This window comes from Stomoxys calcitrans, chromosome 5 (assembly GCF_963082655.1).
Source record: "Stomoxys calcitrans chromosome 5, idStoCalc2.1, whole genome shotgun sequence".
Classification (NCBI taxonomy): Eukaryota; Metazoa; Arthropoda; class Insecta; order Diptera; family Muscidae; genus Stomoxys; species Stomoxys calcitrans.
In genome coordinates this window covers 48,248,781-48,532,258 of record NC_081556.1, presented here as the reverse complement: position 1 = coordinate 48,532,258, position 283,478 = coordinate 48,248,781, and the positions used below count along the sequence as shown (strand labels likewise).

At 39.8% G+C, this 283,478-nt stretch overlaps 1 protein-coding gene across 1 annotated transcript; it reads right to left on the bottom strand.

Moving 5' to 3' along the window:
- Positions 1-45,312: 45,312 nt before the first annotated feature.
- Positions 45,313-191,716, bottom strand: LOC106093199 (uncharacterized). The gene is made up of 7 exons (XM_059369282.1): positions 190,450-191,716; positions 167,230-167,556; positions 159,381-159,796; positions 95,099-95,300; positions 88,583-89,395; positions 65,538-66,159; positions 45,313-46,373 (listed from the first exon to the last, which is right to left on the bottom strand). The coding sequence occupies exons 1-7, from the start codon at positions 190,976-190,978 to the stop codon at positions 45,563-45,565; spliced, it is 3,720 nt and encodes a 1,239-aa protein (XP_059225265.1). The 5' UTR covers positions 190,979-191,716; the 3' UTR covers positions 45,313-45,562.
- Positions 191,717-283,478: the final 91,762 nt, after the last annotated feature.

Here is a 283,478-nt window from a genome sequence, read left to right as displayed (position 1 = left end):
TCTGTTTCAAAGTACTCAATCGTCATCTTTGTCGTCATAGACTATGCATAGACTATAGTCATAGACTATCCGATTATCCGATCTATCTGTCTGCGAGGCAATGTAGATGCAACAGTAAACTTCATGACACTGAGGAGTAGGAATGAGCGCGGCAACCCAGAAGACGAATCTGACTGTTCAAAGACTGCAGTTTATACAGTTTTTTGGCTACGGGTTACTCTCCAGAGGGACATGTTTACGATCGAACAAATTGATAGTCCCTATTTCTGCACGAATGGTTCAACCACAATTATTCGTGGCCTCTGGCACCATAGCGCAGAGGTTAGCATATCCACCTAAGACGCTGAAAGTCTGTGCTTGAATCCTGGCGAGAACATCGGAAGAAAATTTTCAGCGGTAGTTTTCCTTTCCTAATACTGGCGACATTTTTGGGGTACTGCACCATATGGTATGGCTCCCATGTAAAAACGTCTTTCCAAAGAGGTGGCGCACAGGTTCAGGCCGTTCGGATTCGGCTATAAAAAGGAAGTCCCTTATCATTGAGCTCAAACTTAAACCGGTCATTTCATTGGCATCATCAGCTTTATTCTCTTTATTGATTATTTGGAGAAAACCGATTGGAATAAATTCAGTGTCGCCACACAAATAGTCGATTCGGTAAAATATCGCTTCCAACAACACTGAAACCACTCGCTTTATACGAAGCGGTCGAATATCTCACGTGAGGCGTGGACCACTGCAATATTCGTCATGGCACCTGATACGGCCTTGTTAAATTCAGCCACCCAATATTGTTGTAAACGAAGGCAAATAGTCCCGGTTTTTATATTGGTTGGATTGAGGCCTTTCAAATGCAAATACTGTATTAGATATCGTTGACCAGTTGATGATATTGATATAGCTGCCATATAAACCGATCTTGGATTTTGACTTCTTGAGCCACTAGAGGGCGCAATTCTTATCCGATTTGGCTGAAATTTCGCATGACGTGTTTTGTTATAACTTCCATCAACTGTGCCAAATATGGTTCAAATCGGTCCATAATCTGATATAGCTGTTATATAAACCGATCTGGGGTCTTAACTTCTTGAGCCACTAGAGGGCGCAATTCTTATCCGATTTGGCTCAAATTTTGCATGGCGTATTTCGTGATGGGAAATGCATGCCCGCCTATGACGCTGAACGCCGTAGTGACCCATGCCTTTAGTCTTAGCCAAACTTGTCACGGGGTCTTGATCAATGCCCACCACAAAGAGAGTTCCTTCCTCCTTCTCCTGCCTTTGGAAGACCACCCAATTCTCTGCGACCAAACCTTGGTCTTGCTTGCCCAAGAATCCCAACATGTGTTTCGTCGCAAAGTTACTGCCCCATCCTTTCATGAAGACCGTAGCCTTTGTGAGCTGGTGAATATCCATCTTTCACACCAAGCCGAGCTTTGCGCCCTCCCTGGGGGCGTGAATACCCCTGACGAGCTGTTTGATGGTATCAATACCATTCCTTACCATACCGGCTCCTTACCATTCTAAGCGACCATCTTCTTCTTCCGTGATGGCTGTGGCCTCCTTTAAGAAGTCACAGTCCTCCATGAAGATTCAGGGGCCGTGCACGCTTCCTTCGTTCCTGTTCCAACTTTGTCTACCTCCGCAGGACACTGTCTGGAGTCTCCATTGCGGGATGGCTGGCTTGGTTTTCCCAGAGTACTTGAAAGCGGGGAGCTCTTCTTCCTCTTCAGTATTTTCTTCTTCTTCCAGCTTTTTTAGAAATGCTTGGAATGTGAGTTCTATCCCTTCAAGCATCCTACACTTTCGCTCGATTACGCTGCAGGTACATACTTATGCTCTTCGGGAGATCTGATTCTTTTTCCAGCTTCCGTAGAAGTGCTTGGAATGTCAGTTCTATCCCTTCCAGCATCCTGCCCTTGCGCCCGATTACGCTGCCGGTACATACTCCTCTGTCTCCTTCGTCGTGCACCGGATAGCTTTATCGGTCTGTTTATGAGCTTAGCAAAGCCATTGCTCGCTTCTGCCGTCATCCTGATGTCCCCATCCCTCGATTCGGCTGCGATGACTGTTTCATTGACACAGTCGTTGTCTGAATCCGAGTCAGACCACCTTTACTCAAAGGCTGGGGACGAACTGTGCATCCCTCTGGTTTATCCGTCTCTTCCTCATTAATTAGTACGACGACTAGTTGTGCGCTTGAAGCATTACTCTTGACTACAGGTGCTAAGGCATCCAGACCTATAGGAGGGGAGGACATCACGCTACGGTCTGACGCCACCGCCGCAGATGTTGGGTCTTTGGAGTCCATTTCTAGCCTACTCCAAAAGGCTTTAAAATTTGTTTTCGTAATAGGTATTACCTATTCCGAGATACAGATATATATATATTTTTTTTTGAGGAGCGAAATAAAAGCGCGTCCACTTCACTGAACGGCTACAAAATAATAAAATATCTTCCATTTCTCATCTATTCCCTACCTTATTTCACTCATATGGCAACGATTCCGTGCCTGCTTCTAGAGAGAAAGAACCGCCACATGACTGAACCCGGCTGGGGGCAAGGAGATAACCACTCTCGGAATTAGCAGAGCCCGCGAAAATGGAACGTTACAGTTTACACATGCTTTTGCCGAATCAATTTCGTACTACGAAAGCAGTCATGGATTGTATAACGTGCACTCACTGAAATCTGAATCAATTTTTATACCCAGGTTCTTTTTTTGTCCATAAGCAGGTTAAGTTCGAAGATGGGCTATATCGGACTATATCTTGATATAGCCCCCATTTAGACCGATCCGCCGATTTTAAAAGCCACATTTATTATCCGATTTTGTTGAAATTTGGGGCAGTGAGTTGTGTTAGGCCCTTCGACATCCTTCATCAATTTTGCTCAGATCGGTTCAGATTTGGATATAGCTGACATATAGACCGATCCTCCGATTTAGTGTCTAAGGCCCATAAAAGCCACATTCATTATCCGATTTTGCTGAAATTTTGGACAGTGAGTTGTGTTAGGCCGTTTGACATATTTCTTCAATGGGGTCCAGATCGGTTCAGATTTGGATATAGCTGCCATATAGACAGATTTCTTGATTTATAGTTTTGGGCCCATAAAATGCTCATTCATTGTCCGATGTCGCCGAAATTTGGAACAGTAAGTTAAGTTAAACCCCTTGACATACTTCTGCAATATCGTACAGATCGGTCCAGATTTGGATAAAGCTGCCATATAGACCGATATCTAGGTTTTAGGTTTTGGGGCCATAAAAGACGCATTTATTGTCCGATGTCGCTGAAATTTGAGACAGGGAGTTTGGTTAGGCTCTTCGACGTCCTTCTTTAATTTTGCCCAGATCGGTCCAGATTTGAATATAGCTGCCATATAGACCGATCTCTGGATTTAAGGTTTAGGGCCCATAATAGAGGCATTTATTGTCCGATTTCGCCGAAATTTGGGACAGTGCTTTGTGTTAGGCTCTTCGACATGTTTATGCAAGTTGGCCCAAATCGGTCCAGATTTGGTTATAGCTGCCATGTAGACCGATATCTCGATTTAAAGCCTTGGCCCCATAAAAGGCGCATTTATAATCCGATTTCACTGAAATTGGACACAGTGACTTATGTTCGACATCCGTGTCGTATATAGTTCAGATCGGTTTGAGGTATATGAGTATAAGGTATGAAATTTTCACTGAATTTTGATGAAAGGTGTTTTACATATATACCCGAGGTGGTGGGTATCCAAAGTTCGGCCCGGCCGAACTTAACGCCTTTTTACTTGTTCTTTTTCCTGAAGGGCTGTTTACTTGCATTCACTCATCTCGTTGGTGTCGTGTTACCTGTTCCACTCAGTTCTCAATTGCCTCAAACAATGTTGTATTTTTAAACGAAGAGTTCCGTTCTTGAAATATTCTATGATTACTAGAGTATCCCGTAGAGCCAGGACTATCCGTGGGCTCAGGCTCCATTTCGAACCTACGGTCCGTCTACATAGTGCCCACCATCTGTGAGCCTTCTCAGTACGCTCCTGAATGCGACACTTCTAAATCAATTTTCTGTCTTAGATCACTTCTAAGTATTTGACCTTGTCAGATATCGAAATCGTTATATTGAGCAAACGTGGTGCGTCAAATTTGCTCACCTTCGTCTTTTTCGGGAAAAAGCAGATTTCAAATCCCTTCTCAGTCAGCATTCGTAAAAGGTCAGTTATGTAGGTCACCCACGCCCACGGTTTTAACTCGGACTGCGTCGTCCCGATAGGATTCGGGTTAACCAAGTTTGTTGGAGGCAGTCCTCTGCCTATCACTGCCAAGTCGTCTGATTTTTCATTCCCCTTCACTTCATTATGGCTTGGTACCCAAACAATGCGGATCGTGTTATTCTCAGAGAACGCGTTAAACTCCTTCTTACACTCCAAGACCGTTCGTGACTTTACAGTCCTGGTTGCTATTGCTCTTAAGGCCAGTTTACTGATCGTAAAGATGTTCAAACTCGACGTTCTCGCCTTAGCACCACACCACCTCACGAATTCCGTGGTCGCCCGAATCTCAGCCTTTAGGACCGTATTATGGCGAGACAGTCTTGGGAGTGGGTGATGGTCTTATTGTCAGCTCCCAGCTCTTAAGGCTGCATTGAGGTTCCTGTCACTGCACTACCTAATGTTCCAATATTAGAATATTTTCCTATCCTACTCTTCCGAATCGGTGATGGTTCTTTCGTCGAGTCCCTGTTCATTAGGCTTTGTTGAGTCTGCACCTGCACTACCTGGTGTTTTACAAAAGGTATTGTTGGAGGCCACCGTAGCGCAGAGGTTAGCATGTCCGCCTTTGACGATGAACGCCTGGGTTCGAATCCTGGCGAGACAATCAGAAAAAATTTTCAGTGGTGGTTTTCCCCTCCTAGTGCTGGCATCATTTGTAAGGTACTATGCCATATAAAACTTCTCTCCAAAGAAGTGTCGCACTGCGGCACGCCGCTCGGATTCGGCTATAAAAGGGAGGCCCTTATCATTGAGCTTAAACTTGAATCGGACTGCACTCATTGATATGTGAGAAGTTTGCCCCTGCTCATTAGTGGAATGTTCATGGGCAAAATTTGCATTTGCATTATTGAAATTTCTGTTGCAAAGAAAAATTTACAAAATTGTATCTCTATGAAAAATTTTACTTCTGACTCTATACTTACTTCACTTTAATTGGCTATGGCAGAATATTTGTTCCACTAGCAGAACGTAGAATAGCGTTCCAAGCGCCTCGATCTTCCGCGCTCATTCTAAAATATCTGACACCAAGTGTCGAGATGTCTCGCACAACTTGATCTTTCCCTCGGGCTTTTGGTCTTCCCGGTTTGCGTGTACCACAGTGTTTGCCTTCAAAAGACTCCTTTGCTAGAGCTTCTTCATCCATTCTGACAATGATATGACCTAGCCAACCCAGTCGTTGTATTTTGATGCGTGCAACTACGCTATCGTCGCCATACAGCTTATATGACTCGCTTATATTCTCCATTAACGCAAACTGGTCCATATATTTTACGAAGAATCTTTCTCTCAAATACTCCAAGCACTGCCTCATCTGCTTTCACAAGTACCCATGCTTCAGAACCATATAACAGCACAGGTAGTATCAGTGTCTTGTATAGTATAATCTTCGTCTTTCGAGAGGTGGCCTTGTTTCTAAAATGCTTACTTAGTCCAAAGTAGCATCTGTTTGCCAGTATTATTTTTCGCTTTATCTCAAAACTGGTGTCATTCGTTTCGGTTACGGCGGTGCCTAGGTAGATAAAGTTACTGACTGTCTCAAAGTTGTGGTTCCCAAATTTCGCCATTTTCTTTATTTGCTCGGTTGTGCAAGGCTTTTTGGGAGTTGAAACCATCCATTTCGTCTTATCTCCATTTACTGGCAGACCCATTTTCACTGACTGTCTTTCGATGTCGTCGGCATGTGATCTCTTGTGATTAGTGTGCCATATCTATTCACATCTGCATCCCGTATAATCTTCTCCGGCAGGATATTAAAGAGATCACTCGATAGGCTGTCTCCTTGTCTGAAACCTCGTTTGGTGTTAAATGGTTCGGAGAGACTCCTTCCCATTCTTACTGAGGAACGCTTATCAGCAAGTGTCATCCTGCGGAGTCTTTTTAATTTTGCAGGAATACCAAACTCAGACATGGCTTGAAATACCTTTGAAAGTAAAGGAGTATCGAAGAAGGCTTTGTTGTCAACAAAAAGATGGTAGGTGTTGATTTGTCCTTCTCGGGTCTTTTCCAGGAATTGGCGCAGTGTGAATATCTGGTCTAGGGTGGATTTACCAGGTCTAAAGACGTATTGATAGGGCCCAACTATCTCATTGACTTTAGGTTTTAATTTTTCACACAGTACGCTCGAGAGTATCTTGCATGCGATGGCACATTCTGTAGTTGGCACATTCCGTCCTGTCTCCTTGCTTGTGTACAGGACATAGTATGCTGAGGTTCCAATTATCGGGCAATTCTAGCCAGATTGCGCAGATAAGCTGATGCATACGCCTTATCACCGTGTCGCTTCCTGTCTTTAACAGTTCAGCGGGTAACACGTCGGCTCCTGCAGCCTTGTTGTTCTTTAGTCGGGTCACTGCTACTTGGACCTCATACTGACTAGGAGGTAAACATTCTATACCATCATCAGGGATTGGTTCTGCGGTATCCTCTTCTCCTCTTTTGATTCTATAGGTAAGGGTTTTCAAGAGAAAACAACGAAATATAGTCAAATTTGTTAAAAATTTTGATGCGGATACTACCAACTGTGTCTCTAAATATCAATCGCATTCAAAAAACCAGTAAGGAGAGGCAAAAGTCGGTCGGAGCCGACTTACAGCAGGTGAGGGAAGGGAGTTAGATAGGCCACCAACAAGCTAAAATTTCAAAGTCCAAGGCATTAGAAGAGCTAACATAGAAATTAAAAATGTGTATAACCTCCACCATAGGATGGGGAGTATACTAATTTTATCATACCGTTTGTAACACCTCGAAGTATGCATCTAAGACCCCATTTAAAGTATATATATTCTTGATCGTCATGACATTTGAAGTCGATCTAGCCATGTCCACAATTCTTATCCGCTTTGGCTGAACTTTTGCATGTAGTGTTTTAGTATGGCTCTCAATAACTGTGCTAAGTAAAGTCTAAATAAGTCAGGTATCAGGTTATGACATAGCCACCATTAGACTTCTTGCGCCTCTAGAGGGCGTAATTCCTATCGGATTTGGCTGACATTTTGCATGACGTGTTTCGTATGGTTGAAATCGGTTGATAACCTGCTATAGCTGCCATATAAACCGATCTTGGATCTGGACTTCTTGAGAGTCTAGAAGGCGCAATTCTTATCCAATTTGGCAGTTTTGCATGAAGTGTTTTATGTTGGTTTCCAACAGCTGTGTCAGTTATGGTCTAAATCAGTCCATATACTGATATAGCCACCATATAAACCGATCTCCCGAAGAATTCTAGGGCTTCTAGAGGGCGCAATTTTTATCCAATACGATTAAAATTTTCCATCTGTCGTTTTGGTAAAACTTCTAACAACTGTAACAAGTCTGGTCTAAATCGGAATAAAACCTGATATAGCTGCCAAATAAACCGAGTTTGATTTTTTCATCCTCTGGAGGGCGCAATTATTACTCGATTTTCCTGAGATTTTGGAGGTGGTGTTTTCCTATGACTGGTGTTTCTACCCTACACCACTACTGTGGTACTAGGTATTATAGCTTAGTGACTTAGTTTGTAACACCCAAAAGGAACAGAGATAGACCCATTGATAAGTATACCGATCGACTCAGAATCACTTTCTGATTCGATTGAGCTATGTCCGTCTGTCTGTCAATCTGTCTGTCCGTCTGTCTGTCTGTCTGTCTATCCGTCTGTCTGTCTGTCCGTCCGTCTGTCTCTCTGTCTGTCTGTCCGTCTGACTGTCCGTCTGACTGTCCGTCTGTCTGTCCCACTGTCTCTCCATCTGTCTGTCTGTCCATCTGTCTGTCCATCTGTCTGTCCGTCTGTCTGTCCGTCTGTCTGTCCGTCTGTCTGTCCGTCTGTCTGTCCGTCTGCCTGTCCGTCTGTCTGTCCGTCTGTCTGTCCGTCTGTCTGTCCGTCTGTCTGTTCGTCTGTCTGTCCGTCTGTCTGTCCGTCTGTCCGTCTGTCTGTCCGTCTGTCTGTCCGTCTGTCTGTTCGTGTGTCTGTTCGTGTGTCTGTAAGTCTGTCCATCTGTCTGTCTGTCCGTCTGTCTGTGCGTCTGTCTGTCCGTCTGTCTGTCCGTCTGTCTGTCCGTCTGTTTGCTGTCTGTCCGTCTGTTTGCTGTCTGTCCGTCTGTCTGTCCGTCTGTCTGTCTGTCTGTCTGTCCGTCTGTCTGTCCCTCAGTCTATCCGTCTGTCTCTCTGTCTGTCCATGTTAATTTGTGTACAAACTAAAGGTCGAAATTTTCATCCGATCGCCTTCAAATTTGGTACAGGCATATTTTTCGGCCTAGAGACGAAGCCTATTGAAATTGGAAAAAATCGGTTCAGATTTGGATATAGCTCCCATATATATGCTCGTCAGATTGCAGTAATACTGCGATAAAATGGTCATTTTTTAACCAATTTTCTCGAAATTTGGCAGGAATGATTTTTTTTTATGACTTCCGACATTACAGGTGAATTTCATAGATCGGTTCAGATTTGGATATAGCTCCCATATATATGTTCGTCCGATTTGCAGTAATAATGCAATAAAATGGTCAATTGTTAACCGATTCTTTTGAAATTTGTTGGGAAGGATTTTCTCTTGACTCTCGACATTACTGGTGAATTTCATGGAAATCGGTTCAGATTTATATATAGCTCTCATATGTATATATCGCCTAATTTTTACTCCTAGAGCCACTGTAAGCGCATTGTTTGACCAATCTTGCCATAATTTTGCACAACGCTTTCCTCGACGTCTTCCTCAATGTCTATAAAGTTATCCCGATATCGGTTCAGATTTAGACATAGCTCCCATATATATGTTCGTCCGATTTGCAGTAATATTTCAATCAAATGGTCATTTATTAATCGATTCTCTTGAAATATTGCAGGAAGGATTTTCTCTTGACTCTTGACATTATAGATGAATTTTACAGAAATCGACTCAGATTAGATATAGCTGTCATATATGTATATCGGCCTATTTTCTCGTTTTCTATTTGAAAAAAATATTTAATGAACTTGTTTTTTTATTGAGTTCCTATTTTGGTATGATTTTGCATTCAACCAACATTCAAATCTTTCTATCTATTCTCTGTTCGCGTTTTCATTCAAACGATTCTATCCTTTGCCAATTCCTGCAACCTCAACCAAAACAATATCTCCAATTTAATCAGAGCATCACCCTTAAGTCCTTTTTTATTATCTTGTAAATATCTCTGAAAGATTTGCTTTAAATCAAAAAGTGATAAAAAATTCTTTACACAATTGATGTCCACAGCAATTTTCTCCTAATCCTTGAGTCATAATGAACATATCCTTTAAACACACTCGTTACATCTTCTGCTAATGTAACAGCTTTAAATTATCTCATCTGATATGAAAGGTTCACATCTTTTGATTTAACAAAAAAAAAAAAACGAGAAGCGAGCGAAAAGAGAGAAATTGGAAACCAACACATTTTTATTTATCCAAGGATTCAAGTCATGCCCGTGCTAGATATTCAAAAATACAGCCAAATGTCCTGGAAAGGGCAATATAGCAGGGGGGTATCCTGTTTCCATCCATGCATCTATCCTCCTTCAATCATGATAAGTGAAAATCGTATAAAGGAAATACAAAACACATCACAAAAAATGTTGTTTATTGCGAAACAATTCTAGTCTCCGCAATTCCATGGCATGTCCTTTGAAATTGAGTTTGTTTTGTTGTATTAGTTGTTGGAATGGGTATTTCGGTTGTTTATTAGGGAAACAGCTTTAAATATATTTTTTTTGTTTTTTGGCAAACGATGGGAGTAACAACAACAAAAAACTGGGTAATGATTACGAATATATGGGAGTATGAAAATATAGGGACGGGAGATATGGTTATAAGAGAATATTAAGGTGGTTACAGAATATTAAGGTGGTTTAGAATAGTGAAGTTAAGTAAGTCTGTCGTGCTTGTCTGTCGCAGTTGTGTCTGTTGTGCAACTCACTGTCTTAAATTTCAGCAAAATATGATAATAATTGTGGCTTTGATTAGAAAACCTTTGTTCGAAAGATCGGTCTATAGGGCAGCTGTATCCAAATCTGAACCAATCTGCACCAAATTGATGAATGACGTCGAAGGGTCTAACACAACTCACTGCCCCAAATTTCAGCAAAATCGGATAATAAATGTGGCTTTTATGGGTATAAGACCCTAAATCGGCCGATCGGTCTATATGGCAGCTATATCCAAATCTGGACCGATCTATACCATATTGCAGAAGTACGTCAAGGGGCTTAACATAACTCACTGTCCCAAATTTCGGCAATATCGGACAATAAATGCGCCTTTCATGGGCCAAAAACCTTAAATCGAGAGTACAGTCTATATGGCAGCTATATACAAATCTGAACCGATCAGGGTCAAATTGAAAAATGTCGAACGGCTTAGGACAACTCACTGTCCCAAATTTCAGCAAAATCGGATAATAAATGTGGCTTTTATGGGCCCAAAACCTGAAATCGAGAGATCGGTCTATATGGCAGCTATATCCAAATCTGAACCGATTTGAGCCAAATTGATGTAAGATGTCGAAGGGCCTAACACAACTCACTGTCTTCAATTTCAGCGTAATCGGATAATAAATGTGGTTTTTATTGGCCTAAGACCCTAAATCGGCGGATCGGTCTATATGGGGGCTATATGAATATATAGTCCGATGTAGCCCATCTTCGAAATTAGCCTGCTTATGGACAAAGAAAGAATCTGTGCAAAATTTCAGCTCAATATCTCTGTTTTTGAAGACTGTAGCGTGATTTCAACAGACACACGGACGGACATGTCTAGATCGTCTTAGATTTTTACGTTGATAGGGTCGGGAATGGATATTTCGATGTGTTGCAAACGGAATTACAAAATGAATATACCCCCGTCTTTAGGTAGTGGGTATAAAAATTATCTGTTCAAAGTTTCAATGTCTTAGTTTTGAAAGAATGAAGACTGCTTAACATGGACAGATGGACATAATGACAATCGAGATCGCCTTAGAGTTGAATATACCCATATCATTCGGTGGAGGATATACAAATTAATTCTTGTTTGCAATTATGACAAATTTGTTGAATCACACTTCACCATCTAAATATTGTTGTATTTTTATACCCTACGCCATAGGATAGGGGTATACTAATTTCGTCATTCTGTTTGTAACACCTCGAAATATACGCCTGAGACGCCATAAAGTATAAATATTTTTTATCGTCATGTCATTTTAAGTCGATCTAGCCATGTCCGTCCGTCTGTCCGTCCGTCCGTCTGTCCGTCCGTCCGTCTGTCCGTCCATCCGTCTGTCTGTCGAAAGCTCGCTGACTTCCGCAGTAGTAAAGCCGCTTGAAATTTTGCGCAAATACTTTTCATTAGTGTAGTTTGGTTGAGATTGTAAATGGGCCAAACGGGTCCATGTTTTGATATAGCTGCCATATAAACCGATCTTGGGTCTTGACTTCTTGCGCTTCTAGAGGGCGCAATTCTAGTGCGATTTAACTGAAATTTCCCACGTGGTCTTTCGGTATCATTTTCTATAACTGTGTTAAGTATGGCGCTAATCGGTACATAACCTGATATATCTGCCATATAAACCGATCTGGGATCTTGACTTCTTGAGCCTATAGAGGGCGCAATTCTCTTCCGAATTGATTGAAATTGTGCACCTGATTTTTCGGTATCATATCCAACAACTGCACTATGTATGGTTCTAATCGGTCCATGGTTTGATATAAAACTCGACAAATGCGATCCATGGTGGAGGGTATATAAGATTCGACCCAGCTGAACTTAGCACGCTCTTACTTGTTAAGTAACTCGTTTATGTCAATGTACATATTTTTCTTTTAGGACGCTCCTACTGCCAATATAACGATCATCATAATCCCCCCCAAATACCATGTCAGTAAGTGTGTAAACAATCAACATCAAAAATCATCAGAAAAGGAAAAGCCTTCTAAAAAATCCCTTCAAAGTCCCTTTGCATTTGTCCATATGTGTGTGTGTGTGTGTGTGTGGGTGCGGCACAGCCATACAAATTTTGTTTTGTTAGATTTTGTCTGCTGGCCAATTTGTTGGCTACAAATCGTTTTTGAGCATTAAACAATTCGCTGTTAAAAACTCTACCCCAAAGTCATATAAAATTTTTTTTCTCGCCCATTCATATCCCAAAAGGACATGCTGAGACAAAAAACAAAAAAAAAAAGAAAGAAGGAAAAAATATACACAAATAAAATTTTGTTTTCTGCCTACTGCATAAGGAAATCATTAAGGATTTAAATTGGCCCTGTGTAATAAAGACAAAATGAGAAAAAAAAGAAAAGAAAATAGAAAATCTACTTCTGGACCTTTGTGAGATTTTCTCAGTGAAGCCAATAAAAAGGCGTTAGAGTGTCATTAAATATTTAAAAGAAATCATGTTGCCCAACACAAATATCCGCTCGTATGTAGAGGACATTGTCTTTGTGTTTTTATTAGACTTGGAAGCAGTAGCAGGACCAGGATTTGTGGCAAAGCCCATAAATGTTCATTCTGATGGGCAATTGTGATAGCCAACATCTTGTTTTATATTGACGGAAGGGACATTTAATGGTTCAGTTTTACATAAACAAGCATAATTAGTATGCTGTGATAAAGTCGGCAATAAAAATTGGGAAGAAACAGAATTTAAAATGTGAGTACGACAATGCCAGGATGTTGAGAATGGGTGAAAATGATTTTATCTATTCCTAAAAAAAATAATTTGGCTGTAGCTCTATGAATAAAAGTTGATTTGGAAGTTTAAAACAATTTTTTACAAATTCTTAACAAAATGTCGCTTTTGATAGCCACCACCGGAGGATAGGGGTATATTCATTTTGTCATTCCGTTTGCACCACATCGAAATATCAATTTCCGATCCTATAAAGTATATATATTCTTGATCAGTGTAAAAATCTAAGACAATCTAGACATGTCCGTTCGTCTGTCTGTTGAAATCACGCTATAGTCTTTAAAAATAGAGATATTGAGATGAAACTTTGCACTAATTCTTTTTTTGTCCATAAGCAGGTTGAGTTCGAAGTTGGACTCTATATCGGACTCTATCTTGATATAGCCCCCATATAGAACGATCCGCCGATTGGGCGTCTAAGGCCCATAAAAGCCACAGTTATTATCCGATTTTGATGAAATTTGGGACAGTGAGTTGTGTTGGGCCTGCCGATATCTTTCTTCAATTTGCAGATCAGTTCAGATTTGGATATAGCTGCCATATAGACCGATCTCTCAATTTAAGGTTTTGGGCCCACAAAAGGCGCATTTATTATCCGATTTCGTCGAAATTTGGGACAGTGGGTTAGGTTAAGCCCATTGATATACGTCTGCAATATGGCACAGATCGGTTCAGATTTGGATATAGCTGTCATATAGACCGATCCGCTGATTAAGGCTCTTAGGGCCTTAAATGCCACATTTATTATCCGATTTTGCTGAAATTTGGGACAGTGAGTTGTGTTAGCCCCTTCGACATTCTTCGTCAATTTGGCCCAGTGCTTGAGTGAGTGCTTTTCGATTCAAGTTGTGTTTATAAACGATAAGGGACCTTTTTTATAGCCGATAAAGGACTTTTTATAGCAAATTTGTCCAAGTTTGGAAGTCCAATAGAGTTTTATTTTTAACTAGCTGAACAGGGCCTTCGGACAAAGTTTAATGCGGTGGTTATCCCCTCTTAATGCTGGCGACATTTGCGAGGTACCATACCATGCATGGTCATGTACAAAATTCTCCTCAAAGAGGTGTCGCACTACGGCACACCGTACAGGACATCGGTCCAGATTTGGATATAGCTGCCATAGAGACCGATCCTCCGATTTAGGGTATTAGGCTCATAAAAACCACATTTATTATCCGATTTTGCTGAAATTTGGGACAGTGAGTTGTGTTAGGCCCTTCGGCATCCTTCGTCAATTTGGCTCAGTTCGGTCCAGATTTGGATATAGCTGCCGTATAGACCGAACTCTCGATTTTAGGTTTTGGGCCCATAAAAAACGCATTTATTGTCCGATGTCGTCAAAATTAAGGAGAGTGGGTTGAGTTAAGCCCCTTGACATCTTCTAAAATATGGCGCAGATCGGTCCAAATTTGAATATAGCTGCCATATAGACCGGTCTCTCGATTTAATGTTTTTGGCCCATTGAAGGCGCATTTATTGTCCGATTTTGCCGAAATTTAGGACAATGAGTTTTATTAGACTCTTCCACGTCCTTCTTCAATTTGGCCCAGATCGGTTCAGATTTGAATATAGCTGCCATATAGAGCGATATCTCCTTTTAAATTCTTGGCCCCACACTGAAATTTGACACAGTGACTTTTATTAGGCTTTTCGACACCCGTGTTGTATATGGTTCACATGGGTTTATTTTTATACCCTCCACCATAAGATGGGGGGTATACTAATTTCGTCATTCTGATTGTAACTACTCGAAATATTCGTCTGAGACCCCATAAAGTATATATATTCTTGATCGTCGTGAAATTTTATGTCGATCTAGCCATGTCCGTCCGTCTGGCCGTCCGTCCGTCCGTCTGTCTGTCGAAAGCACGCTAACCTCCGAAGGAGTAAAGCTAGACGCTTGAAATTTTGCACAAATACTTCTTATTAGTGTAGGTCGGTTGGTATTGTAAATGGGCCATATCGGTCCATGTTTTGATATAGCTGCCATATAAAGCCTCTAGAGGGCGCAATTCTTATCCAATTTGGCTGAAATTTCGCATTTGTTATTATATCCAACAACTGTGCCAAGTATGGTTCAAATCGGTTCATAACCTGATATAGCTGCCATATAAACCGATCTGGGGTCTTGACTTCTTGAGCCTCTAGAGTGCGCAATTCTTATCCGATTGGAATGAAATTTTGCACGACGTGTTTTGTTACGATATCCAACAACAGTGCCAAATATGGTTCAAATCGGTCCATAAGCTGATATAGGTGCCATATACACCGAGCTGGGGCCTTGATTTCTTGAGCCTCTAGAGTGCGCGATTCTTATCCGATTGGAAAGAAAGTTTGCACGACGTGTTTTGTTATGATATCCAACAACTGTGCCAAGTATGGTTCAAATCGGTCCATAACCTTATATAGCTGTCATATAAACCGATCTTGGGTCTTGACTTCTTGAGCCTCTCGAGGGCGCAATTCTTATCCAATTTGAATGAATTTTGGCACGTAGGATTTTATTAATATATCCAACAACTGTGCCAAGTATGGTTCAAATCGGTTCATAACCTGATATAGCTGCCATATAAACCGATCTGGGGTCTTGACTTCTTGAGCCTCTAGAGGGCGCAATTCTTATCCAATTGGCACGTAGTATTTTGTTATGATATCCAACAACTGTGCCAAATATATTTGAAATCGGTCCATAACCTGATATAGCTGTCACATAAACAGATCTGGGGACTTGACTTCTTGAGCTTCTAGAGGGCGCAGTTTCTATCCGATTTGGCTGAAATTTCGCAAGACGTTTTTTATTGTTATTTTCAACAACTATGTCAAATAAAGTACAAGTCGGTTCATAACCATATAAACCGATCTGGGATCTTGACTTCTTGAGCCTCTAGAGGTCGCAATTATTATCCGATTTGCCTGAAATTTTGTACGACGGATTCTCTCATGACCATTAACATACCTGTTTATTATGGTCTGAATCGGTCTATAGGCCGATACCTCTCCCATATAAATCGATCTCTCTATTTTACTTCTTGAGCCCCCAAAGGGCGCAAATCTTATTCGAATTGGATGACATTTTACACAGGTCTCCAACATATAATTTAATTGTGGTCCAAACCGGACCATATCTTGATATCTCTCTAATAGCAGAGAAAATCTTTTCTTATATCCTTTATTTTGCCTAAGAAGAGATACCGGGAAAAGAACTCGACAAATGCGATCCATGGTGGAGGGCATATAAGATTCGGCCTGGCCGAACTTAGCACGCTTTTACTTGTTAGATATAGCAACTAAAAATACCAATATTTTGTTATACATAATTGAACTTATTAGTATTTAGTCCAAATCGGATCATATTTCGATATAGCTGCTATGGGACATAAGGTATGCAATTTTCACCGGATTGATGAAAGGTATTTTACAAATATGCCCGAGGTGGTGGGTATTCAAAGTTCGTCCTGGCCGAACTTAACACTTTTTTACTTGTTTTTTTTTTTTCAAAGAATAAAATCCACTCTTAACATTATACTTTACTTTGTTTTTGCGAGAAATTCTTGGATCTTTATTTTAGCAAAATTTTCTTATTGCTATTCCACAGCTTATGATAAACTTAATCCGTTAAATCCCCTGCATATAAGACATTAACGCACATTCCTATACAACACAACACTTCTCGCCAATGCTTTTTCAACATACATAAATTTCTTTTGTTTTCCAACTTTCCCTTGGAGGTTTTCACCCTTTTTCTTTTCTTTCTCGATATTTCTCGTTAATGGTATGAGTCGTAGTTAAGTTTGGAAAAAAAATGAAACATCCCCATCTTTCTAACTTTTAATAGATATTGGCTATTTTTAAACTTTTCCATCTCTTCCTTTTTGTTGTTTTAGAGAAACCTCTTATGCTGTGAGGTTCTTGCCATGGTTTCTCAATCAAAAATGAATATTCATCTCAATCAAATATTTCTAGCAAGTGCCTTCTATCTCTTACAACTTCTAACAGCTACAAACACATCCACACACATCTGATTATTTGGATCATTTTTCAAAAAGTCTTTGTAAGTTTGTATTGGTTTTCATTGGAAATACGCTTAATCACAAGTCATATTGATTTTTTATTGATGTAGAACATTTTAGAAGTTTATTAGAATCTACCCCACAGAATGTTCAATAGAAACAAAATACCGACCAAGTTGGCAGTAGAAATAAAATGTTGAGAAATATTTCTCTGGATAACTAAGTTTTTTGGTTATTGACAAAGTTTTCCCAGAAAAGAAATTTTTTTTTTGGTAACTCTGTATACTATGTCCCGTACACAAGAAAGGAGCCAAGACGGAATGTGCCAACTACAGAGGTGTAAGTCTCCTCCCCATTGCATACAAGATACTCTCGAGCGTACTGTGTGAAAGATTAAAACCTAAAGTCAATGAAATAGTTGGGCCTATATCCTATCTATCTTGTCAATGCGGTCTTAGACCTGATAAATCCACCCTAGACCAGATATTCACACTACGCCAAATCCTGGAAAAGGCAAGAACACGACAAATTAGCACCCACCATCTCTTTGTTAACTACAAAGCCGCCTTCGACACTCCTTTACGTTCAAAGGTTCTTCAAGCCATGTCTGAGTTTGGTATCCCTGCAAAATTAATAAAACTCTGCAGGATGACACTTGCTGATACCTGTTCCTCAGTAAGAATAGGAAAGAATCTCTTGGAACCATTTAATACCAAACGAGGTTTCAGACAAGGAGACAGCCTATCGTATGAACTCTTTTATATCCTTCTGGAGAAGATTATATGGGATGTAGATGTGAATAGATATGGCACACTTATCACAAGAGAACACATACCACTCGCCGGCATCTACATCATAGGTCGGTCACTGGAAGTAGTAACTGCAGCCTTTGAAGGAATCGAAATGGAATCAGAGAAAATGGGTTTGGCAGTAAATGGAGATAAAACACAATGGATGGTATCAACTCCGCAAACACCCTGTACAACCGATCAGATAACAAGGAGAAAGGCATTAAGTTTGGCCGGGCCGAGCTTTGGATACAACCTCGGGTATATATATAAACCACCTTTCGTCAAAATCCGATGAAAAATGCATACCTTATGCCACATAGCATCTATATCGAAATATGTTTCGATTTGGACCAAATACTAATAAGAACAAGTCATTGTTCAATTGAGTATAACAAAATATGTTTCTTTTTAGTAGCTAAAAGTAAACCGATCTGAACCACATATGACACGAATGTCGAAACCCCTAAGAAAAGTCACGTTATCGAATCGCAGTAAAATCGGATTATAAATGCGCCTTTTATGGGGCCAAGACTTTAAATCGAGATACGGTCTATATGGCAGCTACATCCAAATCTAGACCGATTTGGACAAAGTTGCAGAAAAATGAGCCTTTTATGCGCCCAAAGCCTTAAATCGAGAGGTCGGTCTATATGGCAGCTATATCCAAATCTGGACTGTCCCAAATTTCGTCGACATTGGACAATAAATGATATCGGTCTATATGGCATCTAAATGCAAATCTTGATCAATCTAGGCCAAACTGCGGAAAAAATGTCCAGCGGCTTAACTTAACTCACTGTCCCAAATTTCGGCGACATCGGACAATAAATGCGCATTTTATGGGCTCAAAACCTTAAATCGAGAGATCGGTCTACATGGCAGCTTTTCCAAATCTGGACCGATCTGTGCCATATTGCTGATGTCGAGGTTCTTAATTTAACTCACTGTCCCAAATTTCGGCGACATCGGACAATAAATGCGCTTTTTATGGGCCCAAAGCGTTAAATCGAGAGATTGGTCTATATGGCACCTATATCCAAATCTGAACTGATCTGGGCCAAGTTTAAGAAGGATGTCGAAGTTTAAGAAGGAAGCCTAACGCAACTCACTGTCCCAAAATTTGGCAAAATCGGACAAGAAATGCGCCTTTTATGAGCGCAAGACCTTAAATCGAGCGATCGGTCTATATATCTGGACAAATCTGGACTAAATTGAAGAAAGAACTTAACCTGCTTATGGACAAAAAAGGGATCTGTGCAAAGTTTCATCTTAATATCTCTATTTTTAAAGACTGTAGCGCGATTTCAACGGTGGCCACCGTAGCGCAGATGTTGGCATGTCTGCCTATGACGCTGAACTCATGGGTTCGGATCCTGGCGAGACCATCAGACAAAATTTTCAGCGGTAGTTTTCCCCTCCTAATACTGGCAACATTTGTGAGTTACTATGCCATGACAAACTTCTCTCCAAAGAGATGTCGCTCTGCGGCATGCCGTTCGGACTCGGCTATAAAAAAGAGGCCCATTATCATTGAGCATAAACTTGAATCGGACGGCACTCATTGATATGTGAGAAGTTTGCCCCTGTTCCTTAGTGGAATGTTCATGGGCAGGATTTGCATTTTTGCCTTATTTCAACAGACAGACGGACGCACATGGCCAGATCGTCTTAGATTTTTACGCTGATCAAGAATATATATACTTTATAGGGTCGGAAATGGATATTTCGATGTGGTGCAAACAAAATAACAAAATGACAAATTGAATATACCTCTATCCTTCTTTGGTGGGTACAAAAAAGATGGAGAAATTTGGTAACCAAAACTTTGAGATAGCCGGTAACTTTTTATACCCTCCACCATAGGATGGGGGGGGTAAACTAATTTCGTCATTCAGTTTGTAACTTCTCGAAATATTCGCCTTAGACCCCATAAAGTATATATATTATTGATCGTCGCGACATTTTATGTCGATCTAGCCATGTCCGTCCGTTCGTCCGTCCGTCTGTCTGTCGAAAGCACGCTAACTTTCGAAGGAGTGAAGCTAGCTGCTTAAAATTTTGCACAAATACTTTTTATTAGTGTAGGTCGGTTGGTATTGTAAATGGGCCATATCGGTCCATGTTTTGATATTGCTGCCATATTAACCGATCTTGGGTATGGACACCTTGAGCCTCTAGAGCGTGCACTTCTTGGAATGGATTGGAATGACATTTTGCACGACGTGTTTTGTTATGATATCCAACAACTGTGCCAAGAATGATTCAATTTGGTTCATAACCTGATACAGCTGCCATATAAACCGACCTGGGATCTTGACTTCTTGAGCCTCTAGAGGTCGCAATTATTATCCGATTTGCCTGAAATTTTGTACGACGAATCCTCTCATGACCATTAACATACGTGTTTATTATGGTCTGAATCGGTCTATAGCCCGATACAGCTCCCATATAAATCGATCTCACTATTTTACTTCTTGAGCCCCCAAAGGGCGCAATTCTTATTCGAATTGGCTGACAGTTTTCACAGGTCTCCAACATATAATTTAATTGTGGTCGAAACCGGATCATATCTTGATATCGCTCTAATAGCAGAGCAAGTCTTTTCTTATATCATTTTTTGCCTAAGAAGATATGCCGGGAAAATAACTCAACAAATGCGATCCATGGTGGAGGGTATATAAGATTCGGCCCGGCCGAACTTAGCACGCTTTTACTTGTTAGATATGGGGTGGTGGCGGACCTTTTCCCTTACCACAAAAATGCCAGCCATATCCGAAAGTAGTCCGATGGGCAGGTATTGGAGACCAGAAAATGAATATGGTATTGAAATTTGGGTCCAAGTACCCGCAACCCTAAAAGTCCTCTGAACAGATATATTCAAACTCCTCTAAACAGATATATTATTTCGAATGTGACATTAAAATTTGCGTTCAAGTCTTGGAGGTATTTGAGAATAGAAAACGAATTTGATATCCAATTTTGGAGCCAAGTGTTTTGAGGTACGCCCTAAAGCACACCCTAAACTGAACTTCATTTCCGTTAGGAATAAAATACGAATTTGATATCTATTTACAGTGCAAAGTGCCAGAGGACGCCCCAGCCCCAATATCACCCTTCAGCGTGATAGGTTACAGTGGCACGAATGCGATATACACATTCAGGGCGAAGTGTCCAACCCTAAAAAGATATTAGAGAGTTAAAGAAGGCGCAGCGGCCCGGTTCGGCTAGTGTTCTATAAAAATAAAACTTTGATGGTGTTAATATGGAAAAATATATATATTATTATTTGGGAAAAAAAATTTATATTCCTTTTAGTTTGTAACATAACGATATGGCGATATCCATCCGTCAGCTGTTATTACGTTACAATGAGTCAAAACGTAACAAAAATCAAATGTTCTATTTTCGCACAACGTCAACGCTGCCCACATTTAAAACTTTTCTTTTCTCGAGTTACACCCTAATATTAGTGTTTTTCTCACCCTTTTCTGTTTCGCAAGCCAACTCCTACCATTGACCTTCTCAAAGTTTAGTTACCTTACAATGTTTTAAATTCTTTTGACTTTTTCCACCTGCCAACGTGTATCTCTCCCCATCTATTCCGGGAATGAATGATGCTTCAAAAAGTATTAAATTCCATAAATGCTACATTGTATGTGTGACTCACTTTGTGTGTGTATGTGTGGGAGAAGTTATTGATATTGATTGAATTGTTAACAACGAACAAAAAACCAAAAGTGGGAATTATAATTTTATTTATTAAGGGACCAAGGGCGAATCTCATGGATATCTAAAAAGAACAGAACGGGACTTAGCAATGGCAGGAGGAGAAAAGTTGCTGTGATATAAGGTGAATGACTGAAAATCCAAGCCAAAAGAAATCGATACGATGTCTTAAGTGGAAATGTCCCAACTAGAAAGTTATTGCTAGGTAGCCTACACGATGAAGGGTCACATAGAAAGTTCAAACGAATATTTTCTACTTTCTTGCTATGACATTGCAATTTTTGATGTTAGGGTATCGTTAAACGAAAAAGTTAAATTAAATTTTGTTTTTGGCCCCCTCCTGTTCTTTGGGGGCTTAAGAGAGATGTGTGGCTGGATGTCAGACGATTTTATATATTGTAGTTTACTTTGAATGATTCTATTAGAATGTTTTGAAACATTTCGATTAAGGTGTAAAAGCGATAAATGTTCCATTCTGTACACAAGTAATCATCCTCAAACTTTCGTTAACTTGGAGGTTTTAGTAGCCCATTGAATGAACCCAGCCAAGGTTAGCTTTGATTACAATTTTAAAGATGTGTTAAAGATTCATACCTTTTTCATACCCCCACCGAAGGATGGGGGTATATTCATTTTGCCATTCCGATTGCAACACATCGAAATATCCATTTTCGACCCTATAAAGTAGATATATTCTAGATCAGTGTAAAAATCTAAGACGATCTAGCCATGGCCGTCCGTCTGTCCGTCTATCTGCTGAAATTACGCTACAGTCTTTAACAAGTAAAAGCGTGCTAAGTTCGGCTGGGCCGAATCTTATCTACCCTCCACCATGGATCGCATTTGTCCAGTTCTTTTCCCAGCATCTCTTCTTAGGCAAAAAAAAAGGATAAAAGAAAAGATTTGCTCTGCTATTAGAGCGATATCAAGATATGGTTATATGTTGGAGACCTGTGCATAATGTCAGACAATTTGAATAAGAATTGCTCCCTTTGGGGGCTCAAGAAGTAAAACAGAGAGATCGATTTATATGGGAGCTGCATCAGGCTACAGACCGATTCAGACCATATGTTGATGGTCACTAGAGGGTCAGGCGTACAAAATTTCAGGCAAATCGGATAATAATTGCGACCTCTAGAGGCTCAAGAAGTCAAGATCCCAGATCGGTTTATATGGCAGCTATAGCAGGTTATGAACCGATTTAAACCTTATTCGGCACAGTTGTTGGAAGTCATAATAAAATACTTCATGCAAAATTTCAGTAAAATCGGATAGGAATTGCGTCCTTTAGAGGCTCAAGAAGTCAAGACCCAAGATCTGTTTATATGGCAGCTATATCAGGTTGTGGACAGATTTGAAACATATATAGCACAGTTGTTGGATATCAGAACAAAACACATCGTGCAAAATTTCATTGCAATCGGATAAGAATTGCGCGCTCTAGAGGCGCAAGAAGTCAAAACCCACGATCGGTTTATATGGCAGCTATATCAAAACATGGACCGATATGACCCATTTACAATTCCAACCGACCTACGCTAATAAGAAGTATTTGTGCAAAATATGAAGCGGTTAGCTTTACTCCTTCGAAAGTTAGCGTGCTTTCGACAGACAGGCGGACGGACGGACATGGCTAGATCGACATAAAATGTCGCGACGATCAAGAATATATATACTTTATGGGGTCTCAGACGAATATTTCGAGTAGTTACAAACAGAATGGCGAAATTAGTATACCCCCTATCCTATGGTGAAGGGTATAAAAATAGAGATATTGAGAAACTTTGCACAGATTCTTTTTTGTCCATAAACAAGTTAAGTTCGAAGATGGGCTATATCGGACTATATCTTGTTATAGACCCCATATAGACCGATTCGCCGATTTAGGGTCTTAGGCTCATAAAAGCCACATTTATTATCTGATCTTGCCAAAATTTGGGAAAAACAGTCGTGTTAGGCCTTTCGACATCCCTCTTCAATTTTGCCCAAATCGATCACTCGATTTAAAATCTTGGTCCCATAAAATGAGCATTTATTGTCCGACTTTGCCAAAATTTAGGACAGTGAGGTAAGTTTGGCTTTTCGAAATCCCTGTTCAATTTGGCCCAGATCGGTTCAGATTTGGATATAGCTGCCATATAGACCGATCTCCGATTTAAAGCAATAAAAAGCGCATTTATTGTTTGATTGCGCCGAAATTGGGGACAGTGAGTTAAGTTGAGCTCCTCAACATCTTCCTGAGATATGGCTCAGATCGGTTCAGATTTGGATATAGCTGTCATATAGGCCGATCTCTCGATTTTAGGTGTTGGGCCCATAAAAGCATTTAATGTCCTATTTCGCCGGAATTGGGCACAGTGAGTTGTTTTAGGCTCTTTGACATCCCTCTTCAATTTGAACCAGATCGGTCCAGATTTGGATATAGCTGTCATATAGACCCATGCGCCGATTTGGGGTCATAGGCCCATAAATGGCGCATTTATTATCGGATTTTGCTGAATTTTGGGACAGTGAGTTGGGTTGGGCCCTTCGACATTTTTCTTCAATTTAGCTCAGATCGGTCCAGATTTGGATATAGCTGCCATATAGACCGAACTCTCGATTTAAGGTGTTGGGCCCATAAAAGGCGCATTTTGGGACAGTGAGTTGTGTTAGGCTCTTTGACATTTTACTGTCACTTGGCCCAAATCGGTCCTGATTTGAATATAGCTGCCATATAGACATATATCTCGATTTAAAGTCTTGGCCCCATAAAAGGCCCATTTATAATCCGATTTCACTGAAATTTGACACAGTGACTTATGTTAGGCTTTTCGACAACCGTGTCGTATATGGTTCCGATCGGTTTATTTAAAGATATAGCTACAGAAACATCAACATTTTGTTATGCACAGATGAACAATGACTTGTACTTATAGGTACTTGGTCTAAATTGGAACATATTTCGATATAGCTGCTATGGGACATAAGGTATGAATTTTTCACCGGATTTTGACGAATTGTGGTTTACATATATACCCGAGGTGGTGGGTATCCAAAGTTCGACCAGGCCGAACTTAACGCCTTTTTACTTGTTGAATAAATTTTAAATAAATTTTAAATAAATTTTTCTTTATCTTGAAAATTTTCCTTGTTTTTTTTTCCATCTACAATAAGAAAATTTTTCTTGTTTTGAAAGATTTTCTACGCCAATCACATAAAATTTATGATTTAAGATTTCTACTGAACACATGTTAAAAATGCAAATAACATATTCTCCATCATAAATTCAATTCTTAACGAAGGTAATCTTGGAATATTGTGTGCTAAGCAAAAAAATATGCTTAAATTATGCATATGATCCCAATCAAATGGAATATTTGTTTGTATTGGCCATCAGAGATAAAATTAATTCAAATTTATTTTGATTATGGTAGAAAGAAATTTTATTGAAATTACGGTGGGAAATTTTGTAAGGCAATGGACATTGAAAGGCAGGAAACTATATAAAATATATGCACACCTATGTAAAAAAAATTTAAAAAAATGATTTTGTTTTGGTCCCCTTGTCCATTCTAAACATTTTACTTTCATTGCCCTTTAAAAAAATTAGAAAATGTGCTACGACATATTCAAGATAAAGTTGGTATTAAAGTTAACATTTATTAGGGGTTTAAAATTTTTAAGACCACTTTTGAAAGTAGTGCCCCCAACACGTTTATCTCAATGATCTACAAATTACCTCAAGCATATCAAATTATGTTTAATGTTTTTTTTTTTTTGTGAGCACTTTTCATGGCTTATATAACCATTAGGATTTAAGGCCGGCAACCAATCATTTTAATTTGATAAACAGGAAATGAGTATGAAACTCATAACTACCGTTTTTATTTACTTTACATACAAAAGTCTCCATGTTTATCCCTTTAAAACCCAAATATACCCTTTTACATGCAAACAGTTGTTGGAGAAAATCATAAGGTTTAAAAAATGGGGACTTTTTCATTCCCCCTCCCCCTACTACATTGCATCCATACCCTGTTTTACAACGTTTATAAAAGTGAAATTGTTTAAACGATGCCCTTGGGCTGGGAAACAAAAAACAAAAAACCAAATTTAAATTTAGAATTCATGACAAATTGTTGATGTCGTTGTTTTTGTTATTGTGCTGATAAAACAATGAACCCAAACAGTAGAACACAAAAAAGAGGAAAAATCAAAAGTGAGGACAGAGGAGGGGTATGTCTTTTCTGTATCAAATCAGTCGAAATAAAAGAAATATGCCCAAGCTTTGGGGTCAGAGTTGCCTATGGTAAGATTGAAGAAAATAAAATAGTAAAACCGTCATAAGTTGGACAGGGCTGAATCTTGGGAACCCACCCTCATGGATCCTGTTCAAAATGTCTGCTCACCATATTTCTATCAAATCAGCAAAAATTTAGTTAAGAACAAGTAAAAAGGCGTTAAGTTCGGCCGGGCCGAACTTTGGATACCAACCACCTCGGGTATATATGTAAACCACCTTTCGTCAAAATCCGGTGAAAAATGCATACCTTATGTCACATAGCAGTTATATCGAAATATGTTCCGATTTGGACCAACTACTAATAAGTACAGTAGCTATATATAAAAATAAACCAATCGGAACCATATACGACACCAATGTCGAAAAGCCTAACATAAGTCACTGTGTCAAATTTCAGTGAAATCGGGGTATCGCTCTACATAGCAGCTATATCCAAATCTGGACCGATCTGGGCAAAAATAAAGCAGGACATCGAAGAGCCTAACACAAAGCACTGTCTCTAATTTCAGCGACATCCGACAATAATTGCGCTTTTTATAGCCCCAAAACCTAAAACCAAGAGATCGGTCTATATGGCAGCTATACCCAAATCTGGACCGATCTGTGCCATATTGCAGAAGTATATCAAGGGGCTTAACATAGCTCACTATCGTAAATTTCGGCGACATCGGACAATAAATGAGCATTTTATGGGCCCAAAACTTTAAATCAAATCAAAATCAATCAAATCAAATCGGTCTATATGGCAGCTATATCCAAATCTGAACCGATCTGCACTAAATTGACGAAGGATGTCGAAGGGCCCAACACAACTCACTTTCCCAAAATTCATCAAAATCGGATAATAAATTTGGCTTTTATGAGCCTAAGACCATAAATCGGAGGAGTGGTCTATATGGCAGCTATATTGAAATCTGAACCGATCTGGGCCAAATTGACGGAGGATGTCGACGGGCCTAACACAACTCACTAACCCGAATTTCATCAAAATCGGATAATAAATGTGGCTTTTGTGGGCCTAAGACCACAAATTGGAGGATCGGTCTATATGGCAGCTATATCCAAATCTGAACCGATCTAGTCCAAATTAACGAAGGATGTCGAAAGACCTAACAAAACTCACTGTCCCAAATTTCAGTAAAATCGGATAATAAATGTAGCTTTTATGGGCCAAAGACCTTAAATCGGCGGATCGGTCTATATGGGGGCTATATCAAGATATAGTCCGATATAGCCCATCTTCGAACTTAACCTGCTTATATACAAAAAAATATCTGTGCAAAGTTTCAGCTCCATATCTCTATTTTTAAAGACTGTAGCGTGATTTCAACAGACAGAAGGACAGACGGACGAACATGTCTTGATCGTCTTAGATTTTTACGCTGATCAAGAATATCTATACTTATAGGCTCGGAAATGGATATTTCGATGTGTTGCAAACGGAATGACAAAATGAATATACCCCCATCCTTCGGTGGTGGGTATAACAAGTAAGAGTGTGCTAAGTTGGACAGGGCCGATTCCTGGGAACCCACCACCATGGATTCTGCATAAAATTTCTGATCAGCAAATTTCTACCAAATCAGCATACATTTTAATTATAAACCGTTGAGGCTTTTGATGAAACCCCATTTTCCACAGGATACGAAGGGACTCACGGTGACACCGGAATCTTGGAATAATGACGTTGGTTGAAGGTTTATAATAACGAAATTTATGATGAAGGAATCCTTGAGGAGCTTCAAACCATTTAAGTAATCCAGATCTGAAGGAATATTTCCGGCGTTACTACAGAAAGAGGCAGACTATCTGGGGTGTCGTCTGGCCAAAATTTGCACAGTTTGCCTAGGACTTGCATACACTCCGAAAGCCTGGCAGGAGGCAAGGGTGGTGTTTATACCCAAGCCCGACAAGGCAAGTTAGGCGACGTCAAAGGCCTAGAGTGCCATAAGCCTTACGTCCTTTCTACACAAAATCATGGAACGTATTGTGGATACCATGACAAAGAGTAAAACACCCAGCGAACTGCTCAAATACAAACAGCAGGACTATGTCAAGGGAAGGTCGGTGGAGACTGCCCTGTACGAGGTTGTGCATAAAATAGAAGAATCCTTCGATGCCAAGACATAAGCACTGGCGGTATGCAATACCATCGAGGGGGCTTTTAACAATATGCAGACCGACAAACGATCCAATCCTTACACCAGTACCGGGTGGACCCGGTCCTTAGAGACTGGATAAACCAAATGCTAAGGAACAGGCGCATAAATTGTGTGTCCCATGGCATAAATATAAGGGAAAAAGTGGCACAGGGCAAGCCATAGGAGGGCATTTTATCGCCACTCCTATGGGTGACCACCATAAATGACCAATTACGGATGCAGACTGAGGAGGGATTTGAACCCGTCTGCTATTAATCCGCCCCATGCCACTATGGACATACACCTAAGCCAGTAATCGGCTTGTTGTGCGTTCTAAAAACTATAAAGTAACCTCTGAAAATACGATGTTATAATATTGGGTTGCCCAAAAAGTAATTGCGGATTTTGTAAAAGAAAGTAAATGCATTTTTAATAAAAATTAGAATGAACTTTAATCAAATATACTTTTTTTACACTTTTTTTCTAAAGCAAGCTAACAGTAACAGCTGATAACTGACAGAAGAAAGAATGCAATTACTGAGTCACAAGCTGTGAAAAAATTTGCCAACGCCGATTATATGAAAAATCCGCAATTACTTTTTGGGCAACCCAATACTTCTAAGGGGTAAGGATCCGAACAAGCTATGCAGAAGGGCCGAAAGGATCTTGCATATGGCATATGACTGGGCTAGACCCAGAGGTCTCAATGTTAACCCAGAGAAGACTGAAATATGCCTGTTCACGAGGAAGACGAAGGTGGGCCAATTTAACGCACCACGTTTCCTCAATAAGACGATTTTGTTATCTGACAAAGTCAAATCCTTAGGTGTGATCTTGGACAGGAAACTGAATTGGAAGTGTGAAATTTTTTTTTGTGATGGTTTCGCCAGGATTCGAACCCAGGCATTCAGCGTCATAGGTGCTCTCTTATAGTAACCTAAAAACAAAAAATTGGTATCTAAATTTCGGATGAGGTACCTAGGGGCCTCTCCACCCCCAAAACTTATCAAATGAAAGATATTGAAAATAAGAAAACGTATATGATATCTAATTGTCGGACTAAGCGTTTGGGGGACCAACCCCCCCCCAAAACACCCCTAAATCGGACATATTTACCGACCATGACAATATGGGACTCATAACATCACCTAAATAGGAAATATTTGCTGATCAATGCAATATGGGGCTCCATTAAGAGGTACTTTTCAGTAGTATACAAAGGTGATATATATTTTCAGAGAAAGTCACTGAATGGCCGCCCCATCCCCCAGAACACCCCTCAAACCGGACATGTTTGCCGACTATGCAAATATGGGGCACAAATGAAAGGTATTTTGGAGTAGACCACGAATCTGATATCAATATTCGTGACGAACTGTCTAGGGGGCGTCCCACCTCCATAACAACCCCCAAATAGGACGTATTTGCTCACCATGGCAATTTGGGTCTTAAAGAGAATGGAGCTCTTCACAAAGTAGAGATATTTGCAGATTTTGCAATAAAAATTTGCGATTAGAAAACGAATTTGATATCCAACTTTGATTCCATTGATAAAATGGGGTTCAAATAAATGATATTGAGAGTAGAGCACGATGCTGATTTATTTTCAGGGCTAAGTGTTTGGGGGACAACCCCACTTCAGGTCAATATGCGGCTCCAATGAAAAGTATGGGGGAGTGGAGAACGAAATTGATACCCACTTTCGGGAGAGATTTTCTGGGGATCTACCCCTTCCCAAACACACCCCACAAACAGCAATTATTTATTGACCATCGTAATATGGGGCTCAAGTAAATGTATTTTGGGAGTAGAATACGAATCATATATCCAAATGTGGGACAATGTATTTGGGGCACCGCCACTTCCTCAAGAGTACAAATTTACCCACCAAATGAAAGGTATTTGAGATTAGAAAACAAATATAAGAACCAATTTTGGAGTCAAGAGATTGGGGTAGGAATCATCCCATAAACTTCCCTCTAAACAACGGCAACATCGGGTTAAAATAAGTGGTACTTGAGAGAAGAGTACGATGCTGATATTTTTTTCAGGGGCAAAGTGTCTGGGGACCAACTCACCCCGAAAACACCCATAAATCGGACATACATATTTAGTGGTCAAGGCGATATGGGACTCAAATGAAAAGCTTTTTAATTGTCGAAAATAAACATTTAAAGGATAATTTTGTTCCATATAAAGGAAAAGAAGGCGCTGCGAAGCGAGCCCAATTCAGCTAGTATTTTACGAAATACACGTTTTGTGCTATTGTTAAATCATATTGGAAAGAAACTCCAAACTTTTCTCCCATTGGCAACACTACGCACATTAGTTGGTCTCAGTACCATAATATTTAAAAAAAATATAAGTCCTTTACTTTTTGTTAAGTTCTGCACAAAATATGGGAGACACCAAAAGGAACACTTAAATACGTGCTTAAAAACTTAAATGTCCTTTTTCTTACCCGCCTTCTCACAATAATGTCAGTTGACGATGATACTTCTGCTTTGGAGAATCAATTTTTTTTTGGGTATTTGTTTTTGGTGTTTTGTCGGACAATTTATACGAGGAAATATCGAAAGCAATAAAAAATTGGCGTTAGCCAATTTTCATCGACTTCTATAGCATGCGAAAGTATCGCTGGCAGTTGGAGCAGTTGTTAAATTGTTAACTTTAAGTCCTTGGGATTTACGGTTACTGTTTTTGTTGTTTTTTGTAGACAAAGAATGATGGGCACTGGCAGCCGGCCCACCACAACATGTCTCCCCCGAGGGGCTTTTATTTGATTTTTGTCCTTTGTTAGTGTTTTTCCTGTTTTTTTTGTTTTGTTCGGCTGGTGATGATTTTTTCCATTATTTGTGAGGGTTTTTGTTTGGTTGTTTGTTTTTTGAAACTGCCTATTCAAATTGAATTTATTTTTCAAATCATGTTTGGACATACCACTAAAGATGTCATCAATAGCTTCATTATCATGCAAGAGAGTGAGGTATTTTTTTTTTGTATTTGGTTCAAAGTTTGTTCGTTAAGTTTTGAGATTTGTTGGAGAAGGGGGAAATGGTGGGAAATAGCTTAATACATTTTTTTTTTCATTTTTAGAGAAAAACCAGTAAAGAAAGTCAAAAGTCGGGCGGATCTGACTAAATAATACCCTTCACCTACCCTAAAATTATAAATTCGGGCAATATATAAATATATATTAAACAGATCGTTTGAATACTGTTGTAACTACGGTCATATAAGTGCAAATCTGGCGATAAATATGTATGGGAGCTATATCTAATTCTGAACCGATTCTGATGAAATTTTACAGATATGTTAAAATCGGTAACAAAACAATCCGTTACAAATTTTGTGCAGATCGGTTGAAAATTGTCCTTACTACGAAAATTTAAGTGCAAATCGGGCGATATATATATACAGGAGCTATATCTAAATCTGAACCGATTTTTTTCAAAATCAATAGCGTTCATCCTTTGGTCAAAAAACTGATATATGCAAAATTTCGTGAATATTGGACAACAAATGCGACCTGTACCTTTATTAAAAGAATACATGGACAGACGGACATGGCTAAATCGAATCAGAGAGTGATTCCTAGTCGATCGGTATACTTTTCAATAGGTCTAGCTCTTCTTCTTCTTAGCTTTGCAAACAAATATACAAATCTATAATACCCTGTACCACGGTGGTGGTGTCGGGTATAAAAATTGATTCCACTTTTTTGTTGAACAGCAAAACGGCCGAAAAAACTCCCCCATACCACCATTTTCGAAAACGCCAGATCTCGGAGATGGCTGCACCGATTTAAACGATATTTTGCATTGTCACCTTATGGTACCCCAAAAACACGAAATTGGTATTAAATTTGGAGGTCAAATAACCTGGGGGAAGCCTCTTCCCAAAACCCATCCTTGCATACATATTTACCTATTGGGACAATATGGGTATCAAATGAAAAGTATTTAAGAGTAGAGTACAGGGTTTACTGTGCTGTGAGCAATATGGGCTTCATATGAAAGGTATTTAAAAGTGGAACACAAATCTTACATAAAAATTTATTCCTTGGTGTCTGAGGGGCTTCACGTACTCCATAAACCCCAAGACATATTTACCGATTGGGACAATATGTATATCAAAGGATAGTTATTTAAAAGCCCGCAGAGGTTAGCATGCCTGCCTATGACGCTGAAAGCCTGGGTTCGAATCCAAGCGAAACCATCATAAAATGTTCAGCAGTGGATATCCCCAATTAATGATGGCGACATTTGTGAGGTGCTATGAAAAGGAGGCCCTTTATCATTGAGCTTAAACTTGAAACGTACGGCACTCATTGATATGTGAGAAGTTTGCCCCTGTTCATTATTGGAACGTTGTTGGGCAAATTTGCAATTTGGAGTTATTTAAAAGTAGAGTAAAAAGCTGATATAAAAATTTACCCAACCCCAAAAACCCCTAAAATGGGAATGAATGTCCAACGTCACAAAAAGGATGTCAAATGAAAGGTCTTTGGGATTTGACTACGAATCTGGTATACACATTTGGGAGAAAGCCGGGGACCGGCCCACCCACTACATACACTTCAATAGGACATGTAGTTCAAGCGGGATAATATGTGAATTAAAACAAGTAAAAGCGTGCTAAGTCCGGCCGGGCCGAATCTTATATACCCTCCAGCATGGATCGCATTTGTCGAGTTCTTTTCCCGGCATCTCTTCTTAGGCAAAACAGGATATAAGAAAAGATTTGCTCTGAAATTAGAGCGATATCAAGATATGGTCCGGTTTGGACCACAATTAATTTATATGTTGGAGACCTGTGTAAAATGTCAGCCAATTCGAATAAGAATTGTGCCCTTTGGGGGCTCTAGAAGTAAAATAGAGAGATCGATTTATATGGGAGCTGTATCGGGCTATAGACCGATTCAGACCATAATAAACACGTATGTTGACGGTCATGAGAGAATCAGTCGCACAAAATTTCAGGGAAATCGGATAATAATTGCGACCTCTACAGGCTCAAGAAATCAAGATCCCAGATCGGTTTATATGACAGCTATATCAGGTCATGAACCGATTTGAACGATACCATGTTGGATATCATAACAAAACACGTCGTGCCAAAATTCATTCAAATCGGATAAGTATTGCGCCCTCTAGAGGCTCAAGAAGTCAAGACCCAAGATCAGTTTATATGACAGCTATATCAGGTTATAGACCGATTTGAACCATTCACACAGATGTTGGATATCATGACAAAACACGTCGTGCGAAATTTCATACTAATCGGATAAGAATTGCGCACTCTAGAGGCTCAAGAAGTGCAAAATTTCAAGCTGCTAGCTTTACTCCTACGAAAGTTAACTTGCTTTTGACAGACAGACGGACGGACATGGCGAAATTGACTTAAAATGACACGACGATCAAGATTATGTATGATTTATGGATCTCAGAGGAATATTTCGGGGAATTACAAACAGAATGACGAAATTAGTATACCCCCATCCTATGGTGGATGGTATAAAAACAGTCTATTTTGTTAGAGTTCGAATCTAATGTGGATATAAGTATCCAAGTATCTGGGTCACGTCCTACCGTTCAGCAGAACATGTAGATCGCGACAATAAACGACTCAAATATATTATCTTTTGGGTCTTAGAGTCAGGGGACCGACTCTCCCCTCCCAAAAAAAGCAGAGTACACTTTTTACCATCAAATTGGTATACACAGGATGACCTGCGTAGCTTTGAAATATAATTAGTGTACATCTAAACGAGACCAGTTGCCCTGATATGATAGTAGAATACGATATCCATCGATTGATATCCAATTTTTAGGACATGTGTTTGGGAGCCGTTTCATCCCATAAATCCAGCGAAACCAATGACAATTGGGGCTTAAATAAAAGAAATTCTGAGAGTAGAACACGATGCTGACATTTTTTCAGGTCTAAGTGGGTGGGTGGCCGCCTAAACATACATACCCCTCAAATTGGACATATTAGAGGATTATACCAAAAAGGGTCTCAAATCTGACAGCTGTTTAAGGCCAAGTGTTACAGGGACGCTTCACCTCATAAGCTCACCATAAACCACACATGTACCCCGACTTGGGAGCAGAGTATGAATCTGACGTCCACTTTCGGGGCATAGAGTTTGGCTACTCCAATCCACCACCAAAAGCAACAGAATAAAGTAGATCTAACAATCAAACTTTAATGGGCGGACCCTCCCCTTACCCTAATTTCAAAAACGCCAGATCTTGGAGATGGGTTGGGCTATTCAAGCGAAATTTAGGTTGTTTATAATAATTCGCGCGCCACCTGCAAAGCCCGCCAAGTGAAATATAAACCATTAATGACAATATGGGGTTCAAACGAAAAGTATTTGGGTGCGAAATATCTGAAAGCTAGTACTGGCACTAGGACTTATTTCCAGACCATGTCAGTATAGGGCTCAAATAAAACCAGTAAAAGCGTGCTAAGTTCGGCCTGGCCGAATCTTGGGGATCTACCACCATGGATTCTAATAAAATATGGGAGCTATATCTGGTTATAGACCGATTTGGACCGTATTTGGCTCAGTTTTTTAATGTCATAAAAGAACAGAATATGCAAAATTTCAGCCAAATCGGCTGAAATTGACATCAAATCGGGAGATTGTTTAATGTGCGAGCTATATCACGTTCATGTCCGATTTCGACCGTACATGGCACTGTTGTTGAGAGTCATAACAGAACACTATGTATGCAATTTTAAACCAAATCGGACAAAAATTGCGTTTTCTATGGACTCAAGACGTCAAAACATGAGATCGGTTTATATGGAAGTTATATCAGGTCATGAACCGATTCGAGCCGTATTTAGCGCAGTTGTTTGAAGTCATAACAGAACACCATGTGCAAAATTTCAGCCAAATCTGAAGAAAATTTACGATTCCAGGGGCTCAAGAATTTGAATCGAGGGATTGGTTTATATGGGAGCTATATCAGTTTATAGACCGATTTGAACCATACGTAGCACAGTTGTTCGAAGTCATAGCAAATTTTCAGCAAAATTTCTGCTAAATCGGACAATAATTGCGGCTTTAATATTAAGACAGGGTTCGTTCAGCTAATTTTCTATAGCATCAATTTTAGACAAAATTTTTTGAGAAATTTAAATAATTTTACAACCAAAAACCATAATTTTTCTCTAAATTCCTCTGTTAAATTCCTATAAAAATTGTCCAGCAAATCATATTTTGATGAAATTTAATATCAGAATTACTGAGAACATTAATGAGTATTTTTGGCGCTTAAAAATTGTTTCACAAAAATTATTTTACCATATATTGGATCTTGCATTTATCGGACCATACTCATTTATATAACAGAGGACAGCCTCACTTACCAGATTTCCAGATTTTCGATGGAAAATTTTTAATTGCTCTCAATTCCAATATAGAACAATATCTCATTTGATAACCAAGTTACTTCTTTATATCACATGTCTTGGGAGCGTATACAATATTTTTATTCAAAATCAATAAACCATACGTCACCTTGGCCTGTTGAAGCATTTTGCAAATGCTTCAATTTGTGTTTGTATGTTTGTGTGTTCCTAATAGACTAAGAAACGGCTGAACCGATTTTCTTGAAATTTTCACAGATGGTGTATAATGACCCCGTGGTGAAAATAGGGTACTACATTTTTTTGATATCTGAAAGGGGGGCGGACCCTCCCCCTTACCCTAATTTTTGGAAACGCCAGAACTCGGAGATGGGTGGTGCGATTTGAGCGAGATTTGGTGTGCTCTCATACAGTACCCTAAAAATAAAAATTTCCGGATGGGGTACCTAGGGGGCTGTCCTACCCCAAAACCTACCAAACATATATTTAGACCAATCACGACAATATGGGACTCAAATATAAGGTATTAAGGATAAGAAAACGTATCTGATATCCAATTGTCGGACCAAGTGCTAGGGCCACCATCCCAACCCCCAAAACACCCCTAAATCGGACATATTTACCGACCATGGCAATATGGGACTCAAATGAAAGGTATTTGCGAGTAGAATACGAATCTGATATCCAAATGTGGGACCACGTTTCTGGGGTACACCCCTTCCCCAAAACATCCCCCACACTGGACTTATTTACTGACCATAGGAATATGGGGCTTAAATAAAAGGTATCTGAATGTAGAATACGAATCTGATATCCAAATATGGGACCAAGTGTTTGGGGAGCCGCCTCTCATCAAAAACATCCCCCAAAGGGGACAAATTTACGACCATAGCAATATGGAGCTCAAATGAAAGGTCTTTGGATAATTGAGGTTTTGATAATCGGGAAAAGTGTATATGGGGCCATCCGACCCCCAAACACCACCGAAATAGGAAGTATTTGCTGAACTTTGCAATATGAGACTCAATCAAGAGGTATTATAGATTAGAACATGAATCTGATTTATATGTTCAAAGCCAAGTCACTGATGGCCGGCCCATCCCCCAAAGCACCTCCCCAAACAGGACATGTTTGCCGACCATGGAAAAATGGAGCTCAAATGAAGGGTATTTGGGAGTAGACCATGAATCTGATATCAACATTTGGGACCAACTGTTTAGGGGATATCCCACCACCATAACATTCCCCAAAAAGGACGTATTTTCTCACCATAACAATTAGGGTCTTAAAGAGAGTGGAGCTAGCTATTGATGGTTTTTAGGACCCATACCTCTTAAATGAAAGGTATTTGAAATTAGAAAACTAATTTGATATCCAATTTTTAAACCAATAGCAATGTGGGGTTTGAATAAATGTTATTAAAGAGTATTTTTAGGGCTAAGAGCTTCTGGGTATCAAATAACAGGCATAAGGGGGCAAAGCGCAAAGTTTATACCCACTTTCGGGACCAATTTTCTGGAGGTCTACCCCTTTCCCATATAGGGCTCAAATAGGGGAATTTGGTAGTAGAATACGAGTCTGATTTCCAAATGAGTGACCATGTATTTGAGTACATGAGTTCAAATTTACCGTCCATGGTAGTATGTGGTTTCAATGGAAGCTATTTGAGATTGGAAAACTAATTTCATAACCAATTGTTGGGGCCAAGTGTATAGGGACGCTTCATCCCATAAACTCCCCCTAAACCAATAGCAATATGAGGTTTAAATATATGGTATTTGGGAGAAGAGCCCAATGCTGATACATTTTTCAGGGTTAAGCGTTTGGGGAACCACCCCATCCCCCAAAACATCCCTAAATCTGGCATATATATTTACCGACCATTGCAATATAGTGCTCAAATGAGTGGTATTTGGGAGTAGAGCACAAAATTGATGCTCACCTTTGGGACCACGTTTTTGGGTCTCACACTACACCCTTAACCCACCAACCACCACCCTGAGTGCCTTCCCACTCCCAAATCCCCATGAGAATATCGGGCTCAAATAAAGTCTTTTAAGAATGGCCTAAACTCTCCGAGCGAATTCATAGACCAATTCAGATCATATGGATTCAGATAAAGGCAGTTATATTGCTATACTGTAAGTCAAGCGATATACCATTTTCGTAGCATGGCAATTCACTAAAAGCTCTTTAATTGCCGAAAATTAATATTCAAAGGCTAATTTTGTTCCATATAAAGTAAAAGCAGGCGCAGCGGAGCGGGACAGGTTCGGCTAGATATAAATAAAAAAACACTTACCTTTTCCTTCCATTGCAAATCGATTAAAATCCCTTCAAATTCTTGACTTTTCTCGAAAATGTATTCTATATATGTTTTAATTTATTTATATGATTTTTGATATTTCCCATTAAATTTACTTGACTAGCATTTATTGGTATGATTTTATAGTTAATATTTTAAGCAACACTATAGTAGGTTACATACACTTCACTATAACTTATTTGTAGTTGAGCTACCATAATATTTCTATGCTTATACACAAATCTTCTTAGACATTTCTCCACATTCATTTGAAATATTATAATTGTTATAAAGATATTGGGTTGCCCAAAAAGTAATTGCGGATTTTTTAAAAGAAAGTAAATGCATTTTTAATAAAACTTAGAATGGAGTTTAATCAAATATACTTTTTTTACACTTTTTTTCTAAAGCAAGCTAAAAGTAACAGCTGATAACTGACAGAAGAAAGAATGCAATTACAGAGTCACAAGCTGTGAAAAATTTTTCAACGCCGACTATATGAAAAATTCGCAATTACTTTTTGGGCAACCCAATATAAGTGTGTTTTTACGTTTACTTATAAATATTCTTTTGATTTTCTTTTTTATATTTCACATATGTATATATCTTTATTCTAAGGCTTATGTCTAATTTTGACCTAAATTTGGGTTTCTAATAGGAAAAGCTTTTTGAGATTTTTTATTTTATTTTTTTATTTTCAAAAGTGAAACTTTTTTTATATAGTTCTTATTAGCCTTATAATACATACACATTTTTTACATTGTAGGAGAAATATTGAGGCTTATGTAAGTGGAGTAGAAATAAAGAAAAAAGCATATATTTAGCAGTTGCTATGGCGAAAAATATAACTAAGATTTTGTCAAAATTTTAAAAATTCTAATGCGTAGCTGATTTATTGAATTTTACTGAAATATTTTTATGATTTTTTAAGTATAAGATTGAAAAGTTGAATTTGTATTTTTCATTTTTCATTTGGAATAAAAGAAATAATAAGAATTAAATTGGAAAAGGGATGTTTATAGGGAGTTTATAAAATAAACCATTTAAGTGCAATAATGATATATAAAACTAAAAGATTATACACCTTCTAAGGGCTCAGGACTCTAAAACGCTAGATTGGTCTTTATGCCTTCTGTATCGAATGATCTCGGTCATATCTCGGTCATATTCATATATCGGGGACCTTTGACACTGGGAACAAAAAGTTGCACATTGTTCCAAAATTCAACATAATCGGGCAATCAATGCTCTTCCTGTGGAAGGGGTGATGGTGGTATGAAGTTTGGCCCAAGGAAATTACACCACTAATTAAAAACCAGTAAGGAAAGGCAAAAGTCGGGCGGTGCCGACTATATAATACCCTACACCACCTATTGCATGTAGTATTTTTTATATGTAGAACTTATCTGAAAATCTAGTCAGACTTTAATTTAGATACCAATAGCAATTTAGAACCTTGTAAGATTTTCCTAACGTAGGACAAAAGATTTGGATTTCCACATCTTTAAAAGACCATATCGGATAAAAGATTATATGGGAGTTATATCGAAACCTGTGCCAATTTTAATGACACATAGTGGGACGTCAAATAGAGCTTCTCACGCCTTAGATTGTTGAGATGTGACCAAAATTTTGGATTTTACTGCCTTAAAGTCCATATCGGATGAAATATACACATTGGAGATATATCTGAATTAGGACCAATTTTAATGAAATTTTGCGCACGTACGTCTCATATAAAAACGGGCGAAAGTTGTGGATTCTATAGCCTTAAAAGGCCATTTCGAATGAAAAATATATATGGTAGCTATATCTAAATCTAAACCGATTTTTATGAAATTATGCACACATATGAAGACGTCAAATAAAGCACCTCATGCAAAATTTTGTAAAGATCGGACCAAAATTGTGGCTTCTACAGTCTTAACAAGTAAAAGCGTGCTAAGTTCGGCCGGGCCGAATCTTTTATACCCTCCACCATGGATCGGATTTGTCGAGTTCTTCTCCCGGCATCTCTTCTTAGGCAAAAAAGGATATAAGAAAAGATTTGCTCTGCTATTAGAGCGATAACAAGATATAGTCCGGTTTGGACCACAATTAAATTATATGTTGGAGACTTGTATAAAATGTCAGCAAATTTGAATAAGAATTGCGCACTTTGGGGGCACAAGAAGTAAAATAGAGAGATCGATTTATATGGGAGCTGTATTGGGCTATAGACAGATTCAGACCATAATAAACACGTATGTTGATGGTCATGAGAGGATCTGTCGTACAAAATTTCAGGCAAATTGGATAATAATTGCGACCTCTAGAAGCTCAAGAAGTCAATATCCCAGATCGGTTTATATGGCAGCTATATCAGGTTATGAACCGATTTGAACCTTATTTGACACAGTTGTTGAGAGTAAGAATAAAATTCAGCCAAATTGGATACAAAATCAAGAAGTCAAGACCCAAGATCGGCTTATATGACAGCTATATCGAGTTTTAGTCCGATTAGAACCATATTTGGCACAGTTGTTGGATATCATAATAAAATATTTCGCGCACAATTTCATTCAAATCGGATAAGAATTGTGCCCTCTAAAGGCTCAAGAAGTCAAGACCCAAGATGGGTTTATATGGCAGCTATATCAAAACATGGACCGATATGGCCCATTTACAATACCAACCGACCTACACTAATAAAAAGTATTTGTGCAAAATTTCAAGCGGCTAGCTTTACTCCTTCGGAAGTTAGCGTGCTTTCGACAGACAGACAGACGGACGGACGGACAGACGGATGGACATGGCTAGATCGACATAAAATGTCGCGACGATCAAGAATATATATACTTTATGGGGTCTCATAAGAATATTTCGAGTAGTTACAAACAGAATGACGAAATTAGTATACCCTCCATCCTATGGTGGAAGGTATAAAAAGCCAAATCGGGTAAAATATATATATGGGAGATATATATAAATCTGATTTATAAGAAATTTTGCACATACATTGAGACTTCACAAAAACTCCATGACAAATTTGGTGGAGATCGGACCAAAATTGTGGCTTCTACAGCTATAATAGTTCAAATCGGATGAAAGATATATATGCGAGCTATATCTAAACCTGAACCGATTTTTATGAAAAATTCCAGATATATTAAGTGCAGTAACAAAACAGTCCGTACCAAATTTTGTGCAGATCGGTTGAAAATTGAAGCCACTACGGCCATTAAAGTTCAAATTTGGCGATACATATATATGGAGGAGCTATATCTAAATCTAAACCAATTTTTATTAAATTTTGCACACATATGGAAACGTCAAATAAAACACGTCATGCCAAATTTTGTAAAGACATATATGGGAGCTATATCTAAATATAGACCAATTTTCCACACATATTAGGACGTTTAATAAAACACTTCGTGCAAAATATTTTAAAAATCTGACTTAAACTGTGGCTTCCACAGCCATAGAAGTCCATATCGGATGCAAGATATATATGGGAGCAATATCTAAATCTGAACAGATTTTAATGAAATTTTGCACACATATGTAGACTTCAAATAAAATACCCAGTGCCAAATTTTGTGAAGATCAGACGAAAATTGTGGCTTCTACGGCCTTAAAAAATCAAAAAAATCAAAATCAATAGCGTTTGTCCTTGAGGCAAAAAAGTGACATGTGCAAGATTTCGTGACAATCGAGCAACAAATACGACCTGCACTTTGATTACAAGAATACATGGACTCACAGACGGACAGACGGACGGACGGACAGACGAACATGGCTAAATCGAATCAGAAAGTGATTCTGAGTCGATCGTTATACTTATTAGTGGGTCTAGCTTTTCTCCTTCTTAGCGTTGCAAAGAAATGCACAAATCTATAATACCCTGTACCACAGTGGTGGTGCAGGGTATAATTAAAGTATGGCCCAAACATGTAAATGGAGAAGAACAACAAAAATTTTGGGGACCATTTTCGTCTCTTTGGGATCTTTTTGGGTTAGGTTGAAAAGAGGGTGCGGATATTAATCCGCCCATGCCACCATGGACATATATCTTAACCAGCAATAGGCTTGTTTTGGCCTCTAAATCGTAAAAAAAGTTATCTTGAAATAGAGAATCAAATTGGGGAATTCCGTGCTACTTACAAAATCCTTATAGGGACTTGAAATTTTGCATTCGATCGCGATAATACCTCAGCTCTAACTATTTCAAGTAGATATCTCTAGCCGTTCTCTCACGGCATATTTTTTTCTAGTTTTTGTTTCGTTTTTGTCCCACTGTGCGTTGTACAAGGCATGTATTCGGGTACAGTTTGCTTCAGACAAAGTATTTTTCTTGTAATTTTCTTTCGTAATGTAAAATTCGCATGAAGGCAAAGTGGTTGATTTAACAAAAGCATGGGTACACCTCACAAACACACGCGTAGGTTTTTATACCCACCACCGAAGGATGGGGGTACATTCATTTTGTCATTCCGTTTGCAACACATCGAAATATCCATTTCCGACCCTACAAAGTATATATATTCTTGATCAGCGTAAAAATCTAAGACGATCTAGCCATGTCCGTCCGTCTGTCTGTTGAAATCACGCTACAGTCTTTAAAAATAGAGATATTGAGCTGAAATTTTGCACAGATTCTTTTTTTGTCCATAAGCAGGTTAAGTTCGAAGATGGGCTATATCGGACTATATCTTGATATAGCCCCCATATAGACCGATCCGCCGATTTAGGGTCTTAGGCCAATAATAGCCACATTTATTATCCGATTTTGCTGAAATTTGGGACAGTGAGTTGTGTTAGGCCCTTCGACTTCCTCCGTTAATTTGGCCCAGATCGGTTCAGATTTCGATATAGCTGCCATATAGACCGATCCTCCGATTTGGGGTCTTAGGCCCACAAAAGCCACATTTATTATCCGATTGTGATGAAATTCGAAACAATGAATTGTGTTAGGCCCGTCGATATCCTCGTTAATTTGGCTCAGATCGGTCCAGATTTGGATATAGCTGCCATATAGATCGATCCTCCGATTTATGGTGTAAGGCCCATAATAGCCACATACATTATCCGATTTTGCTGAAATTTGGGACAGTGAGATGTGTTAGGCACTTTGACATGTTTCTTCAATTTGGTCCAGATCGGTTCAAATTTGGATATAGCTGCCATATAGACCGATTTCTTGAAATATGGTTTTGGGCCCATAAAGTGCTCATTTATTGCCCGATGTCCCCGAAATTTGGAACAGTGAGTTAAGTTAAGCCCCTTGATATACTTCTGCAATATCGCACAGATCGGACCAGATTTGGATATAGCTGCCATATAGACCGATATCTAGGTTTTAGGTTTTGGGGCCATAAAAGACGCATTTATTGTCCGGTGTCGCTCAAATTTGAGACAGTGAGTTTGGTTAGGCTCTTCGACGTCCTTCTTCAATTTTGCCCAGATCGGTACAGATTTGAATAAAGCTGCCATATAGACCGATCTCTGGATTTAAGGTTTAGGGCCCATAAAAGAGGCATTTATTGTCCGATTTCGCCGAAATTTGGGACAGTGCTTAGTGTTAGGCTCTTCGACATGTTTATGCAACTTGGCCCAAATCGGTCCAGATTTGGATATAGCTGCCATGTAGACCGATATCTCAATTTAAAGTCTTGGCCCCATAAAAGGCGCATTTATAATCCGATTTCACTGAAATTTGACACAGTGACTTATGTTCGGCTTTTCGACATCCGTGTCGTATATAGTTCAGATCGGTATGAGGTATATGAGTATAAGGTATGAAATGGTGGGTATCCAAAGTTCGGCCCGGCCGAACTTAACGCCTTTTTACTTGTTTTTATATGAGACAGAAACAACAACGATTTGTGTGATCAGTTTAACTATTGAAAATAACAGCGAGACGCTTTCATATGACTAAGTGTTGGAATTAAATATCAGACGAATTGGCAGTGAAGGGCAGAGGTTTTCCATCAATAATCTTGGTTAACCCGAAGCCTTTCGGGTCAACGCTGTTCGAGTTAAGGGCGAGGTCGACAAACGTGTAATGCTGTGGAACTTTCGAAATGATCGGTAACACGGAAAAATCATTTGGGTAGATTTGGATCGTGCGAATACGAGGCTATTACTGAATGGAAGTAGGAAGAAGGTTAGTTTTTATTATCATATCGGGCCTCATAGGACTATTTAGAGCGCTCAACAAGCCGAATACTGACTTAGATGTATGCCTATAGTGGCATGGAGCGACGGACTTGAAATTCTAAGTCGATATAGACCTGTCCATCTGTCTGTCGAAAGCACGCTAATTTCGAAGACATAATGCTAGGCGCTTGTGCACGAATACTTTCTTATAGAGTGAGTCGGTTGAGATTGTAAATGGGCTATATCGGTCGATGTTTTGATATAGCTGCCATATAAACCGTTTTTGGATTTTGACTTCTTGACCCCTAGAGGGCGCAATTCTTATCCGATTAGGCTGAAATTTTGCATGACGTGTTTCGGTATGACTTCCAACAAGTGTGGTTAGTATGGTGGAAATCGGTCCATAACCTGATATAGCTGTCATATAAACCGATTTGGGGCCTTGACTTCTTTAGCCTCAAGAGGGCGCAATTACTATCCGATTTGGCTGAAATTTAGCATGACGTGTTTTGTTACGACTTCCAACAACTGCCCTAAGTATGGTTAAAATCGATGCACAACCTGATATGGCTGTCATATAAACCGATCTGGAATCTTGATTTCTTGAGCTACTAGAGGGCGCAATTATTATCCAATTTGGCTGAAATTTTGAACAACGGCTTTTCCCGTAACATTCAACATACACATCAAATATGGTCCGAATCCGTCTATAGCCTGATACAGCTCCCATATAAACCGATCTGCCTTCTTCTTGAGCCTCTAGAGGGCTCAATTCTTATTCGATTTGGCTGAAATTTGGCATGATATGTTTCGGTATGACTTCCAACAACTGTGCTAACTTATGGTGGAAATCGGTTCATAACCTGATGTAGCTGTCATATAAACCGATCTGGAATCTTGACTTTTTGAGCCTCTAGAGGGCGTAATTATTATCCAATTTGGCTGAAATTTTGAACAACGGCTTTTTCACGTAACCTTCAACATACGTATCAAGTATGGTCCGAATCGGTCTATAGCCTGATACAGCTTCCATATAAACCGAACTCCCCACTTTACTTCTTGAGCCCCTAGAGGTCGTTATTCCTATCCGATTTAGCTGAAATTTGGCTTGACGTGTATTGTTATGACTTCTAACAACTGTCCTAATTATGGTGGAAATCGGTCCATAACTTGATATAGCTGTCATATAAAACGATCTGGGGTCTTGACTTCTTTACTTCTTCTTGAAACTTAGCATGACGTGTTTGGTTTTGATTTCCAACAACTGTTCTAAGTATGGTTTAACTCGATTCATAACCTGATATAGCTGTCATATAAACCGATCTGGGGTCTTGACTTCTTGAGCCTCTAGAGGGCGCAATTATTATCCGATTTGGCTGAAACTTTGTACAACGGTTTCTCTCTCCACCATACGTGTCAAATATGGTCTGAATCGGTCTATAGCCTGAAACAGCATCGGTCTTTAGCCTGAAACAGAAAAACTTACCGGGAAAAGAACTCGACAAATTTGATCCATGATGGTGGGTATATAAGAATCGGCCTGGCCGAACTTAGCACCCTTTTACTTGTTTTTATTTCTATTTTGTTTGGAAATAATTTACCGAAATTCTGATGTACCTTGAAGAAATATTAGGCCTTTTAGTAAAATATAGGTTAAATCAAAACTGCAAATATAGTTTTAGTAATTATACTAGGGTTTTCTTAATTAAGCTAAGCCTGCTTTTGTTTTAAATATTTTTTTTTTTTTAATTTGGTATTCTTTTATAAATTCTGAAAAAAGTCCTTACATACACACTTGTCCCTTAGTGCTGCCGCAGCCAGGACATCTATACAAATTGTATTCCTTTGTTGCAGCATCATTCTTTGGTCAATTTCAGCCGCACCGCCAATCGTTTACATTTCCATATCAACTGTGTCTCCAAAATGCTAAAGGACATGGCCACCAGTACCAGGCCCAACAGCAAATAGGCGCAGCAGGCAAACAATTGGATTTCCGGCCCCTGGAAGGTGCGCAGCGGCACAAAGTCCCCATAGCCAATTGTGGTTAGGGTGACAAAGCAAAAATAGGCGCCATCTATAAGTGACCAATTTTCCCACAAGGCAAAGATAACGGTGCCCAGGCTAACATAAAATATCAAAATGACCAAGACCACCAGCATGGGCACCTGAGGTAGTTGGGAGGATTCGGAGGTGGAGTTATCGCATGAAACCAATGAATTGTTGTCCAATTCATCGTTGTTGCGATTCGAGGAATGATGCAAAAGTTTATCAGTCTGTTGGGCTAGGGAATGGTGAGGATGGTGGTGGTGTTGGTGTTGCAGATTTTTCAGCTTGTACATGTTTTCGCCCTCCAACGGATATTCATCGTCCTCGGAGGTGTCCATGTGGTCACGATAACAAATGGCCGAATTCCTCCGTTTGTGAGCAGCTGTGTTGGAGGGTATGTGGAGATTACACTCGCCTTTGCTGTTGATTATCATTGACTTGCGTTGTTGGCCCGCCCCAATGGCCGTAGGTTGGTTGCGCTGGAAGCCACTCGCATGTCTTTGGATTGTGGCGGCCGTGGCATGAAGGAAGCTACGTGCAGTCGATTTTTCTTCTTGGGTGCTGGTAGAGGTGTTGCAGGTGAGCAAGGGCACTCGTGAGGGCGTTCCATGGGGGCAGTTTCTAGAAAAAAAAAACAAGAGAGGAAAAAATATAAATAATGTAGAAAACCCAAGAAATAGAGAAGGGTTAACATCAGTTAGAATTCGTTTTTATTATACCCTCCACCATAAGATGGGGAGTATACTAATTTCGTCATTCTGTTTGTAACTACTCGAAATATTCGTCTAAGACCCCATAAAGTATATATATTCTTGATCGTCGTGACATTTTATGTCGATCTAGCCATGTCCGTCCGTCTGTCCGTCCGTCCGTCCGTCCGTCCGTCCGTCCGTCCGTCTGTCTGTCGAAAGCACGCTAACTTCCGAAGGAGTAAAGCTAGCCAATTGAAATTTTGCACAAATACTTCTTATTAGTGTAGGTCGGTTGGTATTGTAAATGGGCCATATCGGTCCATGTTTTGATATAGCTGCCATATAAACCGATCTTGGGTCTTGACTTCTTGAGCCTCTAGCGTGCGCAATTCTTATCCGATTGGAATGAAATTTTGCACGACGTGTTTTGCTATGATATCCAACAACTGTGCCAAGTATAGTTCAAATCGGTTCATAACCTGATATAGCTGCCATATAAACCGATCTTGGGTCTTGACTTCTTGAGCCTCTAGCGTGCGCAATTCTTATCCGATTGGAATGAAATTTTGCACGACGTGTTTTGTTATTATATCCAACAACTGTGCCAAGTATGGTTGATATCGGTCTATAACCTGATATAGCTGCCATGTAAACCGATATTGGGTCTTGACTTCTTGAGCCTCTAGAGTGCGCAATTCTTATCCGATTGGAATGAAATTTTGCACGACGTGTTTTGTTATGATATCCAACAACTGTACCAAGTATGGTTCAAATCGGTACATAACCTGATATAGCTGCCATATAAACCGATCTTGGGTCTTGACTTCTTGAGCCTCTAGAGGGCACAATTCTTATCCGATTTGAATGAGTTTTTGCACGAAGTATTTCGTCACGATATCCAACAACTGTGCCAAGTATTGTTGAAATCGGTCCATAACCTGATATAGCTGTCATATAAACAGATCTGGGGATTTGACTTCTTGAGCTTCTAGAGGGCGCAATTCCTATCCGATTTGGCTGAAATTTTGCATGACGTATTTTATTCTTACTTTCAACAACTGTGTCAAATAAGGTTCAAATCGGTTCATAACCTGATATAGCTGCCATATAAACCGATCTGGGATATTGACTTCTTGACCCCTAGAGGTCACAATTATTATCCGATATGCCTGAAATTTTGTACGATGGATCCTCTCATGACCATCAACAAACGTGTTTATTATGGTCTGAATCGGTCTATAGCCCGATACAGATCCCATATAAATCGTTCTCTCTATTTTACTTCGTGAGCCCCAATGGGCGCAGTTCTTATACGAATTGGCTGAAATTTTACACAGGTCTCCAAAATATAATTTAATTGTGGTCCGAACCGGACCATATCTTTATATCGTTTTAATAGCAGAGCAACTCTTTTCTTATATCCTTTTTTGCCTTAGAAGAGAAGCCGGGAAAAGAACTCGACAAATGCGACCCATGGTGGAGGGTATATAAGATTCGGCCCGGCCGAACTTAGCACGCTTTTACTTGTTTTTATTTAAAATAAAATGTTTAGTTTAATTTGCGGCTTGCGTTTTGAAGGGGCTATTTGTGTTATTTATTTGGGTTTAATTTGTATAGGATTTCGTTCGTTCCTTCGTTCGTTCAAATGGCTAAGCACACCTGCTCAGAATGTTAAAATCGCATTACAATTTGCATATGTGAAAAATCCTTTTCCTTTAGGAGAAAACCAATCCTTGGCCATTTCAAAAGTCACGTTTCCTTTTTGTGGCTTTTTTTCACTAAATAAACTTTGAGAAATTGGATTTGTTCTTGTTTGAGTATCATTAGAGAATTGATAAGTGTTTATTAAGGGTTATTTGGTTAAGTAGAAGCCGGAGCTCAAATTGCATTACTTTAATGGAAAAGTGGTTGGCCATTAACATATGTATAAGGACGATGTCGGAATTGATTGTTTTCTTAAAATAAAAAAAAATGAATTGACTGACTCGAAGGACCCTATGGAGAAAATATTATTGGGCGGTTTGCCGGACAAGAAAATTAACTTAAAATCCAGTATTTTGAAAAGGGCGAAAGAGGCTTCTTGCCCCAAACACCTTTATGAGTTTCTGACCACCTACAGTGATCAGACTTACTATGCTATATGTTTATGTATTTAGTCTGGCGAATAGCACTTCAAAAATCTATCTAATAAACAATTTTCAGATGGATCTGAAGGATGGCTTGTCTGAGGACTATATATATAAAAAATTAGATTATGGGGAGTGGTCTGGAAGGAACAGTAGGCTATATAATTTTTCAATATCGGTGGGGAGGCCAACCCTCCCCCTTACCCCAAATGTACGACCCAAAAATAAAAGTTGGCCGATCGCATAACTGAGGTCCGCCCTGACCCAAAAACGCCCCAGGATAGGTTTATTGGACGATAATGACAATATGGGGCTCGAAGGAAAGGTCATACATATAAATACAGGACACAAATGAAAGGTATTCGGGAGTAGACTACGAATATGACAAAAATGAGGTCCAAGTAATAGAATGACTCTCCACCCCCTATAAGCCCCCCAAATGGGAATATTACTCGATCGTAACTTGATGAAACTCAAATGAAAGGCAATTGAGAGCAGATTAGGAATATGACATTAAATATTGCGTAGGTGGTGCTTTACCTCCAACAATAGCCTCCAATAGGTTATTTGACCTATCAAAACAATGGGGGATCAAGTGATATATATTTTTGAGTGAATGCGTCATTGAAATTTATGCTCAAGTGGCAGATGGATCATATAGATGCCCTCCACCAAACGGCTGTATACACCAAGGTATACGGTTGTGGACTGCGAATCTGATATCTTTATTCTGCTCATATATCTAGCGGATCACCTCACCCCAAAACAGTCGATCAATCATAATGGCCTAACAGGACACTGCGTGATTTAATCAATGTATGGGAATACAAAAAAATGTAGGCCGCCATATTCCCAAAATGATGATGTTCAGCGTGATAGGAGAAGTTGCAAACCTTAATGTTAAGATTGCAACCATTTTTAGCTCATTGATAGACAAGACCAAACAACGTGCTACTGGGTAACACTATTTTGTTCAAAAGTTTTACATGGTTTAATAGTAAGAACTATCGAAACCGCGTTAAAAATATAGAAGGGCAAATAATAAGTTCTTTACCACAGAAAATCGTTCAATATGGCAATTTTATTTAAAACAAGTAAAAAGTCGTTAAATTCTGTCCCAAATTTCGGCGAAATCGGACAATAAATGCGCTTTTTATGGGCCCAAAACCTTAAATCGAGAGATCGGTCTATATGGGAGTTGTATCCAAAGCTGAACCGATCTGTTCCAAATTAAGGAAAATGTCGAAGAGAATAACACTACTCCCTGACCCCAATTTCAGCAAAATCGAATAATATATGTGGCTTTTATGGGCCTAAGACCCTAAATTGCCGGATCGGTCTATATGGCAGCTATAACCAAATTTGGACCGATCTAGGCCAAATTGAAGAATAATGTTGAGGGGGCTTACGTAACTCACTGTCCCAAATTTCGGCGAAATAGGACAATAAATGCGCCTTTCATGGGCCCAAGACCTTAAATGACAGCTATATCCAAATCTGAACCGATCTGAGCCAAATTGAAGAAGGATATCGGCTGGCCTAACACAACTCACAGTCCAAAATTTCAGCAAAATCGGATAATAAATGTGGCTTTTATGGGCCTAAATCGGCGGATCGGTCTATATGGGGGCTATATCAAGATATAGTTCGATATAGCCCATCATTGAACTTGACCTGCTTATGGACAAAAAAAGAGTCTGTGCAAAATTTCGGCTCAATATCTCTTTTTTAAGGACTTTAGCGTGATTTCAACAGACAGACGGACGGACATAGATAGATCGTCTTAGCTTACGCTGCTCAAGAATATATATGCTTTATAGGGTCGGAAACGGATATTTCAATGTGGAATGACAAAATGAATACACCCCCATCCTTCGATGGTGGGTATAAAAAGACTCAATGATGACCACTTCAAGCGAGTAGCACTAACATATAAATTACCGCCATCTACTGGCTGTTTTCAATTAAATTTAGTTCATCCAATTGAAAACAGTCAGTAGAGGGCGTTAATTTGGAGAAGCCAACATGAACAGAGAAAGGGCAGAGTGGTCAAATGAACAAAGAAAAACCAGTAACGAAAGGCAAAAGTCGGGCGATGCCGACTTTATAATATCCTACACGTACCCTATAAATGCAAAAAGGGGGCTATATCTAATTCTGAACCAATTTTGGTGACGAACATATATATGGGAGCTACATCAAAATCTAAATCGATTTTGACCAAAGTTCGTAGATATTGTTTTAGTCATTGAGGAAAACATTGTGCACAATTTTGGTGCGATTGGTCAATAAATGTTTTTGCAGTGGCTTTAGAAGTGAAAATCGAGCGATACTCACAAAAGACAACCATATCTAAATCTGATACAATTTCTATGAAACTCGCCAGTAATATTAAGAGTCATAAGAAAATCCTGATTGCCAAATTTCGAGAGAATCGTTTAACAAATAAGCAATTTATTGCAATATTTCTCAAAATCGGACGAACATATATATGGGAGCTATATTTAAATCTAAACCGATTTCGACCAAACTTTATGGATATTGTGGAAGTCATCGAAGAAAACGTTGTACATTTGATTGAGAAGATTGGTCAATAAATGAGCTTGCAGTGGGTCTAGGAGTGAGAACTATATCTAAATTTGAACTGATCTCTTTTAAATTCACCACTAATATCGAGAGTCATAAGAAAATCTTAACTGCCAAATTTCGAGAGAATCGGTAAACAAATGACTATTTTTATTTCATTATTACTGCAAACCGGACGAACGGCAGCTATATCCAAATCTGAACCTATTTCTAAAAAATTCCCCAGTAATATCGAGGGTCATAAGAAAATCCTTCATGCCAAGGGAATCGGTTAACAAATGACCATTTTATTTCTATATTGCTGCAAATCGGACGAACATATATTCGGGTTCTATATCCAAATCTGAACCGATTTTTTTCAATTTCAATAGGCTTCGTCTCTAGGCTAAAGAACATGCCCATACCAAATTTGAAGACGATCGGATGAAAATTGCGACCTGTAGTCTGTACAAAAATTAGCATGGACAGACGGACAGACAGACGGACATAGATAAATCGAATCAGAAAATGATTTTGATTCGATTTATCTATCTCTCTTCCTTTTGGGTGTTACAAACAAATGCACTAAGTTATAATACCCTATACCACGGTAGTGGTGTGGGGTATAATAAAATATAGGAATTCCTTTGCGGTTGTTAGTATACCCCCATCCACCGTAGGATGGGGGTATACTAATTTCGTCATTCATAGCCATGTCCGTCCGTCTGTCCGTCCGTCCGTCTGTCTGTTGAAAGCACGCTAACTTTCGAAGGAGTCAAGCTAGCCGCTTGAAATTTTGCACAAATACTTCTTATTAGTGTATGTCGGTTGGGATTGTAACTGGGCCATATCGGTCCATCTTTTGATATAGCTGCTCAAGCTGGGTCTTGCATTCTTGAGCCACTAGAGGGCGCAATTCTCATCCGATTGGAATGAAATTTTGCACGTGGTATTTTGGTATCACTTCCAACAACTGTGCAAAGTATAGTTCAAATCAGTCCATAACCTGATATAGCTGCCATACAAACCGATCTTGAATCTTGAATTTTTCAGCCTCTAGAGAGTGCAATTCTTATCCGATTGAAATGAAATTTTGTACGACGTGTTTCCCTATGACATTCAATAACTGTCCACAATATGGTTCAAATCGGTCCATAACCTGATATAGCTGCCATACAAACCGATCTTGGCTCTTGACTTCTTCAGCTTCTAGAGAGCGCAATTCTTATCCGATTGGAATGAAATTTTGCGCGACGCGTTTCGCTATGATATCCAACAACTGTAACCAAGTATGGTTCAAATCGGTCTATAACTTGATTTAGCTGTCATATAAACCGATCTGGGGACTTGACTTTTTGAGCTTCTAGAGGACGCAATCCCTATCCGATTTGGCTGAAATTTTGCACGACGTATTTTATTATGACTTTCAACAAATGTGCAAAATAAAAAATCGATTCATAATCTACTATAGCTGCCATATAAACCGATCTGGTATCATGACGTCTTGAGCCTCTAGGTGTCGCAATTATTATCCGATTTGCCTGAATTTTGTACGACGGATCCTTTCATGACCATCAACATACCATGACCAAAGGGCGCAATTCTTATTCGAATTGGCTGACATTTTACTCAGGTCTCCATTATATATAATTTAATTGTGGTCCGAACCGGCCCATATCTTGATATCGCTCCAATAGCAGAACAAATCTTTTCTTTTATCTTTTTTTTCCTAAGAAGAGATGCCGGGAAAAGAACTCGACAAATGCGATCCATGGTGGAGGGTATATAAGATTCGGCCCGGCCGAACTTAGCACGCTTTTACTTGTTTTTTTTTTTTTTTTTTTTTTTTTTTTTTTAATTTTCCACCCTTAGATTAAATTAAAATATTGTCAAAATTTTAGAGTACGAATAAGTAACATATTTTTCGCGTGGTGTAAATGAAGGAGCATCGAAGCGGGCCGGGCTTAGCTATCTATATATATAACCAGTTTGGACTGGCAAAAGTTGGGCGAAGCCGACTTTATAATACCCTGCACCAACTAGTGTACATAGTACTTTTAGAATATAGAACTTATCTCTAAATCTAGTCAGACTATAATTTGGATTGAAATATCAAACAGAACCCTTGTAGGATTTTCTTACGATAGGACAAAAAGTTTGATTTCCCCATCCTTCAAAGACCTTATTGGATTAAGGATTATATGGGAGTTATATTTAAACTTGTGCCAAGTTTGATGGGATGTCAAAAATAATATCTCATGCCCATTATTTTAGAGATGTGACCAAAATTGTGACTTTTACTGCCTTAAAAGTCCATATCGGATAAAATATTATATGGAAGCTATATCTAAATCAGAACCGAATTTAATGAAATTTTGCGCACGTATTGGAATGTCAAATAAAAAGTCTCATGCAAAATCGGACGAAAATTGTGGCTTCTACAGGATTAAAATCTATTTAGGATGAAAGGTATATCTGGGACCTATATCGAAATCTAAACCGAATTTTATGTAATTTTGTAAGCAAATTAGGACGTCAAATAAAATAGCTTATGCAAAATTGGACCAAAATTGTGACTTCTACAGCCTGAAAACTCCATATCGGATAAAAGATATATACAAATACACAATATTCCACTAAGAAACAGGGGCAAACTTCTCACATATCAATGAGTGCAGTTCGATTTGAGTTTAGGCCCAATGATCAGGGCCCTCTTTATTTTTTGGGCGAATCCGAACGACGCGCCGTAGTGCGAAACCTCTTTGGAGAGAAGTTTTTAAATGGCAGAGTACCTCACAAATGTTGCCAGCATTAGGAGGGAAAAACCAATGCTGAAATTTTTTTCTGATGGTCTCGTCAGGATTCAAACCCAGGCGTTCAGCATCATAGGCGAACATGCTAACCTGTGCGCTACGTGGCATCCGAAAAAAATATATATATGGGTGCTATATCTAAATCAAAAATGATTTTTATGAAATTTTTCACTCTTAACGAGACTATAGAAAACACTTCACGCAAAATTTTTTAAAGATCGGACCAAAATTGTGGCTTCTATAGCCTTTAAACTTCATATCGGATGACAGATATATATGGGAGCTATCTCTAATTCTTCAACGATTTTGTTCAAAATCAATAGCGTTTCTTTCTGATCCAATTTGGCTAAATCCGCCTGTCTGGCTGTCTCTCCGTCTGTCCATGTTAATTTGTGTTCAAACTACAGGTCGCAATTTTTATCCAATCGTCTTCATATTTGGTACAGACATGTTTTTCGACCTAGAGACAAAGTCTATTGAAATTGGAAAAAATCGGTTCAGATTTGGATATAGCTCCCATATAAATATTCGTCCGATTAGCAGTAATAATGCAATAAAATGGTAATTTGTTAACCGATTCTCTAGAAATTCGGCAGGGAGAGTTTTCCTATGACTGTCAACATTACTAGTGCATTTTATAGAAATCGGTTGAGATTTAGATAAAGTTCCCATACATAGTTTCGTCCGATTTGTAGTCATAATGCAATAAAATGGTCATTTGTTAACCGATTCTCTTGAAATTTTGTACGAAGTATTTTCTCTTAACTCTCGACGAATTCGTGCCAATGTAGTCTATAACGCTGAACGCGTTCAAATCCTGGCGAGAACATCGGACAAAGCGGTGTTTATCCCCTCTTAACGTTGGCGACATTTGCGAGGTACAGTGCCATGCATGGTCATTTAAAAATTTCCCCAAAGAGGTGTCGCACTGCGGGATGCCGTTCGGACTCGGTTATGAAAAAAGGACCCTTATCATTGAGTTTAAACTTGAATCGGAAAGCTCGCATTGATGTGTGAGAATTTGCCTCTTCTCGGTTCCAGGTGGTTATGTTCTTCCTTAGGGTAATGTTCTCATTAAGACATTTCGACTCAAATATGGAGCCTCATATTGCCATGGCCGGTAAATATGAACCGTTTGGAGGGTGTTTTGGGGCTGGGGCGGCCACCGGCACTTTGCACTGAAAATAGATATCAAATTCGTTCTTCATTCCCAATGGAAATGGAATTCAGTTTAGGGGATGCTTTACGGCGTACCCAGAACACTTGGCTCCAAAATTGGCTATCAAATTCGTTTTCTTCTCTTAAATAGCTTTCATTTGAATCCCATATTGTCATAATGGTTCAAATAACCCATTTGACGTATCTTTACGAGGAAAAGCTATCACTTGCCAAACCTATTTTGCATAAGTGAGCTAGTAGTCATATGTGTTTCATTATGATACCGAATGCTATACTGACTTCTTTCTACTTCCTCGTTTTCTTAATAGCCTCTTCTTCTCACGAGAGAAGAGAAAATTGAGTTAGTTGGGTCATATCCTATCCGCTGTGCAAAAAGAGAGTTGGAAGCAATCCATATATCGTGCAATGAAGCCAAGGCTTGGGTCAACGATAGAGCAAGATGGAGAGAGCTTGTTGATGACCTTTGTTCATACTGAAAATTTTGCTATTGGCGATATTTTATTGTAATATATTCAGTATACTCCAATTGTCAATAAAGGACATATACACATTTATATGTATTCAGCAAGCGAATCCTATTATATCCTCATAAATTTTCTTGATAAATTTAGACTGTTCGATACAATTTTTTTTTGTCATAAAGTGTGCATGTAAGAGTTTCTCTAAATAATTTATTACCTAGTTAACATAATTGTGGGAATAAAGGCAATGTTGCTTAATTTTTGTTAACATCATACATCACTTGGGTTGCTTTGTGAACTTGTGATGGCGCACAACCACCAGAGTCATTCTCTGGAAGTCGCTTCACCAGCCAGCGCATGTTCATTAAAAGATTTATGTTAATCAAGTGATACTTTATGGTGTTATGGTGACGAGAGAAAATGGAAAATAAGTTACATGGTGGGTTGTTGCCATTTCAAGCCACTGCCTACCAGACAATGCCTCCCACTCAGACTGTAGGCGATTAATGTAACTGTTTTACAACAGTTTTTACAAGGGATTTTTCGCATTACACGTTGGCAAAGACGGAGGCATATCAAAATCAGAGCAGTATTGCATGTGGGACCTAAACTTTATTTTGTTTTTTGTCGATATCATTCAAGTGCTCGCACACCCAGCCCCTTAATTCGTCTTGCCATTTCTTTTTTCAGGGGGTGTGGATCTTGTAAGTGTTGATAATTAATTGTAACTTGAGCTCGAATCGGGTCAATTAATTTTCGTTTTTTTTATTGTTGTAAGCAGCATGCTTTGCTTCGTTTACACACTTGTGGCGCAGTGGCCTCCCATGGAGGTGTCAGGCCTTAGCCTGGTTAGTCCAACTTCAGCTTCATGCCACCATTTGGCTCTTTGTGTCTCGTTTTGTCATGGCACCCTGCTTAATCGTTTAGACTGGTGATGCAGCATTTTTCTTTTGCACCCACACAGAAATATGTGAGGTAGTTAGGTTAGAGAAAGAGAGGAACCGGAAATCGATTACAACGATTTTGTTTTGCAAGGATTGACATATACACAAAGAACAAAATTTTCATATTGTGTGTATATTCGATCACTCCTTTGGCTTCAAGTCCTATTGTATTGGTTTCAATAGCTTCAAAGATAAAAATTTAAAAAAAAAAAATCTCATTACTGATCCCTTGGCACTTCGCTACTTCAATGCCTTGTCTCTGCCTGAAAAAAAGAACAATCCTTGAAAATGAGCTTTATATCCATTTCCTGTTAATTGTATTAAGTCGAAACATAGCAAACCCAAGCGTCTGAGGCTTATACCACCGTGATTGGATTGAATGAGTGCAAACAAGGGAACAGCAGGAGGGCAAAACAAAAACCAGCAAAAAAATATATGCGCAAATTATATTGAACACCAATAAATGCGAGAAAAGGCACTTGAGTTCTTTTATATGATTTTAATATCGAATATCGAAATGAAAAGGCGAGAAAAGCAGATGTTGCTGCCATATAAAATTAATTACAATATAATGGAGAATATTAAATTGTCATCATCCTTCTGGTCACCCACCGTGACCGCCATGGATAATGGAGCGAAATTAACAAACTCTGCTCGCCATGGGGATCTTTAGACCTCTCGCCACTTTGTAATGCAATCAGTTAATTTCGTTTATAATGATTTATCATGAATTTTTACATGAGTGCAGCAATAAAACAACTCGTGCTGATGGCGTCGAAAAGCTTCGTCATTGAAATTTAAAGTGGCAAAGCAAAAAAAGTGAAAAATCCTTGAACAAGCTTGGTTAGGATTGTGTGGTAGTCTACAATCACACTCAAAAAGCAAATGAATATTTCATTAAGGAACCGTGAGGATTCTTCTCTCATAACAATTAAAGTTTTAAGTAGTTCGCAGTAGTTTTATATGGCGAAATAACTCTAACTAACTCAAATGTTGCCAGCTTTAGTGAGGGGGGTTACAGAGTTGCTTGCTCTCTCTCGACGTCTGCCAAAATTCTGACAGCTATATCTAAATCTGAACCAATCTGGGCCAAATTGACGAAGGATCTCGAAGGGCCTAAAACAACTCACTGTCCCAAATTTCAACAAAGTCGGGTAATAAATGTGGCTTTTATGGCCTAAGGCCCTAAATCGGTCGATCGGTCTATATGGGGGCGTAATCAAGACATAGTCCGATATAGCCCATCTTCGAACTTAACCTGCTTATGAATAAAAAAAGATTCTGTGCAAAGCTTCATCTCAATGTCTCTATTTTTATACCCCCACTATAGGATGGGGGTATACTAATTTCGTCATTCTGTTTGTAACACCTCGAAATATGTGTCTCAGACTCCATAAAGTATTGGGTTGCCCAAAAAGTAATTGCGGATTTTTTAAAAGAAGGTAAATGCATTTTTAATAAAACTTAGAATGAACTTTAATCAAATATACTTTTTTTACACTTTTTTTCTAAAGCAAGCTAAAAGTAACAGCTGATAACTGACAGAAGAAAGAATGCAATTACAGAGTCACAAGCTGTGAAAAAATTTGTCAACGCCGACTATATGAAAAATCCGCAATTACTTTTTGGGCAACCCAATATATATATTCTTGATCGTCGTGACACTTTAAGTCGAGCTAGCCAAGTCCGTCCGTCTGTCTGTCGAAGGTGCTAACTTTCGAAGGTGCAAAGCTAGCCGCTTGAAATTTTGCACAAATACTTTCTATTAGTGTATGTCGGTTGGTATTGTCAATGGGCCAAATCGGTCCATGTTTTGATGTAGCTGCCATATAAACCGATCTTTGGTCTTGACTTCTCGAGCCTCCAGAGGGCGCAATTCTTATCCGATTTTACTGAAATTTTGCACGTAGTGTTTCGGTAGCACTTCCAACAACTGCGTTAAATATGGTTTTAATCGGTCCATGTTTTGATAGAGCTGTCATAGAAACCGATCTTGGGTCTTGATTTCTTGAGCCTCTAGAGGGCGCAATTCTTATCCGATTTTATTGAAATTTTGCACTTAGTGTTTTGGTATCACTTCCAATAACTATGCTAAGTATGGTTTACATCGGTCTATGTTTTGATATAGCTGCCATATAAACCGATCTGGAGTATTGATTTCCTGAGCCTCCAGAGGGCGCAGTTCTCATACGATTTAACAGAAATTTTGCACATAGTGTTTTGATATCACTTCCAACAACTTTGCGAAGTATGGTTTAAATCGGTCCATGTTTTGATATAGCTGCCATATAAACCGATCTTGGGTCTTGAATTTTTGAGCCTCTAGAGGTCGCAATTCTGATCCAATTTGACTGATATTTTGCACATAGTGTTTCGAGATTACTTCCAACAACTGTGCGGAGTATGATTCAAATCGGCCCACAACCTGATATAGCTGCCATATAAACCAATCTTGGGTCTTGACTTCTTGGGCTTTCAGAAGACGCAATTCCTATCCGATTTTCAACATTTATGCGAAGTATGGTCCAAATCGGTCCATACCCTGATATAGCTGCCATAGAAACCAATCTGGTATCTTGAGTTCCTGAGCCTCTAGAGAGCGCAATTCTCACCCGATTTGGCACAAATTTTGTACAACGGTTTCTCCCATGACCTTTAACATACGTGTGCAATATGGTCTGAATCGATCCATAGCTTGACACAGCTCACATATAAACCAATCTCCCGATTTTGCTTCTTGGGCCCCGAATCGGACTTTAACTTGATATAGCTCCTCCTCCGTCCATATTCACTATTCTTTGTTTGCATAAAAAGAGATACTGCGCAAAGAACTCGACAGATGCGATCCATGGTGGAGGGTATATAAGATTCAGCCCGGCCGAACTTAGCACGCTCTTACTTGTTTTTTGATGCCAACTGTTCGGCAGTGAACACTTTAATTGACTTTGTTGGCAAACTCTCATCCTTCTATTCGGGATATATATTATTAACTCAGAAATCATATCGAAAACACTTTATTAGTGTTATATTCGCACTCTTCTTTAGATTTATATGCCGCTAGATCTCTCGTCAAATCCGGAGAGTTGAAACCCACAGGTTCCATAGGCCTTTGGACAAGCACCTTAACTTATTGGCCAAAAGGACTCCGCAGACTAAAGCAAAGCCTATGAAATAAACATACTAAGGTACTTTTTTCATAAACATGACTTTGTCCTATCATCATCATATTGGGTTTTTGGAATAAATCCTTACCTCAATGTTGCAAGAAAATACCAATTATTGAACTTGCATTTGTCACCTCCCTTGATAACAGATTCTCTTATGTCTTAGTAGAATGACTGTGGGAAATATCAAACTTACAAGACACCATTTCCATTTAACCAAACAAAACTATGGGAAACCCCACAGCCTACTGCATGCCTCTACAATGTCTCCCCATTTAATCTCCATTAAAAGTCCTCTTGACAATATCCTTGAAAACCACAAGAGCATAATATTGGATAACAAATCGAAATCACATATTTTTTTTGTTTTGCAAAAAAACAGAAATCTCTTCAATTAATGGTATTAGGGTTTTTGCAAAGTGAATATTTGTTTTTTTTTCGCATTGTAGGTTATCCTACAGCTTCTTCCTTTAAAGGCCATTAGACCTTTTAACTCATCACACCCTAGACACATAAATCATGCATGACCAAAAGGAAAAATCAGCAAAACGAATACACCAAACAAAAAACGGCTTTACATGACCAACAGGGCATAACACCTTTTTCAATGGGACTTGTGTGCCTCTGCCTCTCCTTCACCCCTACCATGCCACTTCGTATGTGCAAATCCATGTGGTTGCAAACTAGTCAACATTTCTCGACAGTTTTGTGGCATGCAAGTTGTAAATATGGAACACCTTTAACAAAAAAAAAAAAAAATCAATCGCAATGAAAGGATGGCACAGATGAAAATCCCAAGTAATGAAAGAGTTACAAAATTTTGCTGCCGGGCTGTGGCCAACACAAAGAGTGATATATTTCGAGATGTGTGTGTGTGTGTGTTTGTGTGTGTGTGTGCCAACAGATACCAAACATATGTACCATGGCAATGGGTTAAGTAACATTAAACGAACAGAAGTTTCAATTTGTTAACTTAATGAACTTTCAATGACAGTTTTTCTCTTTGCTTGTCTGACATGCCACAGTCGTCTCGGTGCACAGTGTCCATCTTTAAAAGCCGGTATGATATGCCGGTATGAAAGTTGGTCTTTGACAAAGAGATTAAAGGTGATTAAATTTGTTTTTGAAAGCATAATTAGTTCTCAAGTGCTACTTACCAGAGAATGAACAGTGATTAAATTTTCTAAACTAAAACTAAAGTACTATACAATCGTCCATGAAAAGGAAATTAAAGTCGTATTTCGTAGAGTTTGTCTTATTTAAAAAGAACAAGTAAAAGCGTGCTAAGTTCGGCCGGGCCGAATCTTATATACCCTCCACCATGGATCGCATTTGTGGAGTTCTTTTCCCGGCATCTCTTCTTAGGCAAAAAAAAAAGGATATAAAAAAAGATTTGCTCTGCTATTAGAGCGATATCAAGATATGGTCCGGTTTGGACCACAATTAAATTATATGTTGGAGGCCTGTGTAAATGTCAGCCAATTCGAATAAGAATTGCGCTCTTTGTGAGCTCAAAAAGTAAAGTAGAGAGATCGATTTATATGGGAGCTGTATCGGGCTATGGACCGATTCAGACCATAATAAACACGTACGTTGATGGTCATGAAAGAATCGTATCGTACAAAATTTCAGGCAAATTGGATAATAATTGCGACCTCTAGAGGCTCAAGAAGTCAAGATCCCAGATCGGTTTATATGGCAGCTATATCAGGTTATGAACCGACTTGTACTTTATTTGACATAGTTGTTGAAAGTAACAATAAAAAACGTCTTGCGAAATTTCAGCCAAATGGGATAGGAATTGCGCCCTCTAGAAGCTCAAGAGTCAAGTCCCCAGATCTGTTTATATGACAGCTATATCAGGTTATGAACCGATTTGAACCATATTTGGCACAGTTGTTGGATATTATAACAAAATACTACGTGCCAAAATTCATTCAAATTGGATAAGAATTGCGCACTCTAGAGGCTCAAGAAGTCAAGACCCCAGATCGGTTTATATGGCAGCTATATCAGGTTATGGACCAATTTGAACCATACTTGGCAAAGTTGTTGGATATCATAATATTATATTATATATATAACAAAATACTACGTGCAAAATTTCATCCCAATCGGATAAGAATTGCGCACTCTAGAGGCTCAAGAAGCCAAGACCCAAGATCGGTTTATATGGCAGCTATATCAAAACATGGACCGATATGGTCCATTTACAATACCAACCGACCTACACTAATAGGAAGTATTTGTGCAAAATTTCAAGCGGCTAGCTTTACTCCTTCGGAAGTTAGCGTGCTTTCGACAGACAGACGGACGGACGGACAGACGGACGGACATGGCTAGATCGTTATAAAATTTCACGACGATCAAGAATATATATACTTTATGGGGTCTCAGACGAATATTTCGAGTAGTTACAATCAGAATGACGAAATTAGTATACCCCCCATCTTATGGTGGAGGGTATAAAAACAAACGTGCTATATTCGGCCGGTCCGAATCTTGGGAACCCACCTCCATGCATTCTGATAAATATGGGAGCTATATCTAGTTACAGACCGAATTGAAGCGTACTTAGCGCAGTTGTTAAGAGTCATAACCGAAGACTATATGCAAAATTTCAGCCAAAACGAACAAAAATTGCGGCTTCCAGGGGCTCATTAAGTCAAATCGGGAGATCGTTTTATATAGGAGCTATAGCAGCTTCTTGACCGCCTTAGACCGTCCTTGGTTCCGTTATTTAGAGTCATAACAGAATACTATGTGCAAAATTTTAGCCAAATCGGTTGAAAATTATTTAATTTGGTGAGAATCAACCAAATTTTTAAAAACAGGTAAAAAGGAATTAAGTTCGGCCGGACCGAACTTTGGATACCCACCACCTCGGGCATATGTGTAAACCCCATTTCGTCACAATCCGGTGAATATTGGATAACTTAAGCACCCAAATTCGGCACGGACATTGAGTGGTCTTATAAATATAAGTCACTGCTCCATTTTGTAGAACAAAATATTGGTGGGGTTCAGAAAAACTCACTGTTTCAAATTTTAGCAAAATCGAGTAATAAATAAAACTTTTATGGTCTTCAGACCCTTTATCGGGAGATCGGTCTATATGGCAGCTATATCTAACTATAGTCCAATCTGAACCATATTTAAATCGGGTGCCAGGAGACTAAAAATAACTCACTTTTTAAAATTTTAGCGAAATCGGATAAAAAATAAAGCTTTTATGGTCTTCAGACCCTTTATCGGGAGATCGGTCTATATGGCAGCTATATCTAAATATGGGCCGATCTAACCCGTATTTAGGTTCGATGTCGGGAGGCCTGAAATAACCCACTGTTGGAAATTTCAGCGAAATCGGGTACTAAATAAAACTTTTATGACCTTCAGACCCTTTGTCGGGAGATCGGTCTATATGGCAGCTATATTTAAATATGGGCCGATCTAACCCGTATTTAGGTTCGATGTCGGGAGGCCTGAAATAACCCACTGTTGCAAATTTCAGCGGAATCGGGAACTAAATAAAACTTTTATGATCTTCAGACCCTTTATCGGGAGATCGGTCTATATGGCAGCTATATCTAAATATAATCCAATTTGAACCATATTCGGGTCAGTTGTCGGGAAGCCCTAAAATACTCACTTTTTCAAATTTCAGCAAAATCGGGTGAAAAATAAAGTTTTTATGGGCATTAGACCCTTTATCGGGAGATCGGTCTATATAGCAGCTATATTCAAATATGGTCCGATTTGGCCAGTTCAAAAACCTAACCAGCGTGCCTAAAAAGACGTATCTATGCTAAATTTCAACTCAAGTCTTGAAGGCTCTAGAGTGATTACAACAGACAGACGGATAGACGGACAGACACACGGACATCGTTAAATCGTCTTAGAATTTTACGACGATCCAAAATATATATACTTTGTAGGGTCGGAAATTTATATTTCGACGTGTTGCAAACGGAATGACTAAATGAATATATCCCCTATCCTACGGTGGTGGGTATAAAAATTGGTAATGGTTTTATAATTATACCTTACCACTTCTGTGGTACAGGGTATTATTACACCCTCGTTCATAGGATGGGGGTATACTAATTTCCTCATTCTGTTTGTAGCACCTCAAAAAATGGGTCTGAGACCCTATAAAGTATATATATACTTGATCGTCATTTCTTTTTAAGTCGATCTAGCCATGTCCGTCCTTCTATCCGTCCGTCCGTCTGTCTGTCGAAAGCACGCTAACTTCCGAAGGAGTAAAGCTAGCCGCTTGAAATTTTGCACAAAAACTTCTTATTAGTGTAGGTCGGTTGGGATTGTAAATGGGATATATCGGTCCTCGTTTTGATATTGCTGCCATATAAACCGATCCTGGATCTTGACTTCTTGAGCCGCTAGAGGGCGCAGTTCCTGTCTGATTTGACTGAAATTCTGCATGAGGTGATTTAGCTGCCATATAAACCGATCTGGGGTCTTGACTTCTTGAGCCTCTAGAGGGCGCAGTTCTCGTTCGATTTGATTGAAATTTTGCACGTGGTGTTTTGGAATCATTTCCAACAACTGTCGTAAGTATGATTTAAATCGGTTCATTATCTGGTATAGCTGTCATATAAACCGATCTTGGATCTTGACTTCTTAAGCTTTTAGTAGGCGCAATTCTTATCCGATTTGGCTGTAATTCTGCACGTGGTGTTTTGGTATTACTTCCAACATATGTGCGAAGTATGGTCTAAATTGGTTAATAATCTGGTGTAGTTGTCACATAAACCGAGCTTGGTTCTTGAATTCTTGAGCCAATAGAGCGCGCAATTCTCATCCGATTTGGCTGAAATTTTGCATGAAGTGTTTTGTTATGTCTTCCAATAACTGTCCTAAGTATAGCGCAAATCGGAACATAACCTGATATATCTGCCATACAAAAAGATCTGGGATTTTGATTTCGAGCCTCTAGAGTTCACAATTCTCATCCGATTTGGCAGAAATTTTGTGCAACGTCTTCTCTCATGACCATCAACATACGTGTCCAATATGGTCTGCATCGATTTATAGCTTGATTCAGCTTCCATATAACCCGATCCCCCGATTTTGCTTTTTGAGCCACTACAAGGCGCAATTCATATTCGAATGGACTGAAATATTACTCAATGACTTCTACAATGTTCAGCATTCAATTCATTTATGGTCCGAATCGGACTATAACCTGATATAGCTCTAATAGCATAACAGTTCTTATTCAATATTCTTTGTTTGCCTAAAAAGAGATACCGCACAAAGAACTCGACAAATGTGATCCATGGTGGAGGGTATATAAGATTCGGCCCGGCCGAACTTAGTACGCTTTTACTTGTTGTAGCGTGATTTCAACAAACAGACGGGCGGACATGGCTAGATGGTCTTAGATTTTACGACAATCAATAGTATATATACTTTATAGGGTCGGAAATGAATATTTCGATGTGTTGCAAACGGAATGGTTACAAAAAAAAAAAAAAAAACTGCGATAAGCTCTAACTTTTGTAGTACTGGATTCACTGCCTACATTATGATTTCTTTTACCTTTACTATATTTAATCTACATACTTCTTTATTCTCCCATTGTAACACTGGCTTATCTTATTCTTTCGTTTCATTATCAATGGCAACTTGTTCTACTTTCAATAAACCACTCGTGCATCTCTGAATCAACCAATTTGCCATACCTCCCTGCATTATGGTATCATAGACTAATGCCGATGGTCATTTGAAGCAATTTATTTAGCTTTGGTGGTATTCATTCTCTCTCTCTATCTCTCTCTCTCTCTCTTTCATTGTTCTATGGTTTAATCATATACTCACCCCAAGCGTTGTTGTTCTAATTCTTCTTCGTCTTCCATGATATCAACTGCGGACGTCGACGACATGTTAGTACTTCCTGCTGCTGTGGCTGCCACCGAGTACTGAGAACTCACAATATCGGCTGTCGTTTGAGGAGAGTGGTGGGTGGTAGCGGTGTTGTTGGTAGACATGAGTGTTAATGGCGATGTCGTTTCTTGGCTCTCACAAAGATTAACACCCACACTGGCATTGGCACTGCCCTCACAACCACTGCTACCACTATTAGTGTTGTTGGTTAATGTTGATGAAGTTGCTGCTACACAAATAGTTGAAGTATTGCTGTACAAATTGTTAACGGTTGGTTGTTGTTGCTGTATGTGATGGTGATATTGTTGCTGCTGTTGTTGTGTTGGCATTGGCACTTCACTTGCATAGGTGACAGAGTGTGATGTCGTTGTTGCCGCTGTAACAGATGGCATGGCTGATATTGATTGCTGAAGTTGCTGTTGTTGGTGTTGCTCACTTCCACTTGTAAACGAGGATGGTTGTGATAAATCGTGCCGACAGGAAATATCGCTTTCATGCAGCAACGTATTGATCTCTTGGGGTAATGGTTTTGTTAAGAATTTCGCTCGCCTTATACCTGTAACGACAGAACGGAAAAAGACAAAATGTCATTAAACATGCCAAGAACCACCCTACCCCAGCATATCATAAAGCGAAATGAAATTTTTATTATTAAAAGATGGAGCAGAAAAACACAACTCAAAAAAGGAAAACGAACAATTCTCAACCCCAATATGTAGTCATTATTTCAATATACACAATCAATAAAGACTCAATAATCAATCATCATCATCTTTTGGGGGTATTGTTCATTTCTTTGTGGGCATAATAAATTATTCTACCCACACCCCCTCCGCCAAGGGGAGGAAATCTTTTATTGAACTTATAAGCTCTTGCTGTCATTTCACTTTGCCCATGGCAAAGAGGGGAAAAAGTTTTTGGGCCAACATGAATGAAACTTTTTCAATCATTTTTATTGCAACACATTTTTTTTTGCTCGCCATGGCTTTTCAACAATTTTCCACAGTTGAGCAAAGAAGCCGAGTATTGGAGAGACAAAGCAAGAGAAAAAGACAGGGCTAGGGGAAGGTGTTATGTCACTGGCTGTCATCATTATCATAATCAATAAAGTAAATATGTTACGTTTGTATGAATTGTATATTGGGGTGACCAACAGCACAATGTAATGCAAATTGCAAATTTTGCTCATGAACATTCCACCAAGGAATAGGGACAAACAGCACAATGTATTGCACAGAATTTTCAATATAATTTTATACCAATTGCTAAAACATGGCCTATCGGCTTAAAATTGCTTCCCGATTCGATTAAGCTTTATACGTCAGCTGTTTACAATGGAGAAAATTGGCACAGCTTTAAATGTAGTTCTCTTATATATCGATATACCCATTAGAGTAGAACGGGTGGGATTGTAAACGTTTTGATTTACCTGTCATAGAAACTGATCTCGAATCTAGAGCCTCTGGACAGCGACACTTTTATTCGATTTGGTTTAGTTTTGAATTCTAACAACTGTGCGTTGAGTGGTAACAGTTGAGTGGAGCGGACATGTTTGTGATTTCGTTCCTCAAAGAAAAATATTCGCATCTCAGAATAGTTACCTATCATAAAAAAGTTTGAATCATTTTTGGAGTAAGCTCAAAATGGACTCAAAAGACCCAACAGCTGCGGTGGTGGCGTCAGACTGTAGCATGATGTCTTCCTCTCCTATAGTTGTGGGTCATTGGCGCCTGTAGTGTAGAGCAATACCTCAAACGCACAACTAGTCGTCAGACTTATTAATGAGAAAGAGACTGATAAACCAGTGTGGTCCACAGCTCGTCCCCAGCCTTTGAGTAGAGGTGGTGCTTCCGATTCAGATTCAGGCAGCGACAATGTAAATAAAACCGTCATCGCAGTCGAATCGAAAGATGAGGGCAGCGGGAGGGCAGATGTGAGCGATGGCTTTGAAAGGCCCACAAGCAGACCGAGAAAGCGATCCAGGCCACGAAGAAGGAGACAAAGGAGTGAGCACAGGCATCGCAATCGGGTGTAAGTCAGAATGCTGGAAATGAAAGCACTGTCCTTCCATGAACTTCTACGGAAGCTGGAAAGAGAATCAGATCTCCCGAAGAGCATAACACTGCTTAAATGCTGAAAAAGAAAAAGAGCTCCCCGCTCTCAAGAACTCTGGAAAAACAAGCCAGCCTTCCCGCAATGGATACTCCAGACTGTGTCCTGTGGAGGAAGACAAAGTGGGAACAGGAACGAAGGAAGAGCGCACGGTTCCTGAGTCTTCATAGAGGACTGAGACTTCCAAAAGGAGGCCACAGCCATCACGGAATGGGAAGATGGTCGCTGATAAAGGAAAGAAGCCTCACTCTTAAGCCAGAGTGGCAAGGAAGCACAACAGAGATGAGCTGACTTATGTAGTCATCAATATCGACAGTGCATCCGATAGGATTTCACCAGATCATCGGTCCCAAGTGGAGCATCTGGTTAATGATGAGCTTCGAATATAGAGGGGACATCTTTATGCTGCCTTTTGAGTAGGCGGAATGTATTGATACCATTAAAAAGCTTGTCGGAAGTATCCAAGCTCCTTGGGTGGGTGCAGAATGAGAAATATGGACATCCCCCAGCTCATAAAGGCGACGGTCTTAATCAAGGGATGGGACTGCAAGTTTTGCGACAAAACGCATGTTGGGATTGTGCAAGCAAAACCAAGGATTGGTCGCAGAGAAGTGGGATGTCTTCCACAGGGAGGAGTAGGAGCAAGGAACTCTCCTTGTGGTGGGCTTTGGCCAACTCTCCATGACAAGTATGACTGAGACTTAAGACATGGCGTTTTACGAGACCATGGCTGTCTTTTTCAAGATCAGACAGTGCAGTGACAGGAGGCCGAATAGATGGACCAACGACTAGATCATCACCCACTCCCAAGAAGCCATTTATTGCGGGACCAATGATTGAGGTCATCCAGTCATCCAACTTCCACCGGAGCGAGGCGGCTACACACGCTCGGATGGAGGACTAGATTCATTTTACCTTAATTCAGGAGCCATGAACGACCCGGAACAACTTTTCTGGGCTGAACCATAGCAAATACCAATTATTATACCCACCATCATAGGATGGTGGTCTACATTTCTGGTCATTCCGTTCGTAACACCTCGAAATATTGCTCTGCGATCCCATAAAATAAATATATATTCTGGATCGTTTCGATATTTTCAGTCTATCTAGTCATGTTCTTCCGTCCGTCCGTCTGTCGAAATCATGATAGCGGTCGAACGCGTATAGCTATCCTCTTGAAATTTTGCATAGATATTTCTTATTGATGTACAATAGGTAATTGGGGATTGCAAATGGTCCATACCGTTTCAGATTTGAAGTTCCCCCGATTTAACTTTTTGAGCCCCTAGGAGCCCCAATTTTCATCCGATTTAGCTGAAATTTTAAACAAGACTTGAGATAATATTTCTATTGTCCATGGCAAGTATGATCTTAATCGGTATTTAAACACATATAGCCCCCCTATAAACCGATTCCCGGATTTGACTTCTTCAGCCCTTAGAAGCCTCAATTTTAATCCGATTTGGCCGATCCCTGGATTTAACTTTTTCAGCCCTTAGAAGCCTCAATTTTTATCCAATTTGGCTGAAATTTAAAACAAAGACTTGTGTTGTTGCCGATTCCCGGATTTGACTCCTTGAGCCCTTTGAAGCCTCAGTTTTTATCCGATTTGGCTAAAATTTGGAACAAAAACTTGAGTTATGACTTTTAACATCAATGTCAAGTATTATCCAACTCGGTATATAAACAGATATAGCCCTCATATAAACCGATTCCCGGATTTGACTTCTTCAGCTCTTAGGAGCCTACATTTTCACCTAATATGGCTGAAAGCCATAGTGGTGGGTACCCAAGATTCGACCCGGCCGAACTTAGCACTCTTTTACTATGCTAACACAGGAAGTCGGCCGAGGACCTGCGTCATAAAAATTTCAATGATGTTTTTTCCCCAGAGTTGTCAACATCGGATGCAATAGTGCAAAGGGAAGAAGACTTTGGAGCATACCTGGCAGCACTTTATAAGCCTTTCGACTCATCCCACCACCACCTGTGTCGGAGCTTCAACGGCTGTGGAGGAAGGCAAAACAAAGAGGAAATGAGGTACTTATAGGGTGTGATGCCAACTCCCACCACATTTAGTGTGGTAATTTGACACACCATGTTTCCTCAACAGAACGAGGTCAAATACTAAGGGGTGGTCTAGAAAAGGAAACTGAATTGGAAGCGAAATATTCACTGCCTATACAAGCTGTTAGCTCGAAATGGTGCATGACTCCGAGGACAGTCAACTACCTCTGCACGATGAGGAGCCCGTCCACTGTGGCATTAGAGACTATTCTAGATATCGGACACGGAGACATACAGATAAAGTGCAAGGCAGCCACTGCGGCTATGAGATTCAAGGCGATGTGAAAATGGATATATGAGGAGCAGGTCACGAACTGTTTTGGATTGTAAGAGGGAATTTAATCATCATCTTTGAGGATTGTACGCATCCTCATTGTTTGGTGCCAGGCCATAGCGGAGTAAGGAGGAATGAAAGAGCAGACAATTTGGCAGTGAAGTCCAGAGGACTGCCGCCAATAAACTTGGTTATCCCGAAGTCTTTCGGGTCGATGCTGTCCGAGTTAAGGGCGTGGGCGACGAATGCGCATATAACCCTGTGGAACGGCAAAATGGTCTGTAGGACGGCGAAAATCCTATTGGGAGATCCAGATTGTAAGAAGACGAGGCTTTTACTGAAGTAAGAGTAGGCTAGTATAGCTTTCGGTATCATAACAGGACACATAAATTGCAAAATCGCTGCGACAAGTGATAGTACATGATTTTTTCATGGACACAACAAAAGTAGACCAATAGGGACAACGAACTACGCCATATTTTTTGCCGCTCTGTTGACATTTCTCTTAAGTAAGGTTTGCCATTTCACGATGGAAAGATATACGAGCCAACAACGAGTCGAAATTATTAAAATTTGCTACCGTAATTCGGATTCAGTGGCCTCATCGTTTTCATCGAAAAATCATCTTCATCTTCAGAAATGAGCCTCATCATTTCTGGCTGAATGGCTTCGTCATAAGCAAAATATGCGTTAATGGTCAGACAGCAATTCATACGTACTCCATGAGTCATTATTGCATCCAGAACAAATTAGGGTTTGGTGCGGTTTACATGCCGGCGGTGTCATTGGGCCGTACTTCATCCGTTATGGTCAAGACCGGCACGTTACTGTGAATAGGAATAGTTACCGTTCAATGATAACAGAATATTTTTGGCCCCAATTAGATGATTTGGACTTGGAGGACATCTGGTTCCAACAGGACGGCGCCACAAACCCCACAGCGAATGTTACAATCAATGTATTGGGAATCAAGTCAATCCGCTTAGAGGTTAATTTAATTCCAATTTTTTAACACAATTGCTCTTAGCTTGCTTTAAAAAACTTTTTTTTTATAAATTTGATTTTAGATCTTTTTTTATTTTGTCCCCAAGTATTCAAGGAGTCAAGAAATGGTCACCCTTGTATGCTTTGTATGTATTTGCCCCACTACTATTACATCTGCTGTCATTCAAACTCTGCTGTCACCGCATGTTTGTTCGTTAGCACAGCAATATAATCCTTAGCAACCTTATCATACTTAATTTTAACCATTTAATGACACTTTGGCGCAAGGAACCAAAAGTGTTCCATGGAATTCGCCACATGTTGGTTCTATACATGTACAAATTTTTATGAGGACCTACCATGCTCTCTTACACGCTCTCGGAAATTCTTTCATACAAAAACACATTCTAAATATAAAGCAAGCCATTCAAGAGTCTGCTTTTTAATTTCTTTAAGGCTCACAGCCATGTGTGCGAAAGTGGAGAGGGGGAGAGAGAGTGAGAGAGTGAGAGAGCGACATATAGAGTAGAGAAAGCGTTTACATTGATGTCTTCTAAAGTTAAACGAAAGTGTAAATTAAATACTGTGATTGATTATCCCATATTAAGAGCAGCATATCTGTAAAAGTGGTGTTGGTTTTGGGCATAATGTTCGAAGTTTCATTTTTATCACACCTCGGTAAACGTTTTAGATATTTGCTACATACGAGAAGTTTAAATAGATACGCTTGCAAGCATTTAATAACCAGATGGTGTCAAATGTCGTTGTAGAATTATAAGTGTTACATAAATGAGTGGGACGAGCGATGACGTTGAGGAAACATAATTTGTGTAAGTGGAAAAGTTCCGTATGATGTGGCATCTTTAATGGTTATGGCAAAAAATCAAATTAAATCTCCGTATTGCTATCAGAAGTTTTGAGGTGCATGTCAGATGTTGGGAAAATAAGTGATGACTATGGGATGTGGGCATACCAATTTCGTCATTCCGTGAGCAATACCTCAAAATATTCGCCTAAGACCCCATAAAGTACATAAACTCTTGATCGTCATGATATATGATATATAAGTCGATCTAGCCATGTCCGTCTGTCGGAATCACGATTGGGTCCGAGCGAATAAAAATATCCTCTCGAAATGTTGCAATTATACTTCTTATTAATGTATGTCGTTGGAGATTGCAAATGGGCCATATCTTCGATTCTGATCAACAGTCAAAATTCGCGCCAAATGACAACCGAATCATTCTATATACTGATGTGGCCTCCATATAAACCGATCCCTTTAGCAATATGATATCTCGTTTTTTGTGATGAGTCACAATGGCGTGCTGCGTAGAGACATCACTTTTTAGAGTGGTTTTAAAATCGTTGGATACCTCACAAATATCTAGTGAATACGGAAGAGTAGTGTGAAAAGTGGGTACGGAGATAAGAAGCAGTAAAGCACTGGGCGCCTCTGCTCTTTCTGATTTATGCTGTTTAGGAAATGAGGGGACGACTTATGGTATGGTATGGAAGGCTATGGACAGGAGAAATCGTACTCAGAAATTGAAGCAGATCCAAAGGATGGACTGCATCGTAATCATTAAAGCGTTAAGGTCAAAAACGCTATTTATATGTAGCTTATTGAGGTTAATATTCAGAATTGTACCGCCAAGGTCGCGCTCAGGCAGAAGGAGGTCGATTCATTCTAGCCAATAAGGATGCGACCGGAAGACTAAGGAAGTTTCCAGACTGCCTGGCATTGAGAACCATAAGGAATAGAATAAGGATCTTCATGATTTCTTGGCAAGATTAGCTTAGGTTAGGTTGAAAAGAGGATGCGGATATTATTCCGCCCCATGCCACTATGGACATACACCTAAGCCAGTAATCGGCTTGTTGTGCGCTCTAAAAACTATAAAGTAACTTTGAAAAAAAAAATTAAGTTAGGAATTCAGTGCTTCTAACAAAATCCTTAATTGTTTTCTATACCACTCACCTAAGTTGATTCATGTCTGGTATTGTATCCCCACCTAATTACCGTTGTCTTTTAGCAGTGAAGGGCGACATAGCAAATGCTCCAACGTCTCATCATCTTCCCCACATGCCCTACACATGTTATCACTTGCCGCACCGATTTTGAATAAGTGAGCTCGTAGTTCTATGTCCCGTTATGATACCAATAGCTATACTGACCCCCTTCTTACTTCCTTTCTGTAATAGCCTGGTCCTCTCCCTATCTGGATAACTCCATCGGAGTTTAACCGTCCTGCACACTGTTTCGCCATTCCAGAGAGTAACATGCGCGTTCGTCGCCCACGCGCTTTACTCAGACTGCGTCAACCCGAAAAGCTTCGGGTTAACCCAATTTATTGAAGACAGTCTTCTGGCCTTCCCTGTCAAATCGTCTGACCTTTTCGCTCCACCTTACTCCGTTATGGCCCGGCACCATAACGATTCGGATTGTGCTATCCTCAGAGATGGCGTTAATCTCCTTCTTATATTCCAAGTTTGTTCGTGATCTTACTGTCCTGGTTGTTATTGGCTCTTATGTTTATTTTACTGTCCGATGTTCACATGAGACGTCCTCGCATAAGCACCAGGGACGTCCTCGCAATTTCATCAAATCGGATGAAAAATGCTCCTTTTATTTTATAGGCTCATTACACTATTTCGGGAGATCGGTCTATTTGGCAGCTATATCCAAATATGGCCCGATCTGGACCGTATTTGGCAGGAATGGGTAGGGGTCTACCAGGACACACTCTGCCAAATTTCTTGGAATTCGGGCTTCAATAAATTCAATTTTATGGCTTCAATACCTTATATCGCGAGGTTGGGCAAGCGGTCTATAGGGCACATACAGCGGTCAAAAAAAGTATTCATCATTAGCAAAATTGATAATAAATTCACTTATTTTGGGTAATTGAAGAAAATTTAAAGTAAACAAATAATGCAGTTTTATGCAATAGTTTATTTTTCGTAATATGTTTTAAAATAAATTCAAAAAATAAATTTAATTAGCGCAAAAAATGCAATTTTATATAATAACACCAAAAACAGAACAAAAAAAGTATTCATAATTGATGTGCTATCATCAAAGTCAAATTCAAATATTATTTGGGAATCCCCCTTTTCTGTTTTATTTAGTAAAGGAGGCTTTGCCCTTGACAGCAAATATTTAATTTCATTGAAAATATAGTTTTTGTCAAAATGGGTCGTAAGCAAAACGAGGTTTCTGATGAGGTAAAAGTTTTGATAATAAAACACCACAGGAATGGTTTAACTCAAAAAACTATCAGTGAAATATTAAATAGACCACGATCTACTATACAATCCATCATCAGAAAGTGGACAGAAACGAAAACTGTTGACAATAAACCAAGATCTGGTCGACCAAAAGCACTTTCAGTTGGAGATGTGCGTTGGCTAGTGCGGCAAGTTCAGAAAACTCCGAAGACAAATGCGACCATTCTTCGTAAAAACACTATGGAATATTTAGGGAAGGAAGTTACTACACAAACAATTCGAAATACACTCAAAAGGCATAGTTACAGAGGAAGAACTGCACGTAAGAAGCCCTTTATAAATAAAATAAACCGAGTGAAAAGGCTAAACTTCGCAAAAATGTATGTAAAACAGCCCGAATCATTTTGGAAAACAGTCATTTTTGCAGACGAGAGCAAGTTTAATCTTTTTGGGTGCGATGGAAAGGTCATAGTGTACAGAAAACCAAATACAGAGCTTGAAGAACGAAACACAGTTGCTACTGTAAAACATGGTGGAGGTGGTTTAATGGTTTGGGGGTGTATGGCGGCTTCAGGAGCGGGAAATCTTGAAATTATTAATGGAGTAATGGATCATAAGTATTACATTGACATTTTAAAGAGGAATTTAAAAGATAGTGCTGTAAAACTTGGGCTTGGTAATAACTTTCAATATTATCAAGATAATGACCCCAAACATTCTGCTTTAAATACCAAGATGTGGATGCTGTATAACTGCCCCAAAGTCATTAAAACTCCTCCTCAAAGTCCCGACTTGAACCCAATTGAACATCTTTGGGAACATCTCGAACGCAAATTGAGAACGCGCAGTTTTTCGAGCAAGAGTCAAATGCAACAGGTGATAATGGAGGAATGGACTAATATAGACCAAAATATAACCGCTAAATTAGTCCAATCGATGTCAAACCGTTTAAAAGAAGTTATAAGACGCGGTGGTCGAATAACAAAGTATTAATTTTTTTAAATTATGTTATTTATTTTTTTGTTTTTTTGCAATGATGAATACTTTTTTGTTTAATTTTTTGTGTTCAGCTGTAAAATGGCCCTTTTTGTTCCAATAAATACTATTTTTTTCTTTAAAAACAATGAAATTGTGTACATATATATCACACAAGCACTACTGCATCATTAGTTTAATATGTTTTTATTCCAATTGTCTTTTGTAGACTTATTAAAAAAAAAACATTGAATGATGAATACTTTTTTTGACCGCTGTATATCGAAATATAGCCCGATCTGAACCACACTCCACAGAAATGAGTAAAGTCTACCAGAACTCACTGTGCCAAATTTCATCAAAATCGGATGAAATATGAAGAAATTCAGGTTTAAAACAAAGAATACGAAATCATCAAAAATTTTTTGGAAAATTCAAAATTTTTTTATACCCAAGATATCTGCATAATTATAAATACCCAAATAAATTCCAAAATTCCACAAATAGGCCATATCGGTTCAGATTTGGATATAGCTCCCATATAATGCGATCTCCCGATTTGACTTCTTGAGCCCATTTAAGCCACAATTGTTGTCCGATTTGACTGAAATTTTGCATGTAGTGGTTTGTTATGACTTTCAACAACTGTTCCAAGTACGAACTACATCAGTCAAGAATCTGATATACAATAGCTCCCATATAAACTACCTGGCTGAAATTGTACACATCTGTTATGACTCCCAATAATGGAGCCAAGTAAGGTCCAAATCTGTCATAACCATTGAAAACCAATCTCCCGATTTGACTTCTTGATCCCCTCGAAGACGCAATTTTGTACGATTTGGCTGAAATTTTGCATATAGTATTCTGTTATGACTCCTAACAACTGCGCCAAGTAAGCTTCAATTCGGTCTATAACTAGATATAGCTCTCACATTTTAGCAGAATCCATGGTGAACGCTTTAACTTTGTTATACCCACCACCGAAGGATTCATTTTGTCATTCCGTTTGCAACACATCGAAATATCCATTTCCGACCATATAAAGTATATATATTCTTGATCAGCGTTAAAATCTAAGACGATCTAGACATGTCCGTCCGTCTTAGGCCTATAAAAGCCATATTAATTATCCGATTTTGCTGAAATTTGGGACAGTGAATTGTGTTAGGCCCTTTGATATTCCTCATTAATTTGGTGCAGATCGGTCCAGTTTTGGATATAGCTGCCTTATGGACCGATCACTCGATATAAGGTTTTGGGTCCATTAAAGGCGCATTTATTGTCCGATTTCGCCGAAATTTGGGACAGTGAGTTGAGTTAGGCCCTTCGACATCTTTCTTAAGCTTTTCTTAAATCGGTTCAGATTTGGATATAGCTGCCATATAGACCGATATTTTGATTTAAAGTTTTGGCCCCATAGAAGGCGCATTTATAATCCGATTTTTCAGTGAAATCAGACACAGTGACACAGTGACTTATGTTAGGCTTTTTGAAATCCGTGTCGTATGTAGCTCAGATCGGTTTATTTTTAGATAAAGCTACTTAAAAGACCAATATTTTGTTATACACAATTGAACAATGACTTGTACTTATAAGTATTTGGTCCAAATTGGAACATATTTTGATATAACTGCTATTGGACAAAAGGTATAACATTTTTACCGCATTTTGATGTAAGGTGGTTTACGTATATTCCCGAGGTGGTAGGTATCCAAAGTTCGGCCCGGCCGAACTTAGAGCCTTTTTATTTGTTTTTTTTTTCGATTTTCTCCCACTGTGCAGCGTTTTATCATCTTTCCCACATGCCTTACACATGCGATCGCTTTCAGAATCGATTCTCCATAAATAGTCCTATATGTTCCGTTATGTTACCGAAAGCTATACTGACCTCCTTCTTACTTCATTTCCGTAATGGCCTCGACTTCTCACTATCCGGATCTTCCATAGGTTTTTCGCTGTCCTACCGACCGTTTCGCTGTTTGTCGCCCACGCGCTTAACTTGAACTGCGTCGACCCAAAACTTTCAAGTTTACCATGTTTGGTGACGGCAGTTCTCTGACTTTCACTACCAAATGGTCTGTCCTTTTATTCCGCTATGGACGGCCACCCAACCAATAGGGATCGTGCCATCCTCGGAGAATGCGTGACCTTACCGACGTGGTTGTTACACCAAGGCTATTTCACACATTCCGTGATCACGTCGCCTTATACCGCGATGGTGTGACCTGCTCCTATCTCCTATCCATTCTCCCCATAGCCTTGAGTCTCATAGCCGCAGTGGCTGCCCCACACCTAATCTGTATGTCTATGGGTCAGATATCTAGAATAGTATGCAGTGCCCTATTGGGCATGGTCCTCATAACCTCACCTATGCCAAGACAACATGTTCTCTGAATCTGTTGTATTATCCTTATGTAGCACCTTTTCTCCAATGCTCACCTGTGGTAGGCATTTTGTACATATTGTGCTATTATTCATCTGAATACCTTTACCGAACTTCAAAGAGAATTGGCACAGAGTTGGATATAGGGTCCGTAAAATGTTATCTCCCAATGGACACTTAAACCGTAGGTACAGGGTATTATATAGTTGGCACCGTCCGAATTTGGCCTTACCTTACTTGCTTTTGTATTAAACCAAGTTTACATCTTGCCCTCGTTAAATGTTTTTAACATTTAAATGTCTTCTGAGTTAGTCCGCTATTTCGACATTCGCGAATTTCAATCAAAACTTTGCTAAACAATTCTGTAACTGACATGCATGCGCCCAAGTGACACAATGACAAGGCTAACAGAAGTTCTGCTTTGCCCAATGCAGCTGAAAGATAATCTCATAGAGAGGCCACCACTTGTCTTCAACTAACTGCATTTGTCACATTTTGCATAAAATTTTGTAACATTGTTGTGATAAAGTATCCGGAAAATTGTATTTTTGAGACAAATAAAGAGAGACAGTGAAATAAAAAAAAAGAAAAATACTCTGGCACCAAACATTGGAGTCACTTTCCCCTACCAACTTTTGCGGAGAGTAGAGAGTCTCCTGGCCCCACTTTGTTTTGCACTCCAATCACTTGGCCAGCTATAAGCGTCAGATGTAATTAAAACAAACATTAAAACTTTTGTTAGGGACCATTGAAGGCGACTGGCGAGTAAAATGCAAAACGAGGAAAAACAGTTTCATTTTGTTTCGCAGCCAAAGGGGATATAAACAACCGCAGATTGGCAACAGGAAGCAAACATACCAGGAACTGCACGAACCTTGGGGAAAAATCAGTTGGGGCAGAGCAATAGCCGGAAAACCTGAACCCTTGCAGTCTTATTGCCGCTACCTTTGATGTTCAGGGGAAAAAATAAAGTATCATTATGCCCGTGACATGCTACTAAAGAAAAATTAGGCGAAATATTTTTTCGCTTACTTTTTTGGCTGCCTAAGTCGAAACAGCATTTTGAAGACGTTTTTTTCTAAAGCCTGAAATAGACCATGCTGCTGGCTGTAGTGTATACTTCGAGTCTCCTATGGGCGATAAGTTAACTCACAACAATGAGGAAGTGACAATCCTTCGCAACTGCAAATTCATGGCCATTGTGGAGTTATTCACTTTTTTCCTTGCCACAATGCTCTTTGGAATGTGAAGTGGCGGCGAGGAAAAATACGCAAAACTAAATTAAAAATCAACTGAAACTTTTTCATTGCTTTGTGTAGTGCAGAAGGCTAAACGCCATGGAGTTTTCGTTGGCTCCCGACAACCATGCGCTTCAACAACCGTAGCAGCATGCCACTAAGCCCAGCCGTGTGTAAACGGAGTGGTTAAGAAGTGTTTAACGAGTTCGCAAACGGTTGTGTGATGACGTGACCATGTTATGGATGGTTAAATGTGTCGGGAATGCTAATCAGAATTCAAGTTTAAGCGATAATTTTGTGATTTTTCTTTTTTTTTTTGCTCCCCTATTTTCGAGGCAGTCGGGCATTTTAGAGTCGTTTGGTGGCAAATTAAAGTGAAGCGGGAAATTTTAACAGCTGTTGTTGTGATTGAATAAATTTGTTTAGCAAACAGGGAAAAACTTGCAGTGAATTGTGAAACAAAGGAAGTAAAAATGTGGCGAATATTCTAAACAAAATTAAACCAGTAAGGAAAGGCAAAAGTCGGGTGGTGCCGACTATATAATGCCCTACATCAAATAGTCCACTCACTACTTTTATTATACCCTACACCACCACTGTAGTACAGGGTTTTTTTAGCTATGTCCGTCTGTCTCTCCATGTATTTTCGATAGCAAGGTACAGGTCCAAATATATCTTTCATCCGATAAAGCCTTTTAAGGCCCTAGAAGCCACAATTTGAGTCAAATTTAAACAAGCTTTGGAACGAAATGTTTTTTTTGACGTCCCAATACGTGTAAAAAATTTCATAGAACCAGGTTTGGACTTAGTTGTAGCTAATTAATATATATTTCATCCGATATAGACTTTGAGCCTGTAGAAGCCACAACTTTAGCCCGATCTTTAAAAACATCGGTTCTGATTTAGATATATTATCAAAAGACGAGGCTAACACAATAGTTGTGGAAGTTCTGAACCCTGGCTATGGTCCGGTTTCTACAGATAAATCTCTACCATTGTAAGGCCGTTTCGGCGGCACTAAAGGTCGTCCTGATGGCAGGTGGATTTGACGTTCTTATCTGCTTCTTATCCAGGAACCATGGGTGTCTGGAGGAATGGTTCGTGGACTAAGAATTCTGGAAATTGCCCAAGGGTGTGGAGAATGGGAGACACAGAGATTGTATTCTTGGAAACAGTAGTCTAAATATTTTGCTACTTCCGTTCATAAGCACTGAAGATTCAGTAGTAGGCAGCCTTGAAATAAACAAGTCTCATTACTGGCTGGCTTCCATATAAACGGCACACGATTCCGCCTTCAAACCTTATGTTGCTGGTTGAAGTCGGTTCTGTAGGGAAGAAGAAACTCATTGTAGGAAGTGTGCTAATGCCCATCACCAGATGTGGGGAATTTCGGATGTCAACGAAAGGGTTGAGCTGCTTATCAAATATATTATAAGTTGCAATCTGGTGATTTGTAATAAAAGGGATAAACTGACCTTTATTACCAGGATCAGGCAGGAGGTACTAGATAATACCTTTGTATAGGAAGATATAAGCGCAAGAATATGCGACTGGGAAGTGTTGGATGTACACAGTTTCTCTGATCATCGTGATATTAAATTCTGCCTTGGAGAAAATACTACAGAAGTGATCCCTTGGCTAAACAGAAGAAAAGCGGATTGGAATAAATTTCTGCACAAATTCTGTAAGACTATCTCTTCTAAACCAAAAGAAGTAAAAATGTGTTGAGTTCGGCTGGACCGAACTTTGGATACCCACCACCTCGGATATATGTGTAAACCACCTTTCGTCAAAATCCGGTGAAAAATGCATACCTTATCCCTCATAGCAGCTCTATCGGAATATGTTCCGATTTGGACCAAATACTAACAAGTCATTGTTCAATTGTGTATAACAAAATATTGGTCTTTTAAGTAGCCATATCTAAAAATATATCGATCTGAATCATATACAGCACGGATATCGAAAAGGCTAACATAAGTCACTGTGTCAAATTTCAGTGAAATCGAATTATAAATACGCCTTTTATGAGGCCAAGACTTTAAATCGAGACATCGGTCTATATGACAGCTATATTCAAAACTGGACCGATTTGGGCAAAGTTGTAAAGAAATATCGAAGAGACTTACATAACTCACTGTCCCAAATTTCGGCGACATCAGACAATTAATGCGCCTTCTATGGGCCCAAAACCTTAAATCGAGATATCGGTCTATATGACAGCTATATCCAAATCTTGACCGATTTGGGCCAAGTTGCAGAAAAACATCGAAGAGGCTTACACAACTCGCTGTCCCAAATTTCGGCCCTATCGGAAATAAATGCGCCTTTTATGGGCCTAAAACCATAAATCGAGAGATCGGTCTACATGGCATCTATATCCAAATCTGGACCGATCTGAGTCAAATTGGAGAAGGATACCGAAGGGCCCAACGCAACTCACTGTCCCAAATTTCGGATAATAAATGTGGCTTTTATGTGCCTAAGACCCTATATCAGAGGATCGGTCTATATGGCAGCTATATCCAAATCTGAACCGATCAGGGCCAAATTGAAGAAGGATGTCGGAGGGTCTAATACAACTCAGCGTCTCAAATTTCAGCAAAATCGAATAATAAAAGTGGCTTTTATGGGCCTAAGACCCTAAATCCGAGGATCGGTCTATATGACAGCTATATCAAAATATGGACCGATGGAAGAGCCTTGCACAATTCACTGTCACAAATTTTAACGATATCGAACAATATGGCAGCTATATTCAAATCTAGACCGATCTAGGCCAAATTGATGAGGGATGTCAAAGGGCCTAAAGCAACTCACTGTCCCAAATTTCAGCAAAATCGAATAATAAATGTGGCTTTTATGGGCGCAAGACGATAAATCTGCAAATCGGTCTATATGGCAGCTGTATCCAAATCTGAACCGATCTTGGCTAAATTGAAGAAGGATGTGGTAGGGTCTAACACAACTCACTGTCCCAAATTTCAGCAAAATCGGATAATAAATGTAGCTTTTATGGGTCTAAGACCCTAAATCGGCCGATGGGTCTATAGGGGGGCTATATCAAGATATAGCCCGATGTAGCCCATCTTTGAACCTTACTTGTTTATGGACAAAAAAGGAATCTGTGCAAAGTTTCAGCTCAATATCTCGATTTTTAAAGACTGTAGCGTGATTTCAACATACAGACGGACGGACATGGCTAGATATATACACTTTATGGGGTCGGAAATGGATTTTTCGATGTGCTGCAAACGGAATGACAAAATTAATATACCTCCCATCAGCATATACCCCCATGGTTTTCCCCTCCTAATGCTGGCAATATTTGTGAGGTACTATGCCATATAAAACTTCTCTCCAAAGAGTTGTCGCACTGCGGCATGCCGTTCGGACTCGGCTATAAAAAGGAGGGCCCATTTTCATTGAGTCGAACTGCACTCTTTAATATGTGACAAGTTTGCCCCTGTTCCTTAGTGGAATGTTCATGGGCAAAATTTGCAATATTTGATGATTTTCCGTCTGCTGCAATCCGCCATACTTTAGCGATGTGGTCGAGAATTCCCCAGGCAAGTGTTCAGCAACAACCGCTGAGTCGTCTCCTGATTCCCCAACTCCACCGCTTCTATAGACCTTCAGTTTCAACATGTTGAGCCCTTAGAATAGAAATTCATAAGACAGCAGGAGTTTAGAACTAATACTGCATTTCTCCGGTCGCCATCAGTCTCATCCAATCTAGCAACTTTCCAGATTGGAATTACAGACCCTTAGTCTACCAAGTATAGATTCAGGATCTGAGGAAATCCTTCGTATCCAAGTGTGTGCCATTGGTTGAGAAGAAAATTTTCCTTGTCGTCTAAATCCAGATCTCGCCAGCCTTCGCAACGATACATTTCAATTGAGCATTGATCCCCGAAAGCAATTAGTTTGTATCAGCGTCGATACCAGCCTGCATCATTACAAACTGGAGAAGGCCCTGGTATTTCCGTAAGGACATCGGAGTATAACAGTCCATTGAATATCCCACTTCAAATGTTTCTACAGCCCTGTTTTTCACCCTTGTCGACAACTACCATCACCAAGCTGTCCCTAGCCATATTACCGTGGTTCCTTGACCCATATTACAATTGTTTGTCTTAATTTTTTTTTTTGGCAGGGGATGCCCTCCAGGTGACCGCAGCTTTTGGCTGACTGCAATGCCGTTTCCGAATCTAGTCTTTCAGCCTTTGGGGTAGCCTTAGCAGTGAATCCGCGAGCCCAATTTAGGGAGTCTCTCTCTTTATTGGTGAGAGTCTTAGGATCATTCCCACCAAGCCTCTCAATAAACCCGAGAGCGAAGCGCCTCTTATTATTCCAAACTCTTAAAGAACGTATTGGTTTACCAGACAAGGCCGATGGCATAGGCAAATTAAAGGCATGCGAAGATAAAGATAAAGGCTTGTCCTTAAGACTCGAACCGGGCTTGTGAGGCCTGGAGCAGTCACTCCACTAGCCGATGCCTCAGTAGCAGGCGACATGCTACTGCTAGACGCCACCACCGCAGCTGTTGGTTCCACATCGGCCACTTCACTGAAAACAGACGCCGATCATTAACCGCCTAATGGATTACTTATCGCAGCTATCCTTAATTTTTTTCCGAATACTACTACCAATTAAGTGTTACAGAATATTCTTGTGGAGAGAAATAACAAAACGTCCGGTTCAAACAAAATAAAAAAAAAAACAAGTAAAAAGGCGTTAAGTTCGGCCGGGCCGAACTTTGGATACCCACCACCTCGGATATATATGTGAACCACCTTTCCTCAAAATCCGGTGCAAAATTCATACCTTATGCCCCATAGCAGCTATGTTCCGATTTGGACCAGATACTAATAAGTAAAAGTTATTGTTGAATTGTATATAACAAAATATTGGTCTTTTTAGTAGTTATATCTAAAAATAAACCGATCTGAACTATATACCACACGGATGTCGAAAAGCATAACATAAGTCAGTGTGTCAAATTTCTGTGCAATCGGATTAAAAATGCGCCTTTTATGGGGCCAAGACTTTAAATCGAGAGATCGGTTTATATGGCAGCTATATGCAAATCTTGATCGATCTAGACCAACTTGCAGAAATATGTGGAGGGGCTTAACTTAACTCTTTGTCCCAAATTTCGGCAACATCGGACAATAAATTCGCTTTTGATGGCCCCAAAACCTAAAACCGAGAGATCGGTCTATATGGCAGCTATATCCAAATCTGGCCTTTATTGGCCTAAGACCCTAAATTGGAGGATCGGTCTATATGGCAGCTATATCCAAATCTTAACCGATCTGGGCCAAATTGACGGAGGATGTCGAAGGGCCAAACACAACTCACTGCCCCAAATTTCAGCAAAATCGTGTAATAAATGTAGCATTTATAGGCCTATGACCCTAAATCGGAGGATCGGTCTATATGGCAGCTATATCCAAATCTGAACCGATCTGAGCCATATTGACGGACGATGTCGAAGGGTCTAACACAACTCACTGTCCCAAATTTTAAGCAAAATCGGATAATAAATGTGGCTTTTATGGGTCTATAACCCTAAATCGGAGGATCGGTCTATATGGCAGCTATATTCAAATCTGAACCGATCTGAGCCGTATTGACGGAGGACGTCGGAGGGCCTAAGACAAGTCACTGCCCTAAATTCCAGAAAAATCGGGTAATAAATGTAGCTTTTATAGGCCTATGACCCTAAATCGGAGGATCGGTCTATATGGCAGCTATATCCAAATCTTAACCGATCTGGGCCAAATTGACGGAGGATGTCGAAGGGCTAAACACAACTCACTGCCCCAAATTTCCGCAAAATCCGCTAATAAATGTGACTTTTATGGGCCTAAGACCCTAAATCGAAGGATCGGTCTATATGGCAGCTATATCAAAATCTAAACCGATCTGAGCCATATTGACGGAAGATGTCGAAGGACCTAACACAACTCACTGTCCCGAATTTCAGCAAAATCGGATAATAAATGTGGCTTTTATGGGCCTAAGACCCTAAATTGGAGGATCGGTCTATATGGCAGCTATATCCAAATCTGGACCGATCTGAGCCATATTGACGGACGATGTCGAAGGGCATAACACAACTCACTGCCCCAAATTTCAGCAAAATCGGATAATAAATGTGGCCTTTATTGGCCTAAGACCCTAAATCGGCGGATCGATCTATATGGGGGCTATATCAAGATATAGTCCGATATAGCCCATCTTCGAACTTAACCTGCTTATGGAGAAGAAACGAGCCTGTGCAAAATTTCAGCTCAATATCTCTATTTTTAAAGACTGTAGGGTGATTTCAACAGACAGACGGACAGACGGACGGACATGTCTAGATCGTCTTAGATTTTTACGCTGATCAAGAATATATATACTTTATAGGGTCGGAAATGGATATTTCGATGTGTTGCAAACGGAATGACAAAATGAATATACCCCCATCCGTCGGTGGTGGGTATAACAAGTAAAAGCGTGCTAAGTTCGGCCGGGCCGAATCTCATATACCCTCCACCATGGATCGCATTTGTCGAGTTCTTTTCCCGGCATCTCTTCTTAGTCAAAAAAGGATATAAGAAAAGAGTTGCTCTGCTATTAGAGCGATATCAAGATATGGTCCGGTTCGGACCACAATTAAATTATATATTGGAGGAGAATTATATGTTGAAGTGTAAAATGTCAGCCAATTCGTATAAGAATTGGGCTCACGAAGTAAAATAGAGAGAACGATTTATATGTGATCTGTATCGGGCTATAGACCGATTCAGACCATAATAAACACGTTTGTTGATGGTCATGAGAGGATCCGTCGTACAAAATTAAAATTTCAGGCATATCGGATAATAATTGCGACCTCTAGGGGTCAAGAAGTCAAGATCCCAGATCGGTTTATATGGCAGCTATATCAGGGTGTGAACCGATTTAAACCTTATTTGACACAGTTGTTGAAAATAAGAAGAAAATACGTCATGTAAAATTTCAGCCAAATCGGATAGGAATTGCGCCCTCTAGAAGCTCAAGAAGTCAAGTCCCCAGATCTGTTTATATGACAGCTATATCAGGTTATTGACCGATTTGAACCATACTTAGCACAGTTGTTGGATATCATAACGAAATACTTCGTGCACAAATTCATTCAAATCGGATAAGAATTGTGCCCTCTAGAGGCTCAAGAAGTCAAGACCCAAGGTCGGTTTATATGACAGCTATATCAGGTTGTGGACCGATTTAAACCATACTCAGCACAGTTGTTGGATATCATAACAAAACACGTCGTGCAAAATTTCATTCCAATCTGATAAGAATTGCGCCCTCTAGAGGCTCAAGAAGTCAAGACCCAAGATCGGTTTATATGGCAGCTATATCAGGTTATGAACCGATTTGAACCATAATTGGCACAGTTTTTGGGTATCATAACAAAACACGTCGTGCAAAATTCCATTCCAATCGGATAAGAATTGCGCCCTCTAGATGCTCAAGAAGTCAAGACCCAAGATCGGTTTATATGGCAGCTATATCAGGTTATGGACCGATTTGAACCATACTTGGCACAGTTGTTGGATATCATAACAAAACACGTCGTGCCAAATTTCATTCCAATCGGATAAGAATTGCTCACTCTAGAGGTTTAAGAAGTCAAGACCCAAGATCGGTTTATATGGCAGCTATATCAAAACATTTACCGATATGGCCCATTTACAATACCAACCGACCTACACTAATAGGAAGTATTTGTGCAAAATTTCAAGCGGCTAGCTTTACTCCTTCGGAAGTTAGCGTGCTTCAGTATTTGTGCAAAATTTCAAGCGGCTAGCTTTACTCCTTCGGAAGTTAGCGTGCTTCCGACAGACAGACGGACGGACGGACAGACGGACGAACGGACAGACGGACGGACGCGGCTAGATCAACATAAAATGTCGCGACGAACAAGAATATATATACTTTATGGGGTCTCAGACGAATATTTCGAGTAGTTACAAACAGAATGACGAAATTAGTATACCCCCCATCTTATGGTGGAGGGTATAAAAACAAGAAGGCAAATCGGGAGATAGGTTTATATAGGAGCTGCATCAAGCTATTGATCGGTTCAGACCATATTAGACACGTATGAAGAAGGTCATGGGAGAAGCCGTTGTACAAAAATTTCTTCCAAATCGGATGAGAATTGTGCCCTCTAGAGGCTCAAGAAGTCAAGATCCCAGATCAAAATTTCAAGCGGCTAGCTTTATTCCTTCGAAAGTTAGAGTGCTTTCGACAGACAGACGGTCGGCGGACGGACGGACAGGCGGATATGGCTAGATCGACTTAAAATGACATGACGATCAAGAATTTATATACTTTATGGGGTCTCTGACGCATATTTCGGGGTGTTACAAACAGATCGACGAAATTAGAATACCACCACCCTATGGTGGAGGGTATAAGAACATGAGATAAGTAGGTTTAATTTTTATACCCTCCACCATAGGATGGGGGGAATACTAATTTCGTCATTCTGTTTGTAACGACTCGAAATATTCGTCTGAGACCCCATAAATTATATATATCCTTGATCGTCGTGAAATTTTATATCGATCTAGCCATGTCCGTCCGTCTGTCTGTCGAAAGCACGCTAACTTCCGAAAGAGTAACGCTAGCCGCTTGAAATTTTGCACAAATACTTTTTATTAGTGTAGGTCGGTTGGGATTGTAAATGGGCCAAATCGCTCCATGTTTTGATATAGCTGCCATATAAACCGATCTTGGGTCTTGACTTCTTGAGCCTTTAGAGGGCACAATTCTTATCCGATTTGAATGAAATTGTGCGCGAAATATTTTGTTATGATATTCATCAACTGTGCCAAGTATGGTTCAAATCGGTTTATAACCTGATATAGCTGCCATATTAACCGATCTGGGGTATTGACTTCTTGAGCTTCTAGAGGGCGCAACTCCCATCTGATTTGGCTGAAATTTCGTATGGCGTATTTTACTATGACTTTCAACTACTGTGTCAAATAATGTTCAAATCGGTTCATAACCTGATATAGCTGCCATATAAACCGAACTGGGATCTTGACTTCTTGGGCCTCTAGAGGTCGCAATTATTATCCGATTTGCCTGAAATTTTGTACTACAGTTCCTCCCATGACCATCAACATAAGTGTTTATTACGGTCTGAATCAGTCTATAGCCTGATACAGCTCCCATATAAATCGATCCCATGGTGGCGGGTATATAAGATTCGGCCCAGCCGAACTAAGCACGCTTTTACTTGTTCTAGTTCATATCGCTCATACAAGCCCCTTATAAGCCGGTCTCTTGTTTTAACTTTTTTAAGACATCTTTCAATATTCATGGCGAATAAATAGCCTCATATAAACCCGCACTCAGTTTTGGTGCCTTACTAAAGGCTTACCATATTCAACTTCTTAAAGTTGTAACTCGATCCTTTTGTTTTTAATTTACGTTATTGGACCATATTCCTCCTTTTGCCCTTTTTCGAAGTTTTTTATTTACTGTATTGCCGTAACGTATTTCATGCTAGGATGACCTATATGATCGAACTCCACATTTTTTTAACAAAAATTTCATTTCAATTTACCTTTGTTCTGGTCTTTTACAATTTACTTAAAAAATATTTGTTTTATATAAAAAAAAAATCGCATATAAAAGCAATTTTCCTTCCACTTACCATGTATAGTGGCCGTTTGATAGGCCGGTGGAGGGGGTGGCAACGTTTCATCATCTTCTCTGGCCGAACCTTCTGTGCCCTCACCATTAGCCACACTCAAACTTTGTTTCCTTCGATGGGGCATTTGTATGGTGTGATATTTAACCAAAGGTTGTTGCATGGAGGTAGTGGCCGCTGATGAGGCCAGCGAAGATGCTGCCGCCAATATGGTGGTCGTCGCCTGGCCCGTTGTGCCTGCCGATAATGCTAATGGATTTTGTGCCATGGCAGCTGGTGTAACAATTGGAAAGTAAACTGTTGTGGTGGAACCACTTGCCAAGGGATTTATGCTAAGATTGGAGGTAGTGCCACCTGCACCAGCACCTAAACCGCCCGTGGCAATGGCAGAAGTTTGAAAACGCAGCATATTTGTGGGTACGGCCATAAAGTGATGCGTGCCACCTCCACCACTCACAGGCACCGATGTGGGCGGTATGATGTAGTGTCGTATGGCCTGCTGGTGGGTGGGTGAGGAGTTTGCCGAAGCCGAGGAGACTATGTGGTAGGTGGCCATGGGTGGCGAGTAATAACGTGGCGTTGCTGTGATTGCCGCACCGGCTGCCGAAGAATTGGGTGGCGGCAGAACCAAACGACAGTTTGTGCCAGTGCCACCCGTTGAAGACAATTTGTGGCCAGTTGTCATTAGCATGACATCTGGCCTTTGCTGATAGTACTGTTGCTGCTGCTGTTGCTGTTGCCCTGTTGTAACTCCCATGGTTGGTGACATTTTCAATTGCATGCAGGCGCTTAATTGGTGTTGTTGATTGAGTTTTCCTTGAAAAGTTTTAAAACAGATGGGAAAACAATTGTTAGCAATGTCAAGGGAGAGAGAGAGAGAGAGAGAGAGAGAAGAGAACAAAATAACGCAACTCAAAGAAGCCATAAATAAGTTATTGATTTTATTGTTCCAAATAAAATAAGTTTTTAATTCGCTATCAGTTCAATTCAAATTTGTATACCCTACACCACCAATGTGGTGTATAGCCATGTCATTCTGCCTTTCATTCCATGTTGATTTGTGTGCCAGGCATAAGTCACAATTTTCATTCGCTCGTCTTAAAAATGTTCACAAGAAAGGGTAAATTTGTATATTTAAGTGACAGTCTGCCATCAGACTCACTTAGACGTTTTAGTCCATTGTGATTCCACAGAAACAGAAGAAGAAAGATGCCTTCTAGTTCCTACCGTTGAACCATCCAGATCGCTTTATAAAGCAGACAGGTTCCCAAAGAAATGAGAACCTAAAGTGGAGCTCCTTCTAACCGCTAGTGCGGGACACACACACAGTAGGTGCTCTATAGTCTCTTATTCTTCGATGTCCTCACAGCTTCTGCAAAAGTCGTTGCTGCCAACCTTCAGTCTGTCGGCATGTTTTCCGATTAGACAGGACCTATGATGACGGACACAATGACTGAGGCGTCTGTTCTACCCAATGACAGCAAAGCAGTGTAGACCTCTTCAAGTCTAGATTAGGCCACATAGTTTTGGAATGCTCACAGTCCCTTCTTTGTGACCATCTATCAATCTTTACCCTTCGGGCCTGGTCCTGAAAACTTAGGTAACATATCGCTAGAAGCATATCCACATATTCCAGTATCCCTGGAATGTGTAGGGTAGTTCCTAGTCTCGCAAGCTCGTCCGCTTTACAATTCCCTGGGATATCTCTGTGGCTCGGCACCCAGAACAGGTGAATTTTGAACTGTTCAACCATCTCGTTGAGAGATCTGCGACAGTCGAGCGACCAGTTCTAGATCTTTGGAGTACACTCCAAAGCCCACCTGGTCGTTTAGTTCGGAACCACCTGTATAGAAGTCTATATAACTTCTGTGACCAGGGATATCGTTGTTGTTGTTGTTGTAGCAGTGTGTTATACAATGAGGCGGCAGCCCTTGCCGATGAAGAACTCCATCGGGTCAATCCGGTACGTACAACCGGCTGCCATGGGATTGTCCAGGGATATCGTAGTTCCATCGGTTCTATCAGGAATAGTGGTACAGTAATTTTTATCAAAAGGCGGCTCAGGTAGGGTGTAATTCACACTGCCAGGAACATCGGATATTCTATCAAGGATAACGCAGAGAAAGCTCCCTTAACCTCACGGCAGTCGTCACTGCAATTTGGGTAGCCACAATGTACAGAGGCTTTAGATGTAGCATTAAATTCAGTGCATTAGGTGTTGTCCTCAGTGCGGCTGTCATGCACAAACGAGCCCTCCTTTAGATCCTTTTAAGCATTGAGCAGAAGGTGGATTTTTGAAGCGCCGTCCACCATACAACAACACCATATATTATAGATCTGATCCTTTCCGAAATGTTGGATTTGAAGTTTAATTTCCTGTCCAGCAAAACAAATGGTACATTCTCTCCACCCAAGGAGACAGGGTCCACTGTAGGCAATTTGGATCTCCTGCTGAAAGGAACTACCTCTGTCTTGCACGGATTTATAGCCAGACCCCCTTTGGTAGCTCACTTTGTTGTTGTACGTAGAGCTTCCTGAAGTATATCTCTTAGAGTGCTGCAACTTTCCCCTTTCAGCCTTTTTCTTCACTTTTACGCCTTTTTCTTCCAGAGACAATAATATATTGTTAATGGCTATATTCCAAAGTACAAGAGACTGTACACTTCTCTGAGGTGTTGCTCTGCTTACCCATATTTTTAGATCCACAGATCCCAAGCCTACCGCAATTCATCTTTTAGTAAGTAAGTTATTAATAAACTTTCTTACGGAAGAGTTGATGCCTAGGAACTCCAACTCCTTCCTGATTGACGTCGGTTTTACATTATTGAAAGCACCTTCAATGTCAAGAAATGCTACCATTGTATATTCCTTGACAGCGATAGAACCCTCTATGTAGCCAACTAGGTAGTGAAGCGCTGTTTCAGTGGATTTGCCTTTACTATATGTATGCTGCTGCCGCTACAGGCGATCTCCAGGGATCTTTGCCCTGAGGTATGTTTCTTTCAACCTCTCAAGAGTCTTCAGCATAAAGGATGACAGACCAATAAGATGAAAATCTTTCGCCTTCATGTGGTAGGGTTTTCCTGCTTTCACAATGAAGATGACTTTCATGTCCCTCCATCCCACAGGTATATATGACATTCTGATGCACGCAGAGTATATCTCCCTAAGCCAGGGAACCAGTGTATCAGACACAGCTTGTAATTCAAGCGGTGATACATCATCAGGGCCTGGCGACTTAAATGAGTCGAAACTTCTTATTGCCCAAAGGGCACAATTACCCTAATCACCATCGACTAATGCATATCAGTGACAATGGCACCATTATTTCCGCAAATTTTTTTTCCCCATCCCTCTGTGAGTCGCCTTGTCTATGTCGAAACCACATATTCTCTGAATATGTTAAAATTGTCTCTGTGCTCCACTTTTTTTCCATCGCATTCCAAAACAAGTAAAAAGGCGTTAAGTTCGGCCGGGCCGAACTTTGGATACCCACCACCTCGGGTATATATGTAAACCACCTTTCATCAAAATTCGGTGAAAGTATCATACCTTATATTCATATACCTCATACCGATCTGAACTATATACGACACCGATGTCGAAAAGTCGAACATAAGTCACTGTGTCAAATTTCAGTGAAATCAGATTATAAATGCACCTTTTATGGGGCCAAGACTTTAAATCGAGATATCGGTCTACATGGCAGCTATATCCAAATCTGGACCGATTTGCGCCAAGTTGCATAAACATGTCGAAGAGCATAACACAAAGCACTGTCCCAAATTTCGGCGAAATCGGACAATAAACGCCTCTTTTATGGGCCCTAAACTTTAAATAGAGAGATCGGTCTATATGGCAGCTATATCCAAATCTGGACCGATCTGTGCGATATTGCAGAAGTATGTCAAGGGGCTTAACTTAACTCTCTGTTCCGAATTTCGGCGACATCGGACAATAAATGCGCCTTTTATGGACCCAAAACCTAATATCGAGAGATCGGTCTAAATGGCATCTATATCCAAATCTGAACCGATCTGGACCTAATTGAAGAGATATGTCAAAGTGCCTAACACAACTCACTGTCCCAAATTTCAGCAAAATCGGATAATGAATGTGGCTTTTATGGGCCTTACACCATAAATCGGAGGATCGATCTATATGGCAGCTATATTCAAATCTGGATCGATCTGGGCCAATTTAACGAAGGAAGTCGAAGGGCCTAAGGCAAATCACTGTCCCAAATTTCAGCGAAATCGGATAATAAATGTGGCTTTTATGGGCCCAAGACCCTAAATCGGTGGATCGGTCTATATGGCAGCTATATCCAAATCTGGACCGATCTGAGCCAAATTGACGAAGGATGTCGAAGGGCCTAACACAACTGACTGCCGCAAATTTCATCAAAATCGGATAATAAATGTGGCTTTTATGGGCCTATGACCCTAAATCGGCGGATCGGTCTATATGGGGGCTACATCAAGATATAATCCGATATAGCCTATCTTCGAACTTAACCTGCTTATGGACAAAAAAAGAATCGGTGGAAAATTTCAGCTCAATATCTCTATTTTTAAAGAGTGTAGCGTGATTTCAACAGACAGACGGACGGACATGTTTAGATCGTCTTAGATTTTTACGCTGATCAAGAATATATATACTTTATAGGGTCGGAAATGGATATTTCGATGTGTTGCAAACGGAATGACAAAATTAATATACCCCCATCCTTCGGTGGTGGGTATAAAAATGTGGAGGCATAAGTAAGTATTGGTGTAACCAGGCTCTCATAGAGCCGGTGCACTATCGTTGGATTCAGGCCCCATCTCAAGCCTACGGCCCATCTTCATAGTGTCCAACATCTTTGAACCTTCTCATTACGTTCCCGAATATGACACTTTCAGTTCAGTTTGCTGTTCACAATCACTCCTAAGTATTTGAACTTGTCGGAACTTATGGCCTAATCGAAATCTTTCCATTGAGGAAACGTAAAGCGTCAAACCTTTATCTTTCTCGTGAAAAGGCAGATATTAGTCTTCTCTGGTTTAAAGTGCGTACCCCTATCCCCCATCTCCATGACCCTTTCGGCCATTCTGCGTTTCTAATTCGAATCCTTACCCCTGAGATGTATTATACCATAGTCTGAGTAGCAGATGGTTTCTAATCCCTCCTAAGCCAAAGTCCGTAATAGGTTATGGTGGTCGCCCATTGGAGTGTCGATGAAATAACCTCCAAAATTTGCGAAATTCCCTGCGCCAGTTCGCCCTTACCTTTATGTCATGGGAGCCAAAATGTATCTACCTGTATCCTACGTATGGTTTATCCAGTCTCTAAACCCGGTCCACCCGATTCTTTTATTTTATTCGTATGTACAATAGCGACCTGTCAACTTTATATAACGGGGCAATGACAAAGTTAGGAAACATCCAGAGAGTGCTCAGAGGAGGCGGGCCCCCCTCAGTGTATGTGTTTGTCTTTTTTTTCGTAATGGAAGGGGCACATCCCGGAGTGCCACCTCCGTATACTTTTGGTTGAACCCCGAACCTTAGTTCTGTTCGGTGTGCCAGAGCCACCTCCGTAATCGGTTGGTGTCGGTGAGGTGTAACCGGTGCAAGAAGTGGGTGCATTTCCGATTTTGCTCTGGCCCTACAACACTACGATAGTATAGTCGCTCTGAATATGTTGCAAGACAGCAGTGAATCACAACCATCGTTGTGGTCGCCTTCGGCGTCCTTGTCGTCGGATAATGTGATACCTCCATATTCTCCCGTGAGCCAATATATGCAATAGCAACACCCCAGAACCAATATTGGAGGGCAGTGCCGAGAAGTGTATCTTTCTAGCAATGGCATTGCAATGGTCTCCGAGGCAAGATTGGCGATGTAGTAGATTTCCTGAGTCTCGCAGTACAGATGAATCTCTGCCACTCCTGATGTGACCTCTACATGGAATTTATGGGGATAGCAGTCAAGTCCGGTACTACCGAGATAAAGCTATACAAAGGGTACATAACGTCGGTTGGATGCTGTGACCTCGTTAATGGCCAAGTTTAAAGGCCTACTGTCTGGACATAATTGCCATAATTGCCACGATTTATGGCATTCTCCCCTAGGTAACTATATCAGGAATCTGATATAGCTCCCATATAAACCGATCTCCCGATTTGACTTCTTGAAACCCTGGAAGCCGCAATTTTCTTTCGATCTGGATGAAATTTTGCATGTGCTGTTCCTTTATGACTTTCAATAACTGTGCTAAGCACGGTCCAAATCGGTCTATAACCTTCCCTAGAAGCTTCAATTTTTGCTGGTTTGACAGAAGTTTGGTATATAAAATAAAGTAATGCTCTTCAACTAAATTTATCTTGTATACATTTTTAGCAGAATCCATGGTGATGGGTTCCCAAGAGTCGGCCCGGCCGAACTTAGCACGCTTTTACTTGTTGCTTGTTACTTTTTAAATGGTTTTGATCCTCGCCCCAGAAATAAGGCTAGTTAGTTATGCCAATAGTCTACTTACCATCCTTTAGTCCCAGTTTTGCTGTTGGTGTTGGAGAGGATGTTGCTGCTGATACTACTGCTGCTCCTCCTCCACCGCCCATGGCAGCTGTCAGTTCATCCGATAGACTATTGTCAATGTTGCTGCATTTATAGTTGTCATAGACATTATTAGTGCTGGTGTCACCAATTATGGCATCATATTTACAATTTTTACAATTTATCTGAAAATAGAAAAATACGATATGGAGATAAAAATTATTGTTGTATATATTGGCAGATACGTATATTCAGACTCGCACACACACACATAAGGTCTGTATTATGAAAGCAGAAGTTGTTGCAGTTGCACAAAGCATGACACAAATCTCGTTAGCATTAAGGCTTTTGTGGCAAAAGTAGCAGTTACACAATAAATCAACATGCTCATACATCGACATGTATGCGTGGGAATCTATGCAATTTGTTAAAGCATAAAAGGATTTGTTTTCCATTAGAATTTATTTTTTTTCCATTAGTTCACTAGATTTGTTCTGATCCAGTTTTATTTGTTTTCTTCTTTCTTTGACTAGATACTCTACGACACACACACATATGACTCATACAATTGCAATTACTAATAGATAGTTATATGTAGATGTAGCATATGAGTGAAGATATTAAATGTACAAAAGTGCATTGATGTGTGTGTGTGTGTTTATGCAAGTTATTGTTATTACATGTCCTATTGTTTCATCAAATGAAGCATCTATAAAGGCAATTACCAGCAAAGAGACTTAAGTGTTTTTTGTTTTCATGTTGAACACTCTCTTCCCCCATCTCGCTCTCTGTCTCACCCATTCACGATTTTTCAACTTTTATGTAAAACGCCAGACTTCTTAAGTGAGAATTTTAATCGGGTTTATTTTCTTAAAAGCCTTGCTGATAAGCCATATAATTTACATAAAATTTTTGAGACACTTTAAATGTGGATTGATCATTGTTATGTAACGGGTTGCGTATACTTATTGCGCTTTGCCAATTACATTCATTATACGCCACATATCACAATCATCTCTCAGTGAGTGAGAAAAATGTTGTTTGTTGATTTTTATCGAAGGATGGGGGTATATTCATTTTGTCATTTCGTGTGCAACACATCGAAATATCCATTTCCGACCCTATAAAGTATATATATTTTTGATCAGCGTAAAGATCTAAGACGATCTAGACATGCCCGTCCGTCTGTCCGTCCGTCTGTTGAAATCACGCTACAGTCTTTAAAAATAGAGATATTGAGCTGAAATTTTGCACAGATTCTTTTTTTTTCCATACGCAGGATAAGCTCGAAGATGAGCTATATCGGACTATATCTTAATATAGCCCCCATATAGACCGATCGCCCGATTCAGGGTCTTAGGCCCATAAAAGCCACATTTATTATCCGATTTTGCTGAAATTTGGGACAGTAAGTTGAGATACTCCCTTCCACATCCTTCGTAAACTTGACTCAGATCGGTCCAGATTTGGATATAGCTGCATATAGACCGATCCTCCGATTTAGGGTCTTTGGCCCATAAAAGCCACATTTTTTATCCGATTTTGCTGTAATTTAGGACAGTGAGTTGTCTTAGACCCTTCGACATCTTTCTTTAATTTGGTCCTGATCGGTTCAGATTTGGATAAAGCTGTCGTATGGACCGATTTCTCTATTTAAGGCCTTGGGTCCATAAAAACCACATTTATTATCCGATATTGATGAAATTTGGGACAGTGAATTGTGTTAGGCCCTTCGATATCCTTCGTCCATTTGGCCCAGATCGGTCCAGATTTGGATATAGCTGCCATATAGACCGATCCTCCGTTTTTGGGTCTTAGGCCCATAAAAGCCACATTTATTATCCGATATAGTTGAAATTTGGAACAATGAGTTATCTTAGACCCTTCGATTTCTTTCATCAATTTGACCCTGATCGGGTCAGATTTGGATATAGTTGCCACATAGACCGATCTCTCGATTTAAGGTTTTGGGCCCATAAGAGGCGCAATTATTGTCCGATGTTGTCAAAATTTGGGACAGTGAGATGTATTGAGGCCTTCGCCATCCTTCTTCCATATGGCCCAGATCGATCCAGATTTGGATATAGTTGTCATATAGATCGATCTCTCGGTTTAAGGTTTTGGACCCATAAAAGGCGCATTTATTGTCCGATGTCGCTGAAATTTGGAACAGTGAGTTGTGTTAGGCCCCTCGATAGCCCTTTTAAATTGGGCCCAAATCGGCGCAGATTTGAATATAGCTGGAATATAGACCGATCTCTCAATTTAAGGTTTTGGAGCCGCACTTATAATTCGATATTACTGAAATTTGACACAGTGACTTATGTTAGACCTTTCGACATCCGAGTCGTATATGGTTCATATCGGTTGATTTTTAGATATAGCTACTAAAAAGATAAATATTTTGTTATACGCGTGATTTCAACAGACACATGGGCAGACGGACGGACGGACATGACAAGTTTTCTTAAATTTTAACGAGGACCAATGACATTCATATGATCGGAAATGGATTTATCGCTATGTTGCGAACGGAATTACATCAAAAAGTGAAGTGAGTGGAAGTGAGTTTCCATTCGAAACTCAGTAGTTGCTTTTCAGAAGTAACCAAACTCATGCTTTGCATCGTCGTTTTTGCTTGGCTCAACAGCAATTACTTTACCTACCTTTTAAAGAGTAATAGAAACGAAGGGCCCATTAAATTTATCCGAACAACTTTCAAAATATTTGTTGAATTCTAATTTCCTGGTTTTCTTTTATCTTCGGCAATACATTCCCTGGAGTCCTTGTAAATTCTGAATGCTTTCACACCTCAATTAATAACATTTCAATTGTGTAGCCAAAGGAAATGAAAATGTCAATGTCATATCATGGTGACAATGGAGGGAATTTCACATTGTGAAGTTGTGGCAATTAAAAGCAGCAATTATGGGAAGATTTTATTCTCTAAAAGTCATGCAGAAGTGCAAGTTCAGTAAAAAGGACGAAACCTTAGCAAAGGCACGACCATTTGGAATGAAAAGTAATTTTTAAAGTTTTCGTAAAATTTAGGAAGGAGGAGAAAATGTTTTCAACATTTAGTTATATTATAAACTAAATGAATGGTCAAAAGAGTCAACATGGTCAAAAGAGTAAATATATGATACCATTTCCAAAATTTCTGTGGGAATGTTTAACATACCTCAGAAATCGCCGTTTAATAACTTTTCCTACTTAAATACAAAATTCTTTGTCTAAGCATGGAAAATGGCATTTATTCGGATAGACGAAAATGTTAACATTCAAATAGACAGATTGAAGAAAGCAAAACGGTATATTTTATTGAAAAACTTTACTTTACTTGCTTTAATCGGCTATGAGAGAACATTTGTTTCACTAGCCGAACGTAGAATAGCGTTACAAGCGCCTCGATTTTCTGGGCCAGTTCAAAAATCTCTGACACCAAGTTTCGAGGTATCTCCCACCACATGATCTTTCCATCGGGCTTTGGTCTTCCCGGTTTGCATGTACCACCATGTTTGCCTTCAGAAGACTTCTTTGCTGGAGCTTCTTCATCCATTCGGACAACATGACCTAGCCAACGCAGCTATGGCATTTTGATGCGTGCAACTATGCTATCATCGTCACACAATTCGTACAGCTCGTGGTTCATGCGTCGCCTATATTCTCCATTAACGCAAACTGATCCATGTTTTTACGAAGAATCTTTCTCACAAATACTCCAAGCACTGCCTCATCTGCTTTCACAAATGCCCATGCTTCAGAACCATATAACAGCACGGGTAGTATCAGTGTCTTGTAAAGTGTAGTCTTCGTCTGTCGAGAGGAGGCCTTGTTTCTAAACTGCTTACTTAGTCCAAAGTAACATCTGTTTGCCAGTATTATTCTTCGCTTTATCTCAAAACTGGTGTCATTCGTTTCGGTTACGGCGGTGCCGAGGTAGAAAAAGTTACTGACTGTCTCAAAGTTGTAGTTCCCAACTTTCTCCATGTTCTTTATCTGCTCGGTTGTGCAAGGCTTTTTGGGAGTTGAAACCATCCATTTCGTCTCATCTCTATTTACTGCCACACCCATTTTCACTGACTCTCTTTCGATTCTTTCAAAGGCTGCAGTTACTATTTCCGGTGACCGACCTATGATACCGATATCGTCGGCATAGGCGAGTAGCATGTGCTCTCTTGTGAATAGTGTGCCATACCTATTCACATCTGCATCTCATATAATCTTCTCCAGAAGGATGTTAAAGAGATCACAAGATAACATAGATTGGTTTTAAATGGTTCGGGGAGATTCTTTCCTCTTCTTACTGAGGAACGCGTATCAGCAAGTGTCATCCTGCAGAGTCTTAGTCTTATGTAGGGATACCAAACTCAGACGTGGCTTGAAATACCTTTGAACGTAAAGGAGTATCGAAGGTGGCTTTGTAGTCAACAAGGAGATGGTAGGTGTTAATTTGTCCTTCTCGGGTCTTTTCCAGGATTTGGCGCAGTGTGAATATCTGATCTAAGGTGGATTTACCACGTCTAAAGCCGCATTGATAGGGCCCAATTATCTTATTGACTTTAGGTTTTAATCTTTCACACAGTGCGCTCGAGAAAATTTTGTATGCGATGGGGAGGAGACTTATTCCTCTGTAGTTGGCACATTCTGTCTTGTCTCCTTTCTTGTGTACGGGACATAGTATGGTGAGGTTCCAATCATCGGGTATGTGTTCTTCTAGCCAGATTGCGCAGATAAGCTGATGCATACGCCTTATCAGCGTGTCGCCTCCGGTCTTAAATGGTTCAGCGAGTAACCCGACGGCTCATGCTGCCTTGTTGTGTTTTAGCCGGGTCACTGCTACTTGGACCTCATTCTGACTAGGAGTTAAACATTCTATACCATCATCAGGGATTGGTTCTGCGGTATCCTCTTCGTCGCCAACATCGGACACTAGCAGTTGGGTAAAATTTTCTTTCCATATCCTCAGCATGCTATCTGTATCAGTTACCAGATTTCCTTCTTTGTCTCTGCAGGAGGATGTGCCTGCACCAAAGACATCGGTTTGATGTTTAAGCCTGTGGTAGAATTTCCGGACTTCATTCTGACTCCTGTACATCTCAATTCGCTCACACTCACGTCTTTCCATATCTTTTTTCTTTTTCTGCGGATTAGACGTTTTGGCTTTTATGCGGATTGTGGCTACTAGCCTCTCATCCACCGTATTAAGCTGGAGACAAGGTGTTTCGGTCTCCGACTAACCAAAAATCCACATCCAAATTCATGGCTCGTGTTATGGGAGCCATAGTATAGTTCATCACCGTTTGGTGTTGTAGTGACGCCATTCCCAGTCCATCGCATTTCCTGTAAGGCGGTAAAATCTGCCTTGTACTTCTCTAATACATCCGCCAGCGCGTATACTGTACCTTCTCTACAGAGAGTGCGGACATTCCAGGTGCAGATCCACAAATCATGGCCCTTTTTTCGTTTGTGTGGGTCGTCAACGTTGGGGGAATACATTTTTACTATTCCTTTGTTTCTAATAGTAGTTCTCATAGTTTTCCGGGGCGGGTTGCTGGCCCAGCGCCCCAACCGCATGGGTTTTGTGGGATTGCACATGTATCCCTCGTTGTGATTGAATCTCTCTTTTTATTGAAAAAGACTCAAGGAAATGGCTCCAAAGACAGATATATCCGATAGTATGATATCCGAACTATTCTCCTTACATCGGCTTGTAAAACAAAGCTCTTGTTCTCAATAAACACTTATCCTTTCTGCAACACTCTTTGCTTTAAGCCATTGTAAGAGTATCCATTTACATTTCAATTTGTCTTAGTTTGAGGTTTTCTCCATATCCATCGATATAATGGACAAAATAGAGCCTGTGGCTAACGTCAACCCACATTTTCCTTATGTGGACATAACCACATGATACATCTATGAATACTTGTGCGCGTGTGTGTGTGTGTGCTCTATGTGTGTGATAATCAAATACACATTGTGGCTGAAACGACATGCCCCTCGGTGTTTCTGTATTGTTGTCGGTCATCCATTGTACGTGAGAAAAGATTAAACATAAGCCACAAGGATATTTTAGAATTACATTCGATTTATTATTGACAATATGTAAATATTTCACACATACACACGCACAAAGGTAAGCATAAAAGCATGCATACACTTGCAAATTCAATTTAAATCGAATTAAAAATTTAATAAAGAATCTGATTAAGGGTCTAAAATCACTAATAGCAATTTCATTTTTTTTTTTTTTGATTTTCTGGGATTTTCCAGGAACTTAAGCCACAAAAGCATAAGCGGTACACTGAACTCTCAATGGGAGAGATGTATTTAGGTCATGTGGCATAACAATCGAATAATTGAAAAATGATTTTATGCAGATTGGCATATGGGAGAAGGGAGTCTACTTCAAGTTTCAATTAAAACCTCTAGACTACGGTTTGGCTGTAGTATGGCATTTGAGATTACACCACAGACAGATAGGCGGAGAGATAGACAACGGTATGCAGGTATAGATTAACATTTAGATATGTAGAAAACAGACTGTCTGACAAAATATGAGATTGAGAAATCTGTCATCAATTCCTGGAACTTAAGGCGAGAAATATCCGTTTTTGGAACAGCATTCATCAGTTCGTTGAAAACTGGAAGGGAATTGTTGAAAAACGTAGGGATATCCCCAGCTATCGGAAGTGCTTTCATTGGTTCATCGAAAACTCAAGGAGAATTGTCGAGAAACCAAAAGTCTTAGTCATCGGATCAGCAAAGAACTCCCAAGATACCAAATCTAAGGCCATCAGTTAATCCACATCCAACCAGAATTGATGAAAAGTATAGAAAGAGCATTCGGAACTACCGATTATTGAAGGCTGAAAATGTCGCACAAACTTCTTATTTGAGGACACGAAAGTGACCATTATAGCAGAAGGGATTTCTACATCTATAGAACACGCATACATATTCACCAAAAATATAGCAAATTCTAGGACACCTCAGAAGAACTTTCTTTTTATAGGTTTCATTCCCCAGTATCTACTTTCAACATGTGGCAGATTGTTTCGCTATCCAAACTACCTTGGATCTTGCCAAGCAATCAACTCTTCTCTCTTCAGTGGTAAAACTCTGAAAGGCACCGCAAAACTAGTGGAAGAAGCACTACTAGTGGAACCCTAATTTATGTAAGCATCTCTTGTGGCCTACCTTACTCGCACAAGAAATGGACCGTATACCATTATTACCAATGGATGAGATGTCAAAACCTTTATACACGTAACCTTCGTAAAGCCTCCTTGGTATTGTTCCCATCCGGTGTGACTCAACGAGACAACTTTAAGGTTACAGAATTCGACTCAAAACGGTAAGAAAAGATAAAAGTCGGGCGGTGCCGAATGTAATTAAGATGGATCGACGGACAGACAGACAATCAGATGGACAGACAGACATATCTAAATCTAGAAGATGGCACTCCAAGATTGCATGGTTTGCATGTTTGTGTGTTCCTTATAGACTCAGAAACGGCTGAATCGATTTTCTTGAAATTTTCACAGATTGTGCATAATGACCCCGTGGTGAAAATAGGGTACTACATTTTTCGATATCTGAAGGGGGCGGACCCTTCCCCGTACCATAATTTTCAGAAACGCCAGATCTCAGAGATAAAATAAAAATTTGGTATACAAATTTCGGATGGGTACCTAGGGGGGAAGCCCCACCCTAAAACCTACCAAACATATATTTAGACCAATCACGACAATATGGGACTCAAATGAAAGGTATTTAGGATAAGAAAACGTATCTGATATCCAATTATCGGACCAAGTGCTATTTTAAAAGATATTTGCGAGTAGAATACGAATCTGATATCCAAATATGGGACCACGTTTCTGGGGGTCCACCCCTTTCCCAAAACACTCCCCAAACTGGACTTATTTACCGACCAAGGGAATATGGGGCTTAAATGAAAGGTATTTGAATGTAAAATACGAATCTGATATCCAAATATGGGACCAAGTGTTTGGGGGGCCGCCTCTCCCCAAAAACATCCCCAAAAGGTACAAATATACGACCATAGCAATATGGGGCTCAAATGAAAGGTCTTTGGGAGTAAAGCACGAATTTGATATCAATATTCGGGAAAAGTGTCTATGCGGCCACCCCACCCCCATAACACCACCCAAATATTAAGTATTTGCTGACCATAGCAATATAAGGCTCAAATAAGGGAGTTTTTAGAGAAGAACATGAATCCGATCTAATTTTTCAATGCCAACTCACTGAGTGGCCCCCCATCCCCCAAAACACATGTCAAGCCGGTCATGTTTGCCGACTATGGAAATATGGGGCTCGAATTAAAGATATGTGGGAGTAGACCACGTATCTAATATCAACATTAGGGGCCACAGGACATAGGATATACTTGCTCACCAACACAATTTGGGTCCTAAGGATAGTGGAACTAAATATTCGCAGTTTTTAGGGCCACTTCCCCAAACCGGACATATTTGCTGAGTTTTCAAAAAGGTGTTTAAATGAGATTAGAAAACGAATTTTTTATCCAATTTTTAGGGCAATGGCAATATGGGGTTCAAATAAATGATATATAGATATATGAGAATAGAGCACGTTGCTGATTTAGGATACGCGTTGGTATTTTTAACATATGCATGCAGGATCGAAGTTTTGAAGCCATTAATGTTTACCAAAGAATAGTTATTACAAAATACCACCGCATTTGAAAAATAAAGGATGTCAAAATTTCGATTTTGTATTAAAATTCGGACTCTAATAATGGAGTACCACATCATTTTCATGTACTACAAACTGAATGACTGAAAATATTTTACTCCGCATCCTATGGCGGTGGGTACAAAGAATATAACATCTTAATAAACTCTGCCAAAACTTATGGCACAAGTTTTCCTCTACACAACGTCAAATAACCCCATTTTCCTTCATCAGTTGGTTGGCTGCGTTTTTCGCATTTATTTTTTACTTTTCATTGTTTCCTTAAGTAAGTTTTGTTTAAACAACGTTTTAATTACACTTGTAAAACGTGTGGTTAATTTGATGTTAAAAAAAACTAGAAAGTAAAAATGTTCGGAAGGGAAGAGGATGGAGGGAGGGGAAGATTAAATGAAGCTGTCAATTTGCAGGAGTAAAGTAGCAACACCACACCATCCCCGAACGGCTGTAGTTGGACTCTTGTTGCACATTTCGCAGTTAATGAAATTGTTGCTTAAATAAAAACTTCTGTTGAATACCTACTTGCGCCCACGTTTTGTGGTGGGGCAATTTTGTTTTTGTTATCGTCTTCATGTTGACTACTCCAACTCAACTCCACGAGGCAGCGATGACCACTTAACCTCTTTTTCTTGCGATTATTGCACTTGCCATTCACAAGTCATCGTTGGCCATTTTGAGTGTTTTTTATGTTTCGCTCAGCAACAAAAGTAACTCATACAGTTGAACATTTTAATTTCAACAGTTTGATGTTAGGTTCCTACTTCCAAATGGCTGTATATACGAAGGACACAGTGTCATGGAAAATGGAGAAGATATTCTCCATGGAAATCATTAGGATAAAGTTTTGGAATCATTTTCATTTCAGATAAGAGTTTAAAACAAGCGAAACCACATATTTTACGGAAAATATTTTTATCCACCGAAGGATGGGGGTCATTCCGTCATTCCGTTTGCAACACATCGAAATATCCATTTCCGACCCTATAAAGTATATATATTCTGGATCAGCGTAAAAATCTAAGACGATCTAAACATGTCCGTCCGTCTGTCTGTTGAAATCACGCTACAGTCTTAAAAACTAGAGATATTGAGCTGAAACTTTGCACAGATTCTTTTTATTTCTATAAGCAGGTTAAGTTCGAAGATGGGCTATATCGGACTATATCTTGATATAGCTCCCATATAGGCCGATCCGCCGATTTAGGGTCTTAGGCCACTAAAAGTCACATTTATTATCCGATTTTGCTGAAATTTGGGATGGTGAGTTGTGTTCGGCACCTCGATATCCTTCGTCGATTTGGCCCAGAACGGTTCAGATTTGCATATAGCTGCCATATAGGCCGATCCGATGATTTAAGGTCTTAGGCCCATAAAAGACACATTTATTATCCGATTTTGCTGAAATTTGGAATACTGAGTGGTGTTATGCCCTTCGGCAACCTTCGTAAATTTGGCTCAAATCAGTCTAGATTTGGATATAGCCGCCATATAGAACGATCTCTCGGTTTTAGTTTTTGGGGCCATAAAAAGCGCATTTATTATCCGATTTTGCTGAAATTTGGGATAGTGAGTTGTATTAGGCCCTTCGACGCCCTTCGACGCCCTTCGTCAATTTGGCTCAGATTGGTCCAGATTTGCATATAGCTGCCATATAGACCGATCCTCCGATTTGAGGACTTAGGCCCATAAAAGCCACATTTATTACCCGATTTTGCTGAAATTTGGAACAGTGGGTTGTGTTAGGCCCTTCGGCAACTTTCGTCAACTTGGTTCAGATTGGTCCAGATTTGGATATAGCTGCCATATAAAGGTGTTTTACAAATATACCCGAGGTGGTAGGTATCCAAAGTTCGGCCCGGGCAAACTTAACGCTTTTTTACTTGCTAAATGATCATTTTTGGAAACATTTTCTTAGCAGATTTTATGAAAATCAACTTAATTTTATTTTATAAAAATCGTGTTTTGGTTATTTAATTTTTTTTTTTATATATTTTTTCCTTTTGTCTTTGTCACTGTGCTTTGTGTTCATTGGCACCGACAGTCGCTTACTCGAAGTATACTTTTGGCATAGTAAAATTTTCATTGTATTTCAAGATTGTTTTGTACAAACTGTGGGTCTCACTCTCATCTTGTTGCTTTTTGGGTTTTTTTCTGTTTCTTCAGCCCGGGGCCCCTTGAACAATTTCATCTTGATGGCCACAGGTTTCACTTGCCCGTCATTTTCAGTTTTCTGGCTAACTGGAAAAGGCGTTAATTGCTGTTGTTGTTGCTGCTGCTGTTTAAGACTGTGGCACGAACAGAGAATACAAAGTAACTGCAACACAGTTTTGTGAAAGTTGTCGTTGGTCATAGCCTCCGCATTGTTAGTGTAGCCATTTTATATGCCAAGTTTGAATAACACCTCACAACCACCGTAATACTCCAACTTAACAACTTAGCCAATAACGTGGCCATTGTTCATGGACAGAAGCCACCAATAGCCAACGCACAGTGTGCCAAAGGGTGAAAAAATGAAAATAAGTCGACAACTTTTTATCTGTTGATCTGAGCGGGACATAGGCAAATTTCAGCGAAGTCGGGTAATAAATGCACCAAACTCGGCAGATCGGCTTATATGGCAGCTATATTCAAAAAAGTTCCGATCTGGACCATTTTTGGTTCGGATCTTGACGGGTATAATAAAACTCACCGTTCTGAGTTTCAGCAAAATCGCCTGTCATAGGCTTAAGACCCTAAATCGGCATATCGGTCTATATTGAAGTTATAGCCAAATGTGGTCCAATGTATACCATATTCGGGTCGGATGCCAAGGATGCTGATTTCGAGCAACCCTCTCAGATATTGTGGTAGTCGTCGAGGAAAGCGTTTTACAAAATTTTGAGTAGATTGGTCAATAAATGCGCTTGCAGTGACCAAAGAAGTGAAAATCGGGCGATATATATATATATATATATATATATATATATATATATATATATATATATATATCGATATACCGATTTCTATGAAGTTCACCAGTAATATTGAGAGTCATAAGAAATCCCTTTCCGCCAAATTTTGCGAGAATCGGTTAACAAATCACCATTTTATTGGTGTATTACAGCTAGTCGGATGAACATATATATGGGAGCTATATCTAAATCTGAAACGATTTCTATGAAATTCGCCAGTAATGTTGAGAGCCATAAGAAAATGCATCCTGACAAATTTCAAGTGATTCGCTTAACAAATTACCATTTTATTGCATTATTACTGCAAATCGGACGAACATATATATGGGAGCTATATCCAAATCTGAACCGATTTCTATGAAATCAACCAGCAAAATCGAGAATCATAAGAAAACCCTTTCTGCCGAATTTTAAGAGAATCAGTTAACAAATGATCATTTTATTGCTGTATTACTGCAAATCGGGCGAACATATATATGGGAGCTATATCTAAATCTGAACCGACTTCTATGAAATTCACCAGTAATATCGAGAATCACAAGAAAACCCTTTCTGCCAAATTTTGAGAGAATCGGTTTTCAAATGACCATTTTATTATTGTATTACTGCAAATCGGACGAACATATATATGGAAGCTATATCCAAATCTGAACCAATTTCGATGAAATTCGTCAGTAATAGCGAGAGTCAAGACAGAATCCATCCTGCCCAATTTTGAAAGAATCGGTTTACAAATGATCATTTTATTGCTGTATTACTGCAAATCGGATGAACATATATATGTGGAAGCTATATCCAAATCTGAACCGATTTCTATGAAATTCGACAGAAATATCGAGAATCACAAGAAAACCCTTTCTGCCAAATTTTGAGAGAATAGGTTTTCAAATGACCATTTTATTGTATTATTACTGCTTATCGAACGAACATATATATGGGAACTATATCCAAATCTGAACCGATTTCTATGGAATTCACCAGTAATATTGAGATTCACAAGAAAATCCTTCCTGCCAAATTTCGAGAGATTCGCTTAACAAATGACTATTTTATTGCATTATTACTGCAAATCGGACGAACATATATATGGAAGCTATATCCAAATCTGAACCGAGTTTTTTCAATTTCAATAGGCTTCATCCAAAGAAAATGCCCATACCAAATTTTAAGACGATCGGATGAAAATTGCGACCTGTAGTTTGGACACAAATTAACATGGACTGATAGACAGACAGACGAACATAGCTAAATCAAATCAGAAAGTGATAATAGCCCTATCTGGACCATATTCGGTACATATATTGGGAGTCTTGATGTTACTTACTGTTCCCAATTTCAGCGAAGTCGGGAAATAAATGCGCCTGTTATAGGCCTAAGACCCAAAGTCGACAGATCGGTGTATATGACCACCATAGGATGGGGGTATACTAATTTACTCATTCCGTTTGTAACACTTCGAAATATTGACCTAGGACCCCATAGAGTGTATGTATTCTTGATCATCCCGAAATTCTGATTCGAACTAGCCATGTCTGTCCGTCTGTCGAAATCACGATAGCGGTCGAAAGCGTAGAGCCAGCCGCTTGCAAGTTAGCACAGATACTTTATATCGATGAAGGTCGTTGGAGATTGCAAACGGGCCATATCGGTTCAGATTTGGATATAGTTCCCATATAAACCGATCTCCCGATTTGACTTCTTAAGCCATAGAGTGTATGTATTCTTGATCATCCCGAAATTCTGATTCGAACTAGCCATGTCCGTCCGTCTGTCGAAATCACGATAGCGGTCGAAAGCGTAAAGCTAGCCGCTTGCAAATTAGCACAGATACTTTATATCGATGAAGGTCGTTGGAGATTGCAAACGGGCCATATCGGTTCAGATTTGGACATAGTTCCCATATAAACCGATCTCCCGATTTGACTTCTTAAGCCATTGGAAGCCACAATTTTTATCCGATTTGGCTGAAATTTTGAATGACGTGTTCTATTTTGGCTTTCAAAAACTGTGCAAAGTACGTTTAAATCTATATATAACCTGATATAGCTCCCATATTTTAGCAGAATCCATGATGGTATCTTGGGAACCCAGATTTGGCTCTGCCGAACTTAGAACACACTGTGGCCCACTGTGCAATATACAGCAAGCAAAGCAGCGATAGAAACTTTAAATGCCAAAAGGGATTTAAAAGGGAATTTAATTCCAGCGAAGAAAATGTTTGTTTAGCAGAAAGAGAATATAATGCACAAAATGGCTAAAAATCAACACCAATACTTGGCTAGGAAATTGAAAACAAAACACCTGCCTGAGGCATAGTGATTATAGACAGTTTTCTTTTTCTTTTCAATAAACCGCTTAAATATTCATATCTGGTTAAACGATGAACATGGTTTAAAGAGCCTCTTCGAAGGTATTGTAAATTGGTTTTAGCAAAGATTAACTTTGTATTCTTAAATGAACATTTAGTGGTATATGCATTAGAAAGATAATAGATGGGAAAAGTTATTTGCAATTTATTTACGAAATATTGACCAAGCCCTGTCCTTCCGTTTTTATGTTGGAGAGAACGCTCTTATTGTTTAACATCGTTTTTCGTTTCGAAAACACTTTGTTTCCAGCGAATTCCTTTAGAAAACTCTTAGCATCGTAAAAATTCACATGTAAATTTTTTTTTATCAAGAATTTTTTTAAGCAAACTTTTCATATTTAGAGAAATTTTTACAAAATTCAGCAAATGTTCGTATCGAAATTTTTTTTTTTATTAATTTATTCAGAAAAGTGTTCGTATCGAAAAATAACTGCATAAAATTTCAAAAATTTCAAAAATTTCAAATTTCAAAAAATTTTTTTAGAAAAAATTTTTTCGGAAAATTTTCCTTATCGCAAAATTTTTCGTATCAAAAAAAAAAACATTTTTAGAAAATTTTTCGTATCAAAAAAAATTTTTTAGAAAATTTTTCGCATCGAGAAAATGTCCTTACTAAATTTTTGTATCGAAAAAAATTCTTTAGAAAAGTTTTCGTATCGAAAAAAATTTTTTAGAACATTTTTCGATAGAAAAAATTTCGTAACAAAACAAATTCTTTAGAATATTTTTTGTATCTAAATTTTTTTTTTTAAATTGTTCTTATCGAAAAAATTATTGTAAACAAGTTAGAGTAAGAGCTAAGTTCGGCCGGGCAGAATCTTATGTACTTTCCACCATGATCGCATTTGTCGAGTATCTCTTTTTAGATACTGTTTTTAGGCAAACAAAGTATAATGAGTAAGGACGGAGGAGCAGCTATATCAAGTTATAGACCGATTCGAGGCTCAAGAAGCGAAATCAGGAGATCGGTTTATATGGGAGCTGTATCAAGCTGTCGATCGATTCTGACCATATTGCACACGTATGTTGAAGGCCATGGGAGGAGCAGTTGTACAATATTTGTGCCAAATCGGATGAGAATTGCGCTCTCTAGAGGCTCAAAAAGTCAAGACCCAAGATCGGTTTATATGTCAGCTATATCAGGTTATAGACCGATTTAAGTTACTACTCACAGTTATTGGCAGTGATATAAAAACACTATGTGCGAAATTGCAGTCAAATCGGACGAGAATTGCGCCCTCTAGAGGCTCAAGAAGTCAAGACCCAAGATCGGTTTATATGGCAGCTATATCTAAACATGGACCGATTTGGCCCATTTACAATCCCAACCGACCTACACTGATAATAAGTATTTGTGCAAAATTTCAAGCGGCTAGCTGTACTCCATCAAAAGTTTGCGTACTTCCGACAGAGAGACGGACGGTAGGACGGACTTAAAATGCCACGACGATCAAGAATATAAACACTTTATGGGGTCTTAGACGCATATTTTGAGGTGTTGCAAACAGAATGACGAAATTAGTGTACCCCCATCCTATGGTGGAGGGTATAAAAACTATTCGTATCAAAAAATTACTTTAGAAAATTGAAATGAATAAAAAAATTCTTTAGAAAATTTTTCGTATCAAAAAAACTTTCTTAAAAAATTTTGGTATCGAAGAAATTTTTTTGCATCGGAAAAATTTTTTTGTATTGAAAAAAATTCCTTAGAAAATGTTTATAGTGAAAAAAATTCTTTAGAAAATTTTCGAATTGAAAAAAATTTTTTAAGAAAGTTTTCGTAATGAGAGAATTTTTTCGCATCAAAAAAAAATTCTTTAGGAAGTTTATCGTATCGAAAAAATTTCTCTAGAAAATTTTTGGTACCGAAAAATTTTAAGATTGTGAAAATTTTTCGTTGAAAAAAATTATTTACAAAGATTTTCGTTGCGAAAGTAGGGAAATATTTCGTATCGAAAGATTGTTTTAGAAATTTTTTGTATCGTTAAGAGTTTTTTTTTTTTTTGAAAATTTGCGTGTTTAAAGAAAGAAAGGAAATTTGATTCGGAGGTTGATAACTGATGATGAGGGAGTGGCTGACGCCGAAGGGCACCTACCTTAAGTAACCTCAAGTAAAGGAGTACGCCCTGACGCCTTCTTTGAAAGGGGGGGGGAGGGGGGGGGGGGGGGATTTTAACAACATGGAGAAAGTATTGATATTAACCTCTCTGGACCGTACGGAAGTCAATCCGAATATCTCTTAGCGGACAAACAATTTGCAGTGCGACAGGATTAGTAACGAGGAAGGTGGGTGATCAATTTTCTGGAATTTCGAGAATAAATGAAGTCCTATTGGATCTCAATAAAGGAGGCGTATGAGTAATCGCATATATGGACAATATTGTGCTACTGATCCGAGGTAAGTTTTTGTCGACGATCTCATGGAAATTAACTTCAAGTCATTGAAGAGACTGTCAAGATGGACGCCGAGAAACGTGTTGAGGACTTACTCAAGGAAGACGGAGCTGGTGCACTTCGCTAGGACATACGTATAGGATTTATAAGATACTGGATTTTTAATTCGGGCAATTATGACTGAATTTTGCACCAAATTTACATTGTTGGACATTAAACCACCAACATGCTTTCGTAGAGTGCGAACTGACAAAAATATCGCAGTTGTACCAGCCAGTGTTAATGATGACCTTCAATTATCAATTCGTCGACGTTCGCAGCAATTGGGAAGGATTTAGGTGTGAAGCCTTTGCAAGAATTGAAACCGAACGACCTACCGCATTTTATGTGTCTTTTTTTAGGTTGGTTGAATTCGGCAAGTAGAAGGGGGTTGGATTCGGTTCTATTCTGACTACTTGCCACGGAGACTGACTCTGGATAAAATCATCAGGGCTCATTTGCCAGGAAAAGAGGATTTAGTGTAAAATACGGTGTTTGGGGAGGATGTAAGCTCCGTCTTCACAGATAATTGCAACATTGATTCAAGGATGGAATTGGAGGTCTAGTTCGAGGCACGTGATACTGCTGAAACTGCTACACGAGTGTACTATATTTCAGTTAGTGATCTCTGCCATTTCGATAGCCGCAAGAGAAATCTGTCTAAGATGTTAGCTACCTTCAATGCTCCGGATTTATATGGTCAGTATGGTGGCGCTGAAGGCCTTGGACTTGAGGTCAGTGAGGTCTAGTTGCGTGGCAGAATGTTAGGAATTTCTAAAAGAACTCTGGTTTTGTGACACAATACTGAGTAATGTTCCATGCTAGCCAATCATTTGTTAGCCTCGCATATGTACCATTTGTTCAACTACTGAACAAAGTAGAGTGGATGACCTGTGCACAGTCAGTGGTGGCGAGATGGCAATTTTCACATTAATGCCCGACAGCCAGGACAATAGAGACTCCCGTAGACCGAAGGAAGGAGAATGAAAAGGTCAGTAAGTGCTACAACAGGGGTTTTAAACAGACAGTTTGTATTACAAAATTGAGATATGGAGCTGATATATAGCACGAATTTATATTCTTCCATACGCTGGTAAGTACTTAAAAGAACCAACCTGGACCATATTTAGATATAGTTGCCATGTGGGCCGATCTCCCGATTAAGAGTCTTGTGATCTTACGATGGAGCTATTTGAGCTCCTCAAAATCGTCGATATGTCTAGATGTAACTATGTTTATGTGGATGTAGTTGCAGGTTAATATATTCATGATTAAAAATGCATCCACCGTACTAAGTTTCCAAAGTTATGTTGGGCTAAACAAGAAGTATTTTTTTTAGTCTTTGTTTAAAGAAAACATTTCTCTTTTGCTTAAAGGTTCTCTTTTCCTTAACAACACAAGCTGTTGCTGAAACATCTTAGAGCTCCTTCTATGAAGTTGCTTACAAGTATTTTTACAAATACCTATTCGACAATACTTTAAAGTGTTTAGAAATGCTTCGAAAAGTTTAAACCTTAAAATCAGAAGAAAACACAACGTTCTTGCAGGCACTTTACCTAATGACCAATTGTTTTCTAGAGACACAAAACAAACAAGAGACAACATAAAACAGAATTGGAGAAATTAACAAAAAAAAAAAAATCCCCATGACCCACAAATACCTCGTACCAAAATTGCAAAAACTTAAAATAAGCCAAGAAGTCATGGAAAGAGAGCTAAGAAAACATAACAAAACAAGTTCGGCTGTGTCGAACTCTTGATACCCTCTACTGCGGATATATTCATCATTATTTTTATACCCACTACCGAAGGATGTCACTCCGTTTGCGACACATCGAAATATCAATTTTCGACCTTATAAGGTATGTATATTCTTGATTGTCGTAAAAATCTAAGACGATCTAGCCATGTCCGTCTGTCTGTCCGTATTCCTGTTGAAATCACACTACAGTCTTTAACAAGTAAAACGGCGTTAAGTTCGGCCGGGCCGAACTTTGGATACCCACCACCTCGGGTATATATGTAAACCATCTTTCATCAAAATCCGGTGTAAATTGCATACCTTATGTTCCATAGCAGTTTTATCGAAATATGTTCCGATTTGGACCAAATACTAATCGGTACAAGTCATTTTTCAATTGTGTATAACAAAATATTGGTCTTTTTAGAAGCTATAACTAAAAATAAACCGATCTCGGCGAAATCGGACAATAAATGCGCCTTTTATGGGCCCAAAACCTTAAATCCTGCGCCAAATTGAAGAAGGACGTCGAAGAGCTTAAGAGTACGAACTGTCCCAAATTTCGGCGAAATCGGACACTAAATGCGCCTTTTATGGGCCCAAAACCTAAATCCGAGAGATCGGTCTATATGGCTGCTATATTCAAATCTGGACCGATCTGGACCAAATTGACGAATGACGTCGAAGAGCCCAACGCAACTCACTATTTAAAATTTCTGCAAAATCCGACAATAAATGCACCTATTATGGGCCTTAGACCCTAAATCGGAGGATCGGTCTATATGGCAGCTATATCCAAATCTGGACCCATCTGGACCAAAATGACGATGGATGTCGAAGGACCTATCACAACCCACTGCCTCAAATTTCACCGACATCGGACAATAAATGTGGCTTTTATGGGCCTAAGACCCTAAATCGGAGGATCGGTCTATATGGCAGCTATATCCAGATATGAACCGATCGGTGCCAAACTAACAGATAATGTCGAGAAGCCTCACACAACCCACTGTCCCAAAATTCAGCAAAATTGGATGATAAATGGGGCTTTTGGGGGCTAATACCCTAAATCGGCGGATTGGTCTATATGGCAGCTATATCCAATACTGGACCGTTCTGAGCCAAATTAACAAAGGATGTTGATTGGGCTAACACAATTGACTGTCCCAAATTTTAGCAAAATTGGATAATAAATGTGGCTTTTATGTGCTTAAGTCCCTAAATCCGCGGGTCCGTCTATATGGGGGCTATATCAAGATATAGTCCGATATAGCCCATCTTCGAACTTAACCTGCTTATAGACAAAAAAAAAAAAAAGAATCTGTGCAAAGTTTCAGCTCAATATCTCTATTTGTAAAGACTCTAGTGTGATTTTAACAGACAGAGGGAGAGACGGACGGACATGTCTATATCGTCTTAGATTTTTACGCTGATCAAGAATATATAAACTTTATAGGGTCAGAAATGGATATTTCGATGTGTTGCAAACGGAATGACTAAATAAATATACCGCCTATCCTACAGTGGTGGGTATAAAAAATGGAAATGAAAAATGGAACACAACAAAATTTAAAGCTTTTGCAGTACGAGTACATATATGCTACGAAACTTAAACCAATAGCCAGCCATTGAAAATCTTACAGCAACATCATGGACGAAAGAAGCTTAAGAGATGTCAGCAGCCACCCAATAAAAAGCAAAGAAATATTGACCGCATAGCTTCACCCCAAAAATCTTAAGCAGGAGTAAGTGCAGCAAGAAAACTTTATTTCAAACTTCTAGTTGAGTTAGTTTAAGTTTAAACTTGAGTTTTACATCAAATAAAAGTATGAAAACTTCAAAGTACCTATAACAGGTAGATGTATGAGTTTCTGGCTCATAATTCTGAAATAAAACTCTAAAGTCATATAAAACAATCTGCAGCAGTAAAAACCAACAAACCAAGACGAAGTTGATGTTAGAATGACAGTATCCTGTAAGACATTCCTATGCGACTTACAATATAGAAACGTTTTTCCGTTTACACTAGCTTACAGAACAAAAGCAAATATACTTTAAGGGGGGAAACGTGGCGTATAATCACCATAATGAGAAAGGGAATGAAAACGTATAAGGAAAACTAAAACAAGTAAAAGCATGAATTCTTCTAAAAATCCGTACAAAATAAATTAAATTGAAGAGCATAACTTTGTTCTACATACCAAACAAGCAAAAATTAAAGCTTCTAGGAATCGAACAAGGATAATCGACAGACCGGTTTATATGGGAGCTATACCAGGTTACAGACCGATTTGGACCGTAATTGGCACAGGGCTCAATAAGTTAAATTGGGAGATCGGGTTATATGGGAGCTATATCAAGTTATACACCGATTTGAACCATACTTAACACAGTTATTGAAAGTCATAATAGAACACTTTGTGCAAAATGTTAGCCAAATCGGGCAAAAACTGCGGCTTCCAGTTGCTCAAGAAGTCAAATCGGGAGATCGGTTTATATGGGGGATAAATCAGGTTATAAACCGGTTTGAACCCTACTTGGCACAGTTGTTGAAGTCATAACAGAACACTAATTGCAAAATTTTAGCCAAGTCGGTCAAAAATTGCGACTTACAGTGGCTCAAAAAGACAAATCGATATGTCTGTTTATCCAAACCTGAACCGATATGGCACATTTGCAACCCATAACGATCTACATCAAAAGTAAGTGTCTGCGCAAAATTTCCAGTGGCTAGCGTTCGACTGCTATCGTGATTTCGACAGTCGGACGGACGGACATGGCTAGATCGGCTCAGAATGTCGAGACGATCAAGAATATTTTTACCTTATGATGTCTTAGATGAATATTTCGAGGTGTTACAAAGGGAATGATTAGATTGGTATACCCCCATCCTATGGCGGTGGGTACAAAAATACGGGTGTAAGTATCCGATAAAGAAAGCAGTTGTACGGTAATGGGTCAAAATGGCGCCATTACATTCATGCAGCACATGTCTCGTTTCTTGACCTACTCAAAGCAAAAGTCAAAACAAAAGTGAATGGATTCTTAAATTTGGAAACATTCACTTTTTTGTCATTTGAATCAATTAAAATATTTTCACACCAAACAAAGTCCCACGACCACATTTTTATACTCACCGCCGAAGGAATGACAAAATGAATATACCCCCAAATCATTTTGTCATTCCGTTTGCAACAAATCAAATTATCCACTTTCGACCCTATAAAGTATATTTATTCTTAATCGTCGTAAAAATCTAAGACGATCTAGCAATGTCCGTCCGTCTATCTGTCCGTCTATCTGTCCGTCTATCCGTCCATCTATCCGTCCGTCTCTCTATTGAAATCACCTTTCAGTCTTCAAAATAGAGATATAGGGCTGAAACTTTTCACATATTCTTTTTATACCCTCCACCATAGGATGGGGGGTATACTAATTTTGTCATTCTGTTTGTAACTACTCGAAATATTTGTCTGAGACCCCATAAAGTATATATATTCTTGATCGTCGCGACATTTTATGTCGATCTAGCCATGTCCGTCCGTCTGTCTGTCCGTAGGTCCGTCCGTCTGTCTGTCGAAAGCACGCTAGCTTCCGAAGGAGTAAAGCAACCCGCTTGAAATTTTGCACAAATAATTCCTATTAGGGTAGGTCGGTTGATATTGTAAATGGTCTTGGTCTTGACTTCTTGAGCCTCTAGAGTGCGCAATTCTTATCCAATTGGAATGAAATTTTGCACGACGTGTTTTTTATGATATTCAACAACTGTGCCAAGTATGGTTCAAATCGGTTCATAACCTGATATAGCTGTCATATAAACCGATCTTGGGTTTTGACTTCTTGAGCCTCTAGAGGGCGCAATTCTCATCCGATTTAAATGAATTTTGGCACGTAGTATTTTGTTATGATATCCAACAACTGTGCCAAGTATGGTTGAAATCGGTCAATAACCTGATATAGCTGTCATATTAACCGATCTTGGGTCTTGACTTCTTGAGCCTCTAGAGTGCGCAAATGTTATCCGATTGGAATGAAATTTTGCACGACATATTTTGTTATGATATCCAACAACTACGCCAAGAGATGCCGGGAAAAAGAACTCGACAAATGCGATTCATGGTGGAGGGTATATAAGATTCGGCCCGGCCGAACTTAGCACGCTTTTACTTGTTTTTTTTTTGTCCATAGGCGGGCTAAATTCGAAGATGGGTTATATTTTGTTAGGCCATTCGACATCCTTCTTCAATTTGGCCCAGATCGGTTCAGATTTGGATGTAGCTGCCATATTGACCGATCTCTCGATGCAAGGTCATGGGCCCATAAAAGGCACTTTTATTGTCCAATGTCGCCGAAATTTGGGACAGTGAGTTGCGCTAGGCCCTACGACATCCTTCTTCAATTTGGCCCAGATCGGTCAAGATTTGGAAATAGGTGCAATATAGAGCGCATTTATTGTCCGATGTTGCCCAAATTTGTAACAGTGAGTTTTTTTAGGGCCTTCGACATCCCTCTTCAGTTTGGCTCTGATCGGTTCAGATTTGCATATAGCTGCCACATAGACCGATCTCTCAATTTAAGGTTTAGGGCCCATAAAAGGCGCATTTATTGTCCGATATCGCTGTTATTTGGGACAGTGAGTTGTGTTGGGCCCTTCGACTGCCTTCTTCAATTTGGCCCAGATCGGTCTGGGTATGAATATAGCTGTCATATAGACGCATCTCTCGATTGAATGTTTTGGGCCCATCAAAAACGCATTTTTGCCAGATTTTGCAGAAATTTGGGACAGTGAGTTGTGTTAGGCCATTCGACCGGACTATTACGAATGGTGGTTTACCTATATACCCAAAGTGGTAGGTATCCAAAGTTCGGCCCGGCCGTACTACTCGAATTTGCATACAATTTTCTAATCGACATAGGTACTCGTAGTTGAGGATTTTAAATGGAAGTCAAACGAAAATTAGTTTGGAAAGTGAAGTTCCATTCTTCAAAATTTCTGAAATCTTGTGTAAGATTTTTTCTCTTCTTTCCCGTTCTTTGCCATTCACTTTTCTTAAGTCCCATATCGTAGCTCCAGCTACAATTGAATTTAATGGTTTTCACTTTTTCTCTGCCATTTTGCTAAGATACTATGCCAATGACCCAAGTGCAACTTCTGGTCTTTCTGGGCGACCATACCACAATGTCGTTTATCTCTTTGCACTGTCAAGTCTACGCTTGACTTACTACGCAAGGGGAGATGGAGATGGAGAGTGGGGAGTCATTTAAAAGAGCAAAACGGAAATCGCCAACAAAGTATAAGACAAGCGGGAGTATAAAAACAAACATAAAATCTAACATTAAATTGGCAAAAATACAATACCATGCTAAGAGCATCCTTGGCACACATACAAGCACCCATTCACATGCACATGGGCCCGAGACCATGGAGCCACTAAAAATTCATTAAGGTGAAAGTAAATAGTAATACAAATAATTCCTTCACTTCAAGTCATTCAGTTACAGGTTCAGTTTTTTTTTTCTTCCGCACTCATACATTCTCATGTTTTTGTTAGTTTCCCCCCCGTGCTCTCCTCTCAAGGATTTCGAGTCCAATGTCTACTGTCGGCCCATAATGAGGCACGTGTAGGCAGTGGGTATGGTGTTGGTGTTGGTGCTGGCCGAAAACTGTTTATTTAATGACATCATTTGGTAAATTGAGATAAATGTCAAGAAACGTCTCATTTCAGGGGTATCATAAATTTATCAATTTGAAGACAAGCCAGGGAGTGGCTAAAAATAAAGTTTGCATAAAATTAATGCTTTTGTGTATTCTCTTAATGAAATGAAAATAATAAGAAAAAACACTTCCCTGAGGAAATTTGGTCAAGTGTAATGAAGGCGTAGGCGATTCGACTAAGCGGGATAGTAGGAAGTAGCTATTTGTAAATATTTAAGCAATTTGGTTGCTTTTGATAGACATGAACGAAATTCTCGGATCTCATAGCAACAGGGAAAACTAGACAAGGAAAAGGCTTTGGTAAACGTTAAGCATTTGAAATCAGCCAAAATCCCTTTTAGTTTGTCGGCGCCGAATGTATTCAAAGAGACTGATTTAAAACGTTTTTGGCATGGATATAGCAAGGAGTAATGCAACTTATTCCGCTAAATATATGCCAAGATTAGTGCAAAATACTCCTTTGTCAAGAAGTGTAAGTAGATTGGGCAGAAGTCAATTAAAAACGAGTAAGAAGGCGTTAAGTTCGGTCGGGCCCAACTTTAGATACCCACCACCTCAGGTACATATGTAAACCACCTGTCATCAAAATCCGTTGAAAATTGCATACCTTATGTCCCATAGCAATTGGACCAAATCCTAATAAGTACAAGTCATTGTTCAATTGTGTATAACAAAATATTGGTCTTTTTAGTAGCTATATCTAAAAATAAACCGATCTGAATCATATACAACATGGATGTCGAAAAGCCTAATATAAGTCAATATGTCAAATTTCAGTTAAATTGGATTATAAATGCGCCTTTTTGGGGCCAAGACTTTAAATCGAGATATCGGTCTATATGACAGCTGTATGCAAATCTTGATCGATCTAGACTAAATTGCAGAAATATGTGAAGGGCCTAACACAACTCTCTGCCCCAAATTTCGACAACATCGGACAATAAATGCGCCTTATATGGGCCCAAAACATTCAATCGAGAGATCGGTCTGTATGGCAGCTATATCCATATCTGGGCCGATTTGAGTGAAATTGAAGAAGGATGTCGAAGGGCCTAACACAACTCACTGTCCCGAATTGCGGCATCATCGGACAATAAATGCGCTTTTTATGGCCCCAAGACCTAAAACCGAGAGATCGGTCTATAAGGCAGCTATATCTATAGCTAGCAGCTATAGCTATATAAATCGCCGGATCGGTCTATATGGCCGCTATATCCAAGTCTGGACCGGTCTGGGCCGAATTGAAAAAGGACGTTGAAGAGCCTAATATAACTCACCGTCTAAAATTTCAGCAAAATCGGACAATAAATGCGCCTTGTATGGCCCCAAAACCTAAAACCGAGAAATCGGTCTATATGGCAGCTATATCGAAAACTGGACCGATCTACCCGAAATTAATGAGGGATATCAAAGGGCCTAACACAATTCACTGTCCAAAATTTCAGCAAAATCGGATAATAAATGTGGCTTTTATGGGCCTAAGACCCTAAATCGGAGGATCGGTCTATATGGCAGCTATATCGAAATCTTCACCGATCTGATCCATATTGACGAAGGATGTCGAAGGGCCTATATCCGAAGAGCTATATCCAAATCTGGACCGATCACGAAGAATATCGAAGAGCCTAACGTAACTCACTGTCCCGAATTTCAGCAAAATCGGATAATGTGGCTTTTATGGTCTTTAGACCCTAAATCGGGGGATCGGTCTATATGGCAGCTATATCGAAATCTGAACCGATCTGATCCAAATTAACGAAGGATATCGAAGGGCTTAAGATTTCAGCAAAATCGGATAATAAATGTGGTTTTGATGGGCCTAAGACCCTAAATCGGCCGATCGGTCTATATGGGGGCTATATCAAGATATAGTCCGATATAGTCTATCTTCGAACTTTACCTGCTTATGGACAAAACAAGAATCTATGCAAAGTTTCAGCTCAATATCTCCATTTTTATACCCACCACCGAAGGATGGGGGTATATTAAATTTGTCATTTCGTTTGCAAAACACAGAAATATCCAATTCCGACCCTTTAAAGTATATATATTTCTGATCGTAAAAATCTAAGACGATTTAGACATGTCCGTCCGTCTGTCTATTGAAATCGCACTGCAGTGCTCAAAAATAGGGATATTGAGCTGAAACTTTGCACAGACTTTTGTTTTGTCCATAAGCAGGCTAAGTTCGAAGATGGACTATATCTTGATATAGCCCCCATATAGACCGATCGGCCGATTTAGGGTCCCAGGCCCATAAAAGCCACATTCATTATCTGATTTTGCTGCAATTTGGGACAGTGAGTTGCGTTAGACCCTTCAACATCCTTCGTCAAGTTCGCTCACATACTACTACATTATGGCACAGATCTGTCCAGATTTTGATATAGCTGCCGTATTGACCGATCTCTCGGTTTTAGGTTTTTGAGCCATAAAAGCGCATTTATTGTACAATGTCGCCGAAATTTGGGACAGTGAGTTGTGCTAGCCCCTTCGACACCCTTCTTTAATTTCACTCAGATCGGTCCAGATTTGGATATAGCTTCCATATAGACCGATCTCTCGATTTAATGTTTTGGGCCCATAAAAGGCGCTTTTATTGTCCGATGTTGCAGAAATTTGGGTCAGAGAGTTATGTTAAGCCCCTCCACATATTTCTGCAGTTTGGTCTAGGTCGATCAAAATTTGCTTATAGCTGTCATATGGACCGATATCTCGATTTAAAGTCGCGGTCCCAAAAAAGGTGCATTTATAATCCGATTTAACTGAAATTTGACACATTGATTTATATTAGGCTTTTCGACATCATTGTTGTATATGGTTCAGATCGGTTTATTTTTGGATCTAGCTACTAGAAAGACCAATATTTTGTTAAATACAAATGAACAATGACTTGTACTTATTAGGATTTGGTCCAAATAGGATCATGTTTCGATATTATTACTATGGGACATAAGGTATATAATTTTCACCGGATTTGGATGAAAAGTGATTTACATTTATACCCAAGGTGGTGGGTATCCAAAGTTCGGCCCGGCCGAACGCATTTTTATTTGTCGGTTTGATTGTTTGCTCCGCAAAGACTCCAAAGCGGCTGAACCGATTACCTTGATATTTTCGCAGATTGTGTAGGTTGGCCTGGAAGGAAACATAGGCTATATAATTTGTTGATATCGGGAGAGGGGCGGACCCTTTACCTCTTAAGTACTACCCAAAAATAAAAGTTGACCGATCGGGACAATATGGGATTCATATGAAAGGTATTCAAGAGTAGAGTACGAATTTCAGGTCCAAGTACCTGGGCGGGCCGCCCCAGCCCCAAAACCCTTTAAATAGTTTTATTTGACGATCATGACGATATGGGACACAAATGAGAAATTTTTTTGAAATGACCATGCATGGCATTGTACCTCGTAAATGTCGCCAATCACCGCTTTTTCGATGTTCTCGCCACCCTAAAATTATATTAGAGAGTTAAAGAAGGCGCAGCGGAGGGGGCCCGGTTCGGCTAGTATCTAAATATAGTCCGATCTGAATCATATTAGAGTCAGTTTTTGGGAAGCTTTGAACTACTCACTGTTTTAAATTTCAGCAAAAGCGGAAGAAAAATAAAGTTTCTATGGGCATTAGACTCTTTATCGGAAAATTGGTCTATATTGCAGCTATATCCAAATATGGTCCGATTTGGCCCGTTCAAAAACTTAACCAGTGTGCATCAAAAAAACGTATCTGTGCCAAATTTTAGCTCAATATCTCAATTTTTGAAGGCTCTGGAGTGATTACAACAGACGAACAGACGGCTAGACGGTCAGACACTCGGTTTACATGACAGCTATATCTAAATATACACTGATCTGGGCCATATTAAACACGAACAGCGAAGAGCCTAACACACCCTGCGGTGTCAAATTTAAGTGAAATCGTGTAACAACGAGTTATGGTCCCAAGAACTTAAATCGAGGAATCGGTATATATGGGAGCTATATCCAAATATTGTCCAGCTATATAACAGAACCGATTAAGCCCAATTTCCGCAAAATCGATTAATAAACTCACCTCTAATGGGCTTAAAATCTTAAAACGGGAGATCGGTATATATGCCAGCTATATCCAAATCTAGACCGATCTGTGCCAAATTAAACAAGAATGTGGGGGGCCAAACAAAACTTACTGTCCTAACTTTCAGCGGAATCGGACAGTAAATACACCTTTAATGGCCCAAAAACCGATCTAGGTCGTATTGAGGAAGGATGTCGAGAGATCTAATACAACTCACTGTCACTTTTTATACCCTCCACCATAAGATGGGGGGTATACTAATTTCGTCATTCTGTTTGTAACTACTCGAAATATTCGTCTGAGACCCCATAAAGTATATATATTCTTGATCGTCGTGAAATTTTATGTCGATCTAGCCATGTCCGTCCGTCTGTCCGTCCGTCCGTCCGTCTGTCCGTCCGTCCGTCCGTCCGTCTGTCCGTCCGTCCGTCCGTCCGTCCGTCCGTCCGTCCGTCCGTCCGTCCGTCCGTCCGTCTGTCTGTCGAAAGCACGCTAACTTCCGAAGGAGTAAAGCTAGCCGCTTGAAATTTTGCACAAATACTTCTTATTAGTGTAGGTCGGTTGGTATTGTAAATGGGCCATATCAGTCCATGTTTTGATATAGCTGCCATATAAACCGATCTTGGGTCTTGACTTCTTGAGCCTCTAGAGTGCGCAATTCTTATCCGATTGGGATGAAATTCTGCACGACGTGTTTTGTTATGACACCCAACAACTGTGATAAGTATGGTTCAAATCGGTCCATAACCTGATATAGCTGCCATATAAACCGATCTGGGGTCTTGACTTCTTGAGCCTCTAGAGTGCGCAATTCTTATCCGATTTGAATGAATTTTGGCACGTAGTATTTTGTTATGATATCCAACAACTGTGCCAAATATGGTTCAAATCGGTTCATAACCTGATATAGCTGCCATATAAACCGATCTGGGATCTTGACTTCTTGAGCCTCTAGAGGTCGCAATTATTATCCGATTTGCCTGAAATTTTGTACGACGGATTCTCTCATGACCATTAACATATGTGTTTATTATGGTCTGAATCGGTTTATAGCCTGATATAGCCGCCATATAAATCGATCTCTCTATTTTACTTCTCGAGCCCACAAAGGGCGCAATTCTTATTCAAATTGGCTGACATTTTACACAGGTCTCCAACATATAATTTAATTGTGGTCCAAACCGGACCATATCTTGATATCGCTCTGATAGCAGAGCAAATCTTTTCTTATATCCTTTTTTTGCCTAAGAAGAGATGCCGGGAAAAGAACTCGACATATGCGATCCATGGTGGAGGGTATATAAGATTCGGCCCGGCCGAACTTAGCACGCTTTTACTTGTTTATACCTTCCGCCATAGGATGGGGGTCATTTTCATTGTCATTTTAAGTCGAACTAGCCATGTCCGTCAGTCCGTCTGTCTTTTCGTCCCTACGTCTGTAGGTCTATCCGCCGGCCGCCCGCCTATTCGCCGTCCGTTCGCCGATCTGTCTGTCTAAAGCACGCTGACTTTCGAAGGAGTAAAGACAGCTTGAAATTTTTCATAAATACTTTTTAGTGGTGTAGGTCGGGATTGTAAATGGGCAAAATCGGTTTATGTTTTGATATATCTGCCATATAAGCCGATCTTTGATTTTGACTTCTTGAGCCACTAGAGTGCGCAATTCTTATCCGATTTGGTTAAAATTTTGCATGAGATGTTTTGTTATGACTTAAACCGATCTTGGATCTTGACTTCTTGAGCCACTAGAGGGCGCAATTCCTATCTGATGTGGCCGAAATTTTGTTTTACGTGTTTAGTTACGACTTTCAACAACTGTGTTAAGTATGGTTCAAAACGGTCCATAACCCCTTATAACTGCCATATAAAGCAATCGTTAATCTTTACTTCTTGAGTCACTAGAGGGAGCAATTCTTATCCGATTTGGCTGAAATTTTAGGGGTAGAGTAGATTTTCTAAAAAATAGGAATAGTTCGAAAACAAGTTAAATTAAAAAGCCTTTATTGAATACCCCAATTATAATTTACTACTTTTTAGTCTTTGAAGAATCCCTCCTTCTTTTATGGTATTTTTGCTAATACTCTACTATAAATTCACACTTGTCTGCTTCCTTTTAGCCACCCCAAGGCTTGTCTTTGACCTTTTTCAAAGAATCTTTTTAGCAAACAACATTTTCTTGATATAAATGACATGTTAAATCCCTGTTGGCCTCTTTGACGTTACACAAAGTATTTGATATACGTGCTTGCTTGGCATATGAACTTGAAAAATGAATGATTTGCGTCTTTGTTTTAAACTTATTCGGGCTAGAAATATTTCGCGGCATTTGCTGGAGAAGCTTCTATTGGAAATGGCAAAAAATTAATATTATTCATACGTCACAACGTTCTTCACATTAATATCACTCATGCGTTAAGGTGTCAATCCAAAAAAATTTGTTGATGGATAAAGTCGCTTAAACGACACACTGAAAATACGTTTTCCTAATTTTAGAGATTCAAGCCAAAAATAAGCGCACCTGATTTAAAGATTATAAATTATCCGAATTTTTACGGAAACATTCTTTTTGTAAAAAACATTTTGCTGCATATTAAAGAATTTTTATTTTTAATGGTAGGTAAAAAAATCCTTAAATTGGCGTCTTTCTATTATACTAAAGTGAAGGTTAAAATTTTGTGGAAAGCTAGGAAATTTACCTTGGGACAAGATAACAGTGAGCCGTACTTAAAGATGCAAAATAGCCGCACAAATAAATGTGCCTTTAAAAGTTTAATTTTTCATACCCACCACGGAAGGATGGGGGTATATTCATTTTGTCATTCCGTTTGCAACACATCGAAATATCCATTTCCGACCCTATAAAGTATCAGCGTAAAAATCTAAGACGATCTAGCCATGTCCGTTCGTCTGTCCATCTATCTGTTGAAATCACGCTACAGTCTTTAAAACTAGACCGATCCGCCGATTTAGGGTCTTGGGCCCATAAAAGCCACATTTATTATCCGATTTTGATGAAATTTGGGACAGTGAGTTGTGTTAAGCCACACGACATACTTCTTCTATTGTGTTTGGCTAAGATCGCACTAAATGTGGATATAGCTACCATTTAGACCGATCTCTCGATTTAAGGTCTTGCGCCCTTAAAAGGTGCATTTATTGTCCGACTTTAACAAAATTTTAAAAAGTGAGTTATGTCGAAGGACCTATCGAATATGTCGAAGGGCCTATCGACATACTTCTGCAATATGGCACAGACTGGTCTAGATTTGGATATAGCTGTCATATAGTCCGATCTCTAGATTTAAGGTTTTGAACCCATAAAAGGCGCATTTATTGTCCGGTGTCGCCGAAATTTGGGACAGTGAGTTGTGTTTGGACCGTCGACATTCTTCTTCAGTTTGGCCTAGATCGGTCCAGATTTGTTTATAGCTACCATATAGACCGATCCTCCAATTTAGGGTCTTAGGCCCATAAAAGCCACATATAATATCCGATTTGGCTGAAATTTGAGACAGTTAATTGTGTTGTGTCCTTCGACATTGGTCTTCAATTTGGCTCAGGTCGGTCCAGATTTGGATATAGCTGCCATATACACCGATCCACCGATTTGGTGTCTTAGGCCTCTAAAAGCCACATTTATTATCCGATTTTGTTGAGATTTGGGACAGTAAGTTGGGTTAGACCATTTGACATCTTTCTGCAATTTGGCTCAGATCAGAGTGGATTTGAATATAGCTGCCATATAGACCGATCTCTCCATTTAAGGTCTTAGGCCCATAAAAGGCGCTTTTTTTGTCTGATTTCGCCGAAATTTGGGACAGTGAGTTGTGTTGGGCCCTTCGACATTGGTCTTTAATTTTGCCCTTCGACATTGGCCCTTCGACATTGGTCTTCAATTTGGCTCAGAACGGTTCAGATTTGGGTACAGCTGCCATATAGACCGATCCCTCGATTTAAGGGTTTGAGGCCATAAAAGGCGCATTTATTGTCTGATTTCGCCGAAATTTGGGACAGTGAGTTGTGTTAGGCTCTTCGACATCCTTCTTCAATTTGACTTAGATCGGTTCAGATTTGGTTATAGCAGCAATATAGACCGAGATCTCGATTTAAAGTCTTAGCCCAATAAGAGGCGTATATATAATCCGATTTCACTGAAATTTGACACAGCGACTTGTGTTGGGCTTTTCGACATCCGTGTCTTATACAATTCAGATCGGTTTGTTATACCCACCACCGAAGGATGGGGGTATATTCATTTTGTCATTCCGTTTGCAACACATCGAAATATCCATTTCCGACCCTATAAAGTATATATATTCTTGATCAGCGTGAAAATCTAAGACGATCTAGACATGTCCGTCCGTCTGTCCGTCTGTCTGTTGAAATCACGCTACAGTCTTTAAAAATTGAGATATTGAGCTGAAATTTTGCACAGATTCTTTTTTTGTCCATAAGCAGGTTAAGTTCGAAGATGGGCTATATCGGACTATATCTTGATATAGCCCCCATATAGACCGATCCGCCGATTTAGGGTCTTAGGCCCATAAAAGCCACATTTATTATCCGATTTCGCTGAAATTTGCGACAGTGAGTTGCGTTGGGCCCTTCGATATCCTTCGTCAATTTGGCTCAGATTGGTCCAAATTTGGTTATAGCTGCCATATAGACCGATCCTCAGATTTAGGGTCTTAGGCCCATAAAAGCCAGATTTTATATCCGATTTGGATGAAATTTGGCACAGTGAGTTGTGTTAGGCCCTTCAACATTCTTCGTCAATTTGGCCCAGATCGGTTCAGATTTGGATATAGCTGCCATATAGACCGATCCTCCGATTTATGGTCTTAGGCCTATAAAAGCCACATTTATTATCCGATTTTGCTGAAATTTGGGACAGTGAGTTGCGTTGAGCCTTTCGACATCCTTCGTCAATTTGGTCCAGATCGGTCTAAATTTGGATATAGCTGCCTTATAGACCGATACTCCGATTTATGGTCTTAGGCCCATAAAAGCCACATTTATTATCCGATTTTGCTGAAATTTGGGACAGTGAGTTGCGTTGAGCCCATCGACATCCTTTGTCAATTTGGCCCAGATCGGTCTAAATTTGGATATAGCTACCATATAGACCGATCCTCCGATTTATGGTCTTACGCCCATAAAAGCCACATTTATTATCCGATTTTGCTGAAATTTGGGACAGTGAGTTGCGTTGAGCCCTTCGACATTCTTCGTCAATTTGGCCCAGATCGGTCCAAATTTGGATATAGCTGCCATATAGAACGATCCTCCGATTTATGGTCTTAGGCCCATAAAAACCACATTTATTATCCGATTTTGCTGAAATTTGGGACAGTGATTTGCCTTAGGCCCTTCGATATCTTTCTTGTATTTGGCCCTGATCGGTTCAGATTTGGATATAGCTGCCATATAGACCGATCTCTCGATTTAAAGTTTTGGGCTCATAAAAAGCGCATATATTGTCCGATGTCGCCGAAATTTGGGACAGTGACTTGTGTTGGGCCCTTCGATATTTGTCTTCAATTTGGCTCAGATCGGTCCAGATTTGGATATAGCTGCCATATAGACCGATATCTCGGTTGAACAATGACTTGTACTTATAAGCATGTGGTCTAAATCGGATGATATCTATAGAGCTGCTATGGGGCTTAAGGTATGCATTTTTCACTGGATTTTGACGAAATGTGGTTCACATATATACCCGAGGTGGTGGGTATCCAAAGTTCGGCCCGGCCGAACTTAACGCCTTCTTACTTGTTTTTATATACAGTTACTAAAAAAAATCAAAATTTCGTTATACACTATTGAACAATGACTTGCACTTATTAGTATTTGGTCCAAATCGGAACATATTTCGTTATAGCTGCTGTGGGGCATTAGGAATGGATTTTTCACCGGATTTTGACGAAAGGAGCTTTACATATATATCCGAGGTGGTGGGTATCCAAAGATTGACTCGGCCGAACTAAAGCCTTTTTACTTATTTAAGGTTAAAATGCTTAGTTTAAAAAAGTAAAAGCGTGCTAAGTTCGATTGGTCCGAATCTTGGGAACCCACCAAAATGGATTGTGCTAAAAATTTTTTCAAAATAAATTTATTTCGTTGCCCAAAAAGTAATTGCGGATTTTTCATATAGTCGGCGTTGACAAATTTTTTTACACCTTGTGACTCTGTAATTGCATTCATTCTTCTGTCAGTTATCAGCTGTTACTTTTAGCTTGCTTTAGAAAAAAAGTGTAAAAAAAGTATATTTGATTAAAGTTCATTCTAAGTTTTATTAAAAATGCATTAACTTTCTTTTAAAAAATCCGCAATTACTTTTTATGCAACCCAATAGTTGAAGGGCATAATTTTATTCTATTAAAATTACCAAAGTTCTGTCAAACCACCAATAATTAAAGCTTCTAGGAACCGGACAAAGATGATCGAGAGCCTGTTTTACATTGGAGCTATGCAAATTTTGCCCATGAACATTCCACTAAGAAACAGGGGCAAACTTCTCACATATCCATGAGTGCAGTCCGATTCAAGTTTTAAGCTCAATGATAAGGGGCCTCCTTGTATAGTCCTTTATATAGTCCGAACGGCGTGCCGCAGTGCGACATCTCTTTGGAGAGAAGTTTTACATGGCATAGTACCCCACAAATGTTGCCAGCATTAGAAGGGGAAAACCACCATTGAAAAAATTTTTTTTACTGATGGTCTCGCCCTGATTCGAACCCAGGCGTTCAGCGTCATAGGCGGACATGCTATCCTCTGAGCTACGATGGCCTCCTTTACATAGGAGTTACATCAAGTTGTAGCCTGATTTCGACCGTATTTCGCACAGTTGTTGGAGGTCGTAACAGAACACCGAATGTAAAATTTCAGCCAAATCGGATGAAAATTGAAGCTTTCAGGGGACCAAGAAGTAAAACCGGGAGATCGGTTGTTATGGGAGCTATATCAAGTTATTGATCTCTTTGAACCATACTTGACACAGTTGTTGTAAGTCGTAACAGAACACCGCAAGCATAATTTCAGGCAAATCGAACCAAAATTGCGGCTCATGAATTAAAATCGGGAGATCGATTTATATGGGAGCTATATAAGGTTATAGACCGATATCGACCGTACTTGACACAGCTGATAGAAGTTACGAACACTACGTGCAAAATGTCGGCCAAATTGAACAAAAGTTGCGGCTTGCAAGGACGCAAGAAGTCAAATCGGGAGATCTGTTTATATGGGAGCTATATCGGGTTGTAGACTGATTTCAACCGAACTTTGTTGAAGGTCATAACGAAATACCACATGCAAAATTTCAGCTATATCGGACACAAATTTAAGCTTCCAGGGGCTCAAGAAGTGAAATCGGGAAATCGGAAAATATCGAATATGTCGAAGGGCCTATCGACATACTTCTGCAATATGGCACAGACTGGTCTAGATTTGGATATAGCTGTCATATAGTCCGATCTCTAGATTTAAGGTTTTGAACCCATAAAAGGCGCATTTATTGTCCGGTGTCGCCGAAATTTGGGACAGTGAGTTGTGTTTGGACCGTCGACATTCTTCTTCAGTTTGGCCTAGATCGGTCCAGATTTGTTTATAGCTACCATATAGACCGATCCTCCAATTTAGGGTCTTAGGCCCATAAAAGCCACATATAATATCCGATTTGGCTGAAATTTGAGACAGTTAATTGTGTTGTGTCCTTCGACATTGGTCTTCAATTTGGCTCAGGTCGGTCCAGATTTGGATATAGCTGCCATATACACCGATCCACCGATTTGGTGTCTTAGGCCTCTAAAAGCCACATTTATTATCCGATTTTGTTGAGATTTGGGACAGTAAGTTGGGTTAGACCATTTGACATCTTTCTGCAATTTGGCTCAGATCAGAGTGGATTTGAATATAGCTGCCATATAGACCGATCTCTCCATTTAAGGTCTTAGGCCCATAAAAGGCGCTTTTTTTGTCTGATTTCGCCGAAATTTGGGACAGTGAGTTGTGTTGGGCCCTTCGACATTGGTCTTTAATTTTGCCCTTCGACATTGGCCCTTCGACATTGGTCTTCAATTTGGCTCAGAACGGTTCAGATTTGGGTACAGCTGCCATATAGACCGATCCCTCGATTTAAGGGTTTGGGGCCATAAAAGGCGCATTTATTGTCTGATTTCGCCGAAATTTGGGACAGTGAGTTGTGTTAGGCTCTTCGACATCCTTCTTCAATTTGACTTAGATCGGTTCAGATTTGGTTATAGCAGCAATATAGACCGAGATCTCGATTTAAAGTCTTAGCCCAATAAGAGGCGTATATATAATCCGATTTCACTGAAATTTGACACAGCGACTTGTGTTGGGCTTTTCGACATCCGTGTCTTATACAATTCAGATCGGTTTGTTATACCCACCACCGAAGGATGGGGGTATATTCATTTTGTCATTCCGTTTGCAACACATCGAAATATCCATTTCCGACCCTATAAAGTATATATATTCTTGATCAGCGTGAAAATCTAAGACGATCTAGACATGTCCGTCCGTCTGTCCGTCTGTCTGTTGAAATCACGCTACAGTCTTTAAAAATTGAGATATTGAGCTGAAATTTTGCACAGATTCTTTTTTTGTCCATAAGCAGGTTAAGTTCGAAGATGGGCTATATCGGACTATATCTTGATATAGCCCCCATATAGACCGATCCGCCGATTTAGGGTCTTAGGCCCATAAAAGCCACATTTATTATCCGATTTCGCTGAAATTTGCGACAGTGAGTTGCGTTGGGCCCTTCGATATCCTTCGTCAATTTGGCTCAGATTGGTCCAAATTTGGTTATAGCTGCCATATAGACCGATCCTCAGATTTAGGGTCTTAGGCCCATAAAAGCCAGATTTTATATCCGATTTGGATGAAATTTGGCACAGTGAGTTGTGTTAGGCCCTTCAACATTCTTCGTCAATTTGGCCCAGATCGGTTCAGATTTGGATATAGCTGCCATATAGACCGATCCTCCGATTTATGGTCTTAGGCCTATAAAAGCCACATTTATTATCCGATTTTGCTGAAATTTGGGACAGTGAGTTGGGTTGAGCCTTTCGACATCCTTCGTCAATTTGGTCCAGATCGGTCTAAATTTGGATATAGCTGCCTTATAGACCGATACTCCGATTTATGGTCTTAGGCCCATAAAAGCCACATTTATTATCCGATTTTGCTGAAATTTGGGACAGTGAGTTGCGTTGAGCCCTTCGACATCCTTTGTCAATTTGGCCCAGATCGGTCTAAATTTGGATATAGCTACCATATAGACCGATCCTCCGATTTATGGTCTTACGCCCATAAAAGCCACATTTATTATCCGATTTTGCTGAAATTTGGGACAGTGAGTTGCGTTGAGCCCTTCGACATTCTTCGTCAATTTGGCCCAGATCGGTCCAAATTTGGATATAGCTGCCATATAGAACGATCCTCCGATTTATGGTCTTAGGCCCATAAAAACCACATTTATTATCCGATTTTGCTGAAATTTGGGACAGTGATTTGCCTTAGGCCCTTCGATATCTTTCTTGTATTTGGCCCTGATCGGTTCAGATTTGGATATAGCTGCCATATAGACCGATCTCTCGATTTAAAGTTTTGGGCTCATAAAAAGCGCATATATTGTCCGATGTCGCCGAAATTTGGGACAGTGACTTGTGTTGGGCCCTTCGATATTTGTCTTCAATTTGGCTCAGATCGGTCCAGATTTGGATATAGCTGCCATATAGACCGATATCTCGGTTGAACAATGACTTGTACTTATAAGCATGTGGTCTAAATCGGATGATATCTATAGAGCTGCTATGGGGCTTAAGGTATGCATTTTTCACTGGATTTTGACGAAATGTGGTTCACATATATACCCGAGGTGGTGGGTATCCAAAGTTCGGCCCGGCCGAACTTAACGCCTTCTTACTTGTTTTTATATACAGTTACTAAAAAAAATCAAAATTTCGTTATACACTATTGAACAATGACTTGCACTTATTAGTATTTGGTCCAAATCGGAACATATTTCGTTATAGCTGCTGTGGGGCATTAGGAATGGATTTTTCACCGGATTTTGACGAAAGGAGCTTTACATATATATCCGAGGTGGTGGGTATCCAAAGATTGACTCGGCCGAACTAAAGCCTTTTTACTTATTTAAGGTTAAAATGCTTAGTTTAAAAAAGTAAAAGCGTGCTAAGTTCGATTGGTCCGAATCTTGGGAACCCACCAAAATGGATTGTGCTAAAAATTTTTTCAAAATAAATTTATTTCGTTGCCCAAAAAGTAATTGCGGATTTTTCATATAGTCGGCGTTGACAAATTTTTTTACACCTTGTGACTCTGTAATTGCATTCATTCTTCTGTCAGTTATCAGCTGTTACTTTTAGCTTGCTTTAGAAAAAAAGTGTAAAAAAAGTATATTTGATTAAAGTTCATTCTAAGTTTTATTAAAAATGCATTAACTTTCTTTTAAAAAATCCGCAATTACTTTTTATGCAACCCAATAGTTGAAGGGCATAATTTTATTCTATTAAAATTACCAAAGTTCTGTCAAACCACCAATAATTAAAGCTTCTAGGAACCGGACAAAGATGATCGAGAGCCTGTTTTACATTGGAGCTATGCAAATTTTGCCCATGAACATTCCACTAAGAAACAGGGGCAAACTTCTCACATATCCATGAGTGCAGTCCGATTCAAGTTTTAAGCTCAATGATAAGGGGCCTCCTTGTATAGTCCTTTATATAGTCCGAACGGCGTGCCGCAGTGCGACATCTCTTTGGAGAGAAGTTTTACATGGCATAGTACCCCACAAATGTTGCCAGCATTAGAAGGGGAAAACCACCATTGAAAAAATTTTTTTTACTGATGGTCTCGCCCTGATTCGAACCCAGGCGTTCAGCGTCATAGGCGGACATGCTATCCTCTGAGCTACGATGGCCTCCTTTACATAGGAGTTACATCAAGTTGTAGCCTGATTTCGACCGTATTTCGCACAGTTGTTGGAGGTCGTAACAGAACACCGAATGTAAAATTTCAGCCAAATCGGATGAAAATTGAAGCTTTCAGGGGACCAAGAAGTAAAACCGGGAGATCGGTTGTTATGGGAGCTATATCAAGTTATTGATCTCTTTGAACCATACTTGACACAGTTGTTGTAAGTCGTAACAGAACACCGCAAGCATAATTTCAGGCAAATCGAACCAAAATTGCGGCTCATGAATTAAAATCGGGAGATCGATTTATATGGGAGCTATATAAGGTTATAGACCGACATCGACCGTACTTGACACAGCTGATAGAAGTTACGAACACTACGTGCAAAATGTCGGCCAAATTGAACAAAAGTTGCGGCTTGCAAGGACGCAAGAAGTCAAATCGGGAGATCTGTTTATATGGGAGCTATATCGGGTTGTAGACTGATTTCAACCGAACTTTGTTGAAGGTCATAACGAAATACCACATGCAAAATTTCAGCTATATCGGACACAAATTTAAGCTTCCAGGGGCTCAAGAAGTGAAATCGGGAAATCGGAAAATATGGGAGCTATAACAAGTTATTGACATAATTGCCACATTTTTTTGGAAATCATAACAGAACACCAAATGCAAAATGTCAGTCAAATCAAACAAAAATTGCGGCTTGTAATGAGTCAAGAAATCAAATCGGGTGATCGGAACACAACATGCCAAATGTCAGCCAAATCGGAGAAAATTGCGGCTTCCAGGGGCTCAAGAATTCAAATCGGGGGATCGGTTTGTGTGGAAGCTATAGCAAGTTATAGACCTATTCGGACCGTACTTGGCACAGTTGTTGGAAGTCATAACAGAACACTACATGCAAAATGTCAGCCAAATCGGACAAAAATTGCGGTGCCAGGGGCTCAAGAAATCAAATAGGGAGATCGGTTTACATGGGAGGTATATCTTAATCTGAATCGATATCGCCCATTTGCAATCCCCAACGACCTGCATCAATATTAAGTATGTGAGCAAAATTTCATGTGGCTAGCTTTACGCGTTCGACCCCTATCATGATTTCGACAGACGGACGAACGAACATTGCTAGATCAGATCAGAACGTCGAGACTATCAAGAATATATATACCCTATGGGGTCTTAAATGAATATTTCTAGGTGTTACAAACAGAATGACTATATTAGTATACCCCATCCTATGGTGGTGGGTATAAAAAAAGATGTTTCCAACAAGTAAAAGCATGCTAAGTTCGGCCGGGCCGAATCTTATATACCCTCCACCATGGATCGCATTTGTCGAGTTCTTTTCCCGACATCTCTTCTTAGGCAAAATATGATATAAGAAAAGATTTGCTCTGCTATTAGAGCGATATCAAGATATGGTCCGGTTTGGACCACAATTAAATTATATGTTGGAGACCTGTGCAAAATGTCAGCCAATTCGAATAAGAATTGCGCCCTTAGGGGGCTCAAGAGTGAAACATAGAGATTGATTTACAATATATGGGAGCTGTATCAGGCTATAGGCCGATTCAGACCATAATAAACACGTATGTTGATGGTCATGAGAAGATCCTTCGTTCAAAATTTCAGGCAAATCGGATAATAATTGCGACCTCTAGAGACTCAATAAGTCAAGATCCCAGATCGGTTTATATGGCAGCTATATCAGGTTATGAACCGATTTGAACCTTATTTGACACAGTTGTTGAAAGTAAGAATAAAATACGTCATGCAAAATTTTAGCCAAATCGGATAGGAATTGCGCCCTCTAGAAGCTCAAAAAGTCAAGTCCCCAGATCTGTTTATATGAAAGCTATATCAGATTATAGACCGATTTACGCCATACTTGGCACAGTTGTTGGATATCATAACAAAAGACGTCGGGCAAAATTTCATTTCATTCGGATAAGAATTGCGCACTCTAGAGGCTCAAGAAGTCAAGACCCAAATCGGTTTACATGTTAGATATATATCAGGTTATGAACCGATTTAAATCATACTTGGCACAGTTGTGGATACCATAACAAAAGACGTTGCGCAAAATTTCATTCAAATCGGATAAGAATTGCGCCCTCTAGAGGCTCAAGAAGTCAAGACCCAAGATCGGTTTGTATGGCAGCTATATCAGGTTATGAACCGATTTAAACTATACTTTGCGCAGTTATTGGAAGTGATACCAGAACACCATGTGCAAAATTTTAGTCAAATCGGAATAGAATTGCACCCTCTAGAGACTCAAGAAGTCAAGACCAAAGATCGGTTTATATGGCAGCTATGGGATTGCCTAAAAAGTAATTGCGGATTTTTCTTATAGTCGGCGTTGACAAGTTTTTTCAACGGCTTGTGACTCTGTATTTGCATTCTTTCTTCTGTCAGTTATCAGCTGTTACTTTTAGCTTGCTTTAGAAAAAAAGCTTGCTTTAGAAAATTGTTTGGCGTCAATTTTAATATGGAGCCCACAAAGGAGCATTTTCGTCATATTTTACTTTATTATTTCCGTAAAGGAAAAAACGCGGAGCAGGTTGCTAAAAATTACGAGATATGTATGGTGATAAAGCTTTAAAAGGAACACAGTGTCAAAATTGGTTTCGCAAATTTCGTTCTGGAGATTTTTCACTTAAAGATGAGCCACTTTCAGGTCGGCCAAATGAAGTTGATGATGACCAAATCAAAGCATTAATCGAATTGGATCGTCATGTAACTGAGCGTGAGATAGGAGAGAAGTTAAATATACCAAAATCAACCGTTCATTATCACATAAAAAGTCTTGGGCTGGTGAAAAACTTGATATTTGGGTACCACATGTATTGAAAGAAATTCATTTAACAAACCGAATCAACGCTTGTGATTTGCACCTTAAACGCAATGAATTCGTTCCGTTTTTAAAACGAATCATAACTGGAGATAAAAAATGGATTGTTTACAACAACGTTAGTCGAAAACGATCATGGTCCAAGCATGGTGAACCAGCTCAAACCACTTCAAAGGCTGATATCCACCAAAAGAAAGTTATGCTGTCTGTTTGGTGGGATTGGAAGGGTGTGGTATATTTTGAGCTGCTTCCAAGGAACCAAACGATTAATTCGGATGTTTACTGTCAACAATTGGACAAATTGAATACAGCCATCAAGAAGAAGCGACCAGAATTGGTCAATCGTAAAGGTGTCATATTCCACCAGGACAACGCTAGACCGCACACATCTTTGGTCACTCGCCAAAAACTGAGTGATCTTGGCTGGGAACATTTGATGCATCCACCCTGTATATAGCCCTGACCTTGCACCATCAGACTACCATTTATTTCGATCTTTGCAGAACTCCTTAAATGGTAAAACTTTCGGCAATGATGAGGCTATAAAATCGCACTTGGCTCAGTTTTTTGCAGATAAGGGCCAGAAGTTCTATGAGCGTAGAATACAAAATTTGCCAGGAAGATGGCAAAGGTTATCGAACAAAATGGCAATTATATATTTGATTAAAGTTCATTCTAAGTTTTATTAAAAATGCACTTACTTTCTTTTAAAAAATCCGCAATTACTTTTTAGGCAACCCAATATATCAAAACATGGACCGATATGGTCCATTTACAATCCCAACCGACTTACACTAATAAGAAGTATTTGTGGAAAATTTCATGAGCCTAGCTTTACTCCTTCGAAAGTTGGCGTGCTTTCGACAGACAGACTGACGTACGGGCGGACGGACGGACAGACGGACGGACATGGCTAGATCGACATAAAATGTCACGACTATCAAGAATATATATACTTTATGGGGTCTCAGACGAATATTTCGAATAGTTACAAACAGAATGACGAAATTAGTATACCCCCATCCTACGGTGGAGGGTTTAAAAATAACAATTGGACAGTAATCATATTTGAAATGGATGGGCATGTCTGTTACTAAATAGGAAATTTAATTTAAAGAAAGAAATCTTTATTTTCATTGATAAAATCCTACGAATAAGGAAAAATCTTAAATTTTGGGGCCAACTTTTCTGTCAGTGCAAAATCACATATGAAATCAAGCTACTTTTTCCCATAAGTGCTGATGAAAGGGCCAACTACTAGTGATGATTTGTATGCCGCTGTGTTTCAGTTTGGCATATCCGTCTATGATGATAACCGCCTGTGTTCGAGTCCTGGAGAAAATATTACAAAACATCTTCAGAAGTGTGCTGGCGAAATTTGCGAGGTATTTAAATATTATACTTTGGTGTCATCTTAACGCTTTCCAATCGGTCCATTCGGTCCTACCCAGAGTACTTATTGATTTTATAGAATCCTCCCTGTTGTTTCTTAATGGAATGCTCCAGGGCAAATTGAAAATTTGTATGACTACAACCAAAGCCCCTTAGTATTTAGTTGCCAATGAAAACTGTTTAAGCTTGCACATTTTATTTTAGTTGAGCATTTGGAATATATCCTATTCAACTTCTGTTTTCCTTCAAGTTCTTTTATTTTTCTTTTAAGAATCCTTACAACAACTTCTTTGCTTTGTTTGTGTTTGTGCATCTTAGTTGTGTAAACAGAAGACTTGCTCCGATGTCTTTCGCATTTGTATTTACTTATTCATATGTTGCATTCTGTGAATTTTTATTTACTTTTTTCTTCCGTCTCATATTCACTTTTTTTGCAAGTTATTAAAAGGTAAAGTTCTTGGTTACGAGCTTTGTGTACCGTGAAAAGAGGGTTGTTGAAACACGTTTGTGTTGATGATACTTTGAAGATTTTACAGAAAGTAAAAGATCATAAATCTCTTTTAAGAAGGCCACCCATGGTTAGAGTGGAAATAGAAACAACTTTTTTGCCATAGTTGGTTGACATATTTCAAAGGGGAAAATATGTAAAAATGAGATGTTGTGGAGGCAACTTTGCAAGGAATTTTGTTATAATTTAAACATTCACTTTTGAAGGTAACCAAGTCGTAAGTAATAATTACACGTCAAAGGTGATTCCTTGTAAGAATAAGTAACAAGAAAAAAGGCTTTAAGTGCGGCCAGGACGATCTTTGGATACCCACCACCTCGGGTATATATGCAAACCCCATTTCGTCACAATCCGGTGAAAATTGGAAAACTTATGCACCCAAATTCGGCACGAACATTGAGTTGTCTTACAAATATAAGTCACTGTTGAATTTTGTATATAAAATTTCAACAAAATCGGGTAATAAAAAAAGCTTTTATGAGCTTCTGACCCTTAACCGGCATATCGGTCTATATGACAGCTATATCTTAATACAGTCCGATCTTTGCCATATTTGGGTCGTATTAAGGGTGGCCTAAACCTACTTACCGTTTCAAATTTCAATAAAATCAGATGAAAAAATAAAATTATTATGGGCGTAAGACCCTTTATCGGGAGATAGCAGCTATATCTAAATAGAATCAGACCCGAAACATATTTGGTACAGATATTGAGAGACTTAAAACTACCCACTGTTTCAAATTTCAGCGAAATCGGGAAATAAATAATGCTTTTATGGGCTTCAGACCCTTTATAGGAAGATCGGTCTATATGGCAGCTATATCGAAATAGAGTCCGATTTGAATCATATTTAGGTCAGATGTCGAGAGGCTTAAAATAACCCACTGTTTCAAATTTCAGCGAAATCGGGCAATAAATAATGCTTTTATGGGCTTCAGACCCTTTATAGGCAGATCGGTCTATATAACAGCTACCTTCTTATATATAAAACAAGTAAAAAAGCGATAAGTTCGGAACTTTGGATACCCACCACCTCGGGTATATATGTAAACCACCTTTCGTCAAAATCCGGTGAAAAATGCATATTTTATGCCCCATAGCAGTTATATCGAAATATGTTTCGATTTGGACCAAATACTTATAAGTACAAGTCATTGTTCAATTGTGTATAACAAAATATTGGTCTTTTATGTAGCTATATCTAAAAATTAACCGATCTGAGCCATATACGATACGCATTTTGAAAAGCCTAACATAAGTCACTGTGTCATGTTTCAGTGAAATCGGATTATAAATGCGCCTTTTATGGGGCCAAAACTTTAAATCGAGAAATCGGTCCATATGGCAGCTATATCCAAATCTGGACCGATCTGTGATATATTGTGGAAGTATGTCGAGGGGCACAACTTAACTCACTGTCCCGAATTTCGACGACATCGTAAATTAAATGTGCATTTTATGGGCCCAAAACCTTAAATCGAGGGATCGGTCTATATGGCAGCTATATCCAAATCTGGACCGATCTGTGCCATATTGCAGTAGTATATCGAAGGGCTAAACTTAACTCACTGTTCCAAATTTCGGAAACATCGGACAATAAATGCGCCTTTTATGGCCCCAAAACCTAAAATCGGGGGATCGGTCTATATGGTAGCTATATCCAAATCTGATCCGATCAGGGCCAAATTGAAGAAACATGTGGAAGCGCCTAAGACAATTCACTGTCTCAAATTTCAATCAGAAATTCGAAATCGGATAATAAATGTGGCTTTAATGGACCTAAAACCTTAAATCGGCGGATTGGTCTATATGGCAGCTATAACCAAATCTGAACCGATCCCGGCCAAATTGTTGAAGTATGTTGATGGGCCTAACACAACTTACTGTTCCAAATTTCAGCAAAATCGGATAATAAATGTCGCTTTTATGGGCCTAATACCCTAAATTGGAGGATATAGCTGCCATATAAACCGAGGCAGCTATATCCCAATCTGGACCGATCTGAGCCAATTTAACGAAGGATGTCGAAGGGCCTAATGCAACTCGCTGTCTCAAATTTCAGCAAAATCGTATAAAAAATTAGTTTTTTATTGGCCTAAGACCTTAAATCGGCGGATCGGCCTATATGGGGGCTATATCAAGAAATAGTCCGATTTAGCCCATCATCGAACTTTACCTGCTTATGGACAAAAAAAGAATCTGCGCAAAGTTTCAGCTCAATATCTTTATTTTTAAAGACTGTAGCGTGATTTCAACAGACAGACGGACAGGCAGACAGATGGACGGACATGTCTAGATCGTCTTTAATTTTTACGCTGATCAAGAACATATATACTTTATAGGGTCGGGAATGGATATTTCGATGTGTTGCAAACGAAGGACAAAATGAATATACCCCCATCCTTTGGTGGTGGGTATAAAAAGATATTAGAGAGTTAAAGAGGGCGCAGCGGAGTGGGCCCGGTTCGGCTAGTTAGTTATACAGATCGACTAAGGCATTGACTTTTATATCTTTCACCATAGAATATAATAATTTGAGATATTGATCTGAGATCCAAAAGAGTTTATCTTTTTGACATTCACAGGCGGTTTAGCCATGTCCTTCCGTCTGTCGGAAGCACACAACACACAAACTTTCGAGGGGGTCAAACCAGGCGCTTGGAAGTTTGCACAAATTCTGCCTAAAAGTGAAGGTCAGTTGGAATTGTAAATGGGTCCATGTATATATATTGTATATTGGTCCATGTTTTGATATAGCTGTCATATAAACCGATCTCGGCTCTTGATTTTTGAGAATCTACAGGGCGCAGTTCTTACCCAATTTCGCAGGAGGTGTTCAATTTCAACTTCCACTAACTTTGCCAGAAATGGCTTAAATCGGTTCATAACCTGATATATTGTAGCTCTCACAAGAGCCGATGTAAGATCTCAATTCAAATTTAGTTTAGTTTTAGATTACCCATCCATGTCGTGGTATTGCCAATTTCCGTTAGGTTCAGGGTATTGTTTAGTCAGCACCTCCTAACTTTTGCGATTGCTTACTTGTTAAAGGCTGCAGTATGATTTCCGTAAACGGACGGACAGATATGGCTAGATCGTCTTAGAAGTTTACGAGGAAATGAAGTGACTTAGCAAATATACCTCCCCCCCATACGATGGTGGGTAGAAAACAAATCAAGTTCAGCAGGACAGAATCTTGGGTGCCCATTGCCATGAATTCTGCTAAAAGTGATCTCTAACTTACATAACACAGTTTGTGTTTAAATTATTGGTATACCCTACACCATAAGATGGGATTATACTAAGCTTGTCATTACGTTTGTAACATCTCGCAAATATTTATCTACGGCCCTATAAAGTACTTATATTATTGATCGTCATGACATTTTATTATCTAGTCAATCTTCAATTTGCCTGATATTTGGTCAATACCCAAACCAAATCCCATCGATGTAGTATATCCCGTCATTTAAGTTATTTGGTCTCTATACGCCCCAATTTTTGTTCTATTTGGTTTTATTGGCATGTTAAGTACCCACCACATATTTACGAAGTCTATATGGGTACCCAAAAATCAGACCTGCCGAACTTAGCATGTATTTACCTGTTTTAATTCTTCCTAAGAATAAACTATCAAACATACATCTCTGACCTGATTCTTCAAAAAGGAAACTTTAAATTTGTACACCAACCTGTACTCGATGATAATAAAATATGTATGAGCAAGGTCACCAGTATATCAACAATTTCCTTGTTATAAAAACTGTCTCTCCTTGTAGCAGAAAACCTTTGAATTTCTTGATGGAAACAAACTAAGAAGGATATCCAATCTAAAAAGCAAACAGCCATTACTCGCATAATCCTGAATGACTGAGCAGCATAGACATCAAAAATCAATGTCAAATTTAATGTTACGCTTTTGCTTGGAAAATATGCAACCTTACTTGGGGCACCAACAGCCGGTGGCAAGTATTAACCCTGAATATTTATATGTTAAATGTTTGCTAAACCAAAACAAGCGTATACCAACATAAAGCACTTCAATGTGAAAAATTGAACAAACACAAAAAAAAAGAAGAAACTAATACAAAACCTTCACTCATTCATCTCAAAGATTCCCCCAAGGAACCCCACCGATTGCTCAACACAAAAACATTGACATAAAATGCCAAGGGGAATTATAAAAACGTATACATATTTTTTTGCTCTCTCAAAGGGTTAAAGAAAGCGGTATTGATTGAAATAAAAAAGTAAAAATGAAAATGTTGGTTCGAGCCGAATCGAACATACCCTCCATTGTGGCAACGGCTAGTGTTGGAAGTCGTAACAGAACACCACGTTGAGCCAACTCGGATTACAATAGTGGCTCCTAAGGGCTCAAATTTTCAAAACAAGACATCGATTTAAACGAGTGCTATATCAAAATCTGAACCCATATTGCAATCCCCAACGACCTACATTAGTAAAAAGCATCTTTGCATCTTTGCAAATTTCGAACTGATATCAATATTCGTTCGACTGTTATCATGATTTCAACAGACGGACAGACGAGAGATAGTACGGACGTGACAAGATCGACTATGAAAGTCAAGAAGATCAAGAATATATACCCTTAATAGGTTTTAATGAATGACTAACGTAGTATACCAATGGTGGTGGTTCGCATCTGGAACGGGAAGTACCCAAGCTTGTTTCTGGTTCAAATGAGTAAGCTTCTCTGGAACACTCCGGCAAAAGTTCAGCCCGAAAGGCTTCGGGTTAAATAACTTTATTAACGGCAGTTCTCTGACCTTCACTGCCAGCCGTTTGCTTTTTCATTCCCCCTACTAAGCTATGGCCTTCAAACAAACGATGGGGATCGCACGATCCACCGAGAAGACCTTAATCTCCTTGTTACACTGCAAGACTGGATTCAGTTATTCACTGAATCCATTGAATACCCTTACCGCGTTATGGCCCGGCACCCAAACGATGGGGATTGTGCCATTCTCTCCTTCTTACACTGCAAGACTGTTCGTGACCTTATCTTCCTGGTTGTTATTGCCCTTATGGCCATTTTTCAGTCCGTAACGATGTTCACACTCGACGTCCTCGCTTTAGTACCAAACCACTTAACGCATTTCGTGATCGTCCGAATCTCCGCCTGCAGGACCGTATTAGGTCAGGCAGTCTAAAACAGATCTCAGTCCCTGGGTTCTCAATGTAAACTCCCAGGCCCATTCAGTCCTCTAGCTTTGATCCATTTGTGTAACATGATCTTCCAGATGGCAATACTAGGATTCCGTCAGTCCACGACTGTGTCGCTGTCAGCAGTGCCTTGCTCTCGAGCTCAAGTGAAGTCTTAGGTATTCGATCGGAAACACCAAAGGCCACCGTAGCGCAGAGGTTAGCATGGCCTCCTATGACGCTAAACGCCTGGGTTCGAATCCTGGCGAGACTATCAGAAACAATTTTCAGCGGTGGTTTTCCCCTCCTAATGCTGGCAACATTTGTGAGGTACTATGCCATAAAACCTCTCTCCAAAGAGGTGTCCCACTGCGTCACGCCGTTCGGACTCGGCTATAAAAAGGAGGCCCCTTATCATTGAGCTTAAACTTGAATCGGACTGCACTCATTGATATGTGAGAAGTTTGCCCCTGTTCCTTAGTGGAATATTCATGGGAAAAATTTGCATTTGCATTTACATTTTTGCTTCCTTCTAGGTTCGCTAATGTCATCTCGATTATACTGATATGGCATGAGCTAATCCCATTCTCAATCAATTCTCCCATCGCCTTAAGTCTCATAGCCGTAGTGGCTGCCTCACACTTAATCTGTATGTCAATGGGTCGGATATCTAGAATAGTATCCAGTGCCCTAGTGGGAGTATTCTCTAAGCCTCTTGTATGGTCCTTACGTTGCACTTGTTCCCCCTAGCAGTCCACCAAACTACTGAGGCGTAAGTAAGTATTGGTCTAATGACGCTGCTGTAGAGCCATTGGACTATCCTAGGAATCAAGCCCCATATCGAGCCTACGGCCCGTCTACATAGTGCCCAAATTCTGTGAGCCTTCTCAGAACGCTCCTGAATGTGACACTTCCAATTCAATTTCCTGTCCAAGATCACACCTTAGTTTTGTCCTTGTCAGATATCGAAATCGTCTTATTGAGGAAACGTGGTGCGTTAAATTTGCACACCATCGTCTTTCTCGTGAACAAGCAGATTTCAGTTTTGTCTGTGTTAATATTGAGACCCCTGGATCTAGCCCTGTCATATGCCATCTGCAGAATCCTTTCGGCCCTTCGGCGTAGCTGGTTCGGATCCATACAGACGGGTTCAAATACCTCATTCAGCATCCGTAATAGGTTATTTATGGTTGCCATCCAAAGGAGTGGCGATAAAATGGCCCCCTGTGGCGTGCCACTTTTTCCCTTGTATTTATTTGTGCCATGGGACACACAATTTATCCACCTGTTCCTTAGCATATGGTTCATCCAGTTTCTAAGGACACGGTTCACACGATATTGGTCTAAGGATAGTGTGTCGGTCCGCACCATATTAAAATCCCCCGCGATGTCAATGCATACCGCCAGTGTGTACGTTATGACATAGGGTGGATTCTTCCATTTTATCCACAACCTCCACCGACCTTATTTTGGCATAGGCATGCTGTTGAGAAGTTCGCTGGATGTCCTACTCTATCGTCCTTAAAAATTCGGATAGTGAGTGGAGCTTTGGCACACACTGTGGAGTGCCTTGTGCCACTTTCTCCTTTATATTTATGTCATGGGTCCCGCAATTCATGCCACCTGTTCCTTAGCATATGGTTTATCCCGTCTCTAAGGACCCGGTCCACCCGGTACTGGTCTAAGGATTGGATCAGTGCGTCGGTCCGCACATTGCTAAAAGCCCCCTCGATGTCAATGCATACCGCCAGTGTGTATGTTTTGGTATCAAAGGATTTTTCTATTTTATGCACAATCTAGTGCAGGGCAGTCTCCACCGACCTTCCCTTGACATAGGCATGCTGTTTGTACGTTCCATGGTTTGAGTAGGAAGGACATATCGCTTATGTGTCTGTAGGCTTATGGGTCTGGTATCGTATAACTTGCCGGGTTTTAGTATAAATATGATGCTTGCCTCCTGCCAGGCTTTCGGAGTATATGCAACTCTCGCGCACGCAATGAGAATATTCGCCTGGTGGGACGACAGATAGTCTGCCTCTTTCTGAAGAAACGCCGTCAATATTCCATCAGGACCGGGTGACTTAAATGGTTTGGAGCTCCTCAAGGCTTCCTTGACCATAAATTCAGTTATGATAAACCTTCGATCAACTTTATTATTCTAAGATTCTGGTGTCTCCATGAGTCCCGTAGTATTCTGTGGGTTTCCATCAAAAGCCTCAACACGTTGACTCTGCTCTCACTCCCATGTCATCTACTGACGTTTCAGTTTGGACATCGGTTTTTGGGAGAAACTTTTTCATCTTGGCGGCGTCATTTATGCTATTGACCTGGTCGCAGAAAAGGTTCCGGGAGGCACGTTTTGCCGATCTGGTAATCTTATTGTATTCCTTGAGCCGCGTGTAATACACATCCCAATAAACTTCCGCTTTTTTACTACATGATCTCTGTAACGTACCATTATCCACTACTGTAGCGGCCTTTAAGAATTTCCCACAAAACTCACTGAAAAGGACGATAGGAGCCATTAATAGGGCTAGCAAGCAGTCGTTGGGGGGGTTCGTGTCCTTTTCATTGAGAATTGACTTCAGGTACATCATAATAAAATATTATATAGACTCCTAGTTTATTTAATAAAACGTAATATTTCAACAAATTGGCCAAATTTAAATACTTCAATTGCCCCCTAATTCTACAAATAAATAACAAACAGGATATCCTATAAAAATAGACCTTAAACAGGTTCTCTAGGTGATGTGAGAAACCTTTGCCTCAAAACCCTCCCTACCATTGGTTCTAGTGGCATTATATTTTACATAGAACCCCAAAACTAAAGGCTGTAGAAATAAACTACACTATCACTTTTCCATTGCCCTTATGAAACGAAACACCCATGAACAAAAAATCTACTCAAGTAGCATTTTCACTTCAATATTTCAAAGAGATTTGTTCGAAAAATATAGTTAATATTTATCGCGAAATACATTTCATTCTAGTTCAAAAAATTATTTTATATATTAACATTTTTAAACATTATTTTCTATAAAAAAATCTATCTAACTTATTCTTTGCATTCGTTTAATTAATTAAGCATTAACGAAATTTTATTTATCTGGGAAATCGAGGGATACATAGTAAAATTTCTTAGAAAAATATATAGTTCACATTTTTAGCACACATTGATTAATGAAAAAAAAAATTCTATTTCCCAAATAGATAACTTGGCTTTTTTAAATTGCAAAAATTTTTTTTTAATATTTCAGACCTAAAAAAAAAATTTGCTAGCAAAAATCAACTTGTTAAAAACACAACGTTTAAATTTTGTTGGCATATTCAGTTTTCAATCGATCTCACAAAGCCAAAAATTGATTTTTACTAGACACTTTATCATTCGAATTCTCAATATGATTATTATGATCACTTCATTAAGGCAAAAGCAGAAACACAAACTTAAATAATGAAACAAACACTCACCGAATTACTTTTTGTCCATCGATGCAAGAATAGGGCCCTTTTCTGCGTGATGTGTGATGAGACTAGTAGAGGAAATTATTGGGTTTTGCCTTAGCGATGTAAATGAGAATTGATTGCTAAACTTACGTTCTAGGCCTTATAAAACTAAAGTGCAAAAAAAAATTAATTTTAAAAAAAAAATTTTTATAGATAATATTTCACCCTTTTGGGATGACAAATACTTAACTAAATGATGGTTTGAAAAGATGACGATCTCGGCAATGATGATAATAATGAGCCCTAGCATGACCATAGGTTGCTATGCGGCAAAGTATGTTGCTGAGTTGTTGGGTACAGTGGCGGGGAGAACGCAACTCAATAATTAGCAATGTGTTTTGTTAGACTGGCGGTTTGTTCATTGTGTTGTTGTTAAGCAATAATTTTGGGGATCAATGGTGTGCCATGTGGTTGTTGTTTTTTTGTTTCCTCTTTTCGATCTCAACCTGTTGGAGCAATGTTGCGTTGATTCAATCAAACCAAGCAGTCATACATATTGATTTGATGTTATAATAAACTATTGAATCCACGCTCTCTGCTTTCCAATAAAGGGTAACTTATTGGGTGATAGATATTTTTTCCATGTAAAAATTCAAATTTCAGATTTTTTCTTTCTCCGCAAGCGAATGATGGTGGGATTCTATGAAGAAAAGAAATTTCTAGGGGTCTCGAGAAAATTACGTCTTCATTTCGGGCAGTTTTAGGAAATTCATTCGGGCATAGCCCTAAAACGTCAACCAGGCGTGAGTAGGGGAAAGACGCTGTAATTACGTCCCCCGTCTTCTCAAGCCTGTGAGATGGATGAACGGGACGTATTTGTCTATGAATTTGATTCCCTGAGAAAAATAATTTCTTGTAAAATTCTCACTTTATATCTTCGGGTAAAAACTTACTTTGCCTTTATAAAATATTTTATCCACGTTGTCGTCAGACAGAATACAAACTAATTTTTGCTTGCAATGTTTGCAAAAACTTGTGGATGAAAACGATTTCGTAGAGTTTAATATCACTTATTTTTTCTCCTATCACCTGGATTTTTATAGAAGCTGATGTTATCTCGGCAGAAGTTGAAACAAAAAGGAAGTTCTGATTTGTTTTGTGGAGAATGAAATGTTTGAGTCAGGCTGATTGGGTTATCAATTAATCGTAAAATAAACTGTTATATCTCACTATGGTTATCTCATGTTGAGACCAAATGCAAACCAGTGCTCTTTTTTTGGTACTAACTGAACATAAACAAAGGCGTTAGTATTTAAATGTATAAAATTATTTAAAATCATTTTCCAAATGTATGTGAAGGCAGATTTGGTGAGAAAGAACAGATTTTGTTCACTGAAAAAAAAATACCCAGGTACCAAGTTATTAAAAAAAAATTCTTGAGGTGTTGAGAACGAAAAAAAAAATTTGAAAATGTCTCTAAAGGTAAAAACGACCATTACAAAACCGGATAATTCTGTGCCGGTGGTACGTAGAATTAGCTGGAAAAAGGGAGTGATTTCTGTATCCCTAAGGACGAATATCCTTTGCATGGTATGTGCCATCTAGTTTTCCTTGTAAGTCTTCCAAAATGTAATAGCTATTACCAATTTTTTCTCGCACTCTGGCCTTTATAAACATGGGCGACAATTTCGCGTTAAACTTTCGTTCAGCCGAGCTCTGGGCGAAGTTTCGACGGAATACCTCCTGGCCAACTTGAAAAGACTGTTGCTTCGATCTTAGGTTGTATTGATTAGAATTACGATCATGGGCTTCCTTCATAAATTTCCTCATGTCCAGGTGTTTTAATTGTAAAATATCATCTCTAGATAATTGAAAGCTTGGTTCGTCCAAAAGCTGTAAACTTCTAAGTAGCTGATATGAAGATGCATGGGTTATCATATCTATTCCATACAAAGCGTGATAAGGAGACGTGTGAATGGTCTCATGATAAGCGTTTCTCAAGGCGCAGCTAATGGCGCTAATGGTCTCGTCCCATCTTTGATGATCTTTCTTAATGTAGGCCCTGATACCTGCGATTAACGAGCGATTAACTCTCTCTGACGCATTACTTTGAGGGGAATATAGTGCCGTATAGATATGTTTAACCCCGTATGAGGTCAAGAAAGCATTAAAATCATGGGCACGGAACTGGGTTCCATTATCACTAACGATGCTTTCAGGGACGCCGTATATATGAAAAATTTGGGTCTCTAGAAAATCTATTATACTCTTCGATCTAAATGTCCTCAATTTGCACAACCAATGGAATTTACTGAAGTGGTCCAGCACAATGAATAAGCCAACATAGCCAGATTTACTTCTGGGATATGGACCCAAAAAATCTATATAAAGCCTTTGGAATGGCCGACACGATACGATTTGGTTTCCCATTGGTGGTTTCATAGTAAAGTTAGGGGCCTTCGTCGTTTTGCAAACCTCGCAATTCTTGACGTAATTCCTCACATCTTTGACCATTCCTGGCCAAAAAAAACTTCTACGCAATAGGTGAAGCGTCTTCGTCATACCTCCGTGTGCACAAATAGGCGAATCATGGGCCCTAGACAAAACTTCGGTACGCAGTCTAAACGGAATCCATAACTTCCAACACCTGTTCTCCTGTTCCTCCTCTCCAGAATAGTGATCTGTTCTAATGTAAATGTAGTTATCTACCAATTTTATATCGGGGTACTTTGACGGTTCACCTAAAATCTTGTTCTTGAGGTCACGATAATCGGAATCATTGAAATGCGGCGAGGTAAGATCTATTTCCGGTGCTGAGAGATCTAAGGACGAAATTCCATTTTCTGGGATGCGTGACAAAGCATCGGGAACAATATTGTCCCTTCCCTTTCGGTGGCTAATGGAAAAATTGTAGGATTGAAGCTTGAAAACCCACCTAGCGAGTCGGCCGCTGAGATCAGGTTGTTTGAGAAGCCATAACAAGCTAGAGTGGTCAGTTATAACCTCAAACTCCTGCATCTCGATATAGCAGCGGAATTTGTGTATAGCCTCGATTGCAGCAAGACATTCTCGCTCTGTGACGCTGTAATTACGTTGGGCGGTATTAAGTTTCCGGCTCATGTAGGCAATTGGCCTCTCGTTGCCCTCATCGTCCAATTGCACGAGAACCGCACCAATTCCGTAATTACTGGCATCACAGTGCACGAAGAATTTCTTACTGAAATCTGGGTTAGCCAAAATTGGAGCTGTAGTCAACAATTTCTTAACCTTGTCGAAGGCCTCCTGAGCCTCTGGGGTCCAGTAAAACTTCTTCTTCGTAGAAACTAAATCTGAGATTGGAGCAACTATAGTGGAAAAATTATCAACAAAGCGACGGTACCAACCTGCTAAGCCCAAAAATCCTCTAACCTGCTTTACATTCTTGGGGACAGGCCAATTCAAGATCGCTGTCACTTTTTCAGGGTCTGTACCTATGCCTCCATTGCCAATAACATAGCCAAGGTATTTCACCTGCACTACACAAAATTTACTTTTTGCTACATTAATTGTTAGGTTAGCTTTCCTAAATTGTGATGCGATTCGCATTAATACTTCCAGGTGACTAGAAAAATCTTCCGACACAATAACTAAATCATCTAAGTATCCAAATACACAATGTTTCAAGTCGGGTGGAATGAGTTGGTCCATCAACCTACACATAGTTTGGGGAGCCGTGCATAAACCAAAAGGCATCACCACAAACTGATAAAGAGGACGTCCGGGGATGGTAAAGGCAGTATAGGCTTTCGATTCTTCCTCTAAGGCAATTTGCCAATACGCGTCTTTTAAATCTAATTTGGAAATCAAATGAGCTTTGGGAAGTCGGGCAAAAATTCCATCTATGTTTGGAAGGGGGTAGGCATCCTTTTGGGTTACCGAATTCAACCTCCTCGCATCCAAACATAGACGAACTTTTCCAGGCTTAAGAACCAACCTCATGGGCGAGCTCCATGGCGAGTTAGACTTCTCAATAACGCCTAGATCTAACATTCGGTCTATCTCTTTATAAATGATCTTCTCCACTGCCGGCGATACGGGGTAGAATCGTTGTTTGATAGGACTCGCGTCTCCAATATGTATCCTATGAGTAATCAGATTTGTCCTACCAAGACCTTGTTTCTGAAAATTTGGAAACATGGATATGACCATGTCTAGTTTTGATCGTTGATCAGAAGATAAAGGGTAAAAATGTTCATCAGATTCTAATTCTATTTCACTCTGACTGTCTTTAACTAAATTTTTATCAAAGGGAACTTCGAGTTTGACTGGGCCCTCAAAAAGATCTATGGAGCTTATTATGTTTGGGACTAAATTAAAAGCTTTCCAGAAGTCTATGCCGAGTATAATACGAGATGATATGGCGGGAATAATGAACAGTTTAATTGTCTTAGTTTGACCTTTAAAAGAAATATCAACTTGAATCCAACCTTTAATTTCGATATTTTTTCCATCAGCGGTTTTGACAAATGATTTGCATTTTACAAAATTGTCATATCTATGAAAAGGATGGTTAGCTAAATATGCTCCTACGCAACTTATATTGGCTCCGGTGTCTAAGAGACCGTATTCATTGAATTCCAGGAATGAAACCTGAGCATAAAATCGTTTATCTATTGGGTCGGATATTATAGCTGAAATTAAAAGTTTTCTTGCAATTTTCTTTAGCCTAAAATATTTTCTGTAACGTAAAGTTGAACGTTTTGGTTTTCGCACACTAGCAACTATTTTATCAGACTTATTAAAAATTTCGTTTCTTCTTTGCATATAAATTTCATACCTTTTATGATAGGGTAATTTTGGAAAAATATGTCTTAAATTAATATCAGGTCTATATTCAAAACTGCAAAAGGAACTTGATTTGTTCGAACTATCTGGTTGACATTGCAAAATGTCCTTTGAATCAGCAATCTGCAAAGGAAAATCAAAATCTTTTGGATCTGAGGTATTCTTTATTGACGTAGAGTCACATAACTGGGACCCTTTACTATCATCAGCATTTTGATCTACTAAGTATTTTTCTTCATAGAATTTCCCTGACGAAAATTTTTGTGAAATTTTGGCCTGGCATTTGCGCATGTGGGACAATTTGGCTTGTATGTATCTTTAGCACCACAGCCATAGCAAAACACTTTCCTCTCACTCAAACAATTTTCCCAAAAATGATCATTTTCATCGCAATTCCAACATCGGGATTCCTGTGGAAAACTTTGAATTGCATTTACGGACTCAATATTCTCCTCACATGATTCGGTGGAAAAATCGGAAATTTCTGCTATCTGTCTTTTTACTGGGTACGCATTTACTATTCTATTAGACAATTGCTTCCTGACATAATCGTCATTCAAAAAATTTTCTCTCATATGAACTAACTTTCTAAGGTGTGCTAGAGAATTTATCGGAATATAGAGAAGTTCTTGTCTAATTTCCGGACGTAAATTTCTGGTAAGAGTTTCGACTAGTTCAAGCTCTGAGATCGGAGTTGGTAAGCGATCGTGAATCGAAGTCACTGCTTCAAAGAAAGAATCAAAGGATTCTCCTAACCTTTGTTTTCTATTTCTAATCTCTTCACGTATCTCAAACGAAGTCTTAAAATCACGGTACTGAAATTTAATGGAATCACAAAATTCTTCCCATACTATCTGATCGACGTTTTTCCGGTATCTCCAGTACCATTCCCGTGCTTTACCGGACAACAAAATATTCAAATTTCTACAAATCAATGCAAAATCCCCGTTAAAATTATCCTCAGTCAGAGTCGTGACTCGATATAAAAATTCATCCACTGTTAATCCAGCTGGAGAACCATCAAACTTTAATTGCCAATTTTGAATAATTGTAGTTATTTTATCAGGTTGGAGTGGTATGCTCGAAACGGAAAATCGATTTGGGGAATTAGGAAATTGGTTATCTATTCTTGGTTGGGGTTGCGGTTGTTGCCGTACCTCAGGCGAGTTACGTCTGTTTGCATTTAAGCTGGAAGATGCATTGTTACTGACAAAATCCTGATTACAACGATTAGGTCCTGTCGTATTATTATTTGGTAAGATATTCAATCTAGTAATCATAGTAGATAGGCTCGTTTCTATCATCCTCTGAATTTCTCTATAGTCAACTGAAGGAGCCACATTCGGGGGTGGAATCGAACGATTATTTTCTTGAAAACTATCCGTTACCCTCTCATTTCTACTAGGGGTCATACCCTCTGCTCCTCGTGAATCTTCACTAAAATCTAGTAAATTACTTTGTCCTTGAAAAAGGTTCTTTGCAGCGTGCCTAGTGTTATACTGTTTCGCCATGGCTCCACGACCTTTCCCTTTAGGTGCTGTCTTAGTCCGTGGTTTTGAACCTATAGCTATCAATCTAAGATCAGATAATTGACATGGTATCCTACACGTAGGACATTCGGCCGTCGTCGACAAATGACCTTCAATACAATTTCGGTGAAATGAATGCCAACATTGACTTAATGATAAACATTCCTGACCTTCTGTCATTGCCCCATTGCAGCAATGGCAAATCAAAGTTCCGTCCGGGACTGTCGCGTGGGCATTAGTAGCCTGATTAGTATTAGAATTTTCACCATTGGCATTATCCCTAGGAATCGGAGGTGTCCTATCTAGAGACATTATTATTCTTGTAAGAGTACAAAATCACAAATCAAAGAAAAATAATTTGGTATCACAATACCGGAAAATTCCAGATATTGTTAAAGAGACTTCTTATGAAGAAAAAACAATAAATTCGTCGGTGTTTCATTTCAAAGGTTTTGGTAAAATGATTAAAAGGTGCTATTTTTAAGAATATAGGAATACAAATTGGTCTATGGATGTACAGTACAATTCTCTCTTATTATACTTCAGATCAAACCAGTTGAAATATCTATTTCCCATTTCAGACATTTCCTAAATAATTGACGGATATGAATTCGCAGCCTGCAAAATCATATATTCCTGACGATTAATTAGCACTGATACCTAAGATCTCCAAATATAATAAAAATAGCCGTAAAGCACAAAAACAAAATGTCGTCAAATTCCTGAGTATGATTATAACCAAAAAGAATATAAATCATTTAACCAAGCGGTTAGTTCACTCGATTGAACTTTACTCAAGAGACTAAATTCCAGAAAGGCCATAAAATATATCTTAAAAGATTGTCCTCATTTCAGTCAATCAAGAACATTATGCCTAAATATTTGAACTTTAATTTCTATACTATGGAATGAGCCAAAGAATTATTTAGTTCCTTTAACTTTAACAAGCAAGGATTTTCTAAAGTTCTTGATACCCAAATGTATCCTAGAATCTTTATCGATTTTAAGCAGGACTCAAAACTATCGAATCTGCAAAAAAAATTGTAAATAGTTCTTATGCCCCACGTTGGGCGCCATCTTCTATTATGTAACGTACCATTATCCACTACTGTAGCGGCCTTTAAGAATTTCCCACAAAACTCACTGAAAAGGACGATAGGAGCCATTAATAGGGCTAGCAAGCAGTCGTTGGGGGGGTTCGTGTCCTTTTCATTGAGAATTGACTTCAGGTACATCATAATAAAATATTATATAGACTCCTAGTTTATTTAATAAAACGTAATATTTCAACAAATTGGCCAAATTTAAATACTTCAATTGCCCCCTAATTCTACAAATAAATAACAAACAGGATATCCTATAAAAATAGACCTTAAACAGGTTCTCTAGGTGATGTGAGAAACCTTTGCCTCAAAACCCTCCCTACCATTGGTTCTAGTGGCATTATATTTTACATAGAACCCCAAAACTAAAGGCTGTAGAAATAAACTACACTATCACTTTTCCATTGCCCTTATGAAACGAAACACCCATGAACAAAAAATCTACTCAAGTAGCATTTTCACTTCAATATTTCAAAGAGATTTGTTCGAAAAATATAGTTAATATTTATCGCGAAATACATTTCATTCTAGTTCAAAAAATTATTTTATATATTAACATTTTTAAACATTATTTTCTATAAAAAAATCTATCTAACTTATTCTTTGCATTCGTTTAATTAATTAAGCATTAACGAAATTTTATTTATCTGGGAAATCGAGGGATACATAGTAAAATTTCTTAGAAAAATATATAGTTCACATTTTTAGCACACATTGATTAATGAAAAAAAAAATTCTATTTCCCAAATAGATAACTTGGCTTTTTTAAATTGCAAAAATTTTTTTTTAATATTTCAGACTTAAAAAAAAATTTGCTAGCAAAAATCAACTTGTTAAAAACACAACGTTTAAATTTTGTTGGCATATTCAGTTTTCAATCGATCTCACAAAGCCAAAAATTGATTTTTACTAGACACTTTATCATTCGAATTCTCAATATGATTATTATGATCACTTCATTAAGGCAAAAGCAGAAACACAAACTTAAATAATGAAACAAACACTCACCGAATTACTTTTTGTCCATCGATGCAAGAATAGGGCCCTTTTCTGCGTGATGTGTGATGAGACTAGTAGAGGAAATTATTGGGTTTTGCCTTAGCGATGTAAATGAGAATTGATTGCTAAACTTACGTTCTAGGCCTTATAAAACTAAAGTGCAAAAAAAAATTAATTTTAAAAAAAAAATTTTTATAGATAATATTTCACCCTTTTGGGATGACAAATACTTAACTAAATGATGGTTTGAAAAGATGACGATCTCGGCAATGATGATAATAATGAGCCCTAGCATGACCATAGGTTGCTATGCGGCAAAGTATGTTGCTGAGTTGTTGGGTACAGTGGCGGGGAGAACGCAACTCAATAATTAGCAATGTGTTTTGTTAGACTGGCGGTTTGTTCATTGTGTTGTTGTTAAGCAATAATTTTGGGGATCAATGGTGTGCCATGTGGTTGTTGTTTTTTTGTTTCCTCTTTTCGATCTCAACCTGTTGGAGCAATGTTGCGTTGATTCAATCAAACCAAGCAGTCATACATATTGATTTGATGTTATAATAAACTATTGAATCCACGCTCTCTGCTTTCCAATAAAGGGTAACTTATTGGGTGATAGATATTTTTTCCATGTAAAAATTCAAATTTCAGATTTTTTCTTTCTCCGCAAGCGAATGATGGTGGGATTCTATGAAGAAAAGAAATTTCTAGGGGTCTCGAGAAAATTACGTCTTCATTTCGGGCAGTTTTAGGAAATTCATTCGGGCATAGCCCTAAAACGTCAACCAGGCGTGAGTAGGGGAAAGACGCTGTAATTACGTCCCCCGTCTTCTCAAGCCTGTGAGATGGATGAACGGGACGTATTTGTCTATGAATTTGATTCCCTGAGAAAAATAATTTCTTGTAAAATTCTCACTTTATATCTTCGGGTAAAAACTTACTTTGCCTTTATAAAATATTTTATCCACGTTGTCGTCAGACAGAATACAAACTAATTTTTGCTTGCAATGTTTGCAAAAACTTGTGGATGAAAACGATTTCGTAGAGTTTAATATCACTTATTTTTTCTCCTATCACCTGGATTTTTATAGAAGCTGATGTTATCTCGGCAGAAGTTGAAACAAAAAGGAAGTTCTGATTTGTTTTGTGGAGAATGAAATGTTTGAGTCAAGCTGATTGGGTTATCAATTAATCGTAAAATAAACTGTTATATCTCACTATGGTTATCTCATGTTGAGACCAAATGCAAACCAGTGCTCTTTTTTTGGTACTAACTGAACATAAACAAAGGCGTTAGTATTTAAATGTATAAAATTATTTAAAATCATTTTCCAAATGTATGTGAAGGCAGATTTGGTGAGAAAGAACAGATTTTGTTCACTGAAAAAAAAATACCCAGGTACCAAGTTATTAAAAAAAAATTCTTGAGGTGTTGAGAACGAAAAAAAAATTTGAAAATGTCTCTAAAGGTAAAAACGACCATTACATCTCTTAAAAAGTCTGCGGACCTATTTCCCAATATTGCGAATCTCCCCGGTCATCCAGGGTTTTTCTTGGGCTGATTTCCGTTCCCGAAAGAGTGTTCCATGGAGACTCTGCAATCCTGAACCTCATTGATTAGATGGTCCGAACATATCGTCACATCCACCGTAGCGCAGAGGTTAGCATGTCCGCCTATGACGCTGAACGCCAGGGTTCGAATCCTGGCGAGACAATTAGAAAAAATTTTAAGCGGTGGTTTTCCCCTCCTAATGCTGGCAACATTTGTGAGGTACTATGCCGTGTAAAACTTCTCTCCAAAGAGGTGTCGCACTGCGGCGCGCAATTCGGACTCGCCTATGAAAAGGAGGCCCCTTATCATTGAACCTAAACATGAATCGGACTACACTCATTAATATGTGAGAAGTTTGCCCCTTTTCTTTAGTAGAATGTTAATGGGCAAAATTCGCATTTACTACCCCACGAAATGTGGTGAGACCCTTTTAGTACCTCGTTTCCTATCCGTTTTGCTTTCCTCACCAGCTGTTGCAGTTCCGACCTGAGTAGCGGTGTCGGAAAGTCGAGAGTTGTGAGTTGGGAGCTTAGCAAAGCCATCGCTCACTTCTGCCGTCATCCCGATGCCCTCATCTCTCGATTCGGCTGAGATGACTGTTTCATTCACACCGTTGCTGTGGGAATCCGAGTCAACATCACCATCTATACTTAAAGGCTGTGGACGAACTGTGCATCCCTCTGGTTTATCCGTCTCTTCCTCATTAATAAGTCTGACCACTAGTTGTGCGTTTGAAGTTTTACTCTCGACTACAGATACCAAGGCACCCACACCTATTGGAGGGTAAGACATCACGCTACTGTCTGAAGCCACCACCCTAGATGACCAGTCGATATCATATTCAATTTGGCGCAGATCGGTCCAGATTTGAATATAGCTGCCATATAGACCGACCTCTCGATTTAAGGTATTGGGCCCTTAAAAGGCGCATTTATTGTCCGCTTTCACCGAAATTTGGGACAGTGAGTTGCGTTATTCTCTTCCAAAACTTTCTTCAATTTGGCCAAGATCGGTTCAGATTTGGATATCGCTGCCATATAGACCGGTCACTCGATTTAAGGTTTTGGGCCCTGGTTTACATACCCGAGGTGGTGATTTAAGGTTATGGACCCATAAAAGGCTCATTTATTGTCCGATATTGCCGAAAATTGGGACTGTTAGTTGTGTTAAGCCCTTCGACATCCTTCTTCAATTTAACTCGGATCGGTCTACATTTAGATATAGCTGCCATATCGACCGATCCCTCAATTTAAGCTTTTGAGCCCATAAAAGGAGCATTTATTGTCCGATGTTGACGAAAATTGGGTCAGAGAGTTAAATTAAGCTCCTCCACATATTTCTGCAATTTGGTCCAGATCGATCAAGATTTGTATATAGGTGCCATGTAGACCGATATGTCGATTTTAAGTCTTGGCCCCAAAAAAGTCGCATTTATAATCCGATTTTAACTGAAATTTGCTACTGTGACTTATGTTAGGCATTTCGACATCCACGAGAAATTGTGCAGATATCTCGTCAGATACCATACATGGTGGAGGGTATATAAAATTCGGTCCAGCCGAACTTTTAATTTGTTAGTTATTAATATTGAAAACTTTTTGCTTTTCCACAATTTTGAAAAAAATTTAAAATACTCTCAAATTGAAAACCTTTTTAAATTTTCCCCATAAGCCCATTGTGTGGTTTGAAGAAAAAAGCGTAGCCTTTCTTTATATTTGCTTTAACACTATCTTACAATCCCATCAGGGCCATATAGACAAATGTCTTCCATAGATAACAAAACACACATTTATTCGCTTAAAGGCTTAAAGCTTTAAATGGCAGCCCAGAAGGCGTACCAAACAGTAAGAGGGAAAAACTTTTGGCAAAGTACTACAAATTACAGTTAAAATTAAATTACAGAGAAAACTTACCCCATGGTTGTGATGATCCTGGAATTCACATTGATGAAGTGGATTTATACCAACGAGACCACCAACAGCCGCCTCCTTGCGGCCCAGACGTCTGTGTTGACGTTTGCGTTGAGGTTTTTGGCCCAATCCATCAACGATATCTTCATCCTCATCATCGTCCTCGTCGCTGAGGGCGCCTTCAGCACCAGCACGGGCTTCAGTTGTGCCTACTCCGCCTCCTCCACCACCACCACCATCACTATTATGGACATATTGAGGCCATCGGCAACATAAACGAGCATAGGTACACTGCAATGCTTCGGCCAATATTGCTCCCAGACTTGAGAGACACATCAACATTAGGGGCACCCCAATTAAGGCATAGAGTATTGTAGCTATCTTTCCGCCCGTGGTACGCGGCGTCAAACTTCCATGACCTGCCATACGAATGGGGTGGTGCGAAGCACCAGTAGCAACATCAGCATCCACACCGGCATCAACAACAGCATCAGTGAGTCATTTTGTTTGTGCATTTAAATGGAAGACCATGACACATAAAATGGTTGGTTGGGGCGGCGAGGATATTGTTAACGGAGGGGAAAGAGAGAAAAACATTAGAGATGTTAAGAGTAAACGTTACATTCTTGTTTGCTTCCTTGCTTAAGGGCTCTACTACACAATTTTTTATTTTTTGATTATTTTGGTATGTTTTTCACTTCTAAACGAAATTATAGTTGGAGGCTACATAAAACTAATATCGCGATTTTAATCGAAAATAATAAAAAAAACTGCTTCGAAAGACAAAGAGCTCTATAAACGAAGACATGGTATACAAAATATTGCTGTATACGTAGTTCTAAGTATAAGATGTTGGCAATGAAGATGGCAGGAAAAGAAAACCTGTAAGGAAAGGCAAAAGTCGGGCGGACTAAATAATACCCTACACCACCGAGTCTGCGTACTAATTTTAATGCGTGGAACCTATGTTGAAATATAGTCAGATTTTAATTTTACATACCTATTGTTATATTGAATGGAACCTTGTAAGATTTTCTTACCATAGGACCTAAATTGTGGCTACTAGAGCCTTAAAGGACATATCATATGAAATATATGTATGGGAGCTACATAAATCTGGACGGGCTTTGATAAATACTAGCACACGTACTAAGACGTCAAATAAGACACTTCATGTAAAATTTTATAAAAGATCAAACCAAAATTGTGGCTTCTATAGCCTTAAGAGGGCATATCGGATGGAAGATATTTATGGGAACTATATCTAAATCTGGACCGATTTTTATGATTTTTTTCAACATGCATTGGGACGTCAAAAAATATATTTCGTGCAAAATTTTGTAAAGATCGGACCAAAGTTGTGACTTCTAAATTCCTAAAGAGCCATACCAGATGGAAGATAGATATGGGAGTTAATAGGTCATATCGGATGAAAGTTATATATGAGAGCTATATATAAATCTGAACCGATTTAGATGAAATTTTGCTTATGCATTAAGACGTCACACTAAACATCCCATGCTAAATTTGGTAAAGATCGGACTGAAATTGTTGCTCCTACAGCTTCAAAAGGGCATATCGGATGAAAGATATATATGGGAGCTATATCTAAATCTGAACTGATATCAATGAAATTTTGCACACATACTAGGACGTCTAAACCAACACTTTGTGCCAAATTTTGTAATGATCGGATGAAAGTTGTGCTCTCTACAGCTTTAAAAGACCTTATCGGATGAAAGATATATATGGGAGCTATATATAAATCTGAATAGATTCTTATGAAATTTCGCACATATTTTGGTACGTTAAAAAAGCACTTCGTGCCAAATTTGGTAAAGATCGGACTAAAATTGTGACTTCTACAGCTTTAAAAGGGCATATCGGATGAAAGATATATATATGGGAGCTATATCTAAATCTGGACCGATTTTTTCAAAATCAATAGCATTCGTCCTTGGACCAGAAAAGACACGTATGCAAAAACTTTGTGAAATCGGACAACAAATGCTACCTGTACCTTGATTGCAAGAATACATGGACAGACGGACATAGCTAAATCGGATCAGGAAGTGATTCTAAGCCGATCCGTATACTTATCGATGGGTCTAGCTCTTCTCCTTCTAAGCGTTGCAAACAAATGCACAAATCTTTAATACCCTGTACCACAGTGGTGGTCCGTCTGCCCGTCGGTCTGCTTAAATCACGCTAGTCTTTAAAAATAGAGATATTAAGCTGCAACTTTGCACAGATTCTCTTTTGTCCATAAGCAGGTTAAGTTCGACTAAATCTTGATATAGCCCAAATATAGACCGATCCGCCGATTTAGGGTCTTAGGCCCATAAAAGGCGAATTTATTGTCCGATTTTGCCAAAATTTTGGACTGTGAGTTGCGTTAGGCCCTTCAACATCCTTCGTCAATTTGGCTCAAATCGGTCCAAATTTGGATATAGCTGCCATATAGACCGATCCTCCGATTTAGGGTCTTAGACCCATAAAAGTTGTGTTAGGCCCTTCGTAAGCTCCCTTCAATTTGGCCCGGATCGGTTCAGATTTGGATATAGCTGCCATATAGACCGATCTCTCGATTTAAGGTTTTTAGGCCATAAAGATCGCATTTATTGTCCGATTTCACCGAAATTTGGTACTGTGAGCTGCGCTAGGTCCTTCAACATTCTTCTACAATTTGGTTCAGATCGGTCCAGATTTGGATATAGCTGCCATATAGACCGATCTCTCGATTTAAGATTTTGGGGCCATAAGGCGCACATATATTGTCCGATTTAGCCGAAATTTGGGACAGTGAAATGCGTTTGTCTCTTCAACATCCTTCTTTAATTTGGCCCAGATTGGTTCAGATTTGGATATAGCTGCCAATCTCTCGATTTAAAATCTTGGCCACATAAAAGGCTTATTTATAATCCGATTTTGCTGAAGTGACTTAGTGACTTAGGCACAATGAGTTAGGTCGAACTTAATGCTTTTTTACTTGTTTTTGCAATCGTGCCACTAGAGAAACACAGAACAGTCAATTCTGAGTGGTACACAATCATTATTTGCTAGTTGTCTTCCAAGAAATTAGGAAAACCAACCGCCAAAAACGGATCACTCCGCACCACGGCAATGCGAGCTCTCACAAATCAACTTCATTTTTGAACGCTGAAAACATCGAGTCAAGTCAGCACTTAATGGCGGAGGGCTCATCATCCTCTGCCGTTTAATGCTGACTTGGCACCGAGTGATTTCTTTTTATTCCCTTAGGTTAGGTTAGGATAAGTTGAAAAGAGGGTGCAGATATTCGCCCCATGCCACTATGGACATTCACTTAAGTCAGCAATTGGCTTGTTAAGAGCTCTCAAAGCTATAAAGTAAACTCTAAAAAGAAAATTTTAAGTTAGGAATTCCGTGCTACTTACAAAATCCTTAATTTTTTTCAATACCACTCCCCTAAGTTGGTTCATGTCTGATATTGTCTCCACCTAAGTACCAGTATCTGTTGTACGCGAAAGCCGGGCAATGATAAAGGAAATGCTCCAACGTCTCATCATCTTCCCCGCATGCCCCACACATGCCGCACCGATTTCACATAAGTGAGCTCGTAGTGCTATGTGTCCCGTTATGATACCAATAGCTATACTGACCTCCTTCTTGCTTCTCGATCTGGATCCACCATGGAATTTTCGCCGTCCTACCGACTGTTTCGCTGTTCCACAATGTTGCATGCGCATTCGTCGCCCACTCCCTAACTCGGACAGCGTCGACCCGAAAGGCTTCGGGTGAACCAAGTTTATTGACAGCAGTGCTCTGGCCTTCACCGCCAAATCGTCTGCCCTTTCATTTCCTCTTACTTCGTTATGGCCCGGCAACCAAGCGATTCGGTGCCGGTGTTCCGTTATGATACCAATAGCTATACTGACCTCTCTATTGCTTCCTTTCAGTAATAGCCTCGTCTCCTCACGATCTGGGTCCTCCTATAGGATTTTTGCTGTCCTCCCGACCGTTTTATTGTTCCACAGTCCGGACTGAGTCGACCCGAAAGGCTTCGGGTAAACCAAGTTTATTGACGGCAGTCCTCTGGCCTTCACCGCCAAATCGTCTGCCCTTTCATTTCCCCTTACTCCGTTATGGCCCAGCACCCAAAAGATGCGGATTTTCCCATCCTCAGAGAAGGCGTTAGTCTCCTTCTTACACTGCAAGACTGTTCGTGACCTAACCGTCCTGGTTGTTATTGTCGTTATGACAATTTTACTGTCAGTAAAGATGTTCACAATCGAAGTCCTCGCGTTAGCACCACACCACTTTACGCATTCCGTGATAGCCCGGATCTCCGCCTGCAGGACCATATTATGGTCAGGCACTATAAAAGAGATCTCAGTCCCTGGGTTTTCAATGTAAACCCTCAGGCGCACTCTCTCCTCTAGCTTTGATCCATCCGTGTAACATGATCTTCCAGATAGCAATACTAGGGTTACGTCAATCCAAGACCGTGCCGATGGCAGCAGTGCCTCGCACTCGACTTCAAGGTTCATCTCAGGTATCCGATCGGAAACCTCTTCCCTTCCTTCCAGGTTTCTATCGTCGCCTCGATTACACCGCGATGGTAAGAGATGCTCCCATTCTCAATTTATTCTCCCATTGCCTTAAGTCTCATAGCCGCAGTGGATGCCTCACACTTAATCTGTATGTCAATGAGTCGGATATCTAGAGTAGTCTCCAGTACCCTAGAGGGCGTGGTCCTCATCGCTCCGCCTATGCCAAGACAACATGTTCTCTGAACCTGTTGTATGGTCCATATGTTGCACTTTTTCTCCATAGCAGTCCACCAAAATTCTGAGGGGTAAGTAAGTTTAGGGCTGATCACGCTTTTGTAGAGCCAGTGGACTATCGTAGGATTCAGGCCCCATTTCGAGCCTTCAGCCCGTCTACATAGTGCCCGACATCTGTGAGCCTTCTCAGTAAGTATTTGACCTTGTCAGATATCGAAATCGTCATGTTGAGTAAACGTGGTGCGTTAAATTGGCCCACCTTCGTCTTCCTCATGAATAGGCATATTTCAGCATATTTCTCTGGATTAATATTGAGACCTCTGGGTCTAGCCCAGCCATATGCCGTATGCAAGACCCTTTCGGCCCTTCTGCATAGCTCGTTCGGATCCTTACCCCTTAGAAGTATTATAACATCGTCTGCGTGGCAGACGGGTTCAAATCCATCCTTAGTCAGCATCCGTAATAGGTTATTTATGGTGGTCACCCATAGGAGTGGCGATAAAATGCCCCCCTGGGGCGTGCCTTGTGCCACTTTCTCCCTTATTGAACACACAATTTATCCCCCTGTTCCTTAGCATATGGTTTATTCAGCCTTTAAGGACCGGGTTCAGGGACCGGTACTGTTCTAAGGATTTGATCAGTGTGTCGCTCCGCTAAATGCCCCTCGATGCCAATGCATACCGCCAGTGTGTATTTTTTGGCATCGAAGAATTCTTCTATTTTTATTCCCTTACATAAAAAGAACAAGTAAAAAGGCGTTAAGTTCGGCCGGGCCGAACTTTGGATACCCACCACCTCGGGTATATATGTAAACCACCTTTCATCAAAATTCGGTGAAAATTTCATACCTTATGACCCATATCAGTTATTTCAAAACATGTTCCGATTTGGACCAAATACTAATAAGTACAGTAGCTATATCTAAAAATTAACCGATCTGAACCATATACGATACGGATGTTGAAAAGCCTAACATAAGTTACTATGTAAAATTTCAGTGAAATCGGATTATAAATGCGCTTTTTATGGGGCAAAGGCTTTAAATCGAGAGATCGGTCTACATGGCAGCTATATTCAAATCTGGATCGATCTGGGCAAAATTGAAGTAGGACGTCGAAGAGCCTAACTAAACTCACTGTCTCAAATTTCAGCGACATCGGACAATAAATGCGTCTTTTATGGGCCCAAAAACTTAAATCAAGAAATCGGTCTATATAGCAGCTATATCCAAATCTGAACCGATCTTGGCCAAATTGAAGAAAGATATCGAGGGGCCTAACGCAACTCATTGTCCCAAATTTCAGCAAAATCGGGTAATAAATGTATCTTTTATGGGCCTAACACCATAAATCGAAGGATCGGTCTATATGGCAGCTATATCCAAATCTGAACCGATCTGGGCCAAATTGACAAAGGAAGTCGGAGGGCTCAACACAACTCACTGTCCCGAATTTCAGCGGAATCGGATAAAAAATGTGGCTTTTATGGCCCTTAGACCCTAAATCGGAGGGTCGGTCTATATAGCAGCTATATCCAAATCTGAACCGATCTGAGCCAAATTGACGAAGGATGTCGAAGGGTCCAGCACAACTGACTGTCCCAAATTTCATCAAAATCGGATAATAAATGTGGCTGTTGTGGGCCTAAGACCCTAAATCGGAGGATCGGTCTATATGATAGCTATATCCAAATCTGAACCTATCTAGGCCAAATTAACGATGGAAGTCGTATGGCCTAACACAACTCACTGTCCCGAATTTCAGCGGTATCGGATGCAAAATGTGGCTTTTATGGCCCTTAGTCCCTAAATCGGAGGGTCGGTCTATATGGCAGCTATATCCAAATCTGAACCGATCAGAGCCAAATTGATGAAGGATGTCGAGGGGCTTACCAAAACTCACTGCCCCAAATTTTAGCAAAATCGGATAATAAATGTGGCTTTTATGGGCCTAAGATCCTAAATCGGCGGATCGGTCTATATGGGGGCTATATGAAGATATAGTCCGATATAGCCCATCTTCGAACTTAACCTGCTTATGGACAAAAAAATAATCTGTGCAAAATTTCAGCTCAATATTTTAATTTTTAAAGACTGTAGCGTGATTTCAACAGACAGACGGACAGACGGACGGACATGTCTAGATCGTCTTAGATTTTTACGCTGATCAAGAATATATATACTTTATAGGGTCGGAAATGGATATTTCGATGTGTTGCAAACGGAATGACAAAATGAATATACCCCCATCCTTCGGTGGTGGGTATAAAAATGAGAGGTCAACATTTTTCAACACCCGAAGAAGCTGTTGATTCGTTCAGAATGCATGTTTTGAAGATACCTAAATCAGAGTGGCAAAAGTGCTTAGAGCATTGCTTCCAACGCACGCAAAAGTGGAGAGATTTTAATGGGGAATAGTTTAAAATACAATAAAACGATTTTCGATGAAATATAAAAGGCAACCCTTGTATTCCTTACCGCCATGCCATTTAAAGTCAATGTAAGTCTGTGGCCATCTGTCCGCTGGTTTGTCCGTCCTTCTGTCTATATGTTAAAGTTTCGGGCATAGTATGGTCCTATGGTATGATTCAAATCGGCCAATATCTGATATCTGTTTTTGGGATCAAGCATTCGGCGGCCACCCCTCACCCAACATATTTGCCTACATTGGCAGTAAGAAAGTTATTTGATCCTAAACCCCAAGTTTGATGTTCCCCTTTGGAGCGAAATGTTTGGGGGAAAATAAGTTTCCACAAACTTTTCTTATAAAAGGCAAATTTTTGCGATTTTCATTGCATAAAAGGTTCAGTTCCTTTATGTTCTTTCTATGTAAGTCTAGTCGGTATGAGACAACTTCCAGATGTTTTCTTATTTCACTCATTAACTGTTACTTCGCATCCCAAATGGTTCTGCAACATTTGGTCATTAAATCAAAATTTAATTAGCTTAATTACAACCGCAAAAGGTTCAAAAGCGTAGCCATCCAACAAAATTTTTAATTTTTTTTTTTTCATGCAATACCGATTTTTCTTTGTTATTTTGGAAACCTTTTTTCTCTATGGGGGTTTTTTTTTTGAGTTTTACGCACCAATGGTTGTTATCACAGTTACCGAGTACAGCAATGCCTCGCTGAAAGACCATCGTGTTGCGGTGAAATCGTTGTTTTCAATGAAATTACTGCCACCAAAGCGACCCAAGGCCGTTGTCGCAGCTGCATCTGAGGCCAGATTACCGTTGTTGGACGCACTACCTCCATTGCCACTGCCACCACCCATGCCTGATGAGGATGCCGAGGATGGTGACGAACTGGTTTGGCCAACATTGCGTGTTGCTGCCACTATGGTTCCCTCGAAGCGTCTCAATTGTTCATGTACCAGCATTGTCCAGTTGCGCTCATAGAGGACATTCAATTTTTCTGAAAAAAAAACAAAAAGTATTGAAAAGAGAACATAAGCACGATATGAAAATTTTGCCTAAACTAAAAGTCTTTGGAGAGTTGTTAGGTTGGTGATTTTTTTGTGAGGTTGTCATGGATTTGTGGTAAGGCTGTTAAGCTTTATTTTTCAATATCATTGAAACAAAATTGAAAATTATGTATTTAGTTTGATATCTTGTCTAACGTATAAAAATAAATTAAATAAAATGATCACAGATGGTGCATAATGATGCCGTGGTGAAAATAGGGTACTACATGTTTTGATATCTGATAGGGGGGCGGACCTTCCCCCTTAACCAAATTTTCAGAATCTCCAGATCTCGGTGATGGGTGGTGCGATTTAAGAGAAATTTTGTGTGCTCTCTTACAGTAGCCTCAAAATGAAAATTTGGTATCCAAATTTCGGATGGGGTACCTTGGGGGCCGCCCCACCCTAAAACCTACCCAATACATATTTAGACCAATCAAGACAATATGGGACTCAAACGAAAGGTATTTAAGATAAGAAAACGAATCTGACATCCAATTGTCGGACCAAGTGTTTGGGGGACCGCTCCAACTCCCAAAACACCCCTAAATCAGACATATTTACCGACCATGGCAATATGGGACTCAAATGAAAGTAGAATACGAATATGATATACAAATGTGGGACCAAGCTTCTGGGGGTCCACTTCTTTCCCAAAACACCACCAAACAAGACAATATGAGGCTGACATCCAAATGTGGGGCTAAGTGTTTGGAGGGCCGCCCCTACCATGCAAATGCAAATTTTGCCCATGAACATTCCACTAAGGAACAGGGTCAAACTTCTCACATATCAATGAGTGCAGTCCGATTTAAGTTTTAAGCTCAATGATAAGGGGCCTCCTTTTTATAGCCGAGTCCGAACGGCGTGCCACAGTGCGACACCTCTTTGGAGAAAAGTTTTACATGGCATAGTACCTCACAAATGTTGCCAGCATTTGGAGGGGAAAACCACCGCTGAAAATTTTTTCAGATGGTCTCGCCAGGATTCGAACCCATGCGTTCAGCGTCATAGGCGGACATGCTAACCTCTGCGCTACGGTGGCCTCCTCCCCTACCATAAAACCATCAAATAAAAGGTGATGGAGTGTAAAGCAAAAATTTGAAATTAATATTCGGGAAAAAGAGTCTGTGGGGCCACCCCACCCCCATAACACCACCCATATTGAACGTTTTTGCTAACCATTCCAAAATGGGGCTGTTATAAGAGGTATTTTAGAGTATAACAGGGCCAAGTCACTGAACGACCGCCCCATCCCCCAAAACATCTCCCAACCAGGTCATGTTTTCCGACTATGGGAATATGGGGCTCGAATGAAAGTTATTTGGGAGTAGACCACGATACTGATATCAACAATCGGGACCAACTGTCTAGGAGACGTCCCACCACCATAACACAACCCCCAAATAGGTCGTATTTGCACACCAAGAAAATTTGGGTCTTCAAAACAGTGGAGCTCGATATTGATAGTTTTTAGGGCCCATACCCCAAACCGGACATATTTGTTGACTTTTGCTTTAAGGGGTTTTTAATGAAAGGTATTTGAGATTAGAAAACGAATTTAATATTGAATTTTGAGGCCAATGGCAATATGGGGTTTAAATTAATGATATTTGAAAGTAGAGAACAATGCTGATATACTTTCAGGGCTCCCTTAAATCGGGTATTTTTACCGACCATGTCAATGTTCCCTAGCAGCCGATTCTGTGTACCGGATTGACCCGATGGAACCCTTCATCGGTAAGGGGCTGCCGTCCGTGCCGGGTTTGAAGTGAACCCCGGACCCTAGTTCTATCCGGCTCGCAAGTACCACCTACATTTTCGGTCGATGTAACCGGTGCATGGAGTAGGTGCAATTCTGATCTTGCTCGGACCTTACGTCACAACGTGAGTATATTCGGATTGAATATGTTGTTGTTGTTGTTGTCTATATGTGGAGTCGGCGATCCTCGTCTAGCTCCTACAAATTAGTAAGCTTATTCCGGTTCAATGGACCGATCGCCGTGGGAAAATGATGGCCATTGGTCATTTAAAGGCGTCAATAACTCGCCTTGTCTTATCGAACATCATGCAAATTTGCCCATGAACATCAGGCATCATTCACAAATCAATGAATGCTGTCCGATTCAATTGTGAGCTCAATAATAAGGGACCTCCTTTTTATAGCCGAGTCCGAACAGGGTGCCGCAGAGCGACACCACTTTGGGGAGAAAGTTTTACATGGCAAAGTACTTCACAAATGTCGCCAGCATTAGGAGGGGATAAACACCGCTAAAAAAAATTTGTTCTTTCTCTGAAGGTCTCGCCAGGATTCGAACCAAGGCGTCCAGGGTCATAGGTGGACATGCTAACCTCTGCGCTACGGTGGCTTCCATCGAGTATCATAGGCACTCATTATTTATTCAAGAGCCGGTGCTGCCCAGAGACTCTCCGTTCGATATCGCTGATTATCCACGACTGCAATTGTAGCTACTCCGTATGGATTATTCCACTATCCTCAACCTGTGGACGCTCACTGTAGCTCGCAGTTTATCTTCTCGTGATAACAATGAAGATAACACAGATCGGAGCTCAAAGTTCCAGCCTGTGTGATGCTCATAGTTAGCCCGTGCTGAAAATGTTGCATAGAGACCAGTGGGCGTCTTCGTCGTCGGACTATGTTACTCCTTCGACTTCTCCCGTGCGGCAATATACGCAAGAGTAACACTTAAGCACCAATATAGCCGGGCCAATGCCGGGAAGTGTATCATTCTTGCAATTGAATTGCAACGGTTTCCGAGGCAACATCTACGAGATTTTAATAGTCAGGAACATATTGGTTGTATCATGTTTCAGGGTATTCCCCCTAGGTAACGTCTAGGGGGTCATAGCTTTGGCAGAGCAGATTACAATATCCATGTTCTTCACGGTGAATAAGGATAGCCCCGCTAGCATAACGAGGGGGTGCAGTAGCTCGCCAGACATTTTCACTGCATCCCTTGATCATCTGAGTGGCCTATCCGTGGCAATCCGGACTTTTTATAACCTTCACCATAGGATGGGGGTACTAATTTCGTCATTCTGTTCGTAACTACACGAAATATTCGTCTGAGACCCCATCAAGTATATATATTCTTGATCGTCGTGACATTTAATGTCGATAGCCATGTCCGTCTGTCTGTCCGTCCGTCTGTCTATCGAAAGCAGGCTAACTTTCGAAGGAGTAAAGCTTGCTGCTTGAAATTTAGCACAAATACTTCCTATAAGTGTAGGTCGGTTGAAATTGTAAATGGGCCATATCGGTTCATGTTTTGATATAGCTGCCATATAAACCGATCTCGGGTCTTGACTTCTTGAGCCTCTAGAAGGCGCAATTCTTATCCGATTGGAATGAAAATTTGCGCGACGTATTTTGCTATGATATCTAACAACTGTGCCAAGTGTGGTTCAAAGCGGTCCATAACCCGATATAGCTGTCATATAAACCGATCTTGGGTCTTGACTTCTTGAGCCTCTAGAGGGCGCAATTCTTATCCGATTGGAATGAAATTTTGCACGACGTGTTTTGTTATGATATCTAACAACTGTGCCAAGTGTGGTTCAAAGCGGTCCATAACCTGATATAGCTGTCATATAAACCGATCTTGGGTCTTGACTTCTTGAGCCTCTAGAGGGCGCAATTCTTATCCGATTGGAATGAAATTTTGAACGACGTGTTTTGCTATGATATCCAACAACTGTGCCAAGTGTGGTTCAAAGCGGTCCATAACCTGATATAGCTGTCATATAAACCGATCTTGAGTTTTGACTTCTTGAGCCTCTAGAGGGCGCAATTCTTATCCGATTGGAATGAAATTTTGCACGACGTGTTTTGTTATGATATCCAACAACTTTGCCAAGTATGGTTCAAAGCGGTCCATAACCTGATATAACTGTCATATAAACCGATCTTGGGTTTTGACTTCTTGAGCCTCTAGAGGGCGCAATTCTTATCCGATTTGAATGAATTTTTGCACGACGTGTTTTGTTATGATATTCAACAACTGTGCTGAGTATGGTTCAAATCGGTTCATAACCTGATATAGCTGTCATATAAACCGATCTGGGATCTTGACTTCTTGAGCCTGTAGAGGTGGCAATTCTTATCCGATTTGCCTGAAATTTTGTACGACGGATTCTCTCACGACCATCAACATACGTGTTTATTATAGTCTGAATCGGTCTACAGCCCGATACAGCTCCCATATAAATCGATATCTCTATTTTACTTGTTGTCTCTTTTATCTTTTTTTGCCTAAGAAGAGATGCCGGGAAAAGAACTCGAAAAATGCGATCCATGGTGGAGGGTATATAAGATTCGGCCCGGCCGAATTTAGCACGCTTTTACTTGTTTTGTCTAAGAAGAGATGCCGGGAAAAGAACTCGAGAAATGCGATCCATAGTGGAGGGTATATGGGATTCGGCCCGGCCGAACTTAGCACGCTTTTACTTGTTTTGAGATCAGACCCGTACTTTGCACTATTGACCGACCACCAGGTTTCATAACCTTTGAGAGCCGGACGTTTATCAATCTTAGGAAGGTCGAAGGCCTCATAGATTACACCAACCACCGCTTCAGTGAACTGACACTCCCCTCAAATGTGCTGGATGCTGACAGAAAATTCCGAGACATCATTAACGCAGCAGCCGCTCGCTTTATACCAGCCGGTCGAAAATCCTAAGTGCGCCTAAAATTCCCGGCGCAGGATATGGTACCCACAGACCAGCGTGATTGGATTCGTTACACGGATCCCCAAACAAGTTAGTCAACGAACATAATGTTTAAGCTCAATGATAAAGGGCCTCCTTTTTATTGTCGAATACGAAGGGCGTACCGCATAGCGACGCCACTTGGTGGAGAACTTTAAACATGATAGGAGGCCTCAAAAGTGTTGCTAGAATTAGTAATGGGGATAGCCACCGCTGCAATTATTTCTGATGTTGACGACAAGATTTGAACTCGGGCGCTAACCTCTGCGCCACGGTGACCTTTAATAGCTAACTAGCCAAATTTTTATTGAATTTTATTAAATTAAATTTTTGATTTTTTATTATGTGTGACCATTGGTCCTTCAGATTTATTTTCACATAATGCAGAGCTCATCATAGAAATTTTTGTTTTGTTAAACAAATAAAAACGAGTTTCTGTCCACGTTCTTTAATTACAGCAATTTACAAATTCATTCAACACAAGTGCACTTTCTCGGTCCTCCCACCCAAAACTCAGAGCATTTAATTGTCCACAATTTTACCATCTAATGAAACGAACAGAATAAATGAATGGAAAAAATTTTTGCTTAAATTAAAATAAAAATTGTATAATTATTCAAGTGCTCTCATCAACCATGGCGAAAAAATATAAAGGGCCAGCAACCCTCTCCGGATGGTGGAGGAGAATGCAATTTAGAATTTCTTGTATATGAGCAGGTGTTTGTTGAGAATGGAGGCGGTTGGGTCGCAAAACTGCAGCACCTTTTACATTGTACATCCAGTTAACATTTATAATAAATGACACTGAGGAGACAAATAACTAAGGAGACAACGTTCTCAAACAAATGTCAAGGATGACTGCGATGATGGATATAATTATAGCGAAGACAGCAGTCATGGGAATAATGATATTGCTGCAGAAGTTGGATCACTTTACGTGGAAGAACCTAAAAAAGAGCTAAATGACATTGAATGACAGACAAATTTTATATCTTTCCTTGATGACGCGACTGGGTAACCACTGCGAGACGCGTGGTCTAAGCCCCCTAACATTTGCCAATGACTCCCTTGCAGGTGTATAGGGCAAGAGTCAATTTTCTTGCCCTTCTTAAAATGGAATATTATCTCCTCACAAGACTCAACCAAATCTGTTATTCAAAACAGCAAAAAAGTTTGCTAAAACAGCAGTTTTTGTCTGCTGAAAATGAGAAAACAGACATTACTGCTGTTTCAGCAAATATAGGGCTGTTATTCGGCCAAATCTGCTGTTTTAAGTACACAAATCTGATAAAAAAAATGTTTATACCGTCAACCATAGGATGGGGGTTCTAATTTCGTCATTCTGTATGCAACTACTCCAAATATTCGTCTGAGACCCCAATAACATTTAATTTTGATCTAGCCATGTCCGTCCGTCTGCCAAAATCACGCTTACTTTCGTAGGAGTAAAGCTAGCCGCTTGAAATTTTCCACAAATACTTCTCATTAGTGTAGGTCGATTGGGATTGTAAATGGGCCACATCGGTCCAAGTTTTGATATAGCTGCCATATAAACCGATCTTGGATCTTGACTTCTTGGGTCCCTAGAGGGCGCAATTCTGGTCCGATTTGACAGAAATTTGCACGTGGTGTTTTGACAACTGTGCCAAGTATGGTTCAAATCGGTCCATAATCTGATATAGCTGCCATATAAACCTTGGATCTTGACTTCTTGAGCATCTAGAGTGCGCAATTCTTATCCGATTGGAATGAAATTTTGCACGACGTGTTTTGTTATGATATCCAACAACTGTGCAAAATAAGGTTCAAATCGGTTCATAACCTGATATAGCTGCAATAAAAACCGATCTGGGATCTTGACTTCTTGAGCCTCAAGAGATCGCAATTACTATCCGATTTGCCAGAAATTTTTTATGACGGATTCTCTCATGACCATCAACATACGTGTTTATTATGGTCTGAATCGGTCTATAGCCCGATATAGCTCCCATATAAATCTATCTCTCTATTTTACTTCTTGAGCCCCCAAAGGGCGCAATTCTTATTCGATTTGGCTGACAATTTACACAGGTCTCCAACATATAATTTAAATGTGGTCCACACCGGACCATATCTTTATTTCGCTCTAATAGCAGATCAACTCTTTTCTTATATCCACTTTTGCCTAAGAAGAGATGCCGGGAAAAGAACTCGACAAATGCGATCCATGGTGGAGGGTATATAAGATTCGGCCCGGCCGAACTTAGCACGCTTTTACTTGTTTATACAACACATCGATGTCCGTCCGTCTGTCTGTTGAAATCACGCTACAGTTTTCAAAAATAAAGATATTGAGAGGAAACTTTGCACTGATTCTTTTTTGTCCATAAGCAGGTTAATTTTGAAATGGGCTATATCGGTCCTCCGATTTAGGGTCTTAGGCCCATAAAAGCCACATTTATTATCCGATTTTGCTGAAATTTGGGACAGTGAGTTGTGTTAGGCCCTTCGATGTCCTTCGTTAATTTGGCTCAGATCGGTCCAGATTTGGATATAGCTGCCATATAGACCGATCCTCCGATTTAGAATCTTAGTCCCATAAAGGCCACATTTATTATCCGATTTTGCTGAAATTAGGGACAATAAGTTGTTTTGGGCCTTCGACGTCCCTCGTCAATTTGGCTTAGAACGGTTCAGATTTGGATATAGCTGCCATATAGACCGATCTGCCGATTAAGGGTCTTAGGCCCAAAAAAAGCCATATTTATTATCCGATTTTGCTGAAATTTGGGAAAGTGAGTTGTGTTAGACCCTTCGACATACTCCGTTAATTTGGCAAAGATCGGTCCAGATTTGGATCTAGCTGCCATATAGACCGATCCTCCGATTCAGTGTCTTAGGCCCATAAAAAGCGCATTTATTGCCCTATGTCGGTGAAATTTGAGACAGTGAGTTAGGTTAAGCCCCTTGACATACTTCTGCATTTTGGCACAGATCGGTCCAGTTTTGAATATAGCTGCCATATAGACCGATCCCTCGGTTTTATCTTTTGGGGCCATTAAAAGCAAATTTGTTGTCCGATGCCGCCGCAATTTGGGACAGTGAGTTGTGTTAGGCCCTTCGACATCCTTCTTCATTATACCCACCACCGAAGGATGGGGGTATATTCATTTTGTCATTCCGTTTGCAACACATCGAAATATCCATTTCCGACCCTATAAAGTATATATATTCTTGATCAGCGTAAAAATCTAAGACGATCTAGACATGTCCGTCCGTCTGTCCGTCTGTCTGTTGAAATCACGCTACAGCCTTTAAAAATAGAGATATTGAGCTGAAACTTTGCACAGATTCTTTTTTTGTCCATAAGCAGGTTAAGTTCGAAGATGGGCTATATCGGACTATATCTTGATATAGCCCCCATATAGACCGATCGGCCGATTTAGGGTCTTAGGCCCATAAAAGCCACATTTATTATCCGATTTTGCTGAAATTTGGGACAGTGAGTTGTGTTAGGCCCTTTGACATCCTCCGTGAATTTGGCTCAGATCGGTCCATATTTGGATATAGCTGCCATATAGACCGATATGCCAATTTAGGGTCTTAGGCCCATAAAAGCCACATTTATTATCCGATTTTGCTGAAATTTGGTACAGTGAGTTGTGTTAGGTCCTTCGACATCCTCCGTGAATTTGGCTCAGATCAGTCCAGATTTGGATATAGCTGCCATATAGACCGATCATCCGAATTAGGGTCTAAGTCCCATAAAAGCCACAATTATTATCCGATCTTGCTGAATTTTGGGACAGTGAATTGTATTATTCCTTTCGACATCTTTCTTCAATTTGGCCCAGATCGGTTCAGATTTGGATATAGCTGCCATATAGACCGATTTCTTGATTTATGGTTTTGGGCCCATAAAATGCTTATTTATTATCCGATGTCGCCCAAATTTGGGACAGTGAGTGTGGTTAGGCTCTTCGAAATCCTTCTTCAATTTGGCCCAGATCGGTCGAGATTTGAATATAGCTGCCATATAAACCGATCTTGGATCTTGACTTCTTGGGTCCCTAGAGGGCGCAATTCTGGTCCGATTTGACAGAAATTTGCACGTGGTGTTTTGACAACTGTGCCAAGTATGGTTCAAATCGGTCCATAATCTGATATAGCTGCCATATAAACCTTGGATCTTGACTTCTTGAGCATCTAGAGTGCGCAATTCTTATCCGATTGGAATGAAATTTTGCACGACGTGTTTTGTTATGATATCCAACAACTGTGCCAAGTATGAATCAAATCGGTCTTTAACCTGATATAGCTGTCATATAAACCGATCTTGGATCTTGACTTCTTGAGCTTCTAGAGGGCGCAATTTTTATCCGATTTGGCTGAAATTTTGCACGAAGTATTTTGTTATGATATCCAACAACTGTGCAAAATAAGGTTCAAATCGGTTCATAACCTGATATAGCTGCAATAAAAACCGATCTGGGATCTTGACTTCTTGAGCCTCAAGAGATCGCAATTACTATCCGATTTGCCAGAAATTTTTTATGACGGATTCTCTCATGACCATCAACATACGTGTTTATTATGGTCTGAATCGGTCTATAGCCCGATATAGCTCCCATATAAATCTATCTCTCTATTTTACTTCTTGAGCCCCCAAAGGGCGCAATTCTTATTCGATTTGGCTGACAATTTACACAGGTCTCCAACATATAATTTAAATGTGGTCCACACCGGACCATATCTTTATTTCGCTCTAATAGCAGATCAACTCTTTTCTTATATCCACTTTTGCCTAAGAAGAGATGCCGGGAAAAGAACTCGACAAATGCGATCCATGGTGGAGGGTATATAAGATTCGGCCCGGCCGAACTTAGCACGCTTTTACTTGTTTATACAACACATCGATGTCCGTCCGTCTGTTTGTTGAAATCACGCTACAGTTTTCAAAAATAAAGATATTGAGAGGAAACTTTGCACTGATTCTTTTTTGTCCATAAGCAGGTTAATTTTGAAATGGGCTATATCGGACTATGTCTTCATATAGCCCCATATAGACCGATCCTCCGATTTAGGGTCTTAGGCCCATAAAAGCCACATTTATTATCCGATTTTGCTGAAATTTGGGACAGTGAGTTGTGTTAGGCCCTTCGATGTCCTTCGTTAATTTGGCTCAGATCGGTCCAGATTTGGATATAGCTGCCATATAGACCGATCCTCCGATTTAGAATCTTAGTCCCATAAAGGCCACATTTATTATCCGATTTTGCTGAAATTTGGGACAATAAGTTGTTTTGGGCCTTCGACGTCCCTCGTCAATTTGGCTTAGAACGGTTCAGATTTGGATATAGCTGCCATATAGACCGATCCGCCGATTAAGGGTCTTAGGCCCAAAAAAAGCCATATTTATTATCCGATTTTGCTGAAATTTGGGAAAGTGAGTTGTGTTAGACCCTTCGACATACTCCGTTAATTTGGCAAAGATCGGTCCAGATTTGGATCTAGCTGCCATATAGACCGATCCTCCGATTCAGTGTCTTAGGCCCATAAAAAGCGCATTTATTGCCCTATGTCGGTGAAATTTGAGACAGTGAGTTAGGTTAAGCCCCTTGACATACTTCTGCATTTTGGCACAGATCGGTCCAGTTTTGAATATAGCTGCCATATAGACCGATCCCTCGGTTTTATCTTTTGGGGCCATTAAAAGCAAATTTGTTGTCCGATGCCGCCGCAATTTGGGACAGTGAGTTGTGTTAGGCCCTTCGACATCCTTCTTCATTATACCCACCACCGAAGGATGGGGGTATATTCATTTTGTCATTCCGTTTGCAACACATCGAAATATCCATTTCCGACCCTATAAAGTATATATATTCTTGATCAGCGTAAAAATCTAAGACGATCTAGACATGTCCGTCCGTCTGTCCGTCTGTCTGTTGAAATCACGCTACAGCCTTTAAAAATAGAGATATTGAGCTGAAACTTTGCACAGATTCTTTTTTTGTCCATAAGCAGGTTAAGTTCGAAGATGGGCTATATCGGACTATATCTTGATATAGCCCCCATATAGACCGATCGGCCGATTTAGGGTCTTAGGCCCATAAAAGCCACATTTATTATCCGATTTTGCTGAAATTTGGGACAGTGAGTTGTGTTAGGCCCTTTGACATCCTCCGTGAATTTGGCTCAGATCGGTCCATATTTGGATATAGCTGCCATATAGACCGATCATCCGAATTAGGGTCTAAGTCCCATAAAAGCCACAATTATTATCCGATCTTGCTGAAATTTGGGACAGTGAATTGTATTATTCCTTTCGACATCTTTCTTCAATTTGGCCCAGATCGGTTCAGATTTGGATATAGCTGCCATATAGACCGATTTCTTGATTTATGGTTTTGGGCCCATAAAATGCTTATTTATTATCCGATGTCGCCCAAATTTGGGACAGTGAGTGTGGTTAGGCTCTTCGAAATCCTTCTTCAATTTGGCCCAGATCGGTCGAGATTTGAATATAGCTGCCATATAGACCGATATCGCGATTTAAGGTCTTGGCCCCATAAAAGGCGCATTTATAATCCGATTTCACTGAAATTTGACACAGTGACTTATGTTAGGCTTTTCGACATCCGTCTCGTATATGGTTCAGATCGGTTTATTTTTAGATATAGCTAGTGTACTTTTAGTATTTGGTCCAAATCGGAACATATTTTGATATAACTGATATGGGACATAAGTTATGAAATTTTCACCGAATTTTGATGAAAGGTGGTTTACATATATTCCCGAGGTGGTGGGTATCCAAAGTTCGGCCCGGCCGAACTTAACGCCTTTTTACTTGTTTTCACTCAGATCGGTCCAGATTTAGATATAGCTGCGATATAGACCAGTCTCTGAATTTAATGTTTTCGGTCCATAAAAGGCGCATTTATTTTCCGATGTTGCCGAAATTTGGGCCCTTTTGTCGTCCTTCGTCAATTTGGCTCAGATCGTTCCAGATTTGGATATAGCTGCCGTATAGACCGATCCTCCGATTTAGCGTCTTAGACCCAAAAAAGCCACATTTATTATCGGATTTTGCTGAAACTTGGGACAGTGAGTTGTGTTAGGCCCTTCGACGTCCTTCATCAATTTGGATCAGATCGGTCAGACTTGGATATAGATTGAGAACGGTTTATTCTTAGATATAGCTACGAAAAAGGCCAATATTTAGTTATCCACAATTGAACAGTGACTTGTACTTATTAGTATTTGGTTCAAATCAAATCATATCGCGATAGAACGGCTATCGGACATAAGTTTTTGATGAAGTGTGGTTTGCATATATACCCGAGGTGGTGAGTATCCAAAGTTCGGCCCGGCCGAACTTAACGCCTTTTTACTTTTTTTCCATTAGCAGGTTAAGTTCGGAGATGAGCTATATCGTACTATATCTCAATACAGCCCTCATATAGACCGATCCGCCGATTAAGAGTCTTAGGCCCACAAAAGCCACATTTATTATCCGATTTTGCTAAAATTTGGAACAGTGAGTTGTGTTAGGACCCTCAATATCCTTCGTCAATTTGGCCCAGATCGGTCCAGATTTAAATATAACTGCCATAATTTGGTACAGTGAGTTGTGTTAGGTCCTTCAACATTCTTATACAGTTTGGCTCAGATTGGTTCAGATTTAGATAAAGCTGCCATATAGACAAATCTCTCGATTTAAGTTTTTGGGCCCATAAAAGGCGCATTTTTTTGTCCAATATCGCCGACATTTCGGACAGTGAGTTATGATAAGCCCCTTGACATACTTCTGCAATATGGTACAGATTGGTTCAGATTTGGATATAGCTGCCATATAGCCCGATCTCTCGATTTAAGGTTTTGGACCCATAAAAATCGCATTTATTTTCCGATGTCGCCGAAATTTGGGACAGTGAGTTCGACTTTCCTCTTCAATTTGGTACAAATCGGTCCAGATTTGGATATTGCTGCCATACAGATCGATCTTCCGATCTCTGACAGTGACCTATTTAAGGTTTTCAACATCCGTGTATATACGTGTCGTATATGGTTCAGATCGGTGTATTTTTAGATTTAGCTACTAAAAGGGCCAATATTTTGTTATACACAATTGAACAGTGACTTAGTATTAGGTCCAAATCGGACATTATATGGATATAGCTGCTATGGGGCATAAGGTATGCATTTTCACCGGATTTTGACGAAAGGTGGTTTACATATATACCCGAGGTGGTGGGTATCCAAAGTTCGGCCCGGCCGAACTTAACGCCTTTTTACTGGTTAATTCCTTTTTTTGGGTAGGATGAGGGGAGGGGGATTTCCCTCTGACACTTCCTTTCATTTGAGTACAATATATTCTCGGTCGTTCAATACGATAGATTGGTTTTGTTTTTATTGTGAGGATAGGGGGTCGTTCGCCCCGACGATAAGACCCAAAAGACAATTTATTTGAGTCCTTTATTGTTGCAATCTATATGTCCTGCTGAATGGAAGGACATTCGATTTTAGATTTGAACTCTACTGTCATAAACCTTTCTTTTAATTCCCATTTTACCCTGATCGAACTACACGTCCTATTGAAGGGTATTTAGTGGTTGGGCCGGTCCCAGACTCTGTCTCAAATGTCTGTATCAGATTCGTAGTCAACTCCCAAAGACATTTCATTTGATACCCATAATGTGACGTTGGACATTCATGCCCGTTTTGGGGGTTTGTGGGGCAGGGTTGGTGCCGTAGACAACTTGGAGCAAATTCGTATAACAGATGTGTACTCTACTTCCAAACACCTTTCATTTAATACCCACATTGTCTCAATCGGTAAATATGTATGGGGGTTTTGGGGGTGTTGGGAGGCGCATCAGATACCAAGGAATATATACTTCTTACTCTACTTCAAAATACCTTTCATTTGATATAAATATTGTCGCAATTGGTGAATATGCCAAGCTAAAGGGTATTGGGATGCCCCTCAGACACAAAGCAATACATTTTTAAGTCAGATTTTTACTCAACTTTCAAATCTCTTTCATTTGATACCCATATTGCCCAAAGCGGTAAAAGTGCCCTGTTGGGTGGTGTTTTTAGGGGTGGGGGACCCACGATTCTTAGTGCGAAATTTTTAAGACAACTTCGTATTCTACTCTTAAACACCTTTTATTTGATACCCATGTTATCCCAGTCGGTAACTATGTGCGTTCGGGTGAGTTTTGGGATGGGGCGTCCCCCCATGTTATTTGACCCCAAAATGTTTTACCATATTCGTGTTTTTGGGGTACCATGAGGTGACATACAAAATTTGGTTTAAATGCTTGAACCCATCTCCGAGAACTGGCGTTTTTGAAAATGGGGTACGGGGGAGGGAATATTCTGAATTCGAGCGCTTAATAATCGTATTTTACCGATAACATTTATTTAAATAAAATTTATTTTAGTTAGTGCTTAAGCTTAAAATTTCCTGCTTTCTTCCTCTCATTCTCTCTCACCACTAACTCCCCAAATCCTCCGTGTAAAATGTTTAACCTACAACAGGTAGTGCATTATTCATTTTAAAGTGGACACTACAAGCTGTTGGTGAAAGAAAAAACGGAGGCAACAATGACACCAACAGCAACAGTTGATAAACAGATGCCGTTTTAATGAATAGCGGTAGAGGTTGAAGAGCGACAACAGGATCAATTTACATGAATACGAATAATTTTGTGGCTGCAGTTTGGAATTCATTTATTCATGAATAACAAAGTTCACTGACTTTTGATGTGTTTGAATTGTGTGAAAAATATCAATTGATGCATTTTTGCATTGGACTTCATTGTTTGTCTTAATCAATCATTTTATTTGTTCGACTGAAATCAATATAGGGCGAATTGCAATTATTGACTGGCAAACGCTGATAAATGACAAGATTTAAAACAATAGACAATAAACAATTGAAAAATTCACACTTATAATCCCAAATAAGGTATGGTAATAAATTGGGCTGTTTAAAATTTTAATGACATCATTTAAAGGAAATAGTTCATTAATATTTTGTTTTTCAATAAATTTTCATTTAATCAAATCTTATATATAAAAATGAATTTGTTTTTGCTTGTTTATGTGCTCCTTATAGACTCAGAAACGGCTGAACCGATTTTCTTGAAATTTTCACAGATGCATAATGATCCCGTGGTGGAAATGGGGTACTAAATTTTTTGATATCTGAAGGGGGACGGACCCTCCCCCTTACCCTAATTTTCAGAAACGCCAGATCTCGGAGATGGGTTATGCGATTTAAGCGAAATTTTGTGTACTCTCATATAGTACCCTAAAAATAAAAATTTGGTATCCGAATTTCGGATGGGGTACCTAGGGGGGCCGCCCCATCCTAAAACCTACCAAACATATATTTAGACCAATCACGACAATATGGGACTCAAATGAAAGGTATTTAGGATAAGAAAACGTATCTGATATCCAATTGTCGGACCAAGTGTTTGGGGGGACCACCCCAACCCCAAAACACTCCTAAATCGGACATATTTACCGACCATGGCAATATGGGACTCATATTAAAAGGTATTTGCAAGTAGAATACGAATCTGATATCCAAATGTGGGACCACGTTTCTGGGGGTCCACCCTTTCCCCAGAACACCCCCCAAACTGGACTTATTTATTGACCATGGCAATATGGGGCTTAAATAAAAGGTATTTTAGTGTAGAATTTGAAACTGATATCCAAATATGGGACCAAGTGTTTGGGGGGCCGCCTCTCCCCAAAAATATCCCCCAAGGGGACAAATTTACGACCATAGCAATATGGGGCTCAAATGAAAGGTCTTTGGGAGTAAAGCAAGAATCTGATATCAATATTCGGGAAAAGTCTCTATGAGGCAACCCCACTCCCACAACACCACCCAAATAGGAAGTATTTGCCGACTATTGCAATATGAGGCTCAAAAAAGAGGGTTTTTAGAGTAGAACACGAATCCGATATATATTTTCAAGGCCAACTCAATGAGTGGCCGCCCATCCCCCAAAACACCCCCCAAGCCGGTCATGTTGCCGACTATGGAAATATGGGGCTCAAATTAAAGGTATTTGGGAGTAGCCCACGTATCTGATATCAACATTAGGGACCAACTGTCAGGGGAATGTCCCACCACCGTCACAACCCCCAAATAGGACATTTTTGCTCACCAAGACAATTTAGGTCTTAAAGAGAGGGGAACTAAATATTCATAGTTTTTAGGGCCAATACCCCAAACCGGACATATTTGCTGACTTTTGCAATAAAGAGTTTAAATGAGATTAGAAAACGAATTTGATATCCAATTTTGAGGGCAATGGCAATATGGGGTTCAAATAAATGATATATAGATATATGAGAATAGAGCACGCTGCTGATATATTTTCAGGGCTTAGTGTTTGGGGGACCATCCCAAACCCCAAAACACCCCTAAATCGTGCATATTTGCAGACCATGTCAATGTGGAGTTTAAATGAAAGGTATTGGGGGGTAGAGCAAGAATTGATATCCACTTTCGGGACCAATTTTCTGGGGGTCTACCCCTTTCCCAAAATACCCTACAAACAGCAATTTTTTAGTGACAATCGCAATATGGGGCTCAAATAAAGTTATTTGGGAGTAGAATACGAATTTGATATCCAAATGAAGGACCATATATTTAGGGCATCACCCCTTCCCCAAAACACCCCCAAAGGGAACAAATTTTTCGACCATGCCAATATGTGACTCAAATGAAAGGTATTTGAGATTAGAAAACGAATTTGATAACCTATTTTGGGATCATGTGTTTGGAGGACGCCTCATCCTGTAAACTCCTCTTAAGCCAATGACAATATGGGGTTAAATAAATGTTATTTGAGACAAGAGTACGATGCTGATATTTTTTCAGGGCCAAGTATCTGGGGGACCACCTCTCCCCCAAAAACACCACTAAATCAGACATCATGAGAATATCGGGCTGAAAAAAAGTATTTTAAGAATGGAGTACAGCTTACGTCCAAACTTAAGTTCGTAGACCAATAAAGATCATATGGGATTCAGACAAAGGTACTTGTATTGTTAAACTGTTAGTCAAGTTAGCATGGTATTACACTAAAAGATCTTTAATTGTCGAAAATAAATATTGCAAGGAAACTTTTGTTCTATATAAAGTAAAAGAAGGCGCAGCGGAGCGGGCTCGGGTCAGCTAGTAGCCTATAACGAATGCTGACTGAAGATCCGTTATGCAGAAAGGGCGAAAGTGTCTTGAAGATCGCATAACCCAAGGCTAAACCTTGGGGTCTCAATGTTTTCCTAGAAAAGACTAAAATCTGTTTGTTTACGAAGAACTGGTGTAGTCAGTAGTGTTCCGAAAAGGCTCACAGATATTGGGCACTATGTTGACGGGGCGTAGGTTCGAAATTGGGCATGAATACAAGAATAGTTCACTGGCTCTACAGCGGCGTGATTATAGCAATACTTACTTACTTCTCAGTAGGTTGGTGGACTGTTGTGGAGAAAAAGTGCATTGTAAGTATAAAATAACAGGTTCAGAGAACATGTTGTCTTGGCATCAGGCGGAGCGATGAGGTTCACGTCCACTATGACCCCGGAAACTATTCTAGATATCCTAAACATACACATACAGATTAAGTGTGAGACATCCACTGCGGCTATGAAACTTAAGGCGATGGGAGAATGAATAGACATATATGCCGGTTATACAATCGCTGTATAATCGAGTCTATGTTAGGAAACCTAAAAACGACACTTGAGGTCGAGTGCGAGGTTCTTTTGACAAAGGCACAGTCTTGGATTGACGGAACACTGGTACTGCCATCTGGGAGACCGTGCTACACAAATGGACCAATGCTGCAAGACAGATTGGGCTTGGGGTCTTCATTGAGAACCAAAGGAATGAGATCTATTTTTGGACTGCCTGACCATAATACGGTCCTGCTGGAGGAGATTCGGGCGAGGTGGTGTGGGGTTAACGCAAGGACGTCGAGTGTGAACATCTTTACGGATAGTAAACAGGCCATCAAATCCAGAACGACAAGATCACGAACAGTCTTGGAGTGTTAGAACGAGATTAACGCCATCTCTGAGGATGGCACGGTTCTCATCGTTTGGGTGCCAGGTTAGACGGAGTAAGGGTGAATGAAGAAGCAGACGATTTGGCAATGAAGGCCATTGGACTGTAGTCAATAAACTTGGGTGAAAGCAAAGCCTTTCCCGTCAAAGCAACCCGAGTTAAGGGAGTAGGCGACGAACGTGAAATGGCCGGTAGGACGACGAAAATCCTATGGGAGATCAGAATCGGGAAAAGGCGAGGCTATTACTGAAAAAAAGTAAGCAGGATATCAGTAAGGTATCATAAAGGGACACATAGAACTACGAGCACAAAATCGGTGCGGCAAAGATAACATGTGTGGAGCATATGGGAAAGATGATGAATCATTGCACAGTGGGAGAAAATCAAAAAAAAAAAACAAGTAAAAAAGCGTTAAGTTCGGCCGGGCCGAACTTTGGATACCCACCACCTTGGGTATATATGTAAACCTCCTTTCATCAAAATTCGGTGAAAATTACATACCTTATGTCCCATATCAGTTATATCAATAATAATTTGGACCAAATGCTAATAAGTACACTAGCAATATCTAAAAATAAAAATAAACCGATCTGAACCATATACGACACGGATGTCGAAAAGCCTAACATAAGTCACTGTGTCAAATTTCAGTGAAATCGGATTATAAATTGCGCCTTTTATGGGCCCAATACTTTAAATCGAGATATCGGTCTACATGGTAGCTATATCCAAATCTGGACCGATTTGGGCCAAGTTGCATAAAAGTGTCGAAGAGCGTAACTGTAACACTGTCCCAAATTTCGGACAATAAATGACTCTTTTATGGGCCCAAAACCTTAGATCGAGAGATCGGTCTATATGACAGCTATATTGAAATCTGGACCGATCTGGGCAAAATTGAAGAAGGACTTCAAAGAGCCTAACCAAACTCACTGTCTCAAATTTCAGCGACATCGGACAATAAATGCGTTTTTTATGGCCCCAAAACCTAAAATCTAGATATCGGTCTATATGGCAGCTATATCCAACTCTGGACCGATCTGTGCGATATTGCAGAAGTATGTCAAGGGGCTTAACTTAACTCACTGTCCTAAATTTCGGCGACATCGGACAATAAATGAGCATTTTATGGGCCCAAATTCATAAATCAAGAAATCAGTCTATATGGCAGCTTTATTCAAATCTGAACCGATCTGGATCAAATTGAAGAAATATGTCGAAGGGCCTAACACAACTCACTGTCCAAAATTTCAGCAAAATCGGACAATAAATGTGGCTTTTATGGACCTAACACCATAAATCGGAGGATCGGTCTATATGGCAGCTATATCCAAATCTGTACCGATCTGAGCCAAATTAATGTAGCATGTCGATGGGCCTTACACAATTCACTGTCACGAATTTCATCAAAATCGGATATTAAATGTGGCTTTTGTGGGCCTAAGACCCTAAACCGGAGGATCGGTCTATATGGCAGCTATATCCAAATCTGAACCGATCTGGGCCAAATTAACAGAGGAAGTCGAAAGGCCTAACACAACTCACTGTCCCAAATTTCAGCAAAATCGGATAATAAATGTGGCTTTAATGGGCCTAAGACCCTAAATCGGCGGATCGGTCTATATGGGGGCTATATCAAGATATAGTCCGATATAGCCCATCTTCGAACTTATGGACAAAAAAAGAATCTGTGCAAAATTTCAGCTCAATATCTTTATTTTTAAAGGCTGTAGCGTGATTTCAACAGACAGACGGACAGACGGACGGACATGTCTAGATCGTCTTAGATTTTCACGCTGATCAAGAATATATATACTTTATAGGGTCGGAAATGGATATTTCGATGTGTTGCAAACGGAATGACAAAATGAATATACCCCCATCCTTCGGTGGTGGGTATAAAAACTAATAAAAAATATATGCAAAATTTGCAATGGTTCGAGCTGAGATGTCAACGAGATCGTGTGCTAAATTTCAAGGCACTAGCTGGTCTATGGGACTCTAGGCAGACCCCTAAATTTGGTCAACATTATTTCGAACAATTGTTCGGTCTGCCAAATTTTATTTCTGCGGACATGTCTAAATCGGCCAATAATGTGACGACGACCAAAAATACTTTTCAGTGGTTCTCAGATCATTATTTCGATGTGTTACAAACGGAATGACGAAATAGGTATACCCCCATCTTATGGTAGCGGGTATAATAAGTAACCTTGAAAAACTTCTAAATCATGAATTCCGTGTTGCTTACGAAATTCTTAGTCGTTTTTCATTCTATGCCCTTAAGATGGTTCCAGTCTGACATCGAATCCGCACCCAAGTGCCGGAGTCTGTTAGCGGCGAAAGCCGGGCATATACAGAGGATATGTTCCAATTTCTCATCATCTTCCCTACATGCCCTCTACAATCGATCACTTGACGCACTTATTCTGCATAAGTGGGCCCGTGGTCTTATGTGACCCTTGAAGATACTGAAAGTTAAAATGCTATAATTCTTACTCCCTTTCAGTAATAGCCTCGGCTTCTCACCTTTCTGATCTCCCAAAGGATTTTCGTCGTCCTACCGACAGTTACGTCATTCCACACTGTTACATGTGTTGATCGCCTATGCCCTAACTCGGAATGCGTCGCCCGAAGGGTTTTGGATTAACTAAGTTTAACGGTGGCAGTCCTCTGGACTTCAATGCCAAGCTGTCTGCTGTTTTATACCCCCGTACTCCGCAATGGCCTGGCAACCAAAAGATGCGGATCATGCCATATTCAGATAAGGCGTTAATTTCCATTTGATACTCCAAGACTGTTTTTGACCTTACTGCCTGGTTGTCATGGCCATGGGTGGCAGTGTACCGTTTAGGCAGTCGGAAACAGATCTCAGTCCCTGGGTGCTCAATGTAGACCCGCATACACACTCTGTCCTTTATCTTTGATACATCCGCCTACCATAAACTTCCAGATGCCAACACCAGCGAATCGTCAATCCAATCCGCTGGCAACAGTGCCTCACACTCACCTCACCTCGTGTATTGTCTCAGGTTTCCGATCGGAAACCTCTTCCATTCCTAGTAGGTTTCCATCATCGCCTCGATTATACCGCGATGGTGTGACCTATTCGCTTCCTTTATCCATTTTTATACCCTCCACCATAAGATGGGGGGTATACTAATTTCGTCATTCTGTTTGTAACTACTCGAAATATTCGTCTGAGACCCCATAAAGTATATATATTCTTGATCGTCGTGAAATTTTATGTCGATCTAGCCATGTCCGTCCGTCTGTCCGTCCGTCCGTCCGTCCGTCCGTCCGTCCGTCCGTCTGTCTGTCGAAAGCACGCTAACTTCCGAAGGAGTAAAGCTAGCCGCTTGAAATTTTGCACAAATACTTCTTATTAGTGTAGGTCGGTTGGTATTGTAAATGGGCCATATCGGTCCATGTTTTGATATAGCTGCCATATAAACCGATCTTGGGTCTTGACTTCTTGAGCCTCTAGAGTGCGCAATTCTTATCCGATTGGGATGAAATTTTGCACGACGTGTTTTGTTATAACATCCAACAACTGTGATAAGTATGGTTCAAATCGGTCCATAACCTGATATAGCTGCCATATAAACCGATCTTGGGTCTTGACTTCTTGAGCCTCTAGAGTGCGCAATTCTTATCCGATTGGAATGAAATTTTGCACGACGTGTTTTGTTATGATATCCAACAACTGTGCCAAGTATGGTTCAAATCGGTTCATAACCTGATATAGCTGCCATATAAACCGATCTTGGGTCTTGACTTCTTGAGCCTCTAGAGTGCGCAATTCTTATCCGATTGGGATGAAATTTTGCACGACGTGTTTTGTTATAACATCCAACAACTGTGATAAGTATGGTTCAAATCGGTCCATAACCTGATATAGCTGCCATATAAACCGATCTTGGGTCTTGACTTCTTGAGCCTCTAGAGGGCGCAATTCTTATCCGATCAGAATGAATTTTTGCACGACGTGTTTTGTTACGATATCCAACAACTATAACAAGTATGGTTCAAATCGGTTCATAACCTGATATAGCTGTCATATAAACCGATCTTGGGTCTTGACTTCTTGAGCCTCTAGAGGGCGCAATTCTTATCCAATTTGAATGAATTTTGGCACGTAGTATTTTGTTATGATATCCAACAACTGTGCCAAATATGGTTCAAATCGGTTCATAACCTGATATAGCTGCCATATAAACCGATCTGGGATCTTGACTTCTTGAGCCTCTAGAGGTCGCAATTATTATCCGATTTGCCTGAAATTTTGTACGACGGATTCTCTCATGACCATTAACATACGTGTTTATTATGGTCTGAATCGGTTTATAGCCTGATATAGCTCCCATATAAATCGATCTCTCTATTTTACTTCTTGAGCCCACAAAGGGCGCAATTCTTATTCGAATTAGCTGACATTTTACACAGGTCTCCAACATATAATTTAATTGTGGTCCAAACCCGACCATATCTTGATATCGCTCTAATAGCAGAGCAAATTTTTTCGATTGTCTTTTTTTGCCTAAGAAGAGAGCCGGGAAAAGAACTTGGCAAATGCGATCCATGGTGGAGGTTATATAAGATTCGGCCCGGCCGAACTTAGCACGCTTTTACTTGTTATTTGTAATCCTGCTGACATTGTCGCCAATATCCTCTTTGGACAATCTAAAGTATCCAACGTAAGTCTTTTTCTAGGTAGTCTTCCGAGTGTCTCAGTGAGTTTGAGTCGCAGACTTCCACCTAAACCCAACCTAACATAGAGTTTCAAATCACCTTTCTCTAATAGAACTCTAAATTGCATTTAACACTCAATAGAATATTTTTCTTCTTTTGAAGCTTTAATTTTAAACTAAAAAGTTTTCTCGTTTTGGACTTGGTTATGGTTTTATGGTGTCATGGAATTAACTCCTTTGTTTGTGTTTCCGTTTCCTTCTTTCCATAATTGTTCGCTTAGTGTTTTGTGTTGCATACATTAATGCACACTAGAATTTTATAGCATACCCCGTAACTTTGAGCTTACCTGTTATTATCCACAACTCTTTGAGGCATTCCTCTCGTGATTTGGCTATAATGGCGGACTTGCTAATATCCTGTGGAGCTTCGAGCAAAGGAAATACCAAGGCACCCATTATTGTGTAGCCAATAACCATAACGACCAGACCTGGTGTGGAGAAAACAAGTTTGAGGGCACGACTTAAACAATTGTGGAGAGTGTTGGAACGTGTGTGCCTGTTGCTGCTGAGGTGGTATTTGGTCTCGCTGATATAGTGTTGCTGTTGCTGTAGCTGCTGCTGTTGCGAATGATGATATTGCAGCTGTTGTTGATGTTGTGCTAACTGTTGTTTTTGTTGATGCTGCTGCTGCTGCTGCTGATGATGATGATGGTGGTGTATTAAATTGTTTCCACTATAGCTGTTCGAATTGGCTTTTGTATTGGCCAAAAGTAGTGGCTGGTGTTGTTGCTGCTGCTGTTGAAGTTGCTGAGTTTGTTGTTGCAATAGTTCTTCATCCTCTATTAAGCCGGATATCGCCTTTTCAACGTCCGACATTGTAAATTGCAAGTGAAGAATATAAAAACTATTTCACTCATTGATGGTTGCTCGTCGTCCAAGTCCTCATCAACAACAACAACAGACATTTAGCTGAGATTGAAACACTTTGTAAAGCTTAGAGGGGATGTTAAAAACAAAACCAGAGCTACTTTGGATGCTTTGATGCCTTCAAACAAAAAAGCTGGCTCTTGCAATTAATGTTGTAAATGTTTTTCGTTTTTCTCTACAGCCCTGTGTTGCAAACAAAATTTTGGGCTTTTCTTTTCACTGAAGTTTTTTTCTTCGGAGATTTTAGTTCAACAACATTTATGGAAATGCTCTTGAATGGCTGTCTGTTGTGTTTCTCTTTTTTTGGGAGGGAGATTTAAGCCTATTAAGTTGTTGATGTGTTGCCTTAGCTTTGTCGCTATTCTCTTAAATCATGTCGTGTGTTATTTGCCATTTTATGGCCCTTATAGCCTCCTCTTTAGACGCTTGTTAGCTGTTTGCTGCTGATGTTGCTGTCGCTGCTGATGTTGCTGTTGTCGTTGCTGTTGTTGTTGCTGTTGCTTGTAATGCCATTGTTAAATTGCATTGTTAAGTCTATTGCATGTCGCTTTCGCCCTCTTTTTTTTTTTTTTGTTTGCTAGTATGGCTGGCTTTTGGTTGCTTCTTCTATGGCCTCATACTTAAATGTCCTTATATGCCACTTTGGCGTTGTTGCCGGCAATGTGTTGTATGACATTATTGCTCAGATGACAGCCTGCAAAACAAGGATAAGCTTAAAAGTATGTTAAACATAATGCCATTTAGCCTAGAAAAATGGAGAGAAAACTGGGTTAGCATCTTGAGATGAAAGTCTTTAAGATCACATGGAAAGAAACACGTTTTGGGTTGTAAAAGACATTTAAATAAGTAAGAGATGAAGAGGGCCGGATCTTATATACCCTCCTCCATGGATCGCATTTGACATGTTCTTTGAATGGCTTTTTCAAATTTATGGCATATACATCAAGTTATGGACCGATTTGGACCATACTTGTCGGCCGGGCCGAAACTTATATACCCTCCACCGTGGATCGCATTTGTCGAGTTCTATGTGCGGTATCTCTTTTTAGGCAAACAAAGAATAATGAATAAGAACTGCTATGCTATTGGAGCTATATCAAAATATAGTCCGATTCAGACCATAAATGAATGCTGAACACTGCAGAAATGATTGTCTAATATTTCAGTTCATTCGGGTAAGAATTGCGCCTTGCAGTGGCTCAAGAAGCAAAATCGGGAGATAGGTTTATATGGGAGCTGTAAGACCATTTAAGACACGTATGTTAAAGGTCATGAGAGAAGCCATTGTACAAAATTTCTGCCAAATCGGATGAGAATTGCGCCCTTTAGAGGCTCAAGAAGTCAAAAAGTCAAAATCCCAGATCGGTTTATATAGCAGCTATTATAGGTTATATACCAATTTGCGCCATACTTACTCACAAAGTCATAACAAAACACATCATGCAATATTTCAGCCAAATCGGATAGGAATTGCGCCCTCCATCGGCTCAAGAAGTCAAGATGCAAGATCGGTTTAAATGGCAGCTATACCAGATTAGGAACCGATTTGAATCTTACTTAACAGAGTTATTGAAAGTGATACCAAAACACCACGTTGCAAAACTTCAGTCAAATCGGACGAGAATTGCGCCCTCTAGAGGCTCAAGAAGTCAAGATCCCAGATCGGTTTATATTGCAGCTATATTAGGTTATGGACCGATTTGCGTCAAACTTAGCACAGTCATTGAAAGGCATGACAAAACACCTCATGCAAAATTTCAGCCAAATCGAATGAGAATCGCGCCCTCTAGAGGCTCAAGAAGTCGAGACCCAAGTTCGGTTTATATGGCAGCTATATAAAAACATTGACCGATTTGAACCATACTTAGCGAAGTTGTTGAAAGTGATACTGAAACACAACGTGCCAAATTTTAGTCAAATCGGTCGAGAATTGCGCCCTCTAGAGGCTCAAGAAGTCAAGACCCAAGATCGGTTTATATGGTAGCTATATCAAAACATAAACCGATTTGACAGACGGGCGGACAGACGGACGAACATGGCTAGATCGACTTAAAATGACATGACGATCAAGAATATATATAGTTTATGCGGTCCTAGACGAATATTTCGAGGTGTCCGGTTTATATGGCAGCTATATCAAAACATGAACCTATTTGAACCATACTTAAAACAGGTGTTGAAGGCCATTTCAAAATTTTGGAAATTGCAAATTTGCTCATGAAAATTCCATTAAGGAACATGGGCTAACTTCTCATCGTGCTGTCCGATTCAAGTTTAAGCTCAATGATAATGGGACTCCTTTTTATAGCCGAGTCCGAATGGTGTGTCCCCGTACGACACCTCTTCGGCGAGAAGTTTTACATGGATAACCACCGCTGATTTTTTTTTTTTTTTTTTGTTTTTGATGTTCTCTCCAGGATTCGAACCCAGGCTTCCAGCGTCATAGACGGACATGCAAACCTCTACCGTGGTCTCCAATTTTGGACAAACATTTGCTATTCGCGCAGGTCGGTTGGGATTGTAAATAGGCCATACCGGTTCACGTTTTGATATATCTGTCATATATACTGATCTCGAATCTTGATTTCTTGAGCCTCTAGAAGGCGCACATAGCGCAACTTTTCGTGCGAAATTTTAATCAATCGGAACCGAGTTTAAGTACCGATATTGAGAGGTGCAGCATAAGCCGCTGTGTCAAATTACAGAGAAATATGACAGGTAAGGTTAAGTTAAAGTGGTAGTCTACCATCAGACTCACTTTGACATTTTCGTCTATTGTGATACCACAGGACCAGGAGAAGGGAGATGTCTTCTAGTTCCTACCGTTGAACCATCCAGATTGCCCAAAAACTTGCGAATGTTCACATCCGATAAATCACAACTAAATACAACACGGTACGGATATTGAGAGGTGCAGCATAACCTGCTCTGGCAAATTTCAGAGAAATCAGACAGGTTAGGTTAAAGTGGAACTCCTTCTGAATGCAAGTGCGGGACACAAACATAATATAGCCTTAGGCAAAAGCCGTTACAGGCAACCTTCATTCTGTCAGCATGTTTTCCGATCTGACAGTAACCTGTCATGACGGACACAATGACAGAGAAGTCCATTCTAGCCAGTGATAGCATAGCGGTAGACATCTTCAAGTCTAGATTAGGCCCCATCGTTTTGGAATGCTCACAACCCTCTCCTTCTGGCAATCTATCATTCATTGCCTTTCGGATCTGATCCTAAAAGCTTAGCTTACATGTCGCGAGAAGCATACTCACAGATTCTAGTATCCCTGGAATGTGTTGGGTAGTTTCTAGTCTCTCAAGATCGTCCGCTTTACAATTCCGTGGGATATACCTGTGGCCCGACATCCAAATTTGGTGAATTTTGAACTGTTCAACCATCTTGTTGAGAGATCTGCGACAGTCGAGGGTGGTTTTTCTGTTCAGAAATGCGTTCTCCAGTGATTAAATGGCTCTCTGGCTCCCTGAGAAGATATTTATGCCAATCGTCGTTATGACATTATATCTTAGCCATTCCACCAATTCCTTAGTTGTAAGGATCTCTGCTTGATACACACTGCAGTGGTCGGGTAATCTTATCGATATAACTAGTTCTAGCTGTTTAGGGTACACCCCAAAGCCCGCCTGGTCGTATAGTTTGGAACCATCCGTAGAGAAGTCTATGTAGCTGCGATATCCATATCGTAGTTCCAATCGGTTCTATCAGGAATAGTGGTATAGTGGTACGTTTTTATCAAAAATCGGCTCAGGTAGTGTGTAATCCACACTGCCTGGAACATCGGATATTGTATCAAGGATAACGCGATGTCTGTAGCCGTCATATGACCAATGAGAAAGCTCCCTTAACCTCACGGCAGTGGTCGCTGCAATTTGTCTAGCCACAATTCCAGAGGCATTAGATGTGGCATTAGATGTAGCATTGAATTCAATGGTGTCGTTCTCAGTGCGGCTGTGATGCACAAACAAGACATCCTTTGGATCCGGTTGAGTATTGATCAATAGGTGGACTTTTGAAGCGCCGTCCACCAAACCACAACACCAAATAGTATTATTATTTTTTTTTTTTATTATTTTAATAGATTTTATTTAGTATAGTCTATACATTATGTTTGTGCGGTATATACTACTTTAATCTATATTTGGTTTAGCGTGAATGCTGTAACCGTTATTTCTGAATCTTAATATTTACATACATCTATTATTCATTCCGATACAACACTTTGTGCTGGTGGAGTGTATATCTAATTAAATTCATTCAGTAACATATTTCTATATTTAATACAGGTTTCTAAAAAGTTATATAATAAAGAATAGTTCGTGCCGTTTAATATTTGTAATACATCAATTTCTGTTAGTGAGCTTTTGCCAAAATACATCGTTCTAAATTCATTATAAATGGGACAACACCCAATAAAATGTAGGGTGTTTTCTGGTGCATCCAAATTACATATAGTGCAAATTCCATCAGTGTGATTCTTGAAGCACCTAGCATTTAGGTCCAGTAGGCCCCCTCTCGCCCTTATAATCAGGCCTACTGCACGTGTGGGAAGGTCACCCATCATCAAAAGACTTCCATCGTAATTTAATTTCGGGTACAGGTCATGAAATTGAGAGCTATGTGCGCCACTTTCAAATTCATATCTCTCACATGTCTCTAAAAGTCTGGTGATTTCCCGCCAATGCCTACATAGAGGTCCATTGACCGTTGAGGGATGGAAACGTAGGTGATCACATAAAGTAGTCCATTCCTCCGCCCAGTACGTACCTGATCTTATTACCTCCTCCGCCAATATACGTGGTAGTCTATTGGGACCTAGTCTTAATACCCTGTCGACGTATTTGAGATGCATCTGCAGAGTCGAAACATACATCGACTTTATCCCAGTCTCCAGATGGATCATATAATTGGGTGTGTTGCTGGGCAAATAAAACAGTTTCTTGACATAGAATCGCAATAATTTCTCAACATCATCGTACCGGACGAAGCCCCAGACTTGGGCGGCGTAAAACATTATCGACCTGCAACAAGCCTCAAATATTTTCAGTTTGTTCTCTCTAGAAATACGTGGGTTGCTTATATAAGTTGACCAAGTAGAAGCAACTGCTATCTTAGATGATGCTAGTCTTTTCCCCAGGTGTTTCCTAAACGATAAATTATACGTCATCTCTAGTCCAAGATACGTATAACTATTAACAATCTCAATATCCTGTCCCCGGTAAATCCACTTCAGGCCTGATGCAATTCTCGCACATTTACGAAATACTAATACCTTGGATTTAAGCAAATTAACACTTAGACCCCATGTAGCACAATACCCTTCCAAAGTATCAATCATCCCTTGCAATCCATCTGGGCAATCTGATAGCAAAACGATGTCATCGGCATATAACAATATTCTGATGGTAGTTCCCGCTACTCTCACACCCCCAGGTAGGACTTCTGGCAGATCGTTCAGGTAAAGCGAAAATAGGACAGGACTTAGTACGCACCCCTGTTTCACTCCAGTTTCCATAACGAAACTCTCAGACATATACGTACCGTCCCATATCTTGCTGTCGGTACCTTCGTATAACAGTCGTAGAATCCTTACTATCTTGGATGATATCCCCATACAGGACAGTTTATAAAATAAACTATTTCTAGGGATAGTGTCGAACGCAGTCGAAAAATCCACAAAAAAAGCGTAAGTGGTTTTCTTATTCAACCTGTTTATATGGACAATGTTGGCGAGGTTAAATATGTTATCCACCGTGGAATAGTTCCTTCTGAATCCTGCCTGGAATTCATTTAATATACTGTTGTAGTCAAGCCAGTCGGAAAGTCGATTCAGTAGAATATTGCAAAAAATCTTACTCATAGAGTTTATCAGCGACAAGCCTCGGTAGTTTGCTGGTGTATTCGGGTCTCCCTTTTTATGTATCGGTAACAAAATTGACGTTCTAAAGGCAGTAGGAATACTCTCCGTTATATAAATCTTATTGAAAAGTCCAAGCAAGCGATCTAGAAAACAGTAGGGTGCATGTTTATAAAACTCGTAGGGTACACCATCAAATCCTGGAGTCTTGTTGTCCTTCAAATTCGCGACTACAGCATTAAGCTCGCAGAATTCGAACGGGGAATCAAGTAAAGGGTTAATAAAGTATGGCATACACCAACTTATTGCCTCCGTTTCACAGTGTGCCCGAAACGCCGCACTAAAGTGGACTAGGAACTCGTCCGCGGTCAGGTTTCCTCGCGGGGCAGGGTTGCGCTTTCGCAAGGAATTAGACAAGTCCCACCATTCCTTGGAGTTCGAAACGTTATCCAGGCGTCCAAGATTGTCATTGTGGTACTCTAGTTTCTTTCTCGCGCACAGTCTTCGAAATTTCGCCCTTGAAGAGTAATAAATTCTCCTATTCTCCTCGTTGTGACTCTCTTTATACCTCCTAAAGTACTTGCGCACAAGTTTCCTTTGCCGATAACACGCCCAATCAAACCACCTCTGCGTAGGTTCGAAAACTCTCCTATTCTCCGCATCTGGACGAGCAGACCTTATCATATTCGTCAACGACAAGACTCCCTCATTTATCGGACTTGAATTGTCCGGATGTTGCCTCTCAACCGAATTTCGGAGATTAATATTGTATTTAGCGCAATATCTATCATCCCAATACATTCTACGCCATGGGCTTATTGCATTCCCAACTGCCCCAATACTTGGAATCCTCATCCCTAAGCATACAGGCATATGATCGGAGTAGATTTTTGTAGGGATAGTAAGTTCTTGTACATACTGCAGCAGATTCCACGAGCAAATAAAATAGTCAATGACAGAACTTCCCATTGCCCCACAAAAGCTATATTCTCCGTCAGTATCTCCTGTAGTCCTGCCATTCAGGATGATGCCACCAAAATCTTCCACAAAATTCAGCAATGTTCTCCCCTGAGCATTAGTCACAGTATCCTTTGAGCGCCTGCGATCGGCAATATTCGAGAATTCAGTTATAGAAATTGGGTCCAGAGTCTGTTCACGTCCAATCCTCGCATTTAGATCACCCGTTATTATAAACCTCACTGGGTCAAGGTCTTTCATAATTGTCTCAAGCTTCACAAAATCGTTCCTCCAGTTTGTACAGTTAAGATACATAGGGATCAAATAAACAACATCTCCATCAAACTTAGCCAACAATACCGTGTTCTCTCCTATACTTCTGAATCTAAAATCAAATTTCCTCTTGAGATCCTTTCTAAATCCGAACAAACATCCCCCACTTGCTCGGCCTGCCTTGTGTATCTTACGTGCATCGACCCAATGTATGCAATAATTCTGGAAAAGTGATGCGAATGACGCTGATTTATTCGGCATTACATGTGTTTCAAACAAAAAGAATATATCAAAGTTGCTTAAATATTTCATAAAACTTCCAAAACTTATAGACTTCTCAAGATTTGCTACATTGTAGGATATTATACGGCACGAATCGAATTGCTACTGATTATTCTTATTACTATTACTTATATTACTATAATTCATTTTGTTTCTAGTTGTTAACTCAAAGGTACTTTCAGTTTCATCTAGTATATCTCCGAGAAATTTTGCATCGTTCTCTGAATGGGCCAGAATCTTTCCATTAGTCCAGCCGTAATGTTTATCGTTTATAAAAATACAGAACTCGCCAAGCCGGACTTTAGCATCTTTTCTAGCTTTAGTTACCGTCTTGCTCAATTGCCTAAGATTGTATCTAACATTCTGCTCGGAGTCGGTATAGTCCTTGTGTATGAATATGTTTTGGCCAGTAAGTTTTGCTTTTGCTGCTAAGACCTTTTGGCACTGATTGAATGTCTCCATGGTGAATATAAATGACTTTCCTAACGATAACATCCTTGTATGTGTGATTGTTACATCAACATTTAAATCGTTCTGACAAATTTTATAAAACTTATTTCTTGCGGCCATTGTAGTCGAACAATCTAGGCCACTGACAACAATATTGGCCATACGAGTCTTTCGATCGATGTTTTCCAATCGGCTGTTCAGTTTGTTGATATCTTCCTTCAGTTTTGTGTTCTCCTGTTTCAATTTTTCGATTTCCGTTGTAATGTTTGTTAAATCATCCTTTTTTGCTACATCTTTAAGCTTTTCGTCTAGAAGATTACACAGCTTATTCCAACAGAAAACATCTTGATTGTTATTTTCACTCATATTTCTGCTGGACAGGTGTTTTTTGCTTATATTTTCAATTTGTTCCGGGGATGTCGTTTTTAGCAAACGTTTATTACTCATTTAAATATTTTTACGTAACGCACTCCTCAGTATTAGATGTTAGACTATTATCTGTAGCATAACATTAGGCGGGTTCAATACCAAATAGTATTATAGGTCTGACAACTGCAGTATATACCCAGTGCCTGAATCGCGGTTAAAACCCCCAACTTTTGCCAATTGCTCTCTTCTAGGTGCATAGGGCAAGATTTGCCTTCTTGCCCTTTCCAAAATATTAGATTTGAAGTTCAATTTCCTGTGCAGCGAAACACCCAGCTATTTTGCGTTTTCGGACAATAAATATGGCTTTCATGGGCCCCAAGACCTTAAATAGGCAGATTGATATACTCATATCCAAATATAGACCGATATGCACCATAGTCGGTACGGGTATTGAGTGGCCTAACACAACTCGATTCAGTTATTGCCCTATTCCAGCGAAATCGGATAATTACTGCACTTTTTAGCGGCATAAGTCCTTTAATCGGAAGACTAGTAAATATGTACAAAGTTTCAGCTCATTATTATACCCACCACCAAAGGTTAGGGGCATTTTCATTTAGTCATTCCATTTCTCACACATCGAAATATCCATTTCCGACCCTACAAAATATATGTATTTCGGATCGTTGTAAAATTCTAAGACGATTTAACAATGTCCGTGTGTTTGTCCGTCCGTCAGTTATAATCACGATACTGTCTTTAACAAGTAAAAGCGTGCTAAGTTCGGCCGGACCGAATCTTATATACCCTCCACCATTGATCGCATTTATCGAGTTCTTTCCTGGTATCTCTTTTTAGACAAACAAAGAAAAGAAAAAAATTGCTATGCTAATTGATTTGAGTGTTGGAGACCACAGTATAGTCTATGTGTAATATTTCAGCGAAATCGTATAAGAATTGGGCCTTTTAGAGGCTCACGAAGTAAAATAGGGAGATCGGTTTATAGGGGAGCTGTATCAGGCTGAAGACCGATTCAGTCCATATGTGACACGTATATTGAAGGTCATGGGAGAAGCCGTTGTACAAAATTTCAGCCACATCAGATAATAATTGCGTCCTCTAGTGGCTCAAGAAGTCAAGATCCCAGATCGGTTTATATGGCAGCTATATCAAAACATGAACCGATATGGCCCATTTACAATCCCAACCGACCTACATTTATAAGAAGTATTTGTGCAAAATTTCAAGCGGATAGCTTTTCTCCTTCGAAAGCTAGCGTGCTTTCGACAGACAGACGGACGGACGGACATATTTCGATACAGCTGCCATATAACCGATCTGCCGCTTTTGGGTCTTAGGCTTCTAACAGGCGCATTTGTAACCCGCCTTCGCTGAAATTTGAAACAGAGAGTTGTTTCAAGAGTCCCGACATCCGACTCAAATATGGTCCAGATCGGGCTATATTTAGATACCGACCGATCTTCAGCTTTAGGGTCCAGAAACCGTAAAAGGAACATTTATTCCCCGATTTTGCTGAAACAGTGAGCTGCTTTAGGACTCCCTAATATGGTCCAGAACGAACCATATTCATATACAGCTGTCATATAGATCGATCATCCGAGTTTAGGCCAAATCACATGAACGGCGCACTTATTACCTAATTTCATCGAAATTTGAAACTGTTACTTGTTTAGTGCTTCCCGGCACCTAAACCAAATATGATTAAGATCGGACTATATTTGGATACTAATATGGATGTAGCAGTGTTATATTACATTTTTATACCCTTCACCATAGGATGGGGGTATACCAATTTCGTCATTCTTTTTGTAACTCTTCGAAATATTCCTCTGAGACCCCATTGAGTATATATATTCATGATCGTCATGTCAATCTAAGTCGATCTAGCCATATCCGTCCGTCCGTCAGTCTGTCTGTCAAAAGCACGCTAACTTTCGAAGTGGTAGAACTAGCCGCTTGAAATTTTGCACGAATACTTCTTAGTAGTGTAGGTCGGTTGGGACTGTGAATGGGCCATATCGGTCCATATTTAGATATAGCTGCCCTATAAACCGATCTTGGATCTTGACTTCTTGAATAACTAGAGGGCGCAATTCTCATCCGATTTGGCTGAAATTTTACACGAAGTGTTTAATTATGATTTTAAACAACTGTGTTAGGTGTGGTTCAAATCGGTCCATAACCTAATATAGCTGTCATATAAACCGATCTAGGGTCGTGACTTTTTCAGCCTCTATATGGCGCAATTCGTATCCGATTTGGCTGAAATTTTGCACAAGGTGTTTTGTTATGACTTTTAACAACTATGCTAAGTACGGTTCAAATCGGTGCATAACCTGATATAGCTGCCATATAAACCGATCTAGAATTTTGACTTCTTGAGCCACTACAGAGAAATTTTGCAAGATGTGTTTTGTTATGACTTCCAAGAACTTTGCCAAATATGGTCTTAATTGGTTCATAACCTGGTATAGATGCCGTATAAACCGATCTGTGATCTCGACTTCTTGCGCATCTTGAGGTTGCAATTATTCTCCGATTTGGCTGAAATTGTGTACAACGACTTCTCTCATGAACTATATTGATGTTCATGTCGTGTCAATTATGTTCTGGCCTGATACAGCTCCCATATAAACCGATCTTCCTATTTTAGTTCTTAAGCCCCTTAAGGGCGCAATTTTTATTGGAATTGGCCGAAATTTTACACAACGACTTCTACTATAGTCTTCAACATTCAGTTCAATTATGGTCGGAATCGGACGATAACTTGATTTTATAGCTCCAATATCATAGCATTTCTGTCCTTTTATCATATGTTTGCCTAAATTCATGATCAATGTGTTTGGCCTTGGTATAGAATTTCACTTTGTCTTCATTGTTTTAATCACCCTCTTCTTCTTAGCTTTACCCCTTTCATATGCTAATTGCATATTTTCCGTGAATTAACATAAGCATTTCGTTCATCGCATCAGTTAAGGGCCATAAAATTGTCAAGTTTTTACATTTGCCTGAAATCACTTTTACATACTTAGTAGGCATTTGATGACACACATAAAATGTTTGCAAGTGTTTTCTTTTGTTTTTGTGTCTTTACTAGACAAACTTTTATATGTCCATTTATGGCCTACATAAAATAACAGCATTGTAACCCATTTTGAAAATTGAATGCCGTTAAAGGGCCAAATTATAATGTTGGCCATTTTTATGGGCCATCATAAAATATTTGATGATGGTTGTTGCGTTCATTTGGTGAAATTGTTTGTAAGTTTTATGGACAAAATTCCGTAAAAACCAAACAACTTAAACTATTGCAAATTCAAAAAAAAAAAAATGAAACAAATAAAAACCTGCTAAGTTCGGCCGGTCCGAATCTTATATCGCATTTGTCGAGCTCTTGCCACGGTATCTCTTTTAAGGCAACCAAAGAATAAAAGAAAAGAATTGCTATGTTATTGGAACAATATCCAGTTATGGTTCATTTCTAACCATAATTGAACTGAATATTGGAGACCATAGTAGAAGTCATTGTGTAAAATTTCAGCCAAACCTAGTAAGAATTGCGCACTATAGGGTCTGAAGAAGTAATATAGGGAGATCGGTTTATAGGGAAGCTGCATAAGGCTATAAACCGATTCATGCAATTTTTTCATACAAAATTTCATCTTAATCGAATAATAATTGCTCCCTCTAGTGGCTCAAGAAGTCAAGACCCCAGATCAGTTTATATGGCAGCTATATCAGGTTATGGACCGATTTGACCGCACAATTGTTAAAAGTCATAACAAAACACCTGATGCAAAATTTCAGCCAAATCGGATAATACTTGCGTCCTCTAGAGGCTCTAGAAGTCAAGACCCAGATCGGTTTATATCGCAGCTATATCAGGTTATGGACCGATTTGAACCATACTCAGCACAGTTGTTGGAAGTCATAATAAAACACCTCGTGCAAAATTTCAGCCAAATCGAATAAGAATTGTGCTCTCTAGCGGCTCAAAAAGTCAAGATCCCAGATTGGTTTATATGTCAGCTATATCAAAACGTGGACCGATATAGCCCATTTACAATCCCAACCGACCTACACCAATAAGAAGTGTTCGTGAAAAATTTCAAGCGGCTAGCTCTACTCCTTCGAAAGTTAGCGTGCTTTCGACAGACGGACGAAGGACGGACATGGCTAGTTTGACTTAAAATGTCATGACGACCAAAAATATATATACTTTGTGGTGTCTTAGATGAATATTTCGAGGAGTTACAAACAGAATGACGAAATTAGTATACCCCCATCCTATGGTGGAGTATATAAAAACGACACTTTAAACTCATGCTTTATTTCTATATATTTTAAGGAGGAAAAAAAATTTTAATATATTTTATTTTTGTACAAAATTCTTCCTTGTTTGCTTCAGTTTTTTTAGGTTTCAGCAGAAATGGTGACACCCATCTTAACTTTAGTATGTCCATGTATTGCAAAAGTGTTGACAAGTTTAAATATTTCCTAAAGAATTTTAACACACACACTCAAATACTCTAAAAATTACATTTTCACGCATTCTCAACGCTTGTTGCTGAGATTTTCGAGGGCAACAATTTTACGGTTTACATGCAAACAATGCCAACATAAGAGATGATGTAAACAGTGAGTTTGACAAGATAACAATGAGATATGCAGCAGAACTTAATTTTGATCATAAAAATTTCCTTTAAGATCAAAATGAAGTTAAAATCTGCATCCAATATGGGGAGTTTTTGATGGTTTTTTCTTTAAAATTTTAATTTTTAGCTAGATTTTATTGAGATATCAAAACTATTATGGTGGTCAATAACATTTTTTGGAATAAAGGCCTCTTTTCGTTTATTTTTCCGTGGTACTTATATTAAGGACTTAACAAGCATTGCTAAGCTTCTAATAGCGTTTTTATAACCTCCACCATTGGGTGGGCGTATACTAATTTCGTCATTCTGTTTGTAACACCTCGAAATATGCGTCTAAGACCCTATAAATTATATATATTCTTGATCGTCGTGACATTTTAAATCGATTTAGTCATGTCCGCCCGTCCGTCTGTCTGTCGAAAGCACGCTAACTTTCGAAGGAGTAAATCTAGGCTCTTGAACTTTTGCACAAATACTTTTTATTAATGTAGGTGGGTAGGCATTGTAAATGGGCCACATCGGTCCATGTTTTGATATAGCTGCCATATAAACCGATCTTGGTTCTTGACTTCTTGAGCCTCTAGAGGGCGCAATTCTCGTCCGATTTGATTGAAATTTTGCACGTAATGTTCTGGTATCACTTCCAACAACTATGTGAGTATGGTTTAAATTGGTTCATAACCTGATATAGCTGTCATATAAACCCATATTGCATCTTGACTTCTTCAGGTTTTAGAGGGCGCAATTCTTATCCGAGTTAGCTGTCATTTTCCACGTGGTGTTTTGGTATCACTTCCAACAACTGTGCTAAGTATGGTCCAAATCGCTTCATAACTTGGTAAAGTCAACATAGACCGATCTTGAATCTTGACTTCTTGAACCGCTAGAGGGCGCAATTCTTATCCGATTTGGCACAAATTTTGTAAAAGCTTCTCCCATCGCCTTCAACATACATATGCAGTATGGCTTGAATCAATCTATAGCTTGATACAGCTCCCATATAAACCGACATTTTGCATGAAATGTTTGGTTATGACGCTTAGTATGGCGTAAATCGGTACATAACCTGATATAGTTGCCATATAAACCGTTCTCCCAATTTGACTTCTTGAGCCTGCAACTTTTATCGAATTAAGCTACAATTTTGCAAATAGTGTTTTTGCAATGACTTCCAACAACTGTGCAAGTACGGTCCAATTCGGTCTATAACCTGATATAGCTCCCATATACATCGATCTTCCGATTTGACTTCTTGAGCCCTTACAACCCGCAATTGTTGTCCAATTTAGCTACAAGTTTGCGAATAGTATTTTGCTATGACTTCCAACTACTGTTTCAAGTACGGTTCAAATCGGTCTAAAACCTGATATTGCTTCCTATCCTTCCGATCTAACTATAATCATGAGGTGTTTTGATATGACTTCCAAAAAATGTGATGAGTATGGCGCAAATAGGTACATAACCTGATATAGCTGCCATATAAACTGATCTGGGATCTTGACTTCTTGAGCCTCTAGAGGGCGAAATTCTCATCCGATTTGGCACAAATTTTGTAAAAGCTTCTCCCATGGCCTTCAACATACATGTGCAGTATGGTTTGAATCGATCTATAGCTTGACGCAGCTCCCACATAAACCGATCTCCCGATTTTGCTTCTTGACATTGAATCGGACTATAACTTATATAGCTCCTCCTCCTTCTTTTCTTCTTATAGGTACTTTTGCAGTAGGCGAAGTTGCTTAAGGCTTCACTATAAACAAAGTTAATTACATTCAATAGTGTTACGTTTATGGCTACCGTTTCATAGGTTGCGGTGAAACGTTACATAGTTATTTTTTTAGGTGTAGGAACAGAATGTGTTGCAAACGGAATAACAAAATTAATATACATCCACCCTTTGGTGGTGGGTGTAAAAAGTTTAAGTCTATTAAAACCTACCGTTGCTTCAAGAAAAAATAAAATGTCTAATTACTTTAAGAATACAAAGGAAATTCTTCACACACTCACACACACCGACAGCTATATATAAAGCCAAATATTTCAACAATGGAATTTTGATGCTATCAACAATAGAATGCCAAAAGCAAAACAATGAAACAACTCACCGCTCACACATCTCTCTTACTTTAATCTCATAGGGTGTTTCAAAGGAAAACACCAACAAAACAATCTCTTACACAGTGTAGCGTGGGTGTATGCAATGAGTTCATCAAATTGTGTAAGTGAATACGGGAATGAATGAAATAAAGTTCGCACACACAAAGTTGAGTTGAAAGTTCACCTGCCCCTTCGTCCAACAACAAGGTGCCTTGAGAAGTTGAAGAGCATTTGAGTGCGTAAAAGTTGAAGTAGGCTTTACTTAGCATACTCAGCGCATAATATGCATATTCGCACACATATACACTTACAAGCATATACACACACACATGAACTTTAACTTCCGTTACAAGTTTGAATTTCTGTGAAATTGTGTGACTCGCATAACAATTATGCAATTATTCTACAACTCTCAACGCATGCATATATTTTAAAGTCCTATGCACTACCACCCTCTCTCTTGTGCTCTTTCTCTTTTGCCTTCTAATCATACACTCAGGCAAGTGCCAAAGAACCATGTTAAAGTAACTTAAATTTTAAAGCTGTGGCTTTTATTGTGACCGTGATTGCGTGGAATTGAGTTGATGCCAATGTGGAGTCTATGTTCAACACTGGCCACTGAACGAAGTGAAACTTGGTATGCAACATGTAGCTGCTATTCCCATAAATGTGTATATAGAGCGAGGGTACCCTGGTACTCTCCTTCTAGTTAGACTGCTAAAACAGCTGAGCTCTAGTCATCGAATAACTCATGCATACGAAAGGTACGCATGCATGCATTTACTTTGAGAGTATCGAGCATAATTGAAGTCAGCTACTGATGAGGAAAAATCATTGTGATACTAAGGTTAATGTATTGGGTTGCCCAAAAAGTAATTGCGGATTTTTCATGTAGTCGGCGTTGACAAATTTTTTCACAGCTTGTGACTCTGTAATTGCATTCTTTCTTCTGTCTGTTATCAGCTGTTACTTTTAGCTTGCTTTAGAAAAAAAAGTGTAAAAAAAGTATATTTGATTAAAGTTCATTCTAAGTTTTATTAAAAATGCATTTACTTTCTTTTAAAAAATCCGCAATTACTTTTTGGGCAACCAATATATGTTCGAGATCAGTTCTCATATGAAACAAGTAAGAGCGTACTGAGTTCGGCGGGCCGAATCTTATATACCCTTCACCATGGATCGCATTTGTCGAGTTATATACGCGGTATTTCTTTTTAGTCAAACATAGAATATAGAATAAGAACTGTTATGCTATTGTAGATACATCATGTTATTGTCCGATTTGGACCATAAATGAATGCTGAACATTGTAAAAGTCATTGTGCAATATTTCAGTTCATTCGCATAAGTATTGCGCCTTATAGAAGCGCAATACTTATGACCTTCACGTATGTTGAAGGTCATGAGAGAAGCCGTTGTACAAAATTTCTGCCGAATTGCATGAGAATTGCGCCTTCTAGCGGCTCAAGAAGTCAAGATCCCAGATCGGATTATATGGCAGCTATATCAGGCTATGTAAGTATTTGCACACTACTTAGTACAGTTATTGGAAGTCATAATAAAACACCTCACGCAAAATTTCAGCCAAATCTGATGAGAATTTCTCGCTCTATTGGCTCAAGAAGTCAAGATCCAAGATAGGTTTATATGACAGCTATGCCAGATTATGAACCGATTTGTATCATACTTAACACAGTTTTTGGAAGTGTCCGTCCGTCCATCCGTCTGTCTGTCGAAAGCACGCTAACTTTGGAATGAGTAAAGCTAGGCGCTTGAAATTTTTATTAGTTGATTTAGCTGCCATATAAACCGATCTTGGATCTTGACTTCTTGAGCCACTAGAGGAAGCAATTCTTATCCGATTTTGCTGAAATTTTGCCCGAAGTGTTTTGTTATGACTTTCAACAACTGTGCTAAGTATGGTTTAAATCGGTTCATAACCTGATATAGCTGAGATATAAGCCGATCTTGGGTGTTGACTTCTTGAGCCTCTAGAGGCCGCTATTCCTATCCGATTTGGCTGAATGCCATATAAACCTTTCTGGGATCTTGACTTCTTGAACCTTTAGAGGCCGCATTTATTATTTGAATTGGCTGAAATTTTGCATGAGGTGTTCTGTTATGACTTTTAATAACTATGCCAAATATGGTTCAAATCGGTCTATAGCCTGATATAGCTGCCATATAGACCAAACTTGAATTTTGACTTCTTGAAATTAAGCATGACGTGGTTTGATCTTACATCCAACAACTCAGTCAAATATGATTCAAATCGGTCCATAATCTGATATAACTGCAATATAAACCATTCTGGGATCGTAACTTCTTGAAAACTTAAATTGGATCTCCTTCTGACTGCCAGAGCGGGACATATACACACAAAAGTTGTTCTATAGTCTCTTCTTTTTCGAAGTCCTCATAGCTTCTGCAATAGTGGTTTCTGGCAACCTTCAGTCCGTCATCATGTTTTCCGATTAGACAGTGACCTGTCATGACGGACACAATGACTAAGACGTCTGTTCAAGCCAGTGATAGCAAAGCGGAAGACCTCTTCAAGCCTGTTTCTGTTCAACCATCTCGTTGAGAGATCTGCGACAGATGAGGGCGGTTTTTGTGCCCAGGGATTTAATGGATGTCTGAGAAGATATTTGTGCCAATCATCGCTATGACATTAACCATTCCACCACTTTCATAGTTGCAAGGATCTCCGCAGTGGTCGGGTAACCTTTCCGATATGCAAATTGGCAAATTTTGCCCTTGAACATTCCCCTAAGGAACAGAGGCAAACTTCTCATATATCAATGAGTGCAGTCCGATTCAAATTTCAGCTCAATGATAAGGGGCCTCCTTTTTATAGCCGAGTCCGAACGGCGAGCCGCAGTGCGACACCTCTTTGGGCAGAAGTTTTACATGGCATAGTACCTCACAAATGTCGCCAGCATTAGGAGGGGGAAAACCATCGTTGAAAATTTTTCTGATGGGGACCTGGATTCGAACCCAGGCGTTCAGCGTCATAGGCGGACATGCTAACCTCTGCGCTACGGTGCCCTCCACCATTCCGATATGACCAGTTCTAAATCCTAAGAGTACACCCCAAAGCCCACCTGGTCGTCTAGTTTGAAACCATCCGTATAGAAGTCTATGTAACCTCTTTTACCAGGGATATCGTAGTTCCAATCGGTTCAATTAGGAGTTGCCTTTCTTGTCCTTTCCAAACTGTTGGATTTGAAGTTCAATTACCTGTCCAGCAAAACACCCATGTATTTTAGGCTTTCTGTAAATGGAACATTCTCTCCTCCCAAGGAGACAAGTGTATGCAACTTGTATCTCCTGCTGAAAGGAACTACTTCTAGCGACGGCTTAGGTATGGTGTAATCCACACTTCCTGGAACATTGCACATTGTATCAAAGATAACACAGTGTCCGTAGCCGCCATCTGACCAAAGAGAAGGCTCCCTTATCATCACGGCAGTGGTCGCAGCCACAATGTCCAGAGGCATTAGATGTAGTATTAAATTCATTGCATCAGATGGTGCCGTCCTCAGTGCGGCTGAGATGCACAAACAAGCCATCTTTGGATCCTGTTGATTATTAAACAGTAGGACGACTTTTGGAGCGACGTCCACCAGACCACAACACCATCTAGCATTATAGGTCTGACAACTGCAGTATATACCCAGTGCATGATGCGCGGTTTAAACACTCAAATTTTGCCAATGGCTCTCTTGCAGGTGTTAGGTCAAGAGTTGCCTTTGTTACCCTGTTGGATTTGAAGTTCAATTTCCTGGCCAGCTTTTTGCGCTTTCTGTAATAAAACATCATCTCTTCCTATTATCTCGAAATGTTCGCATAATGTGTTAATGGGTTGTTCTGGAAGGAAACATAGGTTATATAATTTTTCGGTATCGGAAGGGGGACGGACCCTCCCCTTATGCAAAAAACACAACCCAAAATCAAAAGTGGACCGATCGAGACAATATTGGTATCAAATGAAAAATATTTGAGAGTAAAATACGAACATGGTATTAAAATTTAAACCTAAGTACCTAAGTATCGGGCCCCCAACCTCAAAACTCCCTCAAACAGACATCACTAACTTTGGACGTTAATTTCAATATGGGGCTCAAATGAAAGGTATTCGGGAGTAGATTTCGAATTTGGCATACACAATCAGATCGAAGTATATGGGGTCACGCCAACCCTCAAAAACGCCATTAGACCCATTAGGACTATATGATACTTGGCTGAACCGATTTTCATAAAATTGTCATAGATTGTGTAAGTTGGTCTGCAAGGAAACATAGGATATTTAATTTTTAGATATCGGGTGGAGGCGGTCCCTCCCCCTTACCCCAAAAACGCCACCCATATCCGAAAGTGGTCCAATGGGCACGAAGTTCATGTCAATATGGAACTCAAATGAAAAGTATTAGGCAGTAGATTACAAATACCCCCAAATGGGCATATTAGCCGACCATGGCTATATGGGACTCAAATGAAAAGTATTTGGGAGTAGATTACGAATATGATATTAAAATTTGTGTTCAAATCTAGGGGGTGCTTTTTCTCCTAAAGACACGTCAAATGGGTTATTTGACCCATTATGACAATATGGGACTCAAATGAAAGGTATTGAGGGTAAAAAACGAATTTAATATTCAATTTTGGAGTCAAGTGTTTTGGGGTACGACCTAAAGCACTCCCTAACTGAACTTCATTTCCGTTGGGAATAAAGAACGAATTTGATATCTCCACCTCTATGGGGAAAATTTTTAAAATGAACACGCATGGCGTTGTACCTCGCAAATGTCGCCAACATTTAGAGGGGATAAACACCGCTTTGTATGATGTTCTCGCCAGGATTCGAACGACTTCAGCGTCATAGGCTACAATGGCACGAGTTCGATATCCGCATTAACTAAAAGCCGATGTCCTGCTCTACACATGTCTAGTAAATTTTGTACCACTCTGATCAATAGATTAAAAGCTGTGGCGTTATAACTGTTGAGATCCCTAGGGACCTCATCGCTCAGATATGAAAATGGAAATGTTCGTGTATCGAACATTTTGAACAGTGAGAGTGCATGAACGGTAATCGTTCCCTACCGATTTTAGCTTAAACCGACTACCATTACCAGATTAACCTTTTAGAGCTTTCAAGGGATTCTACAAATTGGCTTGTACTTTAAACTTTCATATTAGCCAAGCTATAGTTGAAGTGTTACAATTTTTATCATCACTGTGCCAACATGAGTAGCGATATGCGTGTACGTTTGTATCGGAGTTTATGTCACACAGGACAATATATGCTTTTGTGTCTTCACTTCATAATAAATTCATGTCCTGATGTATTAAATTTCATAGTGTCGAGCATGTGTGAGATGCTATTCCAGTGGTAGTGCGAGATTGCATGCGTGCTACAACAGTGGGGCACGTGCACAAACAATGCAACCGAGGAAAGTTAGTGATGTAGACGTGTCACTCCTGCCATCACTGCCAAAACCATCAACACTGACGTGATGTGTATATTTTATATACTGATGACGTGCATTTGGCACGTAATGAATTTCCATGTGGATAATGGAGAAGCCATTCCAGTTGATGCTGCTGCTGCTGCTTCAGCTGATACCAATGGGCTGGTTCCTCCTACTGTTAGTCCTTTAACATGCAACTTGAAATCGAAATTATATTGTTTGTATTACAGTTCAAACCTCAGAGTTTTAATTAATTGTTGTTTTTACTTAACTAAATTATGTGGGAGTGTATGGTAGGTTGCTTCTTTATATGGGATATTCCATTAAAAGATGGATGGTGAAAAAAAAACAAGTAACAAGGGGTTAAGTTCGGCCGGGCCGAACTTTGCATACCCACCACTTCGGTTATATATGTAAACCACCTTTCATAAAAATCCGGTGTAAATTGCATACCTTATGTCCCATAGCAGTTATATCAAAATATGTTCCGATTTGGACCAAATACTAATCGGTACAAGTTATTGTTCAATCGTGTATAAATTTTCGCAAAATCAGACAATAAATGCGCCTTTTATGGCCCCAAAACCTAAAACCGAGCGGTCTATATGGCAGCTATATCCAAATATGGACCGATCTGGGCCAAATTGAAGAAGGACTTCGAAGAGCCTAACGCAACTCACTGTCTCAAATTTCGACAAAATCGGACAATAAATGCGCCTATTATGGCCCCAAAACCCTAAATCGGAGGATCGGTCTATATGGCAGCTATATCCAAATCTGGACCGATCTGGGACAAATTGACGAAGGATGTCGAAGGGCATAACACAACTCACTGTCCCAAATTTCAGCAAAATCGGATAATAAATGTGGCTTTTATGGGCCCAAGAACCTAACTCGGAGGATCGGTCTATATGGCAGCTATATCCAAATCTGGACCGATCTAGCCCAAATTGAAGAAGGATGTCAAAGGGCCCAACGCAACTCAATGTCTCAATATTCAACGATATCGGACAATAAATGAGCCTTTTATTGTCCCAAAACTTAAAACCGAGAGATCGGTCTATATGGCAGCTATATCCAAATCTGAACCGATCTGAGACAAATTAAAGAAGGACGTTGAATAGCCTAACACAAATCACTGTCTCAATTTTTCATGGGTCTATATGGCAGCTATATTCAAATCTTTACCGATCTCTGCCATATTGCAGCAGTATGTCAAGGGGCTTAACTTAAATCACTGTACCAAATTTCGGCGACATAGGACAATTAATGCGCTATAAAGCCCAAAACCTTAAATCGAGAGATCGGTCTATATGGCAGCTATATTCAAATCTGGACCGATCTGGGGCAAATTAAAGAAGGATGTCGAGGACTCTAACAGAACTCATTGTCCCAAATTTGAGCAAAATCGGATAATAAATGTGGCTTTTATGGACCTAAGACCATAAATCGGAGGATCGGTCTATATGGCAGCTATATCCAAATCTGTACCGATCTGGGCCAAATTGACAAAGGACGTTGACACAACTCACTGTCTTAAATTTCAGCAAAATCGGATAATAAATGTGGCTTTTATGGGCCTAAGACCCAAAATCGGAGGATCGGTCTATAAGACAGCTATATCCAAATCTGAACCGATCTGGGCCAAATTGAAGAAGGATATCGAAGAGCCTAACGCAACTCACTGCCTCGAATTTCAGCAAAATCGGATAATAAATGTGGCTTTTATGGGCCTAAAACCCTAAATCGGAGGATCGGTCTATATGGCAACTATATCGAAATTTAGACCGATCTGGGTCAAATTGACGGAGGAAGGCAACGAGCCTAACGCAACTTACTGACTCAAATTTCAGAGAAATCGGATAATAAATATGGCTTTTATGGGCCTAATACCCTAAATCGGAGGATCGGTCTATATGGCAGCTTTATCCAAATCTGAACCGATCTGGGCCAAATTAACCAAGGATGTTTAAAGGCCTAACACAACTCATTGTCCCAATTTTCAGCTAAATCGTATAATAAATGTGGCCTTTATGGGCCTAAGACCCTAAATCGGAGGATCGATCTATATGGCAGCTATATTGAAAGCTGAACCGATCTGGGCCAAATTGAAGAAAGACGTTGAAGGGCCTAACGAATCTCACTGTTCCAGTTTTCGGCTACATCGGACAATAAATGTGGCTTTTATTGGCCTTAGACCCTAAATCGGCGGATCGGTCTATATGGGGGCTATATCAAGATATAGTCCGATTTAGCCCATCTTCGAACTTAACCTGCTTAGGGACAAAAAAAAAGAATCTGTGCAAAGTTTCAGCTCAATATCAATATCTGTAGCGTGATTTCAACCTTTCGACAGACAGACAGACGGACGGACAAGGCTAGATCGACATAAAATGTCATGACGATCAAGAATATATATACTTTATAGGGTCTGGGACGAATAAAATTTGTCATCCCTCAAATTTATCCTAGAATAGCCCATACACTTTGCCAACCATGAAGGACAACGTCTGTTGTCCTTCATGTAACTGTCGATCTTCGTATAGGTAGGTAGGTGTTAGTGTTTGTGTCATTTTGCTATTGCTTCCGTTGCTGCTCGGTAGCAGTAGCAGCTACCGATGCTGCTAAATTAAATAAACATTGATTTTGTTTAACAAATAATTACAATTGTCGTTGAATGTATCAACGTCAATGTAGGGCATGGCAACATTTCCAGTATTTTAACAAATCATGTGAGGGAATTTCAAATGAGTCTAATTTAATTTACATTTTTAAACACAGACAGCACACTGTTTGAGAATGGTGTTCGTACCATGTAATCGAGAATGTGGAATTCCTGAGGAGACTTGGCATTTTTGTTCATGAAAATGTATTGTAACTAATATTTGCATAAGGCGGTTCATGGTTCTATATACATATTTATTTTTCATTCGCAATAAATAAGTAATTAATGAGTAAAATAAATTTGTTGAAAATACATTGGGATGATAAACAAGCCTAAGTATACCATTGATATAATAATGGTTATATTTTTGGGGTTTGGTAATGAAATTCTAAGGTAGCTGTTATTTTTAGTTAATGAGCTTTAAGATAATTTGGTACTTTTCATCAAATATTGGGTTGCCCAAAAAGTAATTGCGGATTTTTCATATAGTCGGCGTTGACAAATTTTTTCACAGCTTGTGACTCTGTAATTGCATTCTTTCTTCTGTCAGTTATCAGCTGTTACTTTTAGCTTGCTTTAGAAAAAAAGTGTAAAAAAAGTATATTTTAAATTAAATTTTAAAAAATCCGCAATTACTTTTTGGGCAACCCAATATTATGCATGAAACTTTAATTTGAACCTTTTTTTGGAAAAGAGAATCCTGTTATATCCCTCTATCTGTGCAAATTACGATAGCGGTCAAAGGAGTGAAGATATCGGCTTGAAATAATGCATAAATTTTTATACCCACCACCATACGATGGAAGTATGCTACTAATCTAAAAACTCCATTTGTAACACCTCAAAATATTGATCTAGGACCCCATAAAAGGTATAGATTTTTGATACTCTCGAAATTCCGATTCGAACTAGCCATGTCCGTCCGTCCGTCTGTTAAAATCATGACAGCGGTCGAACGTGTAAATCTAGCCGCTTGAAATTTTGCACAGATACTTTATATTGATTTAGGTCGAACAAAATTGCAAATTGGCTATATCGGTTCAGATTTGAATATAGCTCCCATATAAACCGAACTCCCGATTTGCCTTCTTGAGCCCCAGGAAGCCCCAATTTGTGAAATTTCGCACATATTATTCCGTTAAGACTCCCAACAACTGAATCAAGTAAGGACTAAATCGGTCCATAACCTGATATAGCTCCAATAACAACCGATCACCTGATTTGACTACCTAAGCCCCTGGAAGCCTCAATTTTTGTGCTATTTGGCTGAAATTTTGCACAGTCTTCTATTTTGACTCCCGGCCGATACGGGATGACTATGAGCACCACACAGGCTGGAACTTTGAGCTCCGACTTGTGTGGTGCCCATCGTTATCACGGGAAGCTTAGCTGAAAGCTACCGGGCGCGTCCACAAGGTGCGGATGGTGGAAAGCTCCGTTTTTATGCGGAGTAGCTGCAAATGCGGCCGCGGGCAGTCAGCGAATTTCGAGAGGAGAGTCTCAGTGAAGAGTCAGGTGGCACTGGCTCTTAATTAAATACTGAGTGCCAATGATACTCGAGATGACAAGGCGAGTTATTTACACCTTCAAATAACCAATGGCCAACATCAGCTTCTGTTCCCAGGTTAGGGGCGACTAGCGGCGAGCGTCGGATCTTGGAGCAAGCGGCTCGCTACAACGAAGGATACGTGTGCAATCCCACAAAACCCATGCGGTTGGGGCGCTGGGCCAGTAACCCGCCCCCGGAAAACTGAGAACTACTATGAGAACTAAAGGAATAGTAAAAACGGACCCCGCTGCCCCGACCATGATATTAAAATCGTTCTTGGAGATTTTAATGTGAAAATAGCGCTGGGCCAGTAACCCGCCCCTGGATAGGGAAGGAAGAGATTTTTGGTCCAACAGTCGGAAAGTTTAGCCTCCACGAGATAACCTCCAGTAATGGGTTAAGGCGGATAGATTTCAACATAAAAATATTCACAAAGCCACATGGCTGTCACCCGATCAAAACACGAGAAACCAAGTTGACCAGGTTGTGATAGATGGAAGGCGTTCGTCCAGCGTGTTAGACGTACGATATATCCGTGGAGCGAATATAGATTCGGATCATTACCTCGTTGCAGCTAAGGTTCGCACCCATTTGAACATGGCGAGAAAAGTAGGACACTGCACGGAAGCTGGACATTAAAAAGCTGCAAACACATCAAATGGCAGCGGCAAATACATCAAATGGCAGCGGAAAATACATCAAATGGCAGCGGCATATAGATTGACCAAACTGCTTGATGAAATCACTTCTTGTTCCGATGATATAATGGCGCAGTGGCAAACTATTGCCCACTCCATTGAAAATGCCGCGAAATCCATACCTGGTTACCGGAAACCTCCTCCAAGAAACCCATGGTACGACCAAGAGTGTCGAGATGCTACTGAAGCCAAGAATGCGGCATATAGAGCAACCCTGCAATCAGTAGCAATGCTCCAGATGAAGGAGAGGTATTGGGAGAAAAGGAGAGAGGAGAAACGTCTATTCCACAGAAAGAAAAAGGAAATGGAAAGACGTGAGTGTCAGCGAATTGAGATGAACAAGAGTCAGAATGAAGTATGGAAATTCTATCAAAGAATGGCTTTGGTGCAGAAGAGACAAATAAGGAAATCTGGTAACTGACACAGATAACATGCTGAGGATATGGAGAGAACATTTTACCCAACTGTTAGTGTCCGATGTTGGCGATGAAGAGTATACCGCAGAACCAATCCCTGATGATGGTATAGAATGTTTATCTCCTAGTCAGAATGAAGTCAAAGTAGCAGTGACCCGACTAAAAAACAACAAGCCAGCATGAGCCGAAGAGTTACCCGCTGAACTATTTAATACCGGCGACAGCTTATCTGCGCAATCTGGCTAGAAGATACTATGTCCCGTACACAAGAAAGGAGACAAGACGGAATGTGCCAACTATAAAGGAATAAGTCTCCTCTCCATCGCATACACGATACTCTCGATCGTACTGCACGAAAGATAAAAACCTAAAGTCAATGAGATAATTGGTCCCTATCAATGCGGCTATAGACATGGTAAATCCACCCTGGACCAGATATTCACACTGCGCTAAATCCTGGAAAAGACCCGAGAAGGATAAATCAAAACCTGACTACAAAGCCGCCTTCGATACTCCTTTACGTTCAAAGGTATTTCAAGCCTGACTGTCTGTCCGACTTGTACCTTGTAATCAAGGTACAGGTCGCATTTGCTGTCTTAAGATTTTGCACAAGTCACTTTTTTGGTCCAAGGACAACGCCATTGATTTCGGAAAAAAATTGGCCAATATAGGTTACGTAAGGTTGAAAAGAGGGTGCAGATATTAGTCTGCCCCATGCCACTATAGCCAAACACCTAAGCCAGTAATCGACTTGTTGTGCGCTCTAAAACCTAAAAAGTTACCTCGAAATAGTAAATCTATGTTAGGAATTCCATGCTACTTACAAAATCCTTAATTGTTTTCCATGCCACGTCCCTAAGTTGATTCATGTCTGGTAATGTGTCACCACCTAAATGCCGGTATCTGTTAGACGCGAAAGCCGGAAAATGTTAAAGGAAATGCTCCAACGTCTCATCATCTTCCCCACATGCTAGCACTGGCCGCATCGATTTTTCATAAGTGAGCTCGTAGTCCTGTGTGTCCCGTTATGGTACCAATAGCTCTACCGACCTCCTTCTTACTTTCTTTCAGTAATAGCCTCGTCTTCTTACGATCTGGATCCCCCCCCCATAGGATTTTCGCCGTCCTACCGACCGTTTCGCTGTTCCTTAGGGTTGCATGCGCCTTCATCGCCCACGCTATTAACTGGGACTGCGCCGACCCGGAAGGCTTCGGGTTAACCAAGTTTATTGACGCCAGTCCTCTGGCCTTTTATTCCCCTCTTACGGCGTTACGGACCGGCAGCCAAACGATGCGGATATTGTCATTCACAGAGAAGACGTTAATCTCCTTACACTGCAAGAATTATTATCAGGCAGTCTTAATCAGTTCTCAGTCCCTGGATTCTCAATGTAGACCCCCAAGCCCACTCTGTCCTCAAGCTTTGATCCATCCATGTAATATGGTCTTCCAGATGGCAACACTAGGATTCAGTCAATCCAAGACTATGCCGCTGACAGCAGTGCCTCGCTCTCGACCTCAAGGTTTATATTATGTATCCGATCGGAAACCTTTCCCTTCCTTCCAGGTTTCCTATCGTCGCCTCGATTATACCGCGATGGTATGAGCTGCTCCCATACTCAATTCATTCTCCCATCGCATAAGTCTCATAGCCGCAGTGGCTGCCTCACACTTAATCTTTATGTCAATGGGTCGGATATCTAGAATAGTCCCCAGTGCCCTAATGGGCGTAGTTCTCATCGCTCCGCCTATGCCAAGACAACATGTTCTCTGAATCTGTTGTATGGTCCTTATCTTGCACTTTTTCTCCATAGCAGTCCACCAAACTACTGAGGCGTAAGTAAGTATTGGTCTAATCACACACCTGTAGAGCCAGTGGACTATACTCGGATTCAGGCCCCATTTCGAGCCTACGGCCCGTCTAATACTAAATTTCCAATGAACATTCCAGTAAGAAACTGGGAATACTTCTCTCATATCAATGAGTGCAGTCCGATTAAGGTTTAAGCTCAATGACAAGGGGCCTAATTTTTTACGTCGAGTCTGAACGGTGTGACGCATAATGACGCCATTTGGTAAAGAAGTTTTAACATGACAGCATACCTTACAAATGTAGCCAGCAGTAGTAAGAGGATAACCACCGCTGAAAATTCGGTTGAGATTAAAATATAACTCCCATATAAACCGATCTCCCGATTAGATCCCTGAGCCCCTGGAAGTCACAATTTTTGTCTCGATTTGGCTGAAATTTTGCAGATAGTGTTCCGTTGTGACTTCCAACAACTGCGCCAAGTACGGTCCAAACCGGTCTATAACCTGATATAGCTCTCTTATAACCCGATATTGCGATTTGACTCATGAGCCCCTGGAAGCCTCAATTTTAATCCGATATGGCTGAAATTTTGCACCTAATGTGTCTGTTATAACTCCCAACAACTGTGCCAAGTACGGTCCAAATCGTTCCATAGCCAGATATAGCTCCCATATTTTAGCAGAAGAATATTAAATTTTACCCAGGCTTTGTCAAAATTATAAAATTTTGTCTCGCATGCATTAAAGTTACGCATATTCCCGAACCAACTCCCAAATCCAATAGCATCAACCAGGTATTTCCATCATTGTGACACACACACAGAATTTTTGTCGTTTAATCATGAAAATCATTTCCCCATCCAAAGGTAACAATCCAATTTCCCAGCCTTTCAAAGGCAACGCGATTATTGCACAAATATTTGTGTCAAGCTAAACAAATACATACGTCAATCGTAAACAACATCACAGCGAAATGAAGCAAATCTAAATCGACAAAATGCAGAAATTGTGAAAAATTCATCAGAAATACAAAACAATGCGAAAACAAAAATCTCATCAGCTCATTACAGACAGCTCAATGACAATGACCACTGGGACCACTCACTGCACAACTACCACAACGGGCTATTCATCAACAACAATAGGCAAATGCTATTTCAAGAGAGAATAGCATTATGTTAATTTCCAAAAATAAAAAAAAAACTAACGCCAATGGATTGGAATGAGTGATCGAATGTAAGGATTTGTAGTAAAAAGTGTAGTAACTCAAAATTTTGTACAAATGCAATTTTAATCGGATTGACTCAGAATCATTCACTGTTTCACGTTTGCCTTGTCCGTCTGTCTTTCCATGTTTATGATTGGTGTAGAAAGTACGGGCCGCATTTTTTAACGAATTGTCTCGAAATTTGGCACAGCCAACTTATTCGTCCCAGAGACGAGACCGATCGAAATTGTATGAAATCAGTTCAGATTTGAATAAAGCGCCCATATAAACCGAGCTCCAGATTTGACTTCAAGAGGCACTCGACTGTCGCAGATCTCTCAACGAGATGGCTGAACAGTTCAAAATTCACCTGTTTTGGGTGTCGGGCCACAATGATATCCCAGGGAATTGTAAAGCGGACGAGCTTGCGAGACTAGGAACTACCCTACACATTGCAGGGATACTGGAATATGTGGGTATGTATGCCTCTAGCGACATGTCAGCTAAGTTTTCAGGACCAGGCTCGAAGGATAACGAATGGTAGATGGTCACAAAAAGGGGGCACTGAGCATTTCAAAACTATGTGGACTAATGTAGACTTGAAGATGTCTACCGCTTTGCTGTCACTGGCTAGAAAAGACGTCTCAGTCATTGTGTCCGTCATGCCAGGTGATTGTCTAATCGGAAAATATGCTGACAGATTGAAGGTTCCCAGCAACTACTTTCGTAGAAGCTGTGAAGACATCGAAGAAGTAGAGGCTATAGAACACCTTCCGTGTGTGTGTCTCGCACTAGCAGTCAGGAGTTCCACTGTAAGTTCTCATTTCTTTGAGAACCTGTGTGATTTAACATTCGCAAGTTACTAGGCTTTTTAAAGCGATCTGGATGGTTCAACAGTAGGAACTAGAAGGCATCTTCCTTTTTCTGTTCCTGTGGTATCACAATGGACGAAAGCGTTTAACCTAGGGTTTTAAATAATTGGCACCTGCCGTCTTTTCTATTTTCTTTTGTTTGCAGTTATTTTTCATGTTTTTCTAAAAAACATCAAAACCTGAAAAGTTTGTAATTCGTTGCTACTGCTAAAATTATGTTTGTAGCATTTTGAGTTACTGCCCTTTACTGTAAAAAACAAATGCGATTAGAATGCTAATGTTGATGCAGACAATGACAATGATTGTGTCTATGAAACGTTGTTATGTGTTTCAATGTGGTCAACTTAATGCTTGAGCTTATATGTGTTTGCTTTGAGTCCGTCTGTGTATGTGTGTGTGTGTGTGTGTGGGGGGGGGGGTTAGTGACAGACATGAAGGAATTGTTTAATCTCATAGACACTCAACGGCGGCCCACTTTCATTTATTGTCACCACTAGAATTACACCGATTTCCAAATAAACAGAGACAATACACAATTATCCAAAAGCAACATAGCTATAATACACACACACACACATAAGTAGCTAGCCATCAATCAACACCAAATACCTACTTATGTATTTGTGTCAATGGATGTGACAGTGAACATGTAATCATAGCTACATTGCAAGTGAATGACAACAGGAGTTGGGTACAGTCCTCTACTTAAGAGAAAACAAGTGCTAAGTTCGGCCGGGCCGAATCTTAATACCCTTCATAATCGGTAGCATTTGTCGAGTTCTTTGTGCGGTATCTCTTGTTAGGAGCTATATCAAGTTATGGTCTGATTCAGACCATAAATGAATTGAATGCTGAACATTGTAGAAGCCATTGTGTAACACTTCAGTCCATTCAGATAAGTATTGCCCCTTGTAGGGGCTTAAGAAGCAAAATCGGGAAATCGGTTTACATGGGAGCTTTATCAAACTATAGATCGATTCAGGCCATATTGGACACGTATGTTGAAGGTCATGGGAGAAGCCGTTGCAAAGTTTCTGCCAAATTTGATGAGAATTGCGCCCTCTAGAGGCTCAAGAAGTCAAGATCCCAGATTGGTTTATATCGCAGCTATATCAGGTTATGAACGGATTTGAACCATACTTGGCACAATTGTTGGAAGTGATACCAAAATACTACGTGCAAAATTTTAGTCAAATCGGATGAGAATTGGGCGCTCTAGAGGCTCAAGAAGTCAAGACCCAAGATCGGTTTATATGGCAGCTATATCAAAACATGGACCGATTTGGCCCGTTTACAATCCCAACCGACCTACAAAATTTCAAGCGGGTATCTTTACTCCTTCTAGAGACGGATGGGCGAAATCATCAAAAATTGCAAAATGTTTTGTATAGCCAAGATATCTTCACAATTATATTTAAATACCCAGCTTTTGGGTATATTTGGATATAGCTGCCATATAGACCGATCTCGCGATACAGAGGGGGGGATCGGTCTACCTCTCCACTATATCGGGAGATCGGTCTATATGGCAGTTATATTCAAATATACCCAAAGGTTGGGTGTAGATATTAAGGGTGTAGGGTGTAGATATTAATCCGCCCCATGCCACTATGGACATACACCTAAGCCAGTAATCGGCTTGTTGTGCGCTCTAAAAACTATAAAGTAACCTCTAAAAGGAAAATTTTATTTTAGGAATTCCGTGGATCTTCGCCTGCAGGACCGTATTAAGGTCATGCAGTCTAAAACAGATCTCAATCCCTGGGTTCTCAATGTAAACTCCCACTCTGTACCCTAGCTTTGATTCATCCGTATAACATGATCTTCCAGATGGCAATACAAGGGTTCCGTCAATCCAAGACTGTGCCGATTGCAGCAGTGCCTCGCACTCGACTTCAAGGTTCATCTCAGGTATCCGATCGGAAACCTTCCTTCCAGGTTTCCCATCGTCGCCTCCATTATACCGCATGGTATGAGCTGCTCCAATCCTCAATTCATTCTCCCATCGCCTTAAGTCTCATAGCCGCAGGGGCTGCCTCACACTTAGTGCCCAACATCTGTGAGTCTTCTAAGTACGCTTCTAAATGTGACACTTCCAATTCAGTTTCCTGTCAAAGATCACACCTAAATATTTGAACTTGTCAAATATCGAATTCGTCTTATTGAGGAAACGTGGTGCGTTAAATTGGCGCACCTTCTTCTTCCTCGTAAATAGGCATATTTCAGTCTTCTCTGGGTTAACATTAAGACCTCTGCGTCTAACCCAGTCAAGTGCAATATGCAAGAACCTTTCGGCCCTTCTGATCGGATCCTTACCCCTTAGAAGTATTATAAGATCGTCTGCGTAGCAGAATGGTTCAAATCCCTCCTCAGTCAGCATCCGTTATAGGTCATTTATGGTGGTCACCCATAGGAGTGACGATAAAATGCCCCCCCTGTGGCGTGCTCTGTGCCAATTTCTCCCTTTTATTTATGCCATGGGACACAAAATTTGGAATGTCAGTTCTATCCTTTTCAGCATCCTGCACTTTCGCCCGATTACGCTGCCGGTACATACTCCTCTGTTTCCTTCGTCGTGCACCGGATCGCTTTATCGGTCTGCTTGTGAGCTTAGCATCCATTGCTCACTTCTGCTGTCATACCGATGCCCTCATCTCTCGATTCGGCTGCGATGACTGCTGCTGCATTGACACAGTATCTATCTAAATCCGAGTCAGAAACATCACCTTTACTTAAAGGCTAGGGACGAACTGTGCATCCCTCTGGTCTATCCGTCTCTTCCTCATTAATTAGTCTGACGACTAGTTGTGCGCTCGAAGCATTACTCTCGACTACAGGTGCCAAGGCACCCACACCTTTAGGAGGGGAGGACAACACGCTACCGTCTGACTCCACCACCGCAGATGTTGAGTCTTTCTAGCCTACTCCAAAAGGCTTTACATTTTTTTCGTAATAGGTAGTACCTATTCCGAGATACGGATATATATATATATTTTTTTTCTTTGAGGAGCGAAATAAAAACACGTCCGCTTCAGTCAACGGCTACAATACGATGATGAGTTCTAATAAATCGCTACACCTTTTTGCTGAATGTGGTCTAGATCGGACTACACTTGGATATAGTTGCAATATAGATCGATCAAAAAAAGAAATCGATTTATTATCCGATTTCGACAACTCTACACATTTCAGAAAAATGTGGTCCAGATATGACCACATTTGAATATAGCTGCCATATTGACCGATCTCCCGATATAGGATAATTTTTCATCCAATTTCCATGAAATTTGGCACAGCGGGTTTTGGTAGATCTCTAAACCTTTCGCTGAATGTTATTCAGATCTGACCATATTTGGATATAGCTGCCGTATAGATCAATCTACCCATAAAGGATCTGATGTTTCCCGACATCCAAATCAGATATAATTCAGATCGGACTATATTCAGATATAGCTGACTTATATACTGATGTGAAAATTTGTGGTTCGGAACCCATAAACGCTTAATCTTTTACGCGATTTCACTGAAATTCAAACAAGTGCGTTATACTAAGCCTTCCGACATCCGACTTAAATATGATCTGAATCGGACTATATATAGATATAACTATCATATAGACCGAACTGCCGAAGGGTCCGAAGCCCACCACTGCCGAAGGGTTCGAAACCCACCACCTCGGCTTTATATGTAAACCACCTTTCGCCAAAATCCAGTAAAAATTTAAAATTAGGCCCCCATAGCAGCTATACCGAAAAATTGCCCGACGCGGACCAAATTCGACACGGATCAATTTTGTAGAACAAAATATTGTTAATTTTGGTAGCCACATCCACATAAAGAACGATCTGAACCATATACGACACGGATGTGTCAAATTTCATCACATCGGATTATAAATGTATCTGGACTGATCTGTGTCATATTGCAGAAAGATGTCAAAGGGCATAATACAACTCACTGTCCCGAATTTCGACAATATTGGACAATAAATGCGACATCCTTTTGCAATTTGGCCCAGATCGGTCCAGATTTGGATATAGCTACCATATAGACCAATCTCCCTATTTAAGGTCTTGGGCCCAATTTCGCCAAAATTTGGGGACGTTGAGTTAGGTTAGGCCCCTCGTCATACTTCTGCAATATGGCGCAGATCGGTCCAGATTTGGATATAGCTGCTATATAGACCGATCTCTCGATTTAAGGTTTTGGACCCATAAAAGGCGCATTTATTGTCCGCTTTCGCTGAAATTTGGGACAGGGAGTTGTGTTAGGCCCTTTGACAGCCCTCTTTAATTTGGCCTAGATCGGTTCAGATTTGGATAAAGCTGCCATATAGACCAATCTCTCGATTTAAACTCTTGGCCCCATAAAAAGCACATTTATAATCAGATTTTGCTGAAATTTAGGACAGTGACTTATGTTAAGCTTTTCAACATCCGTGTCGTAAATGGTTCAGACCAATATTTTGTTCTACAAGTTGAGCAATGAATTGTACTTAGTAGACTTCTCAATATGTCAAATTTGTTCCAAATCGGACCATATTTCGATAATTGACGGAAGGTGGGTTGCATAAATACCCGAGTTTTTAGGTATCCAAAGTTCGGCCCGGCCAAATTTTACGTTTTTTACTTGTTCTGGTTTATTTTAAAAATAATGTTTTTTTCTGATTTAACGCTAGAAAAGAAAGGAAAACTCACTTAGTTTTCTCAATATTTTGTTTGTGATTAAGAAATTCAAACGTTGAGTCAAATAAACTAATTTTAACTGATAGAGAGAACTCACATAAAATTGAGGAGAGCATTCCAATTCATTCATTTTTATACCCACCTCCTTTGGAGAGGGGGTATATTCATTTAGTCATTGCGTTGTATATATATGTATATATTGTATATTTCGGATTTTCGTAAAATTCTAAGGCCATTTGACGATATCCGTGTGTAGGTCCGTCAGTCCGTGCGTCCATCGATAGCCTTCAAAAATTCAGATATAGAGCAGAAATTTGGCACAGATAAGATTTTTTGATGCACGCAGGTTAAGTTCTGGATCGGGCCAAATAGGACCATATTTGACATAGCTGCTACATAGACCGATCTGTCCATAAAGGGTCTGAAGCCAATAAAAGCTTTATATATTAAACGATTTCGCTGAAATTGAAAACAGTGAGTTGTTGTAAGACTTCCGACATTCGACCTAAATATGGTTCAGATCGGACCATATTCAGATATATCTGCCATATAGACCGATCAACTGGTTAAGGGTCTGAAGCCCATAAAAGCTGCATTAAATACCCAAGTTGTTGTTGTTTTAAGCCTCCCGACATCCGAAGGATGATTATTATATCCATGGTGGTGGGTATCAATAGTACGACACAGCCGAACCTAACACGTTTTACGTGTTTTAGTAGCACTGTGCAAAAATCTCTCAGACAATGTGTATAGATAAAGATAGGTGTGATTGTATTCTACCCCTGAATGCATGCATGTGTCTGCAATTGTATGTGTTATTGCTACCATAATAAACTACAGACTGACCTCAATGTAAATGAAACGTGTTAGTGTCAATAGACAAGAATACCTACATGTCTCATGTCCATCTGGCCGCCATTCCAGCATCCATCTTTGCACACAAACATTCAATGAAAAATATCTCAGTTCATTCTTACACACATTCTGCATCTATGTGTAATGCATGAAAGAATGCGTGCCTGGCATTTGTACTTTTGTGTGCCAAAGGTTATTTTACTCTCTCTCTCTCTCTCTCTCTCTCTCTCGCTCTTTTCCTTTTTATTGGGTAGTTTGTGTTTTGTATTCTCATAGCTTTGAGCATAAGAATGTCGGTGTGTGTGAGTGAGTATGCACGTATATAAGAAGACCATACATTTGTACATATTTTATAATGGTTTAACTTTGAATTGCATGGCATACCATGTTTAAGTTGTGTCATCAAAGACCACCAAGCTACACTGTGGCACAGAGAGCAAGCAAAAGAGAGGATGGAAGAGGGGGAGAGAGTGAGAGCAATTGTATGTGTAAAGGGCAAAGAAAGATCTTTCAACTATACTTTTCAGATAACATCTTCAATGTGTGTCATGGACAGTATTCTTAGAATTTGTAGTAATATGTCATTGTCCATGGAAAGCGCACAACACAAGACAAGGAATTAAAAAGAGAAAAGGAACAAGTAAAAAGGCGTTAAGTTCGGCCGGGCCGAACTTTGGATAGCCACCACCTCGGGTATATATGTAAACCACCTTTCATCAAAATTCGGTGAAAATTTCATACCTTATGACCCATATCAGTTATTTCAAAACATGTTCCGATTTGGACCAAATACTAATAAGTACAGTAGCTATATCTAAAAATTAACCGATCTGAACCATATACGACACGGATATTGAAAACCCTAACATAAGTTACTATGTAAAATTTCAGTGAAATCGGATTATAAATGCTCTTTTTATGGGGCAAAGACTTTAAATCGAGAGATCGGTCTACATGGCAGCTATATTAAAATCTGGATCGATCTGGGCAAAATTGAAGAAGGACGTCGAAGAGCCTAACTAAACTCACTGTCTCAAATTTCAGCGACATCGGACAATAAATGCGTCTTTTATGGGCCCAAAACATTAAATCAAGAAATCGGTCTATATAGCAGCTATATCCAAATCTGAACCGATCTTGGCCAAATTGAAGAAAGATATCGAGGGGCCTAACGCAACTCATTGTCCCAAATTTCAGCAAAATCGGGTAATAAATGTGGCTTTTATGGGCCTAACACCATAAATCGAAGGATCGGTCTATATGGCAGCTATATCCAAATCTGAACCGATCTGGGCCAAATTGACAAAGGAAGTCGGAGGGCTCAACACAACTCACTGTCCCGAATTTCGGCGGAATCGGATAAAAAATGTGGCTTTTATGGCCCTTAGACCCTAAATCGGAGGGTCGGTCTATATGGCAGCTATATCCAAATCTGAACCGCTCTGAGCCAAATTGACGAAGGATGTCGAAGGGCCTAACACAACTCACTGTCCCGAATTTCAGCGGAATCGGATACAAAATGCGGCTTTTATGGCCCTTAGAGCCTAAATCGGAGGGTCGGTCTATATGGCAGCTATATCCAAATCTGGACCGATCTGAGCCATATTGACGAAGGATGTCGAAGGGCCTAACACATCTCACTGTCCCGAATTTCAGCGGAATCGGATAAAAAATGTGGCTTTTATGGCCCTTAGACCCTAAATCGGAGGGTCGGTCTATATGGCAGCTATATCCAAATCTGAACCGATCTGAGCCAAATTGATGAAGGATGTCGAAGGGCCTACCAAAACTCACTTTTTAAAATTTTAGCAAAATCGGATAATAAATGTGGCTTTTATGGGCCTAAGACCCTAAATCGGCGGATCGGTCTATATGGGGTCTATATGAAGATATAGTCCGATATAGCCCATCTTCGAACTTAACCTGCTTATGGACAAAACAATAATCTGTGCAAAATTTCAGCTCAATATCTCAATTTTTAAAGACTGTAGCGTGATTTCAACAGACAGACGGACAGACGGACGGACATGCCTAGATCGTCTTAGATTTTTACGCTGATCAAGAATATATATACTTTATAGGGTCGGAAATGGATATTTCGATGTGTTGCAAACGGAATGACAAAATGAATATACCCCCATCCTTCGGTGGTGGGTATAAAAATATTGCCGCAACTACATACGACAAATGCGTGTGTGTTTGCGGTTAGTAAAAGGATGTGTGTAAGATAATATACCATGAACTGCCATGCCATTCAATCATGGGGGAATTATGATATTACTGCAGTAACTGAGTGCTACTTAGAGGAGAGCACAATTTCGTTTATTTTTTTTTTTTTTTGTTCAACGAAATGTTCATTTAAATTCAATATAATATAATTTCCACATTTTGGTCTCTGTAGACTAGCATTAGGAATGACACAATGTTATTTATTCCTAGATTAAACTAAAAATATGGAATTTAAGCACTTTAAGCGAATGAAAAGTTCAAATGTATTGAGTTCGGCTGGGCTGAATCTACACCATTAATAAAATATATCAAGTTGTATGGACTACTATAAGAGAAAATTGGATAATTTAAGCACCCAAATTCGGCACGGACATTGAGTGGCTTAGTAGCCTAGTTTCTGTGCCTCACGATATCCCATCTTAATATTGTTCAGATCGGTTCGTAATTGGATATATGTTCCAAAAAGAGCAACCTTTTGTTCTACAATATTTAATAGTGACATAAATATTGTAAAACAAAAGTTTGGTCCTTTTCGATGATATATCCAATTATAAACCGATCTGAACAATATTAAGGTGGGATATCGTGAGGCTCAGAAAAACTCACTGTTTCAAATTTCAGCGAAATCTGGTAATAAATAAAGCTTTTATTATTTTAACCTACTCACTTTTTCAATTTACAGGGAAATCGGTTAATAAATAAAGCTTTTATTGGCTTCAGACCCTTTATCGGCGGATCGGTCTATATAGCAGATATATCTGAACATAGTCCGATGTGAACCATATTTAGGTCGGGTATCAGGAGGGCTCAGACCCTTTATCGGCAGTTCGGTCTATATGACAGCTGTATCTAATTAAAGTCCTATCTCTACCATATTTAGGATGGTATTGGGAGGGTTAAAACTGCGCACTATTCCAAATTTCAGCGAAATCGGACAAAAAATAAAGATTTTATGGCCTTCAGACCCTTTATCGGCGGATCGGTCTATATAGCAGATATATCTAAACATAGTCCGATCTGAACCATGTTTAGGTCGGGTATCAAGAGGGCTTCTGACCCTTTTTCGGCAGTTCGGTCTATATGACAGCTGTATTTAATTATAGTCCTATCTGTACCACATTTGGGGTGGATGTTGGGAAGCTTAAAACTGCGCACTATTCCAAATTTTAGCGAAATCGGACAAAAAATAAAGCTTTTATGGCCTTCAGACCCTTTATCGGTACATCGGTCTATATAGCAGCTATATCTAAATATAGTCCGATCTGAGCCAAAAGCCTGGCAGGAGGCAAGGGTGGTGTTTATACCTAAGGCCGGCAAGGCAAGTTATCCGACACCAAAGGCCTACAGACCCATAAGCCTTACGTCCTTTCTACTAAAAACCATGGAACGTATTGTGGACACCATTATAAAGAGTATGACATCCAGCGAACTATTCAAATACAAACAGCATGCCTATGTCAAGCGAGGTCCGTCGGAGACTGCCCTGCACGAGGTTGTGCATAAAATAAAAGAATCGTTCGATGCCAAAACGTACACACTGGCGGTATGCATTAACATCGAGTAGGCTTTTGACAATGTGCGGATCGACACACTGATCCAATCCTTGGACCAGTAGCGGGTGGACTCGGTCCTAAGAGACTAGATTAACCATATGCTAAGGAACAGGTGGATAAATTGTATGTCCAATGGCATAAATATAAGGGAGAAAGTGATACAGGGCACGCCACAGGGGGGCATTTTATCGCCACTCATATGGGTGACCACCATAAATGAGCTATTACGGATGCTGACTGAGGAGGGATTTGAACCCGTCTGCTACGCAGACGATGTTATAATACTTCTAAGAGGTAAGGATCCGAACGAGCTATGCAGAAGGGCCGACATGGTCTTGCATATGGCATATGACTGGGCTAGACCAAAAGGTCTCAATGTTAACCAAGAGAAGACTGAAATATGCCTGTTCACGAGGAAGACGAAAGGTGGGCCAACATAATGCACCACGTTTCCTCAATAAGACGATTACGATATCTGACAAGGTCAAATACTTAGGTGTAATCTTGGACAGGAAACTGAATTGGAAGTGTCACTTTCAGGAGCGTGCTGAGAAGGCTCACCTATGTTGGGCACTATGTAGACGGGCCGTAGGCTCGAAATGGGGCCTTAATCCGAGGATACAGGAGCGAGATTAGACCAACACTTACTTACGCCTCAGTAGTTTGGTAGACTGCTATGGAGAAAAAGTGAAACATAAGGACCATACTACAGGTTCAGAGAACATGTTGTCTTGGTATAAGCGGAGCGATGAGCACCACGCCCACTAGGTCACTAGAAACTATTCTAGATATCCGACCCATTGACATACAGATTAAGTGTGAGGCAGCCACTGCGGCTATGAGACTTAAGGCGATGGGAGAATGGATTGAGGATGGCAGCCGCGCATACCATCGCAGTATAATAGAGGCGACGATAGGAAACCTGGAGGGAAGTGGAGAGGTTTCCGATCGGATACCTGAGATGAACCTTGAAGCCGAGTGCGACGCACTGCTGCCATCGGCACAGTCTTGGATTGACGGAGCCCTATTATTGCCATCTGGAAGATCATGTTACACGGATAGATCAAAGCTAGAGGACAGAGTGGGACCGGGGGTTTACATTGAGAACTCAGGGACTGAGATCTGTTTTAGACTGCCTGACCAAAATACGGTCCTGCAGGCGGATATCCTGGCGATCATGGAATGCGTGAAGTGGTGTGTTGCTAACGCGAGGACGTCGAGTGTGAACATCTTTACCGACAGTAAAATTGCCATAAGGGCAATAACAACCAGGACGGTAAGGTCACAAGCAGTCTTGCAGTGTAAAAAGGAGGATGGCCTTCTCTGAGAATGGCAAAATCCGCATCGTTTGGTTGCCGGGCCATATCGGAGTAAGGGGAAATGAAAGGCCAGAGGACTGCCTTGGACTAAACTTGGTTAACCCGAAGTCTTGGGGGCGACGCAGTCCAAGTTAAGGGCGTGGGCGAGGAATGCGCATGCAACATTGTGGAACAGCGAAACGGTCGGTAGGACGGCGAAAATCCTATGGGGGGATCCAGATCATCAGAAGACGAGGCTTTTATGGAAAGGAGGTCAGAATAGCTATTGGTATCATAACGGGACACATAGCACTACGAGCTCACTTATGTAAAATCGGTGCGGCAAGTGATAGCATGTGTGGGACATGCGGGGAAGATGATGAGACGTTGGAACATTTCCTTTGTCAATGCCCGGCTTTCGCATCTAACAAATACCGGCACTTAGGTGGAGACTTAGGGGAGTGGTATTAAAAACAATTAAGGATTTTGTAAGTAGCACTTAAATTTTCTTTCTCGAAGTTACTTTTTAGTATTTAGAGCGCCATAGTAGCATGGCCGGATTAGTATCCGCACCCTCTTTTCAACCTAACTTAACCTTACTTGTTTGAATGTTGTAATTAACTAGGGCCAGGGTGCATTTTTTTTCTTGTTTTATAATGCGGAAAAGTCTGGCATCAAATGACAATGAAGCAAGATTTTTCATTTGAGAACTCCCAATCTGTTTGCAATTTTCTTCTACTGACCAATTATATTCACCCCTACTGGGAATAACTCCATAAGGGTTGAAAGGCCTCGGGGGCTGGGCTGCTAGGTTTAAGATTTTGTCATAATTAATCACTTAATTTTATCATGAGGTTGCTTTGAAATTTAAAACATTCCTATGAAACGGTATTGGCATATTTGTTATGTCCATATTCTAAATAATTTCTGATTTCTTGGCGTATTTCTATTACAAATATCCTGCAATAATTGGCATATTTCTTATGCGCATATCCTTAATCATTTTCCATTTCAAAGCTTCTGCTTTTATAGTCCCCCATGTCTATTTGTATGTCTTCTCTGCGAAATGCTAAAATTTGATTCAATTACCTGGCAACCAAACGTTTTGCAGGTGCACACTTTGACATATGCAGCAACAGCACAAAGTGCAGCATTTATGCCAATATGTCATGTCTCTAATCAAAATGAATGTTGAGGATGATGATGATGCTTATGTCGAGGTGTGTGTGTGTGAGTGCCTGTGATGTCCTTTAGTTTTGCCATTACTGCATTTCAAATCAAAAGATTCTATCTCTACGAACAAATTACTGGGCCAAAGTGTTTAGCAACCTTCAGGTATTAAAAGCATTTGTTGTTAGCATCACCTATATGAGACATGATGATACTTTCCCTAGCCATATCAAGCAATAGCAAATGAAGGTTGTGAGTATACTCGAAGGATGGCTTAGGTGGTGGACTTTTGTAATAAAATCGATTAATTATCATAATATGGCAACCTTCTCAGCAATTGATTCACATCTTAGCAATTGATTCATTAAAATTTCAATTCACAATTAGTTAGAAGGGTAATATGAGTATCAAGGATAGAAGTTTTGGTATTTAAGTGTAAAGGTGAAATAGAAAAGAGTATTATAACGAAGGACGAATGTCCTGTAACGTTTGGAAATTTCTTTGTAGAATAAAATGTGGTGAGCTGAATATTTGCTGTTTTTGTGTCATGATGTTGCCATCCCTGATTAAGGTTTGGAGCGGTTTTCAAACCTACTTAACTTGGAGTGCCTTTCAATGATACGGAGCCATTAAATAACGTAAAGTCCATACCATGCGGTCTGGAGGACATGAGAGTCCTTCTAGTTTGGTGAATTGGTTTGAAACGATGCTGAAAGGTCGCATTATCAACGGATTGCTAGCGGAGTCCACGATTTGCAAGATAATACAGCAAGGAATAACTATAAGCAACAAACAGGTTAGAACTTTGAGCTCCGAACTGTGTGATATTCTAGAATGTTCCGTAGGTATGAGGGTAACTGCTTCTGCAGTCGCAATCAGCGGTAAAAACTGCAGATGGCACAGGCTCTTGCTTTAATACTAAGTGCCTATTATTCTCTGTATGGCAAAGTCCTGTACTCGCGGCCCGCCACAGAACAACTATGGGCATGACATAGGCTAAAACATTGGGCTCCGGTCTATGTGGTGTTCATCGTTTTCACGAGAAGGTTAGCTGGGAGCTACCAGGTGGAATGCACCATAAAAAGAACCTGCAATTAAAGCCGCGGACAATCAGCAGTATCGAGCGGAGAGACTCAATGAGAGACAGGGCGGCAACAGCTTTTGCTTAAATACTGCGTGTCTGCGAATGTGAGTTATTGGGGCCTTCAAATAACCAATGGCCCTAAGGTTTTGGCGGCGATCGGCCCTGAACGAGCTTTCTTACCTTTAGAAGCTTGACAAGGATCGGTAACTCCACATGAAAATGTGGCTGTAACGTACCCTTGCTTATCTACTTCCCTTGCTTATCTACAGAGGCTTGACAAGGATCGCTACCTCCACAAGCAATTATGTGGCTATTATAATAACAGCATTGGAAATATTGTATCCAGAGGCACTCTGCAAGGGGGGTTCCCCTATTTTGTAGCTTCTGATTATCAATGGGATTCTGAGGAACGAATTTGCTCACCTAAAGAAGCTTGACAAGGATTGCTACATCCACATGTGGCTATTGGTTGTATGGACTGGAACGACCTTCCTCATCTACAGGGGCTTGACGAGGATCGCTTCCTCCACACGCAAATATATGGCTACTACAACAACAACATAAGGAAGATTGTGACCTGAGGCACTCCACAAGGGGAGTTCCCCCATTTGTTGCTTCTGGTTATCAATGGGACAAGGTCAAATACTTAGGTGTTATCATGGATAGAAAACTTAATTGGAAGTGTCACATTCAGGAGCGTACTGAGAAGGCTTACAGATGTTGGGCACTATGTAGGCGGGCCCTAGGCTCGAAATGGGGCCTGAATCCAAGGATAGTCGACTGGTTCTTGCGTGATTTGACCAATACTTACTTACGCCCCTCAGCAGTTTGGTGGACTGCTATGGACAAAAAGGGCAACATAAGGACCATACAACAGGTTCAGAGAACATGTTGTCGTGTTATAGGCTGAGCGATGAGGACCACGCCCGCTAGGGCACTGGTGACTATTCTAGATTTCCGACCCATTGACAATGTGGTGATGAAGGCAAGAGGACTGCGACAGTCGGTAGGACGGAAAAAATCCTAATGGGCGATCCAGTTTGTGAGAAGATAAGGCTATTACTGAAAGGAAGCAAGAAGGAGGTCAGTATAGCTATTGGGTATCATAACAGGACACATAGGACTACGACCTCACTTATGTTAAATCGGTGCGGCAAGTGATAGAATGTGAAGGGCATGCGGGGAAGATAATGAGACGTTGTAGCATTTCCTTTGTCATTGCCCGGCTTTGGCGTCTAACATATACCGGGACTTAGGTGGAGACACAATACCAGACATGAACCAACTTAGAAGCTTGGCATGGCAAACAATTAAGGATCTTGTAAGTAGCACGGAATTCCTAACTTGAAATATTTTTTTCGAGGTTACTTTTTAGAGCGTACAACAAGCCGATTACTGGCTTAGGTGTATGTTCACAGTTGTATGGAGTGGATTAATATCCGCACCCTCTTTTCAACCTAACCTAACCTATCAATGGGACTCTGAGTTCCTTCGAGTAGGAAAAGCTGAAGGCCATTTCCTGTAGGGATGAAGTCGTCATTATAGTGGGTAACCGTCTCCTCGCTATTATTACGGACCTTGTTCGGGAGGGGCGTTGAGGAAGATATTTGGTTGGGCGAGGACCAACGGGATTAACATTAACCCTAGAAAGACTTAGCTGATAATTTAATCCGAAAAAATGGGCGTTTTGAGGGGCCCTGTCATGGATAGGATGGAGCTGTTGCTCTCTCCTGAGGCAAGATACTGGGGCGAGATTCGTGACCTGAAACTAAGCTGGACATACCTTCGTCGAGGAATTGATCAAAAGTCTATAGCCTGATATCGCTCCCATATAAACCGATCTCGGGTCTTGAATTCTTGAGTCTCTAGAGGGCACAATTCTTGTCCGATTTGGCCGAAGTTTTGCATGAGGTGTTTTGTTATGACTTTCAATAACTGTGCGGATTATGGTGCAAATCGGTGCAAATCGGTGTATAACGGATATAGCTGCCATATAAACCGATCTTGGGTCTTGACTTCTTGAGCCTCTAGAGGGCGCAATTCTCATCCGATATGGCAGAAATTTTGAACAACGGCTTCTCTCATGACTTGCAACATACATGTCTAATATGGTCTAAATCGATCTATAGCTTGCTACAGCTCCCATATAAACCTATCTCCCGATTTTACTTCTTGAGCCCCTACAAGGCGCAAATCTTATCCGAATGAACAGAAACACAATGACTCCTACAATGGTCGGCGTTCATTTATGGTGCGAATCGGACTATAACTTGAAATAGCTCCAATAGCATAACAGTTCCTATTCAATATTCGTTGTTTGCTTAAAAAGAGATGCCGCGCATAGAACTCGAAAAATGCGATCCATGGTGGAGGGTATATAGGATTCGGCCCGGCCGAAATTAGCATGCTCTTACTTGTTTTTTCTGGTTTTCTCTCCAGGATTTAAGCCCAGGCAGCGCTACGGTTGCCTCCGTATAACTTGATATAGCTCACATATAAAGTGATGTCCCATTTGTATTTTACGAGCTCCTAGAGGGCACAATTAATATACAATTTGGCCGAAATTATATTATCCAAATGTGTTATAGTAAAAATCCATAGATTTTTCGTGTTATTGCAATTTTTGCCCATGAACATTCCACTAAGGAACAGGGGCAAACTTCTCACATATCAATGAGGGCAGTCCGATTAAAGTTTAAGCTTAATGATAAGGGGCCTCCTTTGTATAGCCGAGTCCGAACGGCGTTCCGCAGTGCGACACCTCTTTGGAGAGAAGTTTTACATGGCATAGTACCTCGCAAATGTTGCCAGCATTGGGAGGGGAAAACCACAGCTGAAATTTTTTTTCTGATGGTCACGCCAGGATTCGAACCCAGGCTTTCAGCGTCATAGGCGGTCATGCTAACCTCTGCGCTACGGTGGCCTCCATTATCTTTCTTTAGTTCTCCGCCTATAAAGCGAAAGCATGCACAAAATCTGACTTGCGTTATCCTTGGTTGATGGTTTGTAAGATTCGATCCGGCCGAACTTAGTACATTTTACTTGATTGATTCCACATAACTAAAAGGCAATATGAATTCGAAATATAGATTTTGTATGATTAAATCTTCATTATCCTGTGTAAATCCACGTTGCCGAATTTTGTCACAAGAATTGTGCGTAGCTCACTGATTATACTCCACAAAAACCCTTGAGCAATATTTCAAAGGGAAAATTTGGTAGCATACAGCATACATCACCTAATTACATCTAATCTGGAATTCATATCTCGAAGATATGCCTATGTCATCAAAGTGAATATGAGCATTGATTAACGACAACTTATTAATTAAAGGCAAAATATCCTTGTGGCAATGTAAACGTACGATGTCCTTACGTACTTAATCTCTGTTAGTAAAATGCTGTGCGCAATTACAAAAGGGAGGTGGAACTTGCACAGAGCAAAGGAATGATAGATTTGTTAGACAGAACATGTGATGGCAACAATCGAAAAAGTAAAGACTTGCTAACATATGTTACACCCATTTCGGCAATAGTAACCATAGATGCTGGACGTCAGAACGAAACACCATATGCAAAATTTCAGCCAAAGGGGACAACAAATGCGGCTTCCAGCGTCTCAAGATGCAAAATCGGGAGATCTGTTAACAAGAAAGCTGTATTGGGACCGTATTTTGTTGTAAGAAGTGGGTAAAATACTGGGTTAAATACTGAGGGTTAAATACTGAGTATTTAAACCAATGATACTCGAGAAGACAAGGCGAGTTATTGGCGCCTTCAAATAACCAATGGCCAACATCAGCGTCTGTTCCCAGGTTAGGGGCGGATGGTGGCGAGCGTCTGCGTTCTTGAATTCTTGGGTCTCTAGAGGGCGCAATTCTCATCCGATTTGGCAGAAATTTAGTTCAAAAGCTTCTCTCATGACTTTCAACATACGTGTTTAATATGGTCTGAATGGATCAATAGCTTGATACAGCTCCCATATAAACCTATCTCCCGATTTTGCCTCTCGAGCCCCTACAAGGCGCAATGACTCTCAACATTACAAGTGAATTTCGTAGAATTTGGTTCACAATTAAATATAGCTCCCAATTTCCACTTATAGAGTAGGTGTAGAGTATTATATAATCATCACCACCCGACTTTTGCCGTTCCTTACTTATTTTATCCTAAAAATTTCAATATTCATATCCTTAACTTTATATCACGCCATAAGTTAGCCCCTTTTAATATTATTCAACTTCATCAAATGCCACCTTAATCCCTTCCCTCCATACAATTTTGATATGGCTTGCTGTAAAAGTTCGTAAAATTTTCGTTAGACAAAAATCCCTCATAATTAATTCAAATTAATTATCCTACTTTTCCCATATGCCTCGGAGTGGATTAATAACAATTTCCGACTTTGCCGTTTGCCAACGATGTTGTGACAACTCGAAAACGCCAATATTTTTTGTTGTTGTTAGCATTAAATATGCTTCACGCATATTTACTGTGCAGGCAACCACAGCGGCGGATTGCATGTACATAGAAGGCCTCTTTTTAGGCCTTTCTAGACATTAGGCCTTCTTAGCTCATTGCAAATGTAAATTTTCCCATGAACAGCCCATTAAGGTACAGGGGCATACATCTCACATATCAATGAGTGCTGCCCGATCCAAGTTTATAGCCAAGTCTGGAAGGCGTGCCGCAGTGCGACATCTCTATAGGGAGAAGTTTTTACAAAGCAGCCATACCATTTTTATACCTCTACCATAAGATGGGCGTACTAATTTCGTCATTCTGTTTGTAACTCCTCGAAATTTTCATTTAAGACCCCATAAGGTATATATTGTATATTCTATATCGCAAGGATATTCTAAGTCGCTCTAGCCGTGTTCGTCCGTCTGTCTGTCGAAAGCACGCCAACTTTCGAAGAAGAAAAGCTAGCCGATTGAAATTTTAAACAAATACTTCTAATTAGTGTAGGTCGGTTGAGATTGTAACCGGGGCACATAGGTCCATGTGTTGATATAGCTGCAATATAAATCGATTTTGGATCTTGACTTCTTGAGCCACTAAAGGGCATAATTCTTATCCAATTTGACTGAATTTTAGCATGAGATGTTTTGTTATGATTTTCAATAACTGTGCTGAGTGTGGTTCAAATCGGTTCATAACCTGAAACAGCTGCCTTAGGTCTTACCTCCCACATTGCCATTTAAGGCATTAAACAGGCCTGAATTCGGTAATCACCTTCCTCATTCCGCCACTGGGAGATTGCACGCACGCCCACAACACCAACAACACACATTCACCATACACCATACAACATGCGCATTAAATCACACACCCACTCATTTTGACGACAATTTCCTTCATTGTATTGCACACTCAAATTTACACGTAGCGATCATTCCTTGAAAAGTAAAGCACCAAGTATAAAAGCGGAAATGTTGTAAAAATCTTAAGACTCCTGTTGATAGTAAAGATAATTAACTTGTAAGACATGTGTTTTAGTACGCTTATGTTTGTATTTAAACCCAGCAAGGTATTATGGAAGGATGACTAAATGGACCTTAGGATGATATAGAACAGATAATGTATTATACGAGTAAGGCAGAGAGGGAAACGAGGGAGAGAGATTTTTATTATTATTCTAAAACATCTGAAAGGTTAAATGTTAAGTAAAACAACTACGTTAGGTTAAGTTGAAAAGAGGGTGCGGCTATAAATACACCAAATGACACTATGGACATACATCTAAGCCAGTAATCGGCTTGATGTGCGTTCCAAACAGGTAAAAACGGCAAAGGAAACGCAAAAGTCGTGCAGTGTCGACTATATTTTATTTATTATACCCTCCACCATAAGATGGGGGATATACTAATTTCGTCATTCTGTTTGTAACTACTCGAAATATTCGTCTGAGACCCCATAAAGTATATATATTCTTGATCGACGCGACATTTTATGTCGATCTAGCCATGTCCGTCCGTCTGTCCGTCCGCCCGTCCGTCCGTCCGTCTGTCTGTCGAAAGCACGCTAACTTCCGAAGGAGTAAAGCTAGCCGCTTGAAATTTTGCACAAATACTTCTTGTTAGTGTAGGTTGGTTGGTATTGTAAATGGACCACATCGGTCCATGTTTTGATATAGCTGCCATATAAACCGATCTGGGGTCTTGACTTCTTGAGCCTCTAGAGTGGGCAATTCTTATCCGATTGGAATGAAATTTTGCACGACGTGTTTTGTTATGATATCCAACAACTGTGCCAAGTATGGTTCCAATCGGTCCATAACCTGATATAGCTGCCATACAAACTGATCTTGGGTCTTGACTTCTTGAGCCTCAAGACGGCACAATTCTTATCCGATTTGAATGAATTTTTGCACGAAGTATTTCGTTATGATATTCAACAACTGTGCCAAGTATGGTTGAAATCGGTCCATAACCTGATATAGCTGCCATATAAACAGATCTGGGGATTTGACTTCTTGAGCTTCTAGAGGGCGCAATTCCTATCCGATTTGGATGAAATTTTGCATGACGTATTTTATTTTTACTTTCAACAACTGTGTCAAATAAGGTTCAAATCGGTTCATAACCTGATATAGCTGCCATATAAGCCGATCTGGGATCTTGATTTCTTGATCATCTAGAGGTCGCAATTACTATCCGATTTGCCTGAAATTTTGTACGACGGATCCTCCCATGACCATCAACAAACGTGTTTATTATGGTCTGAATCGGTCTATAGCCCGACACAGATCCCGTATAAATCGATATCTCTATTTAACTTCTTGAGCCCCTAAAGGGCGCAATTCTTATTCGAATTGGCTGACATTTTACACAGGTCTGCAACATATAGTTTAATTGAGGTCCAGACCGGACCATATCTTAATATCGCTCTTATATCAGAGCAATTCTTTTCTGATATCCTTTTTGCCTAAGAAGAGATGCCGGGAAAAGAACTCGACAAATGCGATTCATGGTGGAGGGTATATAAGATTCGGCCCAGCCAAACTTGGCACGCTTTTACTTGTTTTTCTAAAAGTTCGAAGATGAGCTTTATCGGACTATATCTTGATATAGCCCCCATATTTACCGATCCTCCGATTAAGGGTCTTAGGCCCATAATTGTCCGATTCCATTGTCCATTTATTGTCCGATTTTGCTGAAATTTGGGACAGAGAGTTGTGTAAGGCCCTTCGACATCCGTCATCAATTTGGCTCAGAGCGGTACAGATTTGGATATAGCTGCCATATAGACTTATCCTCAGATTTAGGGTCTTAGACCCATAAAAGGCGCATTTATTGTCCGATGTCGCCGAAATATGGAATAGTGAGTTAAGTTAAGTCATACTTTTGCAATATGGCAGAGATCGGCCCAGATTTGGATATAGCTGCCATATAGACCGATCTCTCGATTTGAGGTTTTTGCTATCCGATTTCGCTGAAATTTGGGACAATGAGTTGCGTTAGGCCCTTCGACATTTTTTTTGCAACTTGATCCAAATCGGTTCAGATTAAGATATAGTATATCTTAAGGACCGAAGGTGGTTTATTTATCGAATAGAACCTTGAAAATTTTTTTTATGCGATAGGACCTAAATTGTGGCCCTGCAGTCTTAAAAGCGCATATCGGTTAATATACATATGCCAGGGCTATATGTAAATCTGGGCCGATTTTAGTGAAATTTTGTACACATACTGAAACATCGAATAAAACATCTCGGCTTCTACAGCTTTCAAAGGGCATATCGAATGAAAGATATATATGGGGGCTATATGCAAATCTGGACCGTCTCTTTTCAAAACCATGAGCCTATGCCCTAGGAATGACAAAGTTATAATAATCTGTACCACAGTGGTGGTATAGGGTATACATATCAATGGAAACTTTTGTCTTCATTTCTACACTCTACTGGACTTTCCATTATCCCCTCATGAGTGATGAAGCCAATCAATTTCTTTTTATACCCACCACCGAAGGATGGGGGTATATTCATTTTGTCATTCCGTTTGCAACACATCGAAATATCCATTTCCGACCGTATAGAGTATATATATTCTTGATCAGCGTAAAAATCTAAGACGATCTAGACATGTCCGTCTGTCTGTTGAAATCACGCTACAGTCTTTAAAAATTGAGATATTGAGCTGAAATTTTGCACAGATTCTTTTTTTGTCCTTAAGCAGGTTAAGTTCGAAGATGGGCTATATCAGACTATATCTTGATATAGACCCCATATAGACCGATCCTCCGATTTAAGGTCTTATGCCCATAAAAGCCACATTTATTATCCTATTTTGCTGAAATTTGGGACAGTGAGTTGCGTTGGGCCCTTCGACATCCTTCGTCAATTTGGCTCAGATCGGTCCAAATTTGGACATAGCTGCCATATAGACCGATCCTCCGATTTATGGTCTTAGGCCCATAAAAGCCACATTTATTATCCGATTTTGCTGAAATTTGGGACAGTGATTTGCCTTAGGCCCTTCGACATCTTTCTTCTATTTGGCCCTGATCGGTTCAGATTTGGATATAGTTGCCATATAGACCGATCTCTCGATTTAAGGTTTTGGGGCCATAAAAAGCGCATTTATTGTCCGATGTCGCCGAAATTTGGGACAATGACTTGTGTTGGGCCCTTCGATATTTGTCTTCAATGTGGCTCAGATCGGTTCAGATTTGGATATAGCTGCTATATAGACCGATCTCTCGGTTGAACAATGACTTGTACTTATAAGCATTTGGTCTAAATCGGATGATATCTATAGAGCTGCTATGGGGCATTAGGTATACATTTTTCACTAGAGTTTGACGAAGTGTGGTTCACATATATACCCGAGGTGGTGGGTATCCAAAGTTCGGCCCGGCCGAACTTAACGCCTTCTTACTTGTTATTTTTGGTAAGTGCATCATTTTCACCATTTTCTTTGTCATATGCAAATAAGTGCAGTTTTTAACTAACCTTTCTATTTTTTTTTTTTTGTTTCTCTGACGATTTTTTTCTCTTTCAACTTTTTTATTATTATATTTTCATCTTGAACTTCCTCTTGGCAGCGTTTGAAGTGCGTTAATATACTTAAACGCCAAACTTTAATGCAAAATAAATTAAAAACTTTGATTAAATGTGAAAAACTGCTAAGGAGTTAAATGGACACACGCGCACATACGCCAAAGTGAATGGGCATTTTTCCCTGGAAGGATCATAGATCCTTTTAGCAAGGAAAATCGCCAACAAAAGTTGGTAGTAAAGACCAAGTAAGGCAGAAATAAACGCTTGGAGCTTTTATTAAGTGTCATCCTTTAAAACAACAGAGGGTTAAGGGTGGCCAGCAGGGATGTTAATCCTTTCAAAATGTTATTTGCAGACAAAAGCAAAAGTGAAAGAAAAGAATTTTGGTGGTAAAAGAGATAATAAAGTTCTATTGAAAGCATTAACAGGAGAAGAGAACATAAATTTAGACACAACGACTTCTTTAAACAAGTTTATGCTTGAGTTTATGTAGTAACAAAATATGCAAATTGGGAGGAGTTCATAAAAAACCAACAAAAACTGTGCCAAGTTCGGCCGGGCCGAATTTTGGGAACCAATCACCATGAATTTAACTAAAAATTTACACATGTGTGCTTTACTTACAAAATTTCTGCCAATTCAGCCAAAGATTGAGGTTTTTTGGAGCTGCAGATTGGTTTACATGGCAGTTATATCAGATTATAGACCGATTTGAGGCAACTTATCAAGGATGGTGGAAGGTGTAACATCCCTACAGGAAATGTGTAGTCAATTGCCCCAAATATACCGGTACTAAACTGGAGAATTAGGTACCTGTCACCGGACATATCCTACAGGGAATGAAAAGTTTCAATTGTCTTAACTTATGATTCTTAAATATATTTTTTAAAAAGTCGCTTTATTATTGTTAAGATATGCTTATCGGTTAAATATATTTGCTAACTTATGTTATCTCCCTTAAAAATATTGGGTTGCCCAAAAAGTAATTGCGGATTTTTTAAAAGAAAGTAAATGCATTTTTAATAAAACTTAGAATGAACTTTAATCAAATATACCTTTTTTCACTTTTTTTCTAAAACAAGCTAAAAGTAACATCTGATAAGTGACAGAAGAAAGAATGCAATTACAGAGTCACAAGCTGTGAAAAAATGTGTTAACGCCGACTATATAAAAAATCCGCAATTACTTTTTGGGCAACCCAATACTTGCAAAGTATACTCAACCTTTTCGAACCGCCCCAGGACCTATCCCACAGTGTTAGAATCGAGTCAATTCGTTATCTCGACCGACAAATCCTTATAAAAGAGATAGGTTTTTTCCGTGTAAGAAGCCGAGAACTGGCACCGGTCCCTATCACCAGAGGACCTATCCCGTGACATGTTTGAGAACTGTCCCATTTCCCGTGGTTATAACACTAATTTCCTGTGGGTATGTACCCTACACCACTTTCACAGAATATTTAAACTAAGTTGTAGGACGTTGAAAATCCTATAGGGAAATCCGGATTGTGAGAAGACGAGGCTATTACTGACACATAGGACTACGAGCTAACTTATGTAAAATCGGTGCGGCTAATGACAGCATGTGTAGGGCATGTCCGAATCGGGCGAGCTATATTCAAATCTAAATCGATGTTCACCACAATCCACATGTTTTGTAATAGCCGAAGAAGAAAACGCAGTGCAAAGTTGTGAGAAGATCGGTTCGTGCAAAACTTCAGCTAAATCGGATAAGAATTACGCCCTCTAGTGGCTCAAGATATGGCCCATCTACAATCCCAACCGACCTACACTAATAAGAAGTTTTGGTGCAAGATTTCAAGCGGCAAGCTTCGAAAGCTAGAGTGCCAGACAGACGGATGGGCAGACAGACGAACGGACGGACGGGCATGGCTAGATCGACATAAAATGTCATGATGATCAAGAATATCTATACTCTATGAGGTCTTGGATGAATATTTCAAGGAGTTACAAACAGAATGACGAAATTAGTATACCCCATCCTATGGTGGAGGGTATAAATATTGCAGTTTGAAGTTTTTATCCTACATTGTCCTTACATTGGAAGATTAGGCAACAAGAAATAAAGAGAAATGTTTGCGTAAATGCAATATTAAGTTTTTGTTGAAGAAAAAGCCGGCCGACAGAAGTCCGTGCTTAAGTTTTGTCCTTCACTGTACATTAATGTCCAATTATGGAACACTATGAATCATATTTGATTCAGGTACCGATATGCCTTATGCAAGTCACAGTTTCAAATTTAAGCGTAATCGGGTAATAAGAAAGGCTTTTATGTGCTTAAGGCATAAATGGCAGATCAGTTTATGTGGCCGCTATATATTGGGTTGCCCAAAAAGTAATTGCGGATTTTTTAAAAGAAAGTAAATGCATTTTTAGTAAAACTTAGAATGAAATTTAATCAAATATACTTTTTTTACACTTTTTTCTAAAGCAAGCTAAAAGTAACAGCTGATAACTGACAGAAGAAAGAATGCAATTACAGAGTCACAAGCTGTGAAAAAATTTGTCAACGCCGACTATATGAAAAATCCGCAATTACTTTTTGGGCAACCCAATACAAATATGTGGACCATACTCGTTTCAGATATCGGGTGACCTAGTACAACTCTAACTTTCAGACAACTTGGGAGATCAGTCAACATGATAACTATGTTTATATACACTCTTAGGAAAAAGTTTGCTGAAAATAGCAAACACTATCTGCTGAATATTAATAGTTAAGTTTGTTGCTATTGCAGCAGTAATTCTGCTATTACAGCAGTAGCAATGCAATATCAGAGCAGCAGGCTTGCTGTTGAAAAGTCTGTTGTTTGATAAAAATGACCGCTGCTTAATAATGAAGGGGATGCTTGAAGAAAAAACAAGTAAAAAGACATTAAGTTCGGCGTACCGAACTTTGGATACCCTCCACCTCGGGTAGATATGTAAACCACATTTCATCAAAATTCGGTGAAAATTTCATGCCCTATGTCTCATAGCAATTTTATCAAAATATGTTCCGATTTGGACCAAATACTAATAAGTACAGTAGCTATATCTAAAAAAAACCGATCTTAACCATATACGACACGGATGTCGAAATGCCTAACATAAGTCACTGTGTCAAATTTCAGCGACATCGGACAATAAATGCGTCTCTTATGGCCCCAAAACCTAAAGCCTAGATATCGGTCTATATGGCAGCTATATCCAAATATATACCGATCTGTGCTATATTGCAGAAGTATGTCAAGGGGCTTAACTTAACGCACAGTCCTGAATTTTGGCGACATCGGACAATAAATGAGCTTTATATGGGCCCAAAACCATAAATCCAGAAATCGGTCTATATGGCAGCTACATCCAAATCTGAACCGATCTGGGCCAAATTGAAGAAAGATGTCGAAGGGCCTAAGAAAACTCATTGTTCAGCGAAATCGGATAATAAATGTGGCTTTTATGGGCCTAAGACCCTAAATCGGAGGAACGGTCTATATGGCAGCTATATGAAGATATAGTCCGATATTGCCTGAATAAAACGAGTTTAATCCCGGAGTACTTTTTTGATACTCATTTATTTCTTCAAAATCTCATCCTTATATAAATTATTTTTAATGAATGGATTAAACTTTATTCATTGAGCATGAGTTAAAAAAAAACTGAGCTTACAATAATGCTGTTACTTAAAACTAAGCCACCACATTATGTTGCGCCGCTGTCGCTCTGCCAACGTTGCCATTGCATTTCTTGCTGACACAGTGGCCCGTGTAGAATATTGGGCTATTAACCTGTAGTGGGGTGTTGAATAGGCGGCTCGTGTTACTTGTGGGAATACGGGAGCATGAAGGTTTCCCATGAATGGTTGTAAGTAGTTGGTTTGGGTGCAACCAAATGAATAAGGTGTCTAGAATAAGGTGTCCAATGCGCTGACTTAGCAGCTCGTGTGGGGTTTTTGGTTGCCTTGGTGCAGCTAAACTGAGGGAATACGGGAACACGAGGGTTCCTCATGAAAATAAACAAAAAATGGAAAGTATCTTATCTATTCGTTCTCAAGGCTAAAACATTTCCATGACACACATCAACTAATATCCCATGTTTAGAAATCTAAACATTCTGCGGGCGGCCAAAACTAATTATGAAATAGCTCTACTTATAAACTGTAAAAATTCAGCAAAATGGACTGTAATTCAAATATATATGTTAAAATCTAAACATCCCGAGGACGAACAACAACTATGTTACTTTCTCTTGTTAAATACTTATAGATTACATAACTTAAAAATAATATTATTAAGATTAGTGAAATATGACCACTGATGTGATGCCATGATAGCTCCTTAAGGTGGATCGGATTCGCCTTCATCATTTTAATTTCTTCCTCCAATCCTTGAATCGTTGACGAATGATCGATTTTATTGTAGTTTAGCTCGTCCACCATCGCTATGTCCTTCACCTCTCTCAAGATATATGATGTGGAATTATAGGACATCTCAGTTTTTGCTTCTTGTGACGCAGTTAATACGGTTCGTCCAATCCTAGCAGTACACCCAGGCTGGAGAGTGATGATACCTAGGCCTGGTAATTCAAATACTCCTTTAGTGCGCTCAGCACATAGAATATGGGCCGAAACTTGATCTTTAGTTTTAAACAACCATGACCCTCTTGTCTTCAGCTCAATCCAAAAATTCCTGTTCTGAGTCTTCAAAAACTGGCAGCCATATTTACTTGTTGGCTTAAGCGCTGCTAGCTCACATGAATGATCGTTGGCGTCTTCCCAGGCCCAGTTGCCTCTGCAAAGAAATTCATCTTCACCAGTTAGCTGACATTGGTTCATCAATGACTGCGACAGTAGATGATAAGCATCCATTTCATAGTTGTAGGCCAGGAACTGCTGTCTTAAAGCTGCTACCATTGCGGTTCCGTTTCTCACCATCGGCAGTGGTACGACGCGGAATATTTCTGCTGATGATTTTTCTACCAAGGGAATCTGCACGTCAATCACTAATTTTTCTTCCACCAGCAGACCATGCGCCGTCATCACCTTGTATATTGCCTGCAACACATTGTCCTTCTCACCAGGCAACCTTAGTCCTTTAGGTAGCTGATCCTTTATTTTCATCACCTCTGCCTGCAACTGGTTTGGCCGTACTAAATTTGGATTTACTTTTCCATGGTTGATGTCAATTAATAAGCCAATTACCCTGGCTTGAATATGTTCCACTTCAGTAAACAAGCTGCTAAGTTGATCGGCTACCGCGAAGAAGTCCATCGCCTTTTTGAAGAGGGAATAGTCAGTGTTCAGCATCTGACTTATGTTTTGCACCTTCTCATTCAGCTCTTTAAACTGTCCATTTATTTCATCCGTGGTCTTTTTCAGCACATTAAGCGTTGCTTCCACCACAGACGTTTGCTTCTCAGCCAAATATTTCAAGTTGTGCTGATTTTCAAGTACATTTTTCATATTTGCTTCCATACTCTCTCTGTCGTCCGCATCCATTACTCCGAAAAGAATGTGGAAAAGAGACCCAACAAACTCTAAAGGAGCCCTTTTATTTCGTTGACGTTTTTTGTGTGAGAGTAACAAGTGGTTCTCATCTATAGTGTTCAGTCTGTTCGTCATAATATCCATCTGCGTGTCGCACTGCTGCTCGAACGATCTCAGCCGAACACATAATGATTTACACGCTTCTAGACCCTTATCCAGATGATTCACCGTGACAAAATACCCGTGCAGATCGAAATATGTCATAAGGTTCCATGACGATGTTACTCGGTTGATTCTGCCAATTTTATCCATATAAATGATTGTGTCATTTCCCAATTCTTTTATCGCACCGCCGGTAATTGAGGTTGACATCGATTGAACACTTGCCATCATTGCCATGATCATCCATAACATCATTGCTACGTTTATTTTTCTTTTTTGAGGTAATTTGCAAATATATGTCTGCGACACTTCAATGTCGGCTTCCTTTTCACCACCATTAGCGAATATCTCCAGCGGGCATAACTTGTGTATGGGCCGTTTTAACAACCCCTTTTGTTTAGCGACCTTTACTGTAGCGACTCGAACCTTTCCATCTTTGCCTTTATGTACTTCCGCAATACTTCCCAAAGGCCACCTTCCAGGAGCAGTATTTTCATCCCTCACTATCACCATCTGTCCAACCTTGATATTTGGTACTGGAGTTTTCCATTTTACTCTCTGCTGAAGACTACTCAGATAGTCATTGCGCCACTGTTTCCAGAAATCATCCCGCATTCTTTGAATTATTTTCCACCTGTCTAAAGATCCCAGTTTATTCTCCACGCCTCTTTCTGGAATACTTAGCAATGGTCTTCCGACTACAAAGTGTCCTGGCGTTAAAATCTCGCAGTTGTCCTCACTGAGTGGACACAAGGGACGAGAGTTGAGAACAGCTTCTATCTGCGACAAAAACGTTGCCATTTCCTCATACGTTAATTTCGTTTCACCAACAACCCGTCTCAAATGGTGCTTCACAGACTTCACGGCAGCCTCCCACAATCCTCCGAAGTGAGGAGCTCCGGGCGGAATAAAGTGCCACTGTATTCGCTCAGATGCTAATATATGAGCCACGTCTGAATTTTGCTGCACCGCTTTGACGAACTCTTTATCCAGATGTCTTGCCGCTCCCACGAAATTAGTGCCATTGTCCGAATATATATGGCTACTTTTTCCTCTTCTACTGAAGAATCGCCGTAGCGCAGCCAAAAACGCTTCTGTTGTTAGATCGCTGACTGCCTCCAAATGTAATGCTTTGGTTGCCATACAAACAAATACAGCTATGTATCCTTTGTAAGCTCGCTGTCCTCTTCCTTTAGACACCTTCATTTGAATAGGACCTGCATAATCAATTCCTGTGTGATCAAATGGATGAGACACACAAACTCTGCTTTCTGGTAGGTTACCCATTAATTGAGCCGCAGTTTCTCGCCTATAACGCAAACATTTGACGCATGACCGAACTGCTCTCTTGATGGCATTTTTGGCACCAATCACCCAATATCTGCTGCGTAGTTCATTTTCCATGAGTTTCGCACCTCCATGTAGCGTTTCTGTATGGATGCCATCAATTATTCGATCCACCAGACAACCTTTCCCCAATAGAATTGGATGCTTTCTGTTGAAGCTTAAACCAGAATTCTCCAGCCTGCCTCCAACTCTCAACACTCCAGCTGCATCAATGAACGGTGTTAGTCCACATATCTTGCTCCTCGTCGGTACTTCGCTGCCATTCCTTAGACACGAAATCTCTAACGAAAATTGGTTTGCCTGCACGCTCGTAATTATTAATTGCTCTGCCTCGTTTATTTCTTCCGCAGTTAATTCATTTTTTCCTGGTTTGCGCTGAGCACGTTCAATAAATCTTCGCACATATGCTATAATTCTTATGAGTTTTTTGTAGCTAGAAATCCTCGTAATTAACTGCATGATGACATCGTCTTCCTGTTTATTTTCCTTTAGAACTCCAACAAAGGGTTGAACCGTCGATATGGGCCAATTGTTTTTCTCCAGCAGCCAATGTGGACCACTCCACCATAACTCATCTCCTTTTAGCAGCTCTGGCTTCATCCCTCTTGATGCAGCATCCGCTGGATTCTCCTTGGATCGCACATGACCCCATACGGCACCAGGAACAGACTTCTTAATTTCCTCTACTCTAACCCGAACAAATTTGTCTTTAATATTTTCAGCCTTTGCGATCCATGCTAGAGCAATAGTTGAATCGCTCCATAAATATTTCTGTTGTTTTTGGACTATTAACTTTTCCACATTAAGCATCAATTTAGCCAACAGATGCGCTGCACACAATTCAAGTTTTGGCAGTGTTTTCCTATTTTTCACTGGGTTTACCTTAGATTTTGCTGCTACCAACGTAACTTTGTTTGCGGCCCGGATGTATATGACAGCTGCGTACGCCTTTTCCGAAGCATCAGCAAAACCATGCAGTTCTATTTCCATTAGTGATGAGGTAGACAACCAACGCGGTATTCGGATTTCTGCTAAGTCGGGCAATTTCCTCATGATGACATCCCATTCCTTTATCATCTCAGAGCTTAACTGGTCGTCCCATGCCATATCCATTACCCATAGTCGCTGAATGAATAGCTTGGCTAGAATGGTTACAGGAGCCAGCCAACCCAAAGGATCATATATCTTGGCCAGTGTGGAAAGCGCCTTCCGCTTAGTCAACTTGTTATCTTCAATGATCTGAAAATAGAAAGCAAAATTATCTGTATGGGGATCCCATTGAACACCCAACGTTTTCATTGTTTCGCCTTCCTCAATCCTAATGACTTCATTTTCGCCAACATTTGGTATTGCTTCCAATATGTCATTTTCATTAGACATCCATTTACGCAGCTTGAAACCAAACTTATCCAATTGTTGGCTGATGTCATGATGAATTCCAATGCATTCCTGTACTGAATCAGCACCTGTCATCAAATCATCCATGTAAAAATCATTTTCTATGATGGCTTGAATCTTTGGATTCCGTTCGCTGCACTCTTTTCCAATTTCAATTAGAGCTCGTTTTGCCAGAAATGGAGCACATGCTGTTCCGTAGGTAACAGTCGTTAGCGCAAACTCCTCAATTGGCATATGTTTATTCTCGCGCCACAATATGCATTGGTATGACTGATCTTTATCTGCTACTAACACTTGTCGATACATTTTCTCCACATCCGCTACCAAGACAAATCTCCATAATCGCCATTTCAATAGAATTTGAAATATATCTTGTTGTAGTTTTGGACCAATTTCAAGTACGTCGTTTAAGCTTTTACCATTCGATGTCTTGGCTGAAGCATCAAATACCACCCGAACTTTTGTTGTAAGATGGCTTTCTCTTATCACCGCTTGATGTGGTAAATAGTACTTTCCACTATTTCTTCTTGAGACCTTTTTCATATGCCCCATCTCCAAATACTCCTTCATAAAAGCACAATATTGTTTCTGTAACTTTTCATCCTTTTCCAATCTTTTTTCAAGATTTAAAAAACGTGCTAACGCCATTTTCCTTGATGCGCCCAACTCGATATCCTCCTTAAACGGCAATCTCACCACCAATCTCTTATCCTCATTTATTGTTGTTGTTGTTGTAAAGAGCTGCTCGCATCGATCTTCCTTGACGTCGTCATCTTCACATACTTCCTCCATCTCCCAAAATCTTTCCAGCTCTTTCGTAACCGCCATCACGGCATTTCCAGATTCATGTCCGCAAACGCAACCACAGATTATGAGACCAAGTGACGTCTCTTGTCCAGACAAAGAGCCAATTTTGACTACCCCTTCTTGAATGATTTCATGATATAAATCTGCACCAATTAATAAGTCAATTCTATCGGACTTATAGAACAGCGGATCAGCCAAACAGTAATTTCGCCAGCTCTCCACACTGACGTTCAAATTTCTATCAGGTTGCGCTGAAGATAATGTTGACAACACCATAGCATCTATAACATGAACCGCATCGCTCTCAAACCGTGGTTTGATTTCAATTTGCATGATGGCTTTTGATCTGCCGACTGTCGTGTTACCCAGACCCACTAAATCTGTAACTAACTTCTTTCTGGGTAACCTCAGTATTTGGGCTGCCTCTTCCGATATTGAAGTGCGTTGAGAACCTTGATCGATTAAGGCTCTCATTAAAATTTGCTCACCACTTGCAGCCTTTACTCGTATTTGTGCTGTTGCCAACAGAGTGACAGCATTGCCTTCCATGATTAATTGAGCTTTGGAGTTTGATCTCTGAGTTTCCTGCGTTTTGTTTCCTTCGACGTGAAGCATAGTAATATGTTTTCCGCCGCACTTTTCGCACTTGGTGTTAAATTTGAAGCATTTCTTTTCCGACGGGTGACTCAAACAAATTTTGCACATTTTCATTTTTTGTGCCCACGCACCTTTTTCAGCTGGTTGCAGTTTCAAAAATTTGTAGCACTCTTTTAACCCATGTCCTGATGCTTGACAAAATGCGCACGATCGTTGAGTTGTTTGGTATGACTGTGTTGTTTTTGCTCTTTGATGCGTGTTTCCTTTTTTGCTGTATACCGCTTCCAAAGCCAAGTATTGCTGCTCCAGAAAAGACAGGACATCCTCTAGCCTTTGGACTTCTTTTGATTTCTGGACCCATTGCTCATATTTCAGCAATCCTTCCTTATCTAGCTTTCTAATAAGGATCCGAGCAATGAATGGATCTGCCTCGTCTACCTTCATTCCCATAGCTTTCAATGCATGTAATGATTCCGTAGCCGTATCCAATAGCTGCTTTATACTGTTGCTATACTGAATATTTATTATGCCGTGGTCGATGATCTTGTCAAACAATGTGCAGAATAACAGCCGCCGGTTATCGTATCTCTGCTCCAGTATCTTCCATGCCGCACTGTAGTTCTCCCCTGTCACTTGAAGATGTTGTATTAAGCGAGCAGCATCACCTTTCACCACACTTTTAAGTCGATAAAATTTTTCGACTTCCGATAGCCTTCTGTCCTCCTCTACTAACTTTGTAAATATTTCTTTGAAGGAATTCCAATCGTTGATATACCCACTGAATATGGGCACTTTTAACTCTTCCAATCTAATTAAACTTGTTGATCCTGTATTTTGCATTGTTTCCACACGTTCTTCAATTTCCACACAGACATCCACGTATCTTTCCCTGATACAGTCCCAAGCTTCAATCATGTCTAAATCATCTTCGTCATCATCATCAATAATTATTTCCACTATTGATTCCAGTTGTCCATACTCTGATTGCAACGCCAGCCATTGCATATTTAAATAACTTTTATTCGCAGTTGGCAATCTGCTTTCTATTACTTCCAGCTTTCTTGTAATAGTTCTATACTTCAATTCAAATTTTCTTCTTAGCTTCGACACAGGCTTTTCTTGCTCTCTGCTAATTGCCTGATCTCTCGGCTGGGTGTTACTCTCATTTGCCGTTTGTTCGCTAGGTGCCAATGCAGCTGCACCTTGCGTTACCATTAATTTTTTCTCCGCACTGCCTTGCGTTATCTCTGCGTCCTGATTAGCTGCCACTTTGGCTGAGGCTCCTTTTTCTTGCTGCTCAAACCCTTGCACAATTTTATCCATTTTGCTAATTGCTTCTTCTACTCGTCTTTGCAGCTCCTGGACCTCTTCTTCATGCCCACTGGACGACTTTCCGATATCCTTGTTTAACTTGTTGTAGCCTACAATGATTTCCTGCAGCCACTTTCTATTTTTCTTGACAACTGGCAGTAACATTTCCTCCACATCGAGGTCAACTGCTTTTACTGCCAACAAATGTTCAAGGTTTTTCAATTTCTCCAACAGAGAATCCGATTGACTCCTTGTGAACATTTTTCTTTCAATTTTAAATCACTTACACTGATTCGATACGTGTATTAAATCTTTGTTTATTCTTTACTACTTTGCAAGAATCACCAACTTTTACTTTAAACACACTTAACCGTACCGAAGGTTCGAAGGACCAAATGAATAAAACGAGTTTAATCCCGGAGTACTTTTTTGATACTCATTTATTTCTTCAAAATCTCATCCTTATATAAATTATTTTTAATGAATGGATTAAACTTTATTCATTGAGCATGAGTTAAAAAAAAACTGAGCTTACAATAATGCTGTTACTTAAAACTAAGCCACCACATTATGTTGCGCCGCTGTCGCTCTGCCAACGTTGCCATTGCATTTCTTGCTGACACAGTGGCCCGTGTAGAATATTGGGCTATTAACCTGTAGTGGGGTGTTGAATAGGCGGCTCGTGTTACTTGTGGGAATACGGGAGCATGAAGGTTTCCCATGAATGGTTGTAAGTAGTTGGTTTGGGTGCAACCAAATGAATAAGGTGTCTAGAATAAGGTGTCCAATGCGCTGACTTAGCAGCTCGTGTGGGGTTTTTGGTTGCCTTGGTGCAGCTAAACTGAGGGAATACGGGAACACGAGGGTTCCTCATGAAAATAAACAAAAAATGGAAAGTATCTTATCTATTCGTTCTCAAGGCTAAAACATTTCCATGACACACATCAACTAATATCCCATGTTTAGAAATCTAAACATTGCCCATCTTCGATCATAACCTGCTTATGGACAAAAAAGGAATGTGTGCAAAATTTCATCTCAATATCTCTATTTTTATACCCACCACCGAAGGATGGGGGTATATTCATTTTGTCATTCCGTTTGCAACACATCGAAATATCCATTTCCGACCCTATAAAGTATATATATTCTTGATCAGCGTAAAAATCTAAGACGATCTAGCCATGTCCGTCCGTCTGTCCGTCTGTCCGTCTGTCTGTTGAAATCACGCTACAGTCTTTAAAAATAGAGATATTGAGCTGAAATTTTGCACAGATTCTTTTTTTGTCCATAAGCAGGTTAAGTTCGAAGATGGGCTATATCGGACTATATCTTGATATAGCTGCCATATAGACCGATCCGCCGATTTAGGGTCTTAGGCTCATAAAAGCCACATTTATTATCCGATTTTGTTGAAATTTGGGACAGTGAGTTGTGTTAGGCCCTTCGACATCCTTTGTCAATTTGGCTCAGATCGGTCCAGATTTGGATATAGCTGCCATATAGACCGATCCTCCGATTTAGGGTCTAAGGCCCATAAAAGCCACATTTATGGTCCGATTTCGCTGAAATTTGGGACAGTGAGTTGTGTAAGGCCCTTCGGCATCCTTTGTCAATTTGGCTCAGATCGGTCCAGATTTGGATATAGCTGCCATATAGACCGATCCTCCGATTTAGGGTCTAAGGCCCATAAAAGCCACATTTATGGTCCGATTTCGCTGAAATTTGGGACAGTGAGTTGCCTTAGGCCCCTTGACATGTTTCTTTAATTTGGTCCAGATCGGTTAAGATTTGGATATAGCTGCCATATAGACCGATCCTCCGGTTTAGGGTTTTAGGCCCACAAAAGCCACATTTATTATCCGATTTTGATGAAATTCGGGGCAGTGAATTGTGTAAGGCCCATCGACATCCTTCGTTAATTTGGCTCAGATCGGTCCAGATTTGGATATAGCTGCCATATAGATCGATCCTCCGATTTATGGTGTAAGGCCCATAATAGCCACATTCATTATCCGATTTTGCTGAAATTTGGGACAGTGAGATGTGTTAGGCACTTTGACATATTTCTTCAATTTGGTCCAGATCGGTTCAAATTTGGATATAGCTGCCATATAGACCGATTTATTGATTTATGGTTTTGGGCCCATAAAATGGTCATTTATTGCCCGATGTCCCCGAAATTTGGAACAGTGAGTTAAGTTAAGCCCCTTAACATACTTCTGCAATATCGCAGAGATCGGTCCAGATTTGGATATAGCTGCCATATAGACCGATATCTAGGTTTTAGGTTTTGGGGCCATAAAAGACGCATTTATTGTCCGATGTCGCTGAAATGTGAGACAGTGAGTTTGGTTAGGCTCTTCGACGTCCTTCTTCAATTTTGCCCAGATCAGTCCAGATTTGAATATAGCTGCCATATAGACCGATCTCTGGATTTAAGGTTTAGGGCCCATAAAAGAGGCATTTTTTGTCCGATTTCGCCGAAATATGGGACAGTGCTTAATGTTAGGCTCTTCGACATGTTAATGCAACTTGGCCCAAATCGGTCCAGATATTGGATATAGCTGCCATGTAGACCGATATCTCGATTTAAAGTCTTGGCCCCATAAAAGGCGCATTTATAATCCGATTTCACTGAAATTTGACACAGTGACTTATGTTCGGCTTTTCGACATCCGTGTCGTATATAGTTCATATCGGTATGAGGTATGAAATTTATATGAGTATAAGGTATGAAATTTTCACTGAATATTTATGAAAGGTGGTTTACATATATACCCGAGGTGGTGGGTATCCAAAGTTCGGCCCGGCCGAACTTAACGCCTTTTTACTTGTTAAAGACTGTAGCGTGATTTCAACAGACAGAGGGACAGACGGACGGACATGGCTACACAGGACATGGCTACACAGTGCAACATTTTTTCTGATGGTCTCGCCAGGATTCGAGTCCAGACTTTCAGCGAGATAGGCCGTCATGCTTACCTCTACGCTGGCCTTCATCTAGATAAATCGAAAAAGTAATTACGGAAGCATTTAAACTCTTTTAAATGCTAATTGATTCTTTTGTGTGTAACAAATCCTATTACAACTGAAACCACAACCCGCACCCTTTATCTTATTGTTATTACAATTCGAGTCATTCATTAACATTCGATTCAATCAACGTGTCTTTATAGTCTCTAATTTTATTTCGCTTTCAATTGTCTTGCTTACAAAAGGCTTAATTAGACCAGAACACCAAAAGGGAACCAACTAATAAATTTGGCAATTTCACTTTAATCTGCTCTTAAGAGAGCGACTAATTAATCGTCCTTTTGGCAGTAGAAACACAAACAAAACATTGATGGGATTCGAAATGATGCCATCACCAATTGTCTGTATTCCTTTTGGCCAATTATTCAATGGCGACGATGCCTAAGCATCATTGCTTTGGCCCTTGGCCCTTTAGATTTGCAGAATTTATTCAATGGATGATGTTTAAGGGGAATGAGACGATAAACTGTCGTGTAACGTGATAGTTAATACAAATGACTTAATTGTTGATTTGTCATTCTATACTGTGAGAGTTGAGAGTTTTCTTTGGTTTCGGTTTCGGTTTCTTCCAACTTTGTATAGAGTCCTCCAATGCAGTTGTCTGCTATTGGATGGAACTACCCACAGAGTGAGAAGCTACAATTGTTCGAAGTCTGCTTGTTTTCTCTGTCTGTCCCTTTGACTGTCTGCCTCCTGGGGTATTTAATTAACTTAATCGAATGACTATTAAAACTTAACTTGACTATAAATAATCATAGCTTAGCCGGGTCTCGGCAACGGAAATTAGTGTTTGTTGGAGGGCCAAGCAGCCAGGAGCTACGAAGCCAAATACCCTGTTTAGCTGGTAAATAGAAATAAATTATGGTCACCATTTGTATTTATTATTTATATTGATTTTTTTCGCCTCTGTTTTTACTTTTCTTTTTTCTGCCGCAAATGGCTTTCAAATAACTCAGTTGACTTTAAGGATAGCCACTGAATAGGATGTCTGGGCTGAGCTATTCATTATGGCAGACAATAAACTAAATCATATAAACTTTTGTGTTAAAGGAAAACAAACGGCGTATTAATCAGTGATGTCTCGGAGGAACAAACAATTAAGACACAATCCTATTAATTTTGGTTAACCAACAACAACAAAAAACAAGTAAAAGCGTGCTAAGTTCGGCCGGGTCGAATCTTATATATCCTCCACCATGGATCGAATTTGTCGAGCTCTTGCCACTGTATCTCTTTTTGGGCAAACAAAGGATAAAATAAAAGAAAACTCAGTTGTTGGAATAATATCAAGTTATGTTTCATTTTGCACCATAATTGAACAGAATATTGGAGACCATAGTAGAAATCATTGTGTAAAATTTCAGCCAAATTTAGTAAGAGTCTAAAGTAGGGACTAAAGTAGTTAAATATGGAGATCGGTTTATATGGGAACTGTATCAGGCTATAGATCAATTCATGCCATTTTCTACACGTATGTTAAAGGTCATGAGAGAAGCCGTTATACAAAATTTCAGCTAAATCGGATAATAATTGCGCCCTCTAGTGGCTCAAGAAGTCAAGACCCCAGGTCGGTTTATATGGCAGCTATATAAGGTTATGGACCGATTTGAACCATACTTGACACAGTTGTTGGGTATCATAACAAAACACGTCGTGCAAAATTTCATTCCAATCCGATAAGAATTGCGCCCTCTAGCGGCTGAAGAATTCAAGATCCCAGATCGGTTTATATGGCAGCTATATCAAAACATTGACCGATTTGGCCCATTTACAATTCCAACCGACCTACACTAATAAAAATATTTTTGCGAAATTTCAAGCGGCTAGCTTTACTCCTTCGAAAGTTGGCGTGCTTTCGACAGACGGACGGATGGACGGATGGATGGACGGACGGATGGACGGACGGATGGACGGACGGATGGACGGACGGACGGATGGACAGACGGACGGAGATGGCTAGATCGACTCCAAATGTCTTGACGATCAAGATTATATATACTTTATGGGATCTTAGACGAATATTTCGAGTAGTTACAAACAGAATAACGAAATTAGTATACCCCCACCCTATTGTGGAGGGCATAAAAAGTAGCCTCGAAAAAGAAAAAGTTAAGTAAGGAATTTCGTGGTACTTACAAAATCCTTAATCTAACAGATACCGGCACTTAGGTGGGCACGGAATTCCTAACTTAGACTTTTTTTTATACCCGGCACTCAAACAATGCAGATTTTGGCATCCTCAGAGTAGGCGTTAATCTCCTTTTAACATTGTGATTTTACCGTCCTGGTTGTTATTGCCCTTATGGCCTGTTTACTGTATGTAAAGATGTTCATACTTGACGCGTTAACACCACACCACCTCACGCATTCCATCATCGCCCTGATATCCGACAGCAGGGCCGAATTATGTTCAGGCAATCTAAAAGAGATCTCAGTTTATGGGTTCTCAATGTATACTCCCAGGTCCACTCTATCCTCTAGCTTTGATCCTCCTCATCGCTCGCCTATGCCAGGACAACTTGTTCTCTGAACCTGTTGTATTATCTTTACGTTCCACCTTTTCTCCATCACAGTCCACCAAACTACTGAGGCGTAAATAAGTATTGGTCTTATCACGCTCCTGCGGAGCCCATGGACTATCCTAGGATTCAGTCCCCATTTCGAGTCTACGGCCCGTCTACATAGTGCCCAACATCTGTGAGACTTCTCGGTTCACTCCTGAATGTGACATCTCCAATTCACTTTACTGTCCAAGATCACACCTAAGTATTGGGTTGCCCAAAAAGTAATTGTCTGTAATATAGTAGTAATATAGTTGGCGTTGACAAATTTTTTCATCGGCTTGTGACTCTGTAATTGCATTCTTTCTTCTGTCAGTTATCAGCTGTTACTTTTAGCTTGCTTTAGAAAAAAAGTGCGCGAAATTTTGTTTACATTGGTTTGTTTGGCGTCAATTTTAATATGGGTACCACATGTATTGAAAGAAATTCACTTAACAAACCGAATCAACGCTTGTGATATGCACCTTAAACGCAAAGAATTCGATCCGTTTTTAAAACGAATCATAACTGGAGATGAAAAATGGATTGTTTACAACAACGTTAGTCGAAAACGATCATTGTCCAAGCATGGTGAACCAGCACAAATCACTTCAAAGGCTGATATCCACCAAAAGAAGGTTATGCTGTCTGTTTGGTGGGATTGGAAGGGTGTGGTATATTTTAAATTGCTTCCAAGGAACCAAACGATTTATTCGGATGTTTACTGTCAACAATTGGACAAATTGAATACAGCCATCAAGGAGAAGCGACCAGAATTGGTCAATCGTAAAGGTGTCATATTCCACCAGGACAACGCTAGACCGCACACATCTTTGGTCACTCGCCAAAAACTGAGTGAGCTTGGCTGGGAACTTTTGATGCATCCACCATATAGCCCTGACCTTGCACCATCAGACTACCATTTATTTCGATCTTTGCAGAACTCCTTAAATGGTAAAACTTTCGGCAATGATGAGGCTATAAAATCGCACTTGGTTCAGTTTTTTGCAGATAAAAGCCAGAAGTTCTATGAGCGTGGAATACTAAATTTGCCAGGAAGATGGCAAAAGGTTATCGAACAAAATGACAATTATATATTTGATTAAAGTTCATTCTAAGCTTTATTAAAAATGCATTTACTTTCTTTTAAAAAATCCACAATTACTTTTTAGGCAACCCAATATTTGACCTTGTCAGATATCGAAATCGTCTTATTGAGGAAACGTGGTGAACAGGCATATTTCAGCCTTCTCTGGGTTAACATTAAGACCTCTGGGTCTAGCCCAGTCATATGCCATATGCAAGGCCCTTTCGGCCCTTCTGCATAGGTGGTTCGATCCTTACTCCTAAGAAGTATTTTAACAGCATGTATATAGCAGACGGGTTCAAATACCTCCTCAGTCAGCATCCGCAATAGGTTATTTATGGAGGGCGTCCAAAGTAATGGCGATATAATGGCCCCCTGTGAGATGTCTTGTATCACTTTCTCCTTCATATTTATGTCATGAGTCCCGCAATTCATTCACGGGATAAACCATATGCTTAGGAACGCATATGGTTTATCCCGTCTCTAAGGACCCGGTCCATCCGGTACTGGTCTAAGGATTAGATCAGTGCGTCGGTCCGCACATTGTTAGAAGCCCCCTCGATGCCAACGCATACCGCCAGTGTGGCTGAAAGCTTTTTCTTTGTCTTCACTGCCGTTGAATCAATATTTGACGAAAATTCACATGTCATACAAATTTCGTGTTGCTTTTGAACCATTGAAATTTAGGAAATCCATGTCGGTCTTATCATTTCCCAGGATAATGAACTTGAATCACCAAAATTTATCTGCAATCTCCCGACTACGACATTTTTTCATTGAAACCATTAATATCGCGACTTGACAAAGTTTAATGTCCTCCCCAAAGTAAGATTTGTGGCCAATTCCAACCAAAACAGCTTTGTGTGTTGTGGAACAGTATAATTAATAACTCTGCTAAACCAGTGGAAGAGATAAATTCTTAACCCAAAAGTGAAATAACAATCTCAAAAGTTATGAGGGCGATTGTGGAGTGTAATAAACATTATAACTTCTTCAGATTATGATTATAAGCAGTTAATGGTACTTAAATGACACTTTCTGGGACCATTTCGCCTTGTCAGACAACACAAAATTGGCCATGAGTAGGAAATGAAATTATCATCGTTTTTGTACGCCACCACCACAACCACCACCTCAACCCCCAGCGACTGGTTATGACATCTGAAGGACTTCATCATGTCAGCGCAATGGAATAGCCCATTGGTATAAAGAGATTAAAAATCAATTTTGGTTAAGAATAGACCAACGATTTTCATTGCCTTCTCACATATGTGGTTGTTTTGTATAAGGATTTACACAATCCTAGGGGTGTAGAAAGAGGGGATGTCTGAGTACAACCACAAAGAAAAGATTATTATTTTTTTGGAGGTTCTATATAGGAAAATGGTTTCGAAAAACCACATATGTACATAAAACTTACTTGTGAGGACAGTCTCAACAACAGAGTGGCACGAAGATATGTGCTTTTGTGAATAGTGGAAATCCAATAAAAAGAGATCTCAGTACGGACAAGAGAGGAGAGGAATTCGAAAGCTTTAAATAGGAGTAGAGTACATACAGAAAAATTGTATAAAAGTGAACGATCAGAAGAATGCAAAGGTGATGAGACTAGCACACTGACAGAGAATAGATATGATGGGGGTAAAAACGACTTTCTTACACGCCTGTAGGTAAACTAAAACTAAAGTTGAATCAGACAGCACTTATTGATAGAAAATACTAGCTAACCCGGGCCCGCTCCGCTGCGCCTTCTTTTACTTTATATGGAACAAAAGTTTCCTTGGAATATTAATTTTCGACAATTAAAGAGCTTTTAGTGAAATGCCATGCTACGAAAATAGTATATCGCTTGACTAACAGTTTAACAATATAAGTGTCTTTATCAGAATCCCATATGATCTCTATGGGTCTACGAATTTATGTTTGGATGTAAGGTGTACTACAATACATTCTTAAAATATTTTATTTCAGCTCGATATTCTCATGATGTCTGTTTAGTGGTGTTTTCGGGGGTGAGGTGGTCCCCCAGATACTTGGCCCTGAAAAATAACAGCATAGTGCTCTTCTCTCAAATAACATTTATTTAAACCCCATATTGCCATTGGTTTAGGGGACTTTACACGATGAGGCGTCACCCAAATACATGGGCCTAAAAAAGGTTACCAAATTCGTATTCTATTCCCAAAAACCTTTATTTGAGCCTCATATTGCGATGGTCAGTAAAAAATTGCTCTTTAAGGGGTATTTTGGGAAAGGGGTTGACCCCCAGAAAATTGGTCCCGAAAGTGGTTGATACCCACTTTCGGGACCAATTTTCTTGCTCTACCCCCCAATACCTTTCATTTAATCTCCACATTGACATGGTCGGTAAATATGGCCGATTTGGGGGTGTTTAGGGGATTGGGGTGGTCCCCCAATCACTAAGCCCGGAAAATATATCAGCAACGTGCTCTATTCTCATATATCTATATATCATTTATTTGAACCCTATATTTTGGGAAAGGGGTTGACCTCAAGAAAATTGGTCCTGAAAGTGGATATCAATTCTTGCTCTACCCCCCAATACCTTTCATTTAAGCTCCACATTGACATGGTCGGTAAATAAGCCCGATTCAGGGGTGTTTTGGGGATTGGGGTGGTCTCCCAAACACTAAGCCCCGAAAATATATCAGTTCTTCTCATATATCTCTATAAGGGTGGGGTGGCCCCATAGATACTTTTCCCAAATATTGACATCAGATTCGTGCTTTACTCCCAAAGACCTTTCATTTGAGCCCCAACACAATAACAAATTTTTATTTTTAGGATGCTATATGAGAGCACACAAAATTTCGCTTAAATCGCACCACCCATCTCCGAGATCTGGCGTTTCTGAAATTAGGGTAAGGGGGAGGGTCCGCCCCCCTCTTCAGATATCAAAAAATTTAGTACCCTATTTTCACCACGGGATCATAATGCACCATCTGTGAAAATTTCAAGAAAATCGGATGAGCCGTTTCTGTGTCTATAAGGCACACACAAACAAACAAACCTACAAACGAACCCAAATTGATTTTTATACCCTCCACCATAAGATGGGGGGTATACTAATTTCGTCATTCTGTTTGTAACTACTCGAAATATCCGTCTGAGACCCCATAAAGTATATATATTCTTGATCGTCGTGACATTTTATGTCGATCTAGCCATGTCCGTCCGTCCGTCCGTCCGTCTGTCTGTCGAAAGCACGCTAACTTCCGAAGGAGTAAAGCTAGCCGCTTGAAATTTTGCACAAATACTTCCTATTAGTGTAGGTCGGTTGGTATTGTAAATGGGCCATATCGGTCCATGTTTTGATATAGCTGCCACATAAACCGATCTTGGGTCTTGACTTCTTGAGCCTCTAGAGTGCGCAATTCTTATCCGATTGGAATGAAATTTTGCACGACGAGTTTTCTTATGATATCCAACAACTGTGCCAAGTAGGGTTCAAATCGGTCCGTAACCTGATATAGCTGCCATATAAACCGATCTGGGATCTTGACTTCTTGAGCCTCTAAAGGTCGCAATTATTATCCGATTTGCCTAAATTTTGAACGACGGATTCTCTCATGACCATCAACAAACGTGTTTATTATGGTCTGAATCGGTCTATAGCCCGATACAGTTCCCATATAAATCGTTCTCTCTATTTTATTTCGTGAGCCCCAATGGGCGCAATTCTTATACGAATTGGCTGAAATTTTACACAGGTCTCCAACATATAATTTAATTGTGATCCGAACCGGACCATATCTTGATATCGTTTTAATAGCAGAGCAACTCTTTTCTTATATTCTTTTTTGCCTAAGAAGAGATGCCGGGAAAAGAACTCGATAAATGCGATCCATGGTGGAGGGTATATAAGATTCGGCCCGGCCGAACTTAGCACGCTTTTACTTGTTATATATAAGACTAGCTGGACAGGGCCCGCTCCGCTGCGCCTTCTTTCACTCTCTTATTTAATCTAAGCTCTATTCGGTTACGTCAGGAAATAAGTCCTGTTTGGGGGGACTGGAACGGCCTATCAGACACTTCGCGCCATTGTGGATATTATATTGCTGCTCTTCTCCCAAATACCTATCATGGGAGCCGTATATTGCTATGGTCGGTAAATATATCCGGTATAGGGGAGTTTTTAAGAGTGAGGCGGATCCCCATATATCAAATTCGTGCTCTGGTCTTTAATACCTTTCGTTAGAGTCCCATATTGTCATTATTGGTTTATATTCCATTTGGCTGGTGGCTTTGGTGGTGGGGCGGCCCCCAAGATATACCACCCATCTTCGAGATCTGGTGTTTTTGGAAATAGGGTAAGGGGAGGGTCCGCCCATTGGACCCTCCCCTCCCCAGATTCATACTCCCCTCCCGAATATCATATTGGAGCTACATATTGCTATAGTCGGTATGTATGAGTGGTTAACGGGGAGTTTATGATGTGAGGCGTACCTAAAATACTTGGCCACGTAACAGATACAGATTTGATCCCCTTTTTGCCATAATCCACAAATATATCCAGTTTGAGGGGTATGCAAGGTGGGGCGGCCACGCACGTACTTATAAACAAACAACAAATTTTGCCCATGACCATTCCACTAAGAAAAGAGGCAAACTTCACAATTATCAATGAGTAAATGCAAATTTTGCAGATGGACATTCCACTATGGAACAAGGGCAAACATCTCACATATCAATGAGTGCAGTCCGATTCAAGTTTAAGCTCAATGATAAGGGCCTCCCTTTTATAGCCGAGTCCGAACGGGGTGCCGCAGTGCGACACCTCGTTGGAGGGAAGTTTTACATGGCATAGTATCTCACAAATGTTGCCATCATTATGAAAAAATATCAGTATCGTGCTCTACTCTCAAATTTCTTTAATTTGAGCCCCAATTGGCATTTATTTAGGGGGAGTTTATGGGTTGGCACGACCACTAAACATTTGTCCTCAAACTTGTATATCAAATTCGTTTTCTACTATAAAATTCCTTTTATTTATCGCCATAGTAGGCAATCATGAACGGTTTGAAGGGGATTTGGAGGTGCACCCTGTACTAATATCAGCATCGTGCTAGAGCACGATTTTGTTTGAGCCCCATTATGTCAATCATTTTGAAGGAGGCTTTCAAGATATTCAGGGCTAGGGGATCTCGTTCAGATTCACACTAATTAATTTTTTTCTATTGGTTATCTACATTCAAAATCATATTTCAAAGCGACCACTTGGGTTACTACATTCTTAAAGATCCACAGGTCCTCCTGTGTCCATCTTAATTTGAGGGCAAAAATTTAACTCTACTACCAAAGACCCTTTATTTCTGTCGTGTTCTCTCCTGATCGGACTTCATATAGTATTTCATACAATTTATACATTATTCTTAATTCCTTTTTTTTTGGTAAGATAGGGGGAGGGTTATTGCCCTCTAAAACGTCCTCTCATTTGAGTACAATATATTCTCGATCATTAGCAGGAGAGGATTGGTCTCCCCCGACGCTAAGAACCAAACGACAATTTATTTGAATATTTTATTGTCTCGATCTACTATCCTGCGAAACTGTAGGACGTGCCCCAGATTCTTGATTCCTTATACCAACATTAGATTCGAAATATACTGTCATAGACCTTTTTTTCAATTGACATATAATCCCGATCGAACTACATATCTTATTAAAGGGTATTTAGTGGGTGAGCCGGTCCCAGACTCTGTCCCAATTGTGCATGCCAGATTCGTAGTCAAAGACCCAAAGACCTTTCGTTCGATACCCATTTTCAGATGTTGGCCATTTATGCCCGTTTTGGGGGTTTTTCGGATTGGGGAAGCCCCCTAGACACCTTGGATCAAATTCTTACAACAGATGTGTACTCAGCTTGCAAATATCTTTCGTTTGATACCCATATTGTCCCAAACGGTAAACATGTCCAGTTGAGGTGTTTTGGGGGGTGTGGAGACGCCTCAGACACCAAGGAATACATTTTTATATCAGCATTGGACTGTACCTTTAAATAGCTTTCATTTGATATCCATATTTTGCCAATCGGTAAATTTTTCCTGTTGAGGGGTTTTGGGTGGTGGGGTGGGGGCCATCAGACACCGAAAAATTTTTTTTTGTCTCAGATTCGATTCTACTTTTAAATACTTTTTATTTAATACCCATATTACTCAAAGCGTTGAATGTGTCCTGTTGAGTGATGTTTTTGGGGGTGGGGGCCCCCCGACACTTAGGGTAACATTTTAATGCCTATTTCGTACTCTACTCTCAAATTCTTTTCATTTGACACCCATATTGCCCAAAGTGTTGAAAGTGTCCTCTTGGGGCTTTTTTGGGGGTGGGGGACCTCCCGAAACTAAAGAGTGAATTTTGTATGCCAAATTCGTACTCTACTCTTAAATACCTTTCATTAGATACCCATATTGTTCCAATCGGTGGACATGTTCGTTGGGGTGGGTTTTGGGATGGGGCGTCCCCCCAAATTATTTGAATCCAAAACTTTTTACCAATACCATGTTTTTGGGGTACCATAGGGTGGCATACACAATTTCGGTGCAGGCATATCCGAGATCTGGCGTTTTTGAAAATTGGGGTATGGGGAAGGGCCCCCCCCCCCCCTTCAAATATCAAAAAATATAGTATCCTATTTTCACCGGGGGCCCAAACTCTACCATCTATGAAAATTTCATGAAAATCAGTTCAGCAGTTTTCGAGTCTATACGGAAAAGACAAACAAACAAATAAACAAACAAAGCGCAACAATTTTTATACCCACCACCGAAGGATGGGGGTATATTCATTTTGTCTATCCAATATCCATTTCCAACCCTATAAAGTATACATATTCTTGATCAGCGTCAAAATCTAAGACGATCTAGACATGTCCGTCCGCCTGTCTGTTGAAATCACGCTACAGTCTTTAAAAATAGAGATATTGAGCTGAAATTTTGCGCAGATTCTTTTTTTGTCCATAAGCAGGTTAAGTTCGAAGATGGTCTATTTCGGACTAAATCTTGATATAGCCCCCATATAGACCGATCCGCCTATTTAGGGTCTGAGGCCCTTAAAAGCCACATTTATTATCCAATTTTGCTGAAATTTAGAACAGTGTGTTGTGAAAGGCCCTTCGACGTCATTCATCAATTTGGTCCAGATCGGTCTAGATTTGGATATAGCTGCCATATAGACCGATCCTACGATTTATGGCCTTAGACTCATAAAAGCCACATTTATTATCCGATTTTGCTGAAATTTGGGGGCAGCGAGTCGTGTTAGGTCCTTTGACATCCTTCGTCAATTTGGCCCAGATGGGTTCAGATTTGGATATAGCTGCCATATAGACCGATCCTACGATTTAGGGTCTTAAGCCCATAAAAGCCACTTTTATTTTCCGATTGTGCTGAAATTTGGAACAGTGAGTTGTGTTAGGCGCTTCGACATCCCTCGTTAATTTGACTCGGATCGGTTCAGAGTTGGTTATAGCTGCCATATAGCACGATCCTCCGATTTAGGGTCTTAGGCCATTAAAAGCCACATTTATTTTCCGATTTTGCTGAAATTTGGGACAGTGAGTTGTGTTAGGCGCTTCGACATCCCTCGTTAATTTGACTCGGATCGGTTCAGATTTGGTCATAACTGCTATATAGATCGATCCTCCGATTTAGGATCTTAGGCCCATAAAAGCCACATTTATTTTCCGATTTTGCTGAAATTTGGGACAGGAAGTTGTGTTAGGACCTTCGATAGCCTTGGTTAATTTGGCCCAGATCGGTCCAGATTTTGACATAGCTGCCATATAGACCGATCCTACGATTTAGGGTCTTAGACCCATAAAAGCCACATTTATTACCCGATTTTGCTGAAATTCGGGACAGTGAGTAGTGTTGGACCCCTCGACATCTTTCTTCAATTTTGCCCTGATCGGATCAGATTTGGATATAAATGCCATATAGACCAATCCCTCGATTTAAAGTTTTGGCCCCATAAAAGGCGCATTAATTGCCCGATGTCGCCGAAATTTGGGACAGTGAGTTAGGTTAAGCTTCTTTAAATACGTCTGCAACATGGCACAGATCGGTCCAGATTTGAATATAGCTGCCACATAGACCGATCTCTCGGTTTAAGGTTTTGGGGCCATAAAAAGCGCATTTATTGTTCGATGTCGCCGAAATTTGGGACAGTTAGTTGCGTTAGGCCCTTCGACGTCCTTCTTCAATTTCACTCAGAGCGGTCCAGATTTGAATATAGTTGCCATATAGACCGATCCCTCAATTTAAGGTTTTGGGCCCATAAAAGGTGCACTTATTGTCCGATGTTGCCGATAATTAGGACAAAGAGTTGAGTTAAGCCCCTCCACATATTTCTGCAATTTGGTCTAGATCGATCAAGATTTCCATATAGCTGCCATATAGACCGATATCTCGATTTAAAGTCTTGGCCCCAAAAAAGGGCGCATTTATAATCCGATTTAACTGAAATTTAACACAATGACTTATGTTAGGCTTTTCGACATCCATGTTGTATTGGGTTGCCCAAAAAGTTATTGCGGATATTTCATATAGTCGGCGTTGACAAATTTTTTCACAGCTTGTGACTCTGTAATTGCATTCTTTCTTCTGTCAGTTATCAGCTGTTAAATGTAAAAAAGAATATTTGATTAAATTTCATTCTAAGTGTTATTAAAAATGCATTTACTTTCTTTTAAAAAATCTGCAATTACTTTTTGGGCAACCAATATATGGCTCAAATCGGTTTATTTTTAGATGTAGCTAATAATAATATACTCAATTGAACAATGACGTGTACTTTTTAGTACTTGGTCCAAATCGGAACATATTTCGATATAACTGCTATGGGACATAAGGTATGCAATTTTCACCGGATTTTGATGAAAGGTGGTTTACATATATAACAGAGGTGGTGGGTATCCAAATTTCGGCTCGGCCGAACTTAACGCCGTTTTACTTGTTATATAATAGAAGTTTTCCAGCTGTTTCTTTCGGAGAGGGAAAATTCGGAAAATTTGCTATTTTGGTTTGAGAATCATGATGTTTTTGTAAACAGACCCATTTAGACAAATTGTAATACCACAGAAAGGACAGACCAAAGCCTATGCTAGGATTTGTATCAATGATGCCCACGTTTATAATCTAAGCACGCTCCCAACTCATCTACCGTTTCATATTTTTAATAAATATTAAAATTTTTTAAATTTTTCCTGCGCACTCGTATAAACATTTTCGGCATATTCACATATGAGTGCCCTTTATTGGTATTGATTAAATCATTCTAATATGACTTTCGTGCCTTTGTGTGTTTTAGTTTGCGTTGATGATTGTGGTTTTGTGTTGGCCATATCGCAGGCATACGAGAACAGTCAAAGAAATTGTTAAACATATGTTGGCCAAGAGGACCATATTAAAGCCATGAGAGCACATTGCATTTAACTATGAAACGCCACATACAGTTCAATAAATGAGAGGGTGAACACAAGTGTAAGAGTGTATGGGTGTGTGTGTGTGTGTCATTAGCAGTAATATATATTAAGTTTCGATTATGGCCAACAAGAACATATGCTTGTAGCAAAATTGGTTGTGTTGGCAATTCCATAGCAACACTTTGGGCAGCCCTTCTGAAAATAATGATGCCAAATTCTGTTACTGCCATAGTTTTCTCCATGCAAGTGGCAGTGGCTGGATTCAAACGAATCAACGGCAGTTGATACATTCAAGGATACCATTAACATTGACAATACGTGCTTATATTTCATTGTATTATAATTCCCAACAAGCCTACGATGCTTCCTCTATTTTGTTATATTTGTTTGGTTGAAATTATTAACGCATTGTGGTAGTTGTCCCCAAAGCCATATCCAATGATCATTAAATGGCCATAATGGTTGGCCATGATAAATGGTTAAGCACTGAATAACGATTGTGTCATTATCGGGAATCAGATGTTGATCACCATGGTAGCCTGTCTTTGGGTCGTGGATTATTTTAATGAAGTAGTGTTGAGAATAATTATGATTTTCGTATAAAGCTATAAACTTTTGGGCACAATAAATGCTGAAAATGGCAAGTAATTAAAAACAAGTAAAAATTATGTTCGTCTGTGTTCAACTTTGGATAACCAACGATGGATTTATGTTCTTTATATCCACATATCAAAAATTTAAGCTGACCTGAGACATATTTAGTTCAGCTTCCGAGAACCCTCAAAAAGTCACAGCTTTAGCAAATTTGGTTAATAAAAACGACTTTTATATAGGTGAGGTTAGGTTGAATGGGATGCCCACCATATGTGAGTTCACTCGGAAGCCAGCTTGGCCCATGGTGATGCCCTTGAAAGGAAAATAAGAGAAAGAAGATGTGAGACCTCGAACCATATCCATAGGTTATGCACGAATAAAAGCAACAGAAAGAATGGTGAACCAAAGCGGGGGGGTGAAGCGCCTACAACTCCCGCAAGCACGTATTTACCTTCATCGAATCTTATCCCGTCCTTAATCGAAACCATCCTGTTCCGTTTATAAATGGCAGGAGGCCTCCCAGAGGTACGTTCAACCAGGTCGCGGAAGAATTGCCTCCATAGAAGGGAATGCATGTATCCTTGCAGACTCGAACATGAACAGAGGAAGTGTTCCATAGTCTCCTCCTCATTCTTATCAAGACTACACTTGCGGGAGTCATTGTGCGATATTTCTATTCGCGCCGCCATGCGGCCCATGGCATAGTGTCCGGTTATGACCCCTATCAATGTGCAATGAGCGACATTCTATCGAACGCAAGTAACTCCTTTGTTCTCCTCCGGTCGATGGGAGGCCAAAGCGGTCCGCCATCAACCCCACTCCGGCCATCTCATCCACTAAGTTCAGTAGTTTGATAAGTGGCACGAAGCACTGTAGGCGAAATGATCGATTTAGCGGCTCAAAACTTGTGGCGCCTAGGATACTAATCTAGTCATTCCGTTTGTAACGCCTCGAGATATTAAACTAGAACCCCATAAAGTACATATATTCTTGATCGTCCCGACGTTCTGAGTCGATCTAGTCAAGTCCGTCCGTCCGTCTGCCGAAATCACGATAGCGGTCGAACTCATAAAGCTGGTCGCTTGAAATTTTGCACAGTTACTTAATATTGATGTAGGTCGTTGGAGATTGCAAACGGGTCATATCGGTTCAGATTTGGATGGAGCTTCCATATAAACCGATCTCCCGTTTTTATTTCTTGAGATATCCATATTTTAGAAGAACTCAAGCTGGTGGGTCTCCTAGATTCGGCCCGGTCGGACTTTACACCTTTTTTTTGTTTTTTTTTTTTTTGTTTTCCTAAGATTTTTTTTTTTTTTTTTTTGTGGAGAATAGATCAAACTAAAGGGTTATTTCTTTAGCTATTATCTTTTTGGACTTACTGGTTTAAACAGCACACACACGCTTCGTGTTAAGTTTCACTGTCAAACATCTTTAGTTTGGTCTAAACCATAAATCGTCTTACAAACGAACAACGAAATGTGTGCTCTGTTAAGAAAGTTAATTCAATCGAAATTGAGTTCAGCGACTAAGCTCATTTTTGACTCAATGGGTATGTAAATACGCAGAATTGTCGATTTAGGAGTGAAGATCAGCCACAGGCATTGCAAAAGCTACCAATGCATCCAGAAAAAGTCACAGTTTGGTTCGGTTTATGTGCTGGTGGCATCATTGGACCGTACTTCTTCAAAGATGGTGCAAATCGTTATGAAACAGTGAATGGTGAGCACTATCGTGAATGGTATCCAACTTTTATATGCCCATGACATGTGGTTTCAACAAGACGGTGCCACATGTCACACAGCACGCGCAACAATGGACTTATTGACAGGCGAGCACGGTGCACATTTTATTTCACTTTCGGGACCGGTCAATTTGCCGCCTAGATCGTGAGATATAAGGCATTTAGACTATTTTTTGTGGGGCTTTGTTAAAGCTCAGGTCTATACAGACAAGCCCGCTTCAAATGACCCATTGGAAACAACATTGAAGCATTTATTCGTGAGATACCGGCTGAAATGTTGGAAAAAGTATGCTAACCTTGGATTAAGCAGATGGTCCATTTGAGGCGCACTCACGCTCAACATTTGCATGAAATAATCTTCAAACATTAAATTTTATGGACCGTACAATCGATTTATATAAAGATTTCATGAATTTTTCTTAATTTTATGTGTGTTTGTTTTTTTGAAAAACTTTCCTATTGCTCTTAAAAAAACACTTTACAATAAAAACCAAAAAAAAAAAATTTATACACCGTAGGATAGTCATTTAGTCATTCCGTTTTCAACACATCGAAATATCAATTTCCGACCCTACAAAGTATATATATTTCGGATCGTCGTAAAATTCTATGACGATGTAATCATGTCCGTGTGTCTATCCGTCCGTCTGTTGTTTCCACTCTAGAGCCTTCAAAAATCGAGATATTGAAATTTGGCACAAATACGTCTTTTTGACGCACGCTGGTTAAGTTCTTGAACGGACCAAATCGGACCATACTTGGATATAGCTGCTATATAGACCGATTTTCCAATAAAGGGTCTGAAGCTCATAAAAGCTTTATTTATTGCCAAATTTCGCTGAAATTTGAAACAGTTGGTTATTTTAAACCTCCCGACATCTGATCTAAGTATGGTTCAGATCGGACTATATTTAGATATAGACCGATCTCCCGATAAGTATTATAACTTAGGGCATTTGTTTGCAACACCCAAAAGAAAGAGAGATAGACCCGATCGACTCAAAAGCACTTTCTGATTCGATTTAGCTTATCCGTTTGTCTGTTTGTCAACCTGTCTGTACGTTCATCTGTCTGTCCGTCTATCTGTCTGTCCGTTCAACTGGCTGTCCGTCTATCCGTCTGTCCGTCCATCTGTCTGTCCGTCCATACGTCAGTCCGTCCATCTGTCTATCCGTCTGTGCAGCAAAGCAGTAGACCTCTTCAAGTTTTGGAATGCTCAAAACCCCTCTCTTTGTGAGCATCTATCATTCATTGCCCTTCGGCCCTGATCCTGAAAAATTTGCTTACATGTCGCTAGAGGCATACCCACAGATTCCAGTTTCCCTGTAATGTGTATGGTAGCTCCTAGTCTCGCAAGCTCATCCGTTTTACAATTCCCCATGATATCTCTGTGGCCCGGTACCCAGAAAAAGTTAATTTTTGACTTTTCAGCCATCTCGTTGCGACAATCGAGGGCGGTTTTTGTGTTCATAAATACGTTCTCCAAGGATTTGATGGGTGCTATCAGACGCTACTTTGAATTAAGCAAGCAGTTCAACTACAGAACCGAAGCATTTATACTTGTGAAAGCAGACACAGTTGTCTTTGGAGTATTTCAGAGAAAGAATCTTGGTAAAATTAATGTACCAGTCTGAGTTCGGCTAATGGAACAAATGTTTTGTCATAACCAATTATAATTAAGCAGAGTGTATAGCCTTGGCAGTGGGTATCCAAATTTCAACCTTTCCAAACAAATTGCGTTTTTACTTGTTTTTGCCTTAAATTTTGATACTCACTTCCTGTTATCATTATTTTTTGTGTATTTATGTTTTATCTCTTTGAAGTCTTAGTCATAGCATTTTCTTTCCACTTTGATAATTTTATGTTTATTTAACTTTTCCAGCTACAAAACTCAACTCGAGAGCTCTGTATGTGTGTGTGTGTGTGTGTGTTCCTTAGTGTCCCCATTTGAAAAGTAGCTGCCTTCCTGCCCGCCTGTTTGTCACCGTAAATATCTTCATTAAAAGCCTCAACTCGATGCATAGAAACTGTCGTTGGCCAAAAGTCGTTTGTAGTCTGCTATGAGCGGCAGTTTCAGATGTCTTTACTGCAAATGCTACTTAACTCTTTACCCATTTATGGCAAATGGCTTCTTTAGCTCCAAAGGATATTAGCTTCATTTAAACTTTTGGCGAACTAGTTTCAAGAAGGAGCAGGGGGTATTCATAAGCATTTGATTGTTAGATTATCCTTCCATGGACGGTAATGGACGACGAACAGCAGCTTGGGGCGAATATGCGGAGAAACTATTTTGAATAATGATTAAAGTTTGTTTACGAGCATCCGAAAAAAACTGAAAAAACAAAACTACCTTATTTCACATAAACAATCTAAGGAGTCATTTTCTTTAGCACCGTAGGCTTTTATCTAAATTTATTAAAGCTTAAACTGGATACAGGCTAATAAGGTCATTTTTAATGCCAAACAAATTGGATTAGGTTATAGTTATGGCGTATTCCATGGGAAATGAATAACGTGCAAAATAAAGTGAGAGGATAATCTATTTTAGAGAATTTATAGCCTGCACCAGCACTGTGGTACAGGGTATTATAACTTTGTGCATTTGCGTGCAACTGTAAGAAGGAGAAAAGGTAAACCTATTGAAAAGTATACCAATCGGCTACGAATCACTTCCTGATCCGATTTAGCTATGTCCGTCTGTCCATGTATCATTGTGATCAAGGTACAGGTACAGGCATTTCTTGTCCGATTGTCCTTGGTCCAAGGACAAACGCTATTGATTTTGAAAAAAATTGATCAGATTCAGATATAGCTCCAATATATATTTATATCCACCACCGAAGGATGGGGGATATTCATTTTGTCATTCCGTTTGCAACACATCGAAATATCCATTTTCGACCCTATAAAGTAAATATATATTCTTGATCAGCGTAAAAATCTAAGAGGATCTAGACATGTCTGTCCGTCTGTCTGTTGAAATCACGCTGCAGTCTTTAAAAATAGAGATATTGAGCTGAAACTTTGCACAGATTCTTTTTATGTCCATAATCCGGTTAAGTTTGAAGATGGGCTATATCGGACTATATCTTCATATAGCCCCCATATAGACCGATCAGCCTATTTAGGGTCTTAGGCCCGTAAAAGCCACATTTATTATCCGATTTTGCTGAAATTTGGGACAGTGAGTTGTGTTAGGCCCTTCGACATCCTTCGTCAATTTGGCCCAGATTGGTCCAGATTTAGATATAGCTGCCATATAGACCGATCTCTCGGTTTTAGATTTTGGGGCCATAAAAGGCATATTTGTTGTCTGCTGAAATTGGGGACAGTGAGTTGTGTTAGGCCCTTCGACATCCTTCGTCAATTTGGCTGAGATCGGTCCAGATTTGGATATAGCTGCCATATAGATCGATCTCTCGGTTTTAGATTTTGGGGGCCATAAAAGGCCGAAATTTAAGGCATTGAGTTGCGTTAGGCTCTTCGACATCCTTCGTCAATTTGGCCCAGATCGGTCCAGATTTGGATATAGCTGCCATATAGACCGATCTCTTGGTTTTAGGTTTTGGGGCCATAAAAGGCCGAAATTTGAGGCAGTGAGTTGCGTTAGGCTCTTCGACATCTTTCGTCAATTTGGCCCAGATCGGTACAGATTTGAATATTGCTGTCACATAGACCGATCACTCGGTTTTAGGTCTTGGGGCCATCAAAGGCGCATTTATTGTCCGATTTCTTCGATATTATTATTGTACTGTGGTACAGGGTATTATAACTTAGTGAATTAGTTTGTAACACCCAAAAGGATGAGAGATTGACCCATTGATAAGTATACCGATCGATTCAGAATCATTTTCTGATTCGATTTAGCTAAGTCTGTCTGTCTGTCCGTTTGTCTGTCCGTCTGTCCATGTTAATTTGTGTACAAACTAAAGGTCGCAGTTTTCATCCGATCGTCTTTAAATTTGGTACAGACATGTTTCTCGGCCTAGAGACGAAGCATATTGAAATTGGAAAATTCTGTTCAGATTTGGATATAGCTCCCATATATATGTTCGTCCGATTTTCAGTAACAATGCAATAAAATGGTCATTTGTAAATCGATTTCCTCGAAATTTGGCAGGAGGGTTTTCACTTGACTCTCAATATTATCGGTGAATTTCATTGATTTAGATATAGCTCTCATAAATATATATCGCCCGATTTTAACTTCTAGAGTCACAGCAAGCGCATTTATTGACCCATCCTGCCAAAATTTTGCAAAACGCTTTCCTCGACGACTGCCACAGTCACACATCTGAGTAGTTTGGTCGAAATCGGTTCAGATTTAGGTATAGCTCCCATATATATGTTCGTCCGATTTTGAGAAATATTGCAAAATAGTGCTCATTTGTTAACCGATTCTGTAGAAAGGATGGATTTTTTTATAACTCTCAATATAACTGGTGAATTTTGTAGAAATCGGCCCAGATTTAGATATAGCTGTCATATATGTATATGACCAGATTTTCACCCCAAGAGCCACTGCAATCGCATTGTTTGAGCAATCATGCCAACATTTTGCTCGACGATTACCACATTGTCGGAGAAGTTTGCTCGAAATCGGTTCAGAATTAGAATTATATGTCGCTAGAGGCATACCCACAGATACCATTATCCCTGGAATGTGTAGGGTAGTTCCTTATCTTGCAAGCTCCTCCGCCTAACAGTTCCCTGGGATATCTCTGTGGCACGGCACCCAGAACAGGTGAATTTTGAACTGTTCCGCCATCTCGTTGAAAAATCTGCGACAGTCGAGCGTGGTTTTTGTGTTCAGAAATACGTTCCCAAGGGATTTTGGAATGCCTGGCTGTCTTAGAAGATATTTATGACAATTGTCGTTATGATATTATATCTTAGCCATTCCATGACTTCTTTAATAGCTAGGATCTTCGCATGATACACACTGCAGTGGAAGGCTAACCTTTTAGATATGACTAGTTCTAGATCTTTGGAGTACACCCCGAAACCCACCGGGTCGTATAGTTTGGAACCACCCGTATACAAGTCTATGTAACTTCTTTTAGCATCGTAGTTCCAATTGTTTCTATCAGGAATAGTGGCACAGTACTTTTTTTTCAAAAAGCGTCTCAGGTAGGGTGTAATCCAAGCAGGCAAGATCTTGGTGTATCGATGTGCTTAGGCGCGAAAAATTTCTTTACAAACAGCATGTGCGTACTAAGGTTCTTTCTTCTAACCGTGGAAGTAAGAGCTTTTGGTCTTTCGTGAAAAAGGTAAACGTTAGATAATCAAACGTTCACTGACCCGCTTGATAGGGCTAACCTGTTGGCTGATAAATTTGCAGGGAACTCTTCCCTGCCGGATAGCAATCAACCACTCCCCTCAACCAATTTTTTTGGATTTCGTGTAGTTAAGAGGGTATTTTGTGGGAGACACCTCGAAACTTGGTGTCAGAGATTTTAGAATGAGCGCAGAAGCCAGTGGAACAAATATTCTGTCATAGGCAATTAAAGTAAAGTAGGTAAGAGAGTATTTGAAAATCTAGACGTAAATAAATCCCCGGGACCGAATGGCATATCAACACTTGTCTTGGACGTAATGGACGACGCTTGCTCGTCCATTACGCAACCTTTACAACCTTGTCTACCGTGCGGGAGTCTTTCCGGCGCGTTGGAAGGTTGCGAACAGTCAGCCAATACCCAAACAACCAAAAGGCAAACAACCCTGCGAATTATCGGCCAATTGCGATATGCTCCGCTCTCTCCAAGGTTATGGAGAGCATGGTTCATCACCATCTTGTGAGGTATTTAGAGTCTAATGACCAACAGTATGGATTCCGCAGAAATCGCTCTATGTGCGACCTCATGGCACTTCTGTCGGAACGTTGAAGTCGCTCAATCCACCAGTTTGGTGAGAGTTAGGTTGTGGCTCTGGATATCTCCAAGGCATTTGATAGGATCTGGCATGGTGCACTGCTATCAAAGCTTTTCGCTTTCAGTGTCGGTAATGGCTTCGTTCGATTTATTTCGAGCTTTCTCAGAGACCGCACTATTCGAGACGTTATAGATAGGTTCTCATCCAATGAACACAAATTGACAGCAGGTGTACCTCAGCGCTCTGTTCTTTCTCCTTCTCTTTTTCTTATTTCTATCAACGATCTGTTAGTTCAGATATCGAATCCGATCTACTCATTTGCGGTTGACAGTAATCTCTGTCATTCGTACTCATTCGACCATAGGCCGAGGCAACGAGAGATTGAGGACAAGAGGCGGATTATGGACGATACACTCTGCCAGGGTTTGCTGGCCATTTCTGAGTGGGGTCGAATGAATCGATTAGATTTTAATGCACAGAAGACTCAGTGCTGCTTATTGTCACACAAACGACTCGCTAAACCCAATACGATCATCTTTGTCTATCAAAAGCTCTTGATGTTCTGGGCATGAAAATACAAAGTGATGTCCGTTGGGCTAAACATGTATTTAAAGTGTCCAAAGGAGCATTCAAATGTTTAGGCTTCCTTAAACGGTGTAAGAATTACTTCACTCCGTCTATGTAATGTGTATAAATTTCACGGTGTCTGTGTTGAGGTGTAATTAACACAGCTTGTTTCCATCTAGGATTTCTCCCAAATGTACCTTACTTGGTAGCTCAGATTTCAGCGAAGCCCCTAAATCTAAAACCGCAGTCAAAAAGACAGATAATACCAAAAATTTTGTCATCGATTGGAACGTCACGCGCGTGCTCGGCTGACTAGCTAGTTCGGGAGATGTGGGCGGGGTACTTGTTCCCTCGAAATGACGAAGCATCACAAATAAAAAAAATATCACGCGCGCTTAAAGTGCCCTTAATGGTTTTACTACAATTTTTCATAATCACAACACATAAGAGTAAGATGGCATTACTCTTGGCCTCATAACCCTCCCATCCATGGTTTTTCTGTGGCCTAAGACATTAAGAAAAACCCCTTTAGCACTACCCCTACAGTCTGCTTGCGAAGATCACATCAAAAATCTAAGTCCTCATATTCAAATTCCAAATATTTCACATTTTATTATTACTCACATGTCTTATAATTAAATTCTAGCTTATATATTTATAGAGAAAAAAAAATGGCAATGGTAAAAAAAAAGAGAGCTTTCTAGCTTTCGTCTTTCTCTACAGAACAACCAATAGCGGTCATAGAGAAAGAAGAAAGGACAAAAACAAAATCAAATAAAAATGTCTACCATGTATCAAAACGATCAGACTTACAGTTTTTATATACCGCCTGCTCCCACGTCAATGCTGCATGAAGGCCTCCGTGCTGGATTGATGATAATGAGCTAGAGGGGGGGTGAAGCTTAAATATGATCTATATGGTGTGTTGATACATGTTAGTATAATGACTGTTAAAAAAAATGAGTTTTACGTTAAATTTAGTTATAGATTCATATCGTAGTTTAAACTTAAAAATTTCTTTAGTATTAATTTTAGTGCAATCTTTATGAAATTCAAGTGCAATATTTAAAACTTTAGTTAAATTTAAATTTTTAGGCAAATTTTATAGATTAGTTGAAAATTTCATAGGTAGGCAAATTTAATGTCCATGTTTGATTAATTTTAAGTAGGTTTTGTTAGCTAGAATTAGAATTTTTATATTTTTATTAAAGTTGTTTCCCCTTGGGGTGTGGCTTATTAAAAATGGCTTCCTTTTTTTCTTTTCAAATGGCTTCCTTGTTACTTCAAACACGTGGACGGCAAAAACATGGCGTTAGGAATATTTAGGGGAGCTGGGTCCAACGAAGATTCAGGACAAATTAGACACTTGGAGGCAAAAATATGACGTCATATACTTTAGCGGGGTTCATAGAATGTTCTAGTTCCATAAGGCAATCAGCATGGTCTTAAATATGACAAATTTGGCACTGTGATAGAATTCTTGGCGTTTTGGGTGGTTACTTATAGTTTTCAGTCTCTCGGTCCCCGTGAGACTCACGTGGTACACAGCCTCCTGTACTCAGCGTTTAAACCGAGAGACTGAACGTAACAAATTTCACAAATAAATGGATTTATCCTAGAAAGTTGAAATTGTATTAAGATTTGGTAAATTCTGCTATGACAGGCAGATGAATTACCTTTCTGTGATGTGAAAGACCACTTGTATTTCTTCCTCTCCACAAAAAAAAAATGTCACCACGGCTTCAGGTGCGTTTTAATTCTTCTTCAAATGATTTCGTCGAAACCCAAAATTTATTTAAAACCACTGGTTTAACTCTTTCACTTTGTCAATATTCACAGAAAAAAAAAAAATAATTGCCGGAGTAAACTTCACTTTAACGTGTTGAAGCCGAATTTAGAACAGAACAATTGACAGACTTTGAAGACAAAGCAAACCTTAACTCGAAGCAGACTCTGACCTTGGCATATGTACATAATGTACGACAATATGTATATTGGTGCACATATACGACATTACTTCCATTGGAAATCATAATGTTCAATTGTTGTAAAATTCGGACCAATCAACTATTCAAAATCAATCGCAAAAATCTGTGTTGGCAAGTGACAACATGTAATGGAGATGAGTGCGTGACACATCAAGACGTGATTTGCGTAAATCAGAATTAACTACATTTTTGCTCGAGAGTAATGTAAAGACACCTTGTGTGAAACTAATAAAAATCATTCGTATGTACATACGTAATGATCACCTTAACAGTCCATCCCTATCATTACCATGTCCTCTTTAGTGTAAAAACACTTCGGGTGATCGCATGAGGGTGAGTGATGTTACACCCACGCGCTCATCTCCAATAACCATTCCATGCACACGCAACGAGAGCAACAAAAAAAAAACAAAACTTCCACATAAACTTCCAGGAGTCTGTACATATCTACATGCATGTAAAAATGTATGTACGTACAATTGTAACAACGGTGTAATAGAACTTAGATCGGTGATGTTCTGCGAATAGGGAATCCAATTCAGACAAAAAAAAAAAAAATTAACAAAAATAAAAATACACCAAAAAGAAAAAAAATCAATTGTTACAAAACAGGTTTTGAGGGATTGCGTTAGCCAATACAACAAAAGCTGAAGTTATGTTCGGATATCTTTGGCATGAAATCTACCAAGTGGTTTGCCGGTCAAATCGACTAAGTCATAATAACAAGAACCATGTTTAGTTAAAACCTTAGCTTTTTCGAACTGATTTGCTAATTTGCTATTAAAGTGATCAACTGCTTTAGACTGTGCAAAGTTTCGGCGGTAGACTATCTGTCCTACCTCATAGCTCACTGGTCTAGAACGCAAATTGTATGTTCGGGCGTTTTTCTCATATGATTTCCTAATGTTCTCCTGAGCCTTTTGCCTTATTAAGTTAAGTCTGTCATCACCTTTCACATCAGACGAAGGGTCCTCTAAAAGATCTAGTTTTCGAAGTAAAGAGTACGAATGACCATTTGACATCATATTTTGACCAAATAAAACGTAGTAAGGTGAGAAGCCCGTGCTTACATGTACGGAACTTCTTAAAGCAAAACTGATTGACGACAACTTCTCATCCCAATCTTTCTGATTAGGTTTCACATATGCACGTATCGCTGCTAACACCGATCTATTTACTCTCTCGCTGGCGTTGGCTTGTGGGGAATAAATAGCCGTAAGATTATGGTTAATACCATATGATTTCAAAAACGATTTAAAAAGATTCGACTTAAATTGAACACCGTTGTCCGTTGTTATGGTCTCAGGGACACCAAAAATATGAAAGATCCTTTTCTCCAAAAATTCGACAATAACGTTGGCAGTGAACTTTCTGATAGGCTCGAGGAAATGAAATTTCGATAGCTGATCTAAAACGATAATAATACCTATATTTCCTGAGGAAGATCGAGGATATGGACCAAGTAAGTCTAAATATAATCTCTGAAAAACTCTAGAAGGAGAAACGTGTTGTCCCATTGGTGGGCGTAAAATCCTATTGGAGGCTTTTGTTTGCTTACAAACTTCACACGACTTAACGTAGTCTGAAACCTGTCTAATCATTTTCGGCCAAAAGAAGAACGACCTTAACCGAGCTATAGTTTTTCCAATGCCACCATGAGCTGAAAGGGGGTGATCGTGAGCGCGTCTTACCAGATCCTGGGTCAAAGTTTGTGGTACCCAAAGTTTCCACGACAACTGTTCCTGTACCGGATTCCCTGTAGCATACTCTACTCTCTTATATATGTAACCATCCTTAATGCGAATATCAGGCATGTATTTAAGCTTGGGCTGTAACTTCTCTATTAAAGACAAATATTCTGTTGAACGAAAAGCCTCCGAATTCATGTCTATCTCTACCGAATTCTCAATAGCTTCCATGAAAACACTTTCAAAATCTCCTAAGACTATCTCCTCATTATTCTCCGAAAACATTCGCGATAAACCATCGGGAACTACATTTTGATTTCCTTTCCTATGTTTAATGGTGAAGTTAAATCCTTGTAATTTTAATGCCCAACGCGCAAGTCGTCCATGTAGGTCTGTCTGTCCCATTAACCACTTGAGCGAAGCATGGTCAGTAATAATCTCAAATTCGTGTCCTTCAACGTAGGCACGGAATTTCTTTAGAGCCAGGACTGCAGCTAAACATTCCTGCTCGGAAACCGAATAATTCTTCTGGGGAGTTGTCAACTTCTGACTCATATACGCGATCGGTACTTCATCGCCATCATCATTTCTTTGAGCAAGAACTGCTCCTATTCCATATTTGCTCGCATCACATTGAATAGAAAAAGGACGAGAAAAATCCGGGTTGTGCAACACAGGTGCTGTACAAAGAAGGTATTTCAATTTCACAAAAGCGTCTTTAGCTTCGTCATTCCAAAAAAATTTTCTTCCTTTCTGTAACATATCGGTGATTGGTGAGGAGATTGAGGCAAAATCGCGTACAAATCTCCTGTACCAACCGCAAATTCCTAAAAATCTACGTAATTGTCTAATGGAAGTTGGCAATGGAAAGTCTTGTATCGCTTGAACTTTATCCGGGTCAGTTCTGATAGTACCGTGGCCTATATGTGACCTAAATATCTGACTTCCGAAAGCATAAACTTACTTTTCTCCATGTTAATGGTCATGTTAGCTCGTCTCATACAAAGTGCTATCTCGTGCAAAAGCAAAACGTGCTCCTCGAAGGTTTCAGTGATCAAGAGGAGGTCATCCAAATAAATAAATACTTTTGTACGCAAGTGAGCGGGTATCACTTTGTCCATAAGTCTGGACATCGTCTGTGGCGCGTTACATAAGCCAAACGGCATGGTGACGAACTGGTAAAGCGGACGGCCGGGCACAGTGAAGGCTGTCTTCTCCCTTGACTCTTGATCTAATGGTAT

Excerpts from the sequence above, each read along its gene's own strand:
- LOC106093199 (XM_059369282.1), bottom strand. The coding sequence starts at position 190,978 with ATGTCGGACGTTGAAAAGGCGATATCCGGCTTAATAGAGGATGAAGAA. Across the intron at positions 66,160-88,582 it reads TCAAACGGCCACTATACATG|GTATAAGGCGAGCGAAATTC; the intron begins GTAAGTGGAAGG and ends CTGTCGTTACAG. Across the intron at positions 46,374-65,537 it reads TTAGAACAACAACGCTTGGG|AAACTGCCCCCATGGAACGC; the intron begins GTGAGTATATGA and ends TTTTTTTTCTAG.